General features: G+C 53.1%; 5 protein-coding genes and 1 long non-coding RNA gene across 16 annotated transcripts; 1 reads left to right on the forward strand and 5 right to left on the reverse strand.

Annotated features, from left to right (window-relative positions):
- Nucleotides 1-4533: 4533 nt before the first annotated feature.
- On the reverse strand, nt 4534-9702 carry LOC116268532 (protein Dok-7-like). The gene is made up of 3 exons (XM_009203587.2): nt 9638-9702; nt 8580-8699; nt 4534-6294 (listed from the first exon to the last, which is right to left on the reverse strand). Exon 3 carries the CDS (start codon nt 6134-6136, stop codon nt 5552-5554), a length of 585 nt encoding a protein of 194 aa, XP_009201851.2. The 5' UTR covers nt 6137-6294; nt 8580-8699; nt 9638-9702; the 3' UTR covers nt 4534-5551.
- A 6535-nt stretch (nt 9703-16237) lies between these two features.
- On the reverse strand, nt 16238-39517 carry LOC100998773 (protein Dok-7). Of its 2 annotated transcripts, none has more exons than XM_031664755.1 (5): nt 39381-39517; nt 39264-39309; nt 29388-29618; nt 26357-26546; nt 16238-17173 (listed from the first exon to the last, which is right to left on the reverse strand). In XM_031664755.1, exons 1-5 carry the CDS (start codon nt 39432-39434, stop codon nt 16798-16800), a joined length of 897 nt encoding a protein of 298 aa, XP_031520615.1. In that variant the 5' UTR covers nt 39435-39517; the 3' UTR covers nt 16238-16797. The 2 variants fall into 2 exon arrangements, with proteins under 2 accessions (XP_031520615.1, XP_031520616.1); XM_031664756.1 differs by having other exon boundaries at nt 17000-17173; nt 26346-26546.
- A 14340-nt stretch (nt 39518-53857) lies between these two features.
- HGFAC (HGF activator) lies at nt 53858-61468 on the reverse strand. Of its 3 annotated transcripts, none has more exons than XM_031664766.1 (15): nt 61292-61457; nt 60422-60593; nt 60188-60284; nt 59914-59993; nt 59172-59294; nt 58889-59020; nt 58611-58721; nt 58350-58524; nt 57995-58080; nt 57336-57464; nt 57011-57263; nt 55694-55833; nt 55292-55432; nt 55052-55200; nt 53858-54111 (listed from the first exon to the last, which is right to left on the reverse strand). In XM_031664766.1, exons 1-15 carry the CDS (start codon nt 61403-61405, stop codon nt 53929-53931), a joined length of 2085 nt encoding a protein of 694 aa, XP_031520626.1. In that variant the 5' UTR covers nt 61406-61457; the 3' UTR covers nt 53858-53928. The 3 variants fall into 3 exon arrangements, with proteins under 3 accessions (XP_031520626.1, XP_031520625.1, XP_031520627.1); XM_031664765.1 differs by having other exon boundaries at nt 57336-57482; XM_031664767.1 differs by lacking the exon at nt 57336-57464 and having other exon boundaries at nt 61292-61468.
- A 1946-nt stretch (nt 61469-63414) lies between these two features.
- Nucleotides 63415-87903, reverse strand: RGS12 (regulator of G protein signaling 12). Its single transcript, XM_031664831.1, has 12 exons — nt 87680-87903; nt 86753-86932; nt 86319-86472; nt 82997-83073; nt 81103-81297; nt 80702-80775; nt 80033-80159; nt 79133-79234; nt 74865-74969; nt 74332-74485; nt 72105-72653; nt 63415-63853 (listed from the first exon to the last, which is right to left on the reverse strand). Exons 1-12 carry the CDS (start codon nt 87701-87703, stop codon nt 63624-63626), a joined length of 1971 nt encoding a protein of 656 aa, XP_031520691.1. The 5' UTR covers nt 87704-87903; the 3' UTR covers nt 63415-63623.
- A 16259-nt stretch (nt 87904-104162) lies between these two features.
- On the reverse strand, nt 104163-214315 carry LOC116274223 (regulator of G-protein signaling 12). 8 transcript variants are annotated; one of them, XM_031664759.1, is made up of 5 exons: nt 214196-214315; nt 190619-192600; nt 164423-164539; nt 119629-119650; nt 104163-104318 (listed from the first exon to the last, which is right to left on the reverse strand). In XM_031664759.1, exons 2-5 carry the CDS (start codon nt 192497-192499, stop codon nt 104194-104196), a joined length of 2145 nt encoding a protein of 714 aa, XP_031520619.1. In that variant the 5' UTR covers nt 192500-192600; nt 214196-214315; the 3' UTR covers nt 104163-104193. The 8 variants fall into 8 exon arrangements, with proteins under 8 accessions (XP_031520619.1, XP_031520620.1, XP_031520621.1 ...); XM_031664760.1 differs by having other exon boundaries at nt 190619-194680; nt 214196-214274; XM_031664761.1 differs by lacking the exon at nt 214196-214315 and adding an exon at nt 198011-200045.
- LOC110743220 lies at nt 186538-187995 on the forward strand. Its single transcript, XR_002521913.2, has 2 exons — nt 186538-187020; nt 187740-187995. It is a non-coding gene; the product is annotated as an uncharacterized LOC110743220 (long non-coding RNA).
- Nucleotides 214316-214527: the final 212 nt, after the last annotated feature.

The raw sequence follows: 214527 nt of genomic DNA on the forward strand, positions 1-214527 counted from the left end.
ACAGAGCAAGACAGAGCCCAGGTTGATGTGGGTTCGCTCACCTGATTCCACGAACTAAAGTAGCCAACACAGTTCTGCCCCAACCCTGCCAGGCCCCGAGGCCCTGGGGAGACCTCCGTCCTGCAAATGTGTGGTCCTAGAGGGCTGGTCTCCTCTCAGAATGCCAGGACCCCTTCAGCAAGATGAGCCACAGAGCACAGTGGCCAAGTTCTGGTGCCCAGGCAGGCACCTGGGCCAGCAGGGACAGGGGCACCAGGGCCAGCTGCCTGGAGGAGGGGACACGGCTGAGGAGCCGAGGCCAAGAAGGGGCGGTGGGAGAGGCAGGTGTGGTGAGGGCCTGGGGAGAGCTAGGGGAGCGCTGGGACCTGGAGTCTGGAAAGGGGGCATCGAAGTCAAGGGGTGGGGCCGGGGCTTGCCCACGGTGGGGCTGGACACCCCCCTGCAGCCTGGTACCTAGTTTTAAGATCGCATCCGTTCTTCCAAGGTTGTCCCCCAAGGGTGGGCAGTGAGGGGCAAGGGTGGAAGCAGGAAGGAGCGTGAGGCCTGACTGCAGGGAAAGGGGACGAAGATTCCCAACACCACCTGGGGTCGCGCGGGGGCTGTAAGCAGCGCTGGGCCGGGGGCGTGTCCATAGCTGCATCTCCCCCACGGCCACTGGCTCCAGGGCCCTCAGAGCTCCTCCTCCCGTCCCCTCCTCGGGACTTGGATTTTCTTTGGCTTCTGTGAGCATGGCTTCCAGTACCTCAGACACTCTTTCGGTGAAGCAGCAACCGGGAATCGACTGGCACTTCTGCGCCCTCCTCCCAGAACCCGCCCTGGGCTGGCGGCCCGACACTACCACACGGGCCTGGCTCACCTCTGTCCCATAACAGACCCCGGACGCCCCTCCCGAGCCCTCGGCCTCTGTGGAAAAGGTTCACATCCTCCAGCAGATACTGGGCCTGTCCACTTGACCCCCACACCTCTGTCCCAGGGCACCCGTGTCTGGGTAAAAGACATCTGAAGGGTATGGGTCGCCTTGGGGAGGCAACAGCAGGCTGCCCAGGAGGACCCTTGGGGCAGGGCTGGCCTCAGCACTCTGGACTGCAGGGATCGGTGTCCAGCCCAGGGCCAAGGTTGGCTGAAGGGGGCTTTCCCGAGCTGCCCCTGCCTGCCTGTGGCCCTGCCCCTATCCCCGGGTGTCCCCTCCAGGCCTGCCTGGGCCCCACCCCCAACACTGGGTGTCCCCTCCAGTCTTGCTTGGACCCTGCCCCCAACCTTGGGTGTCCCCTCCAGGTCTGCCTGGACCCTGCCCCCGCTGTAGGTGCCACCTGCCTGGGAAGAAGAGATTGATGAATCCAAGGTTCAGCCCCCAGTGGCTCCTACTCCACAGGGAAACTGAGGCACAGAACTGGCCCTGATGCCACCCGTCCACCCCAGGCCAACCACCTCACCTCCAGCCTCTCTCAGCCCTGCCCAACCTTCAGCAGGGCTCTGTCCCCAGTGACTGCCAGGCTTCTCTAGGGAGACTCTGGGAACCGGCACCTTCCCACTACCTCCCTGTCTGGCCCTCCCTCCCCACCTGGCCCCAAAACTGCACCTGCCAGGGCACCAATGCCCTGCCCCTCACTAAGTCGCTTACCACCAGCCCAGCCTCCACAGGTCCCCTCCGCTCTCTGAGGACACAGCCCTTCCTCCTGAGCTGGGGCTCCTGGACCCCAACCCTGACTGCCTTCCTGCCATGCCCCCTCCCAGAAACAGGTCCACACTCCAGGCCTGGGGACGCACGGACCCCAGTCTGTGTCTCCAAACCTTCAGTCCATCGTCCAGCTGCCCACTGGCCGCTCTCAGCAGGTGCTTCTGAGACAGACCACACTCGTCCAGGCCACACGGAGCCAGCAGCCTGCCCTCTACCCACTGCCCTGCTGTCCACACCTGGGCTGGGACTCACCCCCACTGCCCACCGCCACCCAACACCCACTGCCAGCCAGCAACCACTGCCACCTATCACCCAACATCCACTGTTACCCAACACCCACTTTCACCCCATTGCCCACATTCCCACTGGCTGTGGGCCCCCGCCATCCCCATCTAGCCAAACTCTGCCATCTGCGCCCACCCAGACTCCCACCTCCCTGTCCCGGAGCTCTGGGGGACCGGCTCCAGGTGCCTACCTGAATGTGCTGTCGCGGGTCGCGGGGCTGAGGCGGCCACTCCCTAAACCAAAGAGAACCCGGTCAGTGCACCCTTTAGGCTTCCCCTCATCCTATGCCCAGGGCCCCTGAGAACAAGGACACTACCCCCAAGAGTGACACAGGCTGGGGGACCTGGGCCACCTACAGGGAGTCCAGCCCGCCATCCCTGATGCCTTCTCTCCAGGGCCCTTTGCCCCACAGCCCCCAGATCTCCAGGTCGCCCACCACCTTGACCACACAGCCTGGCGGTAGCCCCCATAACCACCCATGGGGGAGGTGGAGGCTTTGGCATCTGGGGAGCGGGCAGTTCTGAGCCCCGAGGCTCAGTCCAGCCCCACTATTTTGCTACTAGAGGTTTATTGGAGGAGGACCACGCCCATATGAGGTAGTGTCTGGGCTCCGACCTCAGAGCTGAGAGGCTGCTCCAAGGGCGGCCGTGATTTCCTTTCTCATCCTCCAGGGTGTGCGCCCTGCTCTCAGAAGCTGGCGGGGAGGGATCCGCAGGGGGGTGCCCCTGGAAAATGCCCCACTGGGAGGCCCCAGATGAGATGAGCAAAGTTCCCCGACACTGCAGGTCACCTCCTCCTGAGCCTCTGAAGTGGGCTGTGCCTAACAGGAGGTGCCCTGAGTCCCTGAAGGAGCCTGGGGTGGGGTCTGAAGGCTGCTTGCGGGAGGGACAGCGGCCCACGGCTGAGCACAGAGGCTTCCTGCCTTCCTCCAGCCTGGACAAGCGGAAGCGAGGCCAGCCCAAGAGAATGCCCAACACGGGCTCTGGCGGCCGGTGACCAGAAAGAGGGCGCAGCACCCTCCTGTTGTGAGGGGCCTCGTGTGGGTGGGTGCTGGGAGGCTGGAAACTGAGGCTCAGAACCTATCTCTGGTCCAGGCCAGACTCAAGGGCAGACAGTCACAGGGCTGGGACCCTCAGATGAGGCCCCCTGAGCAAACTGGGCTGGTCTAGACTTTGAGAACCTTTGACAAAAGGCTGACACCCCCTGAGGTCATCACACACACAGGCCCCAAGGGGGCCCGTCCCCAGCTGCTCCCGGGGGGCTAGGCCGGCAGGTGCGGATGGTGCAGAGCCCAAACCAGCGAAGGTCCACCCTGTCCCCTGCCTGGCCAGGCCCAGGTGCTCCGGGGGCAGCAAGAAAACAGAACCAGTGTCTGACCCATCTGGTTGCCCCCGGCCTGAGGAGAAGCCTCCAGCCTGTTGGCCACCCACCTGGGAACTGGGTACCGAGGCTGGAGACCCTGGGCTGCTGTAGCAGGCGGTGGCCGGAACCTTCAGACACCCAGAGCGAGGCCACTCACAAGCACAGTGGGGAGCGGCAGACGGCCCGGCCGCATCCCCACAGGGAAAGGCTGTCCAGGGACCCAGCCCCGCCAGCAAGAGGCTCCACGACCCCACACCACCCCCAGGCCACCCTGGGGTGCCCCAGTCTGCTCTCGCCAGAGGGACCTTGCCCCCCCAGCCTTGGGCAGACGACGGTGGGAACACACAGGGCTGAGTGTGGATGACGAGGACTCTGCCGGGAGGGTCCGGGTTCCCAGCAGAGGAGCCACAGCCTCACTCATCCTGCAACAAGACTGGCGCGGCCACCTCCGGAGGTGCCAGCAGCGAGGGCGATGGTGACGGGCAGCTACTGAGTACCTGAAGAATGACCTCATCACACCCTCAGTGCAGCCCAGCGAGGCGAGGTCTGTCATCCCATTTACAAGAGGAAACTGAGGCTCAGAGACCAGGCACCGCTGCAGAAACCCCTCCAGGACTCCCCTGTCAGAGTCGGTCAGGGGCAGGCCAGGGGCAGGCAGGCACCCCCACAGGATGTGCAGGGGTGACTGAGACAAGCCTGGAACTCGGCCTCATATCGGGGAGACAGGCAGGGCAGGGACCCCGGGCTCAGAGCCAGCCCCTCCTGGCCTGGGGTTGGAGGGTCCGCCCTCACCCGGACCTGAGGAGCCCGATGCCTGAGCCTGAGGGAGTACTGCAGACCCCACTGTGGTCTCCAGGACACACCCAGGAATGTGCCACATGTGCACACACACACCACACGTGCACATCCCAGCCCGAGGGCTGCCCGGAGCCGCCTCTCCACACACCACACGTACCCCACACACCACACGTGCACACACACACCACACATACCCCACACACCACACGTGCACATCCCAGCCCGAGGGCTGCCCAGAGCCGCCTCTCCACACACCACAGCGTTCAGGCTCAAGGCTGACAAGACGGATGAGGCCTCTTGCACTCTCTGAAACAAAGGCCAAGGAGGCCGGCCCGGGGACTTGGGATCCAGGCAGAGGCCCCGCGTGGAGGGCAGGTGAGGTGGCTGGGCAACGGATGAGGACAAGGTGGTAAGAAAAGAACATTTTATTTCCAGTCTAAGAATGTCTTACAAACAGTGTCCGGGTTTAGAAACGGCCGACAGCGAAGGGACAAAGCGAGGTGTTCACAGGGAGCTGCTGGACCGTGGTCAGGGCCGGCTCCAGGCTGTGCGAGAGGAAGCCACCCAGGGCGTGGACAATGGGCCAGACGCAGCCCCGCCTCCGACGCAGAACTGCTGAGCACCAAGCGGGGCTGAGCCCTGGGCCTGGGGAAACACGGGCAGGGCCCGGAGCCTCCAGATGCCAAGGCAGCGTTTGGCCCCGCGAGGAGGTGCAGACGGGAGCCAGCGGGGCTCCCACCAGGGACCTGGGGCACGCGGCCCCTCCCCGCGGGGTCAGCAGGCGAGGCTGCTCCGAGGACACCGCCTGCTGCCAGAGCCTCCCCACAAGGGCTTCATCGGGGAGCAGTGGGGCCCAGACCCCAGAGACCCCGCAAGTCACGCAGCCTCCTGAGCTTCAGTTTCTCCCATAGAAGGGGACGAGGGCCAGCGCGCACGGAGCCCGGGGGGCTGGGCTGGTGGAGCCTGGGTGTCCGGAGCCTCTGTGGTGGCTTGGTGCTTAGCAGGTGGTATGACTGCACCAGAGAGGTGACGGGGAGAACCGGCCACCCACGAAGCGGGCGTGAGGCCCGAGGAGGACAAGGCCAGCAGTGGGGCCTCCAGCCCTTGGTGCCCCAGTGCGAGGCACCAGCCAGCAGAGATGCAGCACCCGCCTGATCCTCAGGGTTGGGGGACACAGAGTGAAGCAGCTGGGCCTTGGGGCTCTGGTGACCCCGACCTGCTGGACCCAGAGCCCCTGCCTCCCAGAACTCACCTCCCCATCAGCCCCTTCCTCCACTGGCAGCCACAGGGCGCCCCCTCCAACTCCCCTCTCCAGGAGACCTCCCAGTCCCTCCCACAGAACACAGAGCAAGGAGGCCAGTGCCACCTCCTCTCCCGTCTAGGGGCACATTCAGCCCCTTTGCAGCCACGAGGCCAGATCTGTGGCTCTCAAGGAGGGGGGTTTACCTTGAGTCCTCCACAGACTGGACATGCCGAAAAGAAAGCCGGGGATGGCCCTGCGTGGGGGCTGCCTGCTTCCCAGGGCTCTCCGGGGGCCGGGCTGGGCAGTGTGGCCTCGCTGCCCTGGGGGGCCTCCATCACCAGGCCCCGCCGTCTCGTGCCCAGCCAGCCAGAGGGACACCCGGCGGACGTCTGGCCGCCTGAGTCCCCGGCCGCACTGTCGCCGGGGCTGCCCTGCGAGGCAGGGCTGTGGTCCCTGGGAACCAGGCGAAGGCTGCGTGGTGTGTCGTAGTGGGGCCTCAGGGAGGTGGGCACCTGGTACTCGACGGCCCCAGGCAGGCAGGCGCACAGGCTGGGCTCGGGCGCCCCGGCTGCTGGCAGGCTGAGCAGTGAGCCCAGTTCGTCCGTGGCCCGCCACACGTCCAGGCTGCTGCCCGCATAGGACGAGAGGCTGCCGGAGTAGGAGGAGTGGCTGCCAGTGGCGATGCCGCTGTCCGAGGAGCTCTGGCGGCCAACCTCCTGCAGCTGCCGTGGCCGCAGCGGCTTGGGGGGTGGCCTTGAGGCACCCAGCATGGCTTCCCCGGGGGCCTGGGCAGCTGCTGGTCTAGGACCCTCCTGCGACGTGCTGGCCGACGACAAGGACTGCTCTGGCCATGCGGTGAGCCGGCTGCTGGCACTGACGTCCAAGTGGCTGGCCTCCGAGGATGAGCTGGACAGGCTGCGGTCATCCCCTGAGACAGAGCAGGAAGCCAAGGCAGCTTGGGGGGGGTGCAGGGGGCTGGGGAGGGCTCAGGGTGGGGCTGATGCCTGGTGGACCCCTACGGGCCAGCACTCTCTGGTCTCACCCCACCCCTCCCAACCCCTGGGCGCTACAGCAGAAACCTGGCTTCACCAACGACAGCCCCTCTGCCCCTCGTCCACTCCTGTTTTTGTCTGTCCTTCTGCCACCTGCTCCACTAGGGCCTGGGCCCCTCCCTCTCAGCATCCCTGTCACTACCTTAGTCCCAGCCTCCTCCTCTCCCCCAGAGCTCCCCACCCTCCCTTCCTAAGAGACCTGGGCTCCATACCCAGCCATCCCCACTAACTTCCAGGGCCTCCTGGGGCAGCTGGCCCTCCGCACCGTCCCAGCCCCAAGGCTGGCCTGGACATCCCTTCCCGAGAACTTCCCAGGCCCTGCCAGCCTGGACGTGAGGTCCCAGCTGTGCCCACATACCTTGACTCACCGCCTGCCCTCACCACGCTGGCATCCTTGCCTCACTCCCTGTCTCCCTCCCCACGGGGGATGAGAAGCACACCCAGGCTGCCTCCCGCCTGCCAGGCCGGGCCTCGCGCACGCGTGGGAAAGCCGCTTTCATCTCTGCTGCCTCTCTAAGCTGCCTGCTCTGCCTTCCAGGGCTCCCAAGGGGAAAGCAGTTGTGAGTCACCCCCAGGAAGGCAAAAGCTCACTGCAAACCTGAGTCCCCTCCTCCTGGGGCAGGGCAGGAGGGGAGATGGCCACTGTCTGCTCGGTGCCCTCTGGGGAACAGGCAGTGATCCGAGAGCACTTGGCCCTGGGAACACAGGTCGCCCATGCAGCCACCCTTCTGGGAGCACAGCGGCCTCTCCTGCCCTGCCAGCCCCTTCCACCGCCTCCTCTCCCCACGATGGCAACAGAGCCAGAGCCACCGGCAGCTGAGGAGGCACCTCTGCTCCTGAGCAGCTAGCTCGCCTGCCTGAGAGCCTTTTGTCTGGGCACAGAAGGTAAAACCAACACGCAGGGCCTTGGTCTCCCCCGGCCACAAGCTGGTGGGCAGTAAACGATTCAAAGGCTCTCAGGCCAGAACCACCCCTTCCATCCCAGCATCTCAGCGAAATCCTCGATCTCAAAATCGCGCAGGCATCAGCTCAGCCTTATCAATCAGGCACTCGGCATCCTCAGGCGGCGAAACATCGACATCCAGCAAATCCCGTCATCAGCGTCGATATCGCGTCGACTCAGCCTCGATAAACCTCGATCTCCGAAAACTTTGCGAGGAAATCGTCATCCGGGATCGACAATCAACTCGACAAACCTCAGAGCATCGACATCGATCCTTCGAAATCGCGCGTCTTGCTTCAAAAACGGCGACTCGACATCCTTCAAAAGGCTTTAAATCATCGAAAACGTCGATCATCAATCCGCACGCTTCGACTCGTGACTCTTCAGAAAAATAAAAATCATAAAGCAGCGACTCCTTCAAAAACCGCTTGGCGGCAGTCAAACGCTTGCCTCAGCACGGCATTCAACAGCGATCAAAAAACGGCAGATCGACAAAAAGATCGTCAAAAGCGCTTGAACAAAAACGCGGAACATCGATAAACGCTGAACATCGTGAAATCGGCGCGGAATCAATCGCTTGAATCAAAACGCAGATCTCAAAAACGCTGCGAGATCCAAAACTGGCTGCGTCGTCAGCGTCGAGATCCGCCGCTGAACATTTCATCGAGATCCAGCACGCTTGAACAATCTCAAAACGCGGCGATCGACAAAACGCGCAGATCGATCAAAACGCTTGAACGCGCTGCCAGATCAAAAACGCTTGATCGGCAAAGCAGACGACAAAAAACGCTTGAATCAAGCCGCTTTGAATCAAAAACGCAGATCGATCAAAGCAGCAGATCGACAAAACGGCAGACGACCTCAAAACGGCAAGATCAAAACGCGGAACCAAAACAGATCAAACCGCTTGAATCAAAAACCGCAGACAACCCGCTTAAGATCGACAACCGCCAGACATCGACAAAAAAACGCAGATCGACGCTTAAGATCGACAGATCAAACCGCTTGAATCAACCGCTTGAACAAAAAAAAACCGCCAGATCAAAACGCTGGAACATCGACTCAATCGGATCAAAACCGCTTGCATTTAGGAGAGAGAAGGAATGCATGAATGAGCAGAGGGAGCCAGCAGCCCCCACACATGCATGGATGCCTCCTGAGCTCTCCCACTGGAGGCTTAGCTGAAGTCCCACAGCCCAGGCCAGCCCCTGGCCCCACCTCCACTGCCCGGCCGGCCTGCATGCGAGAGGAGGCTCAGCCGCTTCTCCAGCTGCAGGGTTTCCAAGGCTTCCTGGGCCACGCGCTCCTCCACAGTCGAGGGTCCCGGGGGACTTGGGTCTGCAGCACAGAGAAGATTCAGTGGAGGAAGTGGCCCCCACCGCCCACCCTTGCCCGCAGGCACCAGGCCCAGCCTGACGCGGCGGTGGCCCCCTCCGTGGAGTGGCAGTCCCCTGGGAGTCCCCGCTTCTCCCCATGCCTCAGCCCAGATGCTGGGCCTCAAATGCTGCACCCACACCACCCCTATCCAGGCCACCATCCGCCCTGCTAGGTCCCTGCACCCATGGATGGCCCTGCCACCTGTCCACTCACCAGGACCCCACGCGGGCCAGACCCCTCTTCCTCGCCACGGAGTTTTTCAATTTTTTGTTCCAAAAATGGCCAGCCCCTTCCCCATCCCCAGGGCCAGTCTCGCTGCAAGAGGGGCTGCCCTTCCCACAAATTCCACGGTGCCCATTTCTCACAGGCTCCTCTCCGCCTGGGGAAATGCCCGCCCACCTTGTGGCGGTCCCACCATTCCCTGGGGCCTTGGATGGAGCCTCATACTGTGCCCGAGGCTCAGAGCACAGTGGTCTTCGGACCCTCGGCCCCACCAGCCCCTCCCCTCAGGGCTGGGGAGCAGCAGCCCCACCCTCTCTGGCCATCGTCCCTGTGTCCTCTGGGTCCTCTGGGACTGAGTGGCAGGAAACCTCCCTTCTCACTGGCCCCTCGGCACCGCTGTCCCGAGCCTCAGCATCACTGCCCTGGTCCCCAAGCCCCCGCCCGTGCTGGGATGTCCCAGGCACTAAGTGATGTGGGCACTAGGCTGAGTGGCTGCCGTGCTCCAAACAGCAGGGCTCAAGAACCCGCCCTTCCACATCCATAGCACCCACGGCCACAGCCGTCCCAAAGAGTTTCCCTGGCAGGGAAGCCCCAGCTACAAGCACAAGAGCAAACCGACCCCGTCCTGCTTCAGGTGGCCTCCTCTGGGCCTCCAGGACACACCTCCTGCCACCCACCTTGGGGGCACCTGCAGGACTGAGCCGAAACAGGTCCAAGGACCTGCTCTCCCCAAAATCCAGGAGCAGTGGCAGCATGGAAAGTTTACACCAAATTCTGCAGCACACAGAGGACTGGAAGGTACAGTCTCCAGCCTGCGACACTTGGATCAGAGCCTCGGTGGACAGAACCGAGCCTGGCGGAGGTTGGGCTGGACATCCTGACCCCGTAGTCAGGGTTCCGGAGAAACAAACAGAAAGCAATGGTGTCCCTGTCCGGGTTCACATCTAGGCTGAAGAGGCCCCATCCCTGATAAGACACTGTCCTCTGCTGACACCTTCAGGCGTCCAGCTGGGGCCCTTGAGCACAACAGGAGGCCCCATCAGGACCTCAGAACAGGGCCCTCCCCACGGGCAGGCGAGAGCTCACAGCACCTGGTCCAGGAATGCAAGAAGGACCTGAAGGAGCCTCCCCCAGCCTCCGGGTATGGCTGCCCCAAGGCACTGCCCAGGTCAGCCTGGGGCCCTGCCAGCCCATTAGCCTGTGGCCCCATCTGTAGCATTGCCAGGGACAGGGATGGGGCCAGTACAAGCCTCTCTCCTGTCCCCTCCCCACCTGTGCCTGGCAGGGTGGAAGGCAATGGAAGCCAAGGCTGTGCCAGCTCAGGCCCCAGTCCCTCCCGACATAGGCTGCTGGTGGCCATGGAGCCCACAGGCCACTCGGCTTGGCAGCTCCTGGCGCTTTCACCGACACATTCTGCCGCGTGGGCAGGACAGCAGGCGCCAGTCTTGGCTCCTTGGTGTGCTGAGGGTCCAGGCTGAAGACAAGCACAGTGACAGGACAGCACCACTGTCCCTCAGCCCTCGAGCATTCCGACCAGGGCCCCCACAAAGCCAGTGCCCTGCAGTTGGGATGAAGAGCGGCCCTCGGTGACACCAGGGTCAGGAGGCAGGACACAACCTCCCACCGTTTCCCATCCAGTAGCTGGTGGGCAAGACACAGATCGACTCCCAGCTCCACCAGCCACCCACAGGCCTCTCAGCCTGGATCTGCAAAGGGTGCAACAGCAGTTGCACCCGTGGAGGCCGGGCCAAGAAGGTAACATGCGCCCGTGCTCCGGGAGGGCGTGGACGCCATTTCAGGCGCCCTCCTGCTGGCGGGTCTGGCTGCCTCTGGGCCTTGGTGTCCACGTGCAGAAGACCAAGGGGCTGGACCTCCTGCATCTCTCGGCCCCTCCGGTGGGTCATAGCAGACTCAGCACAGGAGGATGGCAGAAAGCCCAGAGCATGAGGATGCTGCCCGCAGGGCTTTGTCGTGGGAGCCCTGTGATCACAAGGGGAAGCCAGTGTTTGCCAGCCTGGGCGACCCCTGTGAACCCTTCCCATGATGACTCCAGCCTGGGCGAGCCTGACCCACCAGCCCAGACCTTCCCATGACTCCCAGCCTGCAGGGGCTGGGCCCACGGCTCCTCCGGCGGGGTGCTGCCCAGCATAGTGTCCCAGCTCCACCAGCACCTCCAGGTGTGCAGTTACACACCTGCAGGGGCACAGCTGGGGGGCACAGCTGGGGGGCACAGCTGCAGGCCGAGGCCCTGACAGCAGAGCTTTCTGAGAGCTCCCAGCTGACTCTGACAAGGACATCCTGTGGAGTGGGGTCTGGGACTTCTGGTCAGCCCAACTCCCTCCAGCTGTCAGCAATGACCCTGCCTGGGGCTGGCCCGCTTGCTGCCGCGGTGGGGCCTGTCCTGTCTAGCGGCTGTCCCAGGCCAACCCTCCCCAGCATCCTCTACCCAGTGCTGCTTCCCTGGCACGGCCTCTGTTCCCCTGGGAGCCGCTGGGGGGCAAGGAGAGAGCAAGGCCCTCCTCAGCCTCCTGCACTCACCGCTGTCCCTGTCCCCGCCCTGCACCCTGCACACCCTCGCCTTGCACAGTTGAACACGCCGACCACGTCATCCATGCCAACCACACCATCCATACCTGCCAGCAGCCATTAGGCAGGAAGACGCCTGCAGGGGTGCGGCCATGCCATCCAGCATGGCAGGGCAGTGGGGGGAGCCCACAGCCACAGGTGCACCTCCCTCCTCCCGAGGCACCCTATGTGACTGTGTGCTGGGCATGGGCGGCAGGCGTGAGGGCTGTGGCCCGGGGGAGGCCAGTGCCGCCTGCTGCTCACCTCTGTCCTCCCAGTCACCCTGCCCCCGCCACACCCCGGCTGGGGTGCCAGTGCCAAGGCTTCCATAGGCGCGCTCACCCCACCCGTGGCCTGGGCCTTGGCCTCCCTTGGACATTGGTCAAGCGTTGCCCGTGTGGAGCTAGAGGAGCGTTTGAGAGAACCCATGGAGGCACCCGGCCTAGCACCTGCCCTCACCTGGAGGCCCCATGGCCCCAGGCACCCGTTTCCAGTGGGTCCAGCAGCATCCTGGCCAGGACTCCCTTGCAGAGAGTTACACAGCCACCTTCCAAGAGTGCCGGAATTAGGGAAACAAGGAGCCCGAGATCCCTCACCCCAGCGTGCCCTGAGACCCCACAGCAGGCCTGACCTCGAGGTGGCCTTGGGCCTAAACACATAGTACGGGCTCAGGCAGAGCCAGTCCCGACCCAGCTACTCCAGAGTCCAGATCAGCTGCTACTGGGCCACATGGCTTCGGGCAGAGGCACTGCTCCTGGGCGTGGAAGATGGTGGCGGTCGTCAGAAGGGTCTCTTACTGCACAAGGGGGCAGCTGTGGCTGACAGTCCCAGCCAAGCTCTAGGCTAAGCATCCCAACAGTTCCGAACCCCGAGAGAGAGCACCTGCAGGTGGGTCAGCCCGACTGCTCTGAGGCCCTCAGCAGGGCTTGCCCACGGCAGGCTGCAGTCTTGGCCTGGAAGGCCTGGTTCCTTAGCAGGGGTGGGAAGGGGTGGCGCTGACCAGGCAGACAAATCACCATGGCCGCTGCTTGGGACGCCAGCACAGCCACGCCAAAGCGTACCCTCCCGATCAGCCGGAAGCTCACCTGGGAGAACCGGCCGCAGCCCAAAGGGGCCCTTGGTGGGGGAGATGCCTCGGACGATGCAGTCGAACAGGAAGCTGATCTGCTCCCCCTCGGCCGAGGACAGGGAAGAGACACCAGCCCCTGCAGAGGAAGGGACGGGAACAGGTCAGCACAAAGCCCCGGTGCGGGCTGGGGACCCTGTGAAAGAGGGAGGAACGCACGCAGGAAACCAGAGCAAACTCCGTCAAGAGCCGACAACACCGCCTGTTGCGAAGCCGGGTGCCCAGAGCCCACACCCCATCCGGCCCCACGAATCCGGGTGCTCAGAGCTGACACCCTGCCTGGCCCCGCGAATCCGGGTCCCCAGAGCCTCTGCACTCCCCACGGACCCCACCGCGCCCTTCTAACTTAGCAGCATCTTGGAACAGCTTGGGCTGCTGGGCGCCAGGGCGAGTGCTGCTCTGCCCATCCTGGGTCCCTGCTTGGTCAGGCGTGGGGAGGTGCCGCACACACCTGCCTTCCGGGCCTGCTTTGGGGATGGGGGATGTGGCTGCTCCGCCACCCGGCAGGTACTTGATCAGTCCCTCCTCTGCCCCAAGGGCCCAGCGACCCCGCCCCCTCAGCCGTCTTGAGGGCAAATGAGGCAGCCAGGAGATCCCAGAGACATCAAGTAGGGTCCCCTCAGGGCTCCACGGCCACAGGAGAAGGGAGCTGTGCCATCTGGAGCTGGGGTGACATCCTAGGACGGCTGCTGCGGTGTGACCGCACTTCCTTCCCTGGGGCTGTCGTGAGGGCTGCGAGCAGATGTTTGCAAAAGGCGTGGCGCTTACCTGCCCACAGTCAGTCAATGCTGGCCAGCACCGTGTCCTCCCACAGCCAGGCGGCCTCCCCACCTCCTCAGTCATCTTTCATGGGGAAGCTGGAGCTCCCAGTGTGTGGGTGCCACCCTGAGGTCGTGTGCAGCATGCTGGGGCCAGCACCCATCCCTGCACCCCCACAGCAGGGGAGGGCCCTGGGGAGACCCACCTCAGCGTCATAAGCAGTGCCTGGAGGCCCACCCATGGAGAAGCCCCAGCTGCGAGTCACGGGGGCGCTGCCCTCCCCGCCAGGGGTGAATGAAGCGCTGGTGGCTGCGTGAATGGACGACTGGGCTGGCTGCACCCGGCTGGACATTCCGGCTGGCGTCACCTCACAGGAATCCCGCCCGCTCTGGGGCCTCTGCCCATTGCCCAAAGAAAGGCACGCAGGAGGGAAGGCGCCGGGGCGGGCAGGAGGGGTGGGGAAGGGAAATCTCAGCATTAGACCCCATGCCTGCCACCAGTCGCAGCTCGCTTTCACAGAATGCAGGCTGTAGATTCCAGGGACACGGAACTTGGGCCAGCCCCGACACGTGGCAATGCTGCCGGGCCCTTGGCGGCACCCTGGGCACCTGCAGTGAGCAGTACCTGGTCTGTGGTGCTGTATGTAGTGTCCCCAGACCGGGTCATGGGAGAGCGCCATTCCTGCTTTAGCGACGAGGACACTGAGTCCCAGAGAGGGGATGCCACCTGTCCACCGTCACACAGCCACGAGGTGGACTCAAGTCCAAGTCCCCTGACCCCTGGGCACCTCCTGGCCCCATGGGGCTTCCAGTCCTGCTGTGGGTGAGGGGTGCTCCTGACCCGAAGCAGAGGTGGGGCATGGAGGGGAGGCCAATGCCCACTGCGATGCCATCCAGGAGGGCGCCCCGAGAGGCTCAGGAGGGCGGTGATGGGGTGGGGCTCCCAAGCTGGGTAGGGTGGGCAGAAGAGAGCCCGCACCAGGCCCTGGGGACAGGCGAGGAGAAGGCCATCATGCTGTCTGCTGGCTGGCTTACTCACAGTGCCAGGCAGTCGCTCGCCGTCCCCGTGGTCTGGCCCTCCCTGTGAAGGGCTCAGCCAGCCCAGCCCCAGCTCTCACGAAAGGCCCGGCTCTCTAATCCTGAGCTTACAGACAGCTGGCAGCGGCCGCGGGACAGTGAGTCCCCCGACTATAAAAAACCGCATTACGGAAGGAGTGGAGCCGGCCCCACATTCCACGGGGCGTCTTGGAGCATCACTCACCCCGAAGACACAGTTGGCTTGGCAAGGCCTGGAGCACAGCCCACCACCAGCCTCGGGCCCCCACGTGCCCACATGGCACCCTCGCCAGCCACCCCCCATCCATTTGTCCATTATTTATCCATTATTTCATTTCCACTGGTCTTTCCGGTCCCGCCAGCCTCCCATTTCCTCCACCACAGACTCCACTGTTCACCATCCTTCCTTCCAATCCAGGGCTACCCCATCTCCCTCCTTCCTTCCACTCCATTCCCATTCCTTCCACACACCCCATCTCCTCCCAGGGTGCTGCCCCACCCTACACCCCTACATCCTCCACTCGGGGCTGCCCCACCCTACACACACCCCTACGTTTCCTCAGATCCTTCCATTCCCCTTCGTCCACCATCCTCCATTTCCTCCACCCTCCATTCCTTCCTATTTCCATTTCCATTCTTTCACTGGTCTTTCACCTTCCTTCCCCTTGACTATCCATGTCCTCTCCAGGGCCACTCCCTTCCACCTATCCATACCAAGGCTGAGCACCTTGCTGGCAGGGAGCCTGAGCTGCCTGTGGTCTCAGTGTCCAGCCAAGCACCCATAACCAGGAGACCCCCAGTGCTCAGCCTTGGGTGGAAGGAAATAGGTGAGAGGCTGCCGACCCCGCCCTGCCCTTCCCCAACACAGCGTGTGCATGTTCCCTGTTTGCCTGTATGTTTGGGGAAAGGCGGGAAGAACAGGGCCTGCCCCATTTTGCTGTATCACACAGGTGTGGCCGCAGCAAAGCCAGCCACTCGCTTCCCCTACCCCTGCCCTCGGAGGCTGCCCCTTCTCAAGAGGCTGGTCCACTCCCTCCCTGGAATCAGGGCCAGCCAGTAATGGCTCTGGCATAAAGTGGCACGACGGATGCTCTCCCAGCCCTGCCCCAAGACCATCAGAGGCCTGGCAGCTTTTGCTTCTGCCCTCTTGGAACCTATTGAGAAGCCCAGGCTGTCCTATCAGAGGGTGAGATTCCTGGAGGGAAACTGAGCAACCCAACCAACAGCCGACACAGCATTTTCCTGGGCCTTTGGGCCCACCATAGCCAAATGCCACTGCCTGAGGGACCCCAGGCAGCACCCCATGGGTCAGAGATGAGCTGTCCCCACTGAGCCCCGTCCAGACCCCTGGCCCACAGAATCGCCAGCTAGGGAACAGCCTCCAGCCGCTAGGTGTGGGAGGGTTTGTCACACCGCAGGAAACAGCGTGGGAGACACAGAGAAGCAGGACAGAGTCAGCAGGATGCAAGCAGAAGGCCACGGCCTGTGGGGCTCAGGGCAGCTCCCACTCTGGACAGAGACTGGGGTTGCCGAGCTGCAGGCAAACCTTACCCACGTTACAGTCGCACCTGCTTCCTAAGAAACATGTCTTCAGTGAAAAAGCTGCCGCACTAACTCCAGGACTCACTGGCTTGAGAAAGAAAATGCTGTTTCACACAGACATTCAATGAACCAATTAGATCTAAGACGGTTTCTATTTGAATAATCTTGACTGCCCTCGTGGTTTCCACGCAGACATTCAATGAGCCAATTAGATCTAATTGCTAGTCACCCTTCCCCATACACACCCGGCTGGGGTGCCAGTGCCAGGAGGCACCACATATGAGCTTGCTGCTCACCCACCACGTGGCCTGGGCCTTGGCCTCACTTGGACAGTGGTCAAGCGTTGCCCGTGTGGAGCTAGAGGAGCGTTTGAGAGAACCCATGGAGGCACCCGGCCTAGCACCTGCCCTCACCTGGAGAGCCCCACTGTGCCCAGGCACCAGGGCCCCCAGTGGGTCCAGCAACATCCCTGGCCAAGGACTCCTGCAGAGAGTGCCACAGCCACAGCCAAGGAAGTGCAGGTGAGACAAGACGAGATCCCCTCACCCCAACGTGCCCTGAGACCCCACAGCCAGGTGACCTCCCGAGGTGGCCTTGGGCCTAAACACCAAACACCGGGCTCAGGCAGAGCCAGTCCCGACCCCAGCTGCAGAGTCAGATCAGCTGCTACTGGGCCGCCAAGCTCGGGCAAGGCATTCCCTGCTCCTGGGCGTGGAAGATGGTGGCGGTGCGTCAGAGGGTCTCTTACTGCACAGGGGCAGCTGTGGCTGACGGTCCCAGCCAGAAAGCTCTAGGCCCAAGCATCCCAACAGTTCAGACCCCCGAGAGAGAGCACCTGCAGGTGGGAGTCCAGCCCCGACTGCTCTGAAGCCCTCAGCAGGGCTTGCCGAAGCCCAGGCTGCAGTCTTGGCCTGGAAAGGCTCTGGTTCCTTAGCTGGGGGTGGGAAGGGTGGCCGCCTAACCAGGCAGACAAATCACCATGGCCCGCTGCCCCAGGACATCGCACAGCCCGCCAAGCGTACCCTCCCCAGTCGGCCAGGCTCACACACCTGGGAGAACCGGCCCGCCTTAAAGGGGCCTTGGTGGGGAGATGCCTCGGACGATGCAGTCGAACAGGAAGCTGATCTGCTCCCCCTCGGCCGAGGACAGGAAGAAGACACCAGCCCCTGCAGAGGAAGGACAGAGACAGGTCAGCCTGGCCCGAGTGCGGGCTGGGGACCCTGAAGAGGAGGAACGCAGGAAACCAGAGCAAACTCCGTCCAAGGCGAGCAGCACCCGCCTGGCCCTTGAAGCCCGGTGCCCAAACCCACCCCATCCGGCCCCACAGATCCGGTGCTCCAGAGCTGACACCCTGCAGCCCGCGATCGGGTCCCCCAGACTCCTGCACTCCCCCCACCCGGACCCCACAGCCCTTCCTAGCAGCAGCATCTTGGAACAGCTTGGGCTGCTGGGCGCCAGGGCGAGTGCTGCTCTGCCCATCCTGGAGTCCCTGGCGGTCAGGCGTGGGGGAGGAGGAGGAGTACCCTTACACCTGCCTTCGGGCCTGCTTTGGGGATGGGGATGTGGCTGCTCGCCACCCGGCAGGTACTTGATCAGTCCCTCCTCTGCCCCAGGGCCCAGCGACCCCGCCCCCTCAGCCGTCTTGAGGGCAAATGAGGCAGCCAGGAGATCCCAGAGACATCAAGTAGGGTCCCCTCAGGGCTCCACGGCCACAGGAGAAGGGAGCTGTGCCATCTGGAGCTGGGGTGACATCCTAGGACGGCTGCTGCGGTGTGACCGCACTTCCTTCCCTGGGGCTGTCGTGAGGGCTGCGAGCAGATGTTTGCAAAAGGCGTGGCACAACACCTGCCCACAGTCAGTCAATGCTGGCCAGCACCGTGTCCTCCCCACCTTAGGCGGCCTCCCCACCTCCTCAGTCATCTTTCATGGGGAAGCTGGAGCTCCCAGTGTGTGGGTGCCACCCTGAGGTCGTGTGCAGCATGCTGGGGCCAGCACCCATCCCTGCACCCCCACAGCAGCAGGAGGGCCCCTGGGGGCAGAGTGACACAGGCCCCACCCATGGAGAAGCCCCAGCTGCGAGTCACGGGGGCGCTGCCCTCCCCGCCAGGGGTGAATGAAGCGCTGGTGGCTGCGTGAATGGACGACTGGGCTGGCTGCACCCGGCTGGACACTCCGGCTGGCGTCACCTCACAGGAATCCCGCCCGCTCTGGGGCCTCTGCCCATTGCCCAAAGAAAGGCACGCAGGAGGGAAGGCGCCGGGGCGGGCAGGAGGGGTGGGGAAGGGAAATCTCAGCATTAGAACCCCCGCTGCCTGCCACCCAGTCACGCTCCGCTTTCACAGAATGCAGGCTGTAGATTCCAGGGACACGGAACTTGGGCCAGCCCCGACACGTGGCAATGCTGCCGGGCCCTTGGCGGCACCCTGGGCACACGCGGGCGAGCAGTACCTGGTGCTGTGGATGCTTCCTTCCATGTAGTGTCCCCAGACCGGGTCATGGGAGAGCGCCATTCCTGCTTTAGCGCCGAGGACACTGAGTCCCAGAGGAGGAGGATGCCACCTGTCCACAGTCACACAGCCGAGGTGGACTCAGGTCAAGTCCCCTGACCCTGGGCACCTCCTGGCCCCATGGGGCTTCCAGTCCTGCTGTGGGTGAGGGGTGCTCCTGACCCGCAGCAGAGGTGGGGCATGGAGGGGAGGCCAATACTTGCGTGCCACCATCAGGAGAAGCGCCCGAGAGAGCTCAGGAGAGGCGGTGATGGGGTGGGAGCTCCCAGCTAGGTAAGTGGGCAGAAGAGAGCCCGCGCACCAGGCCCTGGGGACAGGCGAGGAGAAGGCCATCATGCTGTCTGCTGGCTGGCTTACTCACAGTGCCAGGCAGTCGCTCGCCGTCCCCGTGGTCTGGCCCTCCCTGTGAAGGGCTCAGCCAGCCAGGCCCCAGCTCTCACGAAAGGCCGGCTCTCTAATCCACAGGCTTACAGACAGCTGGCGGCGGGGACAGTGAGTCCCGACTATAAAAGCTTGCCGCGTGCGGAAGGAGTGGAGCCGGCCCCGGTACGAGGGAAAATGTGGGCATCACTCACCGAAAGGGCCACAGTTGGCAAGGCCTGGAGCACACCACCAGCCTATTCCTTCCGCCACCACCCCCCATCCATGCATCAGTGGCCTGACATCAGTGGCCCTGGGCCATATCTCAATGCTGGTCTACCCGGTCATTCAGACCACCAGCCTCCCAGGAACCACACCTGTGGGCTCTCTAGTCCCTCCCTGGGTTCATGCTCCACCCCACTGCCCTGGGCTCCCTGCTCCCTACAGCCCCCCCAAAGTCTTCCTCCATCCCCTCTGCACCTGTTCTCCATCCACTGGGCTTCCACCGCCCCACCACACCTACATCTCCAATCAGGCTGCTGCCCCACACCCCCATCTCCACTCAGGAGGCTGCCGCCCCACCCTACACACCCCTACATCTCTCCACTCAGGAGGCTGCCGGCCCCCACCTTCCACACCCCTACATCTCCCCTCCATTCCTTCCACTCCATTCCACTTCCCTTCCTTTCCACCCCTCCATTTCCCTCCATTCCACCTTCCACCCCTGACCTTTCCAAACTCAGGTCACATGACCACCCTTTCATGTTCTTTTCTTATTTCTTCGGTCCCCCCTGACTCCAACATCCCCTCTGTGATGCTCTCACGGACGCCTCCTCTGGGGCAGAGCCCCGTCCGCTGCTGTCCCAGCCACCAGGCTGAGCACCTTGCTGGCAGGGAGCCAGGCGCGATTATGTGTCCCAATAAGCACCCACTCAGGAGACCCCCAGTGCTCAGCCTTGGGTGGAAGGAAATAGGTGAGAGGCTGCCCGACCCGCCCTGCCCTTCCCAACACAGCGTGTGCATGTTCCCCTGTTTGCCTGTATGTTTTTGGGGAAAGGCCCGGGGAAAGAGGCTGGGGAGCCTGCCCCATTTTGCTGTATCCCTGCACAGGTGTGGCCGCCTTAAAAGCCAGCCACTCGCTTCCCCTACCCTGCCCTCCGGAGGCTGCCCCTTCTCAAGAGGCTGGTCCCTCCCTCCCTGGAATCAGGGCCAGCCAATGGCTCTGGCATAAAGTGGCACGGCGGATGCTCTGCAGCCCTGCCCACAGAGACCATCAGAGGCCGACGGCTTTTGCTTCTGCCTCTTTGGAACCTATTGAGAAGCCCAGGCTGTCCTATCAGAGGTGAGATTCCTGGAGGAAACTGAGCAACCCAACCAACAGCCGACACAGCGTTTTTCCTGGGCCTTTGGGCCCACCATAAATGCCACTGCCTGAGGGACCCAGGCAGCACCCCATGGGTCAGAGATGAGCTGTCCCCACTGAGCCCCGTCAGATCCCTGGCCCACAGAATCGCCAGCTAGGGAACAGCCTCCAGCTTGCCCGCTAGGTGTGGAGGGTTTGTCACGCAGGAAAGCAAGCGTGGGAGACACACAGAAAGCAGGACAGAGTCAGCGGGATGCAAGCAGAAGGCCACGGCCTGTGGGGCTCAGGGCAGCTCCCACTCTGGACAGAACTGGGGTTGCCGAGCTGCAGGCAAACCTTACTGCGTTACAGTCGCGCCTGCTTTTCCTAAGAAACATGCTTCAGTGAAAAGCTGCGCACTAACTCAGGACTCACTGGCTTGAGAAAAGAAAAATGCTCACACAGGCATTCAATGAATAATTAGATCCTAAGACTGGTTTCTATTTGAATAATCTTGACTGCCCTCGTGGTTTCCACGCAGACATTCAATGAGCCAATTAGATCTAAGATGGTTTCCGTTTGAGTAATCTTGACTGCCCTCGTGGTTTCCACACAGACGCTCAATGAGCCAATTAGATCTAAGGCGGTTCCATTTGAATAGTCTTGACTGCCCTCATGGTTTCCACGCGGACACTCCAATGGTAATTAGATCTAAGATGGTTTCCATTTGAGTAATCTTGACTGCCCTCATGGTATCCACACAGACGCTCAATGAGCCAATTAGATCTAAGACGGTTTCCGTTTGAGTAATATTGACTGCCCTCGTGGTTTCCACACAGACGCTCAATGAGCCAATTAGATCTAAGACGGTTTTTGTTTGAGTAATCTTGACTGCCCTTGTGGTTTCCACACAGACGCTCAATGAGCCAATTAGATCTAAGACGGTTTCCATTTGAGTAATCTTGACTGCCCTCATGGTTTCCACGCAGACACTCAATGAGCCAATTAGATCTAAGACGGTTTCCATTGGAATAGTCTTGAGTGCCCTCATGGCTGCCCCTTGATGTCAGAATCTTCAGTGCTCAGAATCCCAGCTCCTCAGAGAACAAACAGCAGGGTGACCAGGGTGTCCTGGACGGCTCATGCCAGGCAGGCGTAGGCAGGACTGAGAAGTCTTGATAACATGACCTCAGCCCCCCCACCCCCAAGGTGGCAGCTTCTTGTGCACGTGGGAGTGGCCCCACCTGGTGAGTCTCGGACAGAGGAAGGCCTGGAGCCTGGCAGTGGGTGTCAGCTCCCACCCCTCCTCTGCCCTCCTGAAGCAGCTCCAGTCCAGGGGCACAGCTCTAGAAGGTCCCCCTTCCCGGGCCGCCCCTCCTCCCCTTGTCCATCATCACCACCTTCTTCACATTCCTGGAATCCACAGGGCTCCCACCCCTCAACCAGGCAGCTGCTGCCTGGGGCGGCCTCGCCCTCCATCATCTGGACCACAACCAAAACCTTCTCCGGCCCCTGTCAGCCTCTTCCTCCACGCTCATCTGCACCGGGGGTCAACATTAGCATATGAAACACTTCCCCCTGCTCAAGCACCTTCAATGGCTCCCTGCTACTCTGAGACAATGATGAAAATGCTCGCTAGTCCAGTTAGCCAACTCTCTACAACCCAGCCCTGTCTCCTCCTCCTCTACCCTCACGACTCCTATCCTCACCTAACAGGGCTCCTACACAGCTCTTCGGGACGCCCACTCGTGCTCAGAAATGTTTGAAGTGCCCTTTCACCCCTCTCCATCCCTTACCCTCTGACAGCTGAGCTAACTCCTATTCACCCTGCAGAAGCTCACTTCTCCAGAGAGCTTCCCCCAATGCCCCAGCCTGGGGTCTGTGCCCCTCCCGGCTCCCCTCCCACCCTCTGAGGACTGGAAATGCCTCATTCAGTCTCATGCAGGTTCTGAGGCCCGACCATCTGATCCCTAGACCCAGCACCCAACCAGGAGAAGCCACTGACCCAGCGCCGGGGACAGAGGCCAGAGCTCCAGCCAGCTCAGTCCAGGCTGCCTGCCAGGCTGCAGTGGCCAAAGACGGCCGGCAGGGGGCTCTCTGGAGCTGGGCAGATGCAACGTTCACATAGCAAGAGCCTCGTAGTTGGGGTTTTCATTCTTTACTCTTTTTTATTTTTATTTTTTTCTTTTTGAGACAGAGTCTGGCTCTGTTGCCCTGGCTGGAGTGCAATGGCAGGATCTTGGCTCACTGCAACCTCCAACTCCCGGGTTCAAGTGATTTTCCCACTTCAGTCCCTCGAGTAGCTGGGATTACAGGTGTGGGCCACTACACCTGCCCAATTTTTGTATTTTTAGTAGAGATGGGGTTTCACCATGTTGACCAGGCTGATCTCGAACTCCTGACCTCAGGTGATCCTCCCGCCTCAGCCTCCCAAAGTGCTGGGATTACAGGCATAAGCCGCCATACCTGGCCACATTCTTTACTCATTTTTAAAAGTCAAAATGAATTTCAAATGCTCCTGGTGGCCCCCAGAGGCTGGGTGAAGAGGCAGATGTTGGTCCTTGGACTGGACCCAGCTGGAGAGAGCAGGTAAGGGGGGAAAAGGCGGCACCTCCAAAAGCTTCCATTTGCCCTCAAGGCCCAGCTCAAATGTCCCCCTGCCCCTCCAAAGCTCTCCCTTCCTGGACTCTGGGTGGGCTCACCCTCTCCAGGGCCCACCGCCCTCTGCTGCAAGCTGAGCCTGTCCCGGGGTGAGTGGCCCTCTCTGCATCACTCTCCACCACGCACATCCGTTCCTGCAGGCGGGGCCCAGTCACTTGCCCGTGTGTGAGGCTGGAGCCCGCAGCCCTGAACTGTCCACAGACCGTCGCCTGCCACGTGCCAAGTGCGCTCAGGCCAAGCTCCGGGAGTCCACACTACAGGCCCGTGACCAACAGAGACAGGAAATTGGGCCACACTGGGGACCCAGAGTTGCTGTCACCAAACCACCTCCTGTCCCATTCTGAACAGGCAGCTGTCCACAGAGAGACCTCCGCCCCCAGGCACCAAGCCCAGCCAGGCCTGTCTCCACCCGACCCCCAGCAGGGCCCCCGTGATGCGCAGCCATGCCCAGCATCTCAGGATGAGTGAGGCGTCGCCTTGGGCCAGGGTCACCCTCTCTGCTGTCTGCGGAGCTGGCTGTGGTGGGGCCGAGTGAGGCCGTTCTGGGGATCGGGGGCCAGGCTGGGACCTGTCCCTGGGGAAGGAGAGAATGTGGATTTCCTACACCCAAAACCTTCCAGGGCCTTCCCACGATGCCAGCCCAGTTGTGACCTCCAGACTGAATGTGACGACACCCACAGACTTACTGGGATCCAGATTCTGGATCCTTCTCTGTCCCAGTGGCCCTGGTTGTGGACCAAATGGTGGCCCATAAAATGTGTTCACATACCAGAACCTGTGAACAGGGGTCTCTGTGGATGGAACTGAGGATCTCGGGATGAGGTCATCCTGGGTCATCCAGGGGGGCCCTAAGTCCAGGGACTGCAAGAGACAGAAGAGGAGGCCCACGCAGGCGCCAGCAGGCCCTGGGATCGGAGCAGTGCAGGGATCAGAGCAGCGCAGTCAAGAGCCGAGGCTGCTGGGGCCACCAGCGGCTGGAAGGGGCAGGAAAGACCTCCCATGGGTCCCCCCCAAGAGTTTTTGGAAAAAGCCAACCCTGAGGACCCCTTGATTTGGGGCTTCTGGCCTCCAGGCTGCAGAAGGAACCCATTCTGGACACTTGGCCCTCTCTTGGGGGTCATCTGCTACAGAAGCCCCAGGAAGCTGATGCCGCTGCCCCTGGACCACCCGAGTTGCCGGCTCCCTCCCACAGGAGGCCCCGGGTTGCCCACACGTGCCGTAGACACCCTGTCCCTCCAGCCACGCGGCCTGCACTCAGTGTTGCATTGCGAACACCATCACTTGGCCGAGTCTAAGACCCAGCCTAAACCACCCAGGGTGGCGGCCACACCCGTCTCCAGGAGGATAGAGCCCAGCAGGGCCTGCTGGGGACGGGGATGGGCGACTCAGCCAAGCCTTCCAGCCTGGCCTCCAGAACCCCCCTGCCCTACAGGGTGTGCAGCCGTCGGTGACGGAATTCCCAGAGCCCTTCCTCTCTCAGGCCAGGGTCCCACCGGGGACGAGAACATTCAGCACTGAGCTGCAGAGGGGGGTTCTGTGGGGCCAGCCCCCATTTGTGGGTTCTGTGTGGCCAGCCCGGTCTGCAGGTTTGCGGGTGGGGCTGCTCTAACACCTTGCCCCGGGGAGGCAGCAGCAGGACAGACGGCCCCACAAGAGTTCACCCTGGCTTTTGAGCAGCCCAGGAAAACAGCACAGCAGCCTCGCCCTGGGGAGAAGCACAGCCCCAGGTGTGGGACTGTTTACCGGCGGAAAAGGGGCCACCCACACCTCGGCAGGGATGTGAACCTCCACGGCCTCAGAGGGAAAACATCCAGTGGCCACATTCCATTATGGCCCAGACAAAATAAGCAGGTCTCCAAGGACCCGGGTCCTCCTGCCGCGCCCCAGCTTAGAGGGTGAGCACACGGCGCCGACCCGGCCAGCTGCCTGCCCGTGCCAAGGAATTCCACAGACAGAAAGGAAGGCATGGGTCCCCCCCTCCAGGCACCCCCAAATCTAGCACACCGCAGACGGGAGAGGCTGCCCGTGCCAGGACAACTAGAGCATGCAGCTCTGGCTTCCCACGCGACAGAGGACAGGGACGCTGGGTCCAGCCACTGTCCCCGGCCGCTGCCAACCCACTCCCCAGCGGCTCCGGAAGGCCCCGTGCTGAACCTCCGGCCTGCCGCAGGTGTCCTAGCTCTCCCGGGAACCACCCCCACCCCCCACACCAGCCCACAGCTGGCGTGAGCAGCGACCCTGCCCATGCATACTGGCTGTCCAATCCTGGAGGGGCCAAGGCCCTTTGGACTCTGGCTATGGTCCCTGCCAGCCCCAGGGGCTGAGACTCCGGGCTAGCTGTGCCCCCTGCAGCTGGCTGTGTACGCCCCCTGCCTCCGTGGAGCCTGAGCCTTGCCGCCCTGTTCCCCTTTCAAGGGTCAGATGTTGTCTCCTCAAAGACCCCAGCAGGGCTGGCTCCTGCAGCGAGACCCACTGGGTTTGCTCCCAGCACCCAGCGCAGAAGGTGGTGTAACATGGCACCCAGATGGGCTTGCGCCCGTGCCCCAGCTGGCCTTCGCAGGATGAGGTCCCAAGCGGCCAGCATGGCCTGTGTCGTTGCTTGCATTTGCTCCGCCCAGACATCAGGCTCCACCAGAGCCCCGGCCAGTGTGAGCCAAGTGCTGTCCCTCAGTCCTCTCAGCCCCACACCAGGCCCACAGGAGGCCCCTCTGCCCGCCACCAGCCCGGCCCATGAGCAGCTGCCCCTCCAGAGGGAAGAGAGGAGGCGTCACGTCCTCCGCGGGGATTGCAGGTCCACAGGGCAGCCTGGCGCATCTGCACCCAACATGGGAGAAAGTGGAGGGGGTCGCTGGGACAGCCCGCTCCTGCAGCAGCCCTCAGACTCTCTGGAGACCCTCTGGTGCCTTCCTGCTCCCATTTCCCTCACTCCCCTGGCTGAGGGCGGCTCTCAGGCCTTCACACGCCCAAAGGACTCAGGCCATCCCCACCCACGGCCTGGCCACCTCACTGGGGACATTAGGGCAGCTCTGGGCGACCCACAGGCAGGGCGACTGGCGTGTCCACCAGGAATTCTTGGTCCAGGAATGTGTCTCCGTGGTGCTCATGCGCGAGCTCAGGCTCCCCGCCACTAAATGCATTTGTTCTTTGTTTTTTCCTTTTCGTGAAATCTGGATATGAGCGGCTCTGAGGCTCTGTGGCCTCGGGCCCCTCCTCCCATCCCCATACTCTCTCCCTGCAGTGAGGAAGAGCAGAGGCAGCTGAGGCCCCATACTTGGCACTCCACACTGAGGTTCCTGCAGGCAGAGGACCTCGGACATCGAGCGTGGGGAGACGCCATCCACCTGCTGGTGCGTTCTGGAAATGCCAGCAGGCCGGCCTGCACGTGGGGTCAGTCGGCCCAAAGCCAGCAGTTCTCGGGGGAAACGGGGGTGCTGCCACTGCTCAGTGAGCCCATGCATCCGTACTTACAGTACCCACACCTGGTCCCGCCTTCAAAGATGAATCCGCTCGGCACGGCCCCGTAGCGCCGGAGGTCGGATAGCTTCCACTGCCCCGTGACAGCCGGGGGGATGTCCCTGGCCAAGACGAGGATGTCATTGCAGAGGTGCAGGGTGGCCGGGCCGCTCTCCAACTTGGTGCCTGGAGCCACTGTCACATGGAACCTGTGCACTGTGGGCGGGCGGGGTGAGAGGGCATCACGGGCGGGGCGAGAGGGCATCGCGAGAGGAGGCAGCAGGGGCAGAGGCCAGGCTGGGGCGGGCAGGGGCAGCCACCCAGGTGTCAGCCGGGGAGGCAGCGGCGGCAGGATGAGCAAATGGCTCTCCCCACAGCCCCGAGCGGGCGGGGGGGCCAGGGGGCCGCACTTGTCTCCTCGCCATCCTCCCAGGAACTACCTTTGTTCAGGCGCAAGCAAGTCCCAGAGGGGCCTGACTTCGGACCTCCGCCTCCCTCCCCTCCCACCACAGAGCTGCTGGGGAGGACAGGGCTGGTGAGTGCCCTGGCTGGGCTCCCGCCCCCAGCACCTCCTCTCCAGAAAGGCTCCCTCCACAGCTGCGTGGCCCCGTCACAGAAGGGGAAACCGAGGCTCAGGGACTCCCAGCCTCCAGTTAGGGTGTGGAGAGTCTGGGGTCTGCATCGAAGCCCCAGCCTGGCCACAGGAGCCTCAGGACACCACAGGCCCTCTCTCCATCCAGGTGACCTTCACCCGAACCCTGAGCACTCCCATGGTCCTGTCCACTGACTCTGCCCAGGCCCCCGCCCCTGAAAGCCTCAGAGAGGAGAGTGGTCCTGAGTGCTGTCCCCGCCTTCCCCCTCTTCCCAGGTCAGCACCCCAGGCAGACAGCAGCCTACCCACCAGGGGCCCCACCTGCTCCATCTCCAGCCCCCGGAGCCAAAGGGACCCCTGTTTCCATCCCACCTCCCACTCCTCTGCCTCCTCCACCTGCTCCAAGCTGTGGCCTTGGGTGCATCCTTGTCAGGCCATGTTCTATCAAGATTACGCTGCCTGGGCAGTGCCCAGTGGCCTCTGTGCTATGGCCCTGCCCCAGCGGATGAAGGAAGCAGAGCCATGCCGCTGAGCCAGGCTGGAGGGAACCCCCAACGGAAGAACTTTCTTGAAAGTTCTGGCAGTTCTTCTCTCCTAATGTCTCCTTCCCCTGCGCCCTCCCGCAGAGCTGACCGCACCTCTTCCCACTAAGCCCCCAGCTTCTCTCCCCTTCAATGGAGCAGGAGGGGCTGCTGCCCTGGGGCCAAAACTGGGGGAGCAGGACACTCACTTCCAAGGCCAAAGAACTCAGCCATCAAGGGCCAGGATATTTTAATCAATATTTTAAAAAGTAAAGTTATGCAGAGTCCATGCTAATCAAAATAGCAAGTTTTTTCGTGTTTTTATTTTTTAATTTTTAATTTTTTTTTTTTTTGAGGTGGAGTCTCGCTCTGTCGCCCAGGCTGGAGTGCAGTGGCGCTATCTTGGCTCACTGCAAGCTCTGCCTCCCGGGTTCACGCCATTCTCCTGCCTCAGCCTCCCGAGTAGCTGGGACTACAGGTGCCCACCACCACACCTGGCTAATTTTTTTGTATTTTTTTTTTTTTTAGTAGAGACGGGGTTTCAGTATGTTAGCCAGGATGGTCTTGATCTCCGGACCTCGTGATCCGCCCGCCTCGGCCTCCCAAAGTGCTGGGACCACAGGTGTGAGCCACCGCACCCGGCCGTGTTTGTTTTTCTAACACAGGGTCTCACTCTGTCTCCCAGGCTGGAGGACAGTGGTGCAACCTCAGGTCACTGCAACCTCCACCTCCCGGCTCTTTTTTTCTTTCTTTTTTTTTTTTTTTTTTTTTGAGATGAAGTCTCACTCTATTGCCCAGGCTGGAGTGCAATGGCACAATCTCAGCTCATTGCAACCTCCACCTCCCAGGTTCAAGCGCTTCTCCTGTCTCAGCCTCCTGAGTAGCTGGGATTACATGTGCCTGCCACCAGGCTAATTTTTGTATTTTTAGTAGAGACAGGGTTTCACTATGTTTGCCAGGCTGGTCTCAAACTCCTGACCTCAGGAGATCTGCCCGCCTTAGCCTTCCAAAGCACAAGGGTTACAGGCATGAGCCACTACGCCTGGCCATCATTTTTGAATTATTAGTAGAGACGAGGTTTCACCACTTTGTCCAGGGTGGTCTCTACATCCTGGGCTCAGGTGATCTGCCCACCTCAGCCTCCCAAAGTGCTGGAATTACAGGTGTGAGCCACCACACCCGGCCTAAAATAGCAAGTTTTTAAAGCGAGGGCAGCTAGAGCTGGTGGGATTATTGGGTGGGTGCCAGTGTAGGACTAGGACTCAACTCGGTTGACATTCTACTGTTTTGCTCGTTACGGGTTTTGTGGCACTGATTTGGTTTCCTAGGAGACGCAGGATTATGCTTGCTCTGCCGCTGAGTGCCCAGGCCCCATCACCACCCACCTCTGCTCAGAGCCCCAGGGCAGCTCAGCCCCCAGTGGCCCCCAGGCACCCATTCGAAGCCCCTGTAGGGCTGGGACTGAGGTTCCACCTCTTCCAGGGCCAGCTCCGCAGGGGAGCCCTCCCTTCCCCTCTCTCTCCCTCCCTCTGTTCCCTCCCCTCCCTCCCATCCTGTGTGGGGGAAGCTAGGGTGGGACCACTCAGCCTGGGGCTCTCCTTCCTACCCAGGCTCTGGGCTCCACTGTCCAGTGTGGGAAGCAAAGGGCGGGGCTTTGGGAGGCCACATGCCTCCAAAGGCCACCAGCTTGAGTTAAAGGCTCCAGTTGTAACTAATGGTCAGGCTAGGGAGCTCCAAAGACACCATAGCCCAGCAGACTCCGCCTCCCAAACCCTCTTGGGCACCCCCAGGCTGGAGCTCAGTCCACTCTAAGGCACCCATGAATGTCCCATCTTCCTGCATGGTTCCCTGGAGCTGCTCCCGCCTCCGCAGCCCACGTTGGTGAGGGGCCCTGGCACACCTGAGCAGGGAGCCCTCTGCCCGGACCCGACCCCAGTCACTCACCCTCGCCTAGCGCATAGCGGATCCGGGCATCCCACGCACACATGGCCTCGTGGCTGTCGAAGCCCAGCATGACAGCCTGGGACAGGCAGACGATGGCCAGCGTGTGGGCCAGGCCTTCGTAGGGCAGGCCGGGCTCCAGCCCGCAGATGTCCTCTAGCGTCAGGCTGCTGCGCTCCCGCAGGCCCTTGGAGCGCTCCGACTTGTCCTTGTAGACCAGCATCAGCAGGCAGTCTGCAGGGAGCGCGGCTGTCAGGGACGCCAGCCAGCACCGCCTGCCCGCGCCCTTGGTGTCCTCAAGGAGGCCGTGACAGTGCAGAGACCCGGACTGGGGGCGTGACTTCAAGCCAGCCACTCAGCCATGCCAAGGCTTTGACTCCTGGCATACAAAATGGGGCGATCCCCTCCCACAGCAGGACCCACAGGCCGCAAGAGCAGAAACGAGCCCAGAATATTCATGTCTGTGCCCGGCCCCCGACGCTGGCTCCCATGAATGGGTTCTGGACCTTCGCCAGCGGATTCGCCCTGTCCCAGGCCCTGGAGCCCCCCGGGCCACACGGAGGCCTGCAGTATCTGTGGTCAGGGGTTTGGGGGCCCAGCATGGGGCCTGCCCGGTGGCTGTGGCCTCCTGCCCTGGTTCTGCCAGCCTGCCCCTGCCCTGCCGCCCTGCCAGCCACACCTGTGCCCGCTCCCTGCCGCCTCAAGACCCACTGCCCCTCCTGGTTCCTTTAGTTCCCAGGGTGTGGCTGAGCTTCAGCCCCAGGGAGTCAGGGAGGTCAGTGGGCCGTGGGTCCCACCCCATCCACCCGGCCACTGCCCAGCATAGCAAGTCCTGGTTTCTTCCTCGGCTGCTGGGGACCTGCCTGCGTTCTGCCTCCCGGAGCCTCCAGGGCAACGCGGGTCCCCGTCCCCACCCCACGTTCCCATTTTCCAACGTCACTGTCACCGCAAGCAACTAGCGGGTGCCGTCCACTCCGCCAGGTGCAGTTCAAACCCAGCACAGCACAGTCCCTGTGTGGCCTTGGGCGAACCACCTGGCCCAGGGACACTCCTGTGAATGGCAGGGGCAGCAGGTCTGCCCGAGAGAGCAGAAGACAGCGCAGGAAGACTCCCGGCCCTCCCGGCAGTGCTCCAGGCTTGACGACCAGGCCTCCTCCCACCTAGGCCCCGGCAGCTGGGCTCCAGGACACCCGGCTTCGGCGAGGCTGTAGGTTTTGGGGCCTCATGCAAACACCCCAAATCCCTGTGAGCATGCAGGAGGGGATGGGAGAGAATGTCCCCGAAGAGGATTGCAGAGTGACGTGTCCTCTGAAGCTCTGAAGAGTAGGTGCTCACTCTTCACACAGGCCCCGCAAAGCCACGTGACAACCAAAATCCCAAATGAATTCGACTCAGACGCTCATTTTTGCAATGGAATCCAGAGCAGACATGGTGCTCAGCTTCCCTCTTCAGCCGTGCCCACCTCCCCGGGCCACATGGCCGCAGCCCGCAGGGCCAGGGGGGCCTGTATGACCACAGCGGCCAGCGGTCAGCAAGCTTCCTCTGCAAGGGGCCAGAGGGCAAGCATGGAGCTTTCAGGGCCACATGGGCTCTGCAGCCACTACTCAGCAGCGCCACCCTTGCTGGTGAAAGCAACCTCAGACCGTCTGTGGACCACGGGCGCAGCTGCATGCCAGGAAACCCAATTCACAAAAGCAAGGCGCAGTGTGGGCGCAGCGACAGCACGTTCACTTCCCATTGGAGGATCTGTCCGCAGTGTCTGAAACATTTACAGCTAGAAAAAAGCTAGGCATTCCCGATTTGAGAAAGAAGCCCCGTCATCCCTGCACCCACAGAACTCCGCCTGCCCTTTCCAGACAATCTCCTGCTCCCCTGTGGAAACTCCAAGGCAGGAAGCAGGACGCCTGCCCCAGAGAGAGAAATCGAACATGGCGGCATAATTGGAATTTGCCATAACAGCAGTGTCCCCCAAATGCATCACCAGAACACCCAAGAAATGACGGCGTGTGGGAACAGCATGAACATGGGGGTGGCTCCGCGCGGGACGGGGGCCCCAGGGCTGCCTGAGCCTGAGGACGGCCCGCAGCCCCCGACTCTGTGACCGCACCACATCCTCCACCCTCTGCCGTTGAAGTGTGTTGTGAGATGGCTGCAGGGGCCTGGGCCACCTCTGCCTCAGGGGACCTTAAAAAGCTCAGCCACACCCATGTGGAGAGTGGCAGAAACTTCCGCTGAGGATAATCACAGCCCACACAGAGCACCCCTTCATACCCTTCCCCTAAGGGGTGAGGCCCCTGGAAATCCCTGCTCTGATCTTCCAGCCTCATGGCCTTGGGCTCTTGGCCTCAGTTTTCTCATCTGTGACCTGGGGACAGTGGCAGCCCCACCTGCAGCAATGCCATAAGGACCATCTGCAGGAAGGTGTGGAAGTCCTGCATGCAGTAAGCGCTCAATACATGCTTGCATATTCAGGTACACGTCTGTCTGCATTACCAGCTGTAAGGCTGAGCCGGCTTCCCTGCAATCTGGCTGCCCATGCACAGAGGGACCAGGTGACCCATGGCTCACCCTCAGTACCCAGCAAGGGGCACACACTGGCCAGCCATCTGCCACCTTCCACCTCGAGGGCCTCAGCCTCCTTGGAGCCTTGGTGGCCTGATCGCCCAGAAGCCAGGCAGAGACCTTTCCTCCCCTGTGGCTCTGCTCTGTGATGGTGGCACCTTGGCCACGCCCTGGCAGACAGCTCTGGCACCTGTTGACAACCAGTTCCTGCCATTGCCCCCAACCTGCACCTCCTTTGTTCAACAAGTTACATTCCCAACAATCCAGTCAGGACTGGGGTCAGGAGCTTGCCTGGAAAGAGCCCCATATCACCCTTTTGGCTTTACCGGGCTTAAAGTCTCCGTTACGATACTTAGCTGGAAAGCAGCCACAGATGATGCGTGTGGGAATGGCTGTGAGCCAATAAAACTTTATTTACAAAAACAGGTTCTGGCAGGATTTGGCCCAGAGACCACAGTGAGCCGACTCCTGGCCGAGAGTTGAATTTGCCACGATGGCTTTTCACACCTTCCACGAGCCAGCCGGCCCCACCCTAGACATCTGCACCTGCCAGGTTGGTGGTGGGGAACGTGCTGAACCCATGCTCCACCCTCAGACCTTTTTCTGATTCACGGACGCCACCCCTCAGCCTGTCTGATTTTTTCTGGACTCTGTCTACAAAAGCAGACTCACACCCTGTACCTTGGGAACGCCTGAGAATCTAGGAGCGCTTACATGCAGGGGGCTAGGCGTGGCCCCCAGCAAGATGTGTCCACTCACGACCCCGGAACCTGTATGTCCTTATTTGGGAACAGGGTCTCTGCATACGTAATCAAGTTCAGGATCCTAGATTATCTGAGTGCAGCAGCAAGTGTCCTTGTAAAAGGCAGAACAGGAGAAACAAACACAGGGAAGGTCACCTGAACGGGGACGGAGGCAGGGACTGGAGCGCTGAGGCCACAGCCAAGGGACGCCTGTGTCCAGCAGGAGCTGGGAGAGGCAGGAAGGAGCCTCTCTGGGAAGCTCAGAGGGAGTGTGGCCCTGCGGCCCCCTGGACTGCAGAGCTCTGACTCCCAGCACTGAGAGGGCGAATTCGCGTTGTTCGAAGGCCCAGCTGTGGTGCTTTATTCTGTTGGCCACAGGAAACTGATGACCACCCAAGTCACTGATTTCATTTTCAAACACGAACAGAAGCAGGGAGGTCAGAGCTGGGGGCCGACTCGCCCCTCCTGCCTGGCGGAAGCTTCTCCGGCAGCTGACGCCCGCCCCCTCATGCTCAGGCCGCCCCCTCCTCATCACGGATGATAAATCGATCCTGTTTTTAAAGCGCATCTCGAGATGAGTGCCGGGGGCAAAACGCTGCAGGAACTGGCACCAGAGAGACGGCAGCTCCAGGCCCAGGGCTGAGAAAAGCCAGGTCAGGGCCGGGACACCAGAGCCCCAGGACGCAGCGGCTCTCCCTGGGACACAGCACGTGTGCTGGGGAGACACGGGGCTGAGGGACTCAGGAGCAGATGGCCACTGGCCAGCTCCCCAGGGGCCAGGCCCAGAGGGCCCCAGCCACACCCTCCCAGGAGGCCTGGGCACCCGGGGGTCTCTCATCCATCGGCTGAGGAACCACCGTCAGCCCCGCCCACCCACCCTCCAGCTGCTCCGCACTCTTGGGCATTGGCTGCAACCTAGCCAGGGAAGGCTTTTGCAGGACTTGGAGGGTTCCCGGGGCTCTGGCAGGCAGCACTGGGCTGGGTGGAGGGCACCGGGTCATGATGGTGAAAGAAGACAAAGAGGAGACACCAAGAGAGGCCAACCAAGGCACAGAGACCAACGTGGAGCAAGCAGGCACACATGCACACTCACACACACACACTGATACACACACACAGACACGCACACACACTCATACCATACAATCGCCTGGGATAAGCGCTGCCGCATTATGCGGCAGCCGCCGCCTTCAGGTCGCCTGCCTGGAGATGGCGTGCCATCGTGCGGCACATCGATGCCTTTCAGTTGCCGGTTTTTCCGCATCCGTACGATAGCATCGCGCCTGTCGGATTGGCCTGTCGTTAACCCTGGACCCTGGATCGATGCGGTCGCCCAGCTCGATGCCTGGATATCAGATCGTCTCGGATGGCGGCCTGCCACCATGTATCCCTCGCGCATCGGACGATGCTGCCGCATGCGTGCTGGGAATCTTGCTGCCATCGTGGCGCGCAATGATGCTGCCTGTCTGCGGTAACGCATCACCGGACATGCTTGCTGCCTGCATTGCCCGCCTGGACTGGTCGCCGCGCCCATCGTCGCCGCCCATCCATGCCACGCCTGGATAGATCGCCGCTATCGTCTGCAGTGCTTGCCTGAGGATAAGATCCGCGAAAATGCCGGACCGCACCGCAGATGCGGTGCGCAGTTTAATCTGCAATGCCAGTTCTGCCGTATCGAGGACAATTGCCATGCCTGGACGCCTCCGCATTACTGGAACCATCGGACGCCGCCGCATCGGTGCCACCTGGATATCACGTGCGCATAACGCTCGATGCAAGATCCGTTTCCGCAGTTCTTTTACCTTCAGGTCTCTTATTCTGAACTCTTTTGCTTGCTGGACCACGTCTGGACGTTTGAACTCACACTCGCACATACACACAGGTATTCACCGTTACTGCGTGCACACATAGACCTACTCCCACACACAGGTATTCACATGCGTGCACTGCGTGAGCACGGGCAATATTGCTTGCACTCATTCTTGTGCACACACACACAAACGTGCACTCATGCACTCACTGCTGGGGTCTGAATCTGAAATTCCGGTGCTGAAATCTTCACCCCCAAGGCGATGGGTTAGGTGGTGGGGCCTTTGGGAGGTGATGAGGTACTCAAGGTGGAGCCTCAAGAATGGGACCAGTGCCTGATGAGCGGACCCCAGGGCGCTTCCTCCCCCTACACCATGTAAGGACAGAGAAAGCGCCATCTATGTAGCAGGACACGGTCCTCACCAGACACCCAGGACACGGTCCTCACCAGACACCCAGGCTGCCTTGATCTTGGGCCTCCAGCCCCCAGAACTGTGAGTAATGACTGTCTGAGCCGCCTAGGCTGTGGCATTCGCTAAGAGCCGCCTGAGCTAAGACAGCCACACAAGCGCACACTCACACATACACTCTTACACACCCAAATGCTCACACTTGCTCACACGTGCACATGCTCCCACGGTGTGTACAGGTGCACACATGCATCCTCACACACACACACACACACACGCACATGCACACACGCTCCTCCTGCATTCACCTCCACAGCCACAGGGGAATGAGACATCCAGGATGAGCCCAGGGACTTGGGTGGGGGAGGGATGCCTGGGGACCCTTCTGGGTGGGGGCTGGGGTTGGGGGTCTTTCCTGGACACGTGGGGCTGAGAAGCCCACCAGACGCCGGACGGCGATGCACACAGGCAGTTGGACGCAGGCGTCTGGAGATGTAAAAATAACCGTGGAGTCATGAGCACACGGAAGGCCTTGCAGCCAGGGCGGAGAGCCGGGGAGGGCGGGAGGGGAGAAGGAGGAGGGGGAGAAGCCACAGAGAAGATGGAGCGAGCAGGCGTGGTGGCCCAGGGAAGGCAGGGGCGCCTGCGGGCCAGGGACATAGTGTGGGAGTCCCCGCCCACACTGAACACGATGGGAGTCCGCAGAAGCGGCTGTGGGACAGCCCTTGGAGGTCACAGTGACCTTGAGGCCATGCCCTTAGTAATGCAGGTGGTAGCAGCCTGAGGGGACCCTGCTGGGGGTGCAGCAGCCTGGAGCCGTGCCCAGAAGCTGGGCAGGGGCGAGGGGGGCGGCCATCAACCAGGCCGGCCTGCTGGTGCCTCCTCAGACCAGGCTACAGCCAGGACACAAGGGACCAAGATCCAGTGCCTAGCCCCGGCCCCATTCACAATCTGGTTCAGGAAGGAAACATGAGGGTGTCCCTGCCTGGCACAGGTGTTGGAGGTGTGGTGCAGGTGGGCCCCCCAGACATCACCAGGGGCAGCCCAGGACGAGGCTCCGGATGCCAGGCCCAGGCCCTCGCGCCCACCTCTCCATGGCCCTCAAGAGCCCTGTGAGTGGCCGAGGATGCAGGCAGGGAAGCAGCCGTCCCAAGTCACCGTTCCCACATGTGGAGCTGCGAGCTGAACCCCGGCTCTCTGATTCCCTGTCCTGAGGCGGGGGCTGCGAGAAACTCGCCCTGTTCCTGATGTTTCTACGGGGAGAGGATGACTGGCCACCACCCACGCCCAGTCTTCAGCCCGGAGCTGGGATGTCAGCCCCAGTCCCTTGGGGAAGGAGGCAGAGGCACAGGAAATCCACTGCCGGGAGGCTCTGCTCAGGAAGGGCCGACCCAGTTTCCACCCCCGGCCCCTCGTTAGCAGTGCTGCCCACTGTGGGTGGCAGGGCCCCAGCACAGCACAGCCGTGGGGCAGCTCTGGGGCCTATGGGGCACCTGCCAAGGGGCTCCTGGCTCCTGCGCTGTCTCCGTGGGGTCCCTCCTGCAGGACGGGCTCAGTCCCACCAGGCTGCCTTTGAGGGCGACATGGAAAAGGGGACCCTGCCCTCCGAGAACTCAGCATTAGAACCAAGAGCAGTGATGGGGGAGACTAAGCAAGCACCCAGTGGTCAGCCTGGGGGCAGGTGCGGAACTTCCAGCCAGCTGCGGGGGACAAGGTTTGGGCTGTTTGGGGGGAACTGGGCTCTGCCCAGCAGTCCGTGTCTTGGGCCAGATTCCTCAGGTTTCTGCGCCTCAGCCTCCCTTCCATGGTGACTGCAAGATCCTGCCAGCCCCAGGACTCGGGCCCTCCCGGTAGCTTTTCTGAGCTGGATGAAGCCCCCAGGAACAGCCCCTGTGGGAAGCAGGTCCCTCCAAGCGTCTGGCCCGGGGCCACACCCTCCACAGGATGTCAAGAACGCTTGCCTTGCCACCCCCAGCCACTGCGCCAGGGAGGAAGAAGAGAGGGGCTGGGCCAGGCGCTGGCATGCCGGGTCACCAGCAGAGAGTCCTGGGCCACGACTGGACACAGACCACCCTCCTCCCCCGGGGCCCTGCCCAGAAGGGGACGCACACACGCATCCTGCAGTCAGGACGCGGTGGAGACCTCGAGGAACGCGGTCCCACTGCAGGGCACCCTACAGTCCCACACCGAGGCAGACGGCCCGACATCCACTGGCCGTGCCCAGCACTGTGGCTGAGCTGCCCTTTGATAAAAGGTGTTCCCCTTTCATTCGCTAACTAAACTTTGCCATAAGAGAAAGATGTGCTTATGATTGAGAAAAACACGAGGAGGAGAAAGGTGCCCGTGGAAAAGGTGCACATCTGGGCCCTTCCCAGAAGGAAATCACCGCTGGTAACAAAAAGAACCCTGCCTGTCTTACAAGGAAGCAGACAGGACCCTTTCTCTCTCCCTCACACTAAGAGTGCTGTCTGCTCCTCCAGGGCTGGGGCCTGCTCCCGCCAGGCCAGGCCCATCCACGAGGGCGGTGGTCTCCAGCGCTGAGCGGGAAAGCAGCTGGGTGAAGGCAAAGGGGGCGGCACCCAGGGAGGCTCATGAGGGGCCAGGAGGAAGAGGCATCAGGGCCTCTGAGCAGAGAGGAGGTGCCAGGCTGGCCTGGTCAAGGTGGGGAGGTGGGCGTGAGAACTCCGCTCTGTCCCATCGCCTCATCTGACTGACCTCTGGGCCACCCCACAGGGTTTCCGTTTCAGTCCCAGGCTGCTGGAGTGACCAACACAGAAAGCAGGTGTCCAAAGCAATGGGTCCCAGGCCAGGGAGTCGGTGGGTGCTAGGGACACCTGGCCGCAAGGCTTAGAATGAACATCCACCCAGAAGGGGCAGGGCACCTTCCACTACCCCACATCACCTCCCACGCCAGTCCCACGAGGCTGCAGATCTCAACTGCGCGGAATACGGGGTGACCCAGCAGACGCTCGGGAGCCACCACGTTCACCTACAGACTCACAGATTGTCCCACCTGGGGGACCCATTGCCAGCTCCCATCACTCCACTCAGGCACTCACCAGGCCTGGGGAGCACACCCTCTTGAGGCTGGCAGGCCCTGCCTCCTGGGACTGTCTGATCCAGAAAGAAAAGCCTCCCAAGAGGGACAAAGACCTCTCCCGCAATGCTCCTCTTGGGCTGCTGTCCCGCGTGCTTTCCTGGGCTGTGGCCTCTCTGGAGGGTCTGCACCGGCTCCAGCCCAGCACCATCCACCCATCAAGCACCACCTGCCCCACCACAGCCCTGGCCCAGCCACAGCTGACCAAAGCCTGTCGTCCGCCCCAGCCTGGCAGGGCCTCTCACTCTGCCCAGACCCCACCCCTTCCTATACCAGGTCCCCTGCAGCCCCGGAGGACAAAGACACCCTTCCAGGCTCTGAAGGTGCCCCCACAGCTCCAGGCAGGAGGTCTGGGCACGGAGGGCTGAGTGAAGTGACTGGTGTGCAGCCCAGGCCCTGCGAGGGGAGGTGGAGGCAGGCAGGAAGTGCCTTCCTCCAGGACCACCTGAGGCCCTGCAGAGGGGACCCAGGAGGGAACCCTGCTCCACACCTTCCCTGGGAGCCACAGACTCCCATCCTGGATGACGCTCTGGCAGGCCTATGACATACAGCCCCCCGGTGCACGCAGGCCGAGCATCCCACCCAGACCGGGGCCTGGCCGGCTCCACCGCACCTGTCCTCTGGAGCAGCTGCAGGCCCGGCTCAGCCCTCCCCACAGGCCCAGCGCTGCAGGCGGCCTGGGCTGCCAGACCTGGGGGCTCCGTGTTGACCCTCCCCAAGCTGGGGTACTGGCTCAGGGCGGAGACTGCGGGGGACCCCTGCCTCCTCCCAGAGGACTGTTCCCCCAGCAATATGGCAGTCACTCGGCCCCCTACCCCACCACAGCCCAGCCTCTCCTCTGCCTGGGAGGGGCCCAGGGTCAGCGCCCACCCACACAGCACCCCTGGAGGCTGGGTTCCGGGACCCTGCTCTGAGCGTTTCCACAAGCACAGCTCAACCCTCAGGCACGTGGGGTTTTGCTTCTGGGGTGCCCCTTGCTGCTCTGCTGGGGGGCTCAGGGCCTGCATCCCCTCCGCCTCCAGGGCCACCAGGCAGCCCCCGGGCCTCAGTCTGCCCTGCTGGAAAGAGGGTTCTTCCGTCCGGGCCCCCACTGCGTTCCCAGGGGCGCCGTGGGGTCCGGGTCCGCGCGGGGCTCTCCGGGTTCCCGGCGGGGTGAGAGCGGCGGCGATTTCGGGCGAGCGAGCATTACCGCCGGGGGCCTCGGTAACCCGGGTCACTAGGCCCCCCGCGCCCACCGTCCCCCGCCCGCCCCGCTCACCTGCCACGGGCGACGGCTTGCGCAGCACCAGCCACCTACTCTTCCACTGCGGGGACAGGGGGGAGCGTGAGCCGCCGCCCGCGCCCGCGCCCCCCCGCGCCCCCGACGCGCCCCGACCTTCTTGCCGTCCCGCAGCTTGACCTGGCCCTCCACCAGCGCCGCCTCGGTCATCTTCTGTCATGGTTCCGCGCCGCCGCGCTCGCCCCGGCGCCCCAGCCCAGGGTCACTTTCAAAATAGCTCCCAGGGCCCTGGGCTGGGCCAGGAGGGCGGGCCCGCGGGCAGGGCGGCGACACCGGCGACTCCAGGGCCGGCGCGGGCGGGGCCCCTTCTCCTGCGGGCGGCTCCCCCACCCCCACGGGCCCCTCTGGCCCCACCGTCCCGCGGCGGAGCGAGCGCACCATCTGGGCTCGGACGCCCAGACCAGCGCCTGCGGGGGTCTGGCGGGGGCTTCTTTTTCAAAAGGCAGAGATAACCACCCAGCAGAAAGTGGCCCCGCTCTGGGCGCTGCTGCCGACTTTAAAGTTGGTCTTCAACCAATCCCGCCTCCCAGACTGGGGTGGTGCCCCTCCCACCACCCCGGGGGTCACCAGACACCCCCACAACAGACTGGGCACAGGCAGCCCAGGCCTAGGACACTCTCATGTCCCAGGCTTCCCCCACACTGAGGTGACCCCTCCCCAGGCAGACAGTAGGGGTCCGGGAGCCCTGGCAGCCTCCATCTCTTCCTACATTTCTGTTCCCATTAAAAGGATGCAGGGACCCCAGTGCAGGTGGGTGGGTTCAGGACCCACAGTGCCACCTCGATGCCCCCAGTCTCCACCTCTTCTGCCCCCGTCCCCAGAGAAGAGCAGGCCCTGGTTAGGCCAGCCTGGTCCGATGGGTAGGGGAGCTGCCCGCTTCATAAAGGACCTGCCAGCAGCCCTCCCAGCTGGGTGGTTTGCGTTTCTGGACTCCCCCTCCTTGACCCTGTGGCTCCAGTCCAGCTGTCCCCAAGCTCTGGCCTGGGCATTAGATGTTACATCCAGGTTCTTCTGCAGAGAGGTCATGTGCTTTGGGGGACCTGGCAGGTCCGCCCCTTGGGTGTCAGCCCCTTCCGAGAGACGGCCTCCACCACCCTGGGATCAGGGACACCCAGAAGATACGGGAACAGCAGTGGGGAGGGGCGATGGTGCCCCGGAAAATAAGCACGTGGACAAGCAGCAAAACTCCGTCCACATGCCCTATCCCAGACCCCATCCTCACGGGGCTGACGGTTCTCGGGGGAGAAGAGGGAAGGGGTAGACAGTGTCCTGTTAAGGAGGAGGCATCTTCATTTCATCCCATCCAGACCCTAGGCTGGGCTCTGTCTGCCTTGTACTGAAGAGGAAATGGAATCAGGGCAGCGTGAGGACTTACAGCCAGGACTGAGCCACATGGACTGACCTGAGAGCAAGGCTCAGAGGCATCGGGAGCCCTGGGCACCCCTTCCCACTGCCCCTGTGATCCAAGAGGCAGGTCTCGGGTGGGCCACAAGGGTTGGTTTTGATGCTTCAGTGATGTCTTGTCAGGGCCTCACGCAAGGCAGGGGACACCAGGCCCAGGAAGCAGATCTTTGCATCCCCCACCCACCCCTGCAGTCACCTGTGCAGCCACCAGCCGCCTTCCGCAGAACAGTTGCTGGGCCACAGAGCCCCATTCATGCTCCCCACACATCCCAGGCCCCCAAGGGGCTGGCCCAGGACAGCCGGTGCGGAGGCGGGGGCGGCTGGGGCTGTAGCCACAGACACATCCGCTGCCCTGGGCGCCTGGCACTTGCTCATCCCTGCAGGGAGGGGCAGGGCCCCGCTGCATTCCTGAGTGCTGGCCTGGGCCCAGGCTCCTGCCATGCCTGGCAGTTGCACCTGCTCCCACACAGCCTGGAACACACAGGATGCCGGAGGGCAGACAACTCCCTTCTCTGCTCCATGCGGCTCCAGGGCTGCGGAAAGGTGGGGAAAGCTTACTGCAGGAGGAGGAGGTGGCCTGGCTGCCACTCCCAGACTGACCGAGAGCCCTGTGACCCTGGGCAAGCCCCTGCCCTGCTCTGTGCTTCAGAAGTTATAGCCAGAAGTCTCCCCAGAAGTTATAGTCAGGGTTGCTAGTTGCAGATGGAGAAATAGGCTGGCCACTGAGTAGGAAGGGGTTGATTGGAAGCAAATTAGGTCTCCAAGAACCAAGGGGAAGGCTGGAGAGCTGGTGGGCAGTGAAAGCAGAGTCACATCCTGAGACAGGAGGACACCGTAGCCCAGCCCCACAGCACAGCTGGGCTCCACACGAGGGGCAGGGCCACCACCTTCAAAGGAGCCTACAGTCTCAGGTCACAGCTGCACCCCTGACTGACCACAGACAGAGCCATGCTGCTGCTGGACACTGTGGCCAGGGAAACTGCCATCTCTGCCAGACCCCGTTGCCATGGTGCATTGCTGCCCACCAGTGGCTCTGCAGCCAAGGGACCTGTCCCTCACTAGCCACACCACCTTTAGCCACCATGTGATCTTACTGATCTCAGCTTCCTCTTCTACCTTGATACTGTGATGAGCCCCCAATGAGATGATGTCCATGAGCATCTTTCAAAATGATCCCAGGTTTTCCAAGGGGATTCCAAGGGGATGATGGGGACCAGGGGTGGGCTACTTTGTCTTGCATCTCTAAGTGGCCTGGTGTGTGGGAGAGAAACAAGTCAGCTGAGCGTGGCAAACACTGTGCCCTGTGGTCATACCCGTTTGTGCATCCTTATTTCCCAGTACCACCCCCCTGATCAGGTAAGGCTATATGAGTGAGTTCTGGCCAGTAAGGCATGAGTGGAAGGGGTGACCAACACTTCTGGCCTGCCCATAGGATGCCTGATATGGTTTGGCCGTGTCCCCACCCAAATCTCATCTCGAATTGTATTAATATGAATAGCTCCCATAATCCCCATGTGTTGTGGGAGGGACCTGCTGGGAGGTAATTGAATCATGGGGGTGGGGTTTTCCTGTGCTGTTCTCATGATAGTCAATAAGTCTCACAAGATCTGATGTTTTTATGAAGGGCAGTTCCCTACGCACTCTCTTTGCCTGCCACCATGTAAGATGTGCCTTTGCTCCTCCTTTACCTTCCGCCATTTTCCTTTGCCTTCAGCAAGCACCTCAGCAGTTCATGTTTTATTTTCCTAGTGGAGTGACCCAAACCTTCATTCCTGAAGGGTCTGGTGATTTGTAGTCCTGCCTGGATTGGACTGTTGCAGTTTCCCATTGACCTTAATCACACGGCATGATAATATTGACAGACGCCCTAATGGATCTTTTGTATTCTATGCATACTCTTCCTTACCTCTGTTGTGGAGTAGGGGGCTGATTCCATCTCAATAGTCTTGGTCAATCACCCCAGCCAACACCGTAACTCCTTCTTAGCCCGTTGACTTAAAGGTAGGAGGACCCCAAAGTGTCCAGGTGGCAATCTTAACTTCTAACTTAATGGAACCGTTGTGTCTCCTGGTGGCAGCGTTCCTCCCTCTGGAACTAAGACCTCTAGGCCAGCAGAACGTAATGTCGTGAGAAAAGGAAGCAAAAATGTTGCTACTTAATCACTAGGGGTGATGGTGAGTGGTGCCACTTCCACTTCCACCCCCTTGATTTCTGGACCCGTGGATCCTGGCTATGGGAGAAACAGGACCATATATTGGACGCTGATGCAGCGCATACACAGCCTTCTGGAGAACTTTGCCCTAGCCCTGCAAAGTATTGTCGCCTAGTTGGCATTGTAATTGTGACTTCAAAAGGCCATTCCACCGTTCTATCAATCCAGCTGCTTCAGGACGATGGGGAACATGGTAAGACCAGTGAATTCCATGAGCATTAGCCCACTGCCATACTTCTTTAGCTGTAAAGTGAGTGCCTTTGTCAGAGGCAATGCTGTGTGGAATACCATGACGGTGGATAAGGCATTCCGTGAGTCCACAGATGGTAGTCTTGGCAGAAGCATTGCATGCAGGACAGGCAAACCCATATCAGGAATAAGTGTCTGTTCCAGTGAGGACAAACCTCTGCCCCTTCCATGATGGAAGAGGTCCAATATCATCAACCTGCCACCAGGTTGATCACTTCAAAGAATGGTGCCATATTGAGGGCTCAGTGTTAGTCTCTGCTGCTGCCAAATTGGGCACTCAGCAGTGGCTGTAGACAGGTCAGCCTTGGTGACTGGAAGTCTATGTTGCTGAATCTCCGTGCGTAACCTCCATCCCAGCCACCAAGGCCGCTTTGTTCATGGGCCCATTGGGTGATGACAGGGGTGACTGGGGAAAGAGGCTGAGTGGTGTCCACAAAACAGGTCATCCTATCCACCTGATTATTAAAATCCTCTGCTGAGGTCACCCATTGGTAAGCACTCACATGGGACACAAATATCTTCACAATTTTTGACCACTCGGAGAGGTCCATCCACATACCTCTTCCCCAAATTTCTTTGTCACCAATTTTCCAATCATGCTTCTTCCAAGTCCCTGACCATCCAGCCAAACCACTGTCTACAGCCCATGAATCAGCACATAATCACACATCTGGCTATTTCTCCTTCCATGCCAAGTGCACAGCCAGGTGCACGGCTCGGAGTTCTGCCCACTGGGAAGATTTCCCTCCACCGCTGTCCTTCAGGGACATCCTAGAAAGGGGCTATAGTGCAGCAGCTGTCCACTTTTGGGTGGCGCCTGCATATTGTGCAGAACCATCTGTGACCCAGGTCCTGGTCTTCTCTTCCTCTGTCAAATGGTTATTGCAGGCCCAAAAAGTGAGGGTCATGATCAACTCGGTATACCACTGGAGGCTAGATGAGTAAACAGCAAACTGGTCTCATAAAAGCAGGTTGTTGGCAAACTGACAAACTGCATACGCCGCCCAGAAGGAATGCTGAGGGCAGTCACGACCCAGGCACAAGTGTTCCTTGTGATTAGGCAAATCTGAAACCTGTTAGCAATCATGTGAACCTGTGATCAATGAAGCAGCTGACCAATCGTTACCTCCTGCTCCCTGCTCTTTCTACTCAATAAATATGAAGGGCTACAGAAGTTCACCATGGCTGCCCTTGCTCTCTAGAAGCTGCGTGTCCTCTTCTTCCCTGGCCCCTTCCTTTAAAATAGTTTCTTTTGTTTCTTGTTTTCATTTCTATGTTCATCCTCCTTCGTTCAGTCCCGTAGTAACTGTGGCAAACCATGGCAAATGATCATAGGGAACTCCTCATGAGGCCATTGGCGCAGGCTGGGGGAGAGGAGGCAGATGGCAGGAATGGAGACCATGGGCATTTGAGCTACTTCCTCATGTAAAACTTACTTATGCCCTCAGGACCTGCTGGAGCCCGATCATGTATATACCACTTCCATGTGATGATGGAATGCCACTGTGCATGACCCATTTTATGGCTAGATGGGTCAGAAAGCACCCAGTCCATGATGGGCAGTTCAGGCCTCATGGTGACTTGATGGCCCAGAGTCAAACGTTCAGTTTCCACCAAAGCCCAGTAACAGGCCAAGAGCTGTCTCTCAAAAGGAGAATAGACATCTGCAGAAGATGGCAGGACTTTGCCCCCAAATCCTAGAGGCCTCTGCTGTGATTCACCTATGGGGGCCTGCCAGAGGCTCCAAACAGCATCCCTCTCTGCCACTGACACCTCAAGCATCATCGGATCTGCTGGGTCATATGGCCCGAGTGGCAGAGCGGCTTGCACAGCAGCCTGGACCTGTTGCAGAGCCTTCTCCTGTTCTGGACTGCACCCAAAACTGGCAGCCTTTCAGATCACTTGATAAATGTGCCATAGTAACACACCCAAATGAGGAATGTATTGCCTCCAAAATCCAAATAGGCCCACTAGGCATTATGCTTCTTTCTTGGTTGTAAGAGGGTCCAAATGCAGTAACCTATCCTTCACCTTAGGAATATCTTGACAGGCCCCAAACCACTAGACCCCTAGAAATTTCACTGAGGTATAAGGTCCCTGAATTTTAGTCAGATTTATTTCCCATCGTCTGACACACAAATGTCTCACCAGTAAGTCCAGTGTGTTTGCTACTTCTTGCTCACTTAATCCAGTCACCATAACGTCATCAACGTAAGGGACCAGTGTGCTATCTTGTGGAAGCGAAAAGTGATCAAGGTCTCTCTGAATAAGATTAGGACATAAAGCCGGAGAGCTGATATGCCCCTGAGGTAGAGCATTAAAGGTATATTCTTCTGGTGGGCCTTATGGACAGGAATGGAGAAAAAGGCATTTGCCAAGTCATTGGCTGCAAACCAGGTACCAGGAGATGAGTTAATTTGCTCAAGCAATGAAACCACATCTGGTACAGCAGCTGCAGTTGGAGTCACCACTTGCTTAAGCTTACAATAATCCACTGTCATTTTACAAGATGCATCTGTCTTCTGCACAGGCCGAATGGGAGAGTTGAATAGGAATGTGGTGGGAATCACCACCCCTGAGTCTTTCAAGTCCTTGATGGTGGCACTAATCTCCACAATCCCTCCAAGGATGCAATATTGTTTTTGATTTACTATTTTTCTAGGTAGACGCAGCTCTAATGGCTTCCATTTGGCCTTCTCCACTATAATAGCCCTCACTCTACCAGTCAGAGAGCCAGTGTAGGGGTTCTGCCAGCTGCTAAGTATGTCTGTGCCAATTCTGCATTCTGGCACTGGGAAAATGACCACAGGATGAGTCCGGGGACCCACTGGACCCACCATAAGTCAGACCTGAGCTAAAACTCCATTAATTACCTGACCTCCATAAGGACCTACTTAACTGGAAGACCACAATGACATTTTGGGTCCCCTGGAATCAATGTCATCTTAGAGCCAGTGTCCAGTCGTCCCCAAAATGTCTGATCATTTCCCTTTCCCCAAAACAGTTACCCTGGTATAAGGCTGGAGGTCTCCTTGGGGAGAAAGATTAACTGCACAGGCGGGCGTGGTAGCTCACACCTGTAATCCCAGAACTTTGGGAGGCCAAGGTGGGCAGATCACGAGGTCAGGAGATCAAGACCATGCAGACTAACATGGTGAAAACCCGTCTCTACTAAAAATATTAAAAATTAGCCAGGAGTGGTGGTGGGCGCCTGTAGTCCCAGCTACTTGGGAGGTTGAGACAGGAGAACGGCATGAACCTGAGAGGCAGAGCTTGCAGTAAGCCCAGATTGCGCCACTGCACTCCAGCCTGGGGGACAGAGCAAGACTCAGTCTCAAAAAAGACAGAAAGAAGGAAAGAAAGAAGGAAAGAAAGAAAGAAAGAGAGAGAGAGAGAGAGGGAGGGAGGGAGGGAGGGAGGAAGGAAGGAAGGGAAAGAAAAAAGAGAAAGAGAGAAAGAAAGAGAGAGAGAGAAAGAAAGAAAGAAAGAAAGAAAGAAAGAAAGAAAGAAAGAAAGAAAGATAGATTGATTAACAGCATAAATTGCCGGTAGTGTAGTGGAGTCCTTCCTCAAGGGGACCCAGCCTCCCCTTCATTCAAGGGGTTCTGGGTTTGTAAACTGTCTCAAGTCTGGAAATTGATTGAGGTGCTGTGATTCTCTGTTTTTATAATTCATATTAGTCTTTTGTCCATTCAACCTAGAGGTTTTCTGCTTACATAAGTTAAGTAGGATTGCAGTAGGTTTCCTATCAATTTCACTTTTTAGGAACACTGTGATTAATTAGCCAATGCCAGAGCTCTACACGAGTCAGACTATTCTGATTGCCACTTTGCCTCTGCTGTCCATTATGGTAGCTATGCCCACCTTGCCTTTGATGGTTGAGTGCTGCCACTTGGCCCCTGCCACGTCAGGATCCAGTTATTCCCATCATATTTAAATTTTGTAGTTGAGTGACTGTGGTTCACACCCTTAGATCTGACATACAGAGAAGAGCAATTACAGGGCGCTTCAAAGATGCAGGTGCTGCCCTCAAAAATCTATTTCACAAGACATTGGTCAAGGGTATATCTTCTGGACGCTCCCAGCTGGGATGAGTAGGTCTAAAGTGACTAATCCACTCCACCATCCCAGTCTCCCTAAGCCTTTGGATTCCCTTCCTCTACATTAAGCCAAGGGAGATCAGGCAGTTTGAGCTCGCTCACAGTGGGCCATCTTTTAATCCATATTTCAGTCAACCAAGCAAATAAACTATTAGAACCTTTTTTAACTTCTGAGCTGTGACATTAAATGCACAGTCCCTACTTAGTGGGCCCAAATCAATAAATCCAGCCTGATCCAACTCTTATATTCCTTCCAACATTATCCCACACCCTTAATATCCATTCCCATGCCGGTTCTCCAGATTTCTGTTTATATCAGTTAGAGAACTCAAATGGTTCTTTTCAAGTGTAGCACACCTCCTCGTGGGTCACACTCTCAACCTCACCTCTAAAGACCCGCCAGGACTTTAGTCTAGTTATAGGTCTAGAAGCAAATAGGGATGTTGGGGGTGGTTCCTCAGGAGAATCAACATTATCTTGCCTGGCAACTGCCTCAGGGGTGGCCATCACTGTTGCCTCAGGTAGCGCAGGATTTATCTCCTCAGACCCATGTGGAAAGGCTGATGGCAGCATGGGTCACGGAGGGAATGTTGTCACTACTGGGGATGGGGAAGCTCTTTCTTCTAGTAAATAAAGGTTCATCAGTGTTTACAAATTCAGCATCCCCAGCTTCATCAGGATCCTCCCATACGTCCCCATTCCAAGTTGCAGGGTCCCATTCTTCTCCAATCAATGCACTCACTCTAACAGTGGACACCTGGCAAGGCTGTGCACATACCTTTCATTGCAGGTCAGTCACTCACATGGTAAGAGCTTGTGTCTGTTTTTCCATGATTTCAGCTCTTTCTCTACAGGAGAAAAGACTCTCACTGAGGGCAATCTTAGAAGATTTGAGGCTCGGTCTCTGCTTCTGAAGCTGGGAGTTAGAATCCCTGAGTTCATCATTTTCTTTCTTCACTTTGTCCACTGAACTTTAGGAGCAACCAACCAGCTTCATTATCTTCCTTGGTTCTCCACATATGGTCAAAGGTATTATGTATAGAGTCACTAAACTCCTTGCCTCTCATGACCGATGAATCAGGACTGTCAAATGCATTTTTTTTTTCATAATTCTCTAAACAGTTCATGCCAACGACTGTCAGCGTTCTCCATACCATTAGAAGTAGAGTCCTTAGCATTTTGGGGTCTAATCATATTAAGCAGGCAACTCCAGAAACCCCAAAACCAACAAAAGAACTCCATCCTTAATATTCTGTTCCTCTAGAACCACTCCTGGTACCAAAATCTGTATTAGGGTTCTCTAGAAGGACAGAACTAATTGGATAGATATACATATATAAAGGGGAATTTATTAAATATTAACTCACACGACTACAAGGTCTCACAATAGGCTGTCTGCAAGCTGAGGAGCAAGGAGAGCCAGTCCAAGTCCCAAACTGAAGAACTTGGAGTCCAGTGTTCAAGGGCAGGAAGCATCCAGCATGGGAGAAAGATGCAGGCTGGGAGGCTAGGCCAGTCTAGTCTTCTCATGTTTTGTGCCTGCTTATATTCTAGCCATGCTGGCAGCTGACTAGATGGTGTCCACCCAGATTAAGAGTGTGTCTGCCTTCCCCAGCCCACTGGCTCAAATGTGAATCTCTTTTGGCAGCATCCTTCAATCCAATCGAGTTGACACTCAGGATTAAACATCACAGTGGACCTTCCTAAAAGTGCATCTTCCTCTCCCAGTCCACTGATGCAACTGTTAATCTCTTCTGGCAACACCCAGAAACACCCAGATACACTCAGAAACAATAATTTACATCCTTCAACCCAGTCAAGTTGACACTTAATATTAACCATCAAAACTAGGAACAACTTTATGTCAATGAATATAAAAAAATAGACAGATGAATTCTTTTCTTTTTCTATGAGACAGAGTCTCGCTCTGTTGCCCAGGCTGGAGTGCAGTGGCAGGGTCTCGGCTCACTGCAACCTTCACCTCCCAGGTTCAAGTGATTCTCCTGCCTCAGCCTCCCAGGTAGCTGGGATTACAGACACCTGCCACCATGCCCGGCTAATTTTTGTATTTTTAGTAGAGATGGGGTTTCACCATGTTGGCCAGGCTGGTCTCAAACTCCTGACCTCGTGATCCACCTGCCTCGGCCTCCCAAAGTGCTGGGATTACAGGCATGAGCCCCCACACCCGGCTGACAGATAAATTTATAAAAGCATAACCTCCTGTAACTGGCTGAAGAAGAAATAAAACTAGTCCCATAACTATTAAAGACATTGAATCAGTAGTGAAATATAATCCTGTAAAGAGAACACCAAGACAGGTAATTTTATGGGTGAATTCCATTTAGCTTTCAAAGGATAGATCCTTCCAACTATATACAGAATTTTCCAGTGAATTTTGATAAAAGAAGAACTTATTTTATGAGGCTGGGATAGCCTTGATAACAGTCATTCAGAGAATATAGGAAAGGAAAATTACAGGCCAATCTCATAAACATACATGCAAAATCCTAAATAAAACATAAATTTTAAAAAGTTTTTAAAAACCAATACAGCACGTATCAGTCAGGGTACCAATAGGTGGGTAGACATGGTGGAACAGTTCAAGAAGGGTTTTTATATACAAAGCTGTGGTCAAAACGTGGACAATCACAGTCAGAAACTTGGGAGCCTGGGCTTGGTTCAGGTGGAGGGGCCACACCAGTTCTAGAATCCTGGCAATGGCGGGAGTGGACCCCGGAGCCTCAGAAGGAGAAAGTCATTTACATCTTCGGAGCAGCGCTGACCTTCAGTCCCAGGATGCAGCCAACCTGAGGGCATTTGTTTTCTACGGGGCCCATAATAAACTACCACAGACTGGGGGCCTTCGACAAGAGAAGCTTATCACCTCGCAGTTCTGGAAACCAGAAGTCCAAAACCCAGGTGGCAGTAGGCTTGGCTCCCTTGGAGGCCGGAAGGGAACACCTGCTCCAAGCCTCTGGCCCTGGTTTATGGACGGCCATCTTCTCCCCGGGACTCTCCCATTGCCTGTGTACACGTCTGTGTCCTGTAAAAAGAAGCCATTCAAAACCAAAGCTGTTGGAACTTTAAATTATTTTGCATTTTCAAGGAACATGATTATAGGACCTGAGTTGCATATGACAGGCAGCTGTAGCTTAGACAGCTGTAACCTTTGTTCCTCTGATTTATAGATTAGCCTTTTCTTTACCTACATTGTTTTGTAAAATGTTATAAACGACTACAGGACACCAGGGAAGACCCCTTCCCTCTTCATGTTGATCTTCACTGTTCACTGTAGATTTGCTCCCCTCTGACTTCTCTTACACAGAGACCTCACTGGCCACCACCTGGTCTAAGACAGACCATTGAATATACTCTTTCACATTGGAAAAGGAAAAGAAGCTGTGATTATTCAAATTGCTGTGACTCATAAACCAGCCTTGCATGGGAAACACTGTAACCCTGTTACATTTGTTTCTTTTCTGCCTATATAAGCAAGACCTTAACTTTTTGGCTTTGGGGCACTGGCCGTAATCCTCTGGAGTCTGTGTGTCCCGAGTGGCTATTTTCAGCTTCGTGCCTGCATATGCTCTTTTAAACTGGATTCTGACCCTTTCGATTATTTTGGGTGGACAGTCCAAATTTCCTCCTCTTATTAGGACACCAGTCATGTTGAGTTAGTGCCCATCCTAATGACCTAATTTGAACTTGACTTCCTTTTTAAACATTCTATCTCCAAATACAGTCCCATGCTGGGCTACTAGGGGTTAGGACTTCAACATCTGAATTAATTAATTTATTTATTAAAACAGGATCCTGCTCTGTACCCAGGCTGGAGTGCAGTGGCGTGATCACGGCTCACAGCAACCTCCACCTCCTGTGCTCAGGTGATCCTTCCCCTTCAGCCTCCTGAGTAGCTGAGACTACAGGTGCGTGCCACCATGCCTGGCGAATTTTTCTGTAGAGACTGGGTTTTGTCATGTTGCCCAGGCTGGTCTTGAATTCCTACCTGGGCCTCCCAAAGTGCTGGGATGACAGGTGTGAGCCACTGTGCCCAGCCATCAAATGAATTTTGGGACATAATTCCACCTGAAACACTGAGGTGACCCCAAAGAAAGGGAGCCAGGAAAATACATGCCTAGTCTCTCTCCCCTGCCCCGATCTCCTGCTGAAGCTCCCAATAGCCCAACAAGAAACAACAGAATGCACAGCCCACTGCAGACCATGGAGGTCAGCCTCCCCAGGCAGAGCACAAGGGGAACAAGCAGGGCACAAGTGGGAGGGGCAAAGGGAAGACCCCAGCTCTCATTCCAGCTCAATACCATTCACTCCAGGAATGCAAGGCCAACCTGAGTTAGAAAATCTATCATGTGCCGGGCGCAGTGGCTCACGCCTGTAATCACAGCACTTTGGGAGCCGAAATGCGGATCATCTAGCTGAGTCCAGACCAGTCTGGGGCAACATGGTAAAACCCCATCCCTACTAAAATACAAAAATTCATTGGGCGTGCAGGTGCCTGCATCCCAGCCACCGGAAGGATGAGGCAGAAGAATCACCACTCTAGGAGGAGATTGTTGTGGACAGATCACTTAATTAAGACCCAGGCTGGTGATAGATAGGATCCACAAACAACAAGACGAAAGAAAAGAAAGAGAGAAAGGAAAGAAGAAAGAAAAGAAAGAAGAAAGAAAGAAAGAAAGAAAGAAAGAAAGAAAGAAAGAAGGAAAGAAAAGAAAGAAGAGAAAGAAGGAGGAGGGAGGGAGGGGAAGGAAGGAGGAGGAGGAAGGAAGGAGTGGGGGAGGGAGGGAGGGAGGGAAGGAAGGAAGGAAGAAGGAGGGGAAGGAAGGGGACGGAGTGATGAACAAATGATGTAAAGATGGATGATGAATGAACAAATGATGTGATGAAACATGATGATGATGAAATGGAATGAACAATGAAATGAACACGGATGGATATGATGAAAATGAAATGATGTGATGATGATGATGAATGGAATGAATGATAAAAGATGCATGCATGGTAACAGCAACGATGAATGATGGATGGAATGGGAATGATGGGGATAAAATGGATGATGATAAAGGAATGAATGAATGATGGATGGATGGATGCATAAATGTCTGAATGATGGGTGGAGGATGGATGGATGGAATGGAATAAATAAATGGATGGATAAAACAAATGATGGAGGAGTGGAATGGAGGAATGAAATGGATGGAATGAAGGAATGGAATGGAGGAATGGAATGGAATGGAATGGAATGAATGGAATGGATAAATGGAATGGAATGAGCCGAAGGAGGAGGAGTGATGAAATGGAAGGATGGGAGGAGGAAGGAAGGAAGAGGGATGGAAGGAAGGAAGGAGTGGAAGGAGGAAGGAAGGAGGAAGGAAGGAAGGAGGAAGGAAGGAAGGAAGGAGGGAAGGAAGGAGGAAGGAAGGAAGGAAGGAAGGAAGGAAGGGAGGAAGGAAGGAAGGAAGGAAGGAATGGAAGGAAGGAATGGAATAGAGGAATGGAATGAAGGAATGGAATGGAAGGAACGAACTGGAGCTACAAGGAGGCCCCCACTCTGTGGATCCTGGGGTTTTGCACACCAGCCCAGTCCTCCCAGCCGGCTGTCCAGGCCGCCACCAACACTGTGGCGGGGGCAGGGGTCTTCAGTGGCGGGTTCGCTCCATGAGCTCGAAGGCTCTGAGGCCCACGCATGGCAGCAGGGGCCGTGGGGAGAAGGGCCTGGCTGTGTCTCTCTTCCCTCTTTGCTCAGAACCTGGCTTTGCTTGGGGCAATAACTGTGTAGCCCGGATGCCCCGTTTGCTGCCCTCCCAGCCTCCTGTGCAGCCCAGGGCGGTGCCAATCTGCTGGGGAAGAGGTGCCTGACAAAAGGGAGCAGCTGTAACGCAAACCACAGCCTCCCTGAGACCAGGACTCCAGGAAGGAGGTGGGGTCCAGGAGAGAAGGTCCTGGGGGCTTTGGAGCAGGGAGGAGGCCTGCCCCCAACCCACCACACTCCCGCCCTCTCTGCCCTCTGGCCTCACCTCCTCCTGTCTCCTGTCCTCCCTGGCTGGAGGGAGGGTACGGCCTCTGCCAGCCCAGCGGTGACTCTAACTGGGCCCCTCCTGGCACGTCGGCCCCTCCCTCCCTCAGCCCCCTCAGAGGCAGCCTGCAGCCTCCTCCCTCCCGGAAAGTGCAGCAGAGGCTCGGCCAGGCGGGCGGCCATCTGGAAGGCCAGTGGGGCCTGCGGGTATTCCCGTGGGGCTTCTTCAGGTTTCAATGCTCCGTGCACCACGTGCCTCAGACCCCTCCATGGCCTGGGGGCCTGGACTTGGTTTCCGCTTCCTGCCCTGGGACAACCTGGGTGCTGAGCCCTGGCCTGGGGCTGACCTGGGAGGGGGCTGGACTCTGCCGGGGCCTGGAGAAGCCCAGACCTGATCCTCTGACAACTCTCTGGGCTGTGGGGCCAGATCCCCCTGTGGGGCCACAGGCTCCATCTCCACTGAGGACTGTGTGGGCTCCAGGACGGCAGCCTGAGGCCTGCCGCATAGACCTGGGCCCCAGTCACGGCCTGGAGGGGAAGGTGGGGCCGCAGGCAGGGGCCAGGCAGCGTGGGCTGGGTTCTTGGAAGTATCTTTATTGTCAACAAGGCAGGGAACGGTGGGAACCAGGGTGCCCCGCTGGAGGGTCAGGAGGGAGCCACAAGCCGCCTGGGAGGCCGTATCCGGTCGTTGATCCAGTCCACATAGTTGGCCACGCGGGTGTAGACCCCCGGCTTGTGGAGCCGCCCGCAGCCATCCCCCCAGCTGATGATGCCGTAGAGGTAGGCCACGCCGTTCTTCTCGCAGGCCAGGGGCCCCCCTGAGTCCCCCTAGGCAGAGATGCCAGTCAGAGCCACCCTCCCACGGGCCTGGTTCAGGGACCCCCCATGCTCCCCCGAGTGGCAGCTCAGGGACAGAGGACAAAGGCGTTTCTGAGCAGGGGAGCTGGTCCACTCTTCTGAACCTCGTGAAAAGGTATCTCATTCCCTGGGGGCAGCACTGGCTGGGCCAGGGCCTCCAACCACGTTATTCCCCTTCCTGAAGCCGTGGTCCCCCTCTCCCCACCAGCACGTACCCCATGTGGACCACACAGCCACCCTGTGTCCCAGCACCTCCTGAAATGACTTCTTCACTCCCTGGCAAACTCCTACGCATCCCTCAGGACCAGTGCAAACACCCCCTCCTCCAGGAAGCCATCCTGACTTCCCCTAGCCTGGTCCAGTGACAAGCCCCACCCACTCTACCGCTTCTGGGCTTTGTGGCCTTGGAAGAGTGAATTGACTGCCTGGGGCTCAGTCTTCCCAGCTATAAAATGGGGCATAAAAGAGCTGTTGCATGCCAGGGTTGCCGTGCCGCCTGAGCACACAGCCCTGCAGAGCCCAGGACGTGGTTGGGCTGTTGGGGTTATTGAAGGTTAAAGAGCTGGCTTGAGAGAACTCGGGGCAAAGGGGCCTTTGGTGCCTGGTGTCACACGGACAGCACTGCCTTGGGCTGCACGACCGGGATCTGTCCGGGCTCTGTGGGACCCCAGGCCCCTCTCAGAGCCTGGGTCTCCCCTTCTGTGTGAGGAGGATGCCCTTCCGGCAGGGGTCTGGGTGACCTGGGGTGCTGGCCACTGACCGTGAGTGTGCTCCCTGCCCAGGGGTCCCTGGCTGGCCCTGCCAGATTGGGGTGCCGCTGGGCTCTGGGCTCCCCAGGGACAAGCATCTCGAGACTCAGGACCAGCTGAGCCCCAGCAATCGGGTCCTGGTGGGGCGGGCACCAGCTCACCTGGCAGGCGTCGGACTTGCAGTCGAAGTAGCCGGCACAGAGCATGTTGGGGCTGATGTCGGCGCCATAGACGTCAGGGTTGCTGCACTTGTGGTCGGCGACCAGGGGGACCAGGGCCTCCCGCAGGGAGCTGGAGTAGCCGCTCACGTCTATGGGACATGATGCCCTCAGCATGACATGCACACCGTGGCTGGCCACTGTCCACCCTGGCGGGGCGCTGGGTGCCCCCTCCCAACTCACTCTCGTCCAAGTGGCCCCAGCCTGCAATCTGGCACTTGTGTCCAGCAGGGAAGGTGCTGCCAGGCTCGGGCAGGCAGATGGGCTGCACGAACTGTGAGCGTGTGGCACAGCGGTCCCCTTTCTTCTTCAGCCGGATCAAGACTGATCGGGAGAGCGGCCAGTGTCAGCCTGTGGTGTGCGGGCTGAACGGGAGGCTGTCGGGGCGCGTGATGGAGGGAGGGCAGCTAGTGGGTCCCATGGGGCAGCCTGGGAGATCCAGAAGGGAGAGGTGCCCTGTCTTCCCTGCCCTGCCCCAGCTTCCCCGCACCACATGTCTGCCCAGCTCCTGCCCCTGTCCCGGCCTGGCCTGGGGGGCACAGGGCCCACCTGCCCGGAGTGCGGCCGCGATGCCCTGGAGCTCACCGAGGTCGTGGTCGCTGGGGCTGAATACCGAGTACAGAGTGTACGGGATGTACTTCTCGATGCCGAAGGTCTGCGTCACGTCCGTCGTGCGGTTGAAGAAGTGCTGGCCCAGCACCACTGAGACGCTTTCCCTGGGGGGACTGTGCAAGGGAGGCTGGCGGGTGCATGGACCAGCCCTCCCCTGGCCACCAGGGTCACTTCCCCCCACCCCCGACCCGGCCTACGGAGGCCAATGGTGCGGGGTCCTGGTCCCGGGGAGAGGTCTGAGCAGGTGCCTGGGTGTGGGCTGTTGATACTGGGGAGACAGGGGTCACCAAGCAGGGGCTATGGCCAGTCACCCCCAGATCCGGGCATGGGAGCTGAAATGCAGTGCCATCCCTCCTGACAACACTGGTCACAAGCCCTGGGGGGAGTCTCAGGCCAGGCCCAGGCAGGGTCGGCTGCAAGGCTGGACCCAAGTAGGTGGAGACCTGGCCTGCTAGGGCCCTGCCCCAGCTTCCATACACATTGTGGGGTCTCCAGATGCAGCCCTCACTCCTGCTGGGCACAGAGCCTGGGCCCCTGGGTCAGCCTGGCTCCCATCTGCCGTGTGGAGGTCGCTCCACCCTGCCTCAGCCTCCTGCCCTGGGCTCCATGTGGGGAACCCCATTTCTCCACACTGAGGAGGGCTCTGGCCCCATTTGCAGGCCCAGGAGCCGCCTGCAGGGCCACGCAGGGCCACGCAGGGCCCCATCCTGGGAGCTGTGGTCCTTGAAAGGCCACCAGACCCTCGGCTGGCCAGACCCCTGCCCCTAATTACCGGGGAGCCCATCGAAGGTGGAAGGGCGTCTGACCCAGGCTGCTCCATCTCAGGGTCTCCCCACTTGAGGCCTCCCAGAGTGTGGGCCTGGGTGGCTGTGCGCCCCCACTAAGGGGAGCTGGCTGAGTGGGCTGCGCCTTGGTTTCCTTGGCTGTGCTTGGGCTCCTAGGGCTCCGACGCCTTGTCACTGCTCTCCCTGGCTCCCTTCTGAGAGCCAGGACTCTGGGAGGGGCGGTGCCTGCGGGGAGGACGGGACCTTGCCCACCGCACCCGCCTCTGTGGAAACGTCGCGACCCCTGGGCTCCCTTAATAGGGACAGGGTTTCTGGAGTCTCCGGCATGCCCAGCTCAGGGCTAAGCCCCAGTCCCAGAGGGGTCAGAAGGGGTGACCGGGGACCCCCGCAAGGAGTCAGCGGAGGCACCGGGATGGGGTCTGCAAATGGTGGGGACAGGCGCGTGGTGATGCTGGATGGCGTGCGGGGCCTCAGGGCAGGTGACTGGGGCCCAGAGGAGGTGCACCTGTGGGAGAAGCAGTGGGCGGCCGACACCACCCAGCAGGTTTGGACCAGGCTCCCAGCGCAGAAGCTGTTCCCGATGTAGATGGCGGCCAGCCAGGGGTGTGAGCCGGGCAGCGAGGAGGAGCCGCCGATGATGCGTGGCCGCAGGAATGTCCTCTTCTTATGCCTCCTGCCGCAGGACTGGTGTCCCGGGGAGGCTGGCTCAGGCAGGGTTGCCAGGATATCTGGTGCCAGTTGGATTCTGGTGAGGGATTCTGGGAGCAAAGGGCACCGGGTCACACCCCTGGGGTTCGCAGGGCCAGCCCCCTTCCACACAGTGGCCCTACCTGGCAGGAGGCGCTGCAGAGGGCCATGGCTGGACCCCCTGTCCACGCTGCTCAGGCCCTGGCGCCCGCCCACCTCTGCCCTCAGTTTCCAAGTCTGTAGAATGGGGTTCGGTGCCCAATCCCGAGGCTCTGTGAGGGCCAGAGTGGCTGGACACATGGAGGCCTTTGTGATCGCCTCAGCAGCCTGGAACCCCACAGCCAGCCCCAGCACGGCCAGATACCCCCATATAAGAGCCCCGGGCTGGCCCCGCCTGGGTCCTAGGGAGCCGGGGACCTCTCCCCAGGGCAGGAAGCAGGTGGCCTCTAGGGGGCTGCCCGCCCGGGGTCTGATGCCAGGGGTGCTTGTGCGGAGCCTGCACACTCTCCTTCCTGCACCTCCCTGAGAGGCCTCTGGGGCCATCCTGGGCATGGTGCAGGCTGGGCAGGTGCCACCCCGAGGCCATCGCCTGGTGACCAGTCCCCTGCAGCGGGCTCTGCTTCCCCACTGTGACCCTAGTACCGACCCACTTCGTGACCTCGGACCAGCCTTCCTGTGAGCTTCAGTGTCCCCATCTGTCAGAGGTGCAGTAGCCAGGAGTGGGGAGGGGCTAGGAGGGTCACGGGGAAAACTGCCGTGACCTCAGTGGGGCCCGAGGCAGCCTCCCCCGCCAGCCGCGCACCGCAGGCTTCCAGGCGGCAGTACTCCCAGGAGAGCGCGCTGTCCTTCACCACGTAGCACCAGGGCCTCTCATCACTGTCCGGATTCCTGTGGTGCACGAGCGGGGGCTGGCGGGGAGTCACACTGCCCGCCAAGAGGGCATGGGGAGGGGGCATCGGAGCCCCCAGCAGGGCGGCTTCCCACACCTGGGGCAGTGGGAAGAGCGCAGCCCTCCCTCGGGCAGCCTCCCAAGCAGAGGTACCGGGGCCTGTCTGATGGAGCTGGCCCCGCCTGGGTCCTAGGGAGCCGGGGGTCCTCTCCCCAGGACAAACCCTGCCTGCCCCGTGTGTGGCGGCCTGGAGTGGGGTGGTGCTGACCGGCAGTAGGCGTGGGGGCCCAGGCCCAGCAGGGCCGCGGTGCCCACCGAGTCCACGTGCAGCTCCTGGTAGAGTAGATCGGAGTTCCAGGCCAGGCAGCCGAGGCCCGAGGCTGAGGTGCTGGCCACGCCACGGTACCCAGTGCCATTCCCCAAGAAGCAGCGCTCATCAGGCGCTGCGGGCAGAGGGGCAGTGAGGCCAGCCCACTGGGGGGTCCACCCGGCACTGCCCCAGGGCACCCAGGGGGGCTGACGCACTCACCGATGTTGCAGAGCCGCCCGGCAAAGCCTGGTGGGCAGGCACACACGGTGGTCCCGGTGGCCACAATCAGGTGGCAGGTGCCCCCGTTCAGGCAAGGGCTGCTCAGGCAAGCTGGGGGCAGGGTCAAGGAGCTGGGCCAGGGGCCACGCAGTGGAGTCGGGGCTGGGGTCCACCCCTTGTCCCTCATTCCTGGGTGACCTCAGGCCATTCCTCCCACTCGGGTGGGGACGGGGACACCCATCAGGGGTCAGTGGCATGGCTCACACCCCATGGCGCACCTGTATGTCGGATGCCTTCGCACCGGGCCCGGCCCCCCAAGCACTCGCACTGTTCCACGTGGCCCTGGCGCACACGGGCCCAGCGGTCGCCCCCCTCCAGGTACTCGTAGCGGGTCTCGTCGAAGCACTTCTCTGAGGGGTGCACAGTAAGCCCTCACACCCTGGCGACACGCTGTCCCCATGCAGGGCCCCTGCCCTGCACTCAGGCAGCCACCTGTTCTCTCATCCTCCCGGAACTCGCTCTGGCCCCTGGACCCCTGTGGACCTCCGAGGCCCAGCTCACCCGTGCCGCAGTCTTTGCCGGTGAAGGCCCGGGGGCAGCTGCAGTGGTAGGACTGGGAGTCCTGGGTATTGGAGCAGGAGCCTCCATTGAGGCAGGGGCTGGAGGCACAGGGATCCAGGGCAGCTGAGGACATGCGGGAGGGGCCGTGAGGGGCGGGCTGGGAGCCTCAGGGTCCCTCTGTGACATCCCCTGCTTGCCAAGGCCTCCATCAGGCCCCAGTGAGGGGCTCTGAGAGCAAAGGGGCCCTCTCTAATGCCTCTCGGGGTGCAAGGTCCCTGGGAGGGGCACAGACCTCCGCTTCCTCCCAGCGCCCCCCACTCAGCACCTTGGGTAACTGACCCAGCTGTGCGTGTGGCTTCTTGGAAGCCCGATACCCACACTGTCAGGCAGCAGCCCCTCCCATGTGTCCCGGGACCCGTGTGAGCAGGGTGGCTGGCACCGCACCACACAGACCCTGCCCACCTGTCCTCTGCCCAGGGCATGTCTGTGTGGCTGCAGGGCCCGGCCTCACCACCAGGCGGTGCCTTGGCTCCAGTGACGGCCGCGCAGCCACCGCGAGATGCAGGTCCCGCCTGGGAGAGGCTCCGGCCCTAAGTGGCACCCACCGGGGTTAACCCCGGAGCTCCTGTTCTCCTCCCCTCCAGCCAGGACCCCTGCCCAGATCTGCCCCATCCTCCCTTCGGCCTCCCTGGCTGGGCCCAGCGCCCCCTGCCTACCCCAGGCTCCTGGACCCAGCACTCACCTGGGCCCCCCGGAGGCGGGGTGGCCTCCACACAGTAGCCCCAGGCCCTGTCCCGGTCGTAGTTGTGAGTTGTGGCACACCTGGGGGCGACACCTGCGTGCATGGGGGTCCCAGGCAGAGGCCCCTACCCCACCCCACCACCCTGGAGGGTCTGGGTTCACTGGGTCCGCCTGCTGCGTGGTAAGGGCCTACTGTGTGCCCAGCTCCCAGAAAAGTAAGCAGCGTGGGGCCAGCCGGTGACCCCAGCTCGGGTGCTCCGGCCGTCCGGACCCACCACTTCCTGTGGGCGCTGCCCTCCGAAGTGCAGGCGTGCAGCATGCGGCCCCCATAGCGGAAGGGGAACCTGCAGGGCCTCCCGTCCTCGGTGAGTGCTATGGGGAGCAGGTGGCAGGGTCAGGGCTCCCCTGAGGGGCACCCGAGCCCCTCAGGACCTTTAGCCGAAGTCCTGCTCCTCCCACCCAGCCCTAAGGTGAAGCACGACACCTCCACCCAGGCCCACCTGACCCACCTTGGGCCTGGGAGCTGCTGCTCGAGGGAACTGCCCTGAGCGGGGGCGGGAGCCCCCCACGTTGGGGTCCCTCTGCCTCTGGAGCACTCGTTGCTGGGGTCTCAGAGGTCACCAGGATAGTGAGGATCGCAGGGGTCACTGTGGCATTAGGTTCTGGGGACTCCGTACGGTTCTAGGAGGAGCAGAAAGGGTGTCAGTGTGGGACGGACCCTCACGCTCAGGTCCTGCCGGGCAGGAAGTCACAGCCCTGAGCCTGTTTCCATACTGGGGCCCCCAGATCTCGGAGCAGGTTCCAGGAAGACACACAACATCCCTGAGGCCTCAGTCAGGCCCTGACACCTTCCCCACCCTGGGTCCCTACTGAGCACCTGCTCAGGGTCACTGCCCAGGCCCAGGCACTGCTACCCACCAGGCTTAAACCCTGATGTCAGTTCTCGGCGATGGGAGCAGCTAGGAGGCCCTCGGAGGTTCCCTCAACCTCATGCATCCAGACCCGACAGAGACCCAGAGAGAGGGGGCAGCCCCCAGATCCATAGGGGCCCAGGCCAGGCTGCACAGGGATGACAGTCCCCAGGCAGGGCTCCGTTAGCCCAGACCCAGCTTCCAGGCCAGCCCAGCACCCACCTGCCCCGTGAGGGCCAGCTTTCAACCTGAACCCCCTGCGCGGCCCCCCGCCCCTCAAACCCCGATGCTCAGCCCCCCGCCCCTCAAATCCCGATGCTCAGCCTCCTGCCCCCTCAAACCCCGGTGCTTGGCCCCCCGCCCCTCAAACCCTGATGCTCGGCAGTGACCCTCCCTCTGGCCTCCTCCCAAGGACCCTGAGTAGCCACAGGGAACCTCTGGTCGCACTGTGACAAGGTCAGTGCTCACCCCGCCAGGCTGGGGCTGGGACCCCCGCGGCAGCAGCAGGAGGAGGAGGAGGAGGAGGAAGGGGCCCAGCCCCAGGGAGGGACAGGGGCTGGAGACCCAGGCCCAGCGCCCCATGGCTCCTGAGTTGGTCTGAAGGCAGCGGGAGGCGGGAGCAGAGTGGCCAGGGCAGGTGGGGTCAAGGCTTTGTAGAAATGATTAACCCTGGCTGCCTCCCACATCGGGCGGGCCCAGCCGGAGAGGAAGTCCCCGAGTCCCCTGGCCCCCACACCTGCTGCCCACCTCTCTTTGACCCTACCTGGAAGCCCAGCTGTCCCACTGTGGTCTCGGCCTGCACTGGTCCTAGTCCTAGACCTGACATGGTCCTTGGGCCTCAGCTTAGAAGCCTCCTCTAGGAAGTCTTCCAGGATAATGCAGATAGGTTGGGGCCTAGATGGTCTGGCACAGCTCCCAGTCCCTGCAGGCCACCGAGCTGGCCACCATCTGCCTGTGAATTGTCCATGATGAGAGCCGCTACGGGTGCTGAGCCTTGCAGGTGTCCAGCCCTGTGCCCAGCACAGCACAGACAGTGGCGGTGGGGCTGGCATTGTCCCTGTCCCACAGCCGGCAGCACTGGGGGTTCCTGGAGGGTTCGGTGCTGCCTCCTCTCAGTGGCCCCAGGGCTGGACAAAAGGCCAGGCACAGGGAGGAGAGGGGCCATGCAATGGCTGAGTGCAGCAAATGATGACCCAAGACCCTGCCCCACCTGCCTATCCTGACTCTGGGGGTGGCCAGGGCCCCCCAGCAGCCCCTGGTGATGTTCAGAGTGTCCCTTCCTCCCTGTCTCCCAGACAGACCCAGGAGTCCCCTCCGAGAAGCCTTTCCAACCCTGGCTCCCCACCGCCACCCGGATGGTCCAGGCCAAGTCTGCCTCCTCGGGCCCTGCAGCCGGAGCCCGGCCCCGGGCCACAGCACAACCCTGGGCCAGGTGCCCCGGGGCCTGGGATGGGGAGGCCACCGCCACCCGGATGGAGATGGAGCTGGAGTCACGGAATTCGTGACTTGGGGCTGTGGGCAGAGCTGCCAGAGGAACCTCTTCTGCAATATTGGAGCAGCCGCCACGGCGCCGCGGGTTCCCTGAGTCAGCAGCTGCATCCCAGGGCTGCTGAGGTGGGAGGAGGGGTGAGTGAACCACTGTGGCCTGGAGACCAGCGAGGGCTGAAGCTGCCTCCCTCTATACCCCAAACCCCCTCTCTCTGCCCCCCATTTGCCTATCTGTGCAGAAGGAGAGAAAATGGATACCCACTGACCACCCAGCTTGACACCGTGGGCCCCAAGGGGCACAGTGGACATGGAGGCGTGGTGCGTCCCGGGGGCACGGTGAAGGTGAAGGTGGGGACGTGGTGGGCCCTGGGAGCAGGGTGGATGTGGAGGCGTGGTGGGTCCTGGGGGCACGGTGGGCACCATGGTGGGTCTGGGGGGCCACGGCGGGCACCGTGGTGGGTGGTGCACACAGCTGGTACTGGGCTTTATCTTCCATTCCGACCCCTCCCCCAGCCCCCTTCCTAGAGCACCACTAAGTGGGGTGCATCCACTCCCTGCAAGCTTCTAGAGCAGCCCCAGGGGGCTGGCTGTGCTCTCAGCCTCTAGGATGCTCTGAGGAGCTCACCGACAGCCCTGTACGGAGGGTATTCGGCGTTAGGGGCTCCATCAAGGCAACCGGGGGGATGGCCTCGCCTCTTCTAACTCAACCCAGCCCCCACGGCCCGGCCTCCCCAGCAGCCACACTTGGCTCCCTTTCTGTAATCAGACCCTTTTTAGCCCCAGGGCCTTGGCACAGGCCCAGGGCTCTTTCTAGACTTCCTCTGCCGTCAAATTGCAGTTTACATGGTCCCTCCCCAGAAAGGCCCTCAGACCACCCTGCTAAACAAGGCCGGGTTAGGGTCCCCACGTGACGGCGAGCGCCACAGTCTCTGCTATCTGGTCCTGGCCCTCAGGCCCCAGGAGTCAAGCGTGCCTCTCCTCAAAGCCCCTTTGACCTGACCCCGGGGCACTTCTCCTCAGGCCCCTCTGTCTCCTGCACGACCTCCTGGGGATGTGCTCGGAGAATGAGTCTGTGTCCCCAGCACCCAGCACGAGGCCGACGCTCGGGTCCTCAGAAACGCTTTATTGGGCAGCAGGGGGCCAGGGCCAGCATGGTGAATGTCTGGGGCCAGTGCCTCCAGCGAGGTCACCCCCTGCCCTCCTGGCTCCTGAGGGTGTTGGTGGCTGCGGTGGCCCCTCTGAGGCTCACAGACTCCACGGGGGCTGCCCCACCCCGACATGTCCACGGGAGAGTTGGCCAGGCCAGGGCAGCTCAGACGAAGGTGGCGTGGTGTGCGCTGGCCTTGGGCTTCGCGGGCTCACCTGGGACGGGGCTCAGGCCAGGGAGGTCTGACGTAGGAGACCCACCACCGGTCTGCGCCCTCCCAGGGCCAGCCCGTGCCCCCGCGATGCCACCATCCTGCCCGGGCGCCAGGCCAGTTACAAGATCCACGTCGATGATTCTGTTGACTGGGAGGCCTCGGCTGCCGTGGGTCCCGCTTCCTGTCACAGGGAGAAGAGAAGCTGTCACTTGCCTGACCCGGCCCTGGGCTCCCGGAACCCACCCCCCACCCCAAAGGCCCCTGTACAGACACTGGGCATGGGAGGGGTTCCTGAAATACCCCAAACACATCCCAGAGGCAGCTGGCCTCCCACTGTGGGCCTCCAGGCTGGGGCAGGTGCGCCCAGGGGAGGTGCAGTGTTCCCAGAGTCCTCCGCAGAACACCTGCCACCAAGTGGGGGAGCCGACCCACTCAGAAACCCCACCACCCTGCTTCCCCACTGCAGCTCAGGAACAGAGCTGGGCCCCCGGCGGAGCCCCCACCCCGACTGCCCACCAATTCCTCCTGGGGGCTGTCCTCAGGGCCCACCCCCAGGCCCAGGGCCCATCCTCAGGGCCCACCCCCAGGGGGTCGAGCACTAGGGTGGGAGCAGTTCCAGACAGGCTGGACCCTCTTGGCCTGGTGGAACGGGCCCTGAGTCCTGCATCTGCTGCCCCATCCCACCCTACCAGGCTAGCCAGCTGCTCGCCCACCTGGCTCGCTGCCTCAGCACCGTCTTCACCGCACACACCCTGCTCTGGGCCTGCCTGTCATGTCCCCTCCCCCTTCATCCCTGGCCCCCCTGCTGAGGCCCCTCTTCCGGGCTGGTCAGTGCCTCTGGCCCCACTTCTGGCTCCAATGCCCACTCCAGTCCCAGGAGATCCCGGCTGCCTGAACCGGCCTTGGAAGCTTCTAGACCCAATGTGGGCAGGCCATCTCCTTGCCAGCACCCCTGGGAGGCCTCCCTTCCCAGGGCGTCACTGACGTGCCACATCCGGTGACCTCCACGTGGACCCCTGGAGGACAGAGTCACATCTAAGCCAGGGTGGAGTCCTCAGGGGCCAACGCAGAGTGGGGCCAAGGAAAGTGAACGGTGCGCAGAGCAGGTTGGTTCACGCGCCGCCCGGAGCTCCATGGCAGGACCCCAGGGCCTGGGCAGGGGCAGTGAAGGCCCCATGCTGGGAGAGCCCAGAAGCCCTTCCCCACTCAGTGACTCCACCTCCCCATCTGCACAGTGGGGGTGACATTACCGACCCAGAGGAGCGGGCTTTGGGGACAGGTTCCTGCGTGCCCAGCGTGCCTCCTGGGCAGGGGTCCAGGAGCTTCCTTCCCCAGTGAGCCTGGGGCTGAGGCCCTGGGACAGTCACGTGTATGCCAGAGTGGAGGCCTTGAGGCGCCTATGGGGTGGCAGGGGCACCAGGCCTGGGCCCACAGCAGACCGGCTGCAGGCATAGCCAGCCCTCGGCCGATGAGAACCAGGGACAGGGGGTCCCTGCTACCAACTGCTGCCCTCCCCAGGTGAACCGAAGGCCTGGGAAGGTGAAGACCCTCCTCGATCTACAGTTCTGAGGTCCCTGAGAAGGCCGCAGGGTCCTTGCTGCCCCAGCGGCTCTGTGGCCACCAAGGTCCTCAACCCCAGTGTGCCCCACCTCACCCTCAGTCCAAGCTTCCAGAAGCAGCCTCCATGAGGCATCTGTGAACAAGTCCGGGCTGCAGGCAGAAGGTTTGGCTCCCCTCTTGAGCGTGCCCAGACTGTCCTCTGGAACAGGCCCCAGCGGTGGCCCCAGAGGCCCTCATCCTGGCCTTGACGCAGCAGCACCAGGGTGCCCAGCCAGTGTGTGGGAGCTGCATCGGGCCTGTATGTCTTACTCAGCCAGGCCCGGTGGAGATGCCGTCTGGAGGCGTAGGGGTCCATGTGGAGCAGCTGAGACTAGAAACTTCTCCCAGTCAGGCCTCTGCTCATTCAACAAGTATCCTGCTAGGTTCTGCCAGGGCTAGAAGCTAGCCCTGCCCCCAGGGGACAAGGGAACAGCTCTGCCCATCTCCTTCTTGTCTCCAGGTCCCCATGGCTCCAAATGCCAGGCTGCAGGGCTGGGAGGTAACAGGTGTGGGGAGAGGCAGGGGTTTGCCCCCCTTCGCCGGTCAATCCCATGGGCATTTGGGCATTTGCCTGGAGTGTTCATCGGGCTCCGAAGGGGCCTGTGACCCCACACGTGTCCAGAAGCCCGGCTCTTCCCCGCCAGTCCCACATGGACAGATAGGAGGACAGGCCCCTGTGGGCCCCAGGCAGATAGCGTGCTCAGGATGGGAGAAACACTTGTTTCTGGAGATAGGACAGCTCTGTACGGACCAAGGACGTCCACATCACAAGGAGGGGGCCACAGCCAGGCCCTTCCTGCCTACGGGACCCAGCCTTGCCCTCCTGTGCAGGGCAGCCAGCCCCAGGCCTGTGACTCAGCCACCTGGCCCAGCCCTGAGCAGTGCACAGCCTCACCATCTGCTTGCCAGGGCCTGCCCAGGGAGCACCTTCTTGCCCAGCGTTTCCCTGGCAGGGATGGCGACACAGAGGACCCAGCAGAGCCTGCGCCGCCTCCAGAGGGGCCTGGCCTCTTGGTCTCACTCCTGGTGCCACATCTCCAAACATCCAGACCTGAGACCACACTGAGACCTCGTTTCCTGCTGCTTGGGCCACCTGTGAACCTCTCCCCTCCCTGTTGCCCCACGGCTCCCTGCCCTCAGCTGGCTGGTCCTGCCGGTTCTGACTGTGCCGTCCAGCCTTCCCGGGAGGGGGTCCTGCTGGAGACCCCACAAGACGCAGCAGGAAGGCCCCTCTTTCCGCATGGGCGGGCCCCTCACCGGCTGCCGGTCGCCCCCAGGCCTCCCAGACGCTTGTCCATGAATGTCTCTGGCCCGCCACTGCCAGCCGCTCTGGCCTAGGCCTGGGGCCATAGAGGTCAGGCCCCTGCCCCACCCTGGTCCTCAAGGCTGAGTCAGGAACCCCAGCAGGCACAGCGGGAGCAGGGGCGTGGCCTGAGCCCTCCCAGGCTCTCCTTTGAGACCCAGGCCTGGCACCTATCCCACTGCCCTTCCTGCCCCCAGAGGGACCCCGTCCCCCAGGCACTTTGCTCAGCCTCTGCCTCCATGCTCCAAATCATCTGTGCTGCCAAGCACAGTCACCTCCTGTTAAGCCTCCCCAGCGCCCCTTGGAAGCTTGCAGGGCACAAGGATGCCCAGGCATGGCTGAGCCGGCTCACACTGAAAACATGGCAGGAAGTGGGGAGCGAGGGGGAGCCAGAGGCGGGGACCCCACAATCCACTCTGGTTCCTAAGGCCCCTTCCCTTCCCAGCCTTCCCAGCACAGCGCCCCCCACGGGCTCCTGCTGAGGCCTGTGCACTCCTGCTGATGGGCTCCCATGGGAAAGAGAGTATCCTCAGAACCCCAGTTCCAGAGTGTGACCCCCCAAGGTCCCCCTGTCCATGTGGGTCCCCAGCCAGGATCATGACTGTGTCTGTGATGGGCTGGGGCTGGGATAGAGCTCCTCAAATATTTGCTGGGCACTGGCGAGAGAGTGGACAGCGCCCAGCAGGGTGCATAGTGTGGTGCGTGGGGAATAGGGGAGTAGGGATGACTCAGGGCACAGGAGTGCATGTGGCAGACCCCAGGGAGGGGCTGCAGGCTGGAGCTCCAGCAGTACCGGCTGAGATGGGCACAGGTGGCCAGTCCTGGAGGGAACATGAGGGTGAGCTAGGTCATGGTCACTTGCAGGCCTGAGACTTCCACTCTGCAAGACCTGGCTGGAACTTCAGGTGGGGCAGACACTTCAGGGAAGGAGAGGGAGCAACCTAGGGTGGCTTGTGGTGGGATCCAGGAGGACCACGTGTCACAACCGGGCTAGGGGCTGTGGAGGAGGGCCCAGGCCAGCTGGTCAGTTCAGGAAGCCCCTGGGGAGCCACGGAGCTGGGCAGGAGCCAGGAGGTGCTCTGGGGAGAGGGGGCTCTGGAGAGGCACCTAGCAGATGCCCTCAGCAGCTTTGCAGGCCTGAGACCAGTGGCAGGCTCCTGGGGCTGTGTCCCCAAGAAAGCCAGAGCTCTCAATCCACATCAGAGGGAGGGGATCTAAGCTGCATCTGTTCCTGCGGAGGGCTGGGCACAGGAGCTGCTGAGGAGGCCTCTCTCACAGGAGTGGCTCTGGACAGAGCAGGAGCCAGGCGGGGCTGCATCCTCACCCGGGCCTCAGCAGCTATAACACAGTGGCCGTGCCACGGGGCGTACTTTCACCCCCAGGGTGAGGGGTGTGACCTCACTTCCAGGCTGCAGAAGCCCCAGCAGGCAAGCATCACACACCTGGTGCGTAGCTGAGCTCCAGGCGCCCCGAGAGCAGCCACTGGGCCCAAATGTGTCCCCTGGGGACACTGACGCCTCCAGGTTAAGTAACCCCTGCCTCCACCCAGTAAGCTGCCCCAGGGGACTCCAGTCCCAGGACAGTTATGTGGGGACCCCTTCCGAGGCGGTGCCTAGCAGCTCTCTGCCGGCAGGTGGAGTCCGTCCTCTTGGGACGTCTGCACCAGGAGCTCAGCCTGGCCATGGGGCTGCGCACTCAGCCTTACCAAAGGGGCTGGGAGGAGCCACTGGCCAGGACCCCTGATTGTGGCCTTGCAGCCAGCTGGGCAGCAGTGAGACCACCCAGCTCCCGGGCTTGTTGTTGGAAACCAAGCAGATCTGGTTAAGAAGACCATTGGGAATTATTACCAACACGACCGTAAGAACCCGTTTTAAGACTGCGCGTATGGAAGGAGCACTGTGCATTGGAAACTCGGGTGTGGGTGCACGTGACCTTTTGAATGCCTCTCTCCTTTGTGAAAGCACAAAGCACAGACGTCTGCTTTGGTGCAGTGATGGAAGATGACTAAAGGCGGGACGCAGCAGTGCTGGAGGGACACCTGCTCCCTCCCCACGAGAATGGAAGGTGAGCATTTTGGAGGGTTCCTGTGTCAAGACCCAGATATGCACAAAACGTGCCATGCAGACACATGGCAGGTGCACACCCTGACACATGCCACACGAACACACACCAGGCGTGCACGCATGTGGGCATATCTGCCTGACACACTGACATGGTTTGGCTCCGTGTCCCCACCCAAATCTCACCGTGAATTGTGATAATCCCCAGGCGTCAAGGGTGGGACCAGGTAGAGGGAAATTGGATCCTGGGGGCGGCTCCCCCCATGCTATTCTCATGATAGTGAGTCTCAGGAGAGCTGATGGTTTTATGAGCGTCTGGCATTTCCCCTGCTGGCTCTCATTCTCTCTCCTGCTGCCCTGTGAAGAGGTGCCTTCAGCCACGACTGTAAGTTTCCTGAGGCCTCCCCAGCCATGCGGAACTGTGAGTCAATTAAACCTCTTTTCTTCATAAATTACCCAGTCTCGGGTATTTCTTCATAGCAGCAGGAGAACGGACTCATACACAAAGCACTGTGTGGACACACACACCCGTCAGCGTGCCCTGGAGCCTCACGAGGGGCCTGGCACTTCTCCCACTTGCAGCCTCCGTTGTGTGTGTCAGATCGCTAACGCTCAGGGCCATTAGACTGGGTGGTCTGGCAGCAAGTGGCCAACGGGAAAGGAGACCCACCCGCATGCCACTGGGGACCAGACACGCATGGGGGTACTGGCCAGCCTGCAGGGCCTGATGGGTCTCGGTGCGTGGTGCTGGGGCTAGACAGACGGGGTGGAGTGCCGCGTGGCATGTGGCGCTGGGGCTAGAAGGATGGGGCAGTGCAGTGTGTGATACTGAGGCTAGAAGGGCGGAGTGGAGCACCACGTGGTGCTGAGGCTAGAACAGGGTGGCATGGCACGTGGCGCTGGGGCTAGGATGGGGTGGTGTGGCACGTGGCACTGGGACTAGGACAGGGTGGCACAGTGCGTGGCACTGAAGCTGGAAGGGCGGGGTGGCACAGCACAGATCTGTGGAGACTCCCCCTGCCTCAGGGCTATTGCTGGCAGCCCCCACACGTAGCTGGCATGCTGCCCACTGTGGCAACGGGAAGGGCGGGAGCCTGTGGGCTTGGCTGCACCTCCTGTTGTGTTTCTCACCCCGGACGCTGGGTCCAGGGCGGCTGCCACATTGTGAGGAAGCATCCCACAGCAACTGTCAGCGTCGGAGAGCTTGGCCCGTGACGACCCCCAAGCTCCTAAACCCTGACAATCGACGGCTCAGCACTCAGTCCAGGCTCGCCCCGGCCCACAGACGTGAAAGAGGTTCCATCAGGCCACCATGGTGTTCACAGCCTGTTTCCTTTGCCGCCATGGGCGGGCGAACTCTCCAATACAGAGAATCCCATTAGAGCAGGGGTTCCAGAAAGCAAGCTGCACAGAGCAGTTTCCATCCCAAGGCCCCCAGCAGGCCAGAGCCAGCACCGCCAGAAAGACTGGGCAGGTCCTCAGCAGTTGTCCTGTGTCGCCAGGGACAGGCATGTGGAGGAAACAGACCTAGGACCTATGGCCAAGGTCACTCCCATCTCCTTCTCCCACTGGGTCTCCTCCTAGGACAGCCCAAGAGCCAAGGGTCCAGGGTACCCACCTGCCCAGGGGCTGAGGAGCCAGCAGGGCAGGGAACCAGTTCTGGCCAGTGGCAGTCAGGGGCAGCCACCAGAGTGCAGGGGGACCTGCTCCTCCCAAGGCCGGTACCACCCACCCTCCTGCCACAAACGTGTCAGGGACGTCTAGGCTGGGCCCTGCACTGTAAACCATCAGCTGGGGTGCTCGGCTGGGCCTACACTGTAAACCACCTCCATGCTAATGGCCCTTGGCAGGCAGAAGAACTAACCCCCAACATGGGTCTGTCTGGCCCTCCCAGGCAGCCCGACACATGCCACACCTGTGCACAGAGCCAGCCACAGTCCCAGGGCTGTGTGGCCAGGGTGTGGGTGCAGGACTGCAGCCCGAGGGCCAGCGGGCCAGCTCATCTCAGCACCCGCCCACAGGGCCACCAGCCCTTCTGCCATCCCACCGCATGGCTGTGCTGTTGGGAGCACACCAGGCGCTCAAGAGTTTTGTTCAGTGGATGGTTTACTTTTTAAAGCCAGTAGATTAAGGTAAATCCACCTAATCTCCTAAAAATGTGTAATATTTCCCCTAGATTAAGATACTTTTATTATTTTCTGAAGTGAAAACAAAGTTTCAAATGAGAAAGAAAAGTTGTAAGCCAGTCCAGTGATGATGTCCAGAATTTATTACTCCTGGAAGAACAGACTCAAAACGCAGGTGAGAGCCACACGGGTGTCCACCGAGACAGGTGGAGGGGACTCAGGCCAGGGGCGGAGGCTGCAGAGTGGCACTGGTGGGAATGCTGGGCACCTCAGGCTTTCTCATCCAGGCATGTCCTGGCTGGGAAAGGGGCCAGGGAGCCCCTCCCACACCACATGTGGCCTCCAAAGGCCAAGATATGTACAGATCTACAGACGTGCACACCCTGGTCCCCCGGCGAGGTCCAGGCTACAGGTCTGACAAAACCAAACCCTGTGGCGCGCCTCTCACTGCCATCAGCATCCCGGACCTGGGGCAGGACGGAGAGGCTCTCCCTTCGCCCCCAGCAGCAAACCACAGCAGAGGTGTCCACGCACCCCTGAGCATGCTCCATGACACACGCCCTGAGCAGCTCCTCTCTCCAGGGGATTGCCACGCAGGCCACAGAGGCCACGGCCCTCGGACCCCTGGAAATACCTTTCCCTGCTGGCTGCTGGGAGCCTCGCCTCAGTTTCTGGTATTTGTGGCTCATGGAAATATCCCTGCTGCCTGCCAGGCCATCCTGTTCACTTCACACCCACTGAAACCCCTGCTTCCTTGGAGCAATGCCTGTGACACGCGCAGTCAGGGAGCTGATGTCACCTCCGCTCCGGAGCACCCACACCACCTGCTATGGGGGTGCTGGTGCGTCCGAGCTGCACTCTCAAGGCTCTCCCGAGGACGGGCCTGTGTCTCGGAGCCCTCTCCTGCTATGAACACAGAGGGCTTCACTTCCTCACTCAAGACAAATGCTATTGTTTTCCAGTCTTGAGACACAAACACTAAAAATGGTAGCTGTCCAGATTTGGAAAGGAATGCCTCCATTTTCAGAAACCCCCAGGCCTCGCCCAGGGTGTTCCCAGACCTGGCTGCGGGCACCGCCACGCATCGTTCCTGCAAGAGCCTCTCAGGACACCAGGATGCCTGCCTGGCGCGCCTCGGGGGGACCGTCCTGACAGACACCGGCCTGGGGCCACACGAGCTCCTCCTTTCCAAGAGGGCCAAGGAAGACCCCAATCAGCAGGTGAGGAGGGGCCACAGAGACCACCAGCAAACAGTGGTAGCCGGGGGCCCGCTGTCCTTCTGACTGGAAGCTGAGCAGACCACGCTGATAGGGCCAAGGTAGAGGGATCAGAACCTGGAGGTACCTGGTCTGGAAGGTCCTGGCACGTCCTGGGGGCCGGAGGGTGGCGGCAGCAAGGTGCTGTTGGGGCTGCTGATGTCCCCCTCCCCCATCAGGGTCAGCTCAGCCACGTGCTCATCCTCCACCGTCTGGATGCCCCCGGCCTCCACTTCCCGAGACTGCCTCTTCCAGATCTGCGTGGTGCCCTCCTGCGCGAGGGAGACGGGAGACTGGGGAGTGCAGAAGGGCCCGCTGGGAGACTTCTGCCCGGGGGGGGTCGTCCCGGGAGGCCCAGGGGGGCTGGGGACTGAGCCCGGGCTGGTGGACGGGCTGTCGCTGCTCTCCTGGGCTGGCTCCCACTGCTCGCTGGGCTGGGAGGCACTCTCCCGGCCGTTGCCTGTGGCGCTTCTCTTGCTAAAGCCCTTGGCCATGGCAGCTGCAGTGGGGAGGGTGAGTTCTGTGGAACCAGGAGGTAAACGGAGGAACTCTGGCAACACCAGGTCTTCCTTCCTTAGCAGCCCACGTTGGTCATCTGCTCTGTTGCTCTGAGCTTTGGAAATAAGCTCAAAAAACTCTATTGGAAGAAAACCCAGAGTGACCATGTTTTAGAGAGTTTCACATTAATGCCCGTCACAGCAGAACATTCTAGAAAGCTCTCATCCTGGGCTGTCCTAATGCCCTATTGGCTGTGGGTCAACAAGAGCCCTTTTCCGTCCACACTATCTTCCCACAGACAGCGGAAGGGAGACCCCTGGGGCTTCTAGCACACACTGTCTTCAGGAGTCTGAAAACGCTGTGTACTCCCTGAAAACCACGCTGTGTGAGTTGAACAAACGAGACAGACTTGAACAAACGAGACACTCGACTCAACACGGTTATGCGCTGATGCCGTCTGAGTGGGATACTGTGGGACTCTATGGCCTGGGCTTTCAATTTAACACCTGGGGCCCTCTGAGGACTGGCCCCCTTCTCCGGTTGGTCAGCATCTGAGGCACCCCGAGTCCCAGCTGCAGCTGCAGTCCTCAAAGTCGGGAGCAGGATGAACCCAAGGAAGGGGACGAGAGGAAGGCTCTGAGACGGGTGGTCTGGGAAGAGGCACCCTCAAATCCACGCCTGCCTCTCGGGGTCACTGCCTCTGCACAGAGGGTGGTCCTCCCAAGCCCAGGGTAGAGGGCGCAACATGCTTCCCGCTGAAGCTCCACAGCCCCAAGGCGCCAGGACAGGTGCCCCACAACCCACCCACTGCGGAGGCCTGCAGGCGCCTCCAGCTTCTTCACTGGCTCCTCCAGAACTCTCCTTTTCTTACCTGGGCTGGGTTTTCTAGTATAGCAGTCCCCAAGGCCACCATTCGAGGTAGATGGCATCTAAACTGGGCTTTCTCTAGCACTGGAATTACACTCTGAGTTCTTAACAACTACAAGGAATCTAAAATCTCTGATTTCACTGGTTCTCAGAAACATACAAGCTTCAGAGAGGGCGTGTGATTTGTGTGTGGCGGCCGACAAAGGCTGAAGGTGTGTTTTAGTTTCACTGTGAGGTCGGACTCCATAGCCAGCTGTGACAAAGCTGTGACAAGCCAAGCGGACTGGCAAGTACGCCCTGGATGAAAATTCAGGTCACAGTGGCCGCTGTTGGTTTTGATTCTGTTTTCAATGCTTCTCTTTGTTATAAACGTCTGCAGAAAAAGCAGCTTCAAGAAAGGACTCATCTCTCCATCTCAGTCTTCCAGCGTGCCTGTCGCCTCTCCCGGAGGCCAGGGGTGTGCAGGCTGACCTTCCTCACTGATCCCCGTGGCCAACAGAGCTCAGCAAGCCCACGGCCCTTCCAGGCCAGGGTGCTCCGCCTCCCCTAACCTGGGCGCCCGGCTCCACCTGGGGTGGACTCTCTAATGCTAACTGTGCCTCCAGCCACGCTGGGGACCCGGGCACAAGCCAGTGGTGGGGCAATAGGGAGGAGCCAGGGTGAGAGGGAGGCGGAGCCTGCAGGGGCCTCTGGCATCTCAGGGCAGACAGTGCTGCTCACATCGGCTGCCCCTGACGCCCTAGGAGGCCTGGCACTGAGTCTCAAAACTGGGGTTTCGGTGAAGTGATCCCAACAGCCCACAGACTGCCCCAAGGAGAAACATGTCTTCCAGGCCACAGGGACGGACTGCAGTCACCCAGATGCTGACAGCTCAGAGCAGATCTACGGACTATACTGGAAACTAACTGTGCATTTACTAAAAACGTGGAAGTTTTAAAAAGTTCACATACCCTCTGCTTCGTCCAAATTAATTTTCTGATATTTTTTTTTCCCAATCTTTGCAATAGATTCTTCTCTCTTTGAAAGCCGGGGATCCCTAGCATTTTTTCCATTTTCTCCTTTTATTTTAATAGAATTAGACTTGCCTAGTGTTCTTTCCTCTCCCTGCATTAGAAGGAAAGTCAAAGTTCTACTTTCATTTCAATACACGACAATTTATCATTCATTAGTTAGAGATTAGAAGGCTCATGAAATAGATTGCATTGATACAGAATTTACATGCATTGCAGAAAAACCATTGCAATGATAAAGATTACAAACAAGAATAGCATTTAAGGCACAACCACTCCCACCTCAGAAGAAAGCCAGTCCTTGACAGGTAAGAGGGAGCTGGGCGTTGGCAGGGACCAGAGAGCCCCACCAAGGAGCGGGGGGAGACGCACGTGATAAGCAGGCGGTGAGGAAAGTGCCAGGGCACTACGCAGAGCAGGCAGGGCCACAGCGAGAGGGGCGGGGCCCAGGGCGGGCGAGGGCGGGGAATTACCGTAGCCGAGTGGTTTCTGGAGCTGGAATTTACAGCTATGTTCTGTTTGACTGGCACACCTTTCTGTTTATCTGTGGATGCTAAACATAAGAAAGCTTTATGATTTCAGGGACTCGCAAATCCATCTGAATGTTTCGTAGACAACCTGCTGCTACTGTCTCCGAGAGCAAAGCTGTAGAGAAGCCACAAGGCATCTGCTGCCCTTATTCACCATGCACAGCCCGGAGGGGAGGCCCCACAGGACAGGAGAGACGACCCGTCCTCCACGCGCACAGTGGGGCTCTGTACATCTAACTAGGGACTTGCTAGGACTTGCTGGAGGAGTGATGTTGAAATTGAAAAGCTCATTTCATATACTATTTGGCATAAATATTCTTTAGAAAGTCAGAGTCTTATATTTATGACATATTTTCTTTTACTTTCTTTTCTTTTTTTGAGACAGTCTCACTCTGTCACCCAGGCTGGAGTGCAGTGGCGTGATCTCGGCTCACTGCAACCTCTGCCTCCCGGGTTCAAGCAATTCTCCTGCCTCAGCCTCCCATGTAGCTGGGATTACAGGCATGCACCACCACGCCCAGAAAATTTTTGTATTTTTAGTAGAGACGAGGTTTCACCATGCTGGCCAGGCTGGTTTCGAACTCCTGACCTCAGGTGATCTGCCTGACTCAGCCTCCCAAAGTGCTGGGATTTCAGGCTTGAGCCACTGCACCAGTCTGTGACATATTTTTTTTTTTTTTTGAGACGGAGTCTCGCTCTGTCGCCCAGGCTGGAGTGCAGTGGCCGGATCTCAGCTCACTGCAAGCTCCGCCTCCCGGGTTCACGCCATTCTCCGGCCTCAGCCTCCCGAGTAGCTGGGACTGCAGGCGCCCGCCGCCTCGCCTGGCTAGTTTTTTGTATTTCTTAGTAGAGACAGGGTTTCACCGTGTTAGCCAGGATGGTCTCGATCTCCTGACCTCGTGATCCACCCGTCTCGGCCTCCCAAAGTGCTGGGATTACAGGCTTGAGCCACCGCGCCCGGCCGACATATTTTCAAATACAGCCTTTGCCCCATATCAGGGCCACAGGCTGGCCTCTGCCGGCACTAACGGTCTCAAGCCCCTTTCTCTGAACCAGATGTGACTGGAGGAGTCACGCTCCTGCCCCACATACAACCCTACAAAAGTGCTGAGCGCCAAGCTCCACCACAGGCCTTGCCTGTACATAAACAGGCTCCGAGGGTCAGCTGGGGCAAAGCTGCTGGCCGCCCTGCTGGGTTACACATGCTGTGCCTGCCCCACCTGCCTGGGTGTCAGGGTCTGGGGCGAGGCTTTCCCTAGAGCAAAGTGTGGGCTAGGGGAAGGGTCTCTGCTCTGTGAGGAGCTGGGGAGAGAAGCAAGGGTTGGAGCTCCAGGGCTAATAACCTCAGCGCTTGCTTCTGACTGGGACCCATGGCCCAGGTCTCCCTGGGTGGGGACAAGGGAGCCACAGGTGCCCTGCGTGACATTATCAGGGCCAACAACCTGAAAAGCAGAGGGGCAGCCCAATGTCACCTGAAGTGGTTCCTCACAAAGTGAGCTCTCTACCTAGAATGTCTGCAGGTGAGTTTCAAGAAAGCTCTTCCCAAGAGACACACCTCCCTATGGCACCTGCACCTGCAGGCGCTAAGGCCACGCCTCTGCCTGTCCCTGGGGACAGCTACAAACAGGACCCACCCTCCCGCCCGAGGACCTCCCACGACGGCTCCTGCCCAGGCCCAAGGAGGGCTAGCTCATGCTGTCAGGGATGAGGTGTGGGGCTGGAGACAGCCCATCCTCCTAGTTGCTGCTGGGCTGGACCTCCCAGCTTCCCCAGGGCAGGACTGCCAAGGAAATGCATGGAAAGAGCTGTCCACCCGACTGCACACAAAGCAACTGCATTCAAACGACTGAGCCTGGGCAGTAGCTCCACTTTGCTGGGCAGTAGTCGATGAACTGACTGCACTGATAATCTGACCCACTACTTTAATTTAATCCCAAGTTTCCTCTTTGTTATTCGACGGTTGTCTTCCGAAAATCGACGACTTCTTCTTTCTCCGACCACCTCTCTACGACCTTCTCCCTTCGCGCGAACCACATCTCGTACCTGGTTCCTGTCGACCTTTTCTCTCGCGAGGCGAACTTTGAGATCCTTTCTCAAAATGGCCTGTCAATTCTCCTCCGAGTAACCTTTATGATTCTAATTCTGTTTATCTTCGAGGGTGACCTCATTATCCTTCTCCCCAAATTTCCTCGAGGATTTTTCTTTTTGAGATCTTGATTTATTCGCGATCTTTTATTCCGAGCCGGGACATATCTTTTCGAGGATTTTCGATATTGGTTCTATGATTTTTTGAGGACCCTGATCCTTTCTCTGACCTGTTTTATGATTTTCTTTTGAGAGGACTTTGTCTTTCTTTAATTGTTTTGTTATTTTTCCTTTAAAGGTCCCTGATATCTTTTAATGAGCCTTTATATTTTGAGATCTCTTTTTCTTTGATGGTCTGTTTCATTCTTCCTCCCTTTCGTCTTGATCCTCTTTTTGACTGTTTCATCTCTGGCGAGACCCCGGAGAGCCTTTGATTTCCGGGAGCTTTTCTTTCAGGCACTTCGCATCCTCCTGGTTTGTTCATTCCACTTTTCTAGCATCCTGACTTTTCGACTATTGTTTCATGACTTTCTTTCGAGGGCGAACGAGACTTTGATTTGTTTTATGACTTTTTCTTCCTTTCTGATGGTGACCCTGAGGATCTCTTTCGAATAGTTCATCATCTTTCTCCAGGCACCCTGAATTTCGACTAGTTTCGAGCGATTCTTTCGAGGTGAGACCCCGAGATCTTTCTCGACTTAGTCTTTCCGAGCCGATTGTTCCTTGAGAGATCCCCGGACAGTCCTTCACGCCACCTGACTTCCACTTACTCCCTGTGGATCTGTTTTACCTCTAGGTAAGCCCCATCCGTTTCCCCCTCTGCTGGCCCCCATCTGCCCCTCCTGCACCAGCCCCCGCTTCGCTCCCTCCTCCTCCCCAGACCCTGGCTCCTCATAGCACCCTCCCTGCATTACCCACCCTCTCCTCAAACTGCCAGTCTACTCACCCTTTCTCTGTGTAACCTTTCTCTCCTGCCGAAACTCCCCATGTCCATTCCAGACCTGGAGAGGCTCCAAGGTCCAGCCCTCCACCTGCAGATGGGCACTGCACCCCACCGACTGCACCCCTGAACATGTGTGATCCCACCAGACTGCGCGACTGTCCTAGGGTTGATGGAATCATGCAGGAGATGGCCCTAAGGTGAGGCTTGCCTGACTGAGGTACACGTGCTGGGGCTGAGCCGGGCTCCTGACATGGGTAAGGAGTGCCCTGAGGAACTGCGTGGGCAGTGCCTCCCACACTGGCCCCTCCAAGGCCCAGGGGCAGGGTGACGTGTCAACACTGGAAGCACCTTCACCCACATATCTAATGCTGTAAAATGCACGTAAAATACTTGGAAATAGGAAGTGAAGCCCGTATAAGTCTCCACATTGCTCACAACCTCGATGGTGGCCTCCCTAACAAACCACTCACTGACCCTCGGACGCTGCTACGAGGGGAACACTGACCCTGGAAACTGCTACGAGGGGAACACTGAGAGCAGATGTTCTCCTTTGTAAACAAGGAAGCAAAGACAGACAACTTTCGGACCAGGTCTGAGGCTGAAATGAAGTGCCACTATCTGAGGTTGAAATGAAGTGCCACTAGCCACGGGGCTGGAGTTCTTGTCTGCGCCAGAGTTCTCCTCTGGCAGAGAATCTGACTCTTCACCTGCCATAATCACTGTTAAGAAAAGACACCTGAACGTGTTTGGCATTCACACTCTGTCAGTCAGGGAACGACAGCCGCCCAATGCCAGGCGGGAGAGGCTCTAAGCTCCTGAAGGGGCCAGTCTGCTGGGCAGGCGCGGTGGGCCTTGCAGGGGGAAGCAGAGGAGCTGCCCCAGGTCCCGCCTTCTCCACCACATTCGTGGGCACAGGGGGGCCACAGAATTCACTGGAGAGTCAGCAGAAAGCATCTGAGGAAAAGCCACATCCCAAACAACCCATTCCACACAAATCCTCCACAGCCCACACAGCCCAAACCCTGCCTGGCCTGGAGCCCTCGGCAGCCAAGGGCTGCAGCTCACAGAGAACCAGCCTGACCGCAGCCAGCCCTTCCACCCTGGCGCCCCAAACCATGCCACGAGCACGCTGCCACGACCAACCCCACTTTACAGTCAGGGAAACTGCAACACACAGGGGCTAAGTAATTGCTTCGCATCTCCACAGAGTCGGCCAAAGGGGCACACCTGGGAGCCAGGCCAGGTCTGCCTCTGAGCAGCAGGTTTCTGGACTCCTGGCTGGAGCCTGCAGTGCGGGAAAGAGGTCTCTGGTTACCCTCAGAGGTGGTGTCTGTAAATAATTTAATAGGTTCTTCTTGTTCACTTCAAAGTCCTCGAATAATTTTGAGTGTAGTTTCAGGGAAAATTAAAATCCTGAAAATACTTGAAATCATTGCTCCAATAAAGTTGACAAGGAAAGAAGACTAGGCAGACACTGTGCCCCTAAACCCCCAAGCTCTGGAGCACACTCAGCGGGGCCCAGCTCTCCCTGTCTCACATGGCCTGCCCAGTGCCTGCTGTCACCACCCCAGGCAGTGTTTTCTTTCTTCATCCCATTCACACCATAATGGTGCAGTCTGGAAGTGCCAGCTGAGTTCTTCCATCTCCAAAGTGCAGGTGAGAATCAGGACATTTCCACGTGACCATGCCCTGGGGGCATCAGCACCATGCCCCGGCTTGGCCCAGCAGGTGCCGTGGGGGCAGGGCTATCCGCACTCTCTCATCTGATCACATTTGCCAACAGCGGGGGATATTCCGGGGGTTGGTTGGTTGGTTTCTCATTTTGGCCTCCCTGGAGCAAAACCACATCTCAAATATCAATTCTTTTTGGAATGACCAAGGTACAAATAAACCATGATGGCTCCCACTGAACAGAATGAGAACTGGGGATGGCAGAGGCTGTTTCCTTTCCTCCAAGGGGGACAACAAAATAGGGGGAAGACACCACTTCTTGGTGTGCCCTCTTCAGTGAACACCACAGAGGCTGCCAAAGGGAACAGATAGTTCCCGTGGTGATGACGCCCGGGCCCCATGCAACACTCACCAGCCTCACCAGCAGGCCACTGAGGTCCAGGCCATACTTGGCCACGACGGGCCGCAGCACTTCCGTGACAGGCTTGGTGGGCTTGGCCTTGAGTCCCACTGACCGGTTAATCGGAACAAGATCCAGCCTGGTGGGGGATGAAAAAATTCACTACAAACTCATGTCAGCTCTCATTAGATCAGTCTCAAGAGCAGAACTACAGCACAGCCCCAGGCCGCCCTCAAGGCCTCGGTGTGCCCCGCACCAGTTCAGCCCCAGCTGATCAGAAAGTGCCTTCCTCCACGTGGGAAAAGTCAGGCCAAGCAAGGGCTGTGGCCTCCTCCTCCTCCCGGGACAGCAGCGTCCGGCAGAACAGCCTGGCTACCTGTGGGGCATCTGCCCTATGGACAGCACTCCTGCCCCTCCCTCTCGGCATCTTAGGGGGCTGTGCTCACCAGGCCAGGGCAGTCCCTGTTCACAGGGCAGGAAGGAGAGGGCCCCTCTCACCCCCGGGCTTGCAGGGGGGCTGCCTCATGTGGGCCTCCATCCCCCGCCACCCCCACCGACACCCCATCGTAGCCCAGTATGGAGCATCCACAGGCTACCCGCTAAGTGCAGAGACCAGCAGGTGGTGGGCACACGGGGTTGGCTCTGGGAGCCTCAGGTGAATGACAGCGATCTTCCTCTTACCGAAACAAGGTGCGCTTTTCTAGGCGCAGGTCCCTTGACTCCAAGATGCTACTGTCTTGGTGCAGCACCAGAGGCTGAGGAACAGAGAGACCAGAATCAGCATGGGCACAGAGGCACCCCCGACAGGCAGAACAATGTGCCCCAGGTGCACAGCTGTGCAGAGCAAAAGAGCAGCTTCAGAAATAGCCATCCAAAGAAAGCGATCACTCTTTCCACACCAACCTAGCACCCGCATGCAAAGTGCTCCCAGCAAATAGTTCAGATAATCTGGCCTCCACTCCAGGCACTGTTGAAATGAGGAGCGCAAGAGGGGGCAGCCTGAGGACTCTCACAAAGCTAGGGGCCAGGGAGCAGGGAGGCCATGGCCTGAGGGCAGCGTGAGGGTCAGGCGGGCCCAGTACCTTGTCCCCGCCCACCAGGAAGAGGTCCGCGGCCGCCCCGTTGATGCCATGCCGCTCACAAAGTCCAGACAGGATGTCTTTGATGGAGAAGCCCGCCTTGACAGCCACCACGCAGGATGTCCCATCCGGGAGGTGAATGCAGCAGTGCTTGGTGGCCTTGTCCTTCTCAGGTGCCAAAGTCCTGCAGGCCTCTGACTGGGGAGTGGGGAGACAAGCAGTCAAGCGGGCACCAGCATCACAGGGTAGCGGGGCATCTCCCAGAGCAGCCCAGCTGGCCCAGGCCTCACGTGCTGGGGAGGCTGGTGCCCTGCCACTGTCCTACCTGCAGCTCCCCAGGTGCACACATCTCAGGCTCAGTCCACACTGCCTGAGGCGTTGGGTTTTGTGAATTAACACGGGAGAGCAGTCATCATTCTCTCAGCTCTGGGCCTCACTGGCCATCGTGCTCAGGACAGCATGGGCCCTGACGCGGCTCTGCTCAGAAGGCACATCTGGGCTTCTCCACCCAGAAGCAAGGCCGTCCTGAGGCGCCCACTGAAGCTGCCCTGTGAGGACCACTCCCTCCTGGGGCTCTGGGTTCCAGCACGCTATCCTCTCTATACACAGCTCCCCGAGCACATCGTTCCATTGTAAACCTCGCCTGGACTGTTACTTCATCATCACTGCCTTCTGGTAGTCTGAAGTCGCTTTTCCCTGAGCATTATTTCAGGAAACTAGTTTGTACAGTGGCAGGCTGGCTGCACAAATGGCCCAACCATCCCCTTCCCTGTCTCCGTGCCCCTTGTAATATGGCTTTGTGGCTCCTCTCATGAAGAGGTGGCGTCAGCCCCAGCCCAGACCTCAGTGGGCAGAAAGAGCGTCTCCAAGCCTGGGCCTCCAGAGGCCGTCCTCCTCTGCTCACTGTTGGGGTCCCTGAGACGGCTGTGGGATGGGGTGAACTGGCCTGCCGGGTGAGGCAAACGAAGGGTCCTGTCAGTGCTCCTGCTCCAGCCAAGGGCCAGCAAGGGCCAGTCATGCAACTGAGGGCCTCTGGGACCAGCCAGCTGGCTCATGTGCCAGGTAACCAGAAACACACAGGCAAGGCTGGCCAGAATGGGCAGAACCACCAAGCTGACCCAGAGACCCAGCACAACAGTAATTGTTTCCAGCCTCTGCGTTTAGGGGTGGGGAGGTATTAGGCAGCAGGAGCTAACTGACACCTGGTAAATCCTTACAGCTTTCAATGTTATTTGGAACAACTGAAGAAGAAATTATATTCTACATTCATTCCTGCCTGAAAATTTCAAATGACTAGGATGCTGGCAACCAGTGAGGTTTTCCAAAATTCCTATCAAACAATATCTAATGAGCTCACGAGTCCTGCCTGCGCCCGCTCATCTCCCTCATCTGCTGGAAACTGGGGCCAGGAAGAGCACCAGCCAAGCAGTGAGCAGGCGTGAGAGGGTGCGGGAGACAGGCGGCCCGCAGGCAGAGGGGCAAACCCTGCAGTGCGGCAGTGGGTGTGATGCTCACGCGGTGAGACACGGAGCACCTGCTCTCGACGCCTTCTGTTGATTCTTAGTGGGAGTTCACAAAAACTAAATTACAACAAAAAGACTTAAGAAATAAATCCAAAGATACTTTGAGTTCCCTCCCTCGTATAACTAATAGTTTTTCGTGCCCTCTCAGGAGCCCTAGGCTGGGGGACCATGAGGCTGGGGCCTGATGGGGCCCTGGGCCACCCTGCACTTAGCCACTGTGCCTGGGCCGGCACCCGAGCCTCGTCCCCCAGCTTTGCAAAGTGAATGCTGGGTTTTGTAAACGCAGGTTTCCGTGAGGCAGAGGTGTCATCAGTCAGCTGGTGGGGACAGCCCTGAGCCTGAGGCCTGTGGGATAAGGGGAGACAGTGACTCACCAGGTCCAGGCTCCCCGCAGAGGACACAGAGCCCTGGGACTCTCGGCGACACAGGCCTCCATTGGCATGCAGGGGGTCTTGACAGGGGAAACACAGTGACTCATGTCAATCAAAACCCTATTTATTTGGTCACATCTCCCAACCCTCTCCCCCTTTAGGCTGAGCAGACAGACACACAGCACGTAGGGCAGACGCCAGGAAGCCCTCCCCGCAAGGCACCGCCTCGCCTCGCTTGGGGGAGACAAGTCACATGTGTCTTCCTAACCCTGGAAGCCAGTCAGGGACCAGTACGGCTCTACCCACCACGAAGCGGAGACGCCACTCTCTGCCCTGTCCACCGCCACATCCTGGCTCCAAAACATGCTTGGCTCACGGCAGGTGCCCAATAAGTCACATCAGTACGTGCAGTTCCACAGCACGGACCCAGGTGTACGTCCCGGCCAGGGCCTTTCCTCCATTCCATCTGGAGCTTTCATCCCCAAATGTAGTTTCTGGGCCTAACTGGAAACCCCTCGCTGTGGCAACAGCCTGCGCTCTCCACCGGATGCGGCCTCCAGACCCACTTTTTTCTCTGACGTCCTGACATGAACCATAATGAAGTGTCAATTGTCACTAACCTCAACGAACTATATTCTTAGGCTAATCTACAAATCATGAAGATTCTGACACAGAAAGGACTTTTCAAACAGCACCTGCTCCCAAACCATGCTGCTGTGCATGGGCTCTGGGACCTGAGGGGAGAGGGGAAGGCAGCTCCCAGACCCACTGGCCTCCAGACTGCAGCCACCTTCCACAGGAACAGATGCCCAGGCCACATCCTGGGCCAAGATCAGAATGTGTTAGTTCTGGGAGTGCCTGCAGTTCGGGTTTTATTTTTTGGTTTGCTTTGTGTTTTTCAGAGACAGAGCGCTGCTATGTCCCCCAGGCTGGGGTGCAGTGGCACCATCATAGCTCACGGCAGCCTCCAACTCCAGGACCCAAGCAATTTTCTTCCCACCTCAGTCCCCCCAACAGCTAGGACTACAGGTGTGCTACCACTACACACTTGGCTAATGTTTATTTTTATTTGTAGAGATGAGTGTCTTGCTATGTTGCCCAGGCTGGTGTTGAACTCCTAGGCTCAAATGATCCTCACACCTTGCCCCTGGCCAAAGCACTGGGATTTAAAGGCATGAGCCACCGTGCCCCACTGCTATCAAGGTTTGGTTTTATTTATTTGTTTTATGAGACAGTCTTGCTCTGTCACCCAAACTGGAGTGTAGTTCTCGGCTCACTGCAACCTCCGCCTCCCAGGTTCAAGTGATTCTCATGCCTCAGCCTCCTGAGTAACTGGGACTAAAAGTGCCCACCACCACACCCAGCTAATTTTTCTTTTCTTTTTTTGAGATGGAGCCTCGCTCTGTTGCCCAGGCTGGAGTGCAATGGCACAATGTCAGTTCACTGCAACCTCCACCTCCTGGGTTCAAGTAATTCTCTTGCCTCAGCCTCCTGAGTAGCTGGGATTACAGGCATGCACCATCGCATCTGGCTAGTTTTTGTATTTTTAGTAGAGTCGGGGTTTCACCATGTTGGCCAGGCTGGTCTCGAACTTCTGACCTCAGTTGATCTGCCCACCTCAGCCTCCCAAAGTGCTGGGATTACAGGCATGAGCCACCGTGCCTGGCCCCCTTTTTTTTTTTTTTTTTTTTTTGTATTTTTAGTAGAGCCTTACCATGTTGCCCAGGCTGGTCACTAACTCCTGAGCTCAGGCAATCCGCCCGCCTCAGCCTCCTCCCAAAGTGCTGGGATCACAGGCGTGAGCTCCCATGCCCAGCTCTATCAAGGTTTTAAAGGCCCTTTGCAGATCTGCCAGGTGTGGGGGTGGGCACGAGTGGATGGACTGTCTGAAGCAAACACTCCCATCTCCCAGGTACGCAGAAGGCCTGGCCCCACCTAATGCCATAGTGTCCATCTCCCAGGTACGCGGGAGGCCTGGCCCCACCTAATTCCATAGTGTCCATCTCCCAGGTACGCAGGAGGCCTGGCCCCACCCAATGCCATAGTGTCCATCTCCCAGGTGGCCTCCTACAAAGGTGAGCTCTACAACTCTCAGCTGCCTTTGCTTGGAGAAGAGCACCTCACAGCATGGCCAGGACTTCAGGGCTGCCCACATCAAGCCCTCACCAGCACCTCCTTCCGTGCCCCGGGAACAACGCTCCCCTCTGCAGGCGGGGAGCAGCCACGCACAAATGCTTGGCACTGCAGGGCACGCACAGGAGCCGCAGCGGCAGAGCACAGAGCACCCTGCTCACCTGCCTCCAACAGGGCCATGCCGGCTGGTACGAGCGCAATCACCTCACTGCCTGATTTAAACTAGGAGACAACAGGCTTAGTGCCAGTCCTCTGTCAGGCAGGACACTCATTCCTGAAAATTAATACCTTTCCCAAAAATCTCTAGAGAAGAAAATCTTCCCAGCTATCCCCTTTGTGCTTTTCAGCACCTGGTACAGAACAGCCTCATCTTCGCCAGCATTCAGCATGGGCATCTCCAGGCCCTCTGCCCTGCTGCCTGCCAACACCACCCAGCTGGTATTTGGAGCTCAGCCAGGAGCCACCAAGGACCCTGCAGCCCCACCCCCTGGCGCCCTGGGAGCCGTCTCTCTGCCTAACTTTTGTTACAGGAAGTCTCAGACGTGCACAAGAGAAAAAAGGGACAGAGCATCCAGAATGGGCAGCCCCCGATATCCAATACCAATCTTAGCTTGGAAAATGCTCACAACTTCAACTACGCTACCACATTCTAAAACCACACACATGGAAAATGCTCACAACTTCAACTATGCTACCACATTCTAAAACCCAAACACATAGAAAAGGCACATGGACACTGACACCTACCTAGGAAAAAGCCCTGGCAGAGAACCAAGCTGCCACTGGGGGAGACGCCCAATAGCACATTTGTGTGTTCCTATTTTTACTTGATTGTATTTTCCAAATTTTCTACCAAAAGCACCTATTACTTTTGTAGTGAAAAGCAGGAGAGGACACAGATGTTCAGCCGCCACTGTGTGGGGGAGTCCTGAGGTAGGCATGGGCTGGAACAGACTGAGCCCTTTTCTCTGGAAGATTCTGGAGCAGCCCTGCTGCCCTCTGGCTGGCTGACAGGTCGTGTCCCCCAGACACAGTGGCATTCCTTATTCATTCAGAGAAGCTTCCTTGACCCACCCACAGGGCCTCTCACTGCACACATGGCCCAAGGTCACCACCAACCCCCAGAGCAGTGCCAGAACAGGGACACGGCTGCCTGGCCTGGACACCACAGCCCAAGAGCCATCCCACAAACCGTCTGCATGGTCCCCGTGCTCCCTCTTCTTCTGGGACCTCCCGGTGCTCCTGGTCCGTGACCACGAGAAAAACGCGCCTTTCCGCTTCTTCTCACTATCCTCATCCCCCATTTCTTCGTTCAGGGATCGGCCGGATTTTGATTTTCCACTTAACTGTCATCAAATGGAAACCTTGGTTAAAACCATGTAAAGTTATTTTACTCTGACATTAAGTGCAAAGGAGGCAATACTGAGCTGTAAATACAAGCACTCTATGGGATGGTATCACTTCTATAGGTCATAGTGTGGCCCTGACAGGACTCCAGAAACAGCAGCTGGAACTTCCTGGCATGGAGCATCAAGCCGACAGGGCCTCTTTTCACTTCCCACAGAACAGCTCTCAGCTGATGACATACAACCCACAGGGGCGTGAGGTCAGCCTCAGGGAGGTCACCTTTTTTGGCGTGGACACACTGGACTGGTCTGAACCGAGGCTGTGCTTGGAAGCTGGGCTGCTGGGGACCTGCTGGGAGTCCGGGAGTGCGCGGCCCTCCACTTCCGCCAAGATGCATTCCTGGTACAGTGGGGACTTCAGAAAGCGAGTGTAGCTATCAAACTTCATGAGATTGAAGATCTGGGGAGGGGATGTAAGACAGGACAGTCACAGGAGGGACCTGGACATGCGGCCTCAGGCGCATGGCTGCTTGGCGACCTGTAGGCAACCACTGGCCGTCCTGAAAGGACATCATTTCAGTCCATTTTCCCCCGCCAGCCCCGAGAGTACTTAAGAGTTATTTCCAGTGTGCCCCTATATCTGAGTCTTCTTTCTCATAACAAACCAGCCTTTATCACTCTTAAAATTAGTGAATTCTGACAACTTACAGAAGCCATCAGTACGAGCAGACTCCAGATAACTTTCATTAAATAAGATTAAAACCAAAAGTGACTAGAATCTAACAGCAGACTGCTTTGAAAATGCCACCCTATGCTTCTGTGAATGTGACCCACATGCTGCAGTGACATGCAAAGGCATGTCTCGAATGGCATGGGGCCTAACGCACATCACCACAGCAATGTCCTACAATGCAAAACTTCAAACGCAGATGTGCCATCACCCATGCAGGTGTGACTCCACACAGATGCACATGCATTGAAACATGAGCCAGTGTGAACAGTCAGCACACTGCAGACAGGCACACAGTGGTTCGGGACTTATTTCACGGCCCTACTGAAAGCTCCACTTTCTGCCTGCGTTTCTCCACCTGTGTCTGTGATGCTCTCAATCCACCGGCCTGCCTGATAGCACATGTTCTTAGAAGGTGGACCCTATACCCCGAGCCCTAGCCTGGACTCCCCACAAGCTCCCATGGCCTGGGGTTACCTGGAGCTGCTGCTCTTTGAACATATCCGGGTGAGGTGCACGGAGGACATCGTCTGCTAGCTGGGCCTGGCTGTCGATGTTGACCGGGGTGGTGGCTTTGCTGCACAGAAACTTACTGAAAATCTCCCGGGCCCTGTAGGAAAGCTGACAGAAAAGGCACCTGAGCAGCCTGGCACGGCTTCCTCTCCCCACACTCCTGCTGCCTGCCAAGGCCTGACAGCCCCGGGCACTACAGATGTGTTCTCACGGGACCCAGTCATTACCTCTTAGTTGAATAAATAAATACAAGTGTGGCCAGAATGCAGCAGCACAGGTGGGCTCTTCTACGATTGTTTAAACGGATACTTAAAGTGTCCCAAAGACCCGGGCGATGCGAGCCCAGCAGCAGCTGCACACGGACAGTAGTGCCGTGTGTCCACACACACCTGGTCTTGGCAAGGTGGGAGCGCAGGAGAGCAGCGCCCTCTGAGCATCGTGAGCAGATGAAAGCAGCCCCGGAGCCTGGAAGCGAGGCCACAGGCCGACTGAGAACACAGCAGCCAGGCCAAGCCAAAGCATCCCTCCCAGGCCTCTCCCGCAACTCCCACGAGGCGCAGGAGGAGAAGCGGTGAAACCCATGGCCTGGGATGACTCCTGCCTCTGATTTGCTTTCAAATTCCCCTAAATACACATTCCCTCCTCAGAATTCCAGCACACTGAAAGACAACCCATCTGCTAGTGAAAGCTGGGGCTGAGGGCGTTTATACAAACCACGTTTAGGCAAAATTAAATATCATGTATATTTAAAAATTTATTCTGAAAAAGAAATGATTTTTTCAACCCATGTGAAAATATTTTAACATCCACTTTCCAACTGCTCTGAATGCTCCTGCACGGGAGCCAGCCTCCAAATGAGACCCACGCCCGTGCTCACACCGCAGCCACCCTCACACCACCGCAGCTGGCGGCCCTCTCCTGCAGCGCCCGCCCTCACACCGCAGCTCCGCCCTCACACAGCCACCCTCACACACCTGTGACCCTCTCCTGCCTTGAATTGCATCATGGCGTGGCGTGCGCCCATCGCGCCAGATCGTTGCATCATGCCAGATCGGTGCATCGCGCATGGGCGTTATTCCATCATGGCGATCGTTGTTATCTCACTTGTGATTAGCCCATCGCACTGGTAAATTCATCGCATGCGTGGTGCATCGCGCGGTCAGCGGCGAATTATCACGCGGTGCATCGCGCGTAGGTACATCTTGCGTTATCGCATATTAATATTAATGCCAGGCGTTATCGCATGACGGATATCGCATAACGGTATCCTTGCGGTGTTATTGCGTTAATTATCCGCAGGTGGATCATCATGCCATTGTGCGTGCATCACTGGACATGGACATTATCATGGTGTTTCATTATCCCCGCCTGCCTGCCGCCACGCCGCCCTCCACCGGTGCTTTCAGCCATCGCGGTCGTTATCACCTGGTCAGATCATCACCCACCCTGCCCACCCTCCCACCATTTCCTACGTCCGCCCCTCCACCATGCCCTCCCACTTGAATGTGAACACCTCCCCTTTTGTCATGTGCAGAACATGATTAAAAATATTCTGAGCCTGTAAGAATAAAATGTTTCTTCCACTGAATTCTTTCATAGAAATCCTAAGAAAGATACCACCATTTATTAACCCATTGACCTGGGTCCTCCTTTTTTTCTTACTTCCCTTCCTACAGAAACCACCATGGGGTCATGGGCTGCTCAGTGAGGCTGCTTGAGGGGCCTGGAGGAGCTCATTGCTGCAGCACTTTGAGAACAGCTGCGCTTCCAGCTCTTTCCCCAAAAGCAGAACATTTCTTTGAAGAGCTGAAAGCAGGCACCTGGCTTCTCAGCAGCACATAGGAAGCTCCAGTCTGACAGGCTGCAGAGACTAGTGGGCTTGAGGGAGGGGCCAGGAGACCTCTCCCTGGGGACAGAACCAGGGGCAGGATCCAGCCACCCTCCTCTGAGCTCTTGAGAGGGTGTGGTCCCAGGGAGGGGGCCTTGCCGCGGGCCTGCTCAGAGCCACTTGGGGTGCCAGCTGTCTCTAGGGCAGCGGGTCCTCGTGGTCTCTGCAGAGCACAGACTGCTCCGCTGGCTGGCTCTTCCCTACTCACAGAGAAATTGCCGCCCGGACACCGGCCAGGTCTACAGCGGCCTTCGAGGACACAGCCCAGCTGGCTGACCCTCCTCTCCGCGAAGCGGCGTCTGCGGCTGGGGAGCTGGCATTTGCTGCTCAGGCTGTTTGTTGCTGGCCTTGATCACTTCCAGGTCGGCCCGTCAGCTCTCTCGGGACCAGTACAGACAGCACCTGCACCCCTGCCCTCCGTGACCCAGCCCGGCTCTGCCTTCCACAGGAGACCCTGGGACCGCGTAGCTCTGTCCCAACACCCATTCAGTCCCAGCAACCATGCCCGCGGCACAACTACCACCTGCCAGTGCATTCTACACTGAGGATGGAGCAGGGAACAGCGAACTCAGCCAGGCGACACGTGTGTGTGCACAAGCACTGTTCCGTGCATACCACACCAACGCCCTTACTTGCGACACTCATGCGGCTCCTGCGTTGCACACTCACCCAAACAAATACATGCACAGGGTTGAACAAGAAAAACCTTAACATACACGAGCATGCGCGACACTAAAGACCATCATGGCAGCGGCGTTTCCCAGACTTGCTAGAGCAAAAAGCAGCTGAGCATTAGCCATGTTATGTCCTGACCCACAGTGCCCTTGGGGGCGAGTGTGTGCAGTCTAAGGGGGACGAGGCTCACCTTCGGACGTGGAGCCCACACACCACGTGACTGTGCACTGCTCCACATGGCAAACCCTTCTCAACCTGAAGCGGCTCAGGCACAGTGTCCAGAGGAGCTAAGCCCTCAGACAGTGTGGCTCCAGCGACTCATTACAAGGCAACCCTGGCGTAGGATATGGCACAGTCACATCAGGACACCAGATCCTGCCTGACTTTGTCTGCAAGTGGCCTCAGTGGTCTTTGGTTTGGTATCTCCTGAGCTCTTGAATAAAAGAAGGGAGGTCCCCAGGAAAATCCTGTTCGTACCCTGATCCACCAGGCGAGCAGTGTGGGGCTGCGTCCCTCCCTGGCCTTGACGGTGTGAGAGTACACCCTATCCCTGAGTGGGCTGACCTGGCCTGAGCCAGAAGAAGGGATGTGGCCAGTGGGCCCAGCTGCGGGCGCTGCCTCTGCTGCAGCTGGTAGCCCTCTGTGAGCATGGTGTCCACACAGGGCTGCCCTTAGCCTGCAGCTGAGCCACGCCCTGCTGACCACAGATAGTGTGGCGAGGTGGCCACTACACCTCGTTGTTAGGAGGCCCTGGGCTTTGGGCTTGGTTTTCTCTTACAGCTTTAAGGCACTTGGCTGGCCGGACAGGCAGAATGTTGTGGGCAGAAATGTACTCCCCTCCTGCTCCTTCACCAGCCTCCTGTGGCACAGTCATGGGACAAACTATGAGCTGGCATTGCCGTAAGTCAAGGCCACAGGACCCCAGTCCCACTGGGCCCAGTGATGGGCTCAGCTCAGGCCAACGAATTAGAACACATCTTATCAGCAGCAAAGGGACCAGAGGTAGAAAAAGGGAGAGAGACTGGGGCCGGGGCAGTCCGCAGCATCAACTCCTCTCGGGGGGCAGAAGTGACACTAAACCATATGGATTCATGGTGGTGCAGATGCTCTAGAAGCAGAGAGCCACAGCCAGAAGGCTTCCGAAGGAGGCCACATTGTGGAACGCTAAACCAGAGAAAAGTGGAGAAGCCTAGGGCCCAGGAGACAAACGAGTTTGGTCCCAGCAGTGACCCTCATGAGGTGGCTGTGGCCAGGCTACACTCGACGGGAGATCATTCAAAGTACAAGAGCATTTAGATTAAAAAAGAAAATGTTAAAGAATGAAATCAAATAATTTAAGCTGCTATAGAAAAAATTAAAGAGACTGAAAGGAAGTTCTGCTCGGATAGGAGCAGGAAACATACAGTGTTAACGTTTCCTTGAATCCTACATGCTGGTGATCTGCTATTTGTGAGATCACATGGTGCCGAAGTGGCAGTCAGCATGCACTGAAAGACCCACAGGCCTGCAGCTGGGGCTCACCCGGAAGCCGGCTGAGCTGCGGGGGACTGGGGCTCACCTGGAAGCCCTGACTCCAAGCTGGGTGGAAGGGGTGGCACGGGCGAGAGGATGCGTGCTGGCACTCACATTCAGGACAGAGGCTGACCAAGCCAGGGAAGCCCTGGAGACCCAGGACACACAAAGGACCAGGGGGCCATGTGGGGGCTCCTGCACCCAGCACCTCTGCCACCATGTCGACAGAACTGTCCGTGCCTTAGAATCCCAACATCCAAGACTTCCCCATGGCAAGTGCCCTGTTCTGCATGTAAGCCAGGTGTGAAGCTCTCCAGGCATACACTCGCGCACCCCTCACTCTCTGGGGCAGGGGGCCACTGGGAGGGGCCAACTCTTTGTGCTTGCCTGGTATCCTGTCACCAGGGAACTGAGGGCAAAACATCACAGGCAGGAATTCTCCTAGGGACATACCGCCCGACTTTCATGAGGTGTCTTGTTAGAACTTTCCACAGAGTGGAGTGTAAGCTCCTGCGAGTTATGCAGGAAGCAGGGGAACAAAGCGAAGAGATGAGCAAGGCGGCCAGGCCAGGCCAGCCTGCTTGTGAGCACACACAGACCACAATCCTGAACCACATAAGGCCAGAAGCGGGCCTAACATTAACACACACACAGACCACAATCGAACCGCCCAGAGGCCAGGCGGGCCTAACGATAACACACACAGACCACAATCCCGAACACGCGGGGAGCCAGGCGGACCCTAACCGCGATAACACACACAGACCACAATCCCGAACCGCGCCCAGGGGCCAGAGGCGAACAACGCGGTAACACACAGATACAATCCGAACCGCTGGGAGCCAGGGGCCCGGGCCTAACCTGTTAACACACAGACCACAATCGAACCGCGGGAGCCAGGCGAGGGCTACCACGAGAACACAACAGACCACAATCCGAACCACGGGGGGCCAGGCCAGCCTAACTGCGGTAACACACACAGACCACAATCCTGAACACGCAGGGCCAGGCCAACCTAACACGATAACACACACAGACCACAATCCTGAACACGCAGGGCCAGGCCAACCTAACGCGAGAGCACAGACCACGATCCCGAATTCACAAGGGACAGCATCGGTATCACCCTCGGGAAACAACAGAGTACAGAAACAGACCCTGAGTGTCTAAGTCACAATCAGGGTAGTGGGTGGGGTGCGCAGGGAAGATGACCTCTGAAAAACTATCTAGTTGGATCTCTTCCTTCCAGCACACACTGAAACAAATCCCAATGAATCAAAGATTTAAGTGTAAATCATAGAAATACCAGAAGAAAATGGGGGATAATTTTTTAAAACATTGAAGTGAGGAAAGCCTCTGGAAGGAAGACATGAAGCCCAGAGCCACGAAGGCAACACTGATACGGTGCACGGCACAGAGGCGCAAATCTCGATAGGGAAAAGCACCATAAGCCAAGTCCCCAGATAGGAAACTGTGGGGCACTGGCAACACGTCACACAGGTGGCGGGCGGGCTCCCCCTTCTACATTAGAGCACCTACACGCCAAGAAAACCATCAACAAGCCAAAAGGAAAACAGAAGGGTACAGGCGGCCACCAAGTAGGAGGAGGCCCCTGGACACTCGTAGGTGCACCGGCCTCGTCACAGAACACCAGCCATGAGCCTAAGCCTCAGGCTGTTTGTAGCCATCCTCCTGACCAAGATCACAATGGCAGTGAAGTCTGAGCCAAGAGGCACCTTCTGCACTGCTGGGAGGAGCAAACGCAGATCAACTCCTCTGATGATACTGATCAAAACATAAACTATAAATGCCCAGAGCCAGCTACTGCTGCTGGAGTGCACTTCGTTCATCAGCCACAGTGAAGTTGTAGGACCTCCTGCCCGGTGCTGGGAGATGGAAGACCAGAGCTGGCTGGTCGGCCCGGTGGCACGCCCTGCGTCAGAAACAGCCTTGGGTGCCAATTCTATTCTGTGTACATTCCAGCGCATGGGCACATACTACCTACTTAAAAAATAAGATCATGCAGGCTGGACGATCACTTGAGGCCAAGAGTTTGAGACCAGCCTGGGCAACATAGCAAGACCCTATCTCCACAGAAAATGAAAATAAATTGAAAATTAGCTGGGCAGGATAGCACGCACCTCTGGTCCCAGCTATTCCAGAGGATGGCTTGAGCCCAGAATTTGAGGCAGCAGTGTTGCTAACCTTGCCATATTTTATGCTGACAAATGAGGCAATCCTCATGAATGAAGTTTCTGCATTATGAGCACCAAGACATTTTTTCTCCAGCTTTTTTTTCCTGAGACAATAAAGGCTGGCTGAGAACTGAGGGAGAAACAGAAGTTAACTGGCCTCCGGGGAGTAAGGGAGAGCTTCCATGACAGGACAAGACATGCTGAGCCGGGCAGAGCAGAGAGCCAGCGTGGAGCAGCACGAAGTTAACCCTGGGGGACAGTGATGAGCAAGGGACTGCAGGGCCTCTCTGGCTGCCTGGAGGGTGGCCTGGAGGCTGCCTGGGCGAGGCCCAGCTGAGGGGCCCTGGGAAGAACCAGGACGGGAAGATGGGAGGCAGAAAGGAGGCTGCCCCACTGCACGCTGCAGCCAGCACAGCTCAACCCCCAATGGGTGCTGACGCTTTTGCTCCTCAAACAAAAGGTGTTTCGATTCCAACACACAAGCACAGTGATGTGAACCATCTGCCTCCTGTGCCGCTGGTGGAGGGGAGATGGGCCTCTCCCTGGTACCACGTGGAAGTCCCACGCCAGCCCCTGGGCCCACCTCCCGTTCCCTGGCTGCTCCCTAGGCCCTGCTGCCTCCCTCAGCAACGGGGCCAGCTACCCAAAGGGCTACTCTCCCTGTTCCCGTGCTGGTGTATTTGTGGAATGAATGAATGAATGAATGGTGATTGATATAAATTCTGCGTGAAAGATGACTGGTGTATTGACTAACATCACGTTCAAAAGCTTTAGCAGATACTAATTATTTTCTAAGACTCACAAATCAATAATTGACTCTTTAAAAGTTTAATCAAGAAAGAAACACGAATGTATTTTAAACAGCAAATGATGACCTGTCTGGTGTGCTCGGCTCCACTGTGCCAGGTGTGCCCACCCAGTGAATCTGCATTCCCTCCCTGGTGTGCTCCTGCTCCTGCCCTTTGGGTCCTGCAGAGGCAGATGCTGTGTATAGGAACCCACATGGCAGACCCTCCAGAGAGAGCACAGCCTCGGGTACAGAGGAGTACGGCAGAAAGCAGACGCAGGCATGGCTTGGGGGCGGTGTGGGTGCCAGACTCTCTCCTGGGCCTGCTCAAGTGAGAGTTGCTTTAGTGCAAATTAACCATTTCCAAGGAAGGGAGAGAGGCTGCAGTCCTTGCTCTCCTCTGGCATTGCAAAGACAGGGGGTGTGACCTTGCCAGTTGCTCCCTGCACTGCTGGGGGTGAGAGCCACACCCCCCTTCACACAATCTCATTTTGTAGCTTTGTGCTGACACAGGAATTGTGCTCCAGCAATTCCTCCCTGTGTGAGGGGGGCCTCAGCTCAAGCACAGGAGCCTGGAGAGTGGAGGAAGCAGATACATTACCTGGAGGAGCCAGAAAGAGAAGCTTCTGGGCCATAGCCCCGGTTGCCCACACCACCCCTGTCTAAGGATCAGGGCAGAAAATTCATGACCCAGCTCTTCAGCTTCTCAAGGGCACGGACAGGACCTGCTGGGCACATGGACCTTCCTAAGTCCAGCACTGAGTCCAGCCATTCGCAAAGGACACTGGTATCTCCAGCAACACACACGTTTTTCAACAACTGGCTACCAGAAAACGTCCACCCAGAATTCTTGTAATCATAAGCTCTCCTGGTGAGTTTTTATGATTCCATTCGGACAAAATTCGTGCAGGTGACTTGCGGAGGAACACAGCAGAGCCAGGTGCGACTGCAGAGCCCCGTGAGCACCATTTTTCTTTGCGACGCGGCTCCACACACACAGAAAGTCGCTTCCTCTCTGACATCCACTTTCAATTATGGATCTCACGATTCACAGCACTTCCATGTGCTCTGGAGCTGTTCTTGTCACGTGGAAAATAGTGCACAGTCACAGGCCTGACCGTGAACCCTGAGCAGCACTCGCCTAAAATAAAATTCCTTGCAAAACCCACCATTCCGACCCGAGCTCCAAGGCCAGAAGGTGAGGACACCACCACGTCCGTAACTCACGGGCCTGCTTGCAGTGGCCTGCCTGATTCTCCGGTGCTAGGCACGTGAGTCAAACCCACACCTGTGATCTAAGTCAAAGAAGAAAAGACATCCACAAAACACACCCCGCATCCCAACACCACTTTAGGGAACATGGTCCAGTTTATGGTACTGTTGTGGGGTTTTTTCTTTCAGTTGACCCATCTGAGTAAAGAAATGCTTTCCTGGTGAAAGAGAGTTTGAAGTCTGTTCAGATTTGCTGCTGACTGGAAAAGCCGCCACATTTACACTGGTGGGTCAAACATGTAGGTTACGTGACACATTTTAATACCATAAGATTAAAAGTTAGCAGTTAGTTCTGTAACACACGGCCTGGGCCCATGATCATCTCATCCAAACCATAACCTCAAACACTCCGACTGTTTAAGTCACAACTCCAAGTCAGATCACGGAACGCATCACTGCACAGGCACCCCATGGGCCCCTCACCCCCGACACAACCCCGCTGCGGCAAACATACCTGAAGACCACACAAGTCAGTGTGCCCCTGACAACGCGACAAGGTACGCAGACGGGGACAAGGGACTTTACCTGGGTAGAGCTGATAAGAGCCACTGTGATGCCACTTAACCAAATACTTCCAACCATGCACCGCAAACCACCCCTCTGAGTCCATACCAGGGTCAGCCGGCAGAGCCCGGGCAGCCCCGAGCAAAGGCCTGGGCCCCACAAAGGGACATTGTTCCTGAGCTCACACTCCCAGGAGGGCAAATTATTGCAGTTTCTCCCGCGATCCCAGCACACGGCTGACAAAGACGGCTCTGCCCTGCCTGCGCTCAGGCTCATGGATGGGAAGCCAACAGGAGACGCTGCACGAAGCCTTGCCGAAGACTCATGCATAATTCACAGCAGCCCCTCAGCTGCCGCCGCCACAGAGCCTGAATTATTGAAGGCGGGCAGAGCACAGCTAGGTAACTGCGCACGCGGCGTAAACACTGCAGACGGAACCCCGGCCTCCCAACACGCTACTCTACTTCAGCAATTCCTGTCTTATTAAACCAGCAATGGCAAAGAAAAAAAAAGTACTTGTAGGCTTTTTGTATAGTTTTTAAGTCTTATTTCCATATGTACTTAAATTAAACATTTTTTAGTCCCATAAATATAAAACCTATCTTTTTAATAAGCAGGTGATCACTCAAACACTCAAACTTAGTGTTACCAGGAATATGTATTTAGTTAGGAAATAATCAACTATACCAAACTGGACCACCTGTGAACCATAAGGAACATTTTTACATCCAAGCAAAATATGCCAACTCGCAGATATTTCTGAAAAACCTGTGGGCATCCTGGAGGCAGCCTACCCACCGCATGGGGTGGTCCCTTTCCAGGGTGGGGTGCCACGCCCACCTCTGTTCCTCCTGCCCACAGGCCGAGCAGGGCCTGATCTCTGAGGGGATCTCCTGGGTCATCAAGGGTTAGGAAATGTCCACTAACACCACAGGTGAGGCCCAGCAATGTTCCCTGGGGAGAGTGGGTGACACACAGTCTCTGTTTTTCTAGGACACTGCAGTCTCTGCAGTTAGGACAGAAGCGGCCTCTGATAGCAACTGCAGGAATGGGCATGGCCATCCCACTGACACTTCATTCCACAAAGCTGGTGGTGGGCAGGGTTTGGCTGGAGGCGCCGTTTGCTGACCCCATCTACTGACTCCTGGATGGACACTGCCGCATAAGCAGCTCTAACTTGATGGCAGCTCCACTAAAAAGGCATCAAATCAAGCTCAATATTTTCTGAGAAAAACATTCCGAAAAGGCTGTAGAAGGTGGAGCTTGGCCTCATCTGGTCCACCCTTCCATCATGTGCTTCTTGGCCTCCAGTTTCTGAGGCACAGGAAGCCCTTCTCCACCCCTCACAGGGCGGCCCAGGCAGGAGGCATGGGTACAGGCTCTGAGCTCGCCTGGCCTGAGTTCTGAGCTCCTTTCTGGCTGGTCACCTCAGCGGGGCCCCACAGTCCTGCGGGCCTCAGTCCGCGTGTCCATCTGCGGCTGGCAGGGGCTTGCAGGGCTGTTGTGAGGACCAGGGGAATGAAGATGGGCGAGTGGCCAAAGCCCAGATGTAGGCGCTGTCAGTGCAGCTAAATGTGCTTACAGGGGAGCCAGGATATATAAGCACCGAGATGCCACAGGAACCCTTTGTTCACACCCAAACCACCCCTTTCCTAGGCAATGTGTGCCATCCTTTTTGGGGGGCAACTTTTTATTCTGAAATAATTTCAAACTTGCAGAAAAATTATAAGGATAGTAAAAGAGACTCCCATATCCATTTGCCCAGATTCACCAAACGTCTGCATTCTTCCAGCTTGCTGTACCATCCTGTCCCTCTCCTTTCCGCCCATTCTCCCTTCCTCTAAACATGTTCACACCCGCACACACACAACCTTTCTCCAGACTATCTGAGATTAAGTTGGAGACAGCGTGCCTCTTTGCCCCCAAACACGTCAGTGTAGATTTCCTAAGAACGTGGACATTCTCTTTCATAACCAAGTACCAACATCGAAATCAGGAAATTTAACAAGCCATCTTCCAGTTTCATTGATCCTAATCTTTTCAGCTCTTTTCCCCAGAGCAGGGCGGAACTACTCAGGGTGACTGCTGCCGTGTGTCTGCAGTCTCCTTCCATCTGGAATATTCCCCGGCCTCTCTGTGGTTCCCACCCTGACAGAGGTCGGTTATTTTTAAGACTGCCCCTCGGTTTGGGCTCTGCTGATGTTTCTTTGTGACTGGCTGGAATGCCCCGGAAGCCATGCGGTGTCCCTCTGGGATCTCCTCTGAGGAGGCACGTGGTGTCAGTTTACTGCAGGGTGGGTGATGTTGGCTCTCACCATGTGGCTGGGGCACCAGGTTTGTCCACTGTCGTTTCTAGGGTTCCCTGGTGATAATAAGCTTCGTGTGGAACTACTCTGAGGCTCTGTAAGAGTCTTGCTTTGCATCAAGCCTGAGTCCACAACTTCAGCACCCTCTGGTGATTTCCTGATACACTGTTCAGCCGTATTCTGCTCTAAGAGCCCCCCTCCTGTTACTACAAAGTCATTTATCTGTGTTAGTGTGGACTAGCTGGGTTTTTATTTTAGTCCATCGCTCATACCCCATGAATACCTTTCTTTTTTGGAAGCTCACTCCCTCCTTCAGGCTGGCACCTATATCCCGCTCATGTGTCCTCATCATGCCTTAAGCACTGCCTTATTTTCTGGTGTAAAAAGAAAATAAAAGCGACGCTCCAGCTTCATCCTGTGTTTTCCCCACTCCAGCCCAGGAATTAGTCTTTGCTCCACAGAGCCTGACTCCCTCTAAAGAAAAGAGGTATTAGACACCAAAATCTGGATATGCGGGTGCTCACTGCTGCTAGGGTTTCCCTGCCTCCAGCCCCACCCCAGTGGACAGAGCTGGGAAATGTGGATGCATATGCACACACCACTATGTCTGTTTTTCCATCCACATATCTCTCTATGGAAAGCCATCGGTTCATACTGATGCCTCCGACAGCAACCCAACACCCTGAGCACATCCGCACCTCCTATTCCATCTCTGTAACTCCCTGCTGGCATTGGGGAACTGGCTCCCATGAGCTCTGATATGTTTGTCCCTGTGCTCAAGCCTGGCACACACAAAAAGTAGTTTAAGAATGGCTGGCCGGGCGCGGTGGCTCAAGCCTGTAATCCCAGGACTTTGGGAGGCCGAGACGGGCGGATCACGAGGTCAGGAGATTGAGACCATCCTGGCTAACACGGTGAAACTCCGTCTCTACTAAAAAATACAAAAAAAAACTAGCCGGGCGAGGTGGTGGGCGCCTATAGTCCCAGCGACTCCAGAGGCTGAGGCAGGAGAATGGCCTAAACCCAGGAGGCGGAGCTTACAGTGAGCTGAGATCCGGCCACCACACTCCAGCCTGGGCGACAGAGCAAGACTGTCAAAAAAGAATGGCTGACCCACACCCCTGCACAGACAGACCTACTTACTTGCCCAGCTTAAAATCCTACCATTTACTGTTTAAAGCCTGCACTTGATCACCAAAGTGAATTTGTTTCCCCTTCAAAACAGCCAGGCCTTGTGAAGACCTACATGTGGTCACTACAGTGGCAAAATTCAGTTTCAGGGAAAATCCCCACATGGAGACGTATGCCCCAGGACAATTCTTCTGTCTCTGGCTGCCGTGACGTGATTGATCACATGGCTTGAGTATGTCTGTGCCTTGGTTTTCTCATGGAAGAGAACTAATCTTTGCAAGGCTTGGGGCAAGGATAGATGAAGGAGCTTACACCACATATCTAAATGCTGGGAAATTATAACAAAGGCTAACACATTGTTAAATAAGCTATATTCCATCTCGCTTCCCTCCAACAACCTGGAAGGCCAGGTTTAATTTAGAATTCTGGAACCTGCCTAAGTTCTGCACAGAAGTGTGGCAGAGCAGGGAGGGCTGCCACAGCCCACAGCCCCCTCCTCACTCCCTTAGCTTCACACCTCAGCCTCATACGCTTCAGTTTTGTATCCAAGTTTTGTCACATCAATAACCCCCTTTGGGCCTCAGAGTATCTATTTCATTCCCCAGTTATGAACTGGGAGATGCTTTTCAAATCTAAAGCAATGAGGCCTTTCTTCCCAGAGAAATCTTATGGGACTCCCTGTGAGAGGCTGGCTTGCGGACGAAGGAGGACATTTGGGGTGAGAACACGTAGGGTAGGCTCAGGCCCCTTCTCTGCTTCAAGCAGCACAGGCTGTGGAGGCCGACCCGGCTCTGCATCTTAGCAAAAGCCTGCCACAACTGCAGAGCCTGCTGAGGGTTAGAAAACAGGAATTTGGAAAAGCACCTCCTCAGAAAAGAGTTACATGCTATCGATCTCAGTCAATCAGCCCATTTTACAGATGAAGCTGCTGAGGTCCAAAACATTCTATGACCTGCCTGGGCTGACATCAGTGACTGTGCTGGGCCCAGACTCCGCATTCTCCATGGTGAGGTCAAAGGGTCCCCATCAGCACTTCCTGGGCTCACAGGGAGTCTGACCCCCACAGCCGGACCTCAGAGGTCTGCAGCCAGCCCTGCAGAGGAGCTACCATGCCTGGCAGGTCTCATGGACCCCTCAAGGTATGGTGTACTTTCCATTACCTCAAAGGGCCAGAAGAAATGTGTGCCCAAACAGTAGAAATCTGAATTCTGGGTCTTTCCTAGAGTCAGTACTAGAAACTTGTGATTTATAACTATTCTGGCAGAGCCCAGCAAAACAAAATCTCTACGTCTGAAGTGACACCAAGTCCTTCTGGAGAGTGAAATGCCAACAGGCGGGGGTGAAATGCTGCCAGAGCCCATGAGGCCATGCGAGTGAGCAGAGCGGCTCCTGTGAAGGTCAGTGTGGGAAGTGTTAGGCGATGTGCAAAGACAAGTGAATTTTGTCACTTGTCACTCTGAATTTTTAGGATTCTAGGCTTAGAGCTACCAACTATGACCATAAGTAGTTGGTGGACTAGAGGTCACATCTGACCACAGGGAGCCCTCAGGACGCTCCGAGAAAAGACACAGAACATTTTTCAAAAATCAGTCCTAACTGACTTCATTTATTATGCTTACTTGAGCTGAAAAAACTTCACATTACTCATTTAGTGGTTAATTCTTTTGTGAAACTGATTTACTTCATTTTGATGAATAAAATATTTATACGTTGTAAAGACTTTCTTCTTCCATTCTTGTGCCAGTGGCCACACAGGAAGTTCAGACCTCCTGGCTGTGGCTTGGCCCCACCAGAGGACGCCACCCAATGCAGAGGACGCCACCCAATGCAGAAGCCCAAGGGCCCCAAATGCTGACCTCATGAGGAAGACTCAAAAGTGGTCCCAAACCCTTCCCTCAAGCCAAAGTGGGGCCACCCACACAGAAAACTGAGGACACAGTCCTGAGGCCCTGTGCTTCAACTTAAAGAGTCCAGGGATGGAGATGACGAAAGGGCAACCTCCCCAGCAGGACTGAGGTCAGAGGACCAGGCTTCAGGGAAGGAGAAGGGGGCTGAGTGTGTAAAATCCTAAAGGATTTGTGACATTTAGAGGCCACCCCCATAAGCCAAAAAGAGGTAACACAAGACAAGGAAAAAAGGGCTACTCTACACGTCAGGGGCAGACAGTGGATGCTTCAGCCATGGTGGCCATATAGATGGGATTTGCTGGGACTGTGATGACTTCACATAATTTTAATAATAAATGTCATATGTTAGATGGAAAACTAAGCACAATGCAACATTTGTACCTTTTATATGACTTCTGACATAAAACAAACTTAAAAAGTCATTAGTCCTCAACTGGGGTTCCAAAAATCTGGTCACCATGCTGGTCCCATGTCCACTGGCCCAGGGAGGGGTGCGGCGCTCACGGGCTCCAGGGCCTGCTGCCTGTGCTCTGGCCCCTTCCCAAGGGTGGAGCTAGGGCTCGAGGGGCCACCTCTGGAGACCGTTCCTCCTTGCTGACTGTGAGAGGCTCTGCAAAGCCCTGGACTTCTACGCAGCAGCAGACTAGGCTGAGGCAGGGCTCTGCTCCATGGGGAACCCAGCCATTCGGCCCATTCTCTTCCTAAAACCAGGTGGGCAAGTTTAAGGTGAGCATGCGGTAAACGAGGCCACTGCCTCCTGCTCACAGTTCACAGGTGCTGACGGGATGTCTGCTCTATGGCAAGCTATGTTCTAGGAGATGGATCCCCAGCCTGGTGTTACCTAGCCCACAATGTGCTGGTTCACAGTGTGGTTCCAGAGTTACACTGTTTGGATCTGACTCAGAGCTCTGCTCCTTCCTTGCTGGGCAAGACACTCCACCCCTCTGTAAAACCGCAGTTAAAAACAGTGCTCTGACTTCACAGGGATAGCGTGAGAACTCTCCTCCTTACCAAGGAACTTACGAGTTACTACCTTTCCTATAAAGCTGGGATAATAACTATGAATAGATGCTGACATGATAGGAACACTGTGACAAACAGTGCAAGGCACATCCTAGGCATCCAACGACATTGTCTGACTAAGTGGACCGCCTGTCCCAAATAACAGCTAATGAGAGACTACAGGCTGAACAGGATATCAACTGACATTATAATGCACAATTCATAAAATATTTTCTTCCTTGAAAAAATGTAAATATAAATCTAAAATCCCTATTGAGCTTACCACCTAAAATTCTGGTCCTATATTCCCTCCCCAAAGATAATCCATCTTATTAATTTGGTGTTGGTCTGTTCAATTTTTAAAATATTTTTACCAACATACATATGCTCCCATGGAAATCATGTGTTTTGTTTAGGAAAGCCACTAGGGTTTATCTCACTTTTAAACTCTGCCAGGTTTAAAAGTTGGGCCTGGCCATGGGCTATGCTTTCAGTTTTGTATAATAGTTAGATAATAATATTATTTGCAAATAATGACTATCTTTTTTCTTCCCAAGTTTAATATTATTTTTCTTGCCATGTAGTGCTGGCCAGAATCTACAATACAATGTTAAACAGTCGCTGAGATAGAGAACATCCTTGCCTATTCCTGGCTCTAACAGGAATTCTTCTAAGATATATACTATTACTAATAGTATACACTATTATTATATGTATTCTATTAAGTATAACTTTTTAAAAAAGGAATGAGTACTTTTTCTATTCATTATTATATATATTACTAATTACTGATACTAATTAGTAATTAGTATTACTAATACTATTAGTAATTGGTAATACTAATGAGTATTTAATATTACTAATACTAATACTATTACTAATAGAATATATAAAATACTTAATAGAATACATAAATGTAATACATAAATAGAATACATAAATACATAAATGTATTCTATTAAGCATAACTTTTTTAAAAAGGAAAGAATGCTTTTTATCGGTAATTCTATTAGATGCTCCTTTGGCCTCTAGTGTGGTAATAATATGATCTTCCTCCTTTAATCTATTAATGTAACACTAACCGTTGTTTTGTTCACCAATGTATCCCTAGTTCCTACAAGAGTTTTTTGAAGAAAAGTGAGAGCCCCCCCAAAAATAACTGTTGAATGAATGGTGGGATGAATGGAAAATTCCCTAATGGTGAACTACCTTTGCATTTCTTGTGTAAACCAAACTTCTCAAGGATGCATTAAAAAAATGCTACTGGATTCGATTTGCTAATATTTTATTGAGAAACTTCTACATTGACTCATAAGTGAAACTGGTGAATAATTCAATTTTCCTGTGCCATTTTTCTCCAGTATTGGTATCAGGAATATGCCAGTCTTGCAAACTGAGGTGAGAAGCTTCCCATCTTCTATGCCCTGTGTAAAGACAATATTAAGTTGGAAATGTTTGTTGCCCCTCCTTGTGGAAGATCATTCAAGCCCTATGTATTGATGTCAGGCTGAACCATGCGTTATGCTTTGGCCAATGAATGTGAAACAGTATGGCTGGGAGCCATGACCTGACTCTGCCCTGCTGTCCTTTCCCTCTGCCACAAGGCCTGCAGTGCCCCATTTAGGAACTGCTCCAATAGCCTGGCTCCTGGAGGAAAACACTTAGAAGAAAAACAAAGCTAAACTGCAGTAGGCATGCAATGTAGTGTAAGAAATGAACTTCTGCTTTGCTAAACCCACTAGGATTTTTGGTGTTATTTGTTATTGCAATATTACTTAGCCTAAGCTGACTGATAAACTCATCTGTATATTGGTTTGGGCATGGTGCCTTATGGGGAGTTTGATCTTTGACTTCCAAATCATTTTTGCCTATGTTGATTTATCTAATCACTTTCTACTTCTTCTTAGGTCAACTGTGATCATTTATATTTTCTAAAGATTGTCTAGTTAATCAAATGTACAGTACAACGTTGTCAATGGAATTGTCCTACAGTGTTACTTCTTAAGTCTCTAACTGTACTTAGGACCTGTTTTTCATTCTTGATGTTATCTTTGTCCTCTTCCTCTTTCTCTTTTTTCATATGGATGGTGTTTTGCCCAGGCTGGCCTCAAATTCCTGGGCTCAAGCAATCCTCCTGCATCAGCCTCCCAAAGTGCTGAGATTATAGGTATAAGCCACTGTGCCTGGCCTCCTTCTTTTTCTTGATTATACTTTTGATCATACTTTTAGTTATATACTGTTTGGGTTTTTTCTTTTTTTTTTTTTTTTTTTTTTTTGAGACGGAGTCTCGCTCTGTAGCCCAGGCTGGAGTGCAGTGGCCGGATCTCAGCTCACTGCAAGCTCCGCCTCCCGGGTTCACGCCATTCTCCAGCCTCAGCCTCCCGAGTAGCTGGGACTACAGGCGCCCGCCACCTCACCCGGCTAGTTTTTTGTATTTCTTAGTAGAGACGGGGTTTCACCGTGTTAGCCAGGATGGTCTCGATCTCCTGACCTCGTGATCCGCCCGTCTCGGCCTCCCAAAGTGCTGGGATTACAGGCTTGAGCCACCGCGCCCGGCCGGGTTTTTTCTACTTTGATAATTTCTGCTGTTATCTTCATTTCCTTAATCTTAATTTGCATTTCTTTTTTTCCCTACTTGTTTATGTTGAAAACTTATTTCCTATATTTTCAAACTTTTTTTCTAATATATACATTTAATGCTACAATTTTTTCACTGAAAATCACTTGGACTATATTCTGCTGGTGATGATGTGTAGTACAGAATTATAAATGGTTCTAAATTGTATGAGAGTTTCCATTTTAATTTCTTCCTTGATGCATGGATTATTGAGAAGTATGGTTTTAAACTTTAAAATGTATGAATTCTTTTTTATTATCATTTTATGATTGACTTCTATTCAATTACGCTGCTGTCAGGAGCCACTCTCTGTATGCTATTTTTTTTAATTTGTAGCAACTGCATGTGTGGCATATTGTATGTCACAACTTTGGTAAATGTTCCATGCACTTTTTTTTTTTTTTTTTTGAGATGGAGTCTCGCGCTGTCGCCCAGGCTGGAGTGCAGTGGCGCAATCTCGGCTCACTGCAAGCTCCGCCTCCCGGGTTCACGCCATTCTCCTGCCTCAGCCTCCTGAGTAGCTGGGACTACAGGCGCCCACCACCGCGCCCGGCTAATTTTTTGTATTTTTAGTAGAGACGGGGTTTCACTGTGGTCTCGATCTCCTGACCTTGTGATCCGCCCGCCTCGGCCTCCCAAAGTGCTGGGATTACAGGCGTGAGCCACCGCGCCCGGCCTCCATGCACTTTTGAAAAAAAAAAAGTGTATTTTCTATTGGGTACAAAGCTCTCTATGTGTCTGTTAGATTTAATTTGTTTGTTTTTCCATTCACATACTTTGTAATCTTACTATTTTTTATCAGCTTGATCTCTCTGTTTCTGAAAAAGGTGTGTTATAACCTCCCCTGGGAGTACTTACCCACGTTGATACCATGCCGTTTACTTCTGCTCTGCAAATTTCATGCTACTTTTGGTGCATACTGTCTTCTTTGTTCTTTTTATTGCTTTTTCACTTTGATATTAATATTGTTATGTCACTTCTCTTTTTTCTTAATATTGCCTGTTATATCTTCTCATTTAGTTGTTTTCAAACTTTTGTCATTTATTGTTGTTTGTTTTGAGAAGGGGTCAAATTATATTGCCCAGGCTGGCCTCAAACTTTTGGCCTCAAGTGAGCCTCCTGCCTCAACTTCCCAAGCATTCCCTATAATCCACAGCTAGGATTATAGGTGTGCACCACCGTGCCCGGTTCAACATCGTTTATTTTAAAATTGGGTTTTTAACAATCGAAGTAGAGAGTTTTTCTCCTCTGATGCTCTTTCTCTTCTGTTGATCTTGTAACCTTCTTCAGGACCTCCTGGGTTCTTTTCTCTACCCAGTCCCTCTAAATAATTTTATTCACTTAGTAAATTATATTGAAAATACAATTAAAACAACATTAGTAATACTACAAATAATGGCAGCTATCATTTATATAACTCCTTATTATGTACCAGGTATTGTCCTATGTACTTCACATATATTAAAATCATTTACTTCCCATAAGAACTCTGTAACTAATGGGTCCTACTATTATTCCATCTTACAGATGACAGAAAGGAGACCCACAGCTAGGAAGTAGCAGAATTAGGATGTAAACCTAAATAATTTGGCTCCAGAGGCCATACTCTTACTTGTTCTATGTCCTATTGCCTCTCAAACCACATCTCCAGCATCTTCTGGGTTCCCATGTGTCTTACAGGTTTGAGACTTGCCTTTTCTGCATGATCTCTAATTACTCAAGTTTACCGAAGCAATGAGTTTCATTGAATTGCTTCTGACTCCCAAATTTCTACTTTCAAGCCCAACCACTTTTCTGCATTCTGTACTCATTTATCCAACTGTCTACACAATACCTCCATTCAATTTTCAATAAACATCTCGAATATCCCATGTCCAAGCAGAATTCTTGGTTATCGCCCCACTATCTGCTCCTCCCACCCTAGTCTTCCCCATCTCTGCAAACACCCTCATCCTCTGGGCTGCCTGAGGCAAAACCCTGAGGTTAGTCTTGGGACCCCTCTCACGTCGTTCCACTGCTCCCCCCATGGGCATGTGCACACACGACCACTCTCTCTTGGGTTCCTCACGACCCCCTGGTTGCCATCTCAGCTTTTTCCTGGTTCTTCCTATCTTCCCAAACTCAGATGAGGGTTAATCCTCACCCATCTTTCAGGTCTCAGCTCTGCTCGGCCATCCTGACCACAGGGTGGGCTCTGGCAGGCCACACACTTGCACAGCTCCTTCTTCTTCCATCACAGCCAGTGTGGCATCCCACTGCAGTCCAACTGGGTACCCAGAGGCACACAGGGCCTTCCCACTGGCTTCTCTGATGCAACCAGTCCCTTTTTTCTCAAGTCCTTGCAAGACCTTGTGTGTCCCAGGCTGCTCCCTCACCTTCTTTTGAACAAGAGTCTATTTGAGGGTGACGCATTAGCCTGAAATAATCTCTATTGATGCTGGTGTTAGATACTTATAGAGGTCATTCATCCCGAAGAAATGGTTTTTTAAAAGGCAAACCAAGCCAGATTTGGTATTTATTCCTGGGAGGAATGGTCTCAAGACTTTGAGAGTAAGAATGAGTAACTACATATTGAAGATCACATATGTATAATTACAGCAATTAAAAAAAAAAAAAAAAAACCCAATTGTCCAAATGTCAACGGCTGCATGTGGCTTGTGATAACATTTCCAGGAAAAGCATCAACACAGATTCCAGAAGTGCTATGTCTCAACCGGCTTGGACGAAAGTGAAGATGACTCTGGAAAGCTGCCAGTGACTTGAAAATTGCCTCCAAAATATATAAGGAAATGCAAGGGCCAGGAATAACCAAGGCAATCTTAAAGACAAGGAAAATGAAGACTATAGCACTAGATATCCAAATGCCAGGAACAAGAATTATGACATGAAGTCCTGATCCAATGACAGACAAACAGATCAATGGAACAGAATACAAAGGCCAGAAACAGACCCACAAATATATGATTACCTGATACAGGTGTTGCTTCAAGTTAGTGGGAAGGATCGTCTTTTCATTACATGGAGCTGGGATAACTGAATACCACATAGAAAAAATGATTCTTACCCCTACCTCACACCATACACAAAAACATCAATTTCAGATGAATCAGAGATTTAAATGTTGAAGATAGATTTACTTTCATGGTCTTGGGAAGGGCAAAGTCTGCTCTAAAAGGACAAAAGCATTACCCTAAGGGGAAAAATGATAAATTGGATTATATTAAGAACTTTCAGTCCTCAAAAGATACCACTAAGAGAATTAACAGGTAAAGAAAGGCTTAACTACATACATAAATCTATAAACACATAAATCCAAAACACAAGGTATATCTAATACAGCCAGCCCTCCACACCCGCATTTCTGCATCCACAGATTCAACCAACTGTGGACGGAAAATATTTGGAAAAAAATTAATGGAAAAAAAAAATAACAATATAACAAAAAATACAAATAAAAACAATATAGTATAATAACTGTTTACATAGCATTCACATTGTATTAGCTGTTATCAGTAATCTAGAAATGATTTAAAGTATCCAGGAGGGTGCGGGTAGGTTATATGCAAACGCTACACCATTTTATATCAGGGAGTCAAGCATCTGCAGATTTTGGTATCCGCAAGGGGTCTCGGAACCAATTCCCTACAGATACTAAGGGAAAACTATACATAAATCCACCATAAAATCATTTCCAGAATATATTTTTAAAATTTTCTATAAATCAATAAGGAAAGGCAGATAACCTAACAGAAAAATAAGCAAAAGTCTTGAACAAGCACTTCACAAAATAAGATATTCAAATGGCCAAAAATATATGAAAAGGTGATCAATTCCTAGTCATCAGGGGACTGAGAACTAAAACTATTAACACAATTAAAGTCTATGTATGTGGCTACAGGGAAAGTGTTGAGAGGATATTGAACACCTAGAATGCTCATATACTGCTGCTCAATGTGGACACTGTAAAAATCATTTGGAAATTGGTAGTATTTACTACAGGTGAATATATACAAACCCCCAGCCTATCAGAGCAGAAATGTATGCAGATGTCCACCCAAAAGGCCTGTACAAGCATGTTATAAGGCACCATCTGTAATGGCCAAAAGTCAGAACCAATGTGATGTCATCAAGAGAAGAATGGAGGAATGATGCCATATTTGCACCAGGACAGTCCACAGCAAGGAGAGTGAACAGCTCCTGACAGACACAGGAGCAAAATGCCCCTCCTATGTTAAATAAAGGAAGCTATACACTAAACAGCATACACTGCACGAGTCTTTTTTTTTTTTTTTTTTTTTTGAGATGGACTCTCACTCTGTTACCCAGGCTGGAACGCAGTGGTGCAACCTCTGCTCACTGCAACCTCTGCCTACTACAACCTTCATCTCCCAGGTTCAAGAGATTCTCCTGCCTCAGCTACCCTAGTAGCTGGGATTATAGGCATGTGCCACCACATCCAGCTAATTTTTTTTTTTTTTTTTTTTTGTATTTTTGGTAGAGACGGGGTTTTGTCATATTGGCCAGGCTGGTCTTGAACTCTTGGTCTCAGGGAATCCACCTGTCTCGGCCTCCCAAAGTGCTGGGATTACATATGTGAACCACTGTGCTCAGTCAGTCTCTCTCTCTTTTTTTTTTTTTTTTTAAGTTTGAAAACAGGCAACAGCTGTCAGGTGAGTGGTCCCTTCCAGGGTTGGTGACTGAGGGCCTGCAGGGGCACCTGGGCTGCTGGTAATGTTCTGTCTCTTGGTCTGAGTGCTGATAACACAGATGTGTGTTATTCTGTGAAAATCTCTCAAACTGCTCATTGATGGTGTATGTACTTTTCAGTGTGTAAGTTATTCTTCAATAAAAAGTTTTCATTACTTGAAAAACAATTGCAACAAAAATGCATCTGAAGTGTTTAAATAATGCCATGAAATGTGAGCAGAACAAAGCCACCTTTCTACATCAGTATCATTGAATATAAAATGCAATTTTCTATAATGAAATAGAGTATTCTCATTAGCTATTTGTTATCTACATTCCTTTCCAGATTTGTTATTTACATTTCGTATATTCAGCTGAGCATGGTAGCTGACGCCTGTAATCCCAGCACTTTGGGAGGCCAAGATGGGTCTATCACCTGAGGTCAGGAGTTCGAGACCAGCATGGCCAACATGGTGAAACCCCATCTCTACTAAAAATACAAAAATTAGCCGGGTGTGGTGGTGCACACCTGCAATCCCAGCTACTTGAGAGACTGAGGCATAAGAATCACTTGAACCCAAGAGGCAGAGGTTGCAGTGAGTCAAGGTTGTGCCACTGTATTCCAGCCTGGGAGACAGAGCGAGACTCTGTCTCAAAAAAGGAAAAAAAAAAAAGATATGGTGAAGGAGCAGGCAGATGAAATGCCATAGAAGGGCACCACGTTCAGAGCGATGCTGGCAGGAAGGGTCGGTCCTAGGTGCTCTGGGGGCTGGGCAGAGGCTTGGTCTCTGTACCTCACATGGGGAGCCGGCCAGGCCAAGTCCAACCTGGGTTGGGCACCTGCCTCCCCAAATTCCAGCCATTTCCCCACAGTGCATTCTTATTCTTAAAGATACATCACCACTGGCATCAGGGACTTCAGCCTGATTAATATGAATGGACTCAAATAGATGTCATTTTAAAGCTGGGAAAGCAGTAAATTATGTCAGGAGTCTCAGATCTGGCTACTCTTGACATTTTAAAACATTTATATAAAGGCTTCTCATCATCACAGACTCATGACAAACAATGACCAGAGATACGCGGTTAGTGGAAGAACACTACAAGGAGGCTTAAGACTAGCTCTCAGAGCGCAGCCCTGTCATTTCTGTTCACGGCATGCTCATTCACACCTGAGGACCTAATTCCTTCCTGACACAATGAGTAAGGGCCAGCCTTGCTGCTCAAAGCCCCAGAGGGGCGAGCCCCGCAGACAAGGAGCAAACATGCAGACGCGGCCAACAGTGTGAGTGTGACATTGAGTGAATCACACTCAGCGTCAGCGAGATGGGCCCAAGCCAACTCCTGCGCTCCTGGCCACATCCCTGTCCAGGTCCCTGAGCTTTCAGGAGCAGAAAGCAGTGGCAACACCCCTGCACCATGTGGCGGGCAAGGGCATGGCTGGTGCCGCCACAAGGGTCAGAGCTTGGCCCCTGCTCAGGGATCAAACTCAAAGCCTTGCAGGTGGCCTGCCCTCCTGGGATCCCGGCTATCACCGTTGACAGGAGCCGCATGGCACTCGCCTGACGGGGCTGCAGCAGGGATCAGATGAATTAAAGATGTGGAGTGCCTGGCCACGCACTGCTCAGGAAATGCCACTGCCACCACCAGTCCCAGGACAGCCACTAAATCAGATGCAGTCATACCCCTGCATAGTCCGGATAAGCCAAGAGTCCCTTCCAAGGAGGCAAGCTACTCCAAATTTTCTCCCATCAACCAAGGGGCCCTTGTCAGGGCCCTGCTTTGTTTCCTGCAGGGGGCTGGGTGGTGCTAGTGAGGAGGGGCAAGGCTGAGCGTCCCCAGCTCCAGAAGGCAGAGCTTGGCTGTGATCCTTGACAGCCACAGAAGATTGATGCCTGCTGTATACAGGGAAACACTCCATGATTTCATCTGACGACCTCATTCCAATGCTCTTACTTTTTAGAGCTGAAGGCGTGATGAAGTCCACCAGAATTTTACAGAAATGAGAAGGTGATCAATGTGTACTGGAACCAAGCTGAGACGCTTGTTCATTCACTGGCTGCTTTCTGTGCCCAGCACGGTGCTGGCCTCAGACGCTCCAGGGACGGGCCTCAGGAGAGGAGAACCTGCTCTTTCTGGGTTGTGAGGCAGCTTCTGGGAAATCACTGAAGCTCTTTGTGCAAGGTGCCGTCATGACCTGAGTTTTCTTCTGAACTTTATAGACCACATCCCACAAGTAAGGTGAAAAAAATTATATCACAGAGTTCTACCTGCCGTGGCAGAGCACCTGGGACTGGCCTTCCCCTCCTGCCAGACAGTACTAGAAAGTAGACAAAATACGCAGAGCATCAGAACATGCGGGAAAAGACAGTAAAAAGAAAAGAAAAAATATGCGAAGCAACAGTTCCCAAAAATTGGACCACAGTCACAAGACTGTAATTCCTGATGAAAAAATTAATGAGGTGAGCCCTGTGACCACCCAGAGCTGTCTGCCCAGAGACACTCCACGAACCACAGCACAAGGAGGGGCCCGGGTAGAACCACCGTCCAGAGCTGAGAAGACAGGGACCAGAATCAGGGAAGGCCAGGGTGGCTGGAACTGCAGGTTCAGGAGACAGCGAGCAGGCAAAGTGCCCAGGGACCTCACAGGAGCCTCCAGCTGTGGCTGAGTTCTAAGCTGTACATGCACAGCCGAGACCCCAGGAGGCAGGCAAAGATCAGCTGGGGGCTGTGGCCGGAAGAGTTGCCAGAACTCACACAGGGTCAGGGGGTTGCCGAGTTCCGGCCAGTTCTAGGTGAATCCTCAGCTGTTAGAGGAGTCCCAACATGTAGCTTAACAAACCTCTGTATTTTTTAAAGGAAGACAACGAAACTCAGCACTCAGTCAAGAACTGCCAGACAAATGAATACTCAGAAACATGAAACCCATAACCAGGAGAAAAATCAGTCAGTAAAGGGACCCAGAAAGACAGAGATGGCAACATTGGCATCTAAGGGCTTTACATGTCTTATAAATATACAAACATTTTTTGGTTTTTTGTTTGTTTGTTTGTTTTGTTTTTGCTTTGAGACAGAGTCTCGCTCTGTCCCCCAGGCTGGAGTGCAATGGCAAGATCTCGGCTCACTACAACCTCTGCCTCCTAAGTTCAAGCGATTCTCCTGCCTCAGCCTCCCGAGTAGCTGGGATTACAGGCACCTGCCACCATGCCCAGCTAATTTTTGTATTTTTATTAGAGACGGGGTTTCACCATGTTGGCCACAGTGGTCTGGAACTCCTGACCTCAGCTGATCTGTCCGCCTCAGCCTCCCCAAGTGCTGGGATTACAGGCGTGAGTCACTGCACCCGGCCAACATTTTTGGGGTTTTAAAGGAAAGCGTGAAGAGAATCAGTAGAAAGAAATGAAAAAAACAGAAGGAACTGCTAAAGATGAAAACACAGTCTCTGAGATGATGGGCTCATTGGCAGGAGCTCCATCATGGGAGGGAATGAGCTGCATATCTGAGGCTAGAGTGACAGATCAGTGAACTGCAGGATAGAGGGAGAGAAACAATGAAACGGCAAGCATGCAGGGGACACAGAAGCCTGAACATGAAACGGCCTCTGTGATTCGACGGGAAAACCAGGTGGCCTAACACGCTTGCATAATTAGAGTCTCAAAAGCGGGAAGCAATGAAAAAATACCTGACAAAACAAATCCCAAACACAACAGACACAGAAAAACCAACCGGAGACTCATCATAGTCAAACTGCTGAAAACTGACAATAAGGAGAAAGGCTTCAAAGCTTGCTGTTGGGGGTGTGCCCAGAGGGGATTGCTTCCCAGTCTGTCCAGCCTGGGGGTAGGGGAAGGCTTTTCCTAAACTGCACAGAACTGCACAGGTCCTGTCCCTGAGAAAAGCCCTTGAGCTCTCCCCATGCTCAGGATCTACTTCTAGACCTTCTCCTTAAATCATTTTGGCCAATCCAATTTTCAACCCAATCTACATAATAATTTCTTTCTGCAACTTCATACATACTCTCCTGAGAGCAAATCTATTAACATTTTCAGACCATTTTGAAAGTCCTTAGGTTAAAAGTTCCAGAAGTTTAAAATAATATTAATTATTTTAGTAAACTATTAAGATATACAGAAAAGTGTACAGATCGTGAGCAACTGGCTTGGTGGAGTTTCGCGGACCAAGACCGAGGAGCTGAGCAGGAGCAGCCCCCTGGAGCACCCAGGCAGGCCTCTCTGACGCGGCCCCCAACGACCCCCGGCAGCCTCTCTGACGCGGCCTCCAGACCACCAAACAGTGCGGACACTGCTTCTCATGCCTACGGTTGCATGAGAGGAGTTCTTGGTTTGTCTTTTCCCCAAGAATCTAACTAAGAAACTCCCTTGGAGTGGGAAGCGGTGGCGCCTGCTTCCAAGTATGGCCTCTGGGGAGGTGATGCAGCCACAGAGGCACCAAGGGCTTCTGGGGTCGCCCCAGCCAGTCGATTCTCAGGCACAGGCCCCCAGGCTCGCACACGTTAACTCTGGAAGATAGGTATGCAGTTAGTGGCTTTATTGCCTTTGAATTTGTTTGCTTGAAAAAATAATTTCACAATATTAAAAATTAGTAATAAAAACTCTCTCCAAATATCTCACAGAGTTGGAAAGAAACAAGTACATCGGAAGGCATCCTGGCAGAAATCAAGTCTCCACGCTTCCAAAACTGAAAATCTCCAGTCTGACTCCTGTTTACAAATACTAATACAGTATTCCACACCCTATAAATACACTGTGTTATTCTGAGCATCATTTTGAAGTCCAAAAGCAAACCAAAAGAATGTGACATATTAAACCAAGTAAAGGGTTCTGGTTAAAACAACCGCTCCCACAATAGCGCATTACAAATTAACATTCTGTTTCAGCTATTTAGCAAACATTTTTGGAAAATGTGCAATTAGGCTGCACTGTTTTTCTGATGAGGAAAATGTAAATTTATCAACTAATTCTATATAAGTACTGATGGTACTACTCTCAAGCTTTCCCCTTTCTCTTTCAAAATTTTATAGAATACAAATTTTGGCATTTGCCAAAAATATCAACAATTATACTTCATATTTTAAAAAGGAATGCACTTTAAAGTCCCCCAAGTTAATCCAGCAATTACAATAACCCTCCACCATCAGGCAGCCGTTTGTGACAGCTCCCCAGGCCTCAGTGCCTGTTCCCTAACAAGGACGGGCGAGATGAAGACACAAGACTAGGAGACAGAAAGCGACTTGCCCCAAGAGGTCGGCCTGTCGGCTGTGGAGCTGCGGGTGGAGCCGGAATCTTCGGCCATGGCCAGGTCCGAGCTCCGAAGGCCCGCGTGGCGGATGAAGGCACTGGAGGCGGCTGTGGCGGTGGGTCCACCCCCTACGCCAGTCACACAGGAGTTTCTGCTTCTGTGCTGTATCTACTCAGTTTGTGTATGTGCTTTTTGAGAAGGTTTCACGACTAAAAGGAAACTCACTGAAAGCCACTGTCCCCGCCCAAGCCTCGCCCCAACGCTCTGGCTGATGTCTGCTGAACACCAGATCATTCACTCAACAGACAGTTCTCACGCCAGCTGCTGTGCTAGGCACCGGGACAACCCTGACCTGCCATGTGGAGGTCACACCAGCTGGGGGGACAAAAGCACCGACACAGATGAATAATTAAAATGATGGAAGCTGCTCCTAGCACGGGCAGGAAATTGACAGTGGCCATTGCTCAGGATGGGGGCAGGTGGTCAAGTTGGGAAGAGCAAAACCGCGTGTGCCTGAGGTGCCATTAGACTTCCAGACCAGGGTGGGATGCTGGATGGTTGGGGGGACAGGAGCTCTGAGCTGGTGGAAGAGAGGCGCCATTGGACTTCCAGACCAGGGTGGGATGCGGGATGGTTGGGGGGACAGGGGCTCTGAGCTGGTGGAGAGGTCCAGTGCAGGGGCCGGGCAGATCGCTGCTGCTGCTGTAGGGACAAGCGCCAGCATTCAGGAGAGGGGAGCAGGAGGATGGCTGCAGAGACAGGGCCAAGACTGAGGTCTGCATGGAGGACGAGTAGGTGGCAGCCAAGTGGACAGAGTGGGGTCAGGGCAGAGCTGAGGCACGGGACATGAGGATGACACAGGGATGGAGGACCAGGACTGGTACGTGTAGGGGGACCCCAGGGTGAGGCTGGCAAGAACGGAATGTTTGTGAAGCAGCTAGAGCGCTGGCGTCACGTGGACCTGCCACCATCCCCCAAAGCCAGAGCTGCATGGTTCCCCGGCTTTCCTGCTGGCACAGACGCTGTGCGCAGGAGGAGATGGGCCCTCTGGGAGCTCCCCGATAGTCTCCACGCCCCGACTTCAGAAGGTGAGGTGGTCACAGCTGGAACATCCGCCTCTGGAGGCCTCAGTGAGTGGGGAGATCCTGGCAGGCCTCTTGGCACAGAGCTTGACCGATGGAGGAAGGCACAAGAACGGGCTTCTGGGAGGCCGTGGTTCCGGCTCCGTGCGGAGCCAGACCAGGAGAGGTGAGAGGTTCCTTTTTCCAGGAGCAACCGGGCATCTTCCTTTCCTCATTTCTTCACAACGCCCCACATACCTCCAGCTCGACCTCACACTTCTGTCTGAATAACTTCCCACAAGGCAGACCATTCCCCTGCTAAGTTTCTCTATAACGCTAGAATGTTCTTTCTTCTCTCCAGCTGGAATCCGCTCCCTGCCCCCAACCACGGCCCAGCCATGCCCCCCACAGAGACCAGCCCTATTTTCTCCGAGGGCACTCTTTGGCTATGAACGGGTGGCCACTATCGGCCCCTTTCTTCTGAAAAAGTAAAAAAACCACACTCCAACTTGACAAAGATTGCCAAAATAGCATAATCCAACTTCCTTAAAACCAAGCCACAAAACTAAAACTCTCCAGCGACAGCCTAAGCTATAAAGGCACAATACACGCCACAGAATAAAACCGTGGCATGGACACAAACTCTCCAACTGGCAAGCTCGTTGAACACAAAATATTTCTAAGTGAGTGATTTATTAATCACCCAAACTAGACATGATGACGAGACAGAGAAAGCCCAGCTGAGCAGGTTGCTCCCCAAGCCAACTCCTCAGTCCCTCCTCGGAACTCGGGGCACATTTTTCCCATAGAAACCCAGGCCAGCCTCAGTGCACTGGGTCTCCCACTGACCATGACCTCAGTTTCCCTGGGACTCCCCAGGCTCCTGTCACTGCCATGGAGGGCAGGGGGCCGGGGGGCCTCTTTCTGCCTGAGGCACCAGAAGGGGCAGCAGTGGCTGCAGGCGCTGGAGGGTCCAAGGCTGGAGCGGGGACTCTCCAGAACCGTGGGGCTGGACATGTGGAGGCCCAGGGCTGGGGGGTGGGTGGGAGCCAGGGTGGAGGGGACCTTTTGGCCGGGGCTTTCCCCCGTGGGCCTGAGCCTGGCCACCTCACCTGCAGTCTACTGTGAGCTGATGGATCTCTGCCTCGGTGCCCTACATGTAACAACAGCAGAATGTGACACCAACCTAGAGTTCATGTGCACATTAAACAAGATAACTGGTTCTCTTTACTCTCATAAGCAGAAAAGAAACTGAAGATGGAAAAATAACAAAAACAAAAAAAGGAACCAAATAAACACATCCAGCCTGCCCACTGCAGTTTCTGAAATTCGGGGTGTGCTGATGACTATCTCCTCCCTCTCGTCTCCTCTTCCCTCCCATCTCCTCCTCTGTGACTGGGGCTCTCCACGGAAAGACGGGCCTGTCCCAGTGGCCCCAGGGTCTGACATGGGGAAGAGAAGGAGGAGCAGGGGGTGGATAGCCCTAGCGCCAGGGGATCTCCAAGTGGCCAGGACATACTTCCTCAGAGGGACACACAGCGCCTGCGCGGCGAGGAGCCAGTGACTTCCCACCCTTGGGAGGTGCGGGTTTTCAAACAATTGTAAAATGGACACATAATACAACTCTGAGGTTCCTGCATCTATTGCTGACAGAAGCAATCTTTTGGAGGCAAATAAAACTTATTATATATGGTGAAACTAAACATATCAGGTAAATCTTTCATGTATAAATTGCCTGCAGAAATGAATGTCTTCTGCCAGAAAGGAGAAGTGAGAACACAGCAGAAAGAGAAAGCGTGAACAGAACATTCAAAACACTGGTCACTTTATCCTGGATTTGGTTCCGGGTCCTGTTTCTTTTCATTAAGGAAGTTTATCCTCACCCCAGCTTAAGACTGATTAAATGACATGATTTTCATTGCACATAAAATAGGAAATAGAATTCCTTTTATTCTACAAAATACATCTCAACCACACGAGTGTCGGGATCCCTCTGGTCTCAGCTTCAGGTGCCCGTGTGTGTAACCCAACATATGCTCCTCTTCCCACAGAGCGGCTGGCCCTCGAGGGCTCTGAGCTCTGTCCGCCCACCTGGGGCCCTCCTTGCCTTCCCACAGAGCGGCGGGCCTGCGAGGGCTCTGAGCTCTGTCTGCCTACCTGGGGACAGCAGCCCTTTCTGAGGCTGAGGACCGGGGCCAGCAGCTGCAGGACCACAGAAAGTTGAGAGAACATTTGGTTTCTTTTAATGCACAAATATGGTGGCACCTCAAACTCACCGGCCCCTGGGCAGCTTGTGCGCCACAGCCTGTGCCTCAGCCCATCCCTGGCCCACAGCGACACCAGGCACACCTAATCCAGCTCTCAGGGACAGAAGTGGGGACAAAAGCGTGAGGTGACAATGAAACCCGAGAGCCTGCGGACTGTTGTGAGTGTTACTTTCTTGTAAAAAAAAAAAAAAAAAAAAAAAAGAGGAATATTTGGGAGGAACTCTCCTCACTTGGGAGAGTTTTTTTTTTTTAATCATTGAACCAAAATGATAAAGATGACATCAGAGAAATCTTCAGTGAAATAAGACATTCCTGCCTACTTCCTTTTCAATCAGTCCATAAAAAGAATCCCTGTGCACAAAATTCTTTAAACACAGAAAGTAAGTTTTTGATTCCTCTTCATCCCACACTCTCAATTCATCTATTATATTTTTCCTGAGAAAATTCTGGGTCTCACCCAAATTTCCTGAATTGCTCAAATCCAGAAAGCACTTTGAAATCTTAACTTTCTGGTTTAAAAGCTGGTTATACAAGGGAAGAGCAAAAACACGTTTTAACTTGTCAGACACAGGCAGGCAGGTGGGTGCACTCCTCAGACACACAGCGCTGTATCACACTGGTGTTCAGAGCCACAGCAGTTCTCTTAAACAGCTTTCACAATACACGCCGAGGCCACCTGGGTGCCACAGAAAGCACCCCCAAAATTAACTCACCTAGAACCCTCCCACAAGGAGACAGGGAAAACAACTCGTCTTTTCTGAGGGCATCAAACGGCAAATACACTTTCACAATTTGAAAACTTTATGAAAAATAAAAAATATATACATCAGAAATTGTGACTTACCGCCATCAGACACAGTTGCAGACTGAAAGAAAAGAGAGAGAGACATGAGTTAATTAAGCCTCATGACAAAACTCCAGGAAATGAAATGTCCATCTGAGGAACACAACGGGCAGACGCTGGGAGGTTCTCAGAGGCACTCTCCAGGTGGAGGTGTCCCGGGAAAGCCAGACGGCCCAATGAGTCAAGAGTCACAGCTCCCACTCCGCCCAGACTGGGTGACACCCAACAAGAGGAAGTCATCCTTTTTATTTGAAAAGAACAGATCCCAGCATGTCTGACATTACAGTCTTAGTAACAGCATCAATGAAACCAACTTCACAAACTTCAGTAGTATCATGGCCTGTAAGTGACACATGCACCAGGGACAGCCACCAACAGCCCGCTCACTGCCCATGTGCCGTGACACCACCCAGGGCCACAGTCGGGGGCAGCCACCAATAGTCCACTCAGTGCCCACGTGCTGTGACACCACCCAGGGCCACACTCAGGGACGGCCACCAACAGCCCGCTCAGTGCCCATGTGCCATGATGCCACCCAAGGCCACGCTCGCCGCCCCTGGTGCTCTCCAGCATCACTGCCCTCCCAGAGGGGTGGAACCAGGGCCTAGAGAGGTGCAACGACCACTGGGGGCAGCAGGAGAGGAGTCAAGCCCAGAGTCGAGCGTCAGACCCAGTGCCCGCCCGCCCAAGCAGTGCAAGAGTGGCCACCAGCAGGAGGGTTGGGGAGAAGCTTCCGAGGAAGGGGCTTGGAAGAGTGGAAGGAACTGGAGGAGAGCAGGGTGGCTGGCTTAAAGGCACCAGGGACAAGAACAAACAAGTCAAGTTATGCATAAGGGGTGGCAGGCAGTACTGGAAGGCCAGCATGACCAGGAAGACGCCGAGAGCTCGAGGCAGTCAGCTGAGCCAGGAGGAAGCCACAAAGAACAGGAAGCCACAGCGGCCCCGATGGAAGCCCTGATCAGGGCAACCTGGCGCTGCACTGGCAGGAAGGGCCCAGGGCACAGAGCCGTCAGGCAGGTGCGGGACAAGCCTGGGACTCAGCCCAGGAGGGAGAGGAATCAGAAGGGGCAGGCTCACCAGGGGACACAGATGCCAGGAAGCGAGAGGGGCCGAGCAGAATGGAGCTCCAGAGGCTGAACAAACCCATGTTTGATCCGATCCCTGGGCGGGCACTCTGCTGCTATCTAGGCAGGAACCCCCTCACGTGGGGACCTCCTGGACAGCCTGGCAAGGACCCACTTCTGTCCTCCTCTCTGCCAAGGTAAGGGCTGCCAGGGCCAGGGGAGTGAACGAGAAGGTGCCGCTGTGAGGGGCAGCCTGGTACCTCCTGGCCACCCCCAAGAAGTGGAGGACACTGGGGCTTTAAGACCCCCCACACCAAAATCCAAACAAGTGAGGCCCAGAGGAACCTCCCAAGGGGAAGGGAACCAAGAAAAAGGAGCCAGGACTTCCAGCTGCTGCCCCTACCGTGGCCCTCCACACGCGCTGTGTGAGTTTTAACATGAGCGGCGCACCCACTGGAATTCTGCACTTCCTGTCTGACTACCCCATGCTTAGCGCAGGGCCCCAGCCCTGCCTCCCGGCCGGCCAGCAAGGGCAACCACGCCCCCACGCAGCCTGGGCATCCGGGGCCCACTGCCATCCCTGGCCCGGCAACCTACACCAGCTATGCGCATCTTTCTCCCCTTCAGAGTCTGTCCTCTGGCACCCAAAGTAAGCCCCCTGACAGGCACTGTGTGAGACCACCTGGGGCCAGCTTCGGAGGGTCCCGCCACCCCGACCCACTTCCCAGTAGTGCAGTCTGCATCCACCTCTTCACTGTCCTCTTGTCGGCCAGGAAGAGGAAAGAGCACACACCCCTCAAGCCAACATGTGGCCCTCGGCCCTCAGCCACAGGGACTGGTTTTTATCAGAGGCTGTGGGGCAGCCACATCACAGGTGCTGACATATACACTTTGGAAAGCTGTCATTCCTTCCATGCCCACAGTAAATCATCCACGATCATGTTGCAATCTAAATAATATCACAGCAGGCTGGGCACAGTGGCTCACGCCTGTAATTCTAGCACTTTGGGAGGCCGAGGTGAGTGGATCACCTGAGGTCAGGAGTTTGACACCAGCCTGGCCAACATGATGAAACCCCATCTCTACTAAAATACAAAAATTAGCCAGGTGTGGTGGTGGATGCCTATAATCCCAGCTACTCGAGAGGCTGAGGCAGGAGAATCGCTTGACCCCGGGAGGTGGAGGCTACAGTGAGCCGAGATCGTGCCACTGCACTCCAGCCTGGGTCACAGAGTGAGACTTCGTCTCAAAATGAATAAATAATATCACAGGCAAACTATACCTTTGAGATTATGAGAAGAAAATCCACAAGGCCATACACAAAATCAAAAATGCTATCAATAATATCTGAAAGATAAATCATAAAATGTAAACTTCGTAAATATAAAATGTCATGCTCATGAGTAAAATTCAATTCTCAGAATCTGGCAGGCTGAACAAAGTGCTCTGGAAAATCTCTATACACACAGCATTTACATCCCCCAAATTAGCTGAAACTCGAGAACCAGGAGAGAGGGGTGTCCCAGAGGCCAAATAGAGTAAAGGAGAAGGTGGCCAGGAAGCGTGTGATGCCCACCGAGAGGCCGAGGAAGGTGGGCACGGGCTGTCGCTGCTCCTGTGATGGGCACAGGCTGGGGGCCCGTAGGGCTAGACCGGAGTCTCTGGGAGGCCCCAAGACAGTGCCACTGATGCAGGTAAAGTATAGAGCTGTTTTAAAAGTAAACTTTACCTTTTCAAACAGTTTTAAATTTATGGAAAATTTTATTTTAAAGACAGTAGAGAGATAAACATACTTTTTTTTTTACAGTCTCGCTCTGTCACCCAGGATGGAGTACAGTGGCACAATCATGGCTCACTGCAGTCTCAATCCTCCTGGGTTTGAGCAATCCCCCCATGTCAGCCTCCTAAGTAGCTGGGCTCCAGGAGTTCACCAACATGCTCAGCTAATTTGTATATTTTTTGTAGAGACAGGGCCTCACTATGTTGCCCAGGCTGGTCTTGAATTTCTGGCCTCAAGCAATCCTCCCACTTTGGTCTCCCCAAGTGCTAGGATTACAGGTGTGAGCCTCCATGTCCCACTCAAACATGCTTTTTAATATACCGCTACTTCCAAAGGAGTAAAGGGAAATAGGGAAATCCCTGAAATGAGACAAGGAAGGAATAGAGGGGGAAGCAGTTAGAAAATGCCAATGCCACTAGGGCCAGCCGGGTACCCCATGGTGAGCCTCAGCCACAGCACGGCTGTCCCCTCAACCTGACACCCTCCATCCAGCTCGGCCATGGCCCTCGGGGAGCAGTGTTGTCCTGGGTGCAACACTCCTGGAAGCCACATATATTAATGCAAATCCTTCCAGAAAGAACACAGCCCAACAGGGGCCCTCCGGAGTTCCAAATAGTGAGCCCACTTGAATATGAGTTCACTACGAAAAACCCAAGGACAGGCCCAACATGAGTGGGTGTCAGCAGAGACAACAATGAGCAGAGCCTCAGACGCTGGAACAATCTAATGCAGACTGTTGAATAACTATCTGTGAAGCTATAGAGAAACAAAGGCTGCAGCAGAACAAGAGCACCGTGCAGATCGGAAAAAGAACCAGACGGAAGGAATGTCTGACAGTGAAAATACAATAGGTGAAGTTAAAGATTCAATAGGAAGGCTAAACAGAGAGCAGGCAGTTGAAGAGAGAATTTGGGAACTGGAAGATGGAACTGAAAACAACCACACTGACTACAGCACAGAGGGATAGACAGAGAAAATGAGGAGGAGTGAGAGAGAGCAGCAGAGAACTGAGGCAGTCTCCTCAGGATCTGAGGTTCAGAAATGACTGTAGAGAACTCCCAAAGACCGTCACCTACAAATGGTGCTGTGAGCAGGACTAATGCAAGTCAGCAAGACTTTTCAGCGAATCCCATGATGTTCATCTCCCAAGGTGGTCACAGGAGTTGAAACACCCACCACAGTGGCTCAGCACAGCATCTAGTCGGCACTCAGCACAGAATTAATTTACTAATCATCAGTGTTGCTTCCGGGTCACGGCTGGGCTTGCCTGTGCTCAGGAGCGGAGCTGAGGAGGAGGCAGAGTGACTGAGGGCTTGTCTCAGCATGAGGAAGGGCAGGGAAGGAGAGGGCACCTTGTGGTTCCTTTCTTCATTTCAAAGAGGGACATTATATCTCTGACAAGAACTTTTAGAATTTATGTCATCAATGCAAGTGGAAAAAATAATGCAAAATGATTTCATAGTATAATCACAAATGTGTAAAATTTTCTTTAAAATGTAAGATCTGTGAAAACACACTCTCAAATACTGAAAAGACACAACTAGCCACACAGGAACAATATCCAAAGCTAACAGCAGTCAACCGCCCTTGAATGGTGAGGTTATGACTATTTTTTGACAAATAAAACTTTGTGGTGTACAATGGGTGAAGTCGCCAGGTGCTGGCAGGGAAGCCTCTGACCTTCACATACCGGTGGCTGGACCTCAGTTTACGCAGTGCACAGCTGTCTCACTCCCAGGTATATTCATTAAACAAAAGCAGTAAGATTCACGGTAATTATAAATGGTCTCTTTGCAAATTAAGTAATCTTGTCAGGAAAGTCATCACCAATTTCTCTGAAAGTATGAAAACTTGGAGGAGGACAGCAGTTTGATGTCCAGGTGATATGGTTTGGCTGTGTCCCCACCCAAATCTCATCTTGTAGTTCCCATAATCCTGTGTTGTGAGAGGGACCCGGTGGGAGGTAACTGAATCATGGGAACAGTTACCCTCATGCTGTTCTTGTGAGAGTGAGTGAGTTCTCACAAGATTGGATGGTTTTATAAGGGGTTATTCCCTCTTTTGCTCAGCACTTCTCTCTCCTGCCACCATGTGAAGAAGGACGTGTTTGCTTTCCCTTCTGCCATGATTGTAAGTTCCCTGAGGCCTCTCCAGCCATGCAGAGCTGTGAGTCAATTAACCCACTTCCTTTATAAATTACCCAGTCTCAGATATTTCTTCATAGGAGCATGAGAACAGACTAATACAGTAAATTTGTACCAGAAGTAGGGTGCTGCCATAAAGATGCCTGAAAATGTGCAAGTAACTTTGGAACAGGGTAACAGGCAGAGGCTGGAACTGTTTGGAGGGCTTAGAAGAAGATAGGAAAATGTGGGAAAGTTTGGAACTTCCTAGAGACTTGGAGGGTTCAGAAGACAGAAATATGTGTGAAAATTTGAACTTCCTAGAGATCTGTTGAATGGCTTTGACCAAAATGCTGACAGTGATATGGACAATGAAGTACAGGCTGAGGTGGTCTCAGATAGAGATGAGGAACTTGTTGGGAACTGGAGTAATGGTCACTCTTGCTATCCTTTAGCAAAGAGACTGATGGCACTTTGTCTCTGCCCTAGAGATCTGTGGAACTTTGAACTTGAGAGAGATGATTCAGGGTATCTGGCAGAAGAAATATCTAAGCAGCAAAGCATTCAAGAGGAAGCAAAGCATAGAAGTTTGAAAAATGTGCAGCCTGACGATGTGATAGAAAAGAAAAAAAAATTTCTGGGGAGAAATTCAAGCCTGCTACATAAATTTGCATAAGTAATAAGGAGCCAAATGTTAATCACCAAAACAATGATGAAAATGTCTCCAGTGCACATCAGAGACCCTTGGGGCAGCACCTCTCATCACAGGCCTGGAGGCCTAGAAGGGAAAAATGGTTTCCTGGGCTGGGCCCAGGGCCTCCCTGCTCTAGGCAGCCTCAGGACATGGTGTCCTGAATCCCGGCTGCTTCAGCTCCAGCCATGGATAAAAGAGGCTAATGTACAGCTCAGGCCATTGCTTCAGAGGGTGAAAGCCTCAAGTCTTGGCAGCTTACATGTGGTACTGGGCAAAGAAGTCAAGAATTGAGGTTTGGGAACCTCTGCCTAGATTTCAGAGGATGTATGGAAATGCCTGGATGTCCATGCAGAAGTTTGCTGCAGGGGTGGGGCCCTCATGCAGAACCTCTGCTAGGGCAGTGTGAAAGGGAAATGTGGGGTCAGAGTCCCCACACAGAGTCCCCACTGGGACACTTCCTAGTGGAGCTGTGAGAAGAGGGCCACCCTCCTCCACACCTCAGAATGGTAGATCCACCAACAGTTTGCACCATGCACCTGGAAAAGCCACAGACACTCAATGCCAGCCCTTGAAAGCAGCTGGGAGGGGAGGTGTATCCTGCAAAGCCACAGAGACAGAGCTGCCCAAGGCTGTGGGAGCCCACCTCTTGCATCAGTATGCCCTGGATGTGGGACATGGAGTCAAAGGAGATCATTTCAGTTTAATGACTGCCCTATTGGATTCTGGACTTGCATAGGGCCTGTAGCCACTTTGTTATGGCCAATTTCTCCCACTTGGAGTGGGGGTATATACCCAATGCCTGTACTCCCATTGTATCTTGGAAGTAACTAACTTGCTTTTGATTTTACAGGCTCATAGGCAGAAGGGACTTGTCTTGTCTCAGATGAGACTTTGAACTTGGACTTTTGAGTTAATGCTAGAATTAGTTAAGATGCTGGGGGACTGTTGGAAGGGCATGATTGTGTTTCAAAATGTGAGGTTATGAGATTTTGGAGGGGTCAGGGGTGGAACGATGCAGTTTGGCTATGTCACCACCCAAACCTCATCCATAATCCCCATGTGTCATGGGAGGGACTCAGCGGGAGGTAATTGAATCATGGGGGCAGTTACCCCCTGGTGATAGTGAGTAAGTTCTCATGAGAGCTGATGGTTTTATACGGGGCTTTCCCACTTTTGCTTGGCACTTCTCTCTCCTACTGCCATATGAAGAAGGACATGTTTGCTTCCCTTTCATCATGATTGTAAGTTCCCTGAGGCCTCCCCAGCCATGTGAAACTGTGAGTCAATTAAACCCTTTCCTTTAAAAATTATCCAGTCTCAAGTATTTCTTCATAGCAGCATGAGAACAGACTAACAGGTAATATTAAATTTTTATTTAAGGTATGCAATGTGATATTTTAATATATGTATACACTGTAATATGATTATCACAATCAAGCAAATTAACATGTACCTCTATCACCTCACTTAGTTACCATTTTTGTGTGTGGTGAGAACCTATTCTCTTAGCAAATTAAGATTTACTCTCGTAGCAAATTTCAAGCATACAATAAATGCAACATTATTAACTACAACCACCAAGCTGTACATTAGATCTCTAGAACTTACTCATCTTATAAATGGAAGTTTGTACCCTGTGTCCAACATCTCTCCACCACAACCCCCAGGCATTGGTAAGCACCAATCTACTCTCTGCATCCATGAATTCAAGGGTATTTTTGTTTTTTTGCTTTTTTTTTTTTGAGACGGAGTCTCACTCTGTCGCCCAGGCTGGAGTGTGGTGGCGCGATCTCGGCTCACTGCAAGCTCCACCTCCCGGGTTCACGTCATTCTCCTGCCTCAGCCTCCCAAGTAGTTGGGACTATAGGTGCCCACCACCACGCCCGGCTAATTTTTTGTATTTTTAGTAGAGATGGGGTTTCATCATGTCAGCCAGAATGGTCTCGATCTCCTGACCTCGTGATCCGCCTGCCTCGGTCTCCCAAAGTGTTGGGATTACAGGCGTGAGCCACCGCGCCTGGCCAAATTCAATGTTTTAAGAGTCCACATATAAGTGAAGCCACACATGTTTGGCTTCATTCATGTTGTTGCAGGAGTTCCTTTAAGGCAGAATATGCTATTCTTGTTCTCTCTCTAAACATACACACACACACACATACACACACACACACACACACACACACTGCCCATTCCTTTATCCCTTAGGTTTTCATATCTTAGCTATTGTGATTAACGCTTCCATGAACATGGGAGCACAACTATGAGAGACTGATTTTATTTCCTCTGGAGATACACCCAGTAGTGGATCATATGGTAGTTCCATATTTAATTTTTCAAGGAACCTCCATGCTGTTTTCCACAATGGCTGTACAATTTACATTCCCACCAATAGTGTAAGGGTTCCCTCTTCTCCTATCCTCACCCACACTTGTTATCTTTTGCCTTTCTGGTAACAGCCATTCTACAGGCATGCAGTGACAGCTCACTGTTGTGACTGCATTTCTCTGATGATGGGTGATGCTGAGACCTCTGCATATACCTATTGGCCACCTGTAGAGTTTCTTTGGAAAAATGTCTACTATGGCCTTTTGCCATTTTTTAATTGGGTTATTTGGTTTTTGCCACTGAGTTGTATGAGTTCCTTATGTATTTGGATATTAACCCCTTACTGGATATGCAGTTTGCAAATATTTTCTCCCATTCACAGGTTCCTTTTTCATTTTGTTGGTTGTTTCCTTTGTTGTGCAGAAACTTTTTACCTCAATGTAATCCCAATTGTTTACTTTTAGTTTGTTGCTTATTCTTTTAGTGTCATGTCCAAAAAAAAATCATTGCCAGGACTGATGTCATGGAGCTTTCCCCTGTGTTTTCTCCTAGGAGTTTTTTTGGTTTCAGGTCTTAAGTGCCTTTAATCCATTTGTGAGCTGATGTTTGTATATGGTGTGTCATGAGGACCCCATTTCTCCACATGACTTCAGGGGCAGCCATTCCCACATCTCCTGGCACATGTGGACCACTGTAAACATGTTTATGAATTAAAGCACAACATTCTTAATGTGTACTCTCATATACAGTACTATTTGTATTAATAACTTGTTTCCATTGGCCTATACTTCTTGGATTCTTTCCAAATTTCCATATATACACATTATACTTACAAAAAAAGTACAGTCACAAAAACAAAGTCACCCATGGAAAAAGATCCCAGTAAGTCAGCATTTTTCGGTGCTTACAATTTAAACATATACCATAATTAAACAGCTATAAAAATTTCTATAACACGCCTCCAGAATTGGAATTTACACTAAAGTAAATACATTTCTGTTTTAAGGAAACTGACAAAGTATTTTAAAATGTAACTTAAGTCCGCACAATCTCTGCTCCTCGGCAGGTCTCTTGAACATGTCAGCTCAGCTGACAAGGACTCAATTGCTCCTCTGCAGGAAGTCTGTCTGGGCCACACACGTCCATGGAGATCATGGATATTTTATTTTGAAATTAATGTTTTGAAAGTTTTAAAATATTTATGTGAATAGTGTCACATGAGGAATCTAACCTTTATTAAGGTTTATTCTGTCAGTAACACTAGACAAAAGGAATTATTAGAACATATAATTTCCAAATTCTATTGGTTTACAGTAATATACTGTAATATAAATTTTTCATTTTGAGCCACTGACAAAATTTTCTACCTTGAACATAAAAACTATTCAATCACCACATGATGTTCCTAAAATAAGGCACCAAAGGCCTGCAAGTTGCTCAAATGCATTAAATGTTTTCAATGCAAAGAGAAGAAATATAAATAAATGAATTAAGAATTTAATAATCAGCTGGGCTGGTGACTCACACCTATAATCCCAGCACTTTAGGAGGCCGAAAAAGGAGGATCACTTGAACTCAGGAGTTCGAGACCAGCCTGGGCAACATGGCAAGACACTGCCTCTACAAAAAATACAAAAATTAGCTGGGTGTGGTGGTGTGTGCCTATAGCTCCAGCTACCTGGGGGGCTGAGGCAGGAGGATAGCTTGAGCCGCCTAAGTGGCTGGGACTCTGACGGCTCCTGCACAGAGGGACCCAGTCCTTTCCAGCTGGAAGAAAGTCAAGGCAGCAGTGAGCCATGATCACACCACTGCACTCCAGCCTGGGTGGGAGAGTGAAACCCGGTCTCAAAAATAAAGATAATTTAACAATCCAATTTGCACCTAATATATGCTTTACTTTTTAAAATTTCATCCTTTACATTTCAAGACAATCTCTTGCTGGACTAAATGCAGAAAAGCACAGCATCCACACCAGAGGCTGAGGCCTTGGAAAGGTGCGTCTGGGAGGCTCTCTGAGGCTGAGTATAGCACAGAGAGAGTATTCAGGAGAGGATGCCCTGGCTTGGTGGCTCACTGCACTCCCACATGCTGGGCTGCTCTCTGCTCCACTAGCACAGAGGTCTTCAGACCCAGCCATGACCCTCCAAGGGGCCAGCAAATCAATTCAGAGTCTGTGAGCAGCATGTTAAAAAATGAAATGGGATAAAACAGAACAACATGGAAGGGAAGCATGCGGCAGGTCTCCAGGCCCGTGCTGTCCGTGGACCCCACTTCTGAGCTGCAAGTCTGTGTGTGGACACAGTGCATGTGCACGCCTGTGTGCAGGATCTTGGGGGACATGTGTCTCCCCTGAGGGTGGCAGCACAAGGACTCCGATGACCCCTGCACAGAGGGACCCAGTCCCCTCCTGCTCCATCTGCCTCTCCACTCCTCAGCGTGGTGCCCTCCTCACTGCAGCCCAGCTCCCATGTGCAACCTCGCCTGGCAGCACAGCTGCCACAGCCTGCGGGGAGGGCAGCACACCTGGTGCTGAGACACAGATCTGCACTTCTCCCTTTAAAGCGTGTGTGTGCTTCCTCCCTTTAAAGTGTGTGTGTGTGTGTGTGTGTGTGTGTGTGTGTGTGTGTGTTCCAAGGAGCTTTTCAACCTTGAATAAAATCAGAAGGAACTGAACCGGGGCAAAAACCACAATGACAGCATATTTCAAAGCAGCAGCAGCTAATATTCATTTCACATCCTTGGTGGAGCCTAAGATAATACGTTCTGACAACTTTTGACCCCAAAGTAGTGCCCTTCTGGGGCAGCAGTAGGGGCCATCTGACTTTGGGATGCTCCTTCTTGTCACACCATAACCCTCTGTTGGTACAAACACCACACAGGCCTTTGCCCTCCTCAGCTCACCCAGTCTCAGAAGCTAAGGGCCCTCCAACACGCAGACAGGTGGCAGGCTGCCAGGCATCCACGCCGATATTCGTGATTTAGGTTCTCCATGTGGCAGTGCCAACTCCCCACAAGGAAAGATGAGTGTAAAAGTCAGCTGTGCTGAGAGGCTCTGGGCAGGGACTGGCACTAACACAGCTGGCCACCAGGAGCTCTCATCCATGTTGGAGATGAGGCTGGAGATGAGGACTGGAGATGAGACTGGAGATGAGGCTGGGGATGAGGGCTGGAGATGACGCTAGAGATCAGACTGGGAGTGGGGATGGGGACCAGGGCTGGAGATGAGGGGTGGAGATGAGGGCTGGAGATGAGGGCTGGAGATGAGGCTGGAGGGTGAGGGATCGAAATCAAAATCATCGAATCATGAAATCGAGATCAACAAAACTCGAAAAATCAGATCCGAAAACATAAAACCGAAGCTCGGCGAAAATCAAATCGACCGAATAAAGACAAAACAAAGTCAGCTCCGGAAATCGAAAAATCATCGAAAAATCGACTCGAAATCAAAATCGAAAAACCATCAAACAACAAAACAAAATCAGAAACCGAAACAAAATCTCAAAATAAATCAACTTGCGGATCAAAAGATCGGCTCCAGTCAAAAATAAAGTCAATCAGATCCAGCTCGAAATCCGGCTCCGAAATCAGAAGCTCAGCTCGAAAAAATCGCTCAAATCGTCGAAATCAGATCGAAACAAAAAATCGAAAAAATCGCTCATCGAGATCGAAAAATCGCTCGAAATCAAAACCGAAATCAGCTCGAAAATCAAATGCTCGAAATCCGTCAATCGGCTCGAAAATCAGAACAAAATCGACTCGAAATCAAGATCAAAATCGAAATCAAAATCAATCAATTCCGAAATAAAGATCAGCAAAGTCGCGTCAGCTCGAAATCATCGAAATCAAAATCCGCTCGAAATCAAAAAATCGTCGTCAGCTCGAAAAATCCGTCGAAAATCAAATCAAATCGAAATCAAATCAGCGGCGTCGAAATCGAGACCGAAATCGATAATCAAATCCGAAATCAAAAGCTCAATCAAGAGGATCGAAAAAGATAAACTCCGGCGTCATCCATCACGCTCGAAATCAAAATCAAAATCAAATCAAAACAAAACAAAACCGAAAATCGAAATCAAAAATCAAATCAAAAATCGAAATCCGCTCCGTCGAAAATCAAAAAATCAGATAAACTCGAAAAGAACGTCTCAAAATAAATCCAGGTAAAAATCCGTCATCAAATCGAAATCAAATCAAGATCAAAAACAAAATCAAAAGGCTGGAGATGAAGCTGGAGATGAGGCTGGAGATGAGGCTGGAGATGAGGGCCGGAGATGAAGCTAGATGGGAGGCAGGTGGAAGCTGGGGTGGGGCCAGAATGAAGCTGGAGATTAGGGCCAGAGATGAAGCTGGAGATGAGGCTGGAGAATAAGGGTTGAAGATGAGGGCTGAGGCAGGAGGCCCACGCCCAGAGCTCATATGAACTAAGACTCAGCGACTGTCTCTAAATGACCTCCTGTGCAGCTAAGCCCTGGTCTCCGAGCCTCCTGTCTCCCTCAGGCTGGCCCTTGAGCTCCGACCCCTCCTGGCAGCCCCCTTGGCGGTATCTGGCATATCCAAGGGTTGGTTATAGGGTTATGAACTGCCCTGCCCACAGGGACAGGCGGTGCACGGCAAACGCAAGCTGAGAACTGTCTCACTCACGTGGCAAAGCATCTGCTGAGCTCCCACGACGCGGCGAGCCATCCTGAGATGCTGGATGGACAAAACGAGCATGCGAACTGAACTGGCAGCCCTGTCCCACAGAGCCCAGTCCAAGGCAGAAAGCCATGGGGCATAGAGCAGGGGCGGCTAGGATGGCACTGCTCATTCTGGCAGGTGCATGGACAGGGCGCGGCAGGGGCAGCTGGAGGCTCCGCGGTGCTCCAGGCAAGAGATGGGGACGAGAGCAGGCTGCAGCAATGGGGGTGAGAAAGTGTAAACTCAGAGATTTTGAAGGCCGAGCCCAGGAGCTTGCTGACGTGGAGTATTAGAGGGTGTGGGCTCAAGCAGAAGGGACAGGGCCAGCCCTTCCTGAGATGCAGGAGGCTGAGGGAGGGGTACACTGGAGGCGAGGGGAGAATCCAAGTCATGTTTGGGACTTAAGTCTGAGGGGCCTCCTGGATGTCTGAGGAGACACGGTGAGAAGATGTGGACCTGTCACTGAGGCCGGGGCCCAGGGCGGAGGTGCCCACTGCAGGGGCAGGTTGGGAGGGCAGCATGTGAGGGATGAATCGAGCCTGTCATGGAAGGTGGTGGAGGAAGGAGACCGGTCCCCGCCCAGCCAGGCCTCCCCTTGAAGACCTGACACTGGTGAGAAGTCAGTGGAGTCGGAGGGGAAGTGGGGAACCCAGAGGGCGCTGCTGCAGAAGCCCAAGGAAAACTGGTCCAGTACTCGAAGCGCAGCAGCTCCTGCTGTCTGGAGAGGCCGGGTCCCTGCATCATGTGCAGGATGGCAAAAGCGTTGCAAGGAACCTCAACCAGCCTCCACATCCGCCCAACAGAGACCGGGACGCCTGCGTTCAGAGCTGCATGGGACCCGGTAGGAGAAGGTGCTGAGTGCTCAAGGGCCTCGCCACGCGAGCTTGCCGCCTTTCTCCTTAGAACCCAGGAGAAAGGGGTGGGGGTTTCTGCCTGAGAAGGATACACCTCTGAGTACATAACATGGACGGACAGTTTACAGCATAAGGTGTCCAATTTTTTAATGAAAAGAAGAGGAAAGAGGTGAAAATAGAAATTTATTAAAACAGTTTTTCTCAAATATACTTGGAGCTTTCCTCATATAGATGACAAGACTCAGAGCATCATAAAATGAGGGAAGACTCTGCAACCAGCATGTGAAGTGGGGCGCATGGATGCTCACCAGCACAGATTCCAGGCCCTCCTGCACCAGCTCAGGGCAACAGAGGTCTGGGGCAAAAGGCAAGCTGACCGACACGGCAGGACACAGGCAGGCAGAGGCCAGGCACACGGCCACAGCACACAGGGCGTGCCCTGCAATCCCAATGCCAGTCAGCACCGCACTGCAGGGTCCCGAAGGAGCGTGGGCACATGAGGGCCATTTGGGAGACATGGTCAGTGACACTGGTGAGAGAGACTAGGTTAATCCAGAATAGAAAAGAGACACGGTGAAATGCCAAAACCTTCCTTGATGGCCCACCAAGCCCACCCTACAGAGGCTCACAAATCACCCAGCAGAGGTGTCCGCAGACATGTCAGCTCCAGGCACGTCAGCCCAGGCATGCCCCGAATCCCTCTTGTGTCCTGCAGCGGCCATCAGCCCTGCCCCCCTGCCTCCAGCCTCAGCCCCAACACAACCTGGTCCCACGGGGGCTGGGACTCTCTGTTGGAGGACCCTGGAACCTGCCCGCCCATGGCAGACTCATGAGGGAAGGGTGAAGGTTCCGGTCAAAGGCATGGGGGCCCAAAGGCTGCAGCCAGAGTCACTGCCATGTGTCACCAGTGGTCACCGCCTCCTCTTAACCACACTCCGTCTTCCTCATTATCCTTTCACTTCCCCAGGCTCCTACACAGGCCCTGCCCTCTTCCCTGCATGAGCATCTGTCTACCTCAAGCCTCACTGTCAGGTCTCACCGCATCCTCTGCATGACCACAGCTGCGCCGGGCCACAGACTGCACCAGCTCCCATGCCTCCTCCCTCCTGCCCTTCCTCAGTGACCATGGTCTCCACACTGCCTACAAGAGAACGTTCCACGTTTTTAAACAGTGCAACCCTTTTTAAAGATTTTTAAAATATTAAACAGAACGTCAATGCCTGGAGGGGAGAGAAGCCCCGTGGTCTCTGGAAAGTTCTTTCTGTCACACTCCGGCAGCCTGAAGACAAGCCCGTGCTGAGAGAAATGAAGACAAATCTACACCGCACCTCATGTGCTCCCAAGTGTCTAAAGGGCTTTGCCTTGAGAAACAAAGTTTCTGCCAATTTCCAACACTGCAGAACCTCTTTTCATGAAGGAAGGAAAGGACACCCTGAGACATCACAAAACCACACCCTGACGGCCGCCGCCACCTCCATGCCAGTCACACAGAGCACACCTGGGGGACCCAGTGTGGATGCGCCCGAGGCGGCCTCTGACAGCTGAGGACCGGAGTCAAACCCCTAGCTCACACACAGGAGGAACGTCGGGGAAGCCAACGCTCAAGCGGCTCGGCAACAACGGTCATGCTTGTCCAGCCGTGCCAGTGGGGCCTTCACCTGGGCACTCACTTGCAGTGGTGACTTGTTCCCACGACTCAGAGGAGAGGTGGAACTGCCCCGGAAAGTCCCACCCAGGACCCTGTGACAGCCACAGGCTGACTGAACGGCTGCTGCCTGCCAGGGAGGCTCAAGCTGGGCCGCCCAGGGCTGCAGGAGCCCCCCAGCCCAGAGCAGCCACCCCACAGCAGGGCACCCTGGGAGGGGTGTGCAGGCAGAGAGCAAGGGCTCTCTTCCTCCAGGCAATTCCTATTTCTTTGGGCCTGGGGTCTCGGTGCCTCCTCTCAGCATCTAACTAGTGTCAGAGCCTGCAACACCTGACGCCACACGGTTTATGAAACAGGATGAGATGCCCCGATGAGGTGACGGGCACGGGTATCTTCCTGGCCTGCCGAAGCCAGGGAGCCAGGGATCGACTGATCTGGCCAGCCAGAGCCTCCGGAGATTCTCTCCAAGTGGAAATCCTGGCAGCTCCCCCGCATGCTCTTTGAATGGAGTCGAGCAATAGCTCCTAGAAAAGCGGTGGCGTCCTCCCCCTCAGGATGAGGGGACCTGGAGACACACGGGCCTCCGAAAGAGTGCTGCTGCAGACACAGACGTCAGCACCCCAGCATTCCCTGGCCCTCCCATTTTTTAGAACAACTACCTGACGCTCAGAGGGGGAAGTAATTCTGCCGACCCCAGAGGCTTTCCAGCCCCTCATCTGCTGGCCAGAGCCCAGACAGGCAGAGCTGCAGCAGAGACGACCACCCACCCACTGTGCCTCTGACTGAGAGGGGGGGGAGTCGCTCACTTCTGATGCCTGGCGACCACATCAGCCAGATTCCAATACGCTCGCGTGAACAACTTATCCACCAGTGTAAGCATTTGCAAGAGCTTCAAAAGGAAGTCCAAATCATGTAAACGGGCACTTACAAAGGCAGGTTTTTAATGACTTTACACGGAATAAAAAACAAAATTTTCTACAACTTGCCTGGATGTACACTGAGATGAAAGTGCTGCCTACACATAAGTACAAATGGCTAACTGATTAACTGGCCCATTAAACCCATGACAGTTCCAAAATTCACTTTCCGATGCAGGATATGAAACAGAGGTTACAGGAACACATTCCTCCTGCACCAAGACAGCCAGAGGCGGCCCGCAGCAGGCACGCCCCAAAGAAGACCAAAGCTGCTCCTCCAGCCTCACGCAGCTTCACCTTCCAAGCGGCTTTCCAAATGCACAGAAAGCTGGTGGATTCCATCAGACTCACGCTGGCCCTGCCCAGCAGACCCGCGTCTATTTCCCACTTAAAAGGAAGGCACAGCTCATTTTCCCATTCCCAACCTCCATGCCCCTCATCTCTAAACTAGTAGTTTCTCCTTCGGTTCTCTACAGAAGACTTTAATTAGATATTAGGAAAACATTAAGATTATACAATTCCCAGAAAAGAATGAATTCAAAATCAGTGCCCAGTAATTACTAAGACTTCTGTACATAATTTAAATTTATTTTTATCTTTACATCAACACAGCCATAAGAGGAAAATAGAAATTATTTTTATTTCATCTCAATTCTTTTAAAAAGCCATTTTAGAGTAACTTCAACTTCATAAGCTCATATAGTAATCACCAATATGATCTATAGTAGCTACCTATATGCACATTAGCCAAATCAACTCATTACATTTAGAAATGTAAGCTACCATCATTTAAAAAGCCTAAGATTTTGATATATTTATCTAGCGTAAAATTAATATTTCAACAAAATCAATTCACTCACATCTTCCAAATCTATGAGAATTACTATGGTAAAGGAAAGAAAAACATTCGATGCCTTCTGTAAGTTCTAACTTAAAACCTGGCAGCTCGGGCTCCCGAAGGATTTGAGGCCGGCGGCCGGGTGTGTGGGGCCCGGGACGCGCTGCAGTCCCAGAGCCTCGGCCGAGCCTCCGCAGCGCTCCCTTTGAGCTGTGGTGCAGACACATGAAAAGCATTTCCAAAGCTTATCCTTACAAGCATTTGCAAGTCCCATGGCTGCCACTCGCTAAAACAGGATAACCAGGGTGCCACGCTTTCTTACCACTGATTAAAGGAAAAGAAAAAGCCGGAATAACTTACCTGCTGGTCATTGGAAACGTGCGTTTCGTTTGACAACTGTTTCCCCAAATTCATTGTAAGGCACCGAGCCACACTAGGCACCCGGGTCTAAGACACACCATTCAACACTGCAGCTTGTGTGTGTCAGAAAAGTTTAGAGGCATTTCCGATGAAGTTCCCTCTCGCTCCCTTCGTAACCCATGGCAACAGGACACTGCAGGAAGCTGTGGCTTGCCAGGGTTTCAGACTCTATCTCAATTGTCTCATCCAAAGAAAGAAACGTCATTTACATAAATCACGCTGTGAGATCATTTTTAAACTATTTCCTCTACCAAATCAGAAGAATAAAACTTCGGCCGATAGGGGTAATTTCTCAGTCAGTAAAACAGCTGCAGAGAATTTGTTTTTTTTAGCATCGTGGTGCAGTTCACAACCTTAATTACAGTTGCCAATGATTCTATTCTAAGCCTCCACATGCACCAGCTTACTGGGTGGCAGCCAGCGGGATCTGGCACACGCCTAAAGCCCTCTCAGTGCTATCTGTATTCCGTGATCTGCTCTGCCCACCCTCCAAATATATGAAACAACCAGAAAGCAAGGGAACCATGATGGATCCTGGCTCTAAAAAGGAAGGCGGAAAGAAAAAGAAAACTATTTATAAAGCCTAGGGATCACTGCAAAATCATCTGTTAATTTTCTAGAGATTTAGGGGTAAACCGCTCACCCCAAAGTGCTTCCCTGCTGTCAAAATCATGCAGAATGGGCCATCTGGGTCTCGGTCTAGGCTCTAGGAATCCTAACCCTGAAACGTTAGATTGGGGGAAGCTTCACCATTAGAACTGGGGAAGCTTCTTGCCCAGGAACTGCAAACTCAGTGCCCACAGGGCCACCAGGCTAGGTCCATGGCTCTTGGGTCTGGGGTGAGGCTGCCAGCTGGGAAGGCACTGTGCCAGCTCTGCTTCTGCCCTTCTGTGGAGGAACATGAGCATTCCCAACACGAGAGTGTTCAGTGAGCAGAACCCACCGCACTGGGTACACGCTGCATTTCACAAATGCACAATGGCTGCTTGCAGAATGCGCGGCAGCTCACGCTTCCTTAGAAGGCTTTTCTCAGGAGCTGTGCACGTAACAAAAGTGTGGGGGAGTCTGTAGGAGCAGGCAGGCAGGCGCCCAGCCACACCCCCAGCAAGTGGAGGAATCACCCCAAGGCAGCCATACCTCCCTCTGCACAGCTGCTCCTCGTTGGAAGGGGCGCCACCTCCACTTCTGTCACCAGCCCAGGAAGGGGCTCCCGCCCAAGCTACTGGGACCTGCGGTCAGCCCCGTAGGTCTGGAGTGGACTCATAAGCCCTGTTCCTCGGCAGGGCCTCGCCTCTACCTACCATGGCCCCACCCACTTCCCCTGGGCGGATTGGATCTCAGCCAATCGTCTGGATCGGGCGTGTTGACCGATTGAATTCAGACGCGATGGTCAGACCACTCCGGAATTTCGTCCCGATCTTGAGATCGAGATCGGCGATCATCCCGATCCGCCATCCGTCGGCTTCAATGCCATTACCGGGCACCCATGCTTCACCGCCACCACGTTCCTGACCGTGCCGCCCTCACCTGCCCGTTATCTCACGCCCATGCCCCACTTGCACACACTTGCCCCACCCCACTTACGCTGCCTGGGCGCCCCCATGCCCATACCCCCACACACCACACACACACGCACTCCACACCCCCCACACAGCCATAGGCACCCCCCACACAGGCACATACACACACACAAGCACACACACAGGCCCCCCCACATACAGGCACACACACAGAGCACCCACCCATGTACACCCACCCAGGCACACTTTCAGAGATAGCAATCTGAAGGTTCCGGAACAACAGCAAGGGGTTCTGGGGTGGCTGGGTGAGCCCCTGACACTGACCTGCCCATTACCCTCATTGGCTTCTGAGGGGCCTGCACTACTGACAGTTTACAGAGCTTTGGAGGAGACAGTGGTCTCCAGGCAGGAGCAGAGGACAACAGCATCCTGGCCCCCCAAGGGCCCCTAAACCCTGGGGAAAGCCACCAGCACCTGAGAACTGGATGCAGCCTGGGCGTGCGTGGGGACTTCTGTTGAGAGGTTATCACCTAAGTGCTAAACTGATTTCACCTCAATTCTTTCAGACAGAAACATCTTCATCCCAGTGTGTTCCATCGAGGACAGAAAGGAAGAAACACGATTTCACGTTGTCTACGTGGTTTATTCTACAGAGCCCACAAAGCAGCCCAGGCCGCTAGAGTTCTGTGTGCTGCTGTCCAGTCACTAACAACAGGTCCTCCGGATTCTCCTGTCTCTCTCTAGCCTCCCCCATCTCCTCTTTTGTGGGAGCCTGTCCTTTTCTGCAGCTGCTGACCTCCCCTGTCTAGCCAGTGCCTCCCCTCTGCAAATGGGTGAGGAAAGGGATGAGGCAGGGCCAGAACATGCCTGGGAGACCCCCTGTGACTGCCTGAGGGCCCCAGCAGCAAGTGCCCTGGGGAGACGGGGATGAGCCCCCTGCCACATGGTCAGAGGTCCAGGAGCTGCTGACAGCCATGCCCCCAGAAGATTCCGGGCCCCAGCTCATCTCCCCTGCTTCATGCTCCACCTCCCTTGTTTGGATGGACGTGTTTACTCAGTGCCTGGTGGGAGTCGGGTTCAGACCCCGGGCCTGGGAAGCCCAGCACAGCCCTTCACAAACATGCACGGCCAGCCTGGGCACAGGAAGAAAGCACTGCAAGGTGGGAGCACCCAATCGTGCGCTGCACAGGCGCCGGCGTGAAGAGAAAGTGGGCAGAGTGCTAGCTGGGAAAGGGCGAGCCATTCTCAGCCCTCCAACGCAGGCCCGCCGCGGATCCCAAGGAAGGTGAAGCCCCCGTGTGGTAAGCCCGGCAAGTGGGCATGTGAGCCTGGAGGCAGCTGTGGTGCAGCGGGGGCTCAGGCCTGCACCTCACTGCCCAGCTGGACAACAGGACGTACTTCCTGAGTACCCAGAGGGAGCCCCTCACAACCCCAGGGGTCTGTCCTGAGCTGGAAACCCAGGGTGGGCAGGCGGGCAGGGCTAGGTTAGAGGAGTTTGAGGATAGGAGCTCTGGTTCCAGCCAGGGCAGCAGGGATGATGGGGGTGGCGGGGCAGAGCGCATTCTGGGTGGGGAGAAGCTGAGCTGAGCAGAGGTGAGGACCCACGTGGGCTATGTCCTGGGGCCAGGAGAAGCCTGCCTAGCTGGAAAGTTCCAGTGAAGGCAAAGGGGCCTGTGGGTGACCCAGGGTCTCCAGGACCTGCCAAAGAGCTCCTCCTAAACTCTGGGTCTCCTAGCAGGCTCACCTGCCTCCCCAGGCCCCTCACCAGTTCCCGCCCCCACCCCACACCAGTCTCTGCTGGGGGACACATCCCGTGATGCCCCAGCCTAACCAGGGCCTCCTGAGCCTTCCAGTCATTCCTGGGACACAGCTCGACCTGGAGGGAACAGAAGCACTCTCTCCTGAAGGTTTCTGGACGGCGGAAAGGGGATGAGCGCAGAACACCCAGGCAACGGGACGGCCCTGGTGGCCCCGGGCAGCAAGCGCTGCTGCCTCCTTCATGGGGCGGGACCACCTCGCTCTCAGCCAGGAGGGCGCGGGAGGCAGGGACTGGAGGAGCGCCTCTGCTGACGGTCCCGGAGACACCTGCAGAGCTCACAGATGTAATCACAGGCCCGGATTCTCTCCCTGCTCTTAACCCTGGAGGCCTCGGGGGGCCAAGCCAAAGGCCCGGGTATGGCTCCTCTGTGGGCAGGACCCTCAAATCTCCCCGAGCTGGGCTCTCCCATCCTCCTGCCCTCCACCCCTGACCCTGTGTAACCAACTAGACAGCTGGCTGCCATACGCCAGTCTGACCCTTTGCGGTCTGCCCCAGCACCTGCCCCAGCCCCGCGCCTAACCACCACGAAGCCTGACGGTCCTGCCTGCCTCCCTTCCTTCCCCATCGCCCTTCTTGGGTGTGCCATGGTGCTGCCCAGGTCAGCACCCCCCGGGGGAGGTCCCACCCCCACCTGGCCTGCAGCTGCTCACAGCCATCTCCACCTCGAGCATGCCCCATGCAACGGTGGCCCACGCAGCCCATCCAGGACCAGCTCAGCAAGGCAGGGAGGGGTCGACACTGAGCATGTTCCCCACTGCCTCCCCAGAGCCAAAATAATGTCGGGCACATAGTAGGTGTTCAACAAACATTCACTCAATGAGAAGGCCCTGAAGCACTGAAGAATCCTATTACATGCCCAGAGTTCACAGGATCTTAAGGACACTTCAGAAATTTTCCCTTATAATGGGTTTTAAAAGCAGACTGTGTATGAAAGACCAAGATAAGCAAAAATTTCTAAGTTAAATTCTGAAAATAGCAAAGTCACAAACCTAAGAGACAGGGTAAAAGGAGCTTATTCTGAGAGGCCTGTGAGGATCTCATTCCCACACAATGTGACGTGCGACACGTTGTCCCAGAGGTGAGTGGGAGGCCAGGAAGAAGCCAACGCTATCAACCCAACAGCCAAGAAGGCTTAGGCCGGACTCGGGGCTCCGTCGGTTTTTGCTGGGAATTACAGCTCTGGATGGGCAAGATCACAGCACAGGCCTCAAGACGGGATCAAGGCAACTCACTGGGGACAGATGTGAAAGCTCCTGTCACCTCCCTCCCTCCTCCCTCTCTCAAGCCCTGTCCTCCCTCCCTCCTCTCACCTCCGTCCCTCCTCCCACCTGTCTCCCTCCTCCCTCCAGCCCCATCCTCCCTCCCTCCTCCCTCCCTTAAGCCCTGTCCTCCCTGCCTCCTCTCACCTGTCTCCTTCCTCCCTCCATCCCTATCCTCCCTCCCTCCTCCCTCCCTTAAGCCCTGTCCTTTCTCCCTCTTCTCACCTGTCTCCCTCTTCCCTCCAGACTCCCTCTACAGGGCCAAGAGTAGGCACTGCCTGCTGTGCAGGTGACACCATGCACTCGACCCCACTCTGCCGCTGTAGCATGAAAACAGCAGACGGCACCTGTGGCCCAGGGAGACTCTATGTACGAGAACAGGCAGCGGGTCTGGCCAGGGACTGCGGTCTGCCATCCCTGGCCCTGAATACCCCCTCTCTGCCCAGCCCCTGAGTCCAGGTCTGTCCCAGGGTCCAGCCCAGGCTCCTGGCTCCTACAGCTCCCAGGGAACCTGCAAACCACCATCACCTCATCCTCCTGTCGCCTGGGACACCCCTTCTGCTCCCCTGGAAAAGTGCAGCTTCCGCCCTGGGTGCAGGAGGCTCCATCCAGTGACCACCTGGATTCTGCCTGCCTTGTATAGGGTGTACCCCTCTGGGTCCCACACTTCACCCAGCCTCCTCTCGCCACAGGGAGGGTCCTTCCAAGCAGAGGTGCCAAGCCTCCTCCTGCAGCAGCCAGGCCCTGGCTCTCCCAGGCAGCGCCCACCAAGTCAAGTGATGGGAAATCAGCCAAGGCCCCCAAATTCTCCACGCCACACACAGGGCAGTCGCCTTCTCCTTCAGCTCCCGGCAGTAAATTTACCCAAAGCTTCTGTCACACTTAGAATATCCAAGTCCAGGTGTCAGCCCAGCCCTCCCTCCTTCTGTCCCTGGGACACACCAGCTGCCCCAGGCCCTGGGCCATGTCCCAACACCTGCCCTGGCTCCCTCCGAGCGTCGGGCACTCCCCACATCACCTGGCCTTGTTTCCAGGGGCCACGAGCCCCTGGACAGTCTCCTGCTGCTGCTGTTTGTTCATCTCTCCCAAGTGGAGGGCAGACTCCCAAGGGCAGGACATTGCCTGGCCCAGCCCTACTGAACCGCAGCTCAGGAACAATGCGGGCCGACTTCCGCGGGGACATCTGCGGGAGCAGGTTCTGAGGACACACCCACCCTGCCAGGGTCCCTGGGTGAGAGGAGCCCAGTGCCAGGAAGCTCAGCACATGCTGCAGGGGCTGCCCTCAGACATGGAGGCCCCAAGTCACAGTTAGGCAGATGGACGTCACAAGCCCAGGAGCCCTGAGGTGCAGCCAGTGATGCGGTGCTAGTATCGGATGGTGACAGCCAAGCCAGAACTCAAGGGACAACAAGGCCATCCCCAGGGTTTACACGGTAACCCTTACAAACAGTTACATGATTCATCAAAGATAAATTCTGCTTATTTTGCTGGTGAATAGAGAAAAGCACAAATATGAGTAAAATACAGTTCCTGGCCATCTCAAGACACGTGCAGAATCGGAGAGGGAAGCATTCGAAATCACAGACGATGTGACCGAGCAGAGCCCCAGACTCCCAGGTGCCCGGCCGCTCCGGCAGCATGGGTTCTGCAAGCCTGGGGGGGCCTGTGCCCTCCCCATCCCGGCACTGCACTGCCCTTCCCCGTGTTCCCCCCGCCCACTCCGCAAGTACCTCCCAGCCCTCCAGGCCACCCTCAGGTTTCTAGTGCCAAGCTTCCTTCCAGTCCCCAACCCCGGGGTCCCAAGGGGTCTGTCTACCTCCCTTCACTCTGGTGACCCCACTCCCTCTCAGCTCTTGTTAGGAACCACTGTTGGTCTTTGGGCTGTTCCCGCCAAGCCTGCCCCAAACCAGGAGGGCTGGCAGGTCCACACGCTGCCGCCTCACTCCTGCACAGAGCCCTGCAGTGAGCGCCGGGTGAGCAGGACGTGGCGTCCATCTCCACAGCAGGCAGTGCTGTGGTTTCCCAAGCAGAGTCTCCTACACGTGGAACACGCAAACCCCTGTCCTTCTCGCCATCTTGCCGCTACACTTCTCCCCACCGTGGCTCCTTACCAGGAGTCGACTGACTACAAGACTCGGGGTCTCTCAGGGAGGCTGGAACCCAAAATGAAAGTCAGAGAAACAGAACATGAGCCAAGCTTAAACTGGATTTTAAAAAATTGTTTCTCTTTAAAATAGCTGAATCTCTTTGATGAGGGAAAGAATAGAAACTTATAATCACCAGTCACTTTTTCCATTTTAACATAATGTAACTTTGCAGAAATAATTCCAAAAACACTAGGATTTATGAATGAGGTAAGAAGAGGGAGAGAACTGCTAGTTCCAAATAGCCTTGCCATGCACACTCACTGATGCACACACGATCTCACACACACCCTCGCACACACACGCCCCCACACTCACTGATGCGCAGTCTCACACACTCACATACACACGCCTTCACATACGTGCACACACTATCACACACACACTCACATACATCCTCGCGTTTCAAATGGCCTTGCCATGCACTCACAGACGTGCACGCTCTCACACATATACACACCCTCACACACACAGATACCTTCCCAGTCACACTCACACCCTCGCGCACACACACCCCTCACACACAGCCTCACACTCCCACACACTGACACACTATCACTCTCACATGACTTACCTGGACTTATTACTCCATCTCTTAATTTTAATTCTCCTTTACCTTTTATGCTTAAGATTTTTTTATCTTCTTTTTATATTTTATATTTCATTTTTTATTTCACTTTATTTTTATTAATTTTGAGAGATTTGAGCATTTTTGTGATTTTATTACATTCTTTAACTCTTATTTCTTATTTTTGAGACTTTTTACATTTTTGTTTTGATCTTTGTGATGCCTTTTTTAATTTGAGAGAGACATTCCTTTATTGTCTCTCACATTTGATTATCTCCACCTCCCTCACACACCCACACCCCCTTGTAACCCTCACCACACACACACCACCACCCTTGCACACCACCACCACCCTCACACCCTCACACACCTCACACACACCCTCTCACCCTCACACATCCTCACATACATCCTCACATAAACCTCACACCCTCACATGCACACACCCTCACTCTTCATGACGTGAGGCTACACACTCGTTAGGACAACTAAGGAAAAATGTGCCCTCAACCTGGCACTCGCAGGAGATCCTGCAGACTCAGTCCTGCCTGGCTTGGGCAGGGCCTGGAACCCCACCCATACCTCATGTCCCCTACCTGGGTCTCCAGCACCCTACCCCTCCTTCACTGCCACTTCCCTTTGAGACAAGGAACACGTGTGGAGAAACCAGCAAACAAAACCCAAGTGCACCAGCCCAGCCCCATCCACAGCGGATGGCTGCCCTCCATCCCCCTCAGGGCCACAGCCTGCTGTGGGTGACGAGGGAGAGCACTACACACTGGCTCCTGGCTCCCAACACTGACTTCCCCAGGCTGGTGGGGGGCACTGTTCCCTGAAAGCCTCAGTCCCAAGAACACAGCTCCACCAGGAGCCTGGCCTGTGAGAGGCACTGATGCATGTGGGCCTATCTTCTAGGCCCTCAGTGCAGCTCTAAGACATTTCGCAAACACTTTAGACCATCTCTGTCTGAACCTGACTTAACACCTGGAAGGGAGAGACCTTCCCTCTGACTGCATCTTTCCTCAATAGGCCTGTTGCTGCCTCCCTTGCAGAACAAACAAAACTCGCCCCTGCAATTCCCAGAGCAGCTATGTTATCCTCTGACCTCCACCTCTTGCCTCGGGAGCTCCTCCAAGTGCTCCCCACCGAGGGCCTTCCCTTGCTTCTGCTACCTGGAGCCAGTTCATGCCCTTGGTTTCCATCCCACCCGGCTCAGAGGCCAGCCTGCCCCTCGCCATTTCCACTCACGCACCCAGGTCCCGGGCCCCATCTTGCTTTCAGGCCCACTTGCAAACCCTCATCCCAGAGACTAACACTGCCTGCTCTGGGCTGATGCCCTAGCCTTTCAAAAGGGCTGGAAAAAAATATACACAATCAAACTGCCATTGTTGTCATCAACTATAACACAAATTCAGAAGAGTACAAAACAGAAAAGCATGGCTCGGTGGTTTATCATAAAGTGAAGCCCACAAAGCCCCCACCCAGTTCACAATGAAAAGCACAACAATGTTCTAGCTCTTCTTTATGGTTCTACCACTGAAGCACATAACATAAAACCATGGTTTTCAACAGTCTTGTCTGTGTTCAGATTTCTATAACTGGAATGACACAGGTGCATTCTCTTGCGTCTGCCATCTTTCTGTGATATTTATCCATGTTATTAAGACAGCCATAGTCCATTAGCTTCTACAGCCATCGAGCATTCCGCTGCGGGAATAAATCACAGGCTATCTGTCCTTTCCACTGCTGGTGGGCAGTCAGGCTGCTTCCGTGTAGGGATCTTATGAATCCTGCTATTTTGAATTCTTGCACATGCTCTTGGTACACATGATGGAACTCTAGGAATTTGCCTGGAAACGTTCTCATAGGTGACTTTGGCTAGCACCCGTAATAAAATGTCTACTCAAATCCCTCGCCACTGTGCATTTGAGCCATTTGTCACTCTCATGGACGTGCTGCGTTCTCAGGGTCCACGGGCCTCTGTGGGTGGCTGCGCCGTCCTCCTGCCCTTCCTTCTAGGAATGGTATGTTTCGACGAATGCAGGTTCCTAATATTCATTTAATCACAATCATCAGTCTTTGCCTTTACATTGAGTGCCTTTTGTATCTGTTTTAAAACCTTTTACCTCACAAAGATGTATCTATAACTTTCTTTTGCCCTTCATAAGGAAAATTAGAAAATATCTGAGACAAATTAAAATGAAAACATGACATACCAAAGCTTATGGAACAGAGCAAGAGTAGTACTAAGGGGGAAATTTATAGCCTTAAATGCTTACATAAAAAATAAAAAAGATCTCAAATCAACAATTTAATTTTACAACTTAAGAAACTAGGGAAAAAAAAAAACCAAACCCAAAGCTAGAAGAAGAAAGGAAATAACGAAGATTAGAGCAGAGATCAATGAAATAGAGAAGAGAAAAACAAGAAAGAAAATCAATGAAACCTAGTTGATTCTTTGAAAAGATCAAAAAAATGGACAAATCTTTTGCTAAATGAACTAAGGAACAAAAGAGAAGACTCAAATTACTAAAATCAGAAATGACAAAGGGGACATTACTACCAATTCTACAGACATAACAAGAATTATAGAGGAGTACTATGAACAATTGGATAACCTAGATGAAATGGAAAAATTCTTAGAAACACAAAACCTACCAAGACCAAATCATAAAGAAACAGAAAATCTCGCCAGGCGCAGGGGCTCAAGCCTGTAATCCCAGCACTTTGGGAGGCCAAGGCGGGCAGATTGCTTGAGCCCAGGATTTCAAGACAGCATAGGCGACATGGTGAAACCCCAGCTCTACAAAAAATTTAAAAAGTAAGACTAGGCGCGGTGGCTCTTGACTGTAATCCCAGCACTTTGGGAGGCCAAGGTGGGTGGCTCACCTGAGGTCAGGAGTTTGAGACCAGCCTGGTCAACATGACAAAACCCTATCTCTACTAAAAATACAAAAATTGGCCAGGCATGGTGGCACACGCCTGTAATCCCAGCTACTCTGGAGGCTGAGGCAGGAGAATCGCTTGAACCCAGGAGGCAGAGGTTGCAGTGAGCTTAGACTGCACCATTGCACTCCAGCCTGGGTAACAAGAGCGAAACTCCATCTCAAACAAAACAAAACGAAACAAAAAAACTAGCTAGGTGTGGTGGTACATACCTGTGGTCCCAGCTACTCAGGGGACTGAGGTGGGAGGATCACTTGAACCCAGGAGTTGGAGGTTGCAGTGAGCTGAGATTGTGCCACTGCACTCCAGCCTGGGGAAAGGAAGACCTCAAAAAGAAAGAAAAAGAAAAAGAATTAGAAAATCTGAATAGACCCATAACTAGTGGAATTAAATAAAATGGACAAAGGAAATGGAAGGCTTATTAAGACCCCAACAAACATTTAAAGAACTAACACCAAACCTCTTAAAAGAAGAAGGGAGGGAGGGAGGGGGGAAGGAGGGGAAGGGAGGGGAATGGGGGGAAGGAGGGAAGGAGGGAAGGAGGGGAGGAGGGAGGGAGGGAGGGAAGGAGGGAGGAGGGAGGAGGAGGGGGGGGAGGGAGGGAGGAGGAGGGAGGGAGGGAGGGAGGGGAAGGAGAGGGGGGAGGGAAGGAGGGAGGGGGGGGAGGGAAGGAGGGAGAAGAGGGGGGAGGGGTGGAGGGAGGACACGGAAGGACAGAATGGAGGACACAGACAAAGACAATATTTATGGATGAATGGATGGAACTAAATACGAACAAATGGTGGACACACAGTGGAATGGAGCCCCTTAGAATGGTGGAATATGACCACACACCATGACTAAATAAGAGGGAAAATCACATAATTCACTGATGTAAAAAAATTTCACAAAATTCAATACCCTTTCATGACTTTAAAAAAAACACTCAATAAACTAGAAATAGAAGGAAACTACCTCAAATATAAAAGGCATTAGTGAAAAATTAACAGAAAACATCATATCTACTGGAGAATGGCTGAAAGCTTTTCATCTAAGATCATGAACAAGGCATGAATACCCACTTTGACAATTCTTTTCAACATAGTACTGTAAGTTCTAGCCAGAGCAATTAGGCAAAAAAAAAAGAAATGAAAGGCCCCCAAACTGGAAACAAACAAGTAAAATTTTCTCTGTTCACAGATAGTAAGATATTTTATGTAGAAGATTCCACCAAAAAAAAAAAAAAACCCTATTAGAGCTAACAAATGAATTCTGCAAACAGGAAGACACGAAGTCAACACACAAAAATCCGTTGCATTTCTACACTGACAGTGAAAAATCTGAAAAGTAAATTATAAAAACAATTACATTAACAATAGTATAAAAAGAACACCGAGGAATTAACCAAACCAAGGGAGGTGAAAGACTTGTACAATGAAAACTAGAAAACATTGCTGAAAGGAATAAAGACTTAAGTAAATATAACATATCCCATGTTGATGGATGGACAGACTTGATAAAGTTAAGATGTCAATACTCCCCAAAGCAATCTGCAGATTCAATGTAATCCCTATTGAAATCCCAATGACTTTTTACAGAAATAGAAAAACCCATCCTAAAATTCACTTGGAATTTCAAGAGACCCTAAAGAGCCCAAACAATCTTGAAAAAGAAGAACAAAGCTAGAGGACTTGAACTTCCTGATTTCAAAGCTACAGTAATCAAAACAGTGTGGCACTGGCATAAAGACATACACATAAGACCAATGGAATAGAAAAGAAAGCCCAGAAATAAACTCTTACATAAATAGTCAAATCATTTTTGAGAAGGGTGCCAAAACCATTCAATGGGGAAAGAAAGGATAATCTCTTCAATAAATGGTGCTGGGAAAAGGATATCCACATTCAAAAGAATAAAAATGGACCTTTACCTGACACCATATACAAAAGTTACTTCAAAATGGGTCAAAGACCTAAATAACGCCTGAAACAATAAAACTTAGAAGAAAACAGGGTAAAAGCTTCAAGACACTGGATTTGGCAATGATTTCTTGGATATCAAAGGCACACACAACAAATGAAAAAATAGATAAATTGGACTTCATGAAAATTTAAGAATTTTGCACACCAAAGATAGTATCAATAGAGTAAAAAGGCAACCCACAGAATGAGAAAACATTTGCAAATCATGTATCTGATACGGGGTTAATATCTGGAATACAGACAGAACTCCTAAAACTCAACAACAAAAACAAACAACCTGATTAAAAAATGGGCAAAGGACTTGAGTAGACATTTCTCCAAAGAAAATATGCAAATAGCCAAAAAGCACATGAAAAGATGCTCAGCAACACTAAACATTAGCGAAATGCAAATCCAAAAAATGAGATACCACTTCACACTCATTAGGATGACTACTATCAAAAAAAACAGAAAGCGTTTTTTTTGTCAAGGAGAAGCTAGAAACCTTGTGCACTGTCATTAGGAATATCCAGTGGTACAGCCACTATGGAAAACAGTATGGTGGTTTCTCAAAAATTAAAAATAGGATTACCAAATGATACAGAAATTCCACTTTTGGGATATGCCCAAAAGAATGGGAAGCAGGAACTCAACAGGTATTTATACACCCATATTCATAGCAGTATTATTCACAATAGCTAAAACACAGAAGCAACACAAGTGTCTATCAACAGGTGAACAGATAAGCAAAATATGAGTATATCCACACAGTAGAATATTATTCAGCCTTAAAAGGGAAGGACATTCTGACACATGCTACAACACGGATGACCCCTGAGAACATTATGCCAAGTGAAATAAGCCAGTTACAAAAAGACAAATACTGTATGATTTCACTTAGAATAGTGAACACTATTCTAGTGATACCTAGAATAGTCCAAATCATACAGATAGAAAGTAGAATGGTGGCTGCCAGGGGCTGGGGGTGGGGGGAATGGGGAATTAGTGTTTAATGGGTACAGAGTCTAAGAAGACAAAAAAACTTCTAGAGATGGATGGTGGTGATGGTTGCACATTATGAGTGAATTTAATAACACTGAACTGCATACTTAAAAATGGTTAAAATAATGAATTTTGTTGTATGTATTTTACCACAATTAAAATAAATTGAAAAGCCAGGTGTGGTGGCTCATGCCTGTAATCCTAGCATTTTGGAAGGCCAAGGCAGGTGGATCACCTGAGCTCAGGAGTTTGAGACCATCCTGGACAACATGGTGAAACTCTGTCTCTACAAAAAATACAAAAATTATCCGGGCATGATGGCTCACTCCTGTACTCCCAGCTACATGGGGGGCTGAGGCCAAAGGAGGGCTTGAGCCCAGGAGGCAGAGGTTGCAGTGAGCCAAGATTGCACCACTGCACTCCAGTATGGGGGACAGAGCAAGAAGCTATCTTAAAAAAAAAAAAAAATTGAAAAAGATAATCTTGGCTACTCTTGGCCCTTTGTATTCCCATGAAGATTTTAGAATCATCTTCTTTAATCAAAAACCTCTTGGCATTTTGATTAAAACTGCACTGAATATATAGGTCATTTTCTAAATGTATATACAATTGATTTTTGTATATTAACCATGTATCTAGCAACCTTGTTGAATTAATTCATTTTAATAACTGGTCTATAGATACTTTGGGATTTTCTTTTCTTTTTTTTTTTTTTCCTTTTTTTGGAGACAAGGTCTCACTTTGTCCCCCAGGCTAGAACGCAGTGGCACAAACACAGCTTACTGTAGCCTCGATCTCCCAGGCTCAGGCAATCCTCCCACCTCAGCCCCACAAGCAGCTGGGACTACGGGCACATACCACCACACCCAGATAACTTTTGTATTTTTTGTAGAGACAGGTCTTAGCCATGTTGCCCAGGCTGGTCTCAAACTCCTGAACTCAAATGATCTGCCCGCTTCAGCCTCCCAAAGTGCTGGGATTACAGGTGTGAGCCACCACTGGACTTTTGGATCTTCTGTTACAATCACATCATCTGAGAACAGTAACATTTTCACTTCTTCTTTGCAAGCTTTTTTATGTGCTGGTTGCTTTAAGAAACGGAGTCTCGCTCTGTCGCCCAGGCTGGAGTGCAGTGGCCGGATCTCAGCTCACTGCAAGCTCTGCCTCCCGGGTTCACGCCATTCTCTGGCCTCAGCCTCCCAAGTAGCTGGGACTACAGGCGCCCGCCACCTCGCCCGGCTAGTTTTTTGTATTTCTTAATAGAGACGGGGTTTCACCGTGTTAGCCAGGATGGTCTCGATCTCCTGACCTCGTGATCCGCCCGTCTCGGCCTCCCAAAGTGCTGGGATTACAGGCTTGAGCCACCGCGCCCGGCCCCTTTGCAAGCTTTTTAAACTTTTGTTGTTTTTACTTGCTTAGTACACTAACCAGGACTTCCGGTAATGATTTAAATTGAAATCTTTCTCTTGTTCCTGATCACAAAGGGAAAGCTTAATTATGATTCCATAATTAGTTATGATGCCATAGAGTTTTTTGATATCCTTATCAGATTAAGGAAATTTCTTTCAATTCTTTTAACTTTGTTTTACCATAAATGGATACTGAATTTTACCAAATGCCTTTCCTGCTTCTTTTTTTTTTTTTTTTTTTTTTTGAGACGGGAGTCTCGGCCTGTCACTCCAGACTGGAGTGCAGTGGCCGATCTCAGCTCACTGCAAGCTCCTCACCCCGGTTCACGCTTATTTCTCCTGCCTCAGCCTCCCCGAGTAGCTGGGATCAGAAGCTCACAGCCACCTCGCTAAGTTTTTGTATTTTTAGTAGAGACGGGTTTCACCCTGTTAGCCAGGATGGTCTCGACCCTGACCTTCGTGGATCCCAGCCTTCCCCGGCCTCCCAAAGTGCTGGGATTACAGGCTTGAGCCACCGCGCCCGGCCTTCCTGCTTCTTTTGAGATAATACTTTTTTTTATTTATTCTGTTAATATAGTAAGTTAAATTGATTGATTTTCAAATGTTAAAAAATACTGTGTCCTTGAAACAAATGTGTATGTTACCCTTTTTATAAATTGCTGGAATCACCTTGCTAATGTTTCATTTAGGATTCTCACGCATATGTTTATTGGCAAGCTTGGCCTATGATTTCCCTTTCTTATGTCTTTGTCAGATTTTTGATACCAAGGTTATGGTAGCCTCATAAAATGAGCTGGGAAATAATCTTTCTTTATTTTTTGTTGGTTTGTTGGTTTTCTATTTCACTAATTGATGCTTTTACCTTTTATTATTGCCTAGCTTTGACGTCCTGTAATTCTGTTCTACAACTTTTTCTCCAACTTCTTGAGATGACATTCTATTTTCCTTCATCTCTAATATATGCATTGAAAGCTGTGAACTCTTCTTTACACACAGTTTCAGCTATATCCCACAAGTTTAGATATGTAGTATTCTCATTGATGTTTGTTTCAAAATGCTTTCTAGCTTCCATTGTGATTGCGTCTGTGAACTCTGGATTATTTCGTAATGGACTGCTTACTTAGCAAACACATTTTGCTGTTGGCTTACAGTGTACCTGCACTGTGGCAGGAAACAGTTTCTGCAGGACAGGCTTGAATATTTTTCAGATTTGTTTTACCGTCCAGCACATGTAATGCCCAGGCTCATCAGCTTTTGTAATGTTCCAAGGGCTTAGAAAGAATGCACTTACTGAGTGTGGCATTACATGAAAGTTCATTTGTGAGAAAGAGTCATCAACACACCCGGTATGATTAAGTACCAACTAAAGGCAAAATGCGAACGGCAGGTGTCCCTGGCAGAATCTAACAAAGCCCTAATCCCCTACAACCAGAAGGCAGACATGGTGGAGCCCCATTCAGGACTTGTAAAGGTGAGCACAGCCTCCAAGAAGTGGAATTCGCAGCTCCACCAGGCTTCCCATGTTGCGGGAGGAAAACAAGCTGTTCCTGGGGCAAGCTGGCTGGGCAGCCAGCAAGGGTATTGCTTAATTTACACAGTTTTAAAGAATCAAGGCCAAGGGCAGCAACCCCAATAAAGTCACGATCCTTTGTCCAATTTGAAAAATGTGAGTCATTTCTCAAACCTGGAAGCCACTGATTAAAGGAATGCAGAACAGAATTAGGCAGGTCCTTGTAACACCAAGGCAGGTGTCATCAATAGTCATTTCCCCAGTCTCTCTCCATGGGCTGTTGGCCACTTGCTTGGGAAGTGGTGTGTTAGGGAAAGGGGAATGCCCAGAGCTCTCTGGTTTCGTTGAACTTAGGGTAGGAATCGACACTATCTAGGGACCCAAAGCACTACCATGTTCTCCCTATAAAGAGGGGGCGCATGGAAGCCAGGTTATGCAGGGAGTCCTGGCCCCTGTCTAGCTCACAACAGATCCACAGACCCACCCACGGTCATTTCCCTAGTTCCCAAATGTATACATGAAATGACCGGCAGAACCCTCACATTGGTTCCTTCACTCACTGGTAAGAGCTACTCAGCTGGAAAAGTCCAGGAGAAGCCCGTGGCACAGTCTCCTTCCCCAACCCAAACCAAGACAGTTAGTGAAAAACACTGCCACATCAGGGAAGAAACAGCCCAGACTGGTACCATCCTCAAAGACTTCAAAAAAGGTGAAAGTGGTAGTCCCTGTCACACCCAAGTTAACTCATACCAGTCTGGTCCTACAAAGTTCAGATGGATCACGGTGATGATAGTGAGCTACTACAAACTTAACTAAGAAGCAGTGCCAATCACAGCTGCTGTGCCAGATGTGGTACCTTTGCTAGAGTACAGTAACATTCCCCCAGGATGCAGCATGCACACACTGATCTAGGAATGCCTTCTTTTCCATTCCTATCAGAAAGATGAAACTCAGTTCACTCTCACATAGGACAGGCAGCAGTGTATGCTGCCTGTCCTATGTAGTCCTGCCCCAGGCCTCGTTAACCCTCCCACCCTCCAGCAAGGTCGTCCCAGAGGACCTGTATGACCTGGTTCAACTCAGAACATCACAGTGGCTCATTATACCTTTAACATCAGGCTAACTGGACCAGATGAGCAAGAAGCGGCAAGTATGCTGGAGGCCTTAGCACGCCACATGCACTCTGGAGGGTGCGAGGCAGAACCTACAGAGACTCAGTGGCCTGCCCTATCGGCAAAGTTTTAGGAGTCAAACATCCCTTCCAAAGAAAGGGACAAATTATTTTAACTCACAACTCCTGTCTCTCAGACAGAAGCCAATGTCTGGTAGGCCTCTTTGGGTTTGTGAAAGTTGTCAGATTCAAAACAGAGTCACTATATTAAAAACCCTGATAAATAGAGCTAGGGAAGGTTAAGAAGGGGGGGTTCTCATAGACAAATGCCTGATAACAAGACTTATCACAACAGACTGGAAAACTATAACCTTGCACAAAGGCCAAACAACCTTACACACACACACAAATTACTTCTGCGAGGACATCTGCCTAGCAACTGCCTGTCCAGCCTCAGAATCATGCCACCCTTGTTATTGATCCTTGTAGCCAAGAAAAAATATCTCAAAACAATTTTGCAATCATATTCATTTTTCCTTAAGAAATCTTTATCTTCCATTACTTCCCTGAATATGTACATAGTTTACCATAGCATGTATCCCACTGCAATGCCTATTCCTGAATAAACACCATTTTCTTTTGGAGAGTCTGCCTCCCTATTTGTTATTTAGGATGACATAACCGGTGTCAGAAGTGGGACGTGGAGAAGGATCACCTGTGGAAAGAATCAATAATTCTTGGAACTGGTATGCGGTACTCAATTAAGCCCTTTGAGCTCTCTGCTTCCACGGCTCACCTCTTCTGCCTTTAAAAGTCTTCTTTCAAACCAAGCCTCCCATTTTTTGTAAGAAGCTCTTTTTCACTTTATTTGGGATCTGAGTTAATAAAGGACCTTAATAAAGGACCTTGCATCTGTCTGGGATGATAAAAGACTTTTTGTCTCTTCTGGGAAGTCCCTTCTGGGGTAAGGACCATGTCCCTCTGGTTACTACAGAATTTATATTGTCTGGTTCTGCACACCCGGTTTAATGTTCTGTTTGGACTGCATGCCTGGCTTAAAATTTCTGTGAACACACTTATTTTTTGTTTCATTTTGATTTGCTTACGCACATCTGTATATGATTTGGCTCTTTTTTCTCTTGCTTGTTTCTGGCCATGATCTGAAAGCAAAACTAAAGATTCTAAATAATGGGTATGGGGTGGCCAATTAACAAGGGCAGTCAGCACCCTATAAGGCACCAGTCCAAACTCCCTGACAGGAATTATAGGATTTTTTTTGCTCAAGAGATTAATAAGAAATGAAATGGGATTTTTAAACACTGAAGTACACCAGGTCTTCTGGGACTCTGGCCAGCTATACGGTGGTCCATTCTTGTGCGGTGATGGGCAAACTACACGAGGAAACATGCAGCACTGGACGGCCATTTTTCTAACTGTCTAAGCTTGTTAAAAACTGTAACTAACTACAGGGTTAACTCTCCATCTCTTTTTTCTGCCAACTTTGAATCTGATGAGTTTTCTGCCAGCATTAAGATAAACTCATTGCTTATGGAAACTAAGATTTAAGTGTTAAAGGGCTTTCAAAATAATGGCTTTATAAATTATTTCAAATCTATGGCAACCAACAATGCAGACACCTTTTGGAAATGTAAATTTAGGTTTGTATAACAATTGCTTAGGGTGGTGAAAAAGTTAATTGAAAAGTTGATATTCTAAAAAAAAAACTTTATAAATGTTTACATAAGCTAGGCTGTCAGATCAAACAGGTTAAAATCTTAAGCTCAGAGCAATACTATAAGGTATCTCTGTCTGACATAAAAATTATTTTGTCTGACACTTAAGAGCCAGAAAAGGCAAACAAACAAAAAGATTTGTTACAAATTCAAGGCAACTTGAAAATTCTGGGTATTTTTTATACAATTTAGCCAGGCCTAGCTAAAATGTAAACATCTGAATATTCAGCCCTAAATTCATTTGAATCTGAAAAAAGGATTAAAAGGTTTTTAAAAGTCAAACTGCTATGAAAACTGCTTTATCCAAAATTCTGGTCCATAGCCTTCATGAATTACTTATCAGGGTAAACAGAACTTAGCCACGAATAAAAGTCCCATTTTGTCAAAAATATAATTTGATCCAACTATCTTTTATAAACCAGTGAATTTGTATTACTATCTTTTGCTGTTTCATGACCAAAATTCTAAAATGAAAGCCATAAGATCTTCATTTGTGTGTATATGCTTTTATGTATGTTTACACATATTATATGTTGTATCTACATAGTAAAATCTGGCATAGCCAGAAATCCCTTAAGAAATTCTATTCGGATTGGCTTACACAAGAACTCATATAAAATATATAGTAATTAACCGAAATGCTTTTTAGTTCATGTGACTTAAATAAATAGTTTTTGTTTGTGTTTTGTTTTTTTGAGATAGGTTCTTTCTCTGTCACCCAGGCTGGGGTGCATGCAGTGGTACAAATATGGCTCACTGTGGCTTCAACCTCCTGGGCTCAAGTGATCCTTCCACCTCAGGCTCGTGATTAGCTGGGACTACAGGCGTGCACCATCATACCTGCCTAATTTTTTAATTTTTTGTAGAGATGGGATCTTGCCATGTTGCCCAGGCTGGTCTCCAACTCCTGAGCTCAAGCAATCCTCTTGCTTCAGCCTCCCAAAGTGCTGGGATTATAGGCATGAGCCACCGCACCCAGCTGATTTAAGTAAATCTTGGATAAATAAGTTGGTTTTAAATTTGTTGATAAAATAAAAATAGAAATGTCTTCAAAATTGTCAGCATACATTTTTGCCTGGCTTTACTGGTCAGACAGGATTATGTTTATCTCTGCTAGACGTCTTAAGGTTATAAAAGTATGAATCCAGCCTAAAGACACAATTATCTTTATTTGTATAACTTTTTAATGACTAAGACTAACATTGTTAGTTTAATAAAAATTGCTGTATCTTCTGTGTTATCAGCAAAATAGCCCTCTATTTATGTTTCTTGGGTAAAAACCTGATATTCATGGGCTATACAAATGGTGAAAAGGGAAATAACTTGAAATGAAGACTAGCTTTTTCTAATATCTCAGTTTTCATAAGTAAGCTAGGTATAATTATTAAAAATAAATAAATTAGGTAAATGTAGATGGGAAAGTGCTTATAAAAAACTGCCATGTAATCTGAAATCTTAAAGTTACGCTACGTTAAATTAAATGATAGATACTCATAAAATGTCTACATCATTTCCATATAAGATAAAGTACTAAAACATAAATTGCTGAACACAAACGTATGTTTGTTCTTGGCTTATTAAATTTTAGAGAAGGACTAAATATTTTTGCCTGTTAATACACAAAGTAATTATGTTATGGGAAAACATGTTTACAAAAATTATAAAATGGTTCTCATTTTATAAATGGTTCTCACATACTGATATGTGACCAGCAGTTTAAAAGTTTCTTGCTTCCAAGGTTTTCACTAAAAATTACAGTTACTAAGAGTTAAAATTCTAATATGTATGTGTGTGTGTATATATATATGTATATATAATACATTCTAATATGTATATTCTAATATGTGTGTGTATATATGTATATATAATACATTCTAATATGTATATTCTAATATGTATGTGTGTGTGTGTATATATATCAGTATACAAAGTATACCAAAAGTAAGATACGTTTCTGATGAGAAAAATTATGAGAGGAATAAAAATGTATTCTTTATTGAGAAAAAAGAGTAATTTTGTCTAGTTTGGAGATTATTTAAAATTTGTTTCAAAATATGGGTTTAGAAAGAAAAGACAAAGAAATCACTAAGTGGGAAAGAGAGAGATGTGAAGAAAGTTATAGGTATGTAGATGTATTTTAGTAAGGAAGGTTAAAAACAAAAGTGAATAATTTTGTATGAGAAAGACTCCTGTGTGGTCAATTTTTGTCCTAAAGTAAAATGCCTGTTTTTTTTAAGAAAGAGGAAGTACAGAACAAAGCAGAAAGGCTTAAGGATGTCATCGAAGGCCTATACAGGTCATAAAAGGTCTGTGAAGGGTGAATTTACGAAATAAATTTTATATGATTAAGTTGGTTCTAATTAGAAGAAAATTATAATTCTTTCTAAAGACCAAGCTTTAATATTAAAAATACACTAATACAAAGCAAAAAACATGGTTGCTTATGTTAGAACAACAGGATTTTCTTGAAGTATTGATCAGCTATTAGTAAAACTGCAGGACATTTTGATTTTCAATTCTGAAATACGTTTATAAAACAAGCTTCTGAACTGCAGCTTTTTTCTATTTTAGTCTCCATCTAATTTCCCTCCTTTCAGGTTAGAAATGCTGTCTTCATTTAGAATGGTAATTTCATTTCTCCAGGCAGAGTCTTCCTCTCAATGTGGATCTGAGAAGCTCGGCTTTGACCTGGCCTTGCTGCGCGTGACTTGCAGGCCGCATCATCACTGCCTTCCGCTCTCTCCCCTTGAGAAGCTGCAGCTGCTTGCTTGGCTGGGCAAGGACTCTTTCCTTCAATTTTTTGTCAGCTCCTGTAACTTTTTTCTCCAGTTTTAACTCTGTTACTATGGTCTGACGCACTGTTTTCCACCTGTATAACTCGATTCTGTACATTCGGCTTTTCTGGATGTGTATGAATTGTGCCATGGAAGCAGAAAACTTCCCATGCTGTGACTTAGAGCCATGTACTGCCCTGCTCAAGGTACTAACTGTCACATTTACGCTCCTCCATGATATGGTGCGCACTCATAACCTTGGACACACTCTTCCTATGTCTCATTAAATTCAAGTACTTTTCATCAGGTTCTACTTTCAGGCAAACCAAATGAGCTTCCCACGACGAGAGGCAGTCACACCACAGGAGGTTTTCCTTTACCTTTCTGGTAACTGGCCTACGAAACAAAGATTTTATGTTTTATCAAGATAATATCCTGTGCTGTCTTTATTAAGTTTTTTTATTTTTTAGGAAAACGGAGCTTTGAGTGGGTTGCTTGTTTACATTCATGGAGCTCCCTGTGTTGCTTTTGAAGTCCTTCTTATTCAGGTTAAATGAATGACTATTATCTAATAGTGACCTGTGCTCCTGTTTTGATCACGTGTTTTAAATCTTTTGGTATCTTTGATGGGATTCCCCAAGATACAAATTCTAAATTAAATCTCTTTGACCCATAATTAGCTTTAGTATTTTCCAGTCAAGCTCCTGGAGAGCCTCAAAGGACGTATCTCTAATCTTAAAAAGACAGTAAATTATTAGGCTTATCTGGTAAATTGTATAAAAAACACTAAAATGATACGTGATGCTAGACCTTCCTTCAGTCACATTTATGGGTGTGTTTTTATAGGAATGTTCCAAAATTGTTTAAAACTCTTAGAAATCTAATATGCCATAACTCTCGTTATCATGTTGTATGCTACAGAAATAGCCAGATTTCCTTGTCAATTGCTAATTATAATGAACTTATACCAGATTTTAAACCATGGCTATTCTGTTTTTCTTATCCATTGTTATTGCTTTCATTTGTCTCTCTAAAAGTATTTGCAATCAGATTTCATGGAAAAGACTCTAAGAAGTACTCTTAAATACGGGTTTCTAATAACTTTAAGATTGACAGACTAACTGAAAATTCTTCAGAACTCTAATAAGGAAACAGACGAATTTGTGAAACTACTTATCAAGAGCAAGCAGAACAAAAATTAATTACATGAGATTAAATAACTGATGAGATGATTTTATGACTTCTATTTGAAACATTGTTGGTTCTTTACTTAAATGTTTGTTTTCCAGATCTAAGGATGTTTTCTCTTTTTTTCTTTTTTTTTTTGGAGATAGAGTCTCGCTCTGTCACCCAGGCTAGAGTGCAGTGGTGTGATCTCGGCTCACTACAAGCTCTGCCTCCCGGGTTCACACCATTCTCCTGCCTCAGCCTCCCAGGTAGCTGAGACTATAGGTGCCCGCCACCACGCATGGCTAATTTTTTGTATTTTTAGTAGAGACGGGGTTTCACCGTGTGAGCCAGGATGGTCTCGATCTCCGGACCTCGTGATCTGCCTGCCTTGGCCTCCCAAAGTGCTGGGATTACAGGCGTGAGCCACTGCGCCTGGCCAGGATGTTTTCTTTCTTAAACTGTCTATAACTTAACAGCAATCTGGTAAAGTATACTTCTGTGAAAACAAAAGTAAAAACATTTGCTTTTTCTCCCTACTCAATCCCTCCAAAATCTAGAAACTGTTCACAAGTATTCTTACGGCAACATGGTTATTTACAACAACAACAACAACAACAAAAATCTGTTCCCTCTTTATAGCAGGATACAACAGAAACCACTGGTTTTGTTCCCAACGCCATGTCTGGAATCTCAAATTTGAGAACGTGCATAGAACACCCTGCTTCAAGGGCTCCAGCCTCACAGCGGGTAAGTAAAAACTGTCACTTCCTGTCAGGCCCAGAAACCTTAAGACTGTAGGAAAAATCTATAGTCTGCCTTGGTTTGTCTTCCCAGCCTCAGGAGGCTGTTAAAATTGGAGTGATTTTTTTCTTGTGTGATCAAGGTAGAGAGAAGAAGCCATGCTTCTGAAGAAAAGCTGCAGTACTCCTGTTATTAGATGGGAGCCCTGTGCACTGGTTCCAAGCTCCCCAAGTCTTCCAACTTCCTCCCATCCAACTTTCTTCCGTAGAATTATTAAAAGCAGAGAACTACTCTATGCCTGAAGCCCTGTAAGCTGAAACTAAATGAATCTTAAGGGACAAATCTCATTCCTGATGCATGGGCCACACCAAGAGTTCACCAAACCACTGATGCCACAACCAGAGACACTCAGACCACAAGACAGGACTAGAAGCTGACAGCTTCATGCTGTGGGCAGCTTCTCCCAAGGCACTGGAATAAGACTCCATTTTATAATGAGACATTTACCCCTCTTAATGCCTACCTTTTTGACTCAGCACAATAATGGTGTAATCGAAATTTCACAATCAGTAGCTTTTGCTGGGAACTAGACAGAACCCGAAGAGATCCTTGAGTCCACCTAGTGGGTGACTTCGGCAACATTCCTAATACAACTGGTGCTCACTGCGCTTTAATCCAACTCAGTCATGGGACACTAGATGACAAACTTGGTCTACATTGTCCATTGCGTAAAGAAGGAAATGTCTGCGCTATTGCTGATACTACATGCTAAACCTGAATAAATTCTTCTGGGAAAATTAAGGCCCATATACCCAAAATGAGAAAACGGGTGTGGGCATGGTGGCTCGTGCCTGTAATCTCAGCAGAGGTGGGAAGATAGCTTGAGCCCAGGAGTTCAAGATCTGCCCGGGCAACATGAGAAACCCCATTCTCCACAAAAAGGAAAAAATACACACACACCAAAAAAGGAAACAGGCCATATATTATAAAAAGTCTCACCCAGTTTTCCACGGTCATTTGATTTATTTAACTGGTTGTCTTTAAGCCTATGTTCATGACTCAAAACATTATGCAACCTGGGATTGTCATATTATTATTAATTTCACTCTGCATTTTCCCTTTTTAAATTTTTTATCTGTTGCTTAAGGCTCTGCAGAAGTACAACTCCTAACAGAATCATGTTGGCCCAGCGTGTTGAGATGATGCCAACATCCATGGAACAGACAAAACCATACTTAACAGTGGACTCAGGTAGACTGCACCTGAGGGCCACTCCCTCCACACCTCCCTGGTTGCTCAAATGTGGATAAATGAGCTCGGACACTGACTCCTGGTCACAGTCACCTCCTGCTGATGTGGAACCAGACCACACCAAACTGGGACAGCTCCATCCCAGCACCAAGGGCAATCAAAGCCTGACTGCAGGTCAGCTATGCTTTTGGAGAAAGGTCTCAATTAAAAGGGGGAAATGCGAAAGTTATCAGAATGAAAATGGAGTCACTTGTATTAAAAACCCTAACAAAGTGTTATAGAGCCAGAGAAGGCCAGGAAGGGAGGGTTCTCATGCTCATAGACCTGATAACAAATCCATCACAAAAGACTGCAAAACCACAACCTTGCACACAGCCCATCTCAGCCTCACATACAAAAATATTCCTCTGAAGACATCTGTCCCGTAACTGCCTGTCCAACCTTGGACTGGTACCACCCTTGTTTAAGGCAATTATCTCAAAACAATCTTGTGATCCTCCTCATTTTTCCTTTAAAAACTGCTGTCTTCCTTGACCTCCCTGAATATTCATAGTTTACTACAGCATGCATATTCTCATTGCAATGCCTATTCCCAAATACTAATAAATATCGTTTTCTTATGGACAGCCTTCCTCCGTGTTATTCAGGATGATGGGCTCAAGAGGCAGACCACCCCTCACTTGGGAAGGCTGCTCAGATCCCTCTCCCAGGACTCATGGAAGGTGGCCAGCAGCGAGCAGGGCCCACACAGAAAAGGGCAGGCAGCCCTGCCACCTGGGCCATCCTCCTTGGCCCCAGTAAGAGAGTTACAGCCAGGAAGTTTAAGGTGTGGGGCAAAGACAGCAGGGACCACACGCCATGTGGAAAGCAGCAGGGCCCTGGTGGAGAGGGAACATCCACTGGGGACACCCAGTGATTAGACAATGGAGCTGTCTACCAGGAGCGTGGCACTGACCCTGGCATGGGGCAGGCCCGACAGCAATCCACCATGAAATAGAAGTTTGAATCCAGCAGGAAAGGGGCAGGTTGCGCAGAGCACGTGGCCCAGACCCACGTATCATTCACCACGGTACCAGCACAGCTCTGTCAGCCCACACCTAGGGCCACATTGTGAGTTCCTCATGACCAACAGAAAAGGAGGAAAATGAACAGGACTCGCGCACAGATGGTCAGCTCAGCATGGCAGCATGAGCCAAAAATGGTCCCGGGGTCCTCAGCCTCAAGCTAGGCCCTGCCTTAGGTAGCACACACATCTTTTGTGTCTTCATCAGCAGCATGGGCATCCCATTGCAGCTGATTCTGATTGCTGCCCGCCCAGATACACCATGCTAGCCCTGACGTGCCCTTCGAGTTCCCCAGAGAGACCAAGGCTAAACAGGCCATCCAAGGGCAGATTCCTATTTGCAGCCACAACGTGCCAATCCTCAGGACCCCTGCCATCCCTGAAGCCACCTATTCTCCTGGAAGAGCAGGAGCTGGAGCAGTCAGTGTGGATGGAGCCTGGCCACACTGCTCACGCAGATCCTTCCCAGCTAAGAACACTTGCCCCATCCCACAAGCGCTGAAGGAGACATGTATAAGAATGCTGTACGGGTAGATTCTCTCCCACTCCCACTGAGTGTCTATTGATAGCAGAAGGCATCAATCATCATCGTATACTCATAGCAGAATGCCATACATCAAGTAAAAGGACTGGACTGAAACTCCAAGAGTAAATCTTGAAAACATGACACAATGTTCTAGAATAAGACATTAATAAGAAGACATAGAATACAGCTGCACCTGTAGGACATTTTAAAACACGCCAAATGAGACAGTCAAAGGATCAGTGGTTGTCAGTGTTCAAGGGGAGGGTGCAGGGTAAACAGGTGGGGCACAGAGGATCTCCAGGGCGGTGGCTTTTTCGGTGATACACAACGGTGGGTACACGGCATGGGACATTTGTCCAAAGCCACAGAGAGGACAGCACAGGCGGGAACCCTCGTGTGAGCTGTGGACCTGAGCTAATAATCATATGTCCACCCTGGCCTGTCAACTGTAACAAACACCCACACCAATGCAGGACATAATGATCCTGACGGCGTATTTTTAACAAGTGGGTGGGGGCATAGAATTCTCTGTACTTTCTGTAAACCTAAAACTGCTATAAAAAATAAAATCTTTTCATTGTTCTTTACAAAAGAAGCACAGATAGAAGAGCCACACAAAATGACACTTACCCATGTCTGTGGATCACGCCCCATCTTTAAGGGGGCAATGACAGGCCCTACCTGGTAGAGTTTTTGTGGGAATTAAACCAGTTCATTTCTAGAAGTGTTCACTGGAGTCTGGCACACAGAAGAGCACCCCAGAAAGCCTGGTGACAGCTCAGACACATCACAGGGTAGAAAGGTCCCCAAACATGCATGGGATGCTGTCCCTCGGAAAACAGGGGTCACCACTACAGAGGGGGAGGGGAGGAGACCACAGGGACTCAGAAAAGAGCCAGACATATCTGCAAGGTGGATTTGCATTTTTTAAAACTTGAAGGAGAAAAGAAGAAAAATGAAAATTAAATTACCTCAAGATCATCAAGGGAGCGAGTGATACTGAATCTCTTAGATCTCCCAAATGATCTCCGAGCAGACGTGCGTTGAGAAGGCTGAGTGAGTCCAATTCCCCGCCCAAATTTTGAGCCCTAAACACAAAGAAAAAAGGCATCAGGTTATTCTTTTGGAAAGAGATGTTTAGTCTTGCCCAGTGCATGGCACAGTAGAAAATCAAGGAATACTGTGGAACAAAGACTTTTAAAAAAGAGAGATTTAAAAGTCATCCCAGGGTAAATCTTATGTTAGGTATATTTTATACAAGAAAAACACGCAAAATTAAAAGAAAAAAAAAAAAAAGGCATCCCAGGATCGTCAAGTATTTGCTCTGCCAACTGTGTGCCTCTGACGAAGCCTCCACCTCTGTAAACACAGAACAGGATGGCAGCAGCCCACCCCACAAGGCTGTTACCCAGATCAAATGAAATCACGTGCAAGGGTGCTTGGAAAGTGGGCACAGGACTTTCAGAGTAAAGATGATTAGTATGAATGCAGGTTTTCAGCAATGTCGTGCTTTTTCATAATTTTATAAGCACTTTAGGAAATGAAAGAATCCCTAAGCATTCAGCTGGTGTCTGAAGACCCAACCAACTCTGGCGCAGGAAATAACCGGCTATTAAAACATCCTGTCTGTCTTCCTCCAGGAAATGACCAGAATTAATTCAATTTGACAAACATCTATGTTGTGCCTATCATTATGCTGGACACTTCCCCAAATGAGAAACTGGCTCCAGCAAATCAATCACCACCACCTCCTAAAAACAAAAAGCATCACAGCTGGGAGCTCTGCTTTCCTGAGGACTTGGAATACTAAGTGACCAATTTCAGGCTTGAAGGAAGGGAACCTGTTTATGTCAAGATTTCGAGCCACTTTTGGCTCTCCACCTGCATAAGAGTCTTGTAGAAAACTTCGCAGCAATTTCTTGTAAGGCCCTGGGGAAACCTGCAGCATGCCTGCACCTTCCTGGAAGCAGATGGAGCAGGCCTCCCTCCCACTGCTCTCCCCTCTCTCCCTGCCCCCCGGCTGACACACCCCACACAGCCCATCATGTCCTCAGACCCATTCCCGCCTGGGTCTCCCTGCACTGGGCCGCTCCTCCTCAACTGAAAAGTCCTTCCTTCCCCACCCACTGTCATGGCCCAGCCCCACATCACCCCACACCTCCATCCTCCACCCTTCCTTCCGTCCACACTCCCATCTCTCCACCCTCCCCTCTGCCCACACCCCTAAGGACGGGCAGAGGGGCGGCACTATCCTCTTGGCAGGTGAGAGGTGCAGCACCCGGGGCCGTGGCTGCGGGAACACACGAGGACGCTCGGGAGGACGCCACCACTGGGCCCCCGCCAGGCCGGGAGGAGGCTCTAAGGCTGTCATCCTGAAAGTGGCGATGCCCAGCAGAGGGCAGCCAGCAGGCATAGGCCTAGAAGCACAGCGGCCAGGCGCCAGATGGACCGGTCAGCACAGGTATCAAGCACACACCAAGCTGAGTTACCACAGTTGCCAGCTCACTCCAAGGCACTAGTGGCACAACTGCTTGTTCTCAAACTAAGGAGCAGGCCCCCATGCACGCTGCACCCCCGAGGCTGGAGAATGCACCGCACTGGCCTGCACCTGCCTGCCTGCCGCTCCCACGGGGCTCAGCTCAGGCTCCCGCAGGCTCCTGCCTTCTATAAATCAGCCTGTAAGACACTCCTTGGAGGGAACCTGTGGTCCCATTCAGACACAGATGCGGCTTCCTGGTGTCTGCTCCCAATGGCAGGCACCTTGGGCGTCCTGCCACAGAGGGCTCTTCTGTGGTGACTGATAAATTGCCACCCCCGCTCTCTCCTGCTTAGGCCGGCATCCGTGTCCATGCTCTGGGTTCACACCCTCCTCTCACCCCTCCGGCTCACATTCTCTCTGAAGCATGCACTTCTTTGGTCACCTTTTGGGTTCCTTGCTAGCAAGTTAATGAATCTGACAGATTCTTGAGAAAAATTTGGCTAAGAAATTTCTTTTTCAAAAAATGTACCCACAGCTCACCTGAGCTGTAACATGTACCTGGAACCCAGCAATCCCCTTGCAGACCCACAACCCAGCCTCGTACACATCTGGCCTCCCTGCTGGTAGTCCTGTTCCCATGCCCGCCCCATGCTAGCCAGGCTTGGTGCCCTCAGAGGCTCCCGTGTGGCACCCTGTGCTGCTGGCGGGGGCTCCCCGGGTACCCACCTCGTGGTCTTTGTGCATGTTCTTCCCTCCCCTGACCCTCAACCCAAACAACCTCTCTTGTAAGAGACCTTTAAGCCCCCATCTAAGTTAGACTCCCCAGCGTCCTCTCTCCAAGCCTTTGGTCTTTTCCCTCCCACCAATGACACTGCTGTCAGCCATGAGGCATCTCCCCTAGGGGACTGCCATGGGACAACAGCAGCAAAGCCCTTCGCTTCGTCTGATGCTGTCTGAAAACTTGCTGCCCAGCACAGCGCCCGGCTCCTGGCAGGTGTGCGGCCCCAGCAGAGGGGAGGCCTGAGAAGGTGCTCAGCAGTGCTCGTGAGACACACGACACGGAGGCCACAACACGGGGGACTGACTGCCCAACAACGGGGAGCGCAGGGCACCAGTATGGCGTGCAGACGTGTGTTACGGCAATAGCAGTAACGGGAAACGTTCAGTCCGCTGCTAAAGCAACGAGTGATTTTGTTCTCATTACAGATTTGCTATTCTGTATCTTCTGCTCTCGGGAAGGGTGGGGAATGAACCCATGGCTTTGTGAGATTAAGGCTGTCAGAATCAAAATGAGTGACTTGTGTTAAAAACCCTAACAAACAGAGCTGGGGAGGGCCATGAAGGGAGAGCTCGCACATTAGTATGCCTGGGAATAACAAATCCATCACAAAGACTGCACAAACCACAGCCGTGCACACAGGACATCACAGCCTCACTCAGAACACACTGTGAGGACATCTGCCCAGCAACCACCCGCCCACCTTCAGCCTGATACCACCCTTGGTGCTTGCTGATCCTTGTCGCAAGGATAATTATCTCAAAACAATCATGTGATCCTCGTTTTTCCTTTAAAAGCCTTTGTTTTCTTTGGCCTCCCCAGCTATGCACTGTAGACCATGGCAAGTATCTGCCCACTCCAGTGCCCTGCTCCCAGATAAACATCATTCCTTTAAGAGAGCCTCTCACTGTTATTTAGGTGGACAGTGATAAGAAAATTTAATTTTTTTTTTTTTTTTGAGACAGGATCTCACTCTGTCACCCAGGCTGGAGGGAGAGGTATGATCATGGCTCACAGCAGCCGCGACCTCCCAGGCTCAAGTGATCCTCCCACCTCAGCCTCCTGAGTAGCTGGACCACAGGCATGTGCCACCACGCCCAGCTAATGTTTGTATTTTTTGTAGACACTGGGTCTTGCTGTGTTGCCCAGGCTGATCTCAAACTCCTGGGCTCAAGCAATTCGCTCACCTCAGCATCCCAAAGTGCTGAGATTACAGGTGTGAGCCACCACACCTGGCAGCCCTGACCACGCCCCGGGTGAGCAGCTCTTCCACAGTGAGCCTTGAAACTTGTTCCCAGCACAGGCAAAAGAAAGGACCTGTGATGCCTGGCCACACGTGGATGCGCTGTGCGCTTTGGAGATGTAAAGGAGAAAGGAAAAGTCTAACAAGCAGACAGAAAACAATTCTTGCAAAAAACTTAATCAACTCTCGGAACGAGGGCCAGTAACAGATGTCACACTTCCACAGCAGGGAGAGACCAGCATTTATTCGTGTTTCTCAAATAGACAAAGTTTTGTAAATTAATAAATTCAGATAATCACCACCGATTTAGCACCCCCCCCCCACCCCCGCTGGTGGACATAATCTCAACTCTTCCCCAAGGAGTACTAAACAGGGAAGACAATAATAAAAATGGCCTAAAAGGCCACTTGTTTCAAACTCCAGCTTTTAAGTTGAGAAGACTCCTCACAACTGTCTGAGAAGACAGGTGGCCCCCAGAGCACCATCTGCACCGCGCAGCCTTTGGCCACCGCACCCAGCACTCAAGGACACTGAGTGGCGCAGACACCGCCCGCTGCCCTCAGAGCCCGGTCAGCCTGGGCTCCCAGGCATCCAGGATGCAGTGAGCCGGCATGAACCAGCTGGCTTCAGGGAGAACCAAGGACCTCAGGCCAATCAACCTACCTGGCTACAGGGTCCCAAGGGACGGCCGGTCAACCGGCATTACTATCACAGACAGGCCCAGAAAAGCGTCAGGTTCCCTCCAAAATAAAACCGCTAGAAATGAGGGGAGGGGGACAGTAGAACCTCACCCCCTGCTCAGGTACCAAATTTCTCAGCCACTCTTGGTGCCAGCAATGAATTGCTGAGCACAGTGGCTCACGCCTGTAATCTCAACACTTTGGGAGGCCAAAGCGGGTGGAACACCTGAGGTCAGGAGTTCAAGATCAGCCTGACCAACATGGAGAAACCCTGTCTCTACTAAAAATACAAAATTAGCCAGGCATGGTGGCGCATGCCTGTAATCCCAGCTACTCGGGAGGCTGAGGCAGGAGAATCACTTGAACCCGGGAGGCAGAGGTTGCAGTGAGCTGAGATCACACCACTGCACTCCAGCCTGGGCAACAAGAGCAAAACTCTGTCTCAAAAGAAAGAAAAAGGAAAAAAGAAAAAACAACAAATCATCCCATGCAACCATCAGTTCAGAGCTAAGAATAATTTTGGCACAAGAACCATTCCAATGCCTCAATCCACGGATGAGAACCGGGAAGTCAGGGAAGCAAATCTGCTCAAAGTCACACAGCTGGTGGCTGACCTGGGACAATACCCAGCTCCAGCTGTGCTACTGCACTGATGTTTTTTATTACACTTTCAAAATAGTTATTCAATCTGATTTTAAAATCCAGATAACATAAAATTTACCACATTAGCTGGCTCAGTAGCATTAGATGTGTTCGTAATGTTATGCAAGCACCACCACCGTCCTCCAGAACTTTTCATCTTCCCAGAACGAAGCTCTGCCCCCATTTAACACACACTCTCCATTCCGCTCCCCCAAGCCCCCTCTCCCGCTTTCTGTCTTTATAATTTTGACTGCTCTAGGAATCCCATATAAGTAGAATCGGATAGTATTTGTTCTTCTATGACTGGCTAATTTCGCTGAAGTCCTCAAGGGCCGTCCATGTTGCAGTCTGTGTCAGAATGTCCTTCCTCTTCAAGGCTGAATAATATTCTGCGGTATGGATGGACCACACTGTTTATCCATCACCTGATGATGGACATCTGGGTGGCTTCCGCCTTTCAGCGATTACAATAATGCTGCTATGAACGTGTGTATAAAGAGCATCTCCTCAAGACCTTGATTTCAATTCTTTGGGTATATATGTAGAAGCAGGATTGTGGGCCATGCGGTCATTGTACTGTTCGTTCTTTGAGGAGCCACCACACTGTTTCCCACAGTGGCTGCAGCACTTGGCATTTCCAGCAGCGTGCCAGGGCTCCAACTCCTCCGCATCCTACCCAATACGGGTCATGTTCTCTCTTGTGGTGGTGGTGGCAGTTGTTTTACAGTAGCCATCCCAAGGAGCGTGAGGTGCTACCTCACTGTGTGTTTAGTTGGCACTGGCCTAATAATTGATGATGTTGGGCATCTTTTCACATGCTCATTAACTATTTGTGTATCTTCTTTAGAGAAATGTCTATTGAAGTCCTTTGCTCATCTTTTTAATTTTTCTTTTCCTTCATTTTTTTTTCTACTTCACAGTTTCACACTGGACCTTTGCCCATTTTTTTTTAATTTTAATTTCTCTTTATTTTCTTTTCTACTTCACAGAATTCACCCTGGACTTTCGCCCATTTTTTAACTGGGTTGTTTGTTCTTGTTGCTGAGTTATAGGAGTTCTCTATATACTCTGCATATTAGCTCCATATCAGACACATGGCGTACAAATGTTTTCTCCCATTCTGTGGGTTGCCTTCATTCTGTGGGTTGTGTTTTTTAATGCATAGAGTTTTTACTTTTTTTTTTTTTTGAGACAGAGTCTCGCTCTGTCACCCAGGCTGGAGTGCAGTGGCCGGATCTCAGCTCACTGCAAGCTCCGCCTCCCGGATTCACGCTATTCTCCTGCCTCAGCCTCCCAAGTAGCCGGGATTACAGGCGCCCGTCACCTCGCCTGACTAGTTTTTTTTTTTTTTTTTGGTTTTTTTTTTTTTTTAGTAGAGATGGGGTTTCACCGTGTTAGCCAGGATGGTCTCGATCTCCTGACCTCGTGATCCGCCCATCTCGGCCTCCCAAAGTGCTGGGATTACAGGCTTGAGCCACCGCACCCAGCCAGTTTTTACATTTTGATGTAATGCAATTTATGTATTTTTTTCTTTCTTTACCCACACTGCTAGAACTAAAAATTCCTAACCAATTCGGTCTAAATGAACACTAGTCCATAAGCCCCAATGGGGCAAGGACCGTGTCCTGGTCACGACTACACCCTCACCCCTCCCACAGTGCTTGGTGCATACTAAGTACTCAGTGAATACTTACTGAACAAATGGACTGTAGGCAAGAGAGTATATAGCTTACAAGAGAGACCAGATAATCTGAAGGTATTTCCAAAAAGAGGCAATATAGAGATTTACAAGGAGTCAGATTTCTAGCTCACACCTTCACATCTCCTGCTATATTCTTCTGGGTTCACTCAGCAGACAGAAACCACCTGTGGTTCTAACAGAGAGTCCCGTGTAGAGAAGGGGTAGCTTGGTATTGAGGGATGGAAAGGCAGAGGGACTCTGAGATGCCATGGAGTAGCAACCTTGGGAAGCAGCTGCCACCCCAGGGCTGGGGGAACGCGGGGAAGCAGAGGGAATTACTCCAACTCGGCAGCTCAGAGGAAAAGAGCCAGTGAAGCTGGGGCCCAGACCACTGAGGGGCATGGGGCTCGAGCCCTCAGGTTTTGTTTGTTTGTTTGTTGAGACACAGTTTCACTCTGTCACCCAGGCTGTACTCCAGTGGTGAAATCTGGGCTCACTGCAACCTCCCACCTCCCAGATTCAAGCAATTCTCCCGCCTCAGCCTCCCAAGTAGCTGGGACTACAGGCACACACCACCATGCCCAGCTATTTTTTTTTGTATTTTTAGTAGAGATGGGGTTTCACTATGTTGGCCAGGCTGGTCTTGAACTCCTGACCTCAAATGATCCGCCCACCTTGGCCTCCCAAAGTGCTGGGATTACAGGCATGAGCCACCGTGCCCAGCCCAGTTTTTTGGGATTTTTAGAGTTGGGGGTCTCACCCTATCTCCCAGGCCGGAGCGCAGGGGTACGATCACAGGGGAGGGCAATTCCTGGCCTCCCAAAGTGCTCAGATTACAGGTGTGAGCCATGGCGCCCACCCCATCCATTGTTTCTGAGGGGCCAGGAGGTTGGCGCAGTGAGCTGGGCAAACTGCAAACTGAGAGGGGAAGGAACTGCCCCTGTGGGGGTGAAACGTTGCTACGGTGACACTCCAGCCTTGCCAGCTCCAGGAAGCACCCCTGGGGATAGAGCCTGACAAGGATGCAGCTGTGAGCAGAAAGGTGGTGCTGAGACCCTGTTGGTGTCATAGAGGGTGGGCTTAGGGCTGAGGGCAGTAAGCTGAGTACCCAGCACACCTGGTTAAATCTGTTACAACAAAACTCTATGCGGCAGGAAGAATTCTAAGCCCAAAAGCAAAACTATTTTAGAATCAACAAAATTCCATTTCAAACATAAAACTAGACAAACTTACAGCAATGATTATGGAGCAACGTGTAAGGAACCAAAGAAAGGTTTCCAGGTCATAGCAAAGCACCTTTTGTGAAATGAAGGAGAAAAATGTGCACAAAGACTGGGTGTCCCATTCAAGAAAGAAAAAGATGAATATTATACATGAAAAGACATTTAGGTAGAGATATTAATTTAAATTATTCCAAAATATCTTAGGGCCTACAATGTCCCAAGCAATTGGCGAAGACTAGAACCTTTAAAGACAGAAACAAAGCACATAATTGCTTCACCAGTAAAGGAGGTGGGTGTGGACTAAGGAAATAAGCCAAACAGGCTTGAAATCAAAACAAGACAAAAAATAAGGCAAGAAAGCAGGGAGGGAGAACCTAGGAAAAGTGGATTTACAGAAAGAATGCAGTAATATCCCAGAGCCAAGACTCAGTGTGCCAGTCACCCAATACATCAGTGACCCACATCTGCCAATTCAGCCTGATCTTCTTCTTGAGCTGTCAGAAGAATCTGCCACTTGTAGTAATAATTCGAAAACAGAAATGGAAAAGCTTAAATAAAAAGGCGAAGTGTTGACTCAGAAAAAGCTGGTTTCACTAGATTAATAATAGACAAAACAGGCTTTATCCCTAATTTTAAATTTTTTAAATAAAAAATTATTGAAATCCTCTGGAAGGAGGAAAAAATAAAAGATTCAATATACAAGGAAAAGGAGAAGGGAGGGAGAAGAGAAGGAAGAGGGACAGCAAAGTTCTACCATTAATTTTTTATGTTTTGTGAGACTACAGTAGTCTTGATACCAAAACTCAACAAAGATAGTGAGAAGGGAAAGTACGAGATAGTCTCACTCAAACACAGATTTTAAAATTATACAAAAATAGTAGTAAACCAAATACATCAGTGTATAAAAAGATGATCATAAGTTAGGTTTATCTCAGGAATGCAAGTATGGTCTATCATCTGAAAATCAATCATTGTAATTTGCCATGTTAGCATCAAAAGGCAGAAACATGATCTCAATGAATGCAAAGTAACAAAGAAAAGAGCTAAAATTTAACACCCATTCATGAAAACAAGTATTAACAAATAAGAATGAAGGAAACTTTCTTAAACTTAATAGGGTAGCTAGACATAAAAAGCAACTAGTCAATTACACTCCCATATATCACATGAGCTAGCATTTATAATTTATTCTATTTTTATTCCTTTTCCAATCAGCTTCCTCAGGTTGAAGCCTTCACAGTTTTTAAAAGGTACCATTTACAATGGCAAATAAAATCATAAGGTACCAAGAAACAAATCTAGCTAGAGAATAAATCTAATTAAAGATGTTTATGAAGGAAATTACAAAGTTTTACTGAAATAAACCAAAATGAGAGAGAAGAGAGATACTATTTGCATGGATAGGAAGGCTTGATACCCTAAAGATACCAATTCCTTAAGCTGATCTACAGATTAAAACACAAAATGTCAGTAGCATTTTGGGGAATCTGTAAACTGGTTGTAGAATCTACATAAAAGAGCAAGGCCCAAGCACAGACAAGAAAACCTGCCCTGTAAGACCTAAAGACTTACTATAAAGCTCTAGTAATTTTTTAAAGTACAGTTGGGGATACTGACTAGGAAGGAACAGAGAACCGAGAAACAGACCCACACATACTTGAACACATGATCCATGACAGAGGGGGCATTGCTGATCTACGTGGAAGGATGAGATTAGTGCTAGAACCACTGGTTACCCACAGATAAAAAAACTAACTTTTGTCTTGCCTGATTCTTTTCATAAACATTAACTCCAAGGAACTTTAACGGGAAAAAGGGAGAAAATCGTTTTTGACCTCAGGTAGTAATAAATGTATTAAATAAGACACAGACCAGGTGCAGTGGCTCATGCCTGTAATCCCAGCACTTTGGGAGGCCAAGATGGGAGGATCACTTGAGGTCAGGAGTTTGAGACCAGCCTGGCCAACATGGTGAAACCCTGTCTCTACTAAAAATATAAAAATCAGCCAGGTGTGGTGGTCTGTCTGTAATCCCAGCTACTTAGGAGGCTGAGGCAGGAGAATCGCTTGAACCCGGGGAGGTGGAGGTTGCAGTGAGACGAGATCGCACCACTGCACTCCAGCCTGGGCGACAAAGTGAGACTCCATCTCAAAAATATATATATAAGACACAAAGGGTAAACTATAGGAAAAAAGATTATACATCTGGCTAGAGAGTGAAAATAGGAGTCATGCCCAGGGCAGGGACACGTGCGACACGCACAATCAGCCAGGGACTAGCAGCCGGCATCTATCATTCCCACAGTCCATGAGGAAAAGACAGCCCAAGAGGAAAGAGGGATGAAAAAGTGTGAGTAGGTGCCTCAACAGAGAGGAAACGCAGAGCCTTATAACCAAAGGAATGCAAATCAAAGCCAGATGAGATACCACTTTACAACTCCCAGATTGGCAAAAAATTTAAAAGTCTGGCAAGCATACCTGGAGACAGGTACAAGAACGTTCACTAGTGCATTATTAGTAATTTTTTAGTGGCTCTGCGTATGTAGCAGTAGATTCACGCAATGGATTATACAGAGTTAAAATGAACAGACTGCGACTACCAATAACATCATGGATAAACCATTGAAATAACATGAAGTGATTAAAAACAAGTTGCAGACAACCGTGTTATTAAGCCATTTCTATAAAACTGAAGCAGCAGCAAAACTAATCGATACACCGCCACCGATTCCAACTCTTCAGACACTTCTGGTTCTGCCGGGACATGGCGGCCACCTTGCTCTGAACAGTCTTACTTTCCTAGAAACCCCATAGAGCATAAGCCAATAGTGAGGGGGCCACACTGGTATCTACCCCTTTGCTCACAGATCCTCTACCTCCATGGCCCCGGAGCCATCTGTCCTACTGATCCCAGCTTCTCAGGGGGCCCCTGCCCTATTCCAGCATGGTGGGGGCTTCCGCCCACTGCTTCCCAGCCCCTCCCCAGGCCTGAAGCTGTCCTCACTGTGACACCATTCCCCAGAGAGCACACTCGGGGACCGTGGTCAGGACGAACTCCATGGGCAAACGCTGCCGGGACTAGGAAAGGTCACCTGCTGCGGGCTGCACAAAGCCCTAGGCCCCCAGCTCTGCTGCAGGCCCATGAGGCTCCCCTCCCTGGAGCCGCCGTTCCTTCCCAGGACCGGGTGGACTCAGAGTGCCACTGCCCAGTGTCTGCCTCCCCTCTTTCCGCTGGGGACGGAGAGCAGTGCGATGCTGGCCCCTGGGATCCCTGTTTACACAGCGTAATGGCCAACACCACCCTTCCCAGAGATACTTGCATCATGGGGCCTTAGCTGTGACCCTTTTAGAAGTATCATCCAGGTTTGTTTGTTTTTTTTTCTTTACAGTCTATTTTGAAACTTCCTCTCATTGTACCGGAAAAACAGCATAAAATCTATGTGCTGAAGCTGAAACTCTCCTGGCCTGCAATCCATGGAGCCTGTCATTGGTTACACCATGTAAGTACAATTTGTTTCCAAGGCCATCTCTCATTGACTTTGTTCTTATTAAAACAATTTTTAAAATAATTTTTACTTTTCCTTCAAATGAAGTTTTTTTTTTAGTAAATATGTTCATATTTCCATCATAAGAAGTTGAAACAACACAAGATAAAAATTCCCTGGATTCTTCCCAGTTTTCATTTACTACCTCTGAGATAACTACTAGTACCCATTTGGAGTGTTTCCTTTGTATTTTTTCCATATATTTACATATAAACATATGTGCACTTTAAAACGTATAGGTTTCTTTGAGGGGTGTTGGAATTTTTTACACAAAAATAGGATATTAAATATATGTGTTTTTGTGACTTGCTTTTTCCACTCAATATGCCCTCAGGAGCTTCCCTATCAGTAATGTATTGATCCACTTTGTATGACAGAGGCTGCTCGCCATTCCTGCAAATAACCAGTCTCTCCTTCTTCCACAGGAATAGAAATCTTAGCTAGACACATGGCTGTCCAGCTAAGGACTACATTTCCCAGCCTCCTTTGCACTAGGCAAAGCCATATGACTAAGTCTGTCCAGTGAGATGTCTGCAACTTCCAGACTGTGCCTCCACCTCCCTCTCTCACTGCTGACGGAAATGGGGAAGTGAAGCTAAGGAGCTATCTCAAAGTTCAGGGCAAAAGCCACATGTGAAGAGCAGTAACGACACAACAGAAGGCACCCTGGGTTCCTGATGAGGGTGGAGCCTCCACACCAGCTCTGGAGGATTTACTCAAACTACACTTCTTATATCTAAACCACTATTATTTTATATTGTGCTGTTACAGCATAGAAACTCATATTTTAAATAAGTGTATGAATCCCATAGTATGAAAATGCTACATTTTTCTTTACTCCATTGTCAACAGACAATTTCACTCAATCAAAAAAAATTAAGTGCCTTCTAACTGCCAGGCACTGTTCTAGTGCTATTGTTGCAAACCAGGCTGCAATAAAGATCCTGGATCACAATTCTTCATGCCTTTCCAGTACAGGTATCTTCTCTCCGTGATTGAAGGGAGAAGGCAAGGAGGAGGAGCCCGCAGTCCATTATTTCACTTTAACTAGGGTTACCCGAGAAAAGAAAGGTGACCTAATCAAATCTCCTTGTAAACTTGCTAATGAAAGACCTCCTGGCAAACCCAAGGATATTTGCTAGCAGGAGAATCATTGTCTGTGGAATGTTTTCAGCAGGATGTACCTGGTGTGTCTAGGATTGCTCATAATAAATAAACTTGGAATCCTAGGAGTTATGGAGTACGGATCCCTGAAAAATGTCACATAAACTATGCAGCTCTCACAGTACAAAATGGACATACTTCATGGTCAACAACTTCCCCCATGTAAGTGATGTGAGCAGGTGCATTTGCTTAGAGACCTCCCATGTGAAATTTGGGCCAGACCACGTCCTCACACAGGAGGAAAGAACCAGGTAGTGTAATTGGCAGACAACTTCTCTCTGCTTCTATAAAGCCTCACAATTACATGTGTCCTAGAAATTATTAGGAAGCTTGATATGTAATAAGATCAGTGACTCCCAAAAGTTTAATCTAACAGTTTTATCATTGTGTTTTCTTAAAGGGAAAATTTGTTTTAAAAAGGCAAAAGAATTCCTTCTCTTACTCCTTCCTCAGTTAAATGTAATAGACTGAAATTTTGCTTTCATGGACTCAGGTTTGTAAGAAATTTCACTTTAAAATGTACCTTTATTTTATATAACTCAATCTGATTTTCTAACTCTAAGCCAAAATTACACCTGATGCAGATTTAATTCAGTCATTTCTAAGTAAACAGTCAAATTAACTTTTCTGTCAATTCCGCTCTTTAGTGTTTCAGTTGCATCACATTCAAGCCCTCTTGGGTGCGCACACTGTTCCCCTCCCTGCGGTTTCAGTGGATGAGGGGACGTTTGTGTAACTGTTGCTTCGACATCACAGGGTGAGGCCCCCAGTCTCTCAAGTGTCACTTGGTTTGGTCCTGTGCTCACCTCATTCTCCCACTGCCACTCATGTGTCTGTCACTGGACACATGTTGAGCTCTTATTCATGACTTTGGCACTGGCTCCTTCAGGGACAGACATGGCCTCAATCAATCCCAAGGAGATACTGTTATAGGCTGAAATGTGTTCCCACAATCCAGTTGTGTTGAGATCCTGACCCCCAATACGGTGGAATGTGACTGTATTTGGAGACAGGGCCTTTACAGGGATAATTAAGGTAAAATGAGGTCATTAAAGTAGGCTTTAGTTCATTACGACTGGTGTCCTTATAAGAAAAAGGGATTAAGACTGAGAGATGCACAGAGGGAAGACGATGTGAAGACACAGGGAGAAGACGGCCATTGGCCAGCCAAGAAGATGGGCCTCAAAATAAATGAACCCTTGACAACTGACCTCAGACATGCTGCTGACCTCTTCATCTCAGACTTCACCTTCCTGGACTATGAGAGAATCAATGTCTGTGTCCCAGCTGGCCAGTCAGTGGAACCTTATAATGGCAGGTGAGCAGGCTAAGACTGTCCACACTGCACCCGCCACAGCAGGCCCCTAGCCTAGCCCCATGGTTGGCCTGGGTACAGGCCCATGAGCACATTCACAGTCGTGTGCAACACACTCTCTCAAGCTCTGTGACCCCTGGGAGCCCACAGGAACTTCTTGTGCCACCCAGAGTCATCCCTTGCCCTGATCCCGCTCCCACCTTCTATGGGGCAGTCCCCCTCCAAGTTCTGCACTCCTGGGTCCCAAACATGAGGGCAGCTTCCATCGGGGTCACCATGGAACTCAAAGTGGAATGTGAAGGCTCCTCCCAGCCACGTGACCCCCTGGTTCTCTCCAATTCTCCTCTTCTCACCCCACAGCTCAGGTGTTTCTCACAGGGAGGGTGGGGAAGGACGCACTGATGCTTGCAGTGTGCAGCTCGGTCTTTCTGCCTTTCATCTGAATCCTCGGCTCTTCAACCTGGAATCCAACAGCTGAGCCTCCTGTCCTGACAACTTCCCCTTGGGGTTAAAGGTGACCCCGTGACCTCCCATCCAGATTGGACATGGTTAGTAGACAAGGGGGAGGAAAAGTCAGGCCAGGTAACAGACCTCAGAAGGCCAGTCTGCTCACAGAGCTGCCCGCACACCCCATGACTTTGCTTTCTTTAGGACACAGTCACATGTAGTTTGAAGAACCAGGGCAGCCAGGTCAAAAGTTTTCTAAGTTTACAGGAGAAAACTATAAACAAACACTCCCAATACAGCTCCTGCTGACTTTGCGTAAGACCCTAGAGTAAGAGAAATCTCACCATCTGCATTATCACCTAACTGCAAAACTACTACATCTAGACCTGCATCTCTCTGTCCCTACTGTGTGTATATACATTGTCGCAGTCCATTTTCTGTTGCTATAACTGAATACCTGAGACTAGGTAATTTATTTTTTTTTAAAAAAGAAATGTATTCATTACCATCCTGGAGGTCAAGGGACTGCATCTGGTGAGGGCCTGCTTGCTGGTGGGGACTCTGTACAGAGTCCTGAGGTAGCACAGGGCATCACATGTTGAGGGAGCTAAACTGGCTCTTAACAAACCCACTGTCTATTTTTCTTAGATATGATTCAAATGTATTTGTTTAAAGGCATGGAGTACAAGTACAATTTTGTCATTATACATGCACAGACTGCACAGTGCTGAAGTCTGGGCTTTGAGGGTATCCATCACCCAAATGACATACATTGCACCCATTCAGAAATTTCTCATCACCCACCCCTCCTCCCACCCCCTCACCTTTCCAAGTCTCCATTCTCTACCATTCCACTCTCTACATCCACGTGTATATATTATTTACCTCACACTTATAAGTGTGAACATGTGGGATTTGTCTTTCTGTATCTGACTTGTTTCACTTAGGATAATAGCCTCCAATTCCGTCCATGTGGCTGCAAAAGACAAGATTTCTTTCTTTTGATGGCTGAAACCCATCCATTGGGTATAGATGCCACGTTTCCTTTATCCATTCACCCACCGATGGACACTTCGGTTGATTCCATATCTTTGCTACTGTGGATAGTGCTGCAATAAACAGAAGAGTACAGGTATCTTTTTGATATAATGATTTCTTTTCCTATGGGTAGCTGGATACCCAGTAGTAGGATTGCTGGTTCAAATGGTAGCTCTATTTTTAGGACTTTGAAAAATCTACATACTGTTTTCCATAGAGGCTGTACTAATTTACATTCCCACTGTGGGGAAAAGAAAGAGATCAGCCTGTTACTGTGTCTATATAGAAAGAAGTAGACATAAGAGACTCCATTTTGTTTTGTATTTGAAATGCTGTTAATCTGTGACCCTACCCCCAACCTTGTCCTTGCAAGAGACATGTGTTGCGGTGACTCAAGGTTTAATGGATTTTGGGCTGTGCAGGATGTGTCTTTGTTAAACAAATGCCTGAAGGTAGCTTGCTGGTTAAAAGTTATCACCATTCTCTTAATTTTAACTACCCAGAGACACGTACACGGCCAAAGGTCGCAGGGACCTCTGCCTAGGAAAGCTAGGTATTGTCCAAGGTTTATCCCCATGTGATAGGATGAAACAATGTTGCTAAAAAGTTTATCTCAAGGCACAGGATTTTCCTTTGAACTTACTCATATCACAGAGGTTTTTGTTCTTATGTCTTACTGCTAATTTCCTCCCTAAAAATGATTCTATTGTCCTGCCACTCCCTTATCTTTAAGATGGTAAAGATAATTATCAATAAATACTAAGGGAACTCAGAGACCGGTGCCGGCGTGGGTCCTCTGTAAGCTGAGCGCCGGTCCCCTGGGTCCCCGCTTTTCTTTCTCTATACTTTGTCTCTGTGTCTTATTTCTTTTCTCAAGTCTCTCGTTCCACCTAACGAGAAACACCCACAGGTGTGCAGGGGCAGGCCACCCCTTCACCCACCAACAGTGTATAAGAGTTCCCTTGACAACATCTGCTATTGTTTGACTTTTTATTAACAGTCATTCTGAGTGAGGTAAAATGATATCTCACTGTGGTTTTAATTTGCACTTCTCTGATGATAACTGATACTGGGCATTTTCTTATATGCCTGTTGAACATTTGTATATCTTCTTTTGAAAAATGTCTATTTGGCCGGGCGCGGTGGCTCAAGCCTATAATCCCAGCACTTTGGGAGGCCGAGACAGGCGGATCACGAGGTCAGGAGATCGAGACCATCCTGGCTAACACGCTGAAACCCCGTCTCTACTAAAAAAAATACAAAAAACTAGCTGGGCGAGGTGGCAGCGCCTGTAGTCCCAGCTACTCGGGAGGCTGAGGCAGGAGAGTGGCATAAACCCGGGAGGCGGAGCTTGCAGTGAGCTGAGATCCGGCCACTGCACTCCAGCCTGGGCGACAGAGCGAGACTCCGTCTCAAAAAAAAAAAAAAAAAGAAAAATGTCTGTTCATATCCTTTGCCCACTTTTTAATGGTGTTATTTTGTTGCTGTGAGTTGTTTGAGTGCTCATATATTCTGGATATTAGACCCTTGTCAGGTGCATATTTTGGAAATATTTTCTTCCATCCTGCAGGCTATCTGTTCACTCTGTTGATTATTTCTTTTGCTATGCAGAAGTTCTTTAACTCCCACTTGTCCAATTTTGTTTCTGTTGCCTGTACTTCTGAGAATTCAACAATAAATTATTTGCTGAGACCAATCTCCAAAAGAGTTTCCCTAGGTTTTCTTCTAGTATTTTTATAGTTTCAGGTTTAAGTCTTTAATCCAGCTTGAGTTGATTTTGTGTATGGTGAGAGATACAAGTCCGGTTTCATTCTTCTACACAGGGCAATCCAATTTTCCCAGTACCATTTATTGAAAAGGATGTCTTTTCCCCATTGTCTGTTCTCGCTAACTTTGTCAAAGATCACTTAGCTGTAAATATGTGGCTTTATTTCTGGGTTCTCTATTTTGTTGTCTAGTTTTATACCAGTAACATGCTGTTTTGGTTACTACAGCCTTGTATAATTTGAAGTCAGGTAATGCAATATCTCCAGCTTTGTTCTTTTTGCTTAGAATTGCTTTGGCTATTCAGGCTCTTTTTTGGTTCCATATAAATTTTAGGACTGCATTTTCTACTTCTGTGAAAAATTACGTTGGTATTTTGGTAGGGATTACATTGAATCTGTAGATTGCTTCAGACAGTGTGGTCACTTTAATATTAATTATTCCAGTCCATGAACATGGATGTTTTTCCATTGGTTTGTGTCATCTACAATTTCTCTCATCAGTATTTTGTAGCTTTCCTTGTGGAAATCTTTCACTTCCTTGGTTCAGTTGATACCTAGGTATTTTATTTTTGTAGTTATTGTAAATGGGACTGCTTCCTTGATTTCTTTCTCAGCTAGATCATTATTGGTGTAAAGAAACACTACTGATTTTTGTACATTGATTTTGTATCCTGCAACTTTGCTGAATTTATTTATCCAATCTAAGAGTTTTTCAGTCAAGTCTTTAGGTTTTTCTAGATATAGGATCACATCTAGCCAGAGGCGGCGGCTCACACCTCCCAGCACTTTGGATAGCCAAGGCAGGCAGATTGCTTGAACCAGAAGTTTGAGATCAGCCTAGGCTACACTGTAACACTCCATCTCTACAAAAAAATTTAAAAATTAGTCAGGCATGGTAGTATGCACCTGTAGTCCTAGCTACTTGGGAGGCTGAGGCTGGAGGATCCCTTGAGTCCAGGAGTTTGAGGTTACAGTGACCTAGGATAGCAGCACTGTGCTCCAGTCTGCGTGACAGAGCGAGACTTTGTCTCAAAAAAAAAGATTATGTCTTCAGCAAACCAGGATAATTTGACTTCCTCTTTTCTAACTGGTATGCCTTTTATTTATTCCTCTTGCCCGACTGCTCTGGCTAGGACTTCCAGTACTATGTTGAATAGGAGTGATGAGAGTGGGCATCCTTGTCTTGTTCCAGTTCTTAAGAGGGAATGCTTTCAAACTTTTCCCCTTTCAGTATGATGTTGGTTGTGGGTTTGTTATAGACGGCCTTTATCATTTTGAGCTTCTACGCCTTGTTTGTTGAGGGTTTTTATCATGCTGAATTTTACCAACTGCTTTTTCTAAGATGGTCATATGGTTTTGTTCCCAATTCTATTTATGGGATGTATCACGTTTACTGATTTGCATACGTTGAACCATCCTTGCATCCCTGGCACATAACACATCATAGCATATTATCTTTTTGGTGTGCTGCTGGAGTCAGTTTGCTAGTATTTTGTTGAAATTTGTACATCTATGTTCAACAGAGATATTGGCCTGTACTTTTGGTGGTTTGTCCTTGTCTGGTTTGGGTACTGGGGTGATACCGGCCTCACAGAATGAGTCAGGAAGAACTCTCTCACCCTCCATTTTCTGGAACTGTTTCAGGAGGGTTAGTACTAGTTCTTCATAGGTTTGGTAGAATTCGGCTGTGAATCTACTTGGCCCTGGGCTTTTTTCTGTTAGGAGACGTTTTTGTCACTGATTCAATCTCACTGCTCATTATTCAGACCCACTCTCTTGATAACTAATCCACTCCTGCGACAACCTATCAAGGATGAATGGATTATGGATTCTGCCATTTATGAGGGCAGAGTCCTCATGACCCAATCACCTCTTAAAGGCCTCACCTCTTAATACTGTCACATTGGGGATAACATTTCAACATGAGTTTCAGAGAGGACAAACATTCAGACCGTAGCACATCCCTATTACGGAGCTTTTAATCTATATAATAAATTATAAAAGTAATCAAATTTACTCATTGATTTTATGCCAAGGTTCATATCAAATAAATCAAAATGAAACTTAAGCTGTGTTTCTGAACCAACGAATCCTATCCTTTACCCTCCAAGCATGCATAAATCACCTTTCAGAAAACTCCTCCCAAGAAAATTCCCACTCTCTATCTGAACTGCAGCTACCAAAAATTCATTCATTTTCAATTTTTCCCTTTTGGCAGACTTTTTATAACTAGTTTAAAATATTTTGACCAAGGCACTAATTTCTTTTATATACAAAGAGCTCTTACTAATCAACAAGTAAAAGGCCTACCATCAGGTGGAAAAATGGCCAAGGTACATGAATCAGGAGTAGACAATAAAAGAAATATTTATGGTCAATTAACATACAAAATTGCTCAATTTAAGAAATTAAATAATACCATTTCTTTCCTCTCAGATTGGCAAATAAATAAAAGACTGATAAAACTCTAGAGCTACACGGGTAGGAAGAAAAGGGCCTCTTCTCCAGCTACCTAAGATGCTGAAAGGGAAGAAGGCCAAACGGAAGGAGTTGGCCCTGGCCCCTGCCACCATGCAGCAGCAGGAGGCCAAGAAGATGGACGTCTGAGGGAAGGCCTAAGAATTTCTGCACTGGGCAGGACGTCCAGCCATTACAGGGACCTCGCCCACTTTGTCAAAGGCCCTGCTGTTTCAGGCTGCAGCGGCAAAGGGCCATCCTCCTAGAGTGGCTGAAAGCACCTCCTGTGACTGACTGGTTCACCCAGGGCTCAGGCCACAGGCAGCTAGCCAACCACGTATGCTGGCCCACAGTACCAACCAGGGACAAGCAAGAGAAGAAGCAGAGACTGTTGGCCTGGGCTGAAAGACAGCACTGGCCCAGGGGACATCCCCACTAAGAGACGGACCACGTGTCCCTCCAACAGGAGTTGATGCTGTCACAACCTTGGTGGAAAACGAGAAGGCTCAGCTAGTGGTAACTGCACGTGACGTGGCTCCCACTGAGCTGGTTGTCTTCCTGCCTGCCTGTGTCCTGAGATGGGGGTTCCCTACCGCACTGTCAAGGAGAAGGCCTGACGAGGGTGTCAAGCCCGCAGGACCAAGGAGTCTGCTCCACTGTCGCCTTCACACAGGTTAACTTGAAAGACAAGGGAGCTCTAAGCTGGCGGAAGCTATCAAGACCCACGACAACAGATATGACAAGATCCGCCATCACTGGGAAGGCTACGCTCTGGGACCAAAATCTGTGGCTCACGTTGCCAAGCTGGAAAAGGCAAAGCCTGTCACTAAACTGGGTGAAATGAACACTGTTGAGTTTTCTGTACATCAAAATAACACAAATTCTCCTTCAATAAAAAAGGGGGCATACACACACACACACACAATTGACAAAAATATAAACTGGAAGACCTCTTTGGTGGGAAATTTGGCAAACTTTAAAATGCACATACACTTTTAAAAACAGCAATTCCATATCTAGGAACCTACCCAAAAGAAAACTCACATATATACAAAGATAGAATCCTAAGAATTTTTACTGCAATCCAGTTTATAATGAAATCTAGAAACAGTCTAAGGTTGCCATCAACTGGGAACTGATTCAATAAAAAATGGCACAGGCATATGATGGAATACCATGTGGCCACTATAATGAAGAAGAGTTTTTAAAATTGATATACAACTAAGTACATGAGTTTTAGAAAAAAGTAACTCACAGCAGTATGTCACATGTATTTTCAATAAGGGGAAGGAAAAGGAGGAGAATATCCAAGAGGTTGTGCAGACAGCGTAAGTGCGTGAAAGGAAGCGGACTCTGAACTGCAGCTCTCCGTGTGGAGCAGGACAGAGGCAGCAGCAGCATCTAAGGCTCCGACTCTTACAGTGCTTGGGTATGTTATTATGAATAAATGGTGGGGAATGAGATGATGAGCACCCACCCACCAACACACTGCACCGCGAGACATAAAACTGCACCAGCACGAGCAAGGCAGCGCAGCATCCCTCCGGGAGAGGCCCCCCTGGCCTGGCACTTGCTCGCCCTCCCGCTCGCCCCTGGCTTGTCCTCCCATCTAGGGGCACGCACCACCCTGGACAGCAGACTGCACTGCTCACGGGCTTGAGGCTTCTGTACTTTGCCTTTTTTATGAGCGCTGTTTTCAGATGTATTCAGGTGACGCAGGTACCACCATCTCGCTCGGATGTAGCTCTTTGGTATTCCAGTACACCCATGAGGTATTTCTCCATTCTCCTGTTAATGGTCTTATCTCAGTAAGAAACAGCAGAGCAGGAACTCACTCCTGCAAATCCACCCTTCCGCAGGCAGCAGTCCTCAAGTGCTGTGGCCTCAGGACTCCCGGGAGGACCTACCAACTACTGAGCACCTCAGCGAGCCTTTATCTTTGTGGGTTTCAGCTACTGATGTTTCTCATACCAGAAATTAAACTGAGGAATGTAAAAGTATTTATTCATTCATTTCAAAATTACACCAATCAATCCTTTACATATCATAAATAACATATTTTCATTTTTAAAATTTCCAAAATCCATTGTATGGAAATTTTAAGAACGTGGGTGCTGCTACTTAACTAGGTATTTTAATTAATATAATTAATTTAATTAATATAACTTTGAGTCAGTTTGCAAAGACACAGAATTAAACACACTTGCCTTAAATGAAACACAAGGCCATCATTTTTGATGACAGAAGCATTTCGAGATCCTGGGTTCTCTTTCACGTCAACCCCTTTTATAGTCACAGGCCTGAGTGTTTATCTCCATGAGAACCAGCTTGTGCTGGCTACAGACATTAGGCAGAGACAAGGAGCAAACTACACAAAACGGAAAGCAGTCCACTTCCAAACATCATCTCATCCGCTTCAAGAATTTCAGACCCTCAGCAAGTCTACAAGTAACTCAGCTCCCATTCCTTGCTCCTCCCCAGAGGAGGGAGAAGCTGACGAGGATGAGCTGGCACAAGGTCATCACCTGGGTCGGTGTCCAGGGAGTTAAAGCTTTCCATCTCACCAAGAAGAGGTCGAAATGCTGAGCAACAAAGAGTCTGGCTCGCTGGTCTCCAGGCCTCCACAGGAGCAAGTGGCCACTGAGGGCGGAAACCTGGGCTGAGCCTGCGGACAGCAGGATGGAGGCGACAGTGACAAAAGCCTTGGGAAAGAAAGGACAGCAATGGAGAATCTAGTGGCAGTTAGGACACAGAACTGTTGGCCTTAGAGACCAACTTGTGACTAGATGCAGCATTATATTTCTTCTAATAGTCAGCTTTTTTTGCATACAGATTAAGAAAGGCTGGTGCCAGTAATTTAAAAGGGAACGTTTAACGTTCACGGAACCAGAAATAACTGTGTAGACGGAATGCTGAAGATTCTTCTAGGGCTAAGAGCGAGTGCCTAAGCCAAGGACACCGTCAGCAGGGGCCCCTCCCCAGGCCTGGGCCTCAGAGCATGCTGGACACCACCCACCTGCAGCACACTGCGGAGAGGAGCTGACGGGGCTGTCCAGGCCAGAGCTGCTCCACAGCCACAGAACACCCCGCACTGAGGTGCAGGCAAGCCAAGGTGGGTTCAAAAGGAGAAGTTAGGGGTTAGATGCCCTTGGGGGGTGTTGAAGAAGGGTGCATACAGACGCTGGGTAGCCAAACGAGGCGCTGTGCCAGGAATCCAGGCATTTCCTCTGAGTGCCAAGCCCACCCTGCCATGCCCAGCTTCTGATCCTGGCACTGGGCCTTGAAGACCACATGGCTATCCTGACCAGGGGCTCGATGTTCAGCGCTAGGCACGGGCACTGCTTCCCAGGTGGGATAGGCTGGCGTGTGAGGGTCCCACATCGTTTTTCCTGGGGACTGGGGACAGCCACCAATCCTCACCCGGGAACTGCTTCACTCTCTTACAGCTGTGATGGACTCACGGTCCTGTCAGATAAGGCCCCTACTCTGGGCATCTAAACCTCCCACACCCACTTTTCCAGACTCAGCCCCTTTCCACACTGATGACCTTAGCCTTGTCTTTTCTGTCTTTCAGCAGCTAACCATCTTTTCCTTTGTTAACAATTCTGTATACTGAATTTTTCCTGTTCAAATACTGCTGTGTTTCCTATCTCCTGGCTGGATCCTGACTGATTCCACCTGAGTTTGTGCAAAGTAAAGCCCTGAAGTCCCCGTCACCACTAACAATCTGGAGTCACGTGAAGCTTGCTACCTGACACCGCTGCACCCTCCAGGGGCCTCCTCTGCTCTCTCCCTCCGTGTGCCAACTCTTCTTCTTCTTCTAATTTCCAGGCCCTTCCTGCATCCCTGCTGGCCCCTTCTCTCAGCACAGGCCAGCGTCCAGGTGGGACCCTGATCACTGTGGATGGTCACAGCCACCTTCGAAGCTCTGCAGACCTGCCCAGAGGGACGTCCGGACCCATCTTGTGGCCACATCATGACCCCTGGAAGCTTCTGCTGCTCTAACGGGGGAGGCTATGGGATCAGACTGACCTAACTACGCAGGAAGGCCCACTTGGCAAAGTAAACAGCAACAGATAAACTTCAAGAGATTACAGCAGGAACCCATAAAACACAACATGTTACTACCTATTTATTTTTAGACAGTGTGTCACGCCACAGTATGAAGGCCATTCCAAATCACACACAGGAGTGTCTCTGTGGGAAGCGACATGGAGTGCCAGGGCTGTCTTGGTCCCAGCACTTACATGCCCTGTGACTGCAGGCAAGTCACCTGACAGCCAAACCTCAATCTCCTGGCCTGATGGCCTCAGGATTCCTATCAAGGTAAGGATGCACTCTGCAAAGCAGTGACGACTGCACCATTATTTCCAACCCTGAGGACATGCCGGCTCCCCTTCTGCTCTGCTCCAGTGTGGATGGGAAGAGCCAGGACCCTCATCTTCACTGCAAAGAAGCCCAAGACTGGCATCACAACCCCGCCTACACACCCATGTCACCCGCCCCAAGGAGCAGTCCATTCACTGGTGGGATGGGGATGACAGCGTTATCTGTCTCTCAGGTCCCCTAAGGACCATAAACATCACTGTCAATCAGCTAAAATAGCATCATACTCCCCACTGTCCAGGTCACTTTGAATTTCAGGAGAAAGCAGGTGAAGGTGCCCTGTAATCCACAAAGAACCACATAAACACTAGTGTCAACCTTCACTACACCACAGCAGTGGAGAAAACACAGTTTTAAACATGTATTCAAAGAGATGAGGAATCTCCTGATGCCAAAGAACATTTTCACCACTTTCCAGGGCTCTTCACCTCCCCATCCCTGCCCTCCCTGCCCAATACAGGCAGCTCACACTGAGGCCAGCTCCCTGGCAGTGGCCTGCACCACCACCTACGGGCTCCACGGGGAAGTGAGGGGAGGCCCAGGGCAGGCAGGAGGGCACCTCCTTGAGAATCCAGCCCAGGGCTCAGATCAAGAGACAGGAAAAGACAGCAGCAGCACGCGCAGTTGCAGAACGACTCCTCTAAAAAGGAGGCTGAGGCCAGGTGTGGTGTGGTTCATGCCTGTAATCCCAACACTCTGGGAGGCTGAGGCAGGAGGATCGCTTGAGCTCAGGAATTCAAGACCAGCCTGGGCAACATGGCAAAATCCCATCTTTACAGAAAATATAAAAATTAGCCGGGCATGGTAGCCAGTGCCTGTAGTCCCAGCTACTCAGGCGGCTGAGGTGGGAGGATCACTTGAGCCCGGGAGCAGGGGCTGCAGTGAACTACAATCGAGCCACTGCACTTGAGCCTGGACAACAGAGCCAGACCCTGTCCCCAAAAATAAAGAGGATGCTGAAAATTCATATGATTACAAGTGTTTTAAAAAAACACAATTATATGCTTACATACATCAAAATATTATCAGTGATCATTTTGAGGAGATAAAACGAGAAATCTCTCCTTCCTTCATTTTTTAAATTTTATTTTATTTTAGAGTCAGAGTCTCGCTCTGTCACCCAGGCTAGAGTGCAGTGGCTGCAACATAGCTCACGGCAGCCTTGAACTCCTGGGCTCAAGCGAGCCTCCTGCCTCAGCCTGCAAAGCACTGAGTTACAGGCATATGCCGCAGCTTCTTCCTAGCCTTTAAATGCTCTCTCAGGTGCCACATTTCATCATGGAAAACACTAGCCCTGGGTGGGGGAATCGAGTAGAAATAATCGTCAAACACGGCCTTTCCTACCCCCCGGCCCTGCCCACCCAGTCAGCAGCCTTAGAGGGTGTTCTTAGGATAGTCTCAGGATGTGAACAAACACTAAAAAGGTGTCTTTACATCGTAAACGGCCAGAGTAGTTTCTTTGAAACAAAGGAAGCTAAGTGCCCACCCCCATCACCTGTCAGAACGGCCCTGGCTCCAAACAGAGCACCCACTGCACAGCCCCACACAACAGCACCACCTCCTGCTGGAGGAAGTCCTTCCAGAGGGTTCCCTGCACCCAACCGCACAGGCACAGCCCCGCACAGTGCCGCATGGCAGCACTGCCTCCTGCTGGACAAAGTCCCTTCCAGAGGGTTCCCAGCTTTGCTCATTTACTCTCTTTCCTGCTCCAACTGAGCTCCTAAAGGAAGGCAGGGCCCCCAAAGGGATGCTGATGGGTCCAGGTCTTCGAGGCAGCACTACACACCATGAGCTCAGTACCCCTTGGTGAGCAGGCAGCATGCGGCTCCCAGGGCCCACTGCAGAGTCCAGCCGGCGTTTTCCACAGCAGGATATCCCCCATGGAGGCTCTCAGTGCTTCAAGAATATTCTCGTCTCAAGAGGGATGTGGGACACTGGGATGAAGATTCTGGGGTCAGACCTAAAATGGGCTTCAAGGGGCCACAGGGACAGAGCAAGGGAGGAGCAGGAAGGGGAGGAAGGGCCTTACCCTGAGCTCTAAGATGACAACTTCCCTCTCGCCGCCACCTCTCCTGCCCAGATGTCCTGCCCAGAACCAGCCATCAGAGCCAGAACCAGAACCAGGGACTCCAACAGGGCAGGGGGCGAGGGGTCCCAGCAAGACACAGTCCGCAGCCCAGAGGCAACGCAGACACCCTGTGATGGCCACAGAGGCCACAGGGCCAGCCAGAGGAAGCCAGGACTGTGCCACCTGGTGACTGGGAGCCGCCTCCCCATGGCTGCTAAGTGAGGAGGTTGGGCTGAGCGGCTTCTGGCAGGCTTACCTTTTTATCTTCCTTAGTCTTTCGAACAGTTCGATGGGGACCAAAAATGTTTTGCATTCCAAAGGCCTTCCTGGACCACTCCCTCTTGGGAGCGCTCAGCGGGGGCTGCACGAAGCTGCCCTCCACCCTGTAGCGGTCCGCGGGGATCTTGCTCATAGGAGGGGGCAGCGTGCCGCAGTTGACGCTGGACCAGCCGTCGGTGGAATCTGTGTAAGACTCCTGGTCGCTGGCATGTCCGCACTGCCACTCCCGGAGCACGTGAACCGGGAGCCAGCGCTGGTTGAAACCACAGCTGGCGCCCACGGTGCCCCTCTTGGAAGGGGGGACTGAGCTCCTCAAAGAAGCTGGAGGCACCTCCACAGGGGAGGCCGGTCCTAGGTGCTTGTTTAGGTCCCGGAACCTGTCAGTCTGATGAGCGGCCTCAAATGGGGGGCTCCCTTCGGAGTCCGGACAGAAGGGTCCAGACCAGGGAGCACCCCAGGGCTGGGTACCCCTCCCACCCACACCGTCCCACGCGCTGCCTCCGGGGCCGTGCCTGCTTGAGCTCCCACCCAGGTCCACCACAAGGACTCGGTTGCTCTTCTCCTCCTGGTGGAAGTTCCCGATGCCGCTGTCACTGTTGCTGCTGGTGCTGTTGTTCTGGTGGGCATCAGCGTCCCCGTCCAGAAAGGCGCGGGCCCGCATGCCCTCAATCAGCTCACCCATGTCTCGGTACAGGACAGAGATGAACTGCAGGACAGGGAGGGAGGACGCCGGGAATTCCAGACAGCCATTGGTGTCCGGGTCAGCCGTGCACTCAAACCCAAACCGCCGAGCAATGCCTTGGTGGATCTTGTGATTAAACAAGTCTGGGTCCACCATGAATACATGGCAGGAAGTCCGCAGGGCGCCCTCCTCCTCCTGGGCCAGGCTCCCGTCATCATTCGTCTGCATGGTCACCAACCCGAAAAATCGCCGGTCGTCCGGGCACACGGCGCTGAAGGCCAGCTTCTCGGCCGGGTACTCGGCCACGACCCCAGCCTTGTCAGTGCTCAGCTGCACACAGTCGTGCATGATCTTCATGGTCACCAGCGAGTGGATTTTCTGCTCTGCCCGCAGGCGCCGCATGCAGCCACGGATGGCTTGTAAGCTGTCGGACTCCAGATTGGAGCTCGTGGAAGGAAGTTCAATGGAGCCTAAGTAGCCCACGATCATCGCCACATTTAAAATACTTGCATCCAATGCAAAATCGTCATGACTTTCTAGTCCAATGCTGAAAACCGAATCATCATGAATAACTTTCGATATTTCCTCCTTAGAAAGCATGTTGGGATTTGGATTATTCATACTTTCATGTCCAACATCAAATCGAGCTGCGGCCGACTCCGAAAGGGATCTTTGTTTCAATTTCAAGGGCTCTGAACTGCTCGCACAAAGGCTTGGGTTTTCAAAAATCATATTGAAAATTCCACCAGACTGCATTTCCTCCACGACTCGCTCTGCTCTGTTTATACCTAGTGCTTTAGAATCCAGCTTGGGTTTCAGCCAGCCTTTTCCTTCATAGAGTCCCCCTTCTTCGTCACTGGAACAGGATTCGAGGCGGCCGATGCCTTCAGCAATCACCATGTGCAGGACACCAGAGCACTTCCCAATTAATTTCACTACATCTTCATGAGACGCTTTTTTCACATTGATTTCATTGACAGCAAATATCTGGTCTCCAGCTCGGAGGCCCACGAAATCCGCAGGGCTCCCTCTCATGACGCAGCTGAGCACACAGGGCGCCTGTCCCGAAAGTGTGAATCCATAGCCGGCCCTCCCCCGGGCAACCTCCACACTCCGCACTCGCGGGGGCGCCGGCCCAGGCAATGGGCGCTTGGACGCCTCCCCAACTCTAAACATTCTGATGAGCTTCCAAGACCAAGAGCACGTCTCATTGTTCCCATGGAGCCATACTTGAGGGAATGCTTGATGCTACCATGCTTGCTTCTTCAAACAGTGCCCTAAGAAAGAAAAATGAACAGCTCATTATTAAAGTCCATCTTTCTCCACTGCTCACTGGTATTACCTAAACACAAAAACATAATTCATAATAAAAACCACCGCAGAAAGCACCTCTAAGTGTCTATAGATAATAAATCTTCAAGTCAGGCAAAGAAACTTCCTTTCGGAGTAGAAAATGTCTCCCACAATGGCTACCTTGTCACTGCACGAGTTCCCGTTCCTGCCCGGCAGACCCACCGACCCACCGTGGGCGTGAGGACGCAAGACTGCTTCCCCTGCCGCTTCCACACCCTGCTCGGACGGAAAGAGCCCCTTGCTACTCAGTGTCGTCCGTGGACTGGCAGCAGACTCTCGGGCTCCACTCAGAACAAACACCCAAACCCACGTTTCATAGGACAGCAGAGTCCAAGCGTGAGAAGCAAGGCCTGCTACAGGCTTCAGGTTCAAAGGCACCTGCAGAACAGAGTCTAACCCCTTAGTTGATTACAAATCCCCTCACATAGAGTTTTCCCTCAGGAGAGGGGTCACCTAATATTCCATGACCCTCCCACATTAATTTATTTTGAATATACTGTGTGGGGGAAAGCACACTACCCTGAAACAACCTCAATCAATACTGCAGAGGCCACCCAACAGGCTAGATAAAAACCACCACCAAAAAAAGCAAAGAAACATCATATTAGCTCAATTCTTCCAGGGGGTATGACTTTAAAAGTATTGGTTGTCATTAAGAACAAACTTGTCAGGGGTTCCCGGACCACCCCCAGGCCAGTGATTCCCAGGACTTAGTACAAAGGTGCACTCACAGCTGAGATTCATTAGAGCGAAAGGATTCCACACAAAATCAGCAGGGGCAGAGGCCCATGGGGTGGTGTCCTGAGGAAACTTGGCCCGAGCTTCCAGAATCCTCTCCCGGTGGGGTCGCGCAGGATGCACTGAGCTCCCCCCAGAGTGAGCCGTAACAGTGTGTGCAGTGTCGTCACCAGGGAAGCCCACCGGAGACTCGGTGCCAGAGTTTTGACTGTGGGCTGGGCACATGGGCACTCTCTGCCTGCCTCGCACCCAGACTCTGGACTCCCAGAGGGAAGGCAGGTTCTCAGCACAAACCCTGTTGCCCACACAAGCAGCTGAGCACAGGGAGCCCCTCCTCAGTGAGGACGGTGGGCACCGTCCTGATACCACTCAGGGGCCAGCCTGGCACACAGGCCTCTCAGGATGGTCTCGGGCCTGCTGTGTAGTCTCTCCTGCAAAACTCTTTAAAGATCACTTGAAAAAGCAACACAGTAAGTGATGATGTTGTGAAGATGCAAAATAGAACAGAGGGTATGTTTTTTAAAGAAATAATTGTTTTAAAGGTATTTATTAGAAGAGATTTTTGTGTCTTGGGATACAGTTTCCAGCAACAGCATCATAAACAGATTTGAAGTAATTTACACACACAAAAGCTACAGAACTAGATAAAGTGGAAAGGCTATTACTGGGTGACTCCAAGAGCGGCTTCTGTGATGACAAACACGGACATACAACATGCGCACTTAGTAAAATTACGTTTTGATAGAGAAGAGTCAAAAATGAATATAAATTACATTACTCAATATCTAAGTAGTACTATATTAATAATTTAAATATTAGGACTGGGCATTTAACTATTTAATGTTCATCATTAAAAAATAAATAAATAAATGTAAAAGTTGGCCAAGAAACATCCTTGGGGATCTTCTCATTGGATCTCCTTAAGAGGTGTGACAGGCTGGCTGATGGCCCCTGATACACCCACGTCTTCACTCCCAAGCTTCTGGATGGCTCCTCCTATCCACATGACCTCGTGAAGGCTCTGGAGATGGGGAGAGTGTCAGGTGCGCCCGTGTGAGCCTGGGGTCAGAGCCAGAGGGGATGGCCATGCGGGGAAGGAAGCAGAGACCGCAGGAATTCAAGGACGGGTCTCGAGCCCAGGCAGACGGGCAGGCGGTCGCCTCCAGAAGCTGCAAAGGTGAAGGAAGCAGACTTAAAGCCGCCAGAGGAACCAGCTCTGCCACATCTGCCATCAGCCAGGTCACAGTGACTGCAGACATGAGGCCCCTGAAAATGCAGGAGAATTAATGTGTGTTGTCTTAAGCCCCCCAGTTTGTGGTAATTTCTTTCAGCAACCCCAGGAAACAAATACAAGAGGGAATCACTTTATCACAGGTGAGGCGAGAGGGAAAGCAGGACATGCGTGAAACGGTCTCACTAAAGCACACTCGGAAAAGCATCTGGCTCATGGTAGACGTCACACAACAAAGGTGCTGTTGTTCCCGTTACAGCAAATGCCAGCTATCACTGTGAACGGCCCCAGGACAGTAGGACACAAAGCCTTGATGGCTTCCTCGAGGAACAGAACAGCTCTTGGCTTTCTCCTCAAACAGGAATAGACACTGCCTCAATGACAGACATGACTTCCCAGTTCATTTACACCATCCGCCTCACACTGTGTGACATAATGATGGATAAGTCTTCTGTGCAGTCCACTTAATTTTTCTACTAGACTCTTACTGTCATGTGCCTCTGCTTATTAAAACGAAATGGTTTGTAATTCATATAAGTAATATCTTATTATCTATAATCACATTTATTTTTATTTTTTAGAGACAGGGTCTCACTCCATTGCCCAGGCTGGAGAGCAGTGGCACAGTCATTGCTCAGTGCAGCCTCAAACTCACTCCTGGGCTCTAGCCATAGCGAGCACACCCCCATACTCAGCTAATTTTTTTTTTTGGAGAAAACTGTAAAACTATAATGAGATATTTTAAGTCACGTATCTAATATAAAACCAGTTTGCATTGGTTCAGCTTGTCTTTGTTGAAACCTGTGGTTGCCCTTCACTTCCTTCTGGCAATTTACATTGCACTGATTTTGGCAGAAACTTCCCCTGGACATCAGGACCACAGCTCCCGGAGATCAGCTTCCTGGTCCAGCACAAGAATTTCAGCGGCACTGTGATCTTCCTCTCTCCCGGCCAGGTGCAGGACCCGACCTTCAGGGTCCCTCTTACTGAGGCTGTTCACTGCTGGGCTCAAGCCCAGGCCCAGGTAGCTCAGGAGGCTGCAGATACCGTCTGGGTCTAAGCCTACATGCTGATCTTCCTTGCCAACTCATATTTCACACGGCTGCTTCTCAGTAGTGGGGAAAGAGTCCAGAATGCAGGAACGCAACCCTCACACCCTCGCAGGTCCACAGTGTTCACCACGTGGGCGAAGGCGCCGAGGGGAAGACACCCGGTGAACCTTGGCTAACGTTTTAATTTTTCTGTAGACGAGATCTCACTCTGTTGCCCAGACTAGTCTCAAACTTCTGACCTCCAGCAATCCTCCTGCCTTGGCCTCCCAAAATAATCACATATGTTCAGCTTATAGTTTAATTTTTCCTTAAACTGTATCAATTAATAGTAAAGCTAGCAGAACAGACAGTGAAATTCAGAAGACCACAGGGCACTGGATTCCAGCTGAACTTGCATTACAGCATCGGGGCTACCAGTAAGAACGTCCGCTCCCAGGCCCCTGCACCTCCCAGAGACTCTCACTTAGTAAGTCTGGGGCAAGGCCAGGAAGCTCCAACTACCCCCACCCAACACACACACACACAGCTTCCAGCTAACTCTGAAACACCCTGACTGGAGATCATCTAACCCAGCCTCTTCGTTGTGTGGAAAAGGGAAGAAGGTCCAGCCAGAAGCAATTCATCCAAGCCCCAAGGCACAGATGGGATGTGATATGAAGGTCCCCACTTGCCGCACAACACTGCCGCCTCCCATCAGGAGTCACCGACCACACCACACAGGCTGAGTGTCCCTTAGAAGAGATTTTTGGGACCAGAAGTGCTGCGGATTTTTTCTGATTTTGGAACATCTGTATATACGTAATGAGATATGTTGGGATAGGACCCAGGTCTGAACAGGAAATTCATGTATGTTTCATATACACCTTATACACACAGCCTGAGGGTAATTTTGTGCAGTATTTTTGATAATGTTGTGTATGAAACAAGGTTTGTGTCCATCAAGCCATTAGAAAGCAAAGGTGTCACCAGCTCAGCGATGCCTGGGGCATCACATCCGTGTCAAAAGGTTTCCAATTCTGGAGCATCTGGAAAGGGATGCTCGACCCGCACTGTCACTCCTTCACTCACTCATCATTAAAAACTCAGGGTGTAAAGAGGACAATAAAACAAAACAAAGGAAACAAACTCAGGGTGATCTAGAAATAAATATTGCTGCCATGACACTTTTCTATTCCCTTCCAAAGTTAAAACCTCCTGTGAAAGGTCCTGTTCTGATAAACTCCTCCACTCATGCTGGGCAGCACCCTAGACATGCAAGTACAGAGAGGGGTCCTAGCCCTGAGCCACGGTGCAGCAGGCCCGGAGGCAGGGCCGGAAAGACCAAGCCAGCACCTAGCCGTAATGACCATGCACACAGGGCGAGGCGAGAGAGAAGCCATCCTCCAAGGGCAGAGAGTCTGGGTGCACCGAGGAGAAGAGGAGAGCAAGGGACAAGAACAGCACAACATCGACTATCACAGCCTCCAGGGTGACCCCACAGGCTGCAATGGCGGCCCCCACTGCCAGGACTTGCCATGCAGCGCATGTCATCCTAAACACCACTGCTCTGAGGAAGGCTCTGTTACAATTCTCACAGGTAGATGAGGGAGTGGGGGCACAGAGAAGCTACGTAACTTGTCTACCAGCACACAGCCAATTAACAGCAAAGGTGGATTTGAACCCGGGCTATTCTTGGCTTACCCACACTTACATGGATTCATAGAGGAAGGGCCTGAGACAGCAAGACACCACGCCACCTTCTCCACCTGGGACCTGCCCCCACAGGCGTCTGCCCACCTCACACCCTCCCAGAGTCATCATGTCCCAGCAGCCTCCCCCCACTACCACCTCACAGTGCCCACAGGCGCCGAACACCCACCCAGCACCCCCTCTCCCACCACATCAGGGACACACACACCAGATGATCTGATCCCTGCCCTCCAAGACACACCCATGCAGACCCGCACTGGCCATCCCTGCATCCAGCCACCTCCACCACTCACCTGAGGGGCCCTCCAAGAGGTGAGTGGTCACTCTTCCCAGACCATCCCCGGACCCAGACCAGACTGGACCTGCCCACCCTGGACACGGCAGGACATGGTGCCAAAGGGAGTGAGCAGATTCTGGAATCACGAAGGCCACTTCCAGGCCATTTTACTGAGCCACCAGTCAATACCTTTCCACACTTCCCTTCTTGGGGTGCAGGGTGGACTGGAGACAGCCCTTGCCTTAGCCTCCCAGGCCCCAGCTCCTCTCCCACTTGGTTCCCCTCAGAGGACACCTGCCATTCCCAGGTCCCAGCTCCTCCCCTACACAGTTCCCCGCAACAGACACCTGCCATTCAGCAGTGTTTAGGGTACCAACTGCGTGCGGGACTCTGCGCAGGCTCAGGCTGTAACATAAGGAAAATAGTCCCTTCCAGGAAGACCTCTTGGCCTTCAACAAAGGGCCTGGGAGGGGACAGGTAACCCAGGACACAAACAGATGACAGCACAATCCTGAGAGAGTGGCTCCCAGCCCTGAACAGCGCCAGCCGCTTCCCAGAGCTCAAGGCAGACAAGAATCTTCTAATGCAAAGGGCCCACCAAGCCCTGAGCAGGGAGATGAAAAAAGTCCCACAAAACTTTCAGAAGAAAAAGACAAGTCTCACACAAAGGCATGAGAATCTGCCGCCAGACACCTAAGAACACAGAGCCTGCAGGTGCATGTGCCTTAGGCAGCCAGGTGGTGGCCTGGGGAGACCATCACAGGGCTGCACAGGCCACCCAGAGCACGCAGCACCACGGACCAGCTGTTCTCCCCACGCACCTCGCACCCCGGCCGCCCGTGGAAATAAGTACGAATCGCTAGCCCCGCTCCAAGACTTACAGTCTGCAAATGGGGAGGGTGCCTCACCATTTCAGTGCCATGGCCCGCCTGCAGCAAGGGGAGTGCTGAGCTAACATGCTTCACATCTGAATCTGCCCCAAGTCCTGTGACAGCGAACAGAATCTCTCTCATCGGGGACACAGCCTCTTACTAACGCCGGCTGTAGAGATCATCACGTTTCTTTCTGTTCACCTCCAGAAGTGCACCGGCCCTGTCTGGCCGAAAATTGGGGTGCTGCAGGCACTGGGAGGAACACAGCAGACGCAGACCTGCAATTCCCCAACCAGCTCAGGGCCAGTGCCCTAGCAGCACCAGACGGACAGGTGCTCCGTGCACACAGCCCCTGGGCCCAGAGCTGCCCGCACACCTGACCGCATGGTCCTGGGTCAGTTCACTAAGGCACCACCCCAAGAATCCCACAAACACTAACCATGCTTCCTAAGCCTCTGCACGTTTCCTCTGCCCGGGCGCCCCCAGACATCCTGGTGAGTCCGGCTGGAGCCCAAATACACCAGGTAAGGAAAATATCCCCTGCTGTCTCTAAAAGACTTTTTGGAACTTTGGGAAGAAAGAAGGACCCTTTTTAAAAAGACTGTTTGTCAGGCAGAACCTTCTGAGTGTAGAATTTCACATCTCCTGCCCAAATACCAGGGCACTTAAAAGAGTTCTGCGAACACAAGGAAACAGACTGCTGTCCGTCCACACATTCCACAGTGGGGAGTGCCCTCTCCATGCTAGGCACAGTTCTAGGCACGAGCAGAGGCCGCGAGGCCTCGGGGTTGGCACACCCATGGCCCGGGGCAGGTGCGCGATCCACGCCTGCCGAGTCAGGGAAGGAAGGAAGGGTGCCAAGAACCTATTTGGCTGAAACATTCTTAACTTTCTCTAAGTATCTGAATGTAATTATTTCTATGCATGTTTTCTACATTTTCTAAAAATAACAAATATTACTTTTGTACTAAAAAAGTAAAAGTAAGAGGGTTGATGAGGTTTTACATGAAAGCCATCGTAATCATGAATAAAATACCTAATTGCTAGTTTTACAAAAATCCACCTGGCCTTCTCTCTTCAGACCCACGGCAATCCCACCCCAGGCTGGCTCGCTGGAGACGGACCTCACGCCGTGTGCACACGCTCCGCAGTGTGGCCTGTCCCCAGCGGTGCACGGGCCCACGTCCAAGACAGTCTGCCTAAGAGCAAGACGCATCGGCAAAGGCCATATCCCAGGACAGAAAAGCAGCTGGAGCGTGTCGTTCCATAAAGCTCCTAAGCTGGTGGGGAAAGGCAGTTAAGAGGTGTGAATGATGGGCTCACCCCAAACCCCGCATCCGTCAATAAGAGCTTGGTCAGCACCAACTCAGAAAAGAGAGCGACGTGATGAGAGAAACCAAACATCGGAAACTGATGAAAACTCACCCCGGCACATTTCTTAGTTGCCTACGGTGAGGGGCTAGAAAGAAGCCTCCAAAAAAGCACCTGGAATCCACCGTCACTCCCTGACCCCAAGCCCCACCACCCCATCACCCCATCACCCCTCTACCCAGCCCAACCCAGCTGCTCCAGCGAGGGCTGTTGCTACTTGCCGGGTTCATAAGGCAAGAGCTGTGTGGTTCCCACCCACCAGCGTCCCCCAGGACATTCCCCACCCAAACAGAAGCAGAGTGCCACAGAGGGTGGGCTCAGACGCCCGGGACCACTCCCTGCTGCCTGCTCAGTCCCCAGCACCAGTTACTGCCTCCCCAGACACCCGTGCAGTGACCCTGAGGCTTCGGTGCTGGAGCAGACCGACAGCTATTTGTGTTTAAGGAAGGAAACGTCATCAAGGCCAGTGCCTGACTGAGGAACAGAGGGTGCCATGTGTCTACAACAAGGCAGGACAGGAGCCGAAACATTCAACTCCAGTTATGCTAAAGAAATCTAGATGACACAGGGGTGGAAAGGCTGTGCCGCTTAGCGAGTGGGACTTCCCAAGTCAGCCTTTGTCCCCACACTCACACTCCCCATGGTGGAGTGACGCCTGCATGCGTCTCCTCGTCTCCATACCCTCCCCTAAACTCATGTCATCGTCATTGCACCTCCTGCCACCGACTCTCCTCTGAGCAGCCCACTGCCCCATGGCCCCGAATGCTCCAGTCAGCCAGTTCCTCCTTCCACTTCTGTCCAAGGCAAGCCTGCTGTGCATGTGACATCAGAAAGGTGCTGTGTGCTGAGGTACAGCAAGACGGCTGGAGCCCCTGTAAAGAGATGAAGGGTGGGCCTCCCAGACTCTCATGGAGCAACCAAGCCCCAAGAAGCTTATGGCCATGATACCACCAGGTATGGCTCGTGCCTGATGGAAGGGACACCAGTAAGACTCCCAGGAGGCCCATAAACTTAGAACTATCACTGCCAGCTTGAACTACAAGGGTCAGAGTTAGTACAAAATAAAAAGTGGGTGCTGAACCCCAAAATCCTACTGGCAGGAAGCAGGCTGAGGAAACCACTCAACTGCAAGCAGGTGCTGTGTCTCAGACAAAGGGAAGCATGAGTCAGAGAGAGGACTCAAAGCCTCTGAGGGCAGAGGGACAGTTAACAATCCCCAATCGTGACACCTGAACAAGGAACTGCCCTATCTGCCAAGCTGGGTCTCAGAAGTGAGGCATGCCTGAGGCTCCTTTCTGCCTCCATTTTCCCTCATTCTGAACAGGCAGGTCTGGCCTGCGGTGCTTGCCATGATGGCACCGTGGCTGTGGGTGGATGAGCTGACAGCGTGTCTCTCTAGTTCAGGTCAACAGACCGGGGTACCGTGCACCCCAGGAGCTGCACCTCAGCCCACCTAGAGCCAGTTTCGAGGATGACGCGGGGCTCTGAGCAGATGCTGTCACAAAAGGATCTTGTGGGGAGTGTATCTTGTATGTGGGAGGGACATGAATCTCTGGGACCAGCAGGTGCATGGTGACAGGTGGCCTCTGAGATGGCCCCCATGACACCACCTCCTGGTCATCCTGCCCCTGCAGTCCCTCCCCTGGGTTGTGGGTTGGACCTAGCAACTCGCTTCTAACAAACAGAATGTGCAAAAGAGATGGGTGTCACTTCCAAGATGAGGTTACCAAAAGACCATGGCTTTCATCTCGCTCATGCTCTCCCTCACTCGCTCTCAGGGAACTCACTGCCCAGCTGTGAGCTGCCCAAAGAAGCTGCCCACATGACAAGGAACGGATGTCTCTGGCCAACAGCCAGCGAGGACGTGAAGTCTTCCAACAGCGATATTACCAACCCTGGAAGTGGATCTTCTGAGGCTGCCGGCAGCCACACAAGTGTGCATGGAAGTGAATCCTCACCACGCAGCCCTGGCCGACGCCTTGATCACAGCCCTGCGTGAGCGTCACCAGGACTCCTGACCCCAGAAGCCTTGCAGCTACAGACAGAGAGTGCTGCACAGCGGCAGCAAGCCAACGTGCCACGTGATGCAAAATAGCTCCAGGGTCGTTTCACTTGCTGCCGTTCCTGCTATAAGCACAAAATGGCGCTGTACTTACTTCGAGGTGGCAATGTATAGCAGGTGGTTTCAAAAATGGTCTCTGAAATCTACTCTGTGAGGAGGTGATTAAGGAAATCACGCCGGATACACCGGAGACAAACACTACAGAATGGGGAAAAGTGGCTAAAAAGAAGCCGAACTGATCATAATCTCACAAGCAAAGTCTAATTATCCCATTTTATAAATGACGAAACCGAGGCTCCGGCACCACGACTGGAGGCAGTTAGGATTCAAAGCCAGGCTGGCTGACTGCAGTCCGGGCTCTCCAGTGTGGCCCCGGCTGCCTCCCTCTCCACCAGCACACGTCTGGGAGAAAGCGGCCTCCCTGGAAGCACACACTTCCGCTAACAAAAACTAGTTATCCGGTTCTCAGGGAGTCTGGCTCAGCTCCTGGGTAGCTTTAGTCTCCTGAATCTGAATATTAATAATCTATGTTTAGGCAGCAGGGCAGTAGCCACCAACATTATGAGTAGTTTTTGAAGAAACATGCAGTGTTTGAATAATATATTCGGCTGAACTGAAGAGTACAATACATAAAATGTCCCAGGTCAGCATTTTGTCATTATGCATAGTTTTGCGTGGGTCTTTTATAAATGTCAGTTCTTGAGGTTTTAACATTTCAAATCCAAAGAAACCAAGAGGCTGAGCATCAGGGACACACACATTAAATGCCTTAATTCCGGGCTCATGGAGCAAATGCGCTTTCTTTCTCTTCCGGAGTCAACCTCAGAAAGATCCCGCACATTGCTAGGCAGCAACACAGCGATTCGGTGCTTAGAAAAGAATTCACTCAAAAAACAATGCAGTTTTTAAAATTTGGAAGTACTGCAAATATGAATGATTAGGGGAAAGAAATGAGAGGTGAAGAAGAAATTAAAGACTGGCAACTTTCGGCCGGGCGCGGTGGCTCACGCCTATAATCCAGCACTTTGGGAGGCCGAGACGGGTGGATCACAAGGTCAGGAGATAGAACCATCCTGGCTAACCGGTGAAACCCTGTCTCTACTAAAAATACAAAAACTAGCGAGGCCGAGGTGGGAGGGCCTGTAGTCCAGCTACTTTCAGGCTGAGGCAGAATGGTGGCAGAACCTCCGGGCCGGAGCTGCAGTGAGCTGAGATCCGGCCACTGCCTCAGCCTGGGAGACCAAGTGAGAGCTCCGTCTCAAAAAAAAAAACATGGCACAGAATGCTTCGTTTCTTTGAACACTTGAGAAAAAGATATACACTATTACAGTCCAGCAACAGTAAAAGGAAGTAGCATTCAGACAGTCATATACAGTTGAAGAAAGAGCTGTGCTAACATCATACTAATACTAATAACATAAAGTGTGAACACTGGCTTTAGCTTCTTAGCTCCATTTTACTTTAGAGAACACAGCAGGGGCAGGTCTGTGGGGTGGGAGGAAGTCAGCCAACCAGGGAGACAAGTTGCCTCTGTTCCTCCTGCCTCCTGTTCCCCCCACTACCAGGGCAAGCTCAAGTTGCTGAGGAAGAGGAGGGAGCTTCTCCCAAGGAGGGGAAACTCTGCAGGATCCTCCAAGGACCCAGAGTCCACGAAGCAAAAGAGCCTCCAGGGACAGGGTATCTGCACAGATGCTGAAATACAGCACTGCTGGTTCCAGTGTCCTCCAGCAACGGCCACAGAGGTGAGGCTGGGGGAGCCTGCAGGCACCCTGCAGCTGTCACTCGTGTCCCCATCCAGGCGGAGGCCCTCCCACATCCTCCCTGCCTAGGTCGCCATACCAAGGCTCACCTTGTATGGTGGCCACACCTCCTGCTGGACTCCCCGCTGCACCCCACTTGCCAGCCCACCCTGCCCTCACCCTCCTCCTGCCCACAGCTGCCAGTGCTTTGTCCTTCCCCACTTCCTAATCCCTGCCCAAGCACCTGTCCCACTGGGTCCAGCCTCTTGAGGCTCCCTCACTAGGTCCCTCCCCAAACCTCAACATCCCCCTCAGTCAGACCCACTTCCTCACAGCCCCATGATTTTCCTGCTCACTCATTCATTCATTTATTCATTCAAGAACTGTCTCGTGGCTTCTGCAGCAGCTCCAGGTGGGCAACTACGAACAGGCAACCAGTGATGGTCCCGAACTCCCAGGGCCAGCTGCTGCGGGGTCCCAGACAGTTAGACAGCCCAATGCCACAGTGCACAGCAGGGCCAGGCCATGCAGGAGGACACCATTTGCAAAAATCACTTTCTCCTGAAACGGGTCCTCTCTCCTCCCTCCACGACTCTGAGGTTCAGCTCACAGCCCACCTCCTACCTGAAGCCCCCACTGACTCCTCCAACACCCCCAGCCCCCGGGCTCTGAGAACCTACTCACAGAGCAGGGGCCCCACACTCCGGCTGTGCCTGTCCACTCCTGGGTCGCCTCCCTTCTCATGTACAGAGACGTCGGCCCGCAGCCTTCCAGGGCTTTCTGATGTGGTGCTGTGGGTGCACACACAGGCCCCCTGCAAGGGGCAGGAGGACCCACTTCTGTAAGCAAGGGGAGCAGAGCCCACCAGTCACAAGAGAGTGGAAGGGGCTGAGCACAACGGACCCCACCTGCCTGTGTCTCTGTGGTTTTGAAGGCCACACAACGTGAACTCCAGAAACTCCAATCCTGCAGAAGCACCACACCACAAAGACACTCAGACAAGAGCAGGAGCCAAGCCCCCAACCCCACCCACCCCAGACCACAACAGCCAGGGCCCAAGCCCACAGGGCCCAAGCCACGTCACAGGCGCCAACTCGACCCTGCGGTCAGTCCAGCAGAGCCTGCACTGCGAGCTCACTCTGGGCACCAGCCTGGTGATGACCTGGCTTTGGGAAAAGTGAACAGGACACACGAAGGCCACAGCCCTCCAGAATATCCCGGTGCCCCACAGCTGATGAAATTTTCTGATTCCAGAAATAAACACTAGTTCAGTATCTTTGGAACACTGAAGGTCAAACCTCCTCAATTCTTCCTTTCCATTTGTATTTGACTTTCCCTTTTTATCTCTACTTGGTATTTACTTCTGTTTGTGGTTTTTAAATCTGCACAGAGTGAGACTATAAATGGAGTTGCCAGATTTAGCAAAAAAATAAAAAAATACAGGATACCCAGTTAAATGTGAATCTTAGACACATGACAACTTCTCAGTATGAGAGCGACCCAAATGCTGCACGGCAACACTGTACCTGGCAAGTCTAGCCCTGGAGAGAGGCTGTGTTTTAACCTGGCTCATTCCAATGCCCACGTTGGTCTCCTCCTCCTCCTTGCTGGCACCTCGGAGGTCCCCCATCACCCCGCCTGGACATGTCACCTCTGTGCCCCCCACCCCTTCATTCCCTCATACCTGCTTCCTTGAACAAAGCCCACAGTGGCAGGTAAAGGACAGGAAAGGACATGCACGGCCCCGGACTCCAGTCTCACTGTCCATCTCTGGGCCTCGGACCCCAGCCTCACTCTCCATCCCTGTCCCTGGCGGGCCACTCCTTAGCCCAAAACACCCAGAAAGGCTGAAACCAATTTTTCTCATCAACAAATGGGTCTTTTTTCCAGCCTCCTACATGTGATTCTCCTATTCACCGATACCTGGTCACCCCCCTACAGGATTCAAGGGAAAAAGACACAGAGGGTTCCACCACTGTTTGTTTTGTGTGTTCACTAGGCCTGAAGGGGTCCTTTTGCTTTTAGTATCTTACCCGCTCTCAGAAAGACAACAATAAAATCGATGCCAACGTTCCCAGTACTGTGAGCCGCTTCAGCACCAAGCATGTTAAGGACAAGCTGTGCACCTGTCCTGCCCACAGGGCAGCCGGGACAGACCCTGTGTAACAGAGGAGGGCAGCCGGGACAGACCCCACGTAACAGGAGGGCAGCTGGGGAGGCTGCTGGGGCCTGAAGCGTGGTACCCTTGTGACCTCCTCATGTGGTTCCTCACCAACCCCAGGTCTAGGTAGGTGCAGTAGGGCAAACGGCAGCCCCAAAGATACCAGGGCCCAATCCCCAGAAGCTGTGATTGTGACCCTATTTGGAAAAGGATTATGTTAAGGATTCTGAGACGAGGCAGTGATCCCCAATTTCCCAGGTGGGTCCTAAATGCAATCACAGGTGTCTGTAAAAGAGGGAGGCAGAAGGGAGACACAGACCCAGAGAAGGCCACGTGAGAGAATGCCACATGGGGACAGAGGCAGGGACTGGAGCGATGCAAACACACAAGCCAAGCAAGGCTGGGAGCCCTAGCAGCTGGGAGAGGCAGGAAGGGTCTTCCCCTAGAGCCTTTGGAGGGGTCACAGCTCTGCCACACCTTGACTTCAGGCTTCCGGTCTCCAGAACTGTGACAGGACCAACTGCTGCTGGGCTAGCCCCTTGCTGGTGATAATTTGTGATAGCAGGCACAGGAACTCCTAGGAGGGGTGGGCCCAGGCAGTCCTCCTCCTCCCAGGCAGTCCTCCTACTCCCAGGGCCAACTGCCCCAGCCTCACAGGGAGGAACCTGGCTGCTAAATGCTGGAATCCACAGAGCTGTCCCTCTTCCACACAATGCTCTACTAACTCCCAGGCTGGACTCCAGGCCCCTGGGGTGCAGAGGGCTCTGGCAGGCGGGACAAGCCAGCCCCTTACCCTGCCCAAAGTGCCTTCACTGCACTCCAGCTCAGCAGAGCCCACGGCACTGCCGTCTCCCACAACCTAGCACACAGTGGGGGCCAGACCCAGATGCACTCAGTGAAGGCCTGGGTGCCTCCGAGGTGAGCGCCTGTTCCCAGCAGCCAGAATGCAAGCCTGCAGCGATGCCAACAGCACCATCGCTAATGCTGACCAGGACTCCCAGGTGTCAGCCACTGCTCCTAACCATTTTCCACACATCACGCTATTTAAACCTGACGACAATCTTATGATGAACTCTATTTTATAGACACACTGCAGCACACAGTTAGAAAAGACTGTGGGGGTGAGGTGAAGACCGCGGAACAGCAGCACAGGCCAGGCTGCGTCTTTCCCCCAACCCTCAGTGAGCTTGGAGGAGCCCCAGCCTAGCACACCTGCACCAGGTCCAAGGGTCCGGGAGTCATGGGCCTCTGGAAAGTCAAAGAAGAGCCCACAGGCCCTATCCTTACGGTGCTCGCATCAGAGGAAAGCAATAAAGGACGCACAGTCTCTCTGCCACCAGGTTAGTCAGGTTGGTTGGCCCATCTAGGAAATGCAGCTATTCTAGGCTAACACTTAAGATACAGAAGTCAGGTGTTGTTAGGGGAGGAACTTTCTTTTAGCTGGAGTACTCACTCCCTGATCACCTGAACTCTCGACGTGAAAAACAAGCAAACTGCCAAAGACCGATGCCTGGCTACTAATCAACATGCCAGCAGCTCTCTCCGTAAACTGACAGTCTCCTACATTCTCCCATGCTGCTAAATCAAGTTCCAACCAGTCACAAAATATAAAAACCAACTCTGGGAGGTCCTGGAGAGCTACGAAAAGCAGGCAGAAAGTGGAGGGGAGTTGTCCCCTGAAAGGAGAGAGCTGCACCAAGTAAAACATGTTTCTAAAAATGGCTAGAGCGCAGTGGAAGCCGTGATCCTCCCAACTTGAAGAGTCCAAGATAGGGCTTGGGGAGGACAGGGTGGCTGAACAGTGAGGGGCATATCTCAGAAAGGAGGTCACTGGGGAAGAGGCAGTCTAAAATCTGTTAGTAAATTCTGCCTAGGTCCTGGCCAGTGGTGAGCCATCCACGCACACAAAGACCCCAGAGTCCAGCAGAAGGAGGCAGCCAGAAGGTCAACAGCACCAAGCAGAGACTGCAGCAGATATTTTCATTTGAGTCCAGACAAATTAACTTCCAGAACAAAAATCAACACTCTTCAGAAAAAAGAAGTCACTGCAGTCATCATCTACAATGTCCAGTACACCATCAAACATGACTAGATGTTCAAAGAAACAGGAAGATGTGACCCATAGTCGGAAGAAGCCAACAAAATGATCCTGAGATAATGCAGGTGCTGAAATTAGCAGAGAAGAACGTTAAAGCAGCTAGTATGTGTTCAAAGATTTAATGACAACATGATCACAATAAACAAATGACAGAGCAGAGAAATGGAAACTAGAAAATAAGTGAAAATTCTAGAAAAAAAAACTACTGGAACTGAAATTTTAAAATTCACTAAACAAACCTAATAGCAGTTTGAAGATGGTGAAAAATTACATATCCAAGAAGTTCAACAAACCTTGAGCAGGACAAATGCAAAGCAAACCCTCCTAAGAACATCACAATCAAACTGCTGGAAGCCAAAATTCCCGAGAGGAGCTTGAAAGCACATCACCATATAACCCAAAAGAGCAACACAGCTACCATAATGACCGACTTCTTAAAAACAGCAAAGGGGCAACGTGATGAGACTACAAAAAAATAAAATGAAAAGTAAAAATTGCCAGGTGTGGGGGTACATGCTTGTAATCCCAGCTACTCAGGAGGTTGGGGCAGGGGGATTGCTTGAGCCCAGGAGTTTGAGACTGCAGTGAGCTATCATTGCACCACTGCATTCCAGCCTGGGCAAAAGAGTAAGACTCCATCTCAACTTAAAAAAAAAAAATTGAACAAACATCAAAGAGATCAACATTGATGAGAAAAAAGAGAATTAGAGGATCAACCTAGGAGGTCCAACCTCCAAATAAAAGTTCCAGAAAGAGAAAACAACAAAACTGAAAGAAAATTATCTTCGAAATTTAAAAACTTCTATCCTCAGCCTGAAGGGGCCCACGGGGTGCCCAGCATAATAAATGGAAGCAGATGCCATCATCAGGTTTCTTAGAACACTGAGGGAAAAGAGCCACTTCTATGAGCTTGGGGCGGGAGAGATCACACACAAGAACTGAAATCGGAATGGCATCAGACTTCTCAACAGCACGGAAACCAAATGCAATGAAGCACCATTTTCAAAATTCTGAAAAAATCATTGTCAGTCTAAAATTTTATACCCAGCTAAGTTAAAAGGTAACCAAAGAGTAAAATAAAGATGTTTTCTAAATCAAGGACAAAAAAAAAAAAAAAAATCCTATGTGATGTTTCTTAGGTATCAAAAGAGTAGGACTTCAGCAAAACGAGGAGTGAGCCAAGCAGACAGAGAAGAGCAGGACCCAGTGCACAGGGAGCCCCACAGATGGAGGACAGCACAGGGAAATGCGGGTGACGGTGGCGCAGCAGGTCTCCTGGAGACCAGGGCAAGCAGGAGCAAGGAGAAGGCTCCCAACCACAGAGGGGTGGGGATGGGGCTACTGTCCTGGATGCAATGAAAAACAAACCATTTTGATAGGTGGGTGATTAGAAGATGCGAATCCACAGGGCTGTGTGAGAGGACCTGTGCTCAGGGCACTCCTTGGCTCAATAATGAGCAATGCTTACAGCCACACAAGAGCAAGGACTATAGATTTCACCAAAAACGGTGATGTGATTATGATGGCACATAGAGGGACAGGGAGGCTGATGGGACAAAGGAGAGCTAAACCTCCCCTCGGCCTTTGGGAGAAATAAAAAAAAATAATGTCTAAAACAAACTTTAAAGGAGCAGCTTCAACAACAGTAAATGCCTGAGAAAACAGACCATTTAGGATCCCGCCTCTGGGGGCTGGGGCCAGGCAGGGCAGGATAATGCCTACGACTGGACGCTTCAATCCACAGACTCAGCCCTTCTTCAGGCATGCTGGAAGGACAGCTAAGATCACTGCTAAGGGACACAAAGATGCAGGAAACGATACGTGAGTAGAGTGTGTGTGCGCGTATCGGGTATCATCATGATTACAGAGTTGGGGACAGCAAGTCCACAGAAAAGCAGAAAGAAAAGAAAAACAGAAAGAACAAACTAGAAAAACAGAAAGAACAAACTAGATGTTTCTTTTCTCCTTCACTGAAGTCCAGACCTTAAAAAAAATGGAGGAAGGAAACTTTTAACACAAGAGTTCCTTGTCTAGAGCCCGAGGCAAGAGGCTCCTTCATGGAAGAATCTAGGCAACTTCTGCAACGGTGGCCCCCAAAAACCACAGGTTAAACTGCAGGAGCACTGTGTGGAGTATCCAGTTCGGAACTGGTAATGACCCCACCTCCTAAAAAAGGCACAGCATGAGTGACCTCCCACCACCTCTCATGACTGGGGTTGTATCCTGAGCAAGGCTTATCTTCCTTCCCAGGACACCTGTTTCCAGGACTGCTCCCGCCTCTCCCCGAGGGCAGGGATGTGAAACCATGGGACCTTCCCGCAGACAAACCCTGCCCATCCCGGGGAAGATGCACAAGATGGCTGCTCCTCTCACACAATGGGAAAAGTGAAGTCATTTTGAAGACAAGTGAGGAGCCTGCTGTAGGCTGAATAGCCATCCCCAAAGATACCCAGGCCCTAATCCCTGGGACTGTGAAAGTTATACAGCAATATGGATGTGCAGATGTGAGTAAACTAACGCTCCCAGGAGGAGGAGATTATCCCGGACATTTGAAGACAGCAGAGGAAGACAGAGGCTAAGCATGGTGGCTCAGGCCTGCAATCCCAACCCTTTGAGAAGCTAAGGCAGGAGGATCACTTGAGGCTAAGAGTTCAAGATCAGCCTGGGCAACACAGTGAGACCCTCACCTCTACCAAAAAAAAAAAAAACAGACAAATTAGCTGGACATGGTGGCACATGCCTGGGGTCCCAGGTACTCAAGAGGCTGAGGCAGGAGGATGGCTTCATCCAGGAGTTCAAGGCTGTAGTGAGCTATGATTGTGCCACCGCACTCCACCTGGGCAACAAAGTGAGACCCTGTCTCTAAAAAGAGAGAATAAAGAGGAGGACAATGGAAGCAGGGCAGGAGCCGGGAGCCAAGGAATGAAGTCAGCCCCCAGAAACTGATCGGGGGGGCAAACAGTTATCCTCCAGCTCCCAGAAGCTGACCAAGGGGGTAAACAGTTCTTCAACCCGCAGAAACTGATCGGGGGGGCGAACAGTTCTTCTCCAGTCTCCAGAAGCTGAGCGGGGGGGCGAACAGTTCTTCTCCAGTCTCCAGAAGCTGACCGGGGTGGGGGGGGCGAACGGTTCTCCTCCAGACTCCAGAAGCTGACCAGGGGTGGCGAACGGTTCTCCTCCAGCCCCCAGAAGCTGACCAGGGGGGCAAACGTTCTCCTCCAGTGCCTCAGGAGGGCGCTTGGTCAACCAACGATGACACCACAGTTTCAGCCCAACTAGGGGGAATAAACTTTTGCCATTTTCAGCCACTAAGTGAGTGGTGCTTTGTCACACAGCAATAGGAAACTCATACAGCTGGGAAGGGAAATGTTTCCAGGAATTCCACCAAATTCAAATAAAATGTAAAATGCTCTGGGCTTTAGGATTTTGCGTGCTTGAAGCCCCGCATGTGTTAAGTCGTAACTGATGAGTTGTTTATTCCCTCAGCCTGTTTTTTGTTGTTGTTGGTTTGTCTTTGTTTTTGAGATGGGGTTTTTCTGTTTTTGAGACAGAGTTTTGCTCTTGCCGTCCAGGCTGGAGTGCAATGGTGTAATCTCGGTTCACTGCAACCTCCGCCTCCCAGGTTCAAGCGATTCTCCTGTCTCAGCCTCCCGAGTAGCTGGGATTACAGGCGCGTGCCACCACACCCGGATAATTTTGTATTTTTAGTAGAGACGGGGTTACACCATGTTGGCCAGGCTGGTCTCAAACTCCTGACCTCAGATGATCCACCCGCCTCGGCCTCCCAAAGTGCTGGGATTACAGGCATTAAGTCACCGCACCCAGCCCAACCTGATTGTTTTGCTTGGCCCATCTCAGACAAAAATAAAGGTCCAAAGACAATGTGATCCGCACACTGCCAACCAGGCCCGCAGAGCCCGCTCAGCCCCCTTCCATCAGCCTGGAGCGCTGACTTCCGGCAGCCTCAGCCTAACCTCCCTCTCCTTTACCCCCAGACCTTCCCACAGCAGCAGCCAGGCTGGCTGGGGCCCCAGCTGTCACCTCTGGGCCCTCACCACCTCCAGGACCTCACTGAGTCCCAGCTCCCAGAGCCACAGGTCTCCTCGGCCTGGCCACCCCTTCTTCCCTGAGACTCTCATCCTAAACAGGGCAGAAAGGGAGCCAGCCCTTGACCCTGGATTCCCTCCTCTTTGCAGTCCCCATCCAGTGCCTCCCTCCCACCTCCTGACCCTCCCCATGACATGCCCTCAGCTCACACTGCCCCTGCCCTCTCCTGAGCACTCCACAGGTCAGTACTGCACCTTCAGCCCACATCCAGGGGCCTTTCCTCCACCCTGTCTTTGTCAACCTCCCTGAGACCTCCAGTCACCACTGCCCTATCGCTCCTCCCTCTGCTCTGCCAGTCACAGAGGCATCTGCATCACTGCAGTTCCAGAGCTAGAAACGTAAGCCCGTCTGAGGGCCGATTCCAGCCTCAAGAGGTCTCGGAGACAAGGGTGGACTTGCAGTTTTAAGAAAAAGACCCAAACAGGTGTGCACCAACTTGTGCAGCCCAAGGCCCTGCAGGCGGCCCCATCACCCACTTGCAGGCTCAGCCACCCCACTGCCCTTGGCTGAACCCCTGCCCTCAGCCAACATGGCCTTCCCCATCTGCAGAGCTGTGGTACCATGCAGGGCCTGGGCACCTGATATCCATCATCTCAAGTCCCCAAAAGCACTGGCCACGATGGACCTTTTTATCCTGCTTTTTCAGGGGAAAAACTTCACACGGTGACAATTACTTTCTAAAGTGAAATAGAAACTGGTTCCCCGTTACTCACAATCACTCTGCCCTCCCCACGCCACCTTCTCTAGGGGCAGGCCTCAGCCCCTTGGAAGGCCCGTGGGACTCCACCCCGGCGGCCCTTGCTGCCAGAAGCTGCCTCTCCGCCCTCTCTGGTAGTCTCCTTATGTGAATGGTGGGGTGCTTCCTTGCCTGGGAAGGCCCCCCAGGGCCCCTTCTGTGCAGGCCTTGCCGGCCATCCTGCAAGTCCCTGTGGCCTCAGAAGGGCCCTGGACAGGACAGCATGGACCACACTGAAGGCTTCAGACAAAGCCACTCTTAGCCCTTGCGGCAGCCCCAAAGTCAGGTCCAATGACGAAACTCAACCACAGAGAAGGTGGTCTCCTGCCCAGGGACACATTCCCAACAAGTGACCAGGCAGGTGAGAGGCCAGGTGGTCCTCTCTATCCACACTCCACAGCTCTGGGCCCCCTCTCTGTCCACACTCCACTGTCTACACTTCACGGCTCAGGGTCCCCTATCTGTCCACACTCCACGGCTCTGTCTACACTCCACAGTCCACACTCCACGGCGATGGGCCCCTTCTCTGCCCACACTCCACTGTCTACACTCAACGGCTCCGGACCCCCTATCTGTCTACACTCCACAGTCCACATTCCATAGCTCTGGGCCCCTTCTCTGTCTGCACGGCTATGACACTCTGTCTACACTCGATGGCTCTGGGCCCCCTCTCTGTCTACACTCCACAGCTCTGGACCCCCTATCTGTCTTCACTCCACTGTTTATACTCCATGGCTCTGGGCCCCTTTCTGTCTACACTCCACAACTCTGGGCCCCTTCTCTGTCCCCACTCCACAGCTCTGGGTCCCCTCTCTGCCTACACCTCACAGCTTTGGGAACCCTCTGTCTACACTGCACAAACGCGGCACCGCGGCAGAGCCGAGCCCAGATCGCTACAGTGGGTCTGGAGTTCGGGTCTCTGGAGGCAGCCTCTGCCCTAACAAAGCGGCCGCTCGTGGAGTCCGACGAGGGAACCTGCACCCCTCAGCGCCGTCAGGGCCGCGTTCCCGGCGCTCCCAGGCGCTCCTCGCCCGCGGGACCCTCTGCTCCGCGCCGCCCCCGCGGGTCCCGCCAAGGACCCGGGCAGGTCTCACCGCGCGGGGCCCCAGGAGGCCGCGCACCCGCCCAGCCAGGAGGCCCCACAGGCCCGCGCCCCGCGCCGCCCGCCCCCGCCCCGCCCCGCGCCGCGCCGGGCCCGGGACCTGGAGCCTGAGCCGCGCCGGCGAACAAAAGGCAGGGCGGGCGGGCGGCGACCCCGAGGGGACGGGCGCCGAGCAGGGCAGGCCGGGGTCGACCGGGAGGCCGAGGGCGCGGGCGCGCGCCCCGGAGGCGAAAGAAAGAGCGGAGGCGGCGCGCCCGGCCCCCGCCCCGGCCCCGCACACCTACCGGGCCGCGCCGCTCGCTCCCGCTCCAGGCGCTCCGGCCCGCGCCACCGCCCGCGCGCGTAACGGTCGCCTCAGCAGCCGCCGCCCCCCGGGGTCGAGGCGGGGGCGGGGCCGGAGCCGGGGCCAGAGGAGGGGCGGGGCTGGAGGGGCGGGTCCGGGAGGGGCGGGGCGAACGGAAAGCGAGGCGGGGCAAAGGGGGCGGGGCGGGGTTGGGGAGGGGTGAGTCGGGGGCGGGGCATGGGGCGGGGCGAGGGCCTGCGTGTCGGGACAGCGTGGGAATGGGACTGCGAGGGAAGCGGGGATGGGAAGAAGTGAGGGGCGGGGCCTCCAGGG

This window comes from Papio anubis, chromosome 3 (assembly GCF_008728515.1).
Source record: "Papio anubis isolate 15944 chromosome 3, Panubis1.0, whole genome shotgun sequence".
In the NCBI taxonomy this organism is placed as follows: Eukaryota; Metazoa; Chordata; class Mammalia; order Primates; family Cercopithecidae; genus Papio; species Papio anubis.

What these genes read in the sequence shown, in the direction of transcription:
- LOC116268532 (XM_009203587.2), bottom strand. Translation starts at nt 6,136, where the DNA reads ATGCTGGGTGCCTCAAGGCCACCCCCCAAGCCGCTGCGGCCACGGCAG.
- LOC100998773 (XM_031664755.1), bottom strand. Translation starts at nt 39,434, where the DNA reads ATGACCGAGGCGGCGCTGGTGGAGGGCCAGGTCAAGCTGCGGGACGGC. An exon ending in CCGCTATGCGCTAGGCGAGG is followed by an intron (nt 26,547 to 29,387) that starts GTGAGTGACTGG and finishes GCCCGCCCACAG; the next exon opens with TGCACAGGTTCCATGTGACA. An exon ending in ATCTTTGAAGGCGGGACCAG is followed by an intron (nt 17,174 to 26,356) that starts GTGTGGGTACTG and finishes CTTCCTCTGCAG; the next exon opens with GGGCTGGTGTCTTCTTCCTG.
- HGFAC (XM_031664765.1), bottom strand. Translation starts at nt 61,405, where the DNA reads ATGGGGCGCTGGGCCTGGGTCTCCAGCCCCTGTCCCTCCCTGGGGCTG. An exon ending in CGAAGGCATCCGACATACAG is followed by an intron (nt 58,722 to 58,888) that starts GTGCGCCATGGG and finishes CCCTGCCCCCAG; the next exon opens with CTTGCCTGAGCAGCCCTTGC. An exon ending in TCTGCAGCGCCTCCTGCCAG is followed by an intron (nt 57,264 to 57,335) that starts GTAGGGCCACTG and finishes CTTTGCTCCCAG; the next exon opens with AATCCCTCACCAGAATCCAA.
- RGS12 (XM_031664831.1), bottom strand. Translation starts at nt 87,703, where the DNA reads ATGTTCAAAGAGCAGCAGCTCCAG. An exon ending in TCCTGGTGGGCGGGGACAAG is followed by an intron (nt 80,776 to 81,102) that starts GTACTGGGCCCG and finishes TCTGTTCCTCAG; the next exon opens with CCTCTGGTGCTGCACCAAGA. An exon ending in GCCAGGACCTTCCAGACCAG is followed by an intron (nt 63,854 to 72,104) that starts GTACCTCCAGGT and finishes TCCCTGTGACAG; the next exon opens with GAAGCGGGACCCACGGCAGC.
- LOC116274223 (XM_031664759.1), bottom strand. Translation starts at nt 192,499, where the DNA reads ATGTTTAGAGTTGGGGAGGCGTCCAAGCGCCCATTGCCTGGGCCGGCG. An exon ending in AGACTAAGGAAGATAAAAAG is followed by an intron (nt 164,540 to 190,618) that starts GTAAGCCTGCCA and finishes CTTTGTGTTTAG; the next exon opens with GGCTCAAAATTTGGGCGGGG. An exon ending in TGCAACTGTGTCTGATGGCG is followed by an intron (nt 104,319 to 119,628) that starts GTAAGTCACAAT and finishes GTCTTTACACAG; the next exon opens with GGCATAGAAGATGGGAAGCT.